Here is a 268,312-nt window from a genome sequence, read left to right as displayed (position 1 = left end):
AAAAAAATCACAAGGGGTAAGTCCAGCATTTTTATCAAATTTTGGCCTAAAATTGCAAAAATCACAAGGGGTTAGTCCAGCATTTTTATCAAATTTTGGCCTAAAAATGCAAAAATCACAAGGGGTAAAGTCCAGCATTTTTATTAAATTTTTGCCTGAAAAGGAAAAAAATCACAAGGGGTAAGTCCAGCAATTTTATCATTTTTTGCCTAAAAATAAAAAAATCACAAGGGGTAAGTTCAGCATTTTTATCAAATTTTGCCCAAAAATTGAAAAAATCACAAGGGGTAAGTCCAGCATTTTTATCAAATTTTTGCCTAAAAATAAAAAAATCACAAGGGGTAAGTTCAGCATTTTTATCAAATTTAGGCCTAAAATTGCAAAAATCACAAGGGGTAAGTCCAGCATTTTTTTAAAATTTTTGCCTGAAAAGGAAAAAAATCACAACGGGCAAGTTTAGCATTTTTATCAAATTTTGGCCTAAAATTGCAAAAATCACAAGGGGTAAGTCTAGCATTGATGTTTAATTTTTGCCTGAAAAGTGAAAAAATCACAAGGGGTAAGTCCAGCATTTTAATCAAATTTTGCCTAAAAATTGAAAAAATCACAAGGGGTAAGTCCAGCATTTTTATCAAATTTTTGCCTAAAAATAAAAAAATCACAAGGGGTAAGTTCAGCATTTTTATCAAATTTAGGCCTAAAATTGCAAAAATCACAAGGGGTAAGTCCAGCATTTTTTTAAAATTTTTGCCTGAAAAGGAAAAAAATCACAACGGGCAAGTTCAGCATTTTTATCAAATTTTGGCCTAAAATTGCAAAAATCACAAGGGGTAAGTCCAGCATTGATGTTTAATTTTTGCCTGAAAAGTGCAAAAATCACAAGGGGTAAGTCCAGCATTTTTATCATTTTTTGCCTAAAAATGAAAAAATCACAAGGGGTAAGTCCAGCATTTTTATCAAATTTTGCCCAAATATTGAAAAAATCACAAGGGGTTAGTCCAGCATTTTTATCAAATTTTTGCCTAAAAATAAAAAAATCACAAGGGGTAAGTCCAGCATTTTTATCAAATTTTGCCCAAAAAGTGAAAAAATCACAAGGGGTAAGTCCAGCAATTTTATCATTTTTTGCCTAAAAATGAAAAAATCACAAGGGGTAAGTCTAGCATGTTTATCAAATTTTGCCCAAAAATTGAAAAAATCACAAGGGGTAAGTCCAGCATTTTTATCAAATTTTTGCCTAAAAATAAAAAAATCACAAGGGGTAAGTCCATCATTTTTATCAAATTTTGGCCTAAAATTGCAAAAATCACAAGGGGTTAGTCCAGTATTTTTATCAAATTTTGGCCTAAAAATGCAAAAATCACAAGGGGTAAAGTCCAGCATTTTTATTAAATGTTTGCCTGAAAAGGAAAAAAATCACAAGGGTTAAGTCCAGCATTTTTATCAAATTTTAGCCTAAGATTGAAAAATTCACAAGGGGTATATCCAGCATTTTTATCAAATGGTTGCCTTAAAATGAAAAAATCACAACGGGTAAGTCCAGCATTTTTATCAAATTTTGCCCAAAAAGTGAAAAAAATCACAAGGGGTAAGTCCAGCAATTTTATCATTTTTTGCCTAAAAATGAAAAAATCACAAGGGGTAAGTCTAGCATGTTTATCAAATTTTGCCCAAAAATTGAAAAAATCACAAGGGGTAAGTCCAGCATTTTTATCAAATTTTTGCCTAAAAATAAAAAAATCACAAGGGGTAAGTCCAGCATTTTTATCAAATTTTGGCCTAAAATTGCAAAAATCACAAGGGGTTAGTCCAGTATTTTTATCAAATTTTGGCCTAAAAATGCAAAAATCACAAGGGGTAAAGTCCAGCATTTTTATTAAATGTTTGCCTGAAAAGGAAAAAAATCACAAGGGTTAAGTCCAGCATTTTTATCAAATTTTAGCCTAAGATTGAAAAATTCACGAGGGGTATATCCAGCATTTTTATCAAATGGTTGCCTTAAAATGAAAAAATCACAACGGGTAAGTCCAGTATTTTTATCAAATTTTGCCCAAAAAGTGAAAAAATCACAAGGGGTAAGTCCAGCAATTTTATCATTTTTTGCCTAAAAATGAAAAAATCACAAGGGGTAAGTCTAGCATGTTTATCAAATTTTGCCCAAAAATTGAAAAAATCACAAGGGGTAAGTCCAGCATTTTTATCAAATTTTGCCCAAAAATTGAAAAAATCACAAGGGGTTAGTCCAGCATTTTTATCAAATTTTTGCCTAAAAATAAAAAAATCACAAGGGGTAAGTCCAGCATTTTTATCAAATTTTTGCCTAAAAATAAAAAAATCACAAGGGGTAAGTCCAGCATTTTTATCAAATTTTGGCCTAAAATTGCAAAAATCACAAGGGGTTAGTCCAGCATTTTTATCAAATTTTGGCCTAAAAATGCAAAAATCACAAGGGGTAAAGTCCAGCATTTTTATTAAATTTTTGCCTGAAAAGGAAAAAAATCACAAGGGGTAAGTCCAGCAATTTTATCATTTTTTGCCTAAAAATAAAAAAATCACAAGGGGTAAGTTCAGCATTTTTATCAAATTTTGCCCAAAAATTGAAAAAATCACAAGGGGTAAGTCCAGCATTTTTATCAAATTTTTGCCTAAAAATAAAAAAATCACAAGGGGTAAGTTCAGCATTTTTATCAAATTTAGGCCTAAAATTGCAAAAATCACAAGGGGTAAGTCCAGCATTTTTTTAAAATTTTTGCCTGAAAAGGAAAAAAATCACAACGGGCAAGTTTAGCATTTTTATCAAATTTTGGCCTAAAATTGCAAAAATCACAAGGGGTAAGTCTAGCATTGATGTTTAATTTTTGCCTGAAAAGTGAAAAAATCACAAGGGGTAAGTCCAGCATTTTAATCAAATTTTGCCTAAAAATTGAAAAAATCACACGGGGTAAGTCCAGCATTTTTATCAAATTTTTGACTAAAAATAAAAAATCACAAGGGGTAAGTTCAGCATTTTTATCAAATTTAGGCCTAAAATTGCAAAAATCACAAGGGGTAAGTCCAGCATTTTTTTAAAATTTTTGCCTGAAAAGGAAAAAAATCACAACGGGCAAGTTCAGCATTTTTATCAAATTTTGGCCTAAAATTGCAAAAATCACAAGGGGTAAGTCCAGCATTGATGTTTAATTTTTGCCTGAAAAGTGAAAAAATCACAAGGGGTAAGTCCAGCATTTTTATCTTTTTTTGCCTAAAAATGAAAAAATCACAAGGGGTAAGTCCAGCATTTTTATCAAATTTTGCCCAAATATTGAAAAAATCACAAGGGGTTAGTCCAGCATTTTTATCAAATTTTTGCCTAAAAATAAAAAAATCACAAGGGGTAAGTCCAGCATTTTTATCAAATTTTGCCCAAAAAGTGAAAAAATCACAAGGGGTAAGTCCAGCAATTTTATCATTTTTTGCCTAAAAATGAAAAAATCACAAGGGGTAAGTCTAGCATGTTTATCAAATTTTGCCCAAAAATTGAAAAAATCACAAGGGGTAAGTCCAGCATTTTTATCAAATTTTTGCCTAAAAATAAAAAAATCACAAGGGGTAAGTCCAGCATTTTTATCAAATTTTGGCCTAAAATTGCAAAAATCACAAGGGGTTAGTCCAGTATTTTTATCAAATTTTGGCCTAAAAATGCAAAAATCACAAGGGGTAAAGTCCAGCATTTTTATTAAATGTTTGCCTGAAAAGGAAAAAAATCACAAGGGTTAAGTCCAGCATTTTTATCAAATTTTAGCCTAAGATTGAAAAATTCACAAGGGGTATATCCAGCATTTTTATCAAATGGTTGCCTTAAAATGAAAAAATCACAAGGGGTAAGTCCAGCATTAATGTTTAATTTTTGCCTGAAAAGTGAAAAAATCACAAGGGGTAAGTCCAGCATTTTTATCATTTTTTGCCTAAAAATGAAAAAATCACAAGGGGTAAGTCCAGCATTTTTATCAAATTTTGCCCAAAAATTGAAAAAATCACAAGGGGTTAGTCCAGCATTTTTATCAAATTTTTGCCTAAAAATAAAAAAATCACAAGGGGTAAGTCCAGCATTTTTATCAAATTTTGCCCAAAAAGTGAAAAAATCACAAGGGTTAAGTCCAGCAATTTTATCATTTTTTGCCTAAAAATGAAAAAATCACAAGGGGTAAGGCCAGCATTTTTATTAAATTTTTGCCTGAAAAGAATAAAATCACAAGGGGTAAGTCCAGCATTTTTATCAAATTTTGGCCTAAAAATGCAAAAATCACAAGGGGTAAAGTCCAGCATTTTTATTAAATTTTTGCCTGAAAAGAATAAAATCACAAGGGGTAAGTCCAGCATTTTTATCAATTTTTAGCCCAAAATTGCAAAAATCACAAGGGGTAAGTCCAGCATTTTTATCCATTTTTAGCCTACATAATATCACAAGTCCAGCATTTTCATTAAATTTTAGCCTAAAAATTAAAAAATCCCAAGGGGTAAGTCAAGCATTTTTATCCAATTTTGGCCTAAAAATTTAAAAATCACAAGGGGTAAGTCCAGCATTTTTATTAAATTTTTGCTAAAAATTTAAAAATCCCAAGGGGTTAGTCCAGCATTTTTATCAAATTTTGGCCTAAAAACGAAAAAATCACAAGGGGGTAAGTCCAGCATTTTTATCAAATTTTAGCCCCCAAAATTGAAAAAATGACAAGGGGTAAGACCAGCATTTTTATCATATTTTAGCCTTAAATTTAAAAAATCACAAGGGGTATCCTAGCATTTTTATCCGATTTTAGCCTAAAAATTTAAAAATCACAAGGGGTAAAGTCCAGCATTTTTATTAAATTTTAGCCTAAAATTGAAAAATTCACAAGGGGTAAATCCAGCATTTTTATCAAATTGTTGCCTTAAAATGAAAAATCCACAAGGGGTAAGGCCAGCATTTTTATCAAATTTCGGCCTAAAAATGAAAAAATCACAAGGGGTAAGGCCAGCATTTTTATTAAATTTTTGCCTGAAAAGAATAAAATCACAAGGGGTAAGTCCAGCATTTTTATCAAATTTTGGCCTAACAATGCAAAAATCACAAGGGGTAAAGTCCAGCATTTTTATTAAATTTTTGCCTGAAAAGGAAAAAATCACAAGGGGTAAGTCCATCTTTTTAATCAAATTTTTGCCTAAAACTGAAAAATCACAAGGGGTTAGTCCAGCATTTTTATCAAACTTTTGCCTAAAAATGAAAAAATTACAAGGGGTAAGTCCAGCATTTTTATCAATTTTTAGCCCAAAATTGCAAAAATCACAAGGGGTAAGTCCAGCATTTTTATCCATTTTTAGCCTACAAAATATCACAAGTCCAGCATTTTCATTAAATTTTAGCCTAAAAATTAAAAAATCCCAAGGGGTAAGTCAAGCATTTTTATTAAATTTTTGCTAAAAATTTAAAAATCCCAAGGGGTTAGTCCAGCATTTTTATCAAATTTTGGCCTAAAAACGAAAAAATCACAAGGGGATAAGTCCAGCATTTTTATCAAATTTTAGCCCCCAAAATTGAAAAAATGACAAGGGGTAAGACCAGCATTTTTATCATATTTTAGCCTTAAATTTAAAAAATCACAAGGGGTATCCTAGCATTTTTATCCGATTTTAGCCTAAAAATTTAAAAATCACAAGGGGTAAGTCCAGCATTTTTATTAAATTTTTGCTAAAAATTAAAAAATCCCAAGTCCAGCATTTTTATCAAGTTTTGGCCTAAAAATGAAGAAAATCACAAGGGGTAAGTCCAGCATTTTTATTAAATTTTAGCCTAAAATTGAAAAATTCACAAGGGGTAAATCCAGCATTTTTATCAAATTGTTGCCTTAAAATGAAAAATCCACAAGGGGTAAGGCCAGCATTTTTATCAAATTTTGGCCTAAAAATGAAAAAATCACAAGGGGTACGGCCAGCATTTTTATTAAATTTTTGCCTGAAAAGAATAAAATCACAAGGGGTAAGTCCAGCATTTTTATCAAATTTTGGCCTAAAAATGCAAAAATCACAAGGGGTAAAGTCCAGCATTTTTATTAAATTTTTGCCTGAAAAGGAAAAAAATCACAAGGGGTAAGTCCATCTTTTTAATCAAATTTTTGCCTAAAACTGAAAAATCACAAGGGGTTAGTCCAGCATTTTTATCAAACTTTTGCCTAAAAATGAAAAAATTACAAGGGGTAAGTCCAGCATTTTTATCAATTTTTAGCCCAAAATTGCAAAAAATCACAAGGGGTAAGTCCAGCATTTTTATCCATTTTTAGCCTACAAAATATCACAAGTCCAGCATTTTCATTAAATTTTAGCCTAAAAATTAAAAAATCCCAAGGGGTAAGTCAAGCATTTTTATCCAATTTTGGCCTAAAAATTTAAAAATCACAAGGGGTAAGTCCAGCATTTTTATTAAATTTTTGCTAAAAATTTAAAAATCCCAAGGGGTTAGTCCAGCATTTTTATCAAATTTTGGCCTAAAAACGAAAAAATCACAAGGGGGTAAGTCCAGCATTTTCATCAAATTTTAGCCCCAAAAATTGAAAAAATGACAAGGGGTATGACCAGCATTTTTATCATATTTTAGCCTTAAATTTAAAAAATCACAAGGGGTATCCTAGCATTTTTATCCGATTTTAGCCTAAAAATTTAAAAATCACAAGGGGCAAGTCCAGCATTTTTATTAAATTTTTGCTAAAAATTAAAAAATCCCAAGTCCAGCATTTTTATCAAGTTTTGGCCTAAAAATGAAAAAATCACAAGGGGTAAGTCCAGCATTTTTATTAAATTTATGCCTGAAATTGCAAAAATCACAAGGGGTAAGTCCAGCATTTTTATGAAATTTTGTCTTAAATTGCCAAAATCACAAGGGGCAAGTCCAGCATTTTTATTAAATTTTTGCCTGAAAATGCAAAAATCACAAGGGGTAAGTCCAGCATTTTTACCAAATTTTTGCCTAAAATGAAAAAATCACAAGTTCAGCATTTTTATCAAATTTTAGCCTAAAATTGCAAAAATCACAAGGGGTAAGTCCAAATTTTTGCCTAAAAATGAAAAAATCACAAGTTCAGCATTTTTATCAAAATTTTGTCTAAAAATGAAAAAAATCACAAGGGGTAAGTCCAGCATTTTTATCAAATTTTGGCTTAAATTGCAAAAATCACAAGGAGTAAGTCCAGCATTTTTATTAAATTTTTGCTTGAAAAGGGCAAAAATCACAAGGAGTAAGTCCAGCATTTTTATTAAATTTTTGCCTGAAAAGGAAAAAAATCACAAGGGGTAAGTCCAGCATTTTTATTAAACTTTAGCCTACAAATGTAAACATCACAAGGGGTAAGTCCAGCATTTTTATTAAATTTTAGCCTAAAAATTAAAAAATCCCAAGGGGTTAGTCCAGCATTTTTATCAAATTTAGGCCTTTACACCCCTTTTGATGTTGGTTATTTGGTCCAATTTTGATAAAAATTGCTGGACTTTGCATTATGGGCCCAAATTTGAATAAAAATCTCAAAAAGCAAGATGTGAACAAACTCAGTATTTTATTACCATCAAATCATAATGGAATAGACATTTAAAAGTACACATATAATAGAAACAAACAAAGTTTTAACGGCGGCTCACAAATTATTACCTTGCTTTTGCAGGATTTTACAATGAAAGTATTTTGATGTGTATGTTTGTTTTCAAAACATTAAATCAAAAGAATAACTGAAACTCTTCTGTTTTAAGTTCATTGCAGTTGTCGAGGTAAATAAACAGCATTTATTTCTTTTGCTTATCCAACCTTTTCTTGGTTAAAGACAGGGTATACTTTTGGTAATTGTCAAAGACCAGTATCCTCACTTAGTGTCTCCCCAAATAACATGCTCTAAGAAAAAACCAGGCAACATTTTGACTTAATTGGTCATCAAAGTTGCTAGCGAATGATAATTTGTTTTTATTAACGAACATTGTTGCATTTTATTGTCTGTTTTCAGATGCTTGAGAAAGTCTTCACGCCTGAAGCTTTTCTCAGAGTCAAATTTTGGAGTGAAAAATTGCCTCTCTCTCTAAATCTACATTACTATATAAAGAGCGTTGTGTCTTACATTGTTTCATAATATCAACAGCTCTCCAGTGCTCTTTACCAACTTGTCTTATATAATCAACTTTTTGAGTTATTACTAAAAGTACACCCTACGTTTCTTAGGGTACAGTAAACCACAGCTAACTGAAATGTTAATTAAAATGTAAAATGAATAAAGTAAAGTTTAATTTCTATAAAATCGTAACGATTAAATATATACAACTGTCAACAGCACAATCTCTGTCTGTACATGTACTGTATCAATGAAACTAAAGAACATATCCACAGAAGAAAAACAAGTCTAAGTACAGTTAAAGTGTTTTTTTTCACAATGATTAAGACAAAGTGCATTAATTTGTTGTGTAGTTGTGTTCTTGTCAACATAACTTTTAGAGTACTTTTGATAAACAGTTTAAATCAAAAATAATTTATATAAAAAGCAAGTTTTGATAAATCTTAAGTAAATTTCTTCAAACCAAAGCTTGCTGACTTGACTTGTAAGAGTGAATACAATTGGTCAAAATCCTTTGACTCAACTAAAGAGCTCTCTGATTGGTTGAAGTCGCATCAATCTTAGCCCCATCAATCCATCTCCAACCCTTCCTGACAAGATGAAAACATTGTGCTTTTTATTTCAGACTTAACAACTTTACTCTAGTATTATAGATTGTAGAAAGTACCTGATTAGAGATTTAAGAATATTTGAAGACTGTTAAGAGTAACTTACCATGTAGAAAGTAATCATCCAATAAATAGCTTCGTTGAAAACTAACAAATGAATACTACATTACTAAACATCCCAACGTTATAGAACAATAAAAGATACCCCAACCAGACCGAATTGATTGTTTCTGTAATTTTGTTGAATGTCTCGGCCATATTTCACGGCTCTGCTTACTGTAAGCAAAGAATCAGCACTTATGGAAGCTTACATCTAGCGTGTTTCACAGGTTAGTGGGAGATTGGTGCTTAATGTACTTAAATACATTCCACGTTACCTATACTAAGCATTCCTACAAAGCTAGCGTACAAATGCTAGCGTAGAAATGCGACACTTGCACAGTAAGCGGAGAATGATAACCGTTAATGCAGAACTCTGCGGTAAGCAGAGCCATGAAACTGGGTCCAAGTCATCTGAAGTAATAAAAGAATATTGAGTAGTGGAATCTTGAGCATACTTACAGAATCTTACAGAATGAAGTCACCTTGGGTTAAATATTAACCCAAAGTGGCCGAGTAAAGAACTTGTTAGGTTTGTTTGTAAAAAGATTTTGTTAAACCAACCTTAAAGATGAATACCTCTTGCAGTTCCAAAATAAACCAGAATAAACTAATTGTTTACCTTCGTAGAAATCCAACTATTTTTTATTTAAAGTGCATAGAAAATATCTGATTTAGAGGTCTTGAAATATTTTGTTTTTTGACTGTCAACTCTCCTTGAGGAATTAAATACCTTCCATATTTCTTTTCTTTTTTATTTTGAGAAATATTGCAATAAACTTGATGAGGTGAACCCAAGTCTTAGTAAAAAAGTTTCAATCTAGTGATTATAACAATACAGATAGCAATCTATAGCAATTTTACTGACTGACTGATAACTATAAAGAGAAAAATACCAGCGTTTTGTTATGAAAACTCTGTAAAAATGTACCACAAATTTAAGGGAGGTGTACACAATAACCTTCGAAATTCACAAATGATCTCCAAAACAAACTAAAACCAAACAAGACTTTCAGTTTTGGAAAGAACTTATTGTTAAAACAGATTGAAGTTATTAAATCAAAGTCTGACTAAGCAGCAATATCTGTGAATGTTATGTTGCTACAAAAGCACCCGAAAAAACTGTTAAAACACAGTTTTCAGTTTTGGTTAAATTTTGTCCTTCATCGTTGCTTACTACAAGAACCTTTATCGAGAAGTAGCCATTTTGTTTTCATCGACTAAAGATGGAAGAGCAAAATAGTAAGGATACCCTATTTGGAGGGTAGTATCATTTGTGACAGAAAAGTAAATCAGAGAACACAATTTCTTTACATTTAAAGAAAATAACAGTTCCTTTTTTGAAACAATTATGAGTCTGAATTCAGAATACCCACTGAAATTTCTCATCCCTGAACTACTGGTTATTATGTACACCACACTTTGATATTGCTTTTAGATTACACTCATTTTAAACTCACTGCATTGATCTATAGAAAATGAAAACTTGATGAATATATTTCAAGACCTCCAAACCATATTGACCTAGAGCTAGAGTCACTACTGACTGGTCCCTGACTGGGTCTTCTTCTTCTTAGACATGAGATTCTTAAAGCTGGACTGGATTTTGACGGCGGCTTTTGCGACGTCAGGGTCATTTAGATCGATGTCAATCTCCTCTTCCTCTTCGGGCTTCTTGTCTGCTACCGGCTTGACCTGAGGAGAGAGAGATTTAGGAACCATAAGAAACTTGTTTCATTGATGTCTGTTTTAGGACGGGATAAGAGCTTTGGTTTGTGGGTGAAAGCATTCATTCCGATCTTACAGTTTTCAAGAGCTGCTTGTTGTGCTTAAGCACACTATGAAGTTGGCGCCAAGAGCTTGCAATGCAACAGGTTGCAAGCCACACTACATTAGGTCTGAGGAATTCAAGTTTAGCATTCGCTTGTGACTTAAGAAGTCAATGTACCACACATCAATCAAAACTAACTCGCAAAAGCCCAAGACGTGGGTGTATTTTCTTGAAAATTAGCAGATTGAAATGAAGGGAATTTGCCACAATCCACTGTATATACAATAAGGTTCTCTTTGAGATTCCTCTTTTCTTGTGATTAATGGATCTCTCAAATCTTTGCTGGAGAAACTAGTTAGAGTTTTAATAAATGTGATGTAAAAAGAGCATAGAAATTTTTGGCAATGATTGAGTTTTAGTTTCTCCCTTAACCGATGGCATAAGAGGAGTGTTAATGCTACTCAGTACCCTAGCAAGTCCTAGTTTGATACTAGCCCCTAAAGCATTAACCTACAAGTTTCTATAACCATCCTACAAGTGACCGTCATCTCCTAGTCCTAGTAAACTAAAATAAAAATTTGAGAACTAGCCAATTTGTAGTTCTATAAAATTCCTAGTTTTTTAAACAACAAATTTCCTTTCAACAATTCCTAATCCTACCTGACTATCTACAATCTCTGTTTCTATCTCTGACCCCGTTTCCTTCGTAGCTTCGACCTCTTCAGCTACCCTTGCTTCACCCTCCCCAGGTCTCTCCACTGCAACTGGCTCTTCCACACTCTCGCCCGAATCCTGTACTACTTCCTTCTCAGGTTCCTGTGCTGCATCTTTTTCTGATTCCTCTGCAGTGTCTACCCCTGTCTCCTCAACCTTAGCCTTTACTTCCTCTTTACTATTGCTGTCCTTGGCTTCCTCAACAGGAGCACTGACAGAACCTGAAGTGACAGCAGCCTCTACCTTGCTTCCTTTCCCAGATACTTCGCCGGAATCCTTGGCATCAGATCCTTCTTCTTTACCTTTGTCCAATTCCTCAGCTTCAACTTTCTCATCTCCTTCCTCTACATCTTGTGATTCCTCCACATTATTCTTTTCAGATTCTTCAGCAACAGGCATTTCACCATCCATTTTCTCAAGTTTCTCTACCACAACTTCGCCAGAATTGTCAAGAATTTCTGTCTGTTTTTCATTGGTTTCAGGATCTGGAACTTCTGACTCAGTAGCATCAACTTCAGTTGTTTCTTCACTGCCTTCAACTGCAGCTGAAATTTCTGTAGAAGTGATGTCGGTGGCAGTTGCTTCAACAGCAACGACCTCTTGATCGACAGCTTCAATCTCTTGAACAGTTTCACTCTTTGATGCCATATTTTCCTCAACCTGAGTGGAAGGCTCTGTGGCAGAATCCTGTACTACTTCCTTCTCAGGTTCCTGTGCTGCATCTTTTTCTGATTCCTCTGCAGTGTCTACCCCTGTCTCCTCACCCTTAGCCTTTACTTCCTCTTTACTATTGCTGTCCTTGGCTTCCTCAACAGGAGCACTGACAGAACCTAAAGTGACAGCAGCCTCTACCTTGCTTCCTTTCCCAGATACTTCGCCAGAATCCTTGGCATCAGATCCTTCTTCTTTACCCTTGTCCAATTCCTCAGCTTCAACTTTCTCATCTCCTTCCTCAACATCCTTTGATACCTCCACATTATTCTTTTCAGATTCTTCAGCAACAGGCACTGCACCATCCATTTTCTCAAGTTTCTCTACCACAACTTCGCCAGAATTGTCAAGAATTTCTGTTTGTTTTTCATTGGCTTCAGGATCTGGAACTTCTGACTCAGTAGCATCAACTTCAGTTGTTGCTTCACTGCCTTCAACTACAGCTGAGATTTCTGTAGAAGTGATGTCAGTGGCAGTTGCTTCAACAGCAACGACCTCTTGATCGACAGCTTCAATCTCTTGAACAGTTTCACTCTTTGATGCCATATTTTCCTCGACCTGAGTGGAAGGCTCTGTGGCAGCCTCTTCAGAAAGTTCACTTGAATCAACCGGAGCTTGTTCACTTTCAACAGGTAGAGTAACTTTACAGCCTTCCTCAGGGACCTCCTGGGCAGCAACTGCAACTGTAGCCTCAGCAAGAGTCTCAGCTGGAACTTCCTGGGCAACTTCAAATGTTTCCTCTTCAGCAGGTGAGGCTTCTATTGTACTGGCTTCTTCAACATCCAACGCAGCTACCTTATTTGCAGCATTTTCTGTAACCTCAGCAGGAACCTCAACAGATGTTACCTCCGTAGTAGGACCTTCAGCCTCAGCATCATTGGATGCTGGTTGATCAACGGCAGTTTCCTCTGTTACCTTAGTAGATGTAGCCTGGTCCACAACAGGTGCAGCACCCTCTTCAACATCTTCCACAGCTGCTTCAATAGAGACCTCAATTGGAACATCACTAGATTCCTCACGAGCAAAGACCGGAGCATCTGAAATGACCTCTGCAGGAGGACATTCTTGAACTGCTTCAGAAGCAACATCACCAACTTCTGTTGCAACCTCAGAAATTACTTCAGTGGGTTCATCGCCAGAAATCTCATTTGTGGTGTCAGGCACTGCAAGCGGCTCAGTTGGCGGTTCCTCCACGTTAGTCTTGGGGGCTTCTTCTTTGACAACGTCAGCTTCTGCAGGAGCTGCCTCCTGAGTAGTAACCTCAGCTTGGGTAGCCTCAGGTACAGCTTCAGACGGTACCTCTTTAGCCTCATCTATTAGATTCTGAATCGCCTGAATACCCTCTTGTGCCTCACTAGCTAAGATAACCTCAGTTCCTAGAACCCTAGACTTCTGAATCTCCTGCTCTACTCTACCCTGACTAATTGTCTTCTCTACAATCTCTGCTAAATCCTGTGGGGCGTCAGGTGCTGTGGTATCATGGAGAACGGAAGGTGAAACCTAGGAGTAAATACAAACAGAAACAACACAAGGTGACAGACACTGGGTACATGTAGTTTTGGGAGTGTCACCATCGTTGGAATGGCTGAAAATTTTTGCTCAGATCAAGACTGAGTTTCATAATGAAATAGCCTTTCCGACTTTTAAGACTGTTCTACAACAAGTTACACATTTAACAAAGTAGTTTGGTAGTGTAAGCCTTTGCTATTAATGAACCCTCAGACTAAAAAGTATTTCACAGAGTTTTGAGAGTCTCTCCAGTTGGAATGGCTGGTCCGATTCCCTCAGATCATGACTGAGTTTTATGCTGACAGCCATTCAAACTCTTTAGACAGTCAAACAACAAGTTTCACATTTAACACGACAGGTGCATCTAAATGTAACAAAGTAAATAAGGTTTAAGCCTTTGCTATTTATTAGCCCTACAACTATCAAAGTGTTTCTCAAGTCGGTAAACCAATACCTCACTACGGCACAACAGTGCTATTGTGAGGTACACACATATTTATGTAGAGAGTAGAGCCATGGCCTGAGTTAGTATGAGGAAAATATTATGGTTTTAGCGGGAAGGGAAGACAGGAGGTGACTTGACCCTGTGGATACAATAACAAAGTTAAAATGAGTGACAATCATTTACCAAGCTTCAATTACATTACATTTGCACAATACTATTTGATTTATAAGCTTCAGTTCAGTATAGCAATCTGGAAAAATAGAGGAGTTTGCAAGTTTAAAAGCGGCAGGAGGCAGAGTTTCACATATCACAGGGGGGGGGGGTGGGGTGACTCTTTTTAAAACCGGGGCAGTTACACACAAGAGGCATCGTAAGAATTATTTGCAAACTGTGAAACTTCCTGCTAGAAGTAGAGATGTGCAAAGTAGGATTGGGAGTCACTCAGCAAGGAGGGGCAGTTGGGTGCTGTGGTGTATGATTAAAAGCTGGAGACAGTGTTTGAAATACTACCACCAAGAAATGAATACCGTGCTTTTGGCAAGAGAGAAGGGAGACGGTCTGCCAAGAATTGAGGGGAGTGATGATGGGAGACACACAAAAGGTGATGGATGATTTGACAATGTAAAGAGGGAGGGGGAGGTACGTCTTCTGCCATCGCAGCGTTCACCCTTCAACTTTCTCTGTGACACACCAGAAGGACCTGCTAGCTTGTTATTTCATAGTCCAACAGGTTTTTCACTGGTCCTTTTTTAACACTTTCAGTTTAGGTCACCCTTTAGAAAAAGTAGTTGTAAAACAAACAATAAAGATTGCAAAGTTCAGATTTTTTTGGAGGTGCCATTTGCCCCCAAAAAGAGTAAACAATCAATGTTTCCATATGATAAATTGGTCACTAAAAAATGGCGCATTAAAGGGTTAAGGTTGTCTTGTAACGCTTTGTATGAAACCATAAACATTCTAAGCAGGTAGTGGTTTTACACATAGCTTGGAAAGCAACGATTGACCACTTTAACTTAATTTTGACTGGTCTTCAGATTTTATAATTGGCATTTGGCCACTGTTAAAGAAGAACGCTTGGACAAAAGCTGGGGCAGAAGACGTGATTACATCCAGTGCAGCACCAAAGGGTTAATACAGTGACAATGAAACCACAAAATCAGGACAAACCAAAAATTATTCTGTAGCTTCCTCCTGCTGGGGTTCCGGATCTACCTTAGGGGCGTCTTCAGTTGGTTGACTCTAAACAACAAAATATTTACATGCAGAACAAAATATGTCAACAACTACAAACAAAAACAACAAAGATAAGTGTTTGATGAGGACTGCTTGCATAGTCCATAAGAAATTCACATGAGAAGTATCTAATTTGTGCAGAGTTTATAAACATGCAAGAAAAAATACAAAGAAAGATCATTCAATTAAAAATAGATATTTCCATTGTCGATAAACAAATCATGATGGTTGGTATGGATGGCTGAATGTTTGCAAAATATTCAAGATGTTTAACAGATGTTGTGAACCAAGTTTAACATTTGCAACTTAACATCGTTGCAACTGGAACCCCTGCAAAGGTCTCACTAAGCAAGTTAAGTGGCCCAACAGCGCTTTTTTTTTAAGTGGGCCTTCATTAAAGGACCTGAAGTCTAGACTAAATTAAAATCACTCCATGTACAAAAATTGTGGGGGACACAAAGGCACAGTTTCGCTTTGTGCACAGTAAAGTAACACATATTTCACCCTTGTTCTAAAAGTGCTCTTCACCCTGATGTCTGGTGACATGGATAAAGGCTTCATTCAAATGTTATTCTTAATCTTTCAAATGTCACACGGGATGCAAAAGTCGTCAACAGATATAGATCAAGAGTATCGTAGACATTTCTTGTTCATGTTGACTTTTTGCTAAGATTGGAGGTCAAAATGTCCCAAATGGAGTAAACAGTATAGCATTTAAGTACCCCTGAGAACAAGAGAGGTCCACTTAATGTACAATGTAGGGCCTTGGAACACTGTGTGGACTTACACAAGTCCACACAGTGTTACTTACTGTGATGAGGATTATGAATTTCCTTGTGAGTTTCTCAACAAACAATTTTCAACACAGTGTTTTTTAACACCGAAGTGTGGACCTGGGAACAAAATAGGTTCAGATGTTGTAGGGACTTGAAACACTATGTGGATGACACACATCCATACAGTGTTAAATACAGTAATGAGGAATATAAACTTCATTAGGTGTACAGAATGGAATGTCTACAGAGTGACTGCAACACGGAGCTGTGTCTAATTGTGTGTGTGACATGTGTGCGGATGATCAAACGACTAAACTACATGACATAAATGTACTACATGTACAGTATACCTCTACTTCTACGAGTAGTCCTGAAATTACTAGTCTATGTGTCTGTGCAAATTCGCTGTACCATGAATTTTTTATACCATGAATTTTTTATACATTTTTTTTAAAAGCCTAGATGGTCAAAACATCAGGCCATTAACAATAGACTCTTCCCATGATATATGCTAATTACATTAGCGCATGCATACAGACCCTATTGGTTGGCAAACGCCATAGAGTTGTGCACTAAGCAGACGCGTAATCGCGTCTGCGTCACGAAGCTATAATCTGTGTACAAAACAGTGCGATGTTCCCTCATTTTGCCAACCAAAATGTTTTTGCGCATGCCCTATGTGAAATTTACATATATCATGGGAAGGGTCTATTGTTTGCATTTATACCTTAGGTATTTCGGTTGGTAAGCAGTTTGCAACAGCTAATTCTATTTTCTCAAAAAGTGAGGTACGACACTTCTGCACTGACGTGATGATGAAATGAGATTTATAACATCATCGTACCGCTTGTTCGTTTGTTTTTCGGACTAAATGGCCGCGATACACAGCCTGAATCTTCGTTGCTGCTTCATTTAAATTTGTTTCTGTCGTCTACAAATAACCAAGAAAAATGGATGCATCTAGTGAATTCTACATCCATCAATTTTTCGGCAAACTTCTACTTTAAGTAGAATAAACTAAGCACAAAACAAAACAGATACATATTAGGACCAGGACAGTCCGGACTCTCCAAAACAACAACCACTATTCATACTTTCATACTGCATGCAAATCATGCAATAGTTTAAAAACAATATGATACAGACTCAACAACCCTGGCAACTCCGTTGTCGTGCTTCACAAAGGTTTGTCAACTGAGGCCTTGTCACAAACTGACAGCTTTGGCAAAAGTGGCTTTGTTCCGGTCACTGAAAAAAGACTATTCTTCAACCTTGTCAATTGATAAGCACAAAATATCAATCTAATTTGTGCTCAGATAGAAACATTTGCTGAGCACCATCTTCTGCTAAAAACATTTTTAGAAAGTTGAGCTCAGCTCTTTAAAAATGTGTCCCTGGTGGTAAAATATTCAAAGTTAAATTTTAGAGGGGGGCAGTTCCAAGGGATTAGACTAACCTGTTCTTCTGGGGCTGGGGCAGCATCTGTGGCAGTTGCTTCCATATCTTCCTTGGGTTCGCTTACGTCTTCCTTACTGGCTTTGTTTGCTTGGAATCGCTGTAGAACAAATTTTAAACAATTAAGAGTTTACAAACATATTGTGTTGGCTTGCTGCTTGGATGCAAATGATTTTTATAAAGTCACTTGCTTGGCAACCAACACTTCTCCCTAAAATGTTCAGAGCAGAGTATACTGTTCAAAACATGGAGAACACATCAGCTTTTCTTAGAACAAAAACTTCACCCAAAGGAGTTCCAAGCAGAGTACATGTATACTATTTGGAACATCAAGACCACACCAGGACCCAGTTTCATTGAGCTGCTAAGCACATAAATTTGCTAAGCATGAAAATTCTTCCTTTATAAAAACAGGATTACCAACCAAATTTCTATGTGATTTTCAGGATAAGCAAACAACAGCTGAATACCAGTAATAAGCAATATGCAACAAATAAACAATTAGGTTGGTATTCCTTTTTTATCAAGGAATAAATTACATGCTAAGCAAGTTTTTGTGCGTAGCAGCTCTATGAAATTGGGCCCAGTTCTTCTCAGGGCCAACACTTCTCCAAAAGAGTGTTACACAAGGTTGTGCCTGCAAGTTTACTACTATAGTGCTATTGCTAACTTTTTTATGATCAACAAAACTTCAACATCCCTCAGTTTTTTTCTATAGTTTTTTTCTGCAAAAGTATCAATCAACACCTTGATGTGGAGCTCTTTTCTTTTTCTTTTTTTTCTTTATTGTATTTTTTTGGGGGGTGGGGTGTAAAAGTTGTTTCTTGTTTCTTACCCTAAATCCTCCCTGGATCTTCTTGGCAGCTTCTTGTACTTCTGGATCAGTGAGGTCGATATCAACCTCCTCTTCTTCTCCCTGCTTGGGCTCTCCAGCTGCCTCTTCTTCCTTAGCTGGCTCTGCTTCTTGAGCAGCAGTCTCTACTGCCTCTGGCGCTGCGTCTTCTGGCGCTGCCTCTGCTGATGGCTCCGCCTCTTGTGTTGGCTCCTCCTCCTTTTCTGGCTCTGCTTCCTTAGCGGGCTCCGCCTCTGCTTCTGGTGCTTGTTCCGCCTCTTGCGTTACTTCAGCCTCTGGAGTTGGCTCAGTGGGTGCGGCTTCTGCTGGTTCAGCTTCCTGGTTAGCGTCTTCCTTGACTTCCTCTGTAGTCTGAGTATACCATGAGATAATGTAAGAATTGGGAATTAGTATACACATGGCAATGAGGTAACTAGTGTACGTCTATTCCCCCGAGGGACTTTGAGTGACCAGAAGAGGGACCTATTTCCCGAGGCCGAATGTCAAGGGAAATAGTCCCCTCTTCTGGTCACTCACTCGTCTTTGGAATGTTTTCTACTTGGTGTTTATCTTGGTGTTAAAAGCCCTACTCTGCAATCTGAGCCTTTTATTTTTAGGCATTTCAATTTTGTTTATGTTATTAATTAGTCTAATTATCATCGATTTGCGTTTGGTAAAGTGAACCACCCACGGCAATGTAACTCAAATCAACTCAAGATTGCTTTTGTCTGTTTGTATGTTTTGATGTCTGTCTGTTTGTTTTGTGTTTTGATACAATGCTCTCCATTAACACAATCGGTTTCCAAAAGCCCCTTTGTATGTGACAGTGGCAACTCAATAAGAAGTAGCATCAAAGAAAGCAATCTCTACAACATAAAAGATTCTCTTCAAAAGATTTAGATATGACCTTACGTTGACATTTGGAAAAGGAAATACAGAACCAAGACTACTGAGACCAACTGAAACATGTTAAAAGAAACAGGCACCATGTGGTTGATCTATTAGGAGATTAAATAATGCATGCACAGCTGCTTGTAGCTTTAATTATGAGTTTCGCCGTGTGACCTTGGAAAAATGTGCAACTGTCACGTTGATGTAAACGCAGCAGTTATCTTCCATAATAACATTTTCCATCTTGGGGATGTAATTTCCATCTTTAATATCAATATCCATTTAAGGCATGTAGAGCATTTGGTATTGTCAAGCAAATTTAATTGTCATTTTTCTATCCTCTAGCTTCCAATAAACGCGACACAAAATAACTGACCTAAATTTTTGTTTTGATCAATTTAGCAAAATGATCTAATGCAGGACCATTATTGGAAGTTTTTTATTAAAAAGAAAATGTGTCATCATGAATCTTCATGGTCAAGTAATAACCCACAAGGAAAATTGACTGAGTACATTTTAAATAAATGGTTTGGCCTTAACGGAGATGAACCTGCAACCTCCAGATTAACATGCACATTACAGCGTTACTGTACAAGCCGGACACGGCTACTATATGTATGGTCTGTAAAGAGTCAAGCAGCGCTATGAAATTGGTCACAGGGGAGTGGAGTAGTCTGTATTTTAAATGTTACCTCTGCTGGAGCTTCTTCTGGCTCTGTGACTGTCTCTGCAGCTTGCTCTGTGACTGGTTCTGCAGCTTGCTCTGTAGCTGGCTCTTCGGCTGTCTCTGCTGCTTCAGCAGGCTTCTCAGGTTCTGCAGCTGGTTCTACGACTGGCTCTGCGGCCGGTTCTGCAGCTGGTTCTGCGGATGGTTCTGCGGATGGTTCTGCAGCTGTTTCTGCCGATGGTTCTGCAACTGGCTCTTTGGCTGACTCTGTAGCTTGCTCTGTAGCTGGTTCTGCAGCTGGCTCTGAAGCTGGTTCTCCGGCTGGCTCTGTAGCTGGTTCTTCGGCTGGCTCTGTAGCTGGCTCTGTTGCTGGTTCAGAAGTCTAATACATAAACAAAAATAGAAACATGAAATTTGACATGCAGCTGTTTTAATTCTTAGCCTATAATAACAGACTTTATAAATGTGCACACTTCAATACAAATTTAAGAATTTGAGAATGTTAAATCCAATCTTCACGAGCTGTAATATGAGAATATGCAAAATAATGAACGATTCTTCTTAAAGTGAATATTGATTTTTGACATATTTTACATTTGGTTGTTGTTTGTTCAAGGTTTTTGAGGACTCCGTCACCGGAGTGTGGGTTCGAATCCCGTTCGTGACACTTGTGTCCTTGAGCAGGACACTATATTACATGTATCTGCTTCTCTTCACCCATGGGTATTCATAAATGGGTACCTGCGAGGGTAGAGGTTGATATTGTGTATGAAAGCCTTCCGAGCGCCATGGCAGCTCCGGGCTGTATACTCCCCAGGGAGCTGAGAAAGATTAAAGGGATGTTATTTGCCCAATGACCAGGGCACTAATGTAAAGCGCATTGGTTGGTAAGGTAATTGTTAAATGGGCTATATAAGATGTTTTTTATTTTGTGTAAATAATTATGTAAAAACTTGTTCTTCTTTCTTTCAATCTGTGCCCCACAACATAAAAACCAGAAGTGGCTTATTTTCTACATTTCAATCACTGCTCAACTTCCCAGCTGCCCTATGGGATAACAACCTGACACTACTCCCAAGACAGTGTGTGCGCCATCTGACTAAAAGCCAAGGCTACTACCCTCCCCCTTCTGGTATGTCTGGCCACTTTCTCGCTACACAAAAGTAGCACCTTGATTCTATCCCATTTTCTGCACTAATGCCTCGCAGAGACCTCAAGTGGTTAAGTGCTGAGAAAATCGGTGTTCAAATATTGATGGCGTTGGTGTTTGGGGAGCTGAGGTGGTGTGAGAGGGTCCGTGGTGGCTAGAAGGGTTGGAGACGGCAGGAGGGGGAAGGGGGACAAAGGTGTTTTGGAGAGGGAAGCTTGGGGGCATATAGTAACTGTTGATTATTAGTACAGCTGAGGGGAAGACGATCCTAAGTGTTTGGAACTCTCTGCGGACTTGAGCATTTTTTAATGGTTTTTTTACATCCAAGTTCAGAAATATAATCCTGCAATTACAGCTGGCCCCCCCCAAAAAAAAGGGGGGGGGGAAAGGAAAGTGCCAGCAAAATTTTAAACTGTGTTTTTGAACTTTTAATGGCAAAGGTGAGAAGCCTAAAACCCAAAACCAGATGATCACCTGAAAACTTGCATGTCTAACATGGTAAACAAGTTTTTGCTAAACTGCGTTGTTCAGTTAATGGTTTTCATCAAACGTTCATTTGTACTCCACACTACAAGTTTCCATCGGGAAAATGAGTGCACCACAAAAATGAATTTGACTTGATAGCCCCCCGCCCCCCCCTCTTTAAGAATTGGAAACAGTGAATTACAGTGCATAACAGTTTTGTATATTTACATACCAGATATTCAGTATTCAGATATACATGAACGAATGACTTGCTACCAATTAAAAACCTCCACAATGAAATCATAACGATCGCTAGATTCTAATGGATTAAATTACAGTTTGTGATCGTGTTGTGATAAAGGATCTGCCTACAAAATATTTTCAAAACAATATTTTCTCTTTTCGTTTATTTGCGATTCATAAGAGCTACATCAACATCCGGTAGGAGCTGGCCTTGCTCAGATGTTTTGGTCCACGCAGACCAGATGTTGCAAGACATAGAGGCAAGACTAAATTTAAAAATGAAAAAGTTTTCCTGCAATTTGGAAAACAATTTCTTGGCACGTTACTTCATATATAGGCAAAATAAAAGCAAATGCCTCCATAACCCCTAGTCATTGCCTTGGTGCCAATAAAATTGCTCTGTCAGTAGAAATGTCTTATTTCCTCACAGGGTGCCCTTTAGCAAAAAGACCAACAGGAAAATACATCGGTGCCCTTGTCCTTCAAAATACAAAAAATGCAGGCCTGTGTTTCCTCTCAGAGAGAAAATGAAGTTCCCTAATGTTTAGCCTTTGAGAAAGACTCTGCTAGGGTGCAAATGTCAGGCCACTAACTATTTTTTTTTTTCATTTTAAAAACATACAAAAAGTTGTACTCGCTCAATTATTTATAATCACTGAATAGTAAACAAAATGGGCACATCAGTCAAACACAGGAACGTTGTATTAATTGTTTATGGATTTGTACATAATTTATGCACTCTCAACTAAATATTTTAACGATGTACCATTAAAAAAATGTCAGACAAGCAATTTAACTTCAAAAATATAGTAATATTGTTTCTGACATTTCATAATGGTAAAAAAGAAACAAAAATGACACAGTCCTCAGCACTCAAAGCTAATAACTTAAGACACAAAAAGAAGACCCATTTCCAATTTATATATTATTACTTTTGTTATTAGTAAACACTAATAAAAGTAACAATATAAAACTTGGAAATTATTGTTAATTTTATTATTGCTTGGTCATAACCATAAAAAAAAGATCTGCAAATTTGTAGGCACGCTCTTCTGCACTCAAAGTCAATACCTGTAAGACTAAAAACGAAGACCCATTTCCAATCTATTATTATTAGTATTATTATTAATACTATTATTGTTTGGTTATTAACCATACAAAACTCTACCAGTTTGTAAGCGCGTTCATCGACTAATTATCTTAAGACTAAAAACGCAGACCTATTTCCAATTATACATTAGGCCTACGACCATTCCCCAACAGTGCCATTTGTACAGTCATTATGAACTCACAATCCAGAATCAACTTTATGCCTTGTCCACTTAGGCAAAAATACAGTACAGTTACCCTACGGCTAAAAATGATTGTGTCGCATACTTCAGAATATTTCTTCAATGCTGTCCATTATATCAAGCATTTCCTGCGCCTGCAGAGTCGATATCGAAGTGAGGAGAACAATTCTTGAACCTAATTTTTAGTTTTTTCTCTTCCTCGACTTCCACCCCTGTCTACTCATTGCACGAAGGCCTTTCCTGTTTGTCTATAACAGACGACAATCAAAGAATACCGCCTGAGGGGCCTTATAGTATGAACACAATATGACATGAGCTGCGTTCTGTTATGAATGAAATAACCCAGCCAGAGCAGCAAGCCCTCCCTGGCAATTTTTTGTCTGTACAGTACATCAAAAATGCCACTGTCGTAGTGCTTTTCACAGCGATTCTAAATCAATTCAAAAAAGAGAGACCTTAAAAAACAAAATCAGGAAAATAGTTAAGGATGGCAATTTTGTACTACAGAGAAAAAAATTGAGCCACCCCTCCCCCCCCCCCCCCCCCCAAATAGGATGACCAAGTGTTTTCAGAGACTTAGGATGTGAGATGTAATATTATTATACATGTAGCGTGTATTGATCGAGCTGTTGTGAATGAATCATGGGTACAGTGTTAAGTTTACTGAGGTAACAAAATATACAAAACACTGTGTTCATTTTGATATGAGGAATGGTAACCAATCTAACACAGGCGTCGAGCCCCCCCCCCCCCCCCCCCCCACCCCCACATAAAAACATCTTCCTCCATGAAGGCGGATCTAATTTCATGTGCTAGGCCTGTAGCATAAAATATTGCTTTGCTAATTTATTTGTCACAATGCAAAGTTATTGCAGAGGAGAGGTCAAAAGCTAAAAATATTGAGGAAAATGGAGGCCTCAATGGCCCCTTGGTCATTGCCTTGGTGCCCCTCCAAATGCTCCAGTACACTAGAGTGTGCCCTTTAATTCAGTAAAAACTGTCTTGCCCTCACACACCAAACCCTTTCAAGAACATGGGAGCAAAGGGCTGGTCAAGTCGTTTCCAAAATGTCCTTTTTTTAAGATAAAAAACCAACTTTTGTATATTTTGTTTTGGAAAGTACTTTTTAAACAACAACAAATAACACATTGATTTCCCTGTTCTTGATTTTGGTACCCCTTCAGAAGTTTTCTTTAGACTGCACAATTTTCATTGGAAGTTCCTCTTGCAAAATTAAAGTGACCTTGCCCTTTCTCAAAGATGAAATGACCTGTCAGTGAATCATAATGAAAAACTAATTGGACATCGCAGTATGCATCATTGGAGTACTCTCAAACAGGGATAGTACCACATGTTGGCAAACTTAATGCCTCTCCTGGCAAAAGCGTCAATTTTACACCCCAAAAATATATTATTTTGTGCAATCCTTGTGTTAATGTTTGCTTGCATCCCCTTTCAACCTCCATCTAGTGTGATGGAATTCCTTGTAGGTACGCATGACAGACAACAAGACCTTCAGCAGCCCCCGAGGCTGTCTACCAAATTATACACAATCGAAAATGACGTCTTTGTTCCCGGGGACAAATTAAAAAATGACGTTGAAGCCAAAGTGGAATCGTATAATTACAGTGAGCAGTAAAGCCACACACGTCATAGAACTTATTGCGATTTACCGAGTCAACCAAGGCAAAATTTAAAATGCACATTCTGTAGTCAGGTAATTTTTCAGCCACTAGGCGGATAACCTCACAACCGGGAGGGTTACAAATTTACACTGGGTCCTCACCATAGGCCTAGCTGAGGCCAGAGTTTTGGTTGAGGACACATCCCCTCTTTTATGCGGCTGGCAATCAGGGGGCGCCTACCACATTAACCAACCAAGGAGCACATCTTTAATTTTTCCAGAGGAAGGAAAACCATCAAGGCATAGAAGAGAACCAACGTAAAACTCTACTCACATAATGGCCTCAGCTGGGAATCGAACCAGGGCCACATACATGTAGGTCAAATCAATATTGCTTTACGCACTAGCAACTTATAAAATACCAGAATGGGCCAATAAACTCACAAGCACACAAGTCTAGCCAGAAAACAAATTATTTATGGTCTTGTCACAAATATTTCAGTTTCCAGTTGGAGCAAAAAACTGGCATGTAGGAAAGTCAGTCAATTGATTACAAAACGTAATACCTTCCCCTTAAATTAAATTTTCTGCAAGTCCGTAACATGCACGGTATATTTTAACCTTGTCATGATCAATTCCAAGGTCTTCAAATCAATATTGCTTGGTCGCTCCTCAAGGCCATGAAGTCTGTTCTTTCTCGTTGTGTGGCTTCGTCAATAAACCCTTGTTATTATACAATTACTAGAGGAAACTCTTTGCACATAGTGCTGTTAATAGAATCAGATAGATAAACTGTCTTTGTGCTTCAAGACGTCCTCTCATCTGGCGTTGATGTATTGGAAGATAATCTTGAAAGTTTCTTGAACCATTTTTTTTTCTTCAATTCAACAACATTTATTTTCATTTCACATAATATGTAGGCAAGTATCATACAAAATGATGATACATTAAAACAGAATACAGTAATGAAACTATAGTCGTAGGAACTAAAGGGCAGAGTTAACTAATGTAGGCATGATCCCCATGTAAGCATTGCTTGATTTGGGAATGCCATTTCAGGACAATACAGACAACGGCCACAAAAGACAAAAACATTTACAGACCTGTACAGACAGACACGGCATGGAGGATGATAAGACTGAGTGATGAGGCGGATTTTAAGAGCGGATTTGATTTGAAGTCTTGAGCTTCATAATTTAGTTATCTCTTTCAATGAGATAAATTTTCACACTTTTGTATTTGCCTTTTCTTTGGCTTTTCTTCAAGACAACTTTAATCACCATCATATTTTTATCTCTTCCGGGCAAAGTCGACGCCTGCACCGTCACAAAATCTAAAGTAAAGGTTTTTCATAATTTCAAAATTCCTCGTGTTTAAATTCCTTCTTCTAAAACCACTTCAGAAGAGAGGAAAGCAAAACAAAACTTATTCCAATTCAATTAGAATATATTAGATAAGAAAGATGCAATTTTGATATGTTGGTTGTTTTGAGAGAAAAACAGAAACACACTGCCCTTGCTCTTCGAAAAAATGTGTTGCACCACAGAAACAAAAAATTAGGCTAGAAATATAGGTTAATTGCATCTTGGATAAACACAGATTAATTTTTTTTATTTTTTGAAAAACAGAAAGACACTGGCCATGCTCATCGCAAAAATTTTGTACAAGTACGCAAACAAAAAAATTAGGCTAGAAAACAAAGTTAATTGCGTTTGAGGAGGCCGCTTGCTATTTCAGTCAACATGAGAACACTCAATATTGTTGTCTCACGTCTTGAATACACGCAGACGACATGAAGACGACAAAAATACAAGATGTACTCAGGTAGAGAAGCTGGCTCCTGTGGTTTGGAAAACACTATGATCAATGACTGCATGGTGACAGTGTGCTCAGGCGTAAAAGATGCTTTGCTTGTAAGGGCAGGATGGAATTTCTTTTAGTAAAGGGCACCTCAGTCTGAATTTCTCTTGGAACATCTCAAAAGGCACCAGGGCAATGACCAGGGGCACAGAGGCAAACGCACACTGAGATTATGATACGTCCGGCATGATACTTTAAATACAAGTAATACTGTAACTAATGTAAAGGAAGACAGAATTTCCTTCAGTAAAGGGCCCCCCAGCGAGAAAAGTGTAAATTTCTAATGGAACATCTCAAAAGGCACCAGGGCAATGACATGGGGCATTGGGGCAATTGCCTCTTGTGCCTCCCGTACAGTATCACGCCTACAGGCTGAGTCTATAGGCATCTATGTTTGTGCATTTCTGTCATGTATACTTCATTAAGCACAGCTGGACACCCTTTTGTCAAGGACCAGTGCTCACATTTCATGAGACCCAATTCATACATGAATTACAAGAACCTGTGTTTTTATCCTACCTCCATGGTTTAAGTTAAAAGAGGGCCTCCAATGTCAAATTCAGTTGTCTGGTCCACTCATTTTCTACTTAAAACAGCATTTTAGGTAAAAAACCATTCAAGGGAAGATTTCAACCATGACCATGTAAATTATACATGAATGTGAACATCTATTTTTAAATCTTCTCAACATGTGCACACCATTTAAACTGTGTCAGGACATTCAGTCAAGCATTCATGATAAATAAAGTGCCTAATAGCATACAGGATCAGGGTCCTCTTAAAAATTTAATACATATTTCAAGATACATACAGACCCTTTTTATAGGGAATGTTGTACCATAGTCTAACAATGTTTTCTACCATTGCGCTAATTCTATCCACCACGACACCCACAACAATTTCGCTGTAACCCTTTTTTGCTGTAACCCTTTTTGTATATTTATTATCACCCATAGCCACACTTGTTAAATCCCCCGCTATGAGATCATTTGTTTCGGTCGATACTGTATTTGCTGACCGGCAAGACTGCTGTGTGTGTTTTGTCTTAAGTCCAGTCCTCTGTTTGTGTCTGTTTTTTGTTTTGTTTCAGTATTTACTAATTATTCTTTGTAAACATGCATATATGCATTGAGACCTGCTGTTATATTTTGTTCATTGGTGGCTCGACTCGACCGCGGACCTCTACGGTTCACTTGACATTATTTATAATCTCTATGCATATGCATGTCATAAGGGACCATTGCCTACAAGCTTTGCTTCTTAAATGGATCCCTCCGCAGTGTCAACATTGTTATGCATCTATTTCTTCAAACCTATGTTGTGAAACAATTATTTTTCATTGTTGTAATAATTTCTTGTGACTGCTGTTTGATATTGTTTTTTTTTTTTTTTGTCTTTTGATACTGTGGAAATAAAATGAACCTTGAACCTTGAACCTTGAACCTTTGAAAAATCCAATACAAAATTGCAATTTCCCCAGAAAAGTGCCCCTTACCAGAGGGAAATTGCCGTGCCCCTTTAAGAGCAAAGTTCAAGGCCTAGTTTCTTCCACATGCATACACTGTGCACATGAACAGACATAAACACACAACCCTCAGAATTACCTCAATGAAAAGGGGAAAACAAAAAAAAAGTATCTAAATGCCCCGGGGAGAGAATTACGGGCCTGTCAAATCGACCCGTATAGATTGATGTCATCATAAACAGGTCAGTACTGTATGTACAAAATTTAATTAACGACTACTTGAGTATTGTACACAGTAGGAAAGGGGTGTGTACAGTACAGTGGATGGCATTGGTGGGTGTGGGCAGGTGGGGAAATGCCTTGCTACAGCCATCGTTGCTGACTGTTGGTCTCTTGTGAAGTTTCCTCTTTGTGGTGCCTGTACGATCGGTAGTTTGGTGTGTATTGATTGATTCAAGATGAACCATTCAATGTAACAAATTACTTTATGATCGAGGCGATGAACATGATGAAAAATCGTTCCCGTTTAAATTCAATTAACTTTTATTGCAGTTTTATTCTTTAATAAAATGATACAGAAACTTTTGTGAAATTGATTGGGTTTTTGGATGCAATGAATTTCTGTGTCTGTAATGTATTACTGCAAGCCCATCAGCAGAGTCTACGACTTTAAACAGGTTTTACTAAACACAAACCAATGTTGCTTAGCAGAAGCAGGCAACCAGCTAAAATTCTTTAAAGTTGTGCCTCACTTAATTTTTGCTTCAAGGTGAAGAAATTCTCTGAGCATTATGAAACTAGGCCCACGGCCCAACTTCATGTTTAGCCAAAAATACTGCTTAGCTAATTGATTTGCTACATTGTAAGCAAACAATGTGTGGAGCACCAGTTGCAAAAATGTAAACTTTATTGAAATTCGGCTGTAACATGTTTCTGCGTAGCAATATTTGTCTGTGCTTAGCAAGTTTTTTCTGCTTATAGGGTTCATAAAATTGAGCCCAGAGGTTGTTTCATCTTACCTGTACTTCTTCAGGCAATTTCTTCTCCGATAGTGTCTTTCTCGTCTTGAAGCCCTTAAATGTGGCTTGGATCTTCTCGGCTGCTTTCTGTACCTCGGGGTCGTCAAGGTCAATATCTACCTCTTCCTCAGCGCCCTCGTTGGCTGCTGCAGGTTGCGATGCGGGTTCTTCTGTCGATGTGGCTGCTGCGGGTTCTGACGCTTCTGTCGATTCGTTGGATTTCTCTTCTCTGTAAAAGAAAAGCGATCAGAAAAATAAAAAGTTAATCATAGTTTCTTGTTAAGTGATAAATTGAAGATTGAAGCTCTATTTGTTTTTGGATCATGAGAATATGCATGGGTAGGGCCTACCATTTCAGGAAGCAAATGTATTTTTGTTATATATTTGACAGCAATGCCAACCAATCTGTTGTTGCATTAAAACAGCTTGCTGGAATAGTGTCCAGTGAACATGAACATTTCAGCTTGAGTTCACTATCTTGTGCCTTTGGCACTCAAATCTTTGGTTGCTACTGCAATCTTTTACAAAATCTTGCTGAAATTCCATGACAAAATCACTGATAAAACTCTTAAGTCTAGGAAATCAAAATGGAGTGTTAACACTTTATGTTGACTATCATTATCAAGTCATTCTACCAAACATTACTCTAAATCTAACTCCAGGTTTGGAATTACACAGACACCATGGCCTTAGTTGCCCCTGGTCTTGTCCCTGTGCCTCTAAGACTTGCCAGTGGAAGTGCCCTTTGCAAAATAAAAATGGCCTTGCCCTCTCAAAGATGAAATTCCAGGTCTGTAACTTGCAAAAATTATGGCTTATCAAACCATCCCCAAACTGTACAAATGTAACGCGTTGTTGGAATGTGTACGCATATGCAATGTTGTAATTTTTCCCTCATAAAAGTACCCCTTGACACAGGAAAATTGCTGTGCTCCTTCAAAAATATGAAATGTACCAATGTTACGCCTTATGGGAGTGTGTACAGTATGCATTGAATATTTCCCTCACAGAAGTGCCCCTTAGCACAGGAAAATTGATGTGCCACTTCATGAATGAAATTCATGGACTATAATTCATTACATGTCAGTGTAACGCCTTGTGGGAGTGTGTACAGTATGCATAATTTAAGAAACACCATTCATAGGATGTAGACCGCGGGGTGCATCTTGCAAGATGCAGAGCAAGATGCAGAGTTAAGAATGTAGTAACAGCTGGAGATAGTATTGACACGAACACACAGAAGTTGATCATTCAAAAACAAATAAATGGAAAAAGCCAGTCAGGTTAGGCAGTTTGAGTTCAAACATAGTTCAGGCAAAGTACATTATAAGTTGAGATGTTAAAATGTGAGGTCTGAGTTGACAAATTCACAAGAACAAAACAGTATTCTCAGACTAAGAGGTAGGGTCAGAGATCGTTTTTTTGTCAACGTAATTCTGATTTATATAGGGGGCCTAAGATGCAACATTAAAAAAAAAAAATGCAATAAAAGTTTCATGTGAAAGTTTGTTTGTTTGAATGATCTTCCCATCAAGGGAACTCGGCAAGCTCTCACAAGGGATATAAACACCAAGATGGCAACAACCAATCTCTCTCATATACACATTGGTTTAATGTATTTACATTTGGAGTATTTACCAAATCTATTACCCTACATTTTACCTTAAAGCAACACATTTGACAGAAAATGTTTGACACAACAAATGTACTTTTCGGCAAGGTATACATGTACCTCGTTACAAGAGCTAGTTATTATTGTTTATTATTTACATCATGCAGCAAAAGCAATCACCCATGACAACACAAATTAGAGTGGCCATGAAAATGCTCAATTTTTAAATAGACTGCAGAGAGGAACGTGGGAATTAGAAGTCCAAGCGAGAGACTGGTTTTAGATAATGCATCGTTGATGAAATTCCATGGCCTCATATAGCGCTGGCACATCTGTTCATTAACTACTATCTACATAGACAAAATATGCCTTCAATCATGTTAATCAACCCCAGACAATCATCTTCTTTTTCTTTTTCTTTTGTTCATTTTTTTTTCATTTATTAATTTGTTTTCAGGCCCGATACTTCATGTATGACTCCTTTCAGTTTGTTGTGGTGTTTTTTTGTTTGTTTGTTTGTTTTTGTTATGTGTTTTTTAATCATTTTCTCATTAATACTCAAAAGTCTTTATTGAAAGTTTTCCTTTACCTATTCCGATTTATTTTGTGTAATTTTTTTTATTGTTAGATTTTTCGTTTTACTTCTTTTTATATTTTAATAAAATGCCTTGGGCATCTTTTAGGGCAGATTTTTGTGCAAATAATTCTTTATTTAGTACAAGTAAATTATTCTTGATCCATAGCATAACCGCGCAACAGACATAAAAACGCTTTAAATTATACAAACAGTAAACAAAGAAAGAAAAAATGCTTGAGGCAAGTCGGATGCTTTAGAATTTTACCAGACATCTTCAGGCCATGCAATACAATTAGCTTTACACACGAGTCACTTCGAAATTATCCTCAAACACAAAAGGATGATTTTTCCTTGGCAATGGCCCCAAATTATCAGTCGTCTCGTAAGAAAGTTCTGAATAATTAAATTGTCTTCTCACTCAGCTGACCAGCGCTATCTCAAGTCTCCTTAAAGGCACTGGACACTATTGGTAATGACTAAAAAAACAATTGTTAGCATAAAAACTTAGTAACTAGCAATGGAGAGCTGATGATAGTATAAAATATTGTGAGAAACGGCTCCCACTGAAGTAAAGTAGTTTTTGAGAAAGAGGTAACTTCTCACTCTAATATTAAAATGTTTCAGGTCTGAAGCCTTATTTAGGCATCTGAAAGCACATAAATTTGTGTAACAAGGGTGTTTTCTTTTTTGAATTTTTGATGATCAAATGAGTCCAAATTTTCACAGGTTTGTTATTTGTTGCATATGTTGGGATACACCAAGTGAGAATACTGGTCTTTGGCAATTACCAAAGGTGTCCAATGCCTTTAAGCAAGAGCCATGGTGGCTAACTAAAAGGAATTCCTAGCAGCAGTGGAATCTATGGAATGCATTATGTCAGAGATACTAGGTTTGATTTTTCTCTTTCTTCTTCTTCTTCTTCTTCTTCTTCCGTGTGCCTCAACCTCTTCTTCCCACAACCTCTTCTTCCCACAACCTCTTCTTCCCACAGATTCATATTGAGATTTAATTTAATTCAAGGTTTTATGATAACAAAATAACAATCAGTTGGGATTTTCTATGGATAAAAATTATCCTAATCTCTCGCGGTATATTTTTCCAAGAGATAACTTCGTGAGGATGGACCCCGGATTAAAGATAATTTTGTCGGTCACGGAGCAAGAGGATGTTAGGCTGGACAACCTTGTGCAAGTCACGCAAAGTAGAGCATTTTGTCACAGCACTGGCCAACAGAAAGTAGTAAGGAATAAAATGGCTCCTTATAAATAAACAAAAAGGAAACTGGTGCAGCATTGTTTATGGTTGCTGAAGAGAATCCATTTTTTTTCATTTTCCTGTGATATTCTTCCTACTTCCGTCTGTTTTCCGTTTTTCTTTTGCACTTAGAAAGTTAGAAGAGAACAAAAATTAATGAGGACTGTAAAGTTCATTTGGTACTCAATATAAGGCATGGTGTACATCCCCTCCCTGATAATCTTCATTGTGTTCTAGGAATCTTATGAGTTCGTTATAGAGGTATTTGTCGCATTACAACAGATAATTGTGAATACAAATTTTTTAAATGTTTTCTCGAAACAGATGGCAGAAGAGTGTGACATCAAGTGAGAACTGTTTGAAAATAACTATATTATTATTAATAAATGTTTTATTTTAAGAGAATGATTCATTATCCAAGAAAATCTTTTTCTTAACCAGAATCAAAATATTTTGTGTGAGTTCCGAAATATTTCTTGCATTTATATTAGACTCGGCATGTTTTTATACCAGCAATTTTGTAGTCTAGGCATAATTGTTTACGACCTTTTTCCAGACGCATCTCCGTCATGTTCTTCAGCCGCAGGGCACAGGACAAGTTTATTTGACATGATTGGTTATGATTGAAAACAGTTAATCCGGGTTGTGACTCCCAAAGCTTATGGTAAAACTCTTATGGAGAAACATCTGCCTCAAAAACATTTCCAGGTGCAAAAAAAATTCCCCCTTTCCAAGACCAAAGTATAAGCACACTGTACACTGTCTGTTAGTGGAGTCCTCCTTTTTAATTTTTACAAAGGAATTCTTTTTAAAATTGTCATGGGGCCAAATTCACAAAAAGTAGCTAAGCAATACAAACTGTGCTTACAAGAAATATGTACTTGCTAAAGATCATGCCACAGCAGTTATCATCTGTCCTATTGTGTCCTGCATATTTCTGCTAAGCAGAAAATACTGCTGAAAAAAAAATCACAACTTCATATAGGACCTTTAAAGGGCAGCAAATATGCAATACACAGATTCTGGCCTTCGGGAGATTATTTCCAAGATGTTAACCACAAACCTCGCAAGACTAGACAGACAGTCCATACTGATACAAACAAACCGCTTCCTAATCAAAAAGTGGGTTAGAGATGATAAGTCTTGAAGTAGAGCAGAGACACTTAACAAGACTTATTTATTACATGGCCTAGAAGCCTGGCTTCTGAATGGGATGAGAGAGGTTGCCAGTGCTAATGGAAAGCTGGATCAGACATGAGTGTTATTAGATGCCTATAGGAATGAAAATATTAGAGAGGTGGTGGGGGTGATAACGGATACCAATTAAATGGACTGTCTTATCTATGCTTGGCCTCCCCTAAGTCCTATCTACGCCCCCCAACCTATGCCTGCCTGCATATTTTAATAATTGTATCTCTCGCCGTCTAAATAGCTGAAGCAACGCACATTTGAACCAAGGCCTAATGTACAAGTAAAGGCAACGCTCTTTTGAAAAATGGCACTTGAGGAAAATTTAAATTGTCAACTGGGAATATTTTAAAGGGCATGGGCCCAATTTCGTAAGCACAAAAGTTTGCTTAGCACAATAACATTTGCTTATCAATATCAAAATAGATTACCAGCCAGAACTCACTACAATTACTATTGCTGCGTCTGGAACATAAACACCGCTCATTCCAAGCTTAGCCAAGAATTTTGCTCAGCAGAATTTTCGTCTTAAAAGCTTTGTAAAATTGGGGCATTTTCATGGTTGGGAGCAGACAGAACAAGCGTTTAATGAGTCAATTCTTCTAAAAACAAAATGTATAAAAAAAAATCAAGTCAACATTAGGACACAGAACAAGTATACATTATTTGCTGCTCACTAATCTTGATTTCCGGATCATCTTAAAATCATGCAGGCAGCTTAGGGTGAGCCTCAAAAGTGGGAACATTCTAGCTGCCAACAAACATTTTCCTAGGCACGCCCGAAATCCATTGGACTGCCATAACATTACGCTAAAGTGCCAAATTGTGCCGAAATCAGGAACAAACCTACACTAGTGAATACGCGCATAATTAGAATGTTCCGGCGTTCCAACAGAACAAGCGCGGGAACACTTATTCCAGTTAGAATGATCCTAACGCTCTGACTTTTGAGACGCTCCCTTATAATTTAATCTTTAAGGCCCTAGGCTACAATCTATCTGAGAGTCAAGTCGGAACGGCACACTTTCTCAATCTGGATCTTGCAAGTTCGCCTACACTGTTTTTTTGTACCCCTCAGATTTGATGGTACATGAGAAATAATTATAATATTAACAAGGGTCCACAACAAAATCCTGAGCGTTTAAATTACACACTGTATCATAACTTATTTATAACTTACAAAATAATTTATGTACATAGTGTGTGTCTAACTCTTTACATTTTTTTATACCAACAATATAGCTTTCAATTTCTAAAAAAAACAATTTCTTGCCAGTGTTTGTACAGAAAACTGCTATTTATTTTGAATACATACTGTAAGACATAGCTCGACCACATACCTTTAGCAATTGTAAACCACACGGACCTTGTCTGCACAAAAATAGCATCCACACAACAAGATATCCGTGTACTGCTGTCTGAAACTCTCCTACCTTACAGCTATTAACACTCAAACACTGAACCCACAAACAGCACTCAGCACTGAAAAGTTACTACCTCATGAATAATGTATGTGGCCTAGAAAAAACAGGAGCACTGATTGGCCAAGAGAGTCACCTACACCAAAGAGAAATGGACTGGTCCGAATATCATTAGCATATTTTGTTTCTTTCCCAGAGAAGCTCCTTACTGCATGTGTTTTGCAGAGCCAAAATCATGAATAATACATGAGCAATTATCAAAACCGCCTGATTGGTTGTTCAGAATGAATAATGGACTTACCCAAATGAAGTCATGAATAATAAAGAGGCAGTTTGGATACACTTTGGTAGGGGCCTAATAATTGTTGGTTGGTGAATGGCAAAATGAGTAAAAATGAAGAGCAGTTTATACAGCAAATTTTGCTCTACTTTTAAAGTTAGAAATCCAAGCAAGAACACTTTTCTTTCAATGTGTTTGTTTAATTTTTTACTTCTTTTGGCAATAAGACAGATAAAATCTGTCTCCTGCACCAAAATATATCTCCAGAAGATCCAAGAAACCATGCGTGCACACATTTGTATACGTGTAAGAAAAGACACTTGAACACGCAAGAATTTCATTGTCCGCATGACTGAGCGCCTGGCTGTGATTCTCGTCTTCTTTTTAGATACCCGCAATATCATTTCTTGTCATAATGAAAGTGGATGGGGTTTACTTAACCATGCATTATCTAGTGACAAACCAATTAGCTAAATGCACGACTTGATTGAAACTAAACATACAAATTAATAGAGGACAAACTTAGCATTATCTCTGCCCGCTGAATACTGATGCGGGAGGTCCCATTTCAAAATGAGGGGGGGGGGGGGGGGGGGCAGGATTTACGAAGATTCCATCAATACAAAATTAGGGTGATTGATTTCATACAGAGTCTACTGCAACTGACCAGTAAGCCAATTAGCCATTACCGGTGGGTATAAGACAAAATCTGTATTATTAAAAAAAATTGAAAGAATTTTCTCTGGCATTTTATCTCCTGACAATCAATACCTCTTTGATTAAGGAATGCCCCACGGCTATCTACATTCAACAAAAATAAGGCAAAAAAATGCGGCCTTGTTTGTAATGCAGTAATGCGTTTTTTCTCCTGGGAATTTTTTCTCCTAAAAGGCATGGATCAGATTTTTTATTCTGTTTAACGTAAAACAACAATCCTTTCCTGAGGGTAAACAGATTTGCATTAAAGACATTGTACACGTTTGGTATTTGTCAAAGACCAGTGTTCTCACTCGGTGTATCCCATCATAACCATAAAATAACAAGCCTGTGAAAATTAGGGCTCAATTGGTCATCGAAGTTGCGAGAAAATGATGAAAGAAAAAACACCCTTGTTGGACGAATTTGTGTGCTTTCAGATAGGAATAAAAGACTTCTAGCTAGAAGTCTTTTAATATTTTAGTGAGAAATTACTCTCACAATGTTTTATACTATCAACAGCTCTCCGATGCTTGTTGCCAAGTCAGTTTTTAAGTTAATATGTGTTTTGAGTAATTACCAAACGTGTACCTTCCCTTTAAGAGAGTAAACGTACACAAAGTGATTATGATTTGGGGGAAACTGTGTGGAAAATGGACCCTTGTTTTAAAGGAACTGTGGCAGTTTGTCAAGCAAAATCAACCACAAACTCTGTCTTGTGTTGCGATGAATTGTATTTTATTAAAATTTAAAAAATGCAGTTCTGTCAGTGTGCATTAAAGGTACATGTAGGGTCATAGATGTTTTTTGTCAACAAAATGCGGAAGTATTTGGGGAAAAATTGATTTGTACAAAATAATTGTTTAACAAAATACGTCAGAATGGACTTTGAATTAACAGCAAATCAAAAGGAAAATAGTCAAGCTAGAGTTTTTTCTGCCTAGTGCAGAGCTATAACACTGGGCTCAAGAATTCATTCTCTGGGATAAGACAGATCATTACAAAGTTTTTGAAGACCTGAAATTCACCCTAAAGACGCTTTTTGGAGACCCTTTCAGCCCGAACAAAACAGATTTCTCATCGATTCTCCTGAACATGAACTCTCTACACGCAACCAAACATCTAAGCCACCTTTAATCCAGGCCTGATACTTCACGGAGGCAACGGAGGCGATTGCCTCCGTTGCCCCCTTGTCATTGCCTTGGTGCCCTTCAAATGCTCCAGTAGAAATTTACAATTTCCTCATAGGGTGCCCTTTGCCAAAGAGAAAATGCCTTGGTGCCCTTGCCCTTTCAAAAACGAAGCATACAGCCCTGTTAATCCCACAATACAAATTTGTTTATTCACTCTAGTGTACCTACCCTTCTAATAATAAGATTTACTGTACCAATTCTATAGCGATTAAGACCAATCCATCCACCCTGGGGTGGAATTAACCGTCTCTTACGACCCGCGGACAAACAATGATGGCCTTCCAGGACCGGCTCAAACGATCCCCCTGAAGGACAAGGTCATGTGACTAGCAACGGACAACCCTTAATTTAATATAGCCGGCGAGGGTAGTTGATTTGTTAACTGATGGGTTTGTCGGTTGTTTCAGGGCACGGCTTGCGTCAAATCGCTTTATTTTATTCAAAACCAATGTGAATCAATTGCTATTAAAGTGGAATTTGCGCTGGATCCTGAAAGAAAACAAAATATGGCAGCTCATTCTTTTGAGTTTAGGACTTCAGAAGAAAAGGCCACCACACTATGTCACAATTTAAATAACTTTTAAGCTGGAGGCATGCCAGATTCTAGGACATTATACATATTTTATTTTGTATTGTCTTCTTTTCTTTTTTTCTTTTTTTTTTTTTTGGGGGGGGGGGTTGACTGATTTCAAATAATTACAGGAACAATTTTGAAAGTGTTTTATCTAGCAAAGTGTTTTTTTCTTGTTCACTATTTTTAAAGGTAAGTTCTGTATTGTGTTTTTTTTATTTTTTATTTTTTTATTGCTGTTGCTGTTGCTGTTGCTGCTGTTACTTATTATGTTTTTGTTGTTGATGCTGCTGCCACCATTGCTGCTGTTGCTGGTTTTTTTTTTCTATAGGCCGGGGTGGCCTACAACTCTCCTGAGAGGGAAATTCCCCCAACACAAAAAAAATAGTTTCTGAGAACTGAGCAGGTGGCTTCCTTTATGTTCAAGAGTAACTGTGGTTGAATGTACTTCAATAATTCACCATAGGCTAAACTGAAAATCTCAACTTGCAGGTGTTACATTGTCATATTATGGCTCAAGCCGACAATTACCAATTATTATTGTCGTCACATTAGACAGGTCTAATTGACTTACTTAGACAACCCTTCTCCATTAACGAGTCATTCTGTCACATAATCAATATGCTCACGACTTTGACGCCACTTTATCTGATACCGTTCTTTGTGAGTCTAGACTGTTACTACCATTTAAAATAAACTAATAATATTGGTATTAATAAGCTAAACAATAGTAGCGCATATATTTTGAAAATCCTGAATGCGTTACACAGACAGAAAGGAAAACTTCTCAAACTGTGCAACCTACTTGTTTTTAAAAACGCTTAATTTCTTCCTTTTCAGAAGTGAACAATAAATTGTATATAATTATGTCAACTTAAATATTTTAGTTTATGGATAGGGATAGGGTGCCTTAGAATATATTCATTTTACAATTTATCACTGCCATACATCAGAAAGATATAAAAACACATGGTTCAACTCTGGGTTACTAAAACTTCCTTGGGGCAAGTAAAACTAGTCCAGTGGACTACTTTACAAAAAGCTTTACCATGCAGAAATGTACTGCACAAATATGATCCATTGACCAAAGCCTACAGTAATTCATTGCAGAAATTATCTCAAATATGCAGTGCCTTTCATTCAAGAACCCCACAACCCACAGCACTCTTTCAGTGAAGAGGAATTAACTGACTTATCGATACAGCGCCCTCTACTGTTCAAAGTAGGATCAGAGAAGCCGAGCATGGACCAAAACCCACAGTAATTTATTACAGACATATCTCATACATAGTGCCCTTCATTCAAGAAACACTACAGCAATATCTCTTTCACTGAGGATGAAATTTAACTGACTTACATGTATCGTTACAACGCCCTCTACTGTTCAACAGGATCATCTTTGGAGCCTCTCTATTTACACTACGTGTTACATTGGGAAGCCTAACACCTGCGGCAGCATTGACACAGGCGTGTTTTGAAAGCATTAACCGGTAGTTACTGCTGACTGCAGGAAATGCGCTATTCAATTCAATGTTCACTCTCGCAGCCGCGTGCAGATATAACCAAAGCCCCAGGTGCAGTTGTATGAAATTTGATTTAATAAATAATAAGTATTAGACACACTTTGGTTTAATATTGATATTGATTTCTCAGACCAAGGTTATTTTTAGAGTGTGTGAGTGTTGTGTGTGATTGTGAGTTAGCCATCTTTAATTACTAGGGTTGTGTATGGAATTGTTTGGGTTTTGTAGGCATATAAAATGGCTATTAGGAAAAGGGCCGCGCACAATGTGCCCCCACCCGTACCAAGTATTTTTGCCCCATGTAACTTGTTAACGTTGTATCCTATCACCAACAAACTTTCTGATTTTTCCCAATAAGGACTTATATAAACTGTATCTCTCGAGGGCCTTAGCCGTTACCATGGCAATTGTTTTTTGTTTGACACTGGGTTAAATATTTTAACTTTTCTTATGCATTTTTTCTCTCTGGAGGTTTTTTTTCAACAAAATGTCTAGATATTTTCTTTTTCTTGGAAAATTATTTTCTTCTGGAAAGCATGGTACATGTAAGAGGCTCTTCTATGAGGAAAATGTAAATTTGTATTGGAACTTTGCAAAGGGCACCACAGCAAAAGCACAGGGCACCACAGCAATTGACGTGGGTGTCATGGGTTAGGTTCAAGGTTAGGTCTGTGTACGCATGCATGAAAGATTGTTAGCATCATTGCCTCTGTTGCCTTTGTGAATAATCAGGCATGAATTTATGACACATTCAACGGGTGGATGAAGTACAATTAAATTCATGTAAAGTGGTTAGCTTGATGTCTTGGCTGGACGCTGTAAACCATGGCTTATGAGATCATGATCGAGGTTGGTTATAATTTAATGAAGCAAATAATTTAATAAGCCTTTTTTAGGTATGGCGGACACAATGCTACAACACTGTAAAGTTGTGGTAAATTTGTGCGTATTTTTGAGTACAAGTAATTCAATTTCAATGTGCAATTTTCAATGTGTAAATTTAGGGGAGTGACTTAACTATTTCACATATTTTTTTTTATTACCAATTTGCCTTCTATATAAAATTTTAATTTTATGTAAAATTGTTGTAATTAAGCCGATGTGCTGCGAGGACAGTTTTTTAATAAACCATTTTATCTATATCTATCTATCATAGAAATAGAACGTATGTTATTCAGTGAAGTGCGAATTTTAGGCGACGCGGCGGTTACACGTAAACCTAATGACCACCAACATGGTGAGCATGGCATCAGTCGCGGCGTGTGCCCATGCGTATCACGTCCGCCATACATGTACCTCAAAAAGGCTTACACGTATGTAATTAAACCAAACTGTTGCATGGCATGCTTATCTGGAGGAAAATTCATACATTGCTAATATTGTTGCAGCCTTTACACACTATGCATGTTTGCAACTTAGACAAACCTAACTACGATTAGAACAAGCCCAATTATTAAAGGGGCGGTCCAAAGCAGCAGTTATGACAGGCCATCCGTAGTTGGGACAGTTAACTCGTAGGACAAGCCCAATTATTGAAGGGCAGGTCCAAAGCAGCAGTTACGACAGGCCATCCGTAGTTGGGACAGTTAACTCGTAGGACAAGCCCAATTATTGAAGGGCAGGTCCAAAGCAGCAGTTACGACAGGCCATCCATAGTTGGGACAGTTAACTCTAATTGGGGTAAGGTATAGGTTCACGCAGTGTAATATTTTCAGTGCAATATCACCAATCACTGCAGCAGTGCTTCCAAGTCAACATCAAGCCACTACAAAGAAAGTTCACTGAACTACAACGGACACAATTTGTATTCTTTGTCTGAGGAAGTTTTGCTGGGTGTCACACAGGCCCCAATAACGAGAACGAAAACGAAACAAACACTTGCCCTCGATTGGTTGAATGAGCGTGGGTGTACTGTTCAGTGTGGAGCATTTCAACCTATAGAATGCGTTCTCTTTGCTTCGTGATCGTGATCGTTATCGTTGCAGTGTGACTTGGCCTTCAGATTGTTATTCTTACAACAACAGATTCTAAAGCTGATGATGTCTGCATTGCATCAGGCCTGGAATTTCATCAATGAGAGGGCGAGGCCATTTACATTTTGCAAAAGACACTTTTATTAGAAACCCTTGAAGGGGCACCAAGGCTAAGATCAAGGCAGCAAAGGCCATTACCTCTGTGCTCGCCATGTAATTCAAGGCTTTGTACATGTAGGTACTTGATCCAATAAAGGCCCTCAAAAATAGGAAAGGGTCAATTGGCAGTTGTGATTTGTAACTGTTTTCATTTCAGCAGCTAATTATACTTATTATTTTGTCTGTTTTTATTTAGGGATGAAACAGGTGTTTTCGCAAGGATAATAGGAAGCTTTCGTTTTTGACGCTGATGGTTCTGAAGCAGTATAGCAATTTTAAGCCAAATATTGTCGTTTTCAGCACAACGCAGATTCAACCCAAGTACTGTTGTAGAATTTGAGGGACGACTGTCCTCAAAGCCGACGCATGCACAGATGATGGCAAATGCCATCATTACTATCGCAGAACCATCCGCCGTCCAACAAAAAAGATCCCTTATAAAAATGCACTTCCACCGAACTCAAACAATAATTGTGTCATCAACACCAGGGGTGCGTTTTTGTGACTGTAACCAATAAATGTTTGAATCATCGGCCAGTGATTAGCCGATGATGAAAATGCACCCCAGCAAACTCAAACAGCAAGAAATACACCATGAATAAACTGAGCCCAACTTCATAATAACTCTGCTTACCGTGAGCAAAGATTCAGCGCTTAATGGAAGCAGGGAATTTGCGTTCTAACATCAAGCAGGAAATTTTTGCATGTGCGCATTTGTACTCCACGCAACAAGGCTTTTTTAGCTTACACAGCTAGTACAGAAATTCAGCGTGTGAGCAGTAAGCAGGGAATGGTTTATCGTAAGCGCAGAACTCGGCGGTAAGCAGAGCAATAAAGTTGGGCCTTGCACCCCCTTCCAATGATATCGGTTAATAATGATATAAAACGGTTTGGTTAATACGCACTTCAGAGCATTCACACGCTTTCTGGCTTCATACCCTCGGAAGCTCGTCTGTATCTTCAACGCTGCCTCTTCCTCATCGTTGGTCTGTTTGTCGCCCTCTAGTGCTTGTCTCTCTTGATGACCTCGGACAGAGCTCTGGATGGTGACTGCAGCCGCCTGTTGCTGGGGGTCGCTGACATCACCGATGTTAGCCTTGGTACCCTGACAGGGGGAGACAATTTAGGAAAGTGTCACCAGAATTTAGTTTATTTGATCAAAACTTTCACTAAGCTAGAACTAAATTGATTGAACACTCAAAATCACAATCCTCCACTGCTTTTTATAAACATGAACCACCTTGATGTGTTCCTGGAAGTGTTACTGATAAAAGGGCTTTTAAGAGTATTGGTGCAAAACAATTGTGTTTCTAGAAAACAGAGCGAACTTTTGTTTGGTTTTCTGTCATTATCACAAATCAATATAAGAAGGTTAAATTCTGCATGGGAGTTGGAAAGTAGTGAATAAAAATTTTAAAAAGTTACAGTTAAGCCTGGTTGATACTTCCTGCAAATATACAGTGCGATGCGAACTTCATTGGGTCACACAGGGAAAAGGAGCGCGTACCAACTGTTGCGTCACCAAAATTCACTTTGCATTCTCGGTTGCAGGAAGTATGAACCGGGCGTTACAGTTTGGCATATTTGTTTTGTCAAGTCTGAGCCATTTTAGTGCTACATGTTCATGAACTGCCGGGGATGATATTTAGTACTTTGTGTGCCTGAAAGAAGGGTTTAAAGCCTTACGACCTTTTCCCTACTTTTCATAAAATGAACACTTAGTGAATAACTTTTAATGAACTCACACTCTGCGTTTTTTACATAGAATTTAAGTTTGGGAAAGTTGCATCATGCATAAATCATAGGTGTAGATTTCATGGCAAACTGAACTGCAACAACTGACACCCTCAGCAAGCAGTCTTGTAAATGAAAATCCACAAGCGTTTTTTAACCTTTGCTGTGAAAATCTGTAAAGAGATTTGCGGGAAAAACCTTTACATAAAACACTTACCTTTCTGAAGCTTTTGTTGTTATAGTAACGGTCTTCATGTTTGGCTCCAATATCAGCCGGATCAATTCCATGTTCTGAAATCAAATTAACAGTATTTTAAATTAATTTGGATTAATGATTCCTTTACTAACACTTTTTAGAAGTCAGAGTGACTGACACAACAAGGCCTGTATGCTTTGCTTTTGAAAAGTCAAGGGCACCAAGGCATCTTCTCCTTGAAAAAAGGCATCCTATGAGGAATTTGTAAATTTCTCAAGAACATTTCAAGGGCACCAAAGCAATATAGTAGGAGGCATGGAGGCAGTGAAGTATATCAGGCTTACACAAAACAACTAACCATTTTCATGGCTCTACTGCTTAACGCCAAACTGTGCACTTGCCACTCCTCACTTTAAGGACAATGTACTAAATTTCTGCCCTTGCTACAAAGTGAAGAATGCCTAGCTAGTGACAGTGCTCATGAAAAGCGAAAGGAAAAAAGAGCGACTTTTTATAGTGCGTTTTACTTTTTTTTGTACTGATTGCATTTGATCGCTACAACCGCCACAATATGTGTTGAAGAGGATGGTGGTTCTTTGCAGCAAAAAAGCAAAGACCTTTGTTAAGCCTTAAGCAAAATCCGCTTAGCCATCCATTGCCAACCAAACACTTTTGTTCAAAGCCCAGCTCGCAATGCATAAAAAAAATGCCAGCGCATTTTACCGACATGAACGTAAACTTATTATGCTACCACTCACTAGGTTTGAACCACTCTTTATTGGTCCCACTCTTTACTCTTCCAGAAAATAGATGGCGAGTTAACAAACAGGCTGGTGCCGAGTTCATATGGTGCCAAATTGGTGCAAAAAAATGGGTGACGAGTTTGCACGGTGCGGAATTTGCACAATGCCAAGTTTGCACAATGTCAAGTTTGCAGGGATGCCCAATTTGTGTGGGCCGGCGGCCGGGTGCCAAGATTGCAATGTGCCAAGTCTGCATTTCGCCTATGCAAGGTGGTGAGTTTGCACAGTGTTGAGCTTAAAGAAGTTGCAGGGTGCCAATTTGTTGGTGTACTGTAGGCGTAGCGTTTGTGGGTGCCAAATTTGCACGATGCCTAGTTTAAGTTTGCAAGGTGCCGAGTTCGCACAGTTCTGAGTTTTCAGTACTTGCGATAACGTAACTCTCCTCCGGACAGCGGCTTTGCCATCACATCACATGGCAGGCAGGAGGAGGGTTACATAAAAAGGCAACTATGTTTTCAGGGCCAAATTTGTGGGTGCCGGGTTTGTGAGGTGGCAGAGTGTCAAGTGAAGTAGTCTAAAAATCTGCACAAATACAAATACTACCTTCTGACTTAGTCACAGTGACGTCTGAAAATTTAAAATTGAAAACATTTGTCAAAATTTGCTATTTTTAATTTTATAAATTGTTAAAATGTAAACACAAAGTCAAGCCTCTGCTCTGAAATTCATATTGGATAACTTTCCGTATGGCGCCACCACTTTTTCACTCATTTTTACAAAAAGGGATTTCAATCAGGTAAATTAGACACTATATTATTTTATTTCGAATGAAAAAGTGGTGGCGCCATACGGAAACATTATTTTAAAAGACTTAAACGAGAGACTTCGTTTTTACCTTCTCGAATCTTGAGCAGGTTCTCAAAATACGCCGCCGCGTAGGCGTAAATATTCTCCGGCTGGTTTCGCAGCGTTTCACGGGCAAGTCCTTCCAGAAGATTTTGAAACCCCTTCGGAACCCGCAGCTTTGTGTTTGAAAACGGCACAGCCATGTCCCTGGAATGTGAAAGTAAACCTCGAAGACTCCTTTTCGATGTTTTACTGAAGTTGACGTCACCAAAAAGTCACAATAAAGGAGTTTCTCGTGGATTTTTTCTTGAAAGTTTTACAGAACGTTCATTCAAGATGCGTTTACGTGGTCGCTATGGAAAGATAATATTTACAACAGCGCCCTCTCTTTTTCGAAAGTGGTCAAAGTTTATTGACCTTTGAATGCGAAAAGAATTTCAGTTCATCATGAAACCTTACATGAAACCATGGAGGAAGTTACTCCATGATCAAACCTTGGAGGACGAAATCACCGTTGATATTGAGACATTACAAAATGAATCGATGATAATGAATTGAAAAATTCCCTTTTCTAGTCTCGTTTTGTTGTTGTTCTTGTATTGTTTTTATTTAAAGGGAACTTAGCCGGTGTCTGTCATACGGGATTTTTTGCCTCCGAAGTTTGCTCATATTTTATGACTGAAATAATTGAGTCACAAGAGGGCGCTATTAGACTAATCAATTTGTGCACAATTCACATTAATGTGGACATCATCACCAGGAAAAAATCCCCTGTGACACGAGGGCGGAGGACCTACCTAACCAAATCAAATCTCCATTAATTTTGCCTTTCCTTCATTAAAGGGTTAAACAAAAAGGTAAGCGAGAGGAAATCATATAATTATTTTTAATTGAGAGCTTTATTTTTTAACACTAATTATTTCACAAAATTAACTTGTTCTAGGCTACCTGTATCCTCTGCTTACCAGTTATCACGCTATGCCTTTTTCTTTGAATTGGGAAAAAAATAATGATGCAATATATCAACCGATGCCCTAATTATCTTCATTTGTTAATACGAAGTATGCAAACATATATTAAAACTTGATGGACATTGAAATGTTCACACCACACACCGATCTTGGATGACTTCAACTGGCCCCATTTGTTTTGAGTTTTTCCTATTTTCACGGCAAACAAGAAAGTATGGTTTCCCGGTGAAGCCATACATGGCAGAAACATCTGCAGTGACTACAAGTGTTCTTTGAGACTCTGTGTATGACTGTATAGCCAGCAGTTGCCTTCATTTTATTAAAAATATATTTTTTTATTAAATTTGTAAAATTACCATGGTAACTTGCAAAAAATTTAAAAAAATAAAACAAAAATAAAAAGTGTGAATAATTACTGGATTCAAAATCTGATTTCTTTTGATTTTTTTTTCTACTTTTTTTCTTAATATTTATAATAAAGCGTATTAATAAACAGTGATAATTGAATCAACAAGCTGATGTTTAAATTTTAATATAAATAATAGTATTGATACGAGGGTTACAAAATAAAAATCTCAAAAAATATTAGAAAATGATATAAGGCACATGGTTTCTTTAAGCCTCGGTATTTTTCTTTATGAATGCTCAGCAAAACATTCAGTCACATGATTTTGATCATCATGAATTGTGAATTGAAATAGAGTTTGATGAAACTTTTTCGGTGGGCAAATATTTTTTTATTGCCTCAACATTATGACATATTTTTGTACCTTGTAGAAATGCCTAAAATACCAACTTTTTTGCATTTACAAGTGCAAATGACCAGTGGAGCCTTACGTGTTTCTAAGTTTTGTTCAAAGAAGAGGAGACTCTTTGCTTGGCAAATAAAACCACACAATTTTTATCTAGGGACTGTTTACATCGCGCACAGAGAGGTAAAAGATTTGCCACGATATTAGGGACACCTCGAAAACAGGACCTCCTACGATATTATTATTTCAGTGTTTTTGTTCTTTGTCGTCAGGTAAAAAAACAATATTTTTTCATCTTTTTGAAAAAAAAGGTTCCACGTTATTTACAACGAACTAACATATACTTTATTTCAGCCTATAAGCACGAAATTTAATAATTTAACAAAATTTGGGTTTTTTATGGGGGTTTTAAAGCATTTTTATGTTACCCATTCCCTCATCTGACCGTCCTGAAACGTAGCCCAAACATTGTAACATGAGTTAACATTTATTCGCCTGCAGCCGATTATACGTATACTGAGTACTGAGTATACAGTGATAACATACATCGGTGTATGGAAAAAAAAATTATATTCTTTGTCCCCGATGCAAATTTAAAATTACAATTCAGTTCAAATCACTTTAAAATCCCCGATGGGAAATCCATTGCGGCCTTTTATACATCAAATTAATATATAAACAATTTACCTGAAATCGGCTGCTTGGCTACAGTGCAGTGTTGGGCCTTAGGTCAGGGGCCAATTCCATAGAGCTGCTTAAGCAAAACAATTGCTAAGCACGAAATTAGCTTGCTTATTTTACACATGTTACTGGCCAAAATTTCCTCCCATTTATATATTGCTAATGACTAGTATTTAGCTGTTGTTTACTTAGAATAACAATTGAGTTGAGTCTTGTCCGGTAATCTGATTTTACTATTAAGCAATGAATTTTTTGCTTAAGCAATTTTATTTTGCTTAAGCAGCTCTATGAAATTGGGCCCAGGTCCACGAAGTTGAGGAGGTCCGGGCTAGAAGACAAAATCAGTTTGAGCGAGATGTTTTGTAGGTCTAGGCTACATAAGTGCAAAGCTGGGGCTACAATGGGTCCACCTGGCTTTAAAAAAGACTGCCCTCGGACTGCCCTCAAGTTTGTCTTGGCTTACATGTTTTGACCTACAATTAAGGTTTGTTAAATTCAAGGTGAGGGCAGAATTTTAGGTGTGTGCCACACACCTCACTGTGTGGGCTTAATTGCAAAAAGGGATGGATGTTAAATTTACATCAAAGATGTTGTCACACAATTAAAGAAGCGAAAAAGTAAAAAAGTGTTCACCTTTGTTATATGCAAAATTGTAAAAACATTTAAGATTGTGAAGAAAATAATTATATAAATATTAATACACGAAATATAATACGAATATAATATCTTTGATATAAAGTAATTGTAATGAGCATTGCTTTGAGGGCGTTTTGACGCAATACGCTCCTTGTAAAAAGACCTTAGGCTCCCACAGAATCTGCTGAGCTAGCGAACAGTAAACGCGAGTTAAGTCTTTTCTCACTGGGCTTATCAAAAGATGTGAAAGTTTTGAAAAACTCATCACCCACCAGAAAAAAAATATATTTTAACATTAAAAGTCCTTCTAGGTGGGATGCACGACGTTTCCACCAGACACGGTAAAAACTTGCCATGCCCGGCGTTTCTTTTGAGGAGGTCCGTCTTTGTTGTCATTTGGTGCGGTCGCTGGGGGCTTTTTATCGGCCTGTTTGTCGTTCTCTCTCCCACCTGCCTCTGCTAGGTTGGCTCGTCGGACGTACTTAGTGAGGCTGAAGGACAGGATGACAATGGCAGGACAACACACTGAGATGATTGCAGTGGACAACCAGAGGGCGTGCTTCAAGAGAGAAAGGGTGTAAACAATAGTGTTAGTTTTGCAGGAGATAAATAGAATAATGTTTGTACCCTTTACCGATGCTCCGTATACATCTTGCACTTTCCCCCGAGTTCTGTAAAAATAGCAAATTAATGTTTTTTTATGCAAGACTGCTTCGGCTTCGGAATAAGCACAATGGCCGCAAAGGTCTTTGGGTTTTTGTTTAAAGAAACACGTTGCCTTGGATCGGACGAGTTGGTCTATAAAAAAAGCGTATGAAACCGTTTGTTATGAAATGTATAACAAACGGTTCCTTTAACGTGTTCCTTTAAAGCCATGCATATTCAAAACCAGTATCCGAAGTGGCGGATACAGCTACGACTGCGACTTTTTCCATGAGCATAATAAATAATTGTGCGTCTTGACTTAAAATAATTCCAAATACAAATAATAACATAATTCTTACAATTCCTGAGTTGAGATGTCCGCACATGTCCGTCACGACAGCTTCATATGTATTCGCCATGATGCCGCACTTTCCAAAGTCATGCTTTATCTGAGTTGTAAAATAATAAGACGTCAAGAAAAACAGAAAGATATAAGTGTAAAGTAGGCTGCAATGGTATTCATCATAACGCTGATAAACTAATTGTTTTCTTTCAATTTATGTTGTTCGTAAACTTTTGCAAAGTGTGATGGTAAAACTCGCAGCATTTTCAGCATTTTCAGTTTGGCGCTTGGTGGTAGACAACAATTATCAGGTACCGCTCCATTTCGCAAAAACCAATACTTTTAACAAGGAGGTGCCCCCCTAGCGTCCACACAGTCATCTTCAAAAGTCAAACTGACTCATAATATCGCCAATAACATGACCCAGATTCTTTTCCAGGTGAATGGAATTAGAAATAATATTGCGATATTCAAATACTTATGTCGTCTCACCTTATGGATTGGTGCAGCAATCAATTCCTCTGTTATTGAAAACACAGTAGTTATGACAGGTCCCACAACCTATGGAGATAAAAGGTTAAAATTTATTTTATTTATTTATTTATTTATTTATTTTAAATCTTTAGACATACACAGTAGTTACAAGTTGTGCAGGGGTTGTCAAGGTTAAAACAAAAGTATAAAAACTGTCATCAAAAGATGTGTAAAACCAGACCCCTGCCAACGATAAAAATATAATTATTCAATATAAAAAGGTGATTGCACTTAACATTTAAAAATCACACAAAAGAAAACATTAAAACACAAGCAAAAATGCATAATGATTAGTTAAAATTGACGCTTGAAAACGCTTTGCTTTAGTATACATTTGTTTAATCATGGGCACAGATGCTCATCAAATAAAATATTCTTGTTATTATAATGGAGACCGCCAACGCAGGAATTGATGCCCCATCAGTTGTTGTGTCACTGGCATGCGGAAACCCGGAGTTCGCAGATATAAATACCACTCTATTATTTTTGTTATGACTTCTTGCCGAAACGACACCGAAGATTCTCACCGTAGTTGCAGCCCTATTCACCCCCGACAGCACGCCGGCCAACTCTTCAAATCCACCCGATGAACCGTCGATTATATTGGTTATGTAATCCTGTGGTTAAAAAGAGGGTGGAAGTAAAACATGGTAAGTTACCGTATTTGCAATATTGAAATGCAAATTATCATTGCTTCCAATAAATACTGTGTAGAAATATCGGAACTATTCCATTTTAGGATGCGAAGCTGAGAGTAAAATTGAGAGTTACGTTATACCTTGAATTGATTGTAGACCCCCTCGAAGAATGGGATTTGGTTGACAATGGCTCCCTGGAAGAAGCAGAAGAAAATATTTATTTGGTTGTATAATTACGTTGGTTTAGTTATTTATGAGTTCTTAAATAAAGAAACAATAATTTTATTATTTTACAACAACAACAACAACAACAACAACAACAACAACAACAACAACAACAACAACAACAACAACAACAACAACAACAACAACAACAACAACAACAACAACAACAACAACAACAACAACAACAACAACAACAGCAACAGCAACAGCAGCAGCAGCAGCAGCAGCAACAACAACAAAAACTAGTTTGTTCTTCTTCAATGATGTTAGATACAACTATTCAACGATCAAGCAGAGAACAATGCACTCTGGAAGCAAAAGAGGGCGTAACTTAATAGGAAGAGTGGGACAGTAGAAACGTGACAAAGAAAACTAACGCAATGTAAAATACAAAAAATAATTTTTAAACTTACCAAAAGATCCGTCAATACGGACAAGAATGCACCCAATGGATTTAATATATTCAGGATGTCGTCGATTATATTGTGTACAGACTGTTAAATAGAAAAACAAAATAATTACTCAGAAATCATGTAATGAAATCAATAATTTAAAACATTTACACGTAGTTTTGGACAATTAGGTAATATTTTCTCAATCAAAATAATGTTAAAAGACTTTTATTAGCACCTGAAACTAGTGGTTTTTTTTTTCATTATTCTCTTGCAACTAGGATGACCAATGGGTCCAACTTTTCACAGATTTGATAAAGTTTTATGCATAACTAATGTTGGGATACACCAAATGAGAACGCTGGTCTGTATACAATAAGCTTGTGCGTAGTTACGTAACAGCACCAGTCCACAGTGCCAGACCGTTCCAGCACAATGTTAGAAATCGCACAATCCAAACTCGCATTGTCGGGTGCGTACACGCAGTTGCAAACTTACAAACAAGAATGGATTGCTCCTGGATCCTGCCAGCACATCAATTATTGGCTGCAGTGGTATCGCATTCAATATATCCTGAAGCTGAAATGAAATAAGAGCCAAAACTGCCGTTAAAAAATGCAAACAAATTAGTTTGTCAAGACATTGCATTGTCAAACACCCACGCACATAAACGGACCCTTTTCGAAACCTCAGATGGCTCAACGGCTTTTGCAGGCTCTGGCTCAGGCTTCGACCACCTATTTGGAGAATTATAATGAAAAGTTCTGGATTCCAACTGAACGAGCCTCTAGCTGATGACAACACTGCCAATTCTCGAAAAGGGTCACATAGATAGCAGTGCCCAACTTCATAGAACTGATGAAGCATAGGCTGATCCCCTGTCGTTATCAGATAACGACAGGTTTATTATGTGTAAACATGTACGTCAGACTTGAGTCTCCAGGGGTCGATTTCACAAAAAGTTAGGACTTTAGGACTAGTCCTAGGAGATATACAAATTGCATGGATAGTGTTAAGTTAGGACGAGTAACTGGTCCTAACTCGAGATAAGACTAGTCCTAACTCTTTGTGAAATCCACCCCAGGACCATGAACGCCATGCAAATAAAGGCGAGGTCAAAGGTGATTATGGCCCTGGCAATTTCTATTGCTCATCAACGTGTCTATAAATAGCAATAAACCAAATCTATAATATAATCTTACCTAATCTAATCTAATCTAATCTAATCTAAATTTATCTATACTAATCTTAAAGGATTTGAATCATTGGAGCATACTGGTCGAACCGTCGAGTCTACACCAATGGTTCTTTTTAGAACCACCCCAACTTATTTAGAGATTATCATAACATGGTGTCACTATAACCTAATCTAATCCAATCTAATGGAATCTAATCTAATCTAAATTACTCACGCTCAGTGTTAAGCTTTCAAAGATCTCCCTCGGAAACTCCGGTAGAGTGACATCCGAGAGGATGGGTTTCAACATCTCCATCAAGTCAAGAGGTTCCAGCGCCGTTATGGCTTCAGTCGATCCGTAGATTAAGAAATCCTCAATGGGCTTCAAGAACTGTTATTGGAAGAAGAAAAGTCAATTAATGATTAATTATGAATACTTCAGGAGTACAATGAAAAACACCTCAAATCTTTGCAGTTAACCTGTGTGCACGTATGATGTGCAATCATGGAAAGGCCTAAACAACCTCGTCCCCAAGGTTTACTTTGTGTCCAACCATGTTTACATGGCAGCGTGCAGATGAGTATTGGAAAGGTCTATAGACCCCTTGCATTGAACCCCATCTTTGATGAAACGTCAACTTGTGAAAGCTATCATTATGGCCGAGAGTCATGCGCAGTGCACACACGCGTGTAATTTCCCATTGTTTTACACCAAAGATCCTCTGATTGAGGGCACTGTTAGAGCTCGTGACGTCATAGGCTAGGGGTCACTGACTAAACTAACCTCATCTGGGCTCGCATCAAAGTCAATGATGGCCAAGTCATGAAGGAATCCCGAGGTATAAACCGCTTCGTAAAGAGAATGGTCCATCTGACATTGCCTGGTGGGTGAGAAAGGAGTTAATTAAGTACATCATGTGTTTTCGAAACTCTGATATCCATAAACGGCTCTGTTGAAGTCTTGAGGTAAAAGACATAGGTTCCGTTCGGTCAGTTTGGTCGGTATGAGCTCAGGAAAATGCCCTTAAGGGGTATTTTACACAATGGAACAATTGACCCAACAAGGGAATTCTTTACCCCACAAGGGAACTCTTTGGAAAAAATGAATAATATAACATCATAAGCAGGACCCAAAGAACTAATATCGTAGGTTGTGTGCACGCGTGTGACGTATGTGTGTATAAAGACCGAACTTACTCCATAAAATGTCGGACAGTGAGGTTGTGCGGTGAGTCACCGAGACTGATAAAAGATTCAACCATGGAGTTTAAGAACGTCTTGCCTCCCCACATAGTAGGGTTATCAACCGTCTGCCAAGAAACCAAAGAAATCAAAAACATTGAATGAGTGTGTACACTGCAAATCCCGTTGGTCAAAATTTTCCCAACTTTTTTGCCCAACGTTGGTTCAAATATCAACTGACTACATAATTGGGCATAACGTAACCAACAGTGGTTGGGCAATAACGTTTATCCAATAGTTGGGCAAACAGTTTAACAAAACAAGTTGGTCAAATCATTTTACCCAATAGTTGGGCAATTTTGTTAACCATTATGTTGGTTAAAATGTTACCCAACAATGTAGTCAGTTGATATTTAAACCAACGTTGGGCAACCGTGTTGGGCAAAGGTTGCTACCCAACAAAAGTAGCAATGATTGATTATTTGTTGGTTACTCCTTTATTCAATTGTTAGTTAGGCCAACAAAAATAAAAAATACGTTGATCGTCCGGATTTTTCCAAAAATAGGAAGATGAGGGCCCTTTTTTTTTTACGTAAAATATGATGCAACAAAAACTTCAATTCGGAAAGGGCATCTAATTTGCGGTACTCTTTCAACACTGGATTCATCTGATATGTGCAGTCTATAATGTTTTCAGCCAGTCATTCCTCTTCACTTCTGCTTCAACTTCTGCTTTGTTGTATCTGCTGGAAGCTGGGCAACTGTTGGGTAAAATGATTTGACCAACTTGTTTTGCAGTGCAGGCGGCCAGCATTATCATAATGTGCGATGCCCATTTTGTGTGTGCGCATGGTCGGCCTGCCAGTGGTCGACCCAATGTCTACATGAAATGGCTGTTACAATGTAGATGACAAAATTCTAGGTCACCGAAAGCGTCAAATGCTCGGACTGACTAATTACTATTGTCATGAATTGTTAACATAATCATCGTGATGAAAGCGAAATAAACTAAGGTTAAATAATATCATCGCCACAAATATTTAACAAGCAATCTTTGAAAGGAAAATTAAATTGGATCTATCGAAACCCTTAAAACTAATTGTGTTCATCCTTTTATAAAAAATAAATAAAAAAAGTCATCCACACAATTCCTGATAGCCGTTAACGAGACGCACTTATCGCTCCTACGGGGATTATCGTTTCTGAACCTGAAATAATGAGTTATTGAATAACAATAGCGCAATTTAATGTCATGCAGGTCGTGAAAACAGCCACTGTTGGTTCCAATTTCCTGCCCTTTGTGTTGAACATGAAGGTTTGAGTTTTACATGGAAGTTTACTTTTGTTGGCCCCGAGCCGCATGACTTGTCCTTGTTTTCCCCGTGTTACAATAATAACAATAATAATAACAATACCTTTTTACGGGTTGTGTGTAGTCTTGAAATCAATTCGGTAACTGTTGTTTGGTAAAATGCCCTTGGTGTGATAATAAATGCATTTTGAAAGAATCTAATTCTGACTATATACTGCGTTGCAAAAATTATTTTATTTCTTGACTTAATACTGCATTATGTCTTGTAATGGATTATCCCTCAAATCCAAAAGGCCCAAATTATACAGCTCACAATTTAAAGGTAAATAAATTTATCATGTCAGAAGTAACCTGGTAAAAGAGTCAGCAATCAACAGTGTTCAGTGCCCTTTTTTTTTTTTTTTTTTTTTTTGCTTTTTTAAAATGACAATTTCCGAATAATATTGGGTCTATATAATTTTGTCGAGATAACTGAGCCCGATCAAAAAGTTCGGAACACAACGGATTTAATCTAACCCTTGCCTTTCGATCGTTAACGACAACGGACTGTTCAGCCATTTCCCCAACACGGGAGTAAACATCAAACTATGCACGGTGGGCTCCGTCCTGCTTTACTTCTGAAAACTAAACTGTGTCCCTACACATAAATCAGTGTATTCTATGGGTATACCTTTAAATATTGGTTGTTTTTGCATATAACCTATAACGTTTCAGAGAAGCACTCCATTCCCCAATCTCGAAGAGTATTTTTAACAGCCAGCAGCCATGATATTGCTTGTGTGTGTGTGTAGGCCTACCACTACTACATACAGTACGAACGTTGTACATGTACATGTACACTAATACTAAATCATTACAGTTTTGTTACAATATTGCGCACCGGTAACTTTGCCCAACAACCAGAAAGCTTTGTGCACAACACCATTGGTTACTGTGGTAATTTTGACCAACTTCTCGGGCAAATCTTGCCCAACTACAATAATATATACATTGGACCAACCAGTTAACCAATAATTTGGTCAACTTTGCCCAAGCGTGTTGGGCAACGGTTTTGTTTAACCAACGTCCATTATTTGTGACCAACAAATTAGAAATGCATTTACCCAACACATTTTTGACCAACAAATTTGCAGTGTATTATAGAGCAAGTTCGGTGGCGACTAGACTTGATTAGTAGACCGACTAGAGACTATTGCTAGAAACGCATAGAGAACAGGGAGATTGACTCCGTCGAACCATGCACTGGAGCGTCGAGCATGGTCGACTATGGTCAATTCGAGAGCAACTTTACAGCTCTGGTCAAATCTATAGTTGCTCACTCAAACTTGCTTTTATCAACACTGAGGAGAATCAATGGGAGATTTTCAAACGCTAGGTGGCATCAGACTTACCACGTAAATTGTTTCCGTAGTTCGGAGCATGCGTACATTGACAAGAACAAGCTTGAGATCTACCTAAAGTCTGCTGCAATTATAGTCCCCAAGGTATCCCATTTACGGAGTGGTTCAGAGCACAAGATTCACTTATGGAACAATCTCCCTCTACACATCAAACAAGCCACCACGATCTCAAGTTTCAAGACTCTACTCAAACATATCTATTTAATCTTCATATGGTTAATTATTCTTTTGTTTTTCTCTAAGCGCTTAGAGACTTTCTTTTGGAGGTGTTAGGCGCTATAGAAATACGGTTATTATTATTATTGTTATTATTATCTCTGGTGTTTCTGATCAGCAGTGTGTGGGTTCGAATCCTGGGCATGACTCGTGTGTCTTTGAACACAATACTTGAACATTACCTTATCAACGATGCTGAGATCCACCATTGTGTTACACATCAGAGTCAAGTTAGCCCCAACCATGAATAAAATAGCCGTCGGTATCCAGAATAACACAGCAACACATACAGCCATTGTTGTAGATCTGCATTGGCAACAACAAGTTGAGCATGAATTAGAAACATTCGACGCTTTTCTTGAAGAAGAACTGAGTACGTTGGTCGAAACATTTTGGGTGGTCGATCTCGCCGCGCCATTTTGTTTTCAAGAAAGCCTTGCTCACAAGCGTCACTGCGTAACGGACCTGAGCGCTATATTATAAGAAGCCACTTTAATTATGTGTATTATTAACCCATGGAATTGGTTCATTAATCATAGCCTAGAATCTGGCACTTTTTCTCATTGTCGATCCACTCTACGCGCCCCTCAAAAGTTCAAAAGTTGCCAACAAGCGTGCACGCGTAGGTGAGCCAATCAGCGTTGTTTATTGGTACATGTCATACCTGGCCGTAGGGTTTGTGACGAGAGGTATCTCCACTACGGTGGAGCTGAGCTATCGTCTAATGAAGTGTGCCTTTTGCCTTAGTTTATTTATTTATTTATTTATTTTTTTTTTTTTTTGGGGGGCGGGGGGGGGGTTCTGTTTGAAATCGTGACGTCATAATAAAGACAACGAATAACGGATCCCTATTGTAATGATCAACCAATGAACAAAATGCATGCGTGTTCACGCGTGGTGTAAACGATTAGCTTACCATAAGACGACCACTCCATTTTTAAGTGATATAAATGATTAGCTTACCCAACCATAAGACGGCCACTCCATTTTGATGCCTTTGTACGGATCCGCGCAGTAAGCACACTAGACTTGCTGTACCGGGCAGCCCCCAACACCAAGCCGCTAATGCAGATTATTGACAGGACCAACGCCATAGTGGCGAACACTGCGAAAACTCCGTAGCTGAATAGAGATACCATCAGATGGATTAGTCAAATTTAAAATTGTTTATGAAAGAGGTTTCCTCCCCAGGCCCCGGATCTGGTATCTGGCATACTCTATGGTTTAGTCAGGTGATATCTTTTTACATAAGACAACATTAAAAGAAATTCCTACCTTTGGTAATCAATCTTTCAACTTACTTGGTTAAAAGCAGCCCTCATCAGCTTTCAATCGTAAAACATTTCAAAATTCATTTTACTTTCGAAGCAATGTAGTTATGAAAAAGTATGTCATTTTATCTTTAAAATAATTTAATCTGAGAATATTTTTGTTTATACATTTAAGCGAAACAAAATGGATGCAACTAAACGTTCAAAAGAGAATACAACCAAAATACCATGTCACATTCAGACGTCTGTGACTGAAGTAACCCGTTTGTTCTTGATTAAAGCGAAACAGAAATAAGCAATAACGTCTGCTCATGCAGCTCTATGCAAATGGAAAAAGGCAAAGGTAGCACTCAATTGTCCCCGAAATTATGCGCATGCCCAGCGTGACATAAGCAATGACAAGCTACGTACACAGTTTGTCTGCTGCCACCTAGTGTCTCAAATCAATTATTTTGACTTACATTAAGGAGCTGTAGCTTTCGGTCATGTCACCAACTTCACCTATCATGCCACTGTATTCACTCGTATTCAAACGTGCCATAGTCTACATTCAAAAGGAATGAACAGAATGTAGCCATTATTGGAGTATGGGTGCACGATGTAGTAAGATCTTACCACAGACAAAGCTATACGCGGTGCGCCTTGACGAAAGACTACACCTACCTCGACTTGGGTGACTACGTCATCCGTAATTGAGGATACCATTGGCTGCATCGAAGCCAGTACGACGTCAACCATACCTTCAACCAAGAACAAACAAACGCAAACACTTTAAACAAATTCCAAGTAAGAATTGACCGAGATCCGGGGCCGGAGACGAGGTCCTGACCCGGAATATGTGTCACAATGAGCCCGAAAATGGTCAAAGTAAAGTTTGGAAAATGCTTCTCATTCAAGAAAGGACAACCTCGTACCATGTAATGCCCCTGTGGGTCGACGGAGAGTTTGATGAACTTCGGTTAGAACGTCACCACCCTGGGGAATAGAACAACAAAATCTTGTTACGGCCTGCATTAGGTAAAGCAATACAAATAGGTTTTCACGCCTTAATTTCGGCAAACATTACACGTTAAGTTCAGACGCATTCAAATTCACGATTTTTTTTTCCTCAAAGAACATGCCAGTCGCTGGCGTTTTCAAACATTCTGAATTAAGACCCCAAATGGCCCCGATCCGTAATATTTCTTTAATATTTGCAGTTGAAATATTTGGCATGCGCAAGACTCGCACAGTCGATAGTCTCACACGTTTCGGAACAAGAAAACACGTCAAAGGAAGAACATATTTTTTTCTGAAATGAAAAGGGTTTCACAAAGGGCGAGTGAAATTTTCGGTCTATAGTCCGATGAAATAAAATGAAGAGCTGGAAAAGACGTACGCAGTGAGATCAAAGTTTGAATCAATGAGTATATTTGTGCCTACCGTATACAGCATAGCCGTCGTCACTTCACCAACCAGTGCACCAATGCCCACCAACGATGCGGACACTTCCGTCAGACTGACCTGGTGGTGTCAACAAGAATCAAATAAGAAGAATAAATAGTTTGTTTGTCAAATCTCAAGGGTTTTTTTCAATAGTCACTTTACATAACAAATTCCACTGCATAAACTGAACAATAACAAAATGCAGCTGCCGAAAAACAAAAACAAAAACAGGCGCAGTAGAAAGAATTGTGGCAACAATCGCAACAAAAACACCAAAAAATCCTCAACAACAACAACAGTAACGCAGCAGCAACTCTAAAGCAACAACGCCAACAACAACATTAACAACATCAGCAGCAACAGAGGCAGAAATAATAAGAACAAACACGACACCAACTTTAACAAAAAGCCAGCAACAAAAAAACAAACAAACAAACAAACAAACAAACAAATAAACAAACAAACAAACAGAAGTGGCATCTACAGTGATACGTAGCGAAGTCAACACAATCATTATCAACCAAAACTATTAATTGCAATTTACATAAAAAGAAACATTAACAGCATCGAATTAATGGCCATCAAGAAACTCAATAAACATTATAGCACGAATGACAACAAGAACAACAAGAACAACAGCAGCAAACAACAAAATCGACCAACAGTAAAATGTAACAAGAAGCAGTTGAAGTTTAAATAATGATTCTTTTTACCTCTTTTATAAAGGAGAGCTCGTCGATAAACGTTGACGGGCTGGGGATGAGGTTGCAGATTCCCAAAATATTCCCCGTATATTTAACACAGAGCTGCTTGGCATCCTCGATTAAATCTGCAATCGTCTGGAAGATGGCTTCCACTAGCTGATCAAACATACCCTGGAGTGACGGAGCGCGGACTATATCCGGTAGACGGTCAGAGGTGAAAACTGAAGTGACAATTTAAATAGTCAAATTAAATATAGCGCCCCCAAGAGTTTCATTCAGAAAGGTTCGAATTCAAAGCACACGAACAGCTTATTGATCGGCTGGAAGGAGGATTCAAATTAGTACACAGTTTGGGGACCGACGGGGGAGACATAATCTCCTGCCTCACCTGAAAGCAAATTTTGAAGCCTCGCATTTAAAATATTACATAAACACACATACCGAAAATTAATGCTTTTAGCAAACTGTTTTTTTTTTTCGGAGTTGGGGTGGGGTGGGGGTGGGGTTTTGGAGTTGGATGTAGTAAAGCAACAGAGGGCGTTCTTACGTGTTGAGAACTGTGACAGTGTATTACTCATTGGTCCCATGATTCCAGCCAATCCGGTGTGGAACGTGGAAAACATCAGATCTATGACATCTGTAGAACAGGAGATACAAAAACATAGAGGATAAGAAGAGCTGCGTGCAAACTGCGTACCAAGCAACAGGAGTGGACCTATGGTATTTTAATGTAGATTGTTAATTTAGACTTCCAGACTATGCTAGAGTCGAAACATCGCCGTTAACTTTTTTTTTTTTTTTTTTTTTTTCCATTAATGCTAGGTTTATTGAACCTTGAATAACTTGAGCTTCCCATTTTGTAACTATTGGGGTACTTTGTGAATTTTTCAGCCGGATAAAAATCACAGATTCCAACCCAGTCACTTACCATTCAAATTGTCTTTGATAGTACTGGACATGGTGCTGACATTAAACAATTGCCGTACATCCTGAAAAGTGTCAAATAAATAAAAATTAAATTTTCATTGACGGGTGCCAACATTTTGGTGTTGGTTTGGCCTCCATGGCTGAAGCAAAAAAAATTGTAGTCTACATAATAAACAGAATTACAAAAAGGAGTGAATGTTTCATATTCAAAATAACTCAGCAAGCCATACTAGATGGATGGCATATGACGCTATCGACCGCCATCATTGAAGGCAACAAATGGACACGTGCACGCGTAAACGCACTGTGAACGACTCTCAGCCAAAGACTGCCTTTCCCGCATAAAGTTTCTTCAAAAATGGCGGCCAATGCAGGGGGTCTTTAGTGTCAGTTTAACGCGCACGTGCGCAGTATTGTTCCGCTTTTGTTTTTAACAAAGTATATTAGTTTCTTTTCTCCGGGGTTGATGGGGAGGGGCGGCTATTTTCCAAACACTTACTTCAAAAAGTTCATCCTGAAAGTCGTCAACGTCGTCAAGGATATTGTAAGCCGTGTTTTCGAAGCGCATGAGACTCTGCGAGACTTGGTAAGCTGATGCTAGAGTGAAGCAAGCTGCAATCCTATTGGTTTACACAATAATACGAGAGTTACTTATTGGCTTTTGAAAAAGGTTATCACGGTCTGAGTTGGCGGTTGTAGATATGTCTTGGGTTGTTGCTAAGGGCCAGTGTGGCTACGGGAATCCTTTAACGCATGTTCCCACACCATTAAAAAATTAACAGCAAAAAAAAACCTATTAGTTTTTAGCAACCAAAATTTTAATCCGAGAAACATTACTGGCAGATACGTTTCTTAGATTGTGTAATTCATTTACGGATTATTCTTCCTGTGTAATCATAACTTCTCCGGATTTTTGGCGGTCTCTAAAAAAAAAAAAAAAAACCTATGCGACCATTTTCCCAAGGCTCAGCTTCAAAGAGCTGCGTCAGCAACAAATATTGTTTAACAATTTGATGCTAATTTATTAATAGCAGAAAATAATAAGCAGAATATGAGTCACATATTGTATATTGTACATATTAATGGTTTGTTGGCTCACTGGTAATCTTTTGGGGTAAGCATACTACTAAATTGTCTGGTGCTTAGCTAATTTTTGTGCTTCTAAGCACCAAAACATAAAAGCTCTATGAAATTGGGACCTGGTAAGTTTTATTGTATATATTTACATTAATGTAGGATTATACCAATCAAACGGTTAAAAAACCGATATAGTTTCACTTTAATTGAACAAACATAATTATTCTTACAGGACAACGATGGACAGACTTAGCAACGCAACGCCCATTTTGATCCCAGTGCGGTCGGTTAGTTCCTTCGCCTGCTCTCCCTCTGGATGCACGGCACTGCGTTTTCGGAAACGCCGCCACACGCAGAAGACGATGCCGAAGATCGACAGCCCGAACCCCACTAAGAAGAACAAGATGGTCACGCCAAGGAGACCTCCCTCGGAGTTTATTATCTGACCCATCACATCATCATTCTGCCGTTTACAAAGATACGCCATTTTAGTTATGAAAGTCCTATTTTCATTAATTTCCCCACAAAACCTCAACAAATGGGTAAGAATAAATACCGGAAACTGTTTTTTTTTTTTAAATAGAACTTTAGCTGACGGTGATTCTAATCTGGGTCATTTTGACCCATAATGGGTCAGGCTGCCTGGGACTCATGATCGAGTCATTTCTGACCAGAAAATGTGTACGGCACTGGACACCTTTGGTAAATGTCAAAGACCAGTGTCTCACTTGGTGTACCACAACACAATGTATAAAATAACAAACCTGTGAAAATTTGGAATAAAATGGTCATCGAAGTTGCAAAAGAATAATGAAAGAAAAAACCTTCTTCCACAACTGTGTCTGCTTCCAGATGCCAGTAAAAGGCTTCAGCTGAAGTCTTTTATTATCTGAGTGAGAAATTACGATACTTTATTGAGGAAGCCAGTTCTCACAATGTTTAGTACTACAAACACTCCATTGATCGTTATGAAATAAGTTTTAATACTATCAATTATTTGAAGTAATTACAAATAGTGTCCAGTGTCTTTTATGACCAAGTTTCTGTCACAGGAAATGGTTTCGTAAGATGAAATTTGCCATTTTGTTTTTTAGCTTTGAGCTTACCTGTATGGACTGCAGAGCTATTTCTATGGAACCTCCAGATTCGGCAAAAGCATCAATTATCGGATCTGAAAAACCACATAATCGTTTTTTGGGGGGAGTAGGTATAAGGTAAAGTTACGCTTATCAAAAATGTATGAAAAAGGCACATCAAAGGGGCGCATCACCTTCAAATCCCTCAAATTGGAGACTTGGGGACGCCAGGTGGCAGCAGACTTACCTTGGCCCAATGTTAGGGCTCTTCTTACCGTAAGCAACAAATCAACGCTTGTGGAAGCAGGGAATTATGTCCTTACGTCAAGCGTATTTCACGGGTAAGCGGTGACTTTTGGCTTGTGCGTGAACGTACTCCGACCACGTTACGCGTTACAATGCAAGTTCTCTTTCACAGCTAGCGCAGTAATTCGGCGCTTGCACGTAAGCAGGGAATCGTGATCGTAAGCGCAGCATTCGGCGGTAAGCAGAGCCATGATATTCGGCCCTGTCATGATACATCCATTGCTCTCGGTAATGTGCGCATGGTCAGAACCACATAAAAAATGGTTAGTCTGCTGCCACCTAGCGCTGCAAAGTCACATTGTTGCTGGTTGGAATATTACCATCGCTTTTTTTAAAAGAGTTATTCTTGAACCAAAAAACCTAGTTGTAATTATTTGTGACTAGTGATTAAAAATGACTTAAATTTTGCTTCTGAAAATTCGAGCAGTGGTACATACGGTCTGCCATTTTGTGGAGTCAAATTTGTGTTCTACAAAATGACGGACCATGGTCTGTCGTGAAATAATATAACTCTAAAACCATACAATTTCATGGGACATTGTGAATCATTCTATTCTACTTTAAAATAGTTTTCCAGCCCTAGTAATTTTTTAAGAGACGTTGTATATCCATAAGCACCCAAACCCGAAGCAAGATAATGCCCCCCGAGTTGACAACATTGACAACATAGGTATGGTCACGTTATGGACACCACAACAAAATCAATATTTTTACCGTAAGGGTGTCAAAATATTATCATTAATTTCTGCAAAAACGATTACATTTGTGTTATTTTAACTTTGATTCTCCATCGGCATGTAATAACACCCATGATGTCAATTTTAACGCCCTACCCAATATTGGTGTAGCGTTTTCAGTTGTATCCTTAGTCCATCCATAATTAAAGTAGTAAAAGGGGAGATTAAGTGCACAGCCGAAATGGGCAAATGCCAAAGACCCGTAAGCTAATCCACACTTGATGTGACCGAACATGTTTAAAAGAACAAGACCGTCATTGGTTTCACCTCTCCTTCAACAACTCCACTGGCTTCCACAACATGTGTGTATGAAACTGCTCCCCTTACCTTACTGAGCTTATCACTCCTAACCAGACTAATCGAGCACTCCGCTCTAGCTAAGATTAAAGGATTCTCACTCTAAAGGTTTTTATACAGCAGTACCAAACCTTTGCAACACTCTTCCTTATCAAATACGTCATGCTAATTCACCGTTCGATTTCTAAATATCACTCAAAACACACCTTTTCCAAACTTATTTCGCTTCTTAGGCTATTTATTTATTTATTTCTCATTGCTTAAATTTGTATTGCTAATTTTTGATTGCTTGTTATTATAAGGCGTTGTGGTACCTTTTTTGTGTAAGAACGCTATATAAATGCTTATATTATTATTATTATATAATAATAACTGTTTCAACACTGTTTTCAAATATAACATTTCGGCCTTGCGAGATAAACACTTATTGTTTTCACCTATTAAAAAACAAAACCAGCGCTTCAAACAACCACTCTTGCGGGCCTATGACGGACAACTCTTTTAAGAGTGAAATACGGGTATTTTAAACTCGATTAAGAGTGAAATATGGGTATTTTAAACTCGATTAAGAGTGAAAGACGGGTATTTTAAACTCGATCTTCTTTTAAGGACTGTTAGTCTAAGTGTGCTTTTTTGTAAAATTTCATCTCAGACTGCCGGAGTTTTAATAATATTGTATTTTTTTTTCTTTGTAAATTGCATGTTATTGAGCCTTTGGCTGCAATGTGTTTTTGACAATAAATCAATTAATAATAATAAAAGAAAGACGGGTATTTTAAACTCGATTAAGAGTTAAGTTCGTTCCAATTTCACCCAAAAAGAAAGTGACACATTATTGACTTTCACTCTCAAAAGAGCGAAACTCGGACAAGAGAGTGAATTGGTCACTCTTTTACATCAAGAGAGTATAGGGCTCCCCAGTGTGCACATCATTGAATAAAAACAAGGGATGAAAATCAAAAGGTAAAACAAACTCACCCAGTGGAAACTCCGGGGGTGAGAATCCGTACGCAATTCCCCTGGCCATGCTCGCGAGGCCTCCAAGGCCCCATGCGACGTCCGTTCTCACCGTTCTCCATCTCTGATGCGGCACCCGGTCCTCCGTGCCGTTAATCAACGCCAAAGCCCCGCCGGCATCTCCCTCCTGGGCGGTGGAGATCGCGATGGATGCTGAGAAAATCAAGATTAACCTGACTACTTCACTTGACATTTTGTACTTTTTTGAAACAGTAGTGGAGAGCAGAGCTCTTCCCACCCGGTAAATAAACAACCAAAGTGTGGAAATTTCAAAGCGATTTTTCTACCGGCATCACAACTGGAATAGGCTCCCTACACGACAGTTCTTAATACAAACTAGTTTCCACTGCAGTCGTGAAATGAGTAACTGGTCTATTAACTCTTAAATTTTCAGGACCAACTAGTGGGTGCTTATAGTGACGTGGTAGGACATGCGCACTAAAGTAAAGAGCAAACGAATATGGCCCTTTTCGAACCAACGGCTTTGACTTTGGATTCGGCTGCAGGCTCCTTCCTCTCGTCTAAAACCTTGAGCACGTATACGCAAAGCACGCGCAATTTGTAAAAAAAAAACCGCGGGCAAAGCTATAGCCTAAGCCGAATCGGGAGTCGAAGCCATGGTTTCGAAAATGGCCTATGGTAAAGTCATGTCCATGCGACCATGATAATGTCGTATTGGTTTTCGTTATTTTCTGATAACTGGTCCTCTCTGGACGGTGCAGTGGAAATGACTATTAATGAGCACCAGCGATGGTTAACAGTGGTTGATAACTCAACGTTTCGATCAGTAGGCTCTGATTGTCTTCAGCAGGATGCGCAAAGACAATCAGAGCTACTGATAGAAACTTTGAGCCGTCTTCTGAGAACCAACACTCAAAAGAGATGTACACGTGGTGCTTCAGCAAACCTCATCTGACTATTTGTTACTTCTTATTGTCCACACAAATATCTTAAGCTTCAAACGCCACTTAAAGGCACTTGGTACCTTTGGTAATGGCCAATGGCCCGTATTCTCATCTGGTGAATCCCAACATCATATTCATAAATATCAAATCTGTGAAAATTTGAATCAATTGGCCATCTAATTTGCAAACGGTTAATGAAAGAAAGAACACCCTTGTTGCAATGTATGTGCTTTCAAGTGCCTTAAAAATGCTTCAGGCCAGAAGTCTGTAAATAGTTGAATGAGAAATTGCCTCTTTTTCATATTACTTCAGAGGGAGCCGTTTTCAAAATGTTTATATTATCATCAGATTTCCATTGCTCATTACCAAGTATGTTTTTTATGCTATTTGTAAGTACCGGTATCCAGTGCATTTAAGTTTAAAGGCAGTGGACACTATTGGTAATTACTCAAAATAATTATTAGCATAAAACCTTTCTTGGTGACGGGTAATGGGGAGAGGTTGATGGTATAAAACATTGTGAGAAACGGCTCCCTCTGAAGTTCCATAGTTTTTGAGAAAGAAGTAATTTTCCACGAGTTTGATTTCGAGACCTCAGATTTAGAACTTGAGGTCTTGAAATCAACCATCTAAACGCACACAACTTCGTGTGACAATGGTGTTTTTTCTGTCATTATTATCTTGCAAGTTCGATGACCGATTGAGCTCAAATTTTCACAGGTTAGTTATTTCATGCATATGTTGAGATACACCAACTGTGAAGGCTAGTCTTTGACAATATTACGAATAGTGTCCACTGCCTGTAACTCAATTGTTGTCAACTGCAGTTCTTGCGCGAACTTGGCTTAGTTTACAACCAAATTGGTGGAAGTTACATCAAAAGGACACAGTGGCATCTACCTTTTTTGCATACACCAATGACTATCAAAGCCTTTCTGGTTAACAACAGCTTCCCTGATTGGTTATAAGTTTTCAATTCACTCCTAAAATTTATGGCAATACAACACTTCGGTTGTATAAGCTTACATCAGAATTTTATAGTAAAGTATCATGGACAAACGTTTGACTTCGAAGTAAAACGTGGTTATGTAAAAAGAGTTCAGTTTTTATGTCCAAAATTAAATTTTGTATTCTTCATTTGTGTATAATAATCGCTCCGTAATGTCGGCGTGGTAATTAAAGGAACACGTTGCCTTGGATCGGACGAGTTGGTCTATAAAAAAGCATTTTTAACCGTTTGTTATAAAATGCATATGGTTGGAAAGATGTTTTAAAAGTAGAATACAATGATCCACACAAGTTTGCCTCGAAATTGCGTGGTTTTCCTTTTACTGTGCGAACTAACACGGTCGGCCATTTATGGGAGTCAAAAATTTGACTCCCATAAATGGCCGACTGTGTTATTCGACGAGGTCAAAGGAAAACCGTGCAATTTCGAGGCATGTTTGTGTGGATCATTGTATTCTACTTTTACAGCATCTTTCTACCTATATACATTTTATAACAACGCTTTTCAAAGACCAACTCGACCGATCCAAGGCAACGTGTTCCTTTAAGATGTGTACTTATTTAAAGAAGACACAACAGTCGGACCAATAGATTTCCTGAATGGCAACCTAGATTTGGAAACAGAAGAAGCCTTCATCCAAAAAATTAATATAACAAAAATAAAAAAATAGATCAAACTTTACATGCAGTTTGTTCACATTCAGCTATCGGGACTCATCTAGAATTCAATCGAATTCCATTAACTGTTTTCTCTCCTATTTATAGGCAATGATGCATGATTAAGGTGGGATGTCTCAATACAAATCACATGACAATTTGTCATCGAAGTTGCAAGATGCAATTGTAATTTATTTCGAAACTGGACCAAACCAATAGGTAAGAATATGTAAGTAGAACCAAACAACAACAAATTCAAAATGTTGTGATGAAAAATATTATTTTTTAAATTTTTTATTACATACTTTTTAAAAGCATTGTTATCTTTTATACAAAGCGTTAAAAAACGTAATACCCATTGGGGACAAAAGAGCGAAGATGACGGTTAGTGCAAGCAGCTTTAATCCATGTGAGCACTCCAATCCAGTTTATCATCCAACATAACTCCAAGGTATTTATATGTATTAACCCTTTCAACACTGTTGTTATCGATCACAATATTACAAGGCTCAGGCTTACTTTTACGGAAGTCAATGACAAGCTCTTTAGTCTTAAGGTAATTATCTTTGCAGTACCCAACAAAATGTTAAATTTAAGCTTTACAGAGAGTATCATCATCATGTTTTATAAGACCTAGCAACGCGGTATCATCAGCAAATTTAATAACTGGACAGTCAGTATGACAGGATCGAAAGTCTGACGTATGCACAGTGAATACACAAGTTGCCTCAATTGGTTCAAAAGAATTTTCTCAAATTATACTTTCATGGCAACAGATGTAAGAGCAATAGGCCTCAAGTCATTCATACATGCAATGTATCTTTGGAATAGGAACAAAACATGAAGTCTTTAAGATATCTGGTAATTTCTGTAAGCTAAAACACATATTACAAATTTTGTCATGAAGATACAACCTAACTGGTCAGCACATGTTTTCAAAATACGAGGCATTAATTTATCTGGACCAGAACCTTTACAAGAGTTAAGACGTTTAAAATGTGACCGTACTTCATCTTCGTTGGTAGTATACGCCTAGCGCACTATAAAAACCACCATTAATTGTCGACTGTTTTTTGCCATCATGGTTGGGCTGTTGTATCCATGGCAACTGGTCGTCATTTTATCTAAATATTCGTCCTAGGAATATATTTGGGGGGGAGGCTGATAGTTCACTGATGCACTTTGCGTTTGCGGTTTTAAAAACATCAACCTTATAATGTGTAATAATCTACAAATACTACAAATTTAATAACGACCTTTACGGCCGACCGAAGGCGTCTTATAATTTATTCAGATCTTCAATGGTAAAGAGAAAAACAATGGTCCATTAAGTCACAAAAATCATAATAGAGGTAAATAGTTTAGAAAGGGTCGTGCAAACCTCACCGAGTAACCTTGCATTCCTGTTAAATTATTCAGGAGTCTGGTCAATTATTCAGGAGTTAAAGGGACACACCGGCTGAATTGGGCTATTTGGGCTACAAAATAGACTAAGATATGACTTCAACGGTCTTCCAGGAATGAAGAAGAACATTCCTTAACAAAAATCATCAAATTTAGCCGTTTTTAAGCATTTTAAGACAAAGACGCAGGTCGCGTGATTGTTCTAACCAAAAAGTGGTACAAACAATCACGTGACCTTCCGGGCTAGTTTTACTTTCAGCCGTCTAAAAGTTACTTACTTAACCAAATTTAAATCTTTTTTTTACAAAATTATTTACGAATAATTGACGAAAAAGATCATGTATTCAAATTATCGCTACAAAATGTAAATAATGGTGAAAAATCTAACGTAAGATTCACATTTAAAGAGTCCGTGTAACGGAAGCTTGTAACATGGCCGCTTTGGGTTTTTTAAAACATTTTTCGATAAATACGTGACATTTTGATGATTTTCTTTTACAGCAACCATCTATAAAAACATTATTTATGATTCTACACCCCTAAATTGCGTAAACGGTGAGCCGGTGTGTCCCTTTAAACAAATTAACAGCCCAACAAGTTTCAAGAACTGGCACAGTTCTTTTTATATCAAAAGTTGATATAAACTTAGACCGTGTAATCTTTTCAACAAAAAATGTAAGATCTTTGTCTGTTATTTTGTGGGTTGTGTACAAATTGTGCTTGTAAGAAGTCCATGCTTTGTGGCTCTTTGTAAATAATGTTCAATGCGCTATAACAATATAGGCCAAACTTCATAGAGCTGCAAAATACTGCTATAAATTGGGGGGGGGGGGGGTTTCCACCCAGAATTATCGTAAAATAACACAACATGGCCCCATTTCACAAAAAGTTCAATCTCAGAATGTTCACTACCATTACCATCTTCATCGGTTAAAAATGAGTTTCATCTTTTTCCAGGGATAGGCCTAATATTCAATTATATAGATTTATACACAACAAAAGAAAAACAGTTAAAGTTAGCAAACCAAATGAGTTTTCAGTTTCTTCTTAAATATGTCCAGTGATGAAGTTTGACACCCACATAATCAGACAATAATTAAAATAATTTGAGATAATTAATTCAGAATGACTAGAATTTGTACTGCAGTGTAGCTACTGAGTCATAGTTTCTTGATTAATTAGTGCAATCCATAACCAACAATACAGTGTAGTTAGCGAGATTGGCTGTCGCCAGCTTGGTATTTATATCCCCCCCTGTGGGAGTTTGACTTTCACAGGCAATTAATTAAATGTCATTTAGAGTATTGTGTATAAAGCTAAATGTTCGGATCCAATTACCGCCAATTTCCGTAGTTTAAATGATTGTAGATTAAAGGTACTAGACACTTCTGGTAATTACTCCAAATAATTGTTAGCAAAAGAACTTACTTGGTAGCGAGCAATGGAGAGATGTTGATTGTATAAAACATGATAAATGGCTCCCTGTGAAGTAACGTAGCTTTGAGAAAGTAATGATTTCTCACTAAAATAATATTTGAATTTAATTCGAGACCTCAGATGAGGTCTTGAATTCAAGGGATCTGAAAGCGCACAGATTGTGCGACAGAGTGTTTTGTCTTCCATTATTCTCTTGCAAACTCGACGACCAATTAAATTCAAATTCACCGGTTTGTTATTGTATCATGTTGAGATACACCAAGTGAGAAGACTGGTCTTGGACAATTATTATCAAACGTATCCAGTACCTTTAACTATTTCGAAGCCACTGGTGGTAACCATGACCCTTTCCGGGAAACAAAATCTAACAGAGTGTGACTAATTATTCAAATTCTTCTGCAAGTTTCCCAACCCATTAAATATCTCATCCACCGAAAGCTATCAATTTCATAAAGCCTGTACACATAAAAACTTGCTAAGCACAGAAAAATCTTGCTTAACACAAACTGGTTACCAGCCTAAATCCCATATAATTAGCATTGTTGCAACTGGTGCCCCACTAATTGTTTGCTTAACAAAGACATTTGCTAAGCAGTATTGTCTGCTTAACAGCTTTATGAAATTGTGCCCAGAATCGGTAAGGATAAAAACATCAGTATTTGGAGGCAGGTGCACTTTGGGTAACTACTGCAGTTAGTAAAACAGTTATCAAGAAACAAATATAATGTAAAATTTGTACACATCTAATTATAATGATATTAAATTATTAATAATAAAAGAACAATTAAATAATTGTAAGGCAAGAAGTTTGTTCTCGATCAAAGTTTCAAAGGCACATTCTAGCAAACAAGTTCTAAGAAAATAAAAATCCTTAATCATTAAAGACTGATTGAGGATCAAAGAATTTGAAATGTCGTCAGGATTTTCGAATTGTGAAGAAACACCACATTTCCTTTCTAGTTTAGTCTCAAGTCATAAACCACAAAGGCAAATGACTGTCATAGTAAGGTTGGTTACCATTTACTTGATATTTGAAATAAAAAGTCACGTCCCCTTATAAGTTGATTCCCTAGCTGCTGCTTCCCATGTTCTGTCGTAAACTTGGGTGTGATCATTGGTCCCTTTCTGACTGGAACCCACAAACAAATATATCGACTGCCAGTAAAATGGCTCAGTTGGTAGACCAGCAAGTTAAGCCAGAGGTCGGAGGTCCAAGTCCTCCAAGTTCTGTTATAGTCAAATTCTCTTTGTTCAACCCAAATTTGTGACTAGCACACACAAACAAATATATCGACTGCCAACAATTTGGCTCAGTTGAAAGACCAGCAAGTTAAGCCAGAAGTTGGAGGTCCAAGTCCGCTATAGTCAAATTCTCTTTATTCAACCCAAATTTGTGACTAGCACACACAAACAAATATATCGACTGCCAACAATATGCCTCAGTTGGTCGACCAGCAAGTAAGCCAGAAGTTGCAGGTTCAAGCCCTGCTAAAGTCATTTTTCTTTTCAACCCAAATTTGTTTTTGATCCCTAGTACAGTCTCACTGAAGCCTTCATTCACAGTCATCACTAATGGAGTGACCCAAATAAATTAAATCTTCTTCTTTTTTATTTACACAACAAAATACTTTAAACATTTTTATAAAATCGGCCAATGAGCAGCTTGCATTGAATACTAATGGCCAATCAGGGTCCATCTTCAAGTTGAGAGGCGTTGTTCATCTTCATTTAAGTCTACTAGGTCCTCCGTTAACTGATCGGTAAGCTCGGTGAGTATTACGTCTAATGCCTGTAAGAAGATGAAATAATTTCTTTATTGTCAAGGAAACGAAGAAGGGGATTGTTATCTATATATCAATTAACAATTGCTGTGTTAATTTTATTAATGAACCCATGATAGTGACTGTGCACTTAGCCAAATTGTTGTGACTACCAACTTTAAACAAATTGTTCGCTCAGGCTCTGGCGTGACTAACTTACCATATCGGTCATGACTTTTTCATGCAGTCGTTTGAGGGGAATGCACTCTTCAGTTGCTTGTCTGTTGTAAAGTATTCCAGTATATTGACCCAGCAATATCTTCAATAATTGATCTGAGGTAAAGAACAGATTTAATAACATATGAGTTTTTCAAAAAAAAAACTTTTTTCTCTTGTACAGAAGTACCCTCTCCCCTTAAAAAGCTCTCATGAATTCCTGAGACTCCAAGCAAACAGTGGAGACACAATAGACCATATTGAATACATGTGTAACCCCTTTTTGCTATGAAAAGTCGCCAGCTTGTTGGGCAAACCATATGCGCGTCCAAATCAATGAAGCATGCAGCATGCAACATTTCCGGTTTGTCGTGGCCGAGCGGTTAAGAGCACCGAATTCAAACTCTCGAATCCCCAGTCGTGACACTGTGTCCTTGAGCAAGACACTTAACTATTGCTTCGTCCTTCGGATGGGACGTAAAGCTGTTGGTCCCATGTGTTGTGTAACGCATGTAAAAGAACCCAGTGCACTTATCAAAAAGAGAAGGGGGTTCGCCCCGGTGTTCCTGTTTGTGGCTGATTAATGCTCCGTAGCACCTTGTAAACCCTTATAAGGTGCTAAATAATTGGGTCTCAGAATTCATCAATGCAATAACCTATCTTTCTGAAAGTTTGTTTATATTCAGCGCCTTGAGTACCTTGTTTGGTAGATACGTGCGCTATATAAGACTCTGAAATTATTATTATATTATTACTACGGCACATGTACGCACACATGCATGCACACGCACAGACGCCATCTGGTAGGTCAGATATTTAAATGGTGGCGTCATATTAGGGGTGGGGGCTGGGAATGACCAGCTTGAAAACTGCTGGGACCATTCTGGATTGAGGAGTAATTACCGTCGAGAAATCTGTCTGTTTGCTCCAGAGGGTTCCAGCTCTGGCCGTTACGGACCACCGCCAGTAAGAGATGATCAAGAAATGTGGTATCCACTAAGAAGCTTTCAGCTACTCGAGCCACCTGCATTATAAAGAAATACACCCATGTATTGAATTAATAAAATCTACAAGTTAACATATAACACTTAATTAGACAGAGCTGCCAACATATTTTTAAATATATTTTTTTATTGGTTTTTATATTTGCAAAACAGAAAAACAATAACAACAACTGTAAAAACACAAGACAGGCAAACATGGACAAAGGACAAACAAACAACTGAAGATTAGAGGCTTTTATTTTAAAACATTCGTATTTTGCAATCAGGGAGATATCTACAACTATGTTTTATTTAAGAGGGCAAAACATTCCTAATCAAGGAGTGTTTATATTTTTATAAATTTGTTAATCAGGACATGGAAAATTGGTTTATATTCTTGACAAATACCCCATCTCAGATTAATACTTAAATGCACTGGACACTATTGGTAATTACTCAAAATAATTGTTAGCATAAATATACTAGGTAACAAGCAATGGAGATATGTTGATAGTATAAAACATTGTGAGAACGGCTCCCTCGAAGTAAAGTAGCTTTTCGAGAAAGAAGTAATTTACCACGAATTTGATTTTGAGACCTAAGAATTAGATTTTCAGGTTTTGAAATCAAGCATCTGAAAGCACACAACTCCATGTGAAAATGGTGTTTTTTCTTTCATTATCTTGCAACTTTGATGACCGATTGAGCTCAAGTTTTCACAGATTTGTTGTTTTATGCATATGTTGAGATACACCAAGTGTGAAGACTGGTCTTTGACAATTATCCATTGTGTCCCCATTGTGTTCCCATTGTGTCCAGTGTCTTTAAGGACGCCATTATATTGTTACCTCTCTTCTCTCTAGTTGTTCATCTGCCGTATCCAGCGGCATCTTCCCCATGACGAAGGTTTCTTCCAATAAGACACCGAGGCAAGATTGCGTCTCTTCATCAATCATATCCTTCACTACCGCTTCCATGGCAACCTCCATACCAGCCTCATTGAACTTTTGGGGTTGAATTAGAAAAGAAAGTTATTTAAATGGTGGGTAAAGTGACAAATTCAAATTCTTTTTATTGGGGGGGGGGGAATTATCCAAACCATATCAAATTAAAAGTCATCCTTTCTCCAAATAAAATATACTTTTAACAGCTGCAGTGGTTCTCAGAAAGTTTTAAGGTCATTAGTTTTTGGAGTAGTTACCAATTATAAACCCTTTCGTCAAAACAGTTACCAACAAAAAAAACAGTTTTGAAATTACATTTAAATACCTAGTTTCCTAAAAACATTTTCAGAAATCTACATGCAGTGTTCATTTAGTATTTAGGGGGAAATTCCTATTCTAAATTGCATACAAAGTAAGTTGATACATGAAAAATAGCTACTAAGAGTAAAATTAAAGGAAATAGAAAGATAAATAATTTCGATAAACAGATAAATAAATAAGTAAACCTCCGAATGCAGTTGGGAGAATATTTTTAAAGGAGGCAAAAAAAAACACTAGAAACCAAAACAAAGACAAAGTTATCCCTGAACTTACAGCATCCGGAATCATCTCTTCCACGACCTCCGTGATGATTTGATTCGTTGAATCCGCAACGACCTTTGCCCCGAAGTAATCCTCTACAAGTTCATTGACCCCATCCAAGACAAGATCTCTGTACTCCTCCTGAAGCACCTCAAGAATGAGTTTAGCTGCTACCGGTTTGTGAATGTCTGGCCGCACCAGCGCCTCCCGCCAAATTCTTAGATAGAAGACAAAAAAAGAAGGGAATATTTATTCTATCGACCCACTTCATAATAATAATAATAACCGCATTTCTATAGCGCCTAACACCTCCAAAAGAAAGTGTCTAAGCGCTGTACCTGGTTTTATAGAGCTGCTAAAAGACACTGGACACTATTGGTGATTGTCAAAGACCAGTCTTCTCACTTGGTGTATCCCAACATATGCATAAAATAACAAACCTGTGAACATCTTTGCTTCATTTGTCATTTAAAGGATACAGGATTTGGGTACGTTTTGTAACACAAAACACAATGTCTACAGATTTACATTAAACTTACACCGTTTGAAGATAATGATAGTAGAAAGCAAACCTAAAAATGTTAGTTGCTGAGGTGCTGTAGTTTTTGACAAATGAGTAAAACAATGTCATGAAAATTTGTTTTTACATGCTAAATTAATTTTCGTCTCATGACCACTAAAAGGACATAGACTCCTTAAGTGGCAAAAGAATAATGAAAGAAAAACACCCTTGCTGTGTGAGAAAGGATTCAGGCCTTAAGTCTTTCTCAGATTCAAATGTTCAAGTAAAAATTACCTCTTCCTCAAAAACAAAAACTCTGTGTCTTCAGAGGGCTCACAATGTTGTATATTATTAATACAGCTCTTTGTTGCTTGTTACCACGTAAGTTTTTATGCTACAAAAGACACACATAAATAAAACAGTAGAAAATAACACAAACAGCTTACTTATTTTTAAGAGTCAGTTCAGGTAAATAGTTGACATAGTTGCTCACGGTCAAAAAATAATTTTTTTTTATACTTTGTTGGTGGAAGGGCCTTGGGGTGCAAGTAAACAAAATTGCATTTTCAATTCTATATACAGCCCGTTGCCATGGTTACGGCTCATTTTGTTTTTTAGCCATTTTAGGCCGATTTGGGGGTCTGAAAAACTGGTTTTTAGCTCATATTTACAACTCCAACGCACCAAAATGCAACATTATTTCAAAAAACCTTTTATATCACCACAAAGTATCATCCTTGGCCTTCCTTGAGAAAAAAAATTATTGCTTTAAATATCACCCTTGTGCTATTTTTGCATCATGCATTACAGTATGTTTTTAGAACTTGCAAAATCGACATTTTTACCCTATTTTTGGACCCCAAAATGTCAACTTGCCAGGGGTCTCAGCAAGTTTTCCTTTCGACTGTGGTTAGGGCCAACATTGGTCTTTCCATATCTGGTGTCAAAATTTGGGCAATTGTATCCTGTTGTGACAGTACTGCCTCAAAACTAGACTTTTTCCCCAAAAACGTGAAAAATGCCTTTTAAAGGGTCTTTTCACATAATATCGAAATACGTGTCCACGGTAAAAAAAAAAAGGAATGTTTTTCTCATACTTTGTGGATGGTAGGGACTTGGGGTCCAAATAAACAACATTTACATTTCAAATCATAATATAACACGTTGTCATGGTAACAGTTCATTTGTGTTCAGGCCACTTTAGGCCGAACTTGGGGTGTGAAAAACTGTTTTTTTTAGTTAATATTTTCAACTCCACCCCACCAAAAAACAAAAATATTTCATAAAACCATTTACATCACTACAAAGTATCATCCTTGGCTTTACTTGAGACAACAAAAATATTGCTATAAATTTCACCCTTGTGCTATTTTTAGAGCGTGCATTAGAGTATGTTTTTAGAACTTGCAAAATCAACATTTTTACCATATTTTTTGCCCTCAAAATTTCATTTTTTTCAGGGGTCTGAGAATATTTTCCTTTCGGTTTTGATCAAGGCCAAAATTTGTCTTTTTTATTTCTGGTAAGAAAAACTTGGGCAATTGATATCCTGATGTAACAGTACTGTCTCAAAAAAATAGACTTTTTTCCCCAAACAGAAAAATGCATTTTGAATTGTTTTTTCTTCATATTGAATTTCTAACATTAAAAAGTAATAATTCTATCAATCTTGCAGCTTTTCCTAAGCACAAGTGGATTACCCAACATTGATCAGGAACTGTTGATGACCTTAATTTTACAATTTGCCCGGCCCAGCCCCAATCATATTTCTTGACATTGCATAAAACAATGTTTTGTGAATAGCGCCTCTTTTTTTTAAAGTGTTCCCTTTCGGTTGTTATTGGTGTTTTCATGTCTTCTGGGTAGAAACACTGTATTTTTTTATTGTATCCTGTTGTGACTGATCATGCCTTAAGTATAGTCATTTTTCCAAACAAAAATGCATGCTTGTTCAATATGAAGAAAAAACAATTCAAAATGCATTTTTCTGTTTGGGGAAAAAAGTATATTTTTGAGACAGTACTGAAAGTGTTCCCTTTCGGTTGTTATTGGTGTTTTCATGTCTTCCGGGTAGAAACACTGTGTTTATTGTATCCTGTTGTGACTGATCATGCCTTAAGTATAGTCATTTTTCCAAAAACAATGCATGCTTGTTAAAAATCTGGCACTGTTTCCATGCTCTTTGAGTAATGAATACAAAGTTTTTATTTTAAACAATGATATCCAACCAAATCATAACCAATGCTTTGCCACTGAGAGTTCTTGATTTGGCTACTTTACCTACTGTACAGGTATGATTCCCATTGCAAGTAGAGTGCGATGAGCATTCTTTACAAGTTATCTTTAATAAAGGGCCTACTCTCATTGGTCCCTGCCTGCCACCAAATGTAAAACTTTTCATAGAGATAGAGATCATAAAAAATGTAGTTTCTGTGCTTGAGGCAGATGGTTTGGAGCATCCAATCATGTCCAACACAAATGTGGGAAATTAAAAAGCCCGCTTAAAAGTGTTGGAAAAGTTTACCAAGATCTTATTAAAAACAATGATACTAACGATTTTGCAAGATGAGCGTAAGAGATCATTTAAAAGGAACACGTTGCCTGGGATCGGTTAAGTTGGTCTTTGAAATGCGTTTGTAACCGTTTGTTATAAAATGCATGGTTAGAAAGATGCTTTTGAGTGAGACTTGTGTGGATCATTATATTCTACTTTTAAAATATCTTTCTAATCATATGCAATGTAATAAACGTTTACAAACGCTTTTCAAAGACCAACTCGACCGATTCAAGGCAACGTGTTCCTTTCATGAAACAACATTATAAGAAGTTGTAAATACTTGCACCTGCTCAACATAAATAAGTAAGATGCATTTGCAGTGACAAAAGTCTATTCAGGTTAGTTTGATTATTTTTTCCATTCACTCTCTTACTGATTCATAATTATTATATATGTCTCTGAGAACGATCAACAAAAAACATTGTCCAACATTACCTGCTGAATTGTTTATCACGTTAAATAAACCAACTCTTTTATTGTTTGCAACAGTACAATTGAAAGGAACCCACCATAGAATGGGGAACTGCTTACAGAAGGCCAAAGCAGGTGAATGGCCATTTAGATACTTTGGATACAGTACTTGCTCACTTTTAGAGCCTCTTTGTTCTGATAGGGATGAAAAAGTTTAGTTTGGTAGCCGGCAGGGGACCAAGAAGACTGTTATAAGGCCATGTATAGACAAGAATAGTAAAGAATGCTCATTGCACTACTTCTCTTCTTGCAATGTGAATCATACCTGTACAACTAGGTAAAGTAGTCATGACAAAACAAGAACTCTCAGTGGCAAAGCATGATTATAACTTTTTGTTTGTTACTTAAAGAGCATGGAAACAGTGCCATATTTATTTAACAAGCATGACGTTTTTGTTTTTTATCAATTCAACCTAAGGGATAACTTCAAAATGCATTTTTATTGTTTTGGGGAAAATTACCACGTTTGCGGCAGAAGTGTCACAACAGGATAAAATAAACCAAAGTGTTTCTCCCCAGCAGACATGCAAACCATAATGATAGCCCAATCACAACTAAAAGGGAAATATTCTGAGAACCAATGAAACATTAAGACAGTACAAACTTTCTTGTTGTGCAAGGGAAATTACAAAATGTGACTTTCAAAAAAGAGGCGCTGTTCACAAAACTTTTTATTTTATGCAATGTCAAGAAATATGATTGGGCCGGGGCCGGGGCGGGGCAAATTATAAGATTTAGGTCATCAACAAGTTCTGATCAATGTTTGGTAATGCACTAAGCCAACAGAGTGCTTATGAAAAGCTGCCAGATTGATGGAATTATTACTAACTTCTTAATGTTATAAATTCAAAATGAAGCAAATATTTAAAAATGCATTTCTCTATGTTTTCGGGGAAAAGGGTCTATTTTTGAGACAGTTCTGTTACATCAGGATACAATTGCCCGAGTTTTTCATATCAGATATAAAAAAAGACAAATTTTGGCCCTGATCAAAACCGAAAGGAAAATATTCTCAGACTCCTGAAAAAATGAAATTTTGAGGGCAAAAAACATGGTAAAAATGTTGATTTTGCAAGTTCTAAAAACATACTCTAATGCACGTCCTTAAAACAGCACAAGGGTGAAATTTATAGCAATATTTTGTTGTCTCAAGTAAAGCCAAGGATGATACTTTGTAGTGAGGTAAATGGTTTTATGAAATATTTTTGTTTTTTGGTGGGGTGGAGTTGTAAATATTAACTAAAAACACAGTTTTTCATACCCCAATATTGGCCTAAAGTGGCCTAAACATAAATGAACTGTAACCATGGCAACGTGTTATAATATGATTTGAATGTAAATGTTGTTTATGTGGACCCGAAGTCCCTACCATCCACAAAGTATAAGAAAAATATTCCTTTTTTTTACCGTAGACACGTATGTCGATATTATGTGAAATGACCCTTAAAAGGACATTTTTCACGTTTTCGGGAAAAAAGTCTAGTTTTGAGGCAGTACTGTCACAACAGGATACAATTACCCAAGTTTTTGACACCAGATATGGAAAGACCAATGTTGGCCCTAATCACAGCCGAAAGGAAAACTTTCTGAGACTCCTGGCAAGTTGACATTTTGGGGTCCAAAAATAGGGTAAAAATGTCGATTTTGCAAGTTCTAAAAACATACTGTAATGCATGAAGCAGAAATAGCACAAGGGTGATATTTAAAGCAATCATTTTTTTCTCAAGGAAGGCCAAGGATGACACTTTGTAGTGATATAAAAGGTTTTTTGAAATAATGTTGCATTTTGGTGGGGTGGAGTTGTAAATACGAGCTAAAAGCCAGTTTTTCAGACCCAAAAATCGGCCTAAAATGGCCAAAACACAAAATGAGCCTTAACCATGGCAACGGACTGTATATAGAATTGAAAATGCAATTTTGTTTACTTGCACCCCAAGGCCCTTCCACCCACAAAGTATAAAAAAAAAATCATTTTTTGACCGTGAGCAACTATGTCAATTAAATATTTACCTGAACTGACTCTTAAATGCTTTGAATGAATATAGCCAACAAATCTAGGGGGAAAAAGCTATGTTTATCTGCACAACTAATTTTTTATTTTTATGTCCAAAGGCGCTGTGATTATAAACTTCATACCAGTATATTCTCCACATCTACAGACTATAAAAGCACAGCAATAGCAGGCAAAAATCTAAAATAAAAAGCATATCATAAATATACAGAACTATTTTGGGAAAGTGCCGATTTGATTGTACGGCAGAATCAAGGCCATCCCTTCTCATCAACTCCAACCCCCCCCCCTAACTCCTCCTGAATAACGCGAAGCACCAACCACCAATATTGCCAGTCTTGTTCTACAATTACCACTTCTTGGTTGTTGTAATAATAATAACAACCATAGTGGCTTCTTTTATTGCGCTCATAATATCCACAACTCAGTGACGCTACAAAGATTCTAATAACAATGCATGAGACCACAACAGCAATTATAAAGCAGTAAGGCAAATGGCAATTTTTTACTCATTAGGACAATTATGGAAGTAGGATGTCTTAGACAATAAATAAGATGACAAATAAATCTGACTGTACTGTGATGGTACCTTGTAGGAACTCCAAGGTAAAAGCTATTAATAAAACATTCCTCCTAACGTGAACGAGTGTCTTTTGTGCAACAACCTTTTTCAAATCAGAAATCCCGCCATGAAGGAATGGAACATAGTTATGGGAGAATAACTTGAAGGTTCTAAAAATGTAGGTTGCAAAAAATGCATATTAAACAAATGTTGGTAGCAGGATTTTGCACAAATGCACAATCTAGAATATTAGGGTCGTGCATACAAGGATGGTCCAATATTGTTAGTTGTGGGAGAACAACTTCTGTTCTGAAATGAAAGTCTGAAAAATTGTACTGTATTAACAAAAAGGTCGGTACACATTGAGATTTTGCAGATGTTTATACCAGCTCAAAATTTTGAAAGACTGATAACTTGGTTATTTTGTATAATCCTTTCAGGCCTGTATGATATGTTTCGTTTTTGAAAGGGCAAGGGCACCAAGGCATTTTCTCCTTGGTAAAGGGCACCATATAAGGAAATTGTAAATTTGTACAGGGCTGAGCATTTCAAGGCACCAAGGCAATGACCAAGGGGTACGGAGGCAATTGCGTCTGTTGCCTCCATGAAGTAAAATGACCTTTTTTATGTTTGTAAATTTGACATTTTAGAGTTTTGGTGTTTCTCTTTTATGATTTTGATGGCATCCTACGTTTTTTACTATTACAGTGTTTGTACTCCAGTGCTGGGCACTGATCAGAGTTTACCATCATTAAAGATGACGTAAATAAAGATAAAATAAATAAACACAAGTCTCCTCAAATTAAACTAGTTGATTGATACACTGACGATCTTCTTCATCTTTATTTTTGTAATCACATTTTTGACTGACATGTGGTAAGAAGATGTTTGGACAAAGTCTGGGCCCAATTTCATAGAGCTGCTTAAGCACAAAATGTAGCTAAGCACAACAAAATTATTATCATAAGAAGGTTACCAGCTAAAATGGCATGTCACATCTGTGACTGGTACCTTGCATACTTTTGCAAAGCAAAACATTACTAAGCATTGTTTTCTGCTTCTGCGTCTCTGTGAGTTAAACCCAGTGCCCTCTTCCATAAAGCCGGTAAGCGTAAAAACTTGCTTAGCACAACAAAGTTAGCAAATAATAACAAGATTTGTGAAGTGCCATTCTATCTAGCAAAAGTAGCTCACCAGCCAGATTACTTCAAAGTTACCATCTGTAACTGGCCTGGTCATTTCTTGCTAGCAAAGAAACTTGCTAAGTAGATTGTTCTGGGTTTTTGTTTTTTTTAATTAAATTAAGCCCAGATGATGACTGACAGGGTTGGAAGGCAATAAACTCCTCATTACAAAATTGTTTGGATATAAACAATTACTACTCAATCAATCAATCAATCAATCAATCAATCAACTATTCAACTATATATTGAGTCCTTCAAATTGATCCTTTTACTTTCCATTTATGATTGAAATGCAAGAACACCCTGCAATTAATTTGTTGTTTTTGTTTTCATGACCAAGTGAATCAATCATGGCCAAGCGACTTAATTCATCGACCTCAACATTCTGCTACGGATACAGGAGCTCATACACGTCGTAGAAAAACGGATAACGTTTTGCTGTACAAGGGTTTACAAGGTGCTACGGCACATTTAGCAGCCACCGCAAGGAACATCGGGCAAACCCCTTCTCTTTTCAATAGGTGCACTGGGGTTCTTATACATGCGTTACACAACACATAGGGGCAGTGGCTTTACGTCCCATCCAAAGGACGAAGCAATGGTTAAGTGTCTTGCTTAAGGACACAAGTGTCACAGCTGGGGATGCGAACCCACACTCTGATCAGAAACACCAGCACCTAATTAAAATTGCATCAGGAAGACAGAATAGTATTTTGTTTTAACTTAACGTAATTGGATTTGTGTAAGCTTTGCATACTCAGTACTTTCCTGAATTCTGTGAACAAGTTGTTTTTATCTTACCTTTGAGTTGGTGTAGGGGAATGTCGTATCGTTAATGTGTTCACTACTCCCTGATGAGATGCAGTTGCCCTTGCCTGGAATTAAACAATCAAGGAAAACAAATAAAGAATAAATAAAGATTGTTTACAGTATGCGGACATATTTTGACATAATTATTTTGATTTTGTTTAATTATTTATTCTTCTTTTTTTTTTTTGGGGGGGGGTCTTCAAATGCATTTAGAACAAAACAATTGTACTAACCAGAAAAGGGTTACCAGCCAAAATACCATGTCACATATAAAATTTGTGACTGGTATCTTGCTCATTTCTGCAGAGCATAAAATTGCTGAGCAATATGTTCTCCTTAGGACGCTTATGCTGGACCGGGATATGAGTGGAAGGCAACCACATGACAGGTTCATGAGATGGCGTCGACTGGGCCCAATTTCAAAAAGCCTGTAAGCACGAAAGTGTGCTTAGCATGAAATTTCTTCTTTGATAAAAACAAGATTACCAACCAATTTTTAATTTGTTGCTTATTGCTTGTTACTGGTATTCAGCTGTTGTCTTCTTATCCTAAAAATCATGTGGAAATTTGGTTGGTAAGCCTGTTTTTATCAAGGAAGTAATTTCATGCTAAGCAAATTTTTGTGCTTACAGGCTTTATGAAATTGGGCCCAGTTGACACCATCTCATGAACATCTCAAGGAAGAAATTTCATGCTAAGCAAATTTTTGTGCTTACAGGCTTTACCAAATTTGGCCCAGTAGACAATCTCTTGCTCAACTCACTCACTCAACTAGCTCTATGAAACTGGGCCCTGTGTTTGAGAGTGAACTAAATCTACTTACATGCATGACTTTTCTTCCTGTCCGAGCCTCCACCAGCACCTCACAAACCACATCTAAGATGATATCATGCTGGAGTAAATCCTTCAAGAAATGATGCATGAAGATACCGGCTGAAGTAGGATGCTGAAGATAATGCAACATCTCAAGACTCTGGGAAGAAAGTAAAGAAGTTATGATGAGTAGGATTTGAAACTTTGCATAGTGGAAGTATAACTAGGTAATGTTTGTCGTAGCACCATCACTGAATGTCTTTTTTGAGTAGTGTTGGTTCTAAAATAAAAACGGTACTGTAGTTGACATTTCGATCAGTATGCTCTGATTGTCTTCAGGAGAAAAATGTTACAATGAAAACACATCAATCCTCTTTTCTTTTTCTTTTCGGAGGGGGGGGGGGGGGAGCTAAATACTTCTTCCAATAAGAAGGCAGGTTTTTTAATCCATAGCAAAGGGCACCTCTTTGATGTGAGAAATAACCCCTGGTTTTGGTCAATTAAAATGTGCCAAAATATGGCACATAAAATAGGCCTGTGATTGATCCACTCTATGCACCAGCTCTAGTGTGGCAGCACACAAAAGAGGCATCAGGTCAAAGCACCCGGTCCATGGTAGCGGGGCTGGGTACATTCTTATTAAGGGTTAGTAATGAGAGGTATCGATGCGGCACACTGCCCATAGTGAGGCTGGCGATGGTAGCGAGGCTGCCAATGTTAGAGAGGCACTAATAATAATAATAATAATAACAATAACAATAACAATAACAATAACAATAACAATAACAATAACAATAACAATAACAATAACAATAACAATAACAATAACAATAACAATAACAATAACAATAACAATAACAATAACAATAACAATAACAATAACAATAACAATAACAATAACAATAACAATAACAATAACAATAACAATAACAATAACAATAACAATAACAATAACAATAACAATAACAATAACAATAACAATAACAATAACAATAACAATAACAATAACAATAACAATAACAATAACAATAACAATAACAATAACAATAACAATAACAATAACAATAACAATAACAATAACAATAACAATAACAATAACAATAACAATAACAATAACAATAACAATAACAATAACAATAACAATAACAATAACAATAACAATAACAATAACAATAACAATAACAATAACAATAACAATAACAATAACAATAACAATAACAATAACAATAACAATAACAATAACAATAACAATAACAATAACAATAACAATAACAATAACAATAACAATAACAATAACAATAACAATAACAATAACAATAACAATAACAATAACAATAACAATAACAATAACAATAACAATAACAATAACAATAACAATAACAATAACAATAACAATAACAATAACAATAACAATAACAATAACAATAACAATAACAATAATAATAATAATAATAATAATAATAATAATAATAATAATAATAATAATAATAATAATAATAATAATAATAATAATAATAATAATAATAAACGGTTCTTATATAGCGCATAATACAAAACAAAGTCTCTAAGCGCTTCTGTGATTGAAGAGATGGGTTTTCAGTTGTGATTTAAATTGTTCTATAGTGTGGCACAGTCTTTGAGATTGTTGGGAAGAGAGTTCCATAGTCTAGGTGAAGCATATTGGAAGGAACGTTGACCGTAGAACTTTGTGTGAACTGGAGCTGCTATGAGAAGACCTTTTGAACTGGAAAGAAGTTTTCGCGGAGGGTGATAGTGTTGAATTAAATCCTGAAGATAGTCTGGTGCTGATCCGTTTTTGCATTTGTAGGCGAGTGTTAGGAGTTTGAAAACTATCCGTGATTTAACAGGTAGCCAGTGGAGATTGCTAAGGATCGGAGTGATGGGTTCAAGTGATCGGGTTCTAGTGATGAGTCTGGCTGCTGAATTTTGAACGCGTTGGAGTTTATGAAGTTGACACTAGCCTAAAGTTTCAGACAGAGATGAGGCCTTCAGACCTGAAAGTTAATGACAAGACTTAAAAGAACACGTTGCCTTGGATAGGACGAGTTGGTCTTTAAAAAGAGTTTGTTACCATTTGTTATAAATGGCAAACGGTATGAAAGATGTTGTAAAAGTAGAACACAATGATCTACACAAACATGCCTCGAAATTGCATGGTTTTCTCTTAGACTAACACGGTTTGCCATTATGGGAGTAATTTTTGACTCCCTTAAATGGCCGACCGTGTTAGTTTGCAAAGTAAAAGGAAAACCATGCAATTTCGAGCCAAACTTGTGTGGATCATTGTATTCTACTTTTAAAACATCTTTCCAATCATACGCATTTTATAACAAACGCTTACAAATTTTTTTTATAGACCAACTTGTCCCATCCAAGACAACGTGTTCCTTTAATCTGTATCTGACCATACCTTCCTCGTTCTGTAGCCTCGGTAGTGTCGCTGAACCACAGTCGCTGAATCATTCTCTAACTCTGCCTCTTCCCTCGGATCCCTCCATACATGCCTCCCATGGAGACTGACCTCATGCCGCCCGGCAACCCGCATTCCCCCATCCTGCGGCCGCCGAGCTTGCCGATGCTTCTGATCAGCCGGCAAGAAGTACCTACTATCCCTCTTCACCTTAGTGGAGGTGTTCCAGGGGTCACGGTTTGCCTGTGGGTTCGGATAGTGACCCCTGGCCGTACCATTATGAGAATAGGGGGGACTTGAGGATTGGAGGGAGAATGTTGGATAGTCCTCGTTAAGGGATATTGGTATTTCAGAATCATAGCTTTGAAGGCTGAGATTGTCGTCACTTTCAAAATATCTAAAAAAAGAAACAGTAAGTGTATCAAGACAGAATGTTAATGTAAATTATTGCATTTCATTATTGTATGCATTTTACTCAAAACAGGGCCCGTCCCATCTGAAGCATGGTTTAGTGTCTTGCTTAAGGACACAGGTGTCCAGTGACTGGGACCCCAACCCACACTCTGCTTATCAAAAACATCAACTTATCAACCAGAGCTTGAGTCTGGTGCTCTTAACCACTAGGCCACGACTAGCGCTTTTATAAGAAGCCAGAAATAATAATAAATAATAATAATAAAACATTCTTATATACTAGCGCTTATCACCGTGAGGTCCTGCGCTGTAAAAGGAGATCAACAATTGTACAAAGAAAACACATTATGTTTTAACCCTTTCAATACCACATTGTTTATTGCAAGCGCCCAACCGGATACCGCATTGTTGACAAAGGTCACAATGCTGTGTACCGTATTTTTTCACACTAAAAAAATATATCGCAATTTGCAGTGTGTACTGTTTTCAATCTTGATTTTCTGTGGGAAGACATTATTTTTTTGAAAAACTTTGTGCATGCAATTTGTAGCATATGAAATGACCTTTCCTACGATGTCAAACTTGTATATTATTATCTTAATTTTGTTTGCAAGATTTCTGGCTGAAAAAGAAATACTTCTATTTTTATTCGGGATTTCTGTCTCAAGGAAAACAACAAGATTTTCAACCTATTTTTCCTCAAGAAAAGTTTGTAAAAACTTCTCAGAAAATATAACCGTTTTTATTATAGGCTTCTATTTTCATTTGTACCATAATCGGAACCTATTTTGCTGAAAAATCTTATCTGTTTTGAAAGTGTTCAGCTACCACGGTCACTTCGACTAATTCTACCTCCATGCTTCGACCAGCACAAGTGGGTCCAGGCCCGCCCGCCATGCACGCCCAAGCCCACGGCGTTGAACGGGTGACGTGCTCGGTCCAGTTAGCAACCGTTGGTATATAGTCCGGTTTTGTCATCATCTGACTGCATTTCTGGCGACGAAATACCACGATTTGATGCCAAATGTTCACTAGATACTTTGATAGAACTTCCCAAGTCTTTTTATAGAGTCACTATAGGCAAACATATAAGCCAAAACCTCCGTGCAATGAGCAGACATGATGGTGATTTTTGACGAAAAAAAACGGAAGCGTGAAATCTTGAGGTGTGCTTTTCTCGGAAAATCATAATAGCGACCCCCTATACAATACATACCATTGTAATGCTTGGTAAACAAGCAACCCGTCTATATAAAACCTAACAACAGAGGGCGCCAAACAAATTAAATACAATCTCTCAAAGACAATGCTTTTTTCTGTCAAGTTTTCTCGACAGTGGGACGGAGCGACTACACAACGCACGGTCGAGTTTTCTCGACAATGGTAAGGAAGCGCTTGCATTGCGCGGTCGAGTAAACTCGACAATGGTATTGAAAGGGTTAACCAGGTTTTGAATTGTTCTGATGTCTCAGCCTGTTTGACAACCTCTGGAAAACTGTTTTATAACTGAATTGCTGCATATTAGAAGTGTTTTCAAACCTTACCTATCGTTGGCAACAGGAGGTATGACCGGGTAGTGGGTGCCACGAAGAGGAGCCTCAGGGGGTGAATCCAGTAATCTGAATAAATTAAAATATTGGATCAAACAAAAATGACTTTATGAAATATTATAATTGTTTATTTAGCCAACCAATAAGGTTGAGTACATCAGAGATGTTAAATTTGCATCGGGGATAAAGATTATTAATGTTGGTTTTTACCCATACACCAATACGTGTTAGCACTATATACTCAGTACTTTACGAGTCCTGTGAAAACAAAAAAAATTCACAGGCATGTGACAAATCTCACGGTTGAGTTTCTTGCTCAGTGGCACCAGTGTCATGACCTGGATTTGAACCCACATTCTGCGATTGACAACACCAGAGCTTGGGTCAGGTTAACAAAACCACTCGGCCACAACATGCCAGATAAAATTATCGACATTCTACTTTCAAGATGTCGTCATCCCAAGATAAATCTTCTCATGATGTCTTCATCTTAAAGGCAGTGGACACTATTGGTAATTTCTCAAAATAATTATTAGCATAAAACCTTACTTGGTAAGCATTTGAAAGCGAACAACTCTGTGTGACAAGGGTGTTTTTCTTTCATTATTATCTCACAACTTTGATGACCGATTAAGCTCAAATTTTCACCTATTTGTTATTTTCTGCATATGTCTCAACTTGAGATACAGCAAGTGGTCTTTGACCAATAGTGTCCAGTGTCTTTAAGTTTATGATGTAATCATCCTGCAGTCAATTATTTCAGAATGTTGGTTGCCACTTCCAGGGCCCAAGATTTTTTTCTCTTTTTTGTTGTGTACCTTGGAAGCGGAGCTGGTTGGGGCTTCTTGTATCCGTTGAAATGTTTCCCACCACCAGAGTCACGATGCGATCCAAAACCAAGTTGATGTCTTTTCCTCCGTAAACTGAAAAAAGAAATATTTTGAAACCATCAGAAGATGAATAATTTGAATGAGTTAACACCATTCTTGTAAATAGTAATACCATAATTAACAAACTTGAACGAGTCCACTTGATGAGACACTGCTCTAGAATTGCAAGGATCGTGGGTTCGAATACCACCCGGGTAACATGCCTGAGTTAACACCTTTCTTGTAATAATAATACCATGAACAAACTTGAACGAGTCTAGTTGGTAAGACACTGCTCTAGAATTGCAAGGGCCGTGGGTTCGAATCCCACCCGAGTAACATGCCTGAGTTAACACCTTTCTAGTAATAATAATAATACCATGAACAAACTTGAACGAGTCTAGTTGGTAAGTCACCGCTCTAGAATTGCAAGGGTCGTGGGTTCGAATCCCAGCCGGGTAACATGCCTGAGTTAACACCGTTCTTGTAATAATAATACCATGAACAAACTTGAATGAGTCCAGTTGGTAAGACACCGCTCTAGAATTGCAAGGGTCGTGGGTTCGAATCCCACCCGTGTAACATGCCTGAGTTAACACCTTTCTTGTAATAATAATACCATGAACAAACTTGAACGAGTCTAGTTGGTAAGACACTGCTCTAGAATTGCAAGGGTCATGGGTTCGAATCCCACCAGTGTAGAATGCATGAGTTAACACCTTTCTTGTAACAAAAATACCATAATGAACAAACTTGAACAAATCGTCTGTCATAGCTCTAGTCTTTATAATAATAATAATACTTGTTTTTTATATAGCGCTTGATACACCATGTCTCAAAGCGCTTCCAACATTATACCCCTCCATGCTGGGCCATTTTTCATTCTTTAAACCATCTCAGCTCCCTGGGGAGTATACAGCCTGTGTCGCCAAATATACAGCCTGTGTCGTCAAATACATAGTGCACTAATTTAAGCTAAACCATGCCTAACCAACTATGAGAAGAACCATCATGACTGCCCTCACAGGTACCCATCTACCCATTGGTGAAGAGAAGCAAATAGTAAAGTGTCTTGCTCAAGGACACAAGTGTCACGACGGGGAATTGAACCCACACTCTGCTGAACAGAATCACCAGAGCCACGACACCCGACTATAGGTCTATCGGGCGTAATCTCCGGGTACTTGTGTGGAGATAGTATGACTAGCATATCGGACTAGGTTGCATTTGACATCACAAGCCCAAAACAGTTCCCTCTCTAAAGTAAAGGTTAACAAGAGCTATCATTGTATACGCCAATCCGGTTGGTTGATTTTGCTAAAGCCAAAAGTCACTTCGGGAAAAAAGAAGGGACACTGCATCATGTGTGTATGCCCCCTTTTCCTTCCCACAGTGCCTTTCGGCTATTCAGCAAAACCAACAAGGTTGAATCGCGATACGATCTATTGGCTGAGACTGAGAGTCGACGCATCACATTTTCATTGTTTCAAAGAAAGCGGCCAAAGCAAGGGGTCTTACATAGACAGTTCAACTTAATTTTGAGTCCCTCCTTGAAAATATCAAATTTGAGAGGAGCATGCATGCATGAGGGTCTGCACGTTTATGGGTGGCGGCGGTTTGTGCAGTAAAAACAAGACAAGACAAGACAAGACAAGACAACTTGAGAATTATTAAATACAAATTGTGAAATGTAATGTTAAGGCCTAATAAATAGATAGAACTGAAATGGTAAAGTTGTGAATGGCATCCTGAGGCTAAAAAAAAGAGAATCAATGAATGTAAACAAAGAGAGATGATGCCATCCATCTCTGGCGTTCTATCATCTGGTCATGTCTGTCCCCGCATTGCGAAACTAGTCTGTCGCAGTCTCTGATTATCAGGATCATATGACTGTGCAGTGACACAACACATAACAAATCATTAATACTTAAAGGAACACGTTGCCTTGGATCGGTCGAGTTGGTCTTTGAAAAGCGTTTGTAACCGTTTTTTATAAAATACATATGGGTAGAAAGATGTTGTAAAAGTAGAATACAATGATCCACACAAACATGCCTCGAAATTGCGTGGTTTTCCTTTTACATCGTCGACTAACACGTCGGCCATTTATGGGGGTCAAAATTTTGACCCCCATAAATGGCCGACCATGTTAGTTCGCACAGTAGAAGGAAAACCACGCAATTTCGAGGCAAACTTGTGTGGATCATTGTATTATACTTTTAAAACATCTTTCCAACCATATGCATTTTATAAAAAACGGTTACAAACGCTTTTGTTTTGACCAACTCGTCCGATCCAAGGCAACGTGTTCCTTTAAATGCATATTTGACAGAGTGAAGGCACCGAGTGGAAGTGTCTCACTAAACTAAAATTAAAATGAATTGGAATAAAAATAAAAATTTTTTTACAAGTTCAAATTGTAGCATCCTCAATTCTTCTGACTGACAAAAATTACATCGAGCTGACTGACAAGTAGCCCACCTTGTTGAGCTGTTAATGGCTCCGCTTTGGAAAAGTTTCCGTATGGCGCCACCACTTTTTCATTCGAAATAAAATAATATAGTATCTAATTTACCTGATTGATATATCCCTTTTTGTAAAAATGAGTGAAAAAGTGGTGGCGCCATACGGAAAGTTATCCTCCGCTTTTAACATCGGTCTCACCACTGTCACCATTATGGTGACAGTGATGAGACCATGGTCTGGAGCTATTTATAGCTCCATGATAATGATGAGACCGATGCGGAGCCATTAATTAACAGCTCAACAAGGTGGGCTAACTGACAAGTTACAAATGGCAGGGTAAGACTCAGATGATTTATACACATTTATCACCTCTTACATCAAAAGACAAAAGGTAAAACATACAAAGACAATGCAAAGCGCCATCCGTTTCCATGACAACCAATAATGATAGAAAAATACACAAGTTTGACGTTTTCGTTTTTATCAAAAATTAGCTTACTTCTCCTGAAGCTGTGCCCATGTTTGTTCTTGTGGAGACAGGGCCATCGTAGTGCAAGTAAATTTCACATTTTTAAAAGAGAGAACCACCATCAATTGTTCATTTACAAATGGTGGAATTTTATTCTTTCTTCGTAACCCTAGGCCATAAAAATTCACTGAATTTTTAATGGGAAGAATGCTTGCAAAGTGGTACACAGCGCCCTCTCTCGACACTAAAATATCGATCTATTTTTATTTTACATTGTCTTGGTTGAGTGTTGTTTGTATGCGTAGTGTCTTAGGTTATCGAACACCTCTCAGCACCAAATCGATTTTCTTTTATTTGTGATAAACCAGTGTGGAATCTGCAAGATTGATTTTGATCTAGATGCGGACTCCAGCTGATGGGGTCCCACAGGGGGTGGTGGTGGGAGCGTGTCTGACTAAGACTGTCTGTGCTTTGTCTTGATTATCAAGAAGCCGCAAAAAGATCCTTTTTAGCAACAGCCGTAGCCGTAGCCCATTAGACACGCCGCGCAGTAAACTCAAAGTACTGGCAGTCAAAAATGATGAGGTCTGAATCTAAAATCTTAGACCAGCAGTTTTAGTAATCATACACCCGGGGAGAAACTATAGACTTTTGGCAGTATCTGACTGCCACTTTTTTATTCAAGATATAAGGCCTTACTATAGTAAGGCCTTATATCTTGAATAATGGCGCAAAAATCTAAATTAATTTTATCATGTACAAAAAATACATTGGGCACTATTGTAATTTTGTCAAAGACCAGGTCTTCTCACTTGACGTGTCTCAACATTATGCACAAAATAACAAACCTGTGAAAATTTGAACTCAATAAAAATTATTGTTCGTTGAAGTTGCGATCGATAATGAAAGAAAAAACACCCTTTGTCACACGAACGAAGTTGTGTGCTTTCAGATGCTTGATTTCGGGACCTCAAAATCTAATTCTGAGGTCTCGAAATCAAATTCAAACATTAGTTTACTGGGAAATTACTTCTTTCTCGAAAACCACATTACTTTCACAGGGAGCCGTTTCATTGTTCAGCAGCTCTTTAAAGGAACACGTTGCCTTGGATCGGACGAGTTGGTCAAAACAAAAGCGTTTGTAACCGTTTTTTATAAAATGCATATGGTTGGAAAGATGTTTTAAAAGTAGAATACAATGATCCACACAAGTTTGCCTCGAAATTGCGTGGTTTTCCTTCTACTGTGCGAACTAACATGGTCGGCCATTTATGGGAGTCAAAATTTTGACCCCCATAAATGGCCGACGTGTTAGTCGACGAGATAAAAGGAAAACCACGCAATTTCGAGGCATGTTTGTGTGGATCATTGTATTCTACTTTTACAACATCTTTCTACCCATATGCATTTTATAAAAAACGGTTACAAACGCTTTTCAAAGACCAACTCGACCGATCCAAGGCAACGTGTTCCTTTAAGGCGCTATTATTATGCCAACAATTATTTTGAGTGTGCACGAATAGTGTGAAGAGTCTGAGACAATGCTTTTGTAGAGTCTGAGTTAAAAAGTGGGCACTCAGCTCAGATAAAGAAATGTTTCCCAAAACCGCGTGCTAAAAAGGTTTGAGTAGCCAAATTCACGATTTAGGACTTGCATAATAAAGTTAATCATTAATGGTTGTTTTGTGGGCTGGGGGCATCTCCTCTGCGGGTCCCGGCGGACCAACGCGCGCGATAGTGTAGGCCTGAACTCTGCTCCTTCAGTGCCCCTTGCACCTTGGCGTTTGTCCACTTTCTCCATGTTCATTATTTTTATAATTTCACAGGAAGTACATTGATACCAACGAAGATTGGGAACGCAGGCAGGAAAATCATGGCACCCGATGGATTTCAAAAAAACAGGAAACTAATCCTTTTCACCAGTTACTTCATGAGTTACTTGGGTCAATAGGCTAATGGGTCGATATTAATTATTAAACTTAGGCCCTATAATTATATGGATGAGCAGCTAGATAATCTACATGGGCAGTCAGCACTGGTTTGAAAATGATCGAAATGAAGTTTTATGTTTAGAACAGTAATTACATGGAGATAACATGTGTTAGTTGTCATCAGATGAAAGGATGTTTTACTTCCTGAAGCCAATTATGGGCCAGGGAAAAACAATCCGCCTCAGCGAGTGATGGACGGATGTTTATCTGACCCAGACTCACTTTAAAATGTAAATCTACCACATTCAACTCTTTGCTATTGAAAAATGAAAGTTTTATCATCTTATCGTCTAATCTCAAATCATTGAGCCACAAACTTTATAGTCGGCATTACGAACACTGTCGAAAGCATGCAGCGGGTACGGTGTGCTCGCGCACGAAGTGCAACCCGTACAAGTATGCAGGGCGCCCTCAGTTGATTTCTCGTCGTAATAAGTAGTTCCGTCACTTTGATTGTTGCCCCCCCCCCCGACACGGATTTTATGGCACAGACATAGTTGTTGTGCAAACGGACACTGCACCTGTAGCTGCTAATTGCAGTCAGTCAACTCAGCAGGCGGATGGGGATGTCCGATGTTATTCAATACAATATTGAAAGTCAAAAGTAGGAACTTTGCATTTAATGGTTGGTCATGGTCACGAGTTCCTTCCTAGCTTCCTATAAGTTCGTGGACATTCTATTGCGGCGGACACCACCCTCTTTTGATCAAACTCAAAGTGCAAATTCCCCCGGCTCGCAAACGCGCAACTCTGTGAAAAATAACCAATTCGTAATAGTAATAATTATTTTGTTTTCGTTCAAAATTTGAAACGAGCTCGTCTTCTCCTCGTCTCGGTAACCATTATGCTCCATTGAGAATGCTGAACGAGCTGGTCCATTACTCTTAAAAAAAAACTGTGCTGTAGTAGTTTCCATGATGATTTTGAGCTTTGTGTTTAATTAGAATTAATTTACCTGCGGAGTTTGAAACAACCAGATTTTGAGTTTGGTTCATGGGGCAGCACTATATGAGGCCCCAATCCCACTGGGACCCCTCAAAGGTTGGTCGTGCAATTCGAGAAAAGGGTGATCAAAGGGAAACAAACGTCTGGAAGCAGGAATCATAGGCTTAGATACAAAAAATAGTAAGTGTTGCAGTCCGGCCCGCGGCCCCGCCCGCGCTTCAATAGGTCAAAAATACCAGTCTATGTGATTGCGTGCGATGTGGCGATTTAACCGCATTACATCATTCATTTTTATAGACGATGCCATCACCTAGTTTCACATTGAATGAATTTGCAGTTGTTTCCTCGTGTATGTAGAGCTCATAATTAAATTTTACGATTCAGTCCCTGAGGCCATAATTTCACATTGGAGCTTGTGCACTTGAGCGCATCAGTCATTGTTGGCCCGATCATAAACACAGCAATACACAGTGCCTAGACTTGATTTCAAGTCTGAGATTGTGGTTATTCCTCTGCACAAGCCACACCAATAGGCTATATAATACATAATTATAGCTCTATGCTAATAACGGAGGTTAATTTAAAAGATGGCGCTATTTCGGGCAGAAATATACACCGAGATGTATTAGCTATCGGTTCGGGTTGACTAAAATCCACAATCGCAGACTTGCAATCAAGTCTATACGGTACCAGGTACGGGTGGCGCTGATAATACAGTACATAAACTTCACAGCTATACCGCATCACTTTCCATGCGCGTAGTATTTCTCTTAATCTTTTATTTTCAATCCTATTGTTGGTAACTTATTGTAAGTGAACGAAAACGAACGTATGTATGACAAGTATCCATAATTTTACATTGTGAAAAGCAATTTTTCAATTAAAATTCATTTGTTTAGGGTACTACATTTTGACGCGTAGTCCAAATGTTACAATGGCCCAATGGTTCAGTAGTCGGCACCAAGCAAACTCGGCACTGCCAAACTCGGCACCATGCAATCAACAAACACAGCATCCGGTTTGCATGTTTTTTTCTCCGCATGCAGTCAAGATGTGCCGTATCCTCATAATTATTCTGATTTTTTTTAAGGATTTTTTTTTAATCGAGTCTTTAATATACAAATAAATTCCCAATTGAAAAGCACTACGAAAATGACAAAAATGTCATCCGGTTGGGGGAGAGGAGCCGACGATGACCACCTGGGCCCAATTTCATAGCGCTGCTAAGCACAAAAATTTGCTTAGCATGAAATTTCTCCCTTGATAAAAACAGGATTACCAACCATATTTCAATTTTTTGCACATTGCTTATTACTAGTATTCAACTATTGTTTGTTTATCCTCAAAACCACGTGGAAATTTGGTTGGTAATTTTGTTTTTGTCGCGGGCCAAAATGTTTGTGCTTAGCAGCGCTATGAAATTGGCCCCTGTTGTGAACTAGCTTGGGCCATTTTTTCAAAACCTCCGGTTTACACTCCCACGTGACGTCACAAGCTCTAACAAACGCCCCCACCCGACCCCCCGCCCCCCCGTGGTCATGAAGACTTATCATTGGCTGAGAGTTAAGCGCGCGCGTACACATTGCCGGGCCCGCCCTCCCCATCTCGACCAAACCATGCCACTGGTTGGGTCGATTAACTTTTGATCTAAACTCTAAAGTTTTTTGTTGTTTTCTTTAAAAGTGCAAACACTTTTTGGTTTCTACATATACATGATCTCAACTCTATAAAATAGGCACCAAATTGAAACTCAAAATTACTGCACACACAGAGAGTGAGGACAAGTAAAAAATTCAGCACTACGAAAGTTTACACTCGCACTTTAGATCACGACGGCTCCCAAAAGAAGGCCTCACTTGAGCATTTCGCAGTCTGTATTTTTTTTTTGCTTTTTGATAAATAAAAAAGTGCATGTACAGTGCCCAATTTCATAGAGCTGCTAAGCACAAAAAATTGCGTAGCATGAAAATTAAATTTCTTCCTTGATAAAAACAGGATTACCAACCAAATTTCCATCTGCTTGTTACTGGTGGTCCTATTCAGCTGTTGTTTGCTTATCCTGGAAATCGAGTGGAAATTTGGTTGGTAATCCTGTTTTTATCGAGGCAAAAATTTCATGCTGAGCAAATTTTGATGCTAAGCAGCTCTACATGAAATTTTGGCATAGCTAGAGTTGCCGACTTTCCTCACTAACCGAGTTGGTGTCGAGTTGGTTGGTTGTGTAGCGATTTCGTTGGTGCCGAGTTTGCTTTGTGCTAGAAGTATACCGAGAGAGTCGAAGTCATTCAAGCATCAACGCACCACGCAACAAATCCATAAACCCATTCAAAATGGCGTCTGCCGTGAAAGTACTTTTGGGAGTGGGGCTTGTTTTGGCGTTCATTTCGCCTTTACTCCGAGCCGAAAGGTTTGGCTCCAGAGCCAAAACTCTTCATCTTCATTCCTCCAAGAGAAAGGACGATCTTGGAGATGGATTTGTGAGGATTAGGCGCTCTGAAGACATGAAGTTTCAAGAGGAAGAAAATCATGACAGGGCTAGACGGTCACCCGACGACAGCAGCCGTGTTGGGGATGTTCACGACAAGGCGAAAGTGACGAAGGTTAGCAATTTTTCTTTTTACGATTTAAACATAGTTCTCATTTGAAAGTCTTTGTTGGTGTTAATTTTCAACATTTGTAAACCTGACTTTTACTCAGCAGCCATTGTTTTCGTTTTGTTGTGTTTGTTTTGGGTAAAAATAAATATGACGTATTTCATTTTGAGGAACAACAAAACCGTAAATTTGCGTATGATATATAACAGTATGGTACCTGGACGCACTTTGTCGTGTCTTTATTTGTTTATTATTCATCTCCTTTTTAATTTAGCTCCATGATCATGATCTGACATTCATTGAATTGGAAAAAAAAGAATGGTGTTTTCCAATCCATGTTATAACTGTCGTTATTCTTTATGAGAGTATGGACATAGGCTAAATGTATTCTTGAATTGAACAAAATATTGCTGATTTATAAGAGACAAAACAAACACAACATTATAATAATTTTTGTCTTGGAAAGATTTCCGTATCCTACCAGTATCACCACTTTTTTGCTAATTATTTTTTCGCCCAAAATGATCGAATATAATTGTTAAATATTATTTTTGAGTAGGCCCTAAATAAACTAATATCAATAATTAAACATTTTATATTTATGAATGATAAAGTTATTTTAATAAGGAATAAAAAAGTGGTAGGCCATAACATAGCAGGATGTCTATAGAAACAAGGCTCCTCCGAGCCTCATAGTTTCTAGAAGTAAGCAGGATGTAGTTGCGATAACGTAACCCTCCTCCCGACGGCGGAGCCGGAGCAGAATGCACAGCTTCCCTATATTTTCTTTCCCAAATCGAAGATGTAGTAACCCCTTGCCCACCTTGTTGAGCTGAATATGGCTCTCTTTTAACAATCAATTCACCATTGCGACTGTGATGAGACCGATGTTAAAACTAAAGAGAGCCATATGATATAACAACTCTAAAAGGTGGGCTAAGTAAAACCCCTTGCCCCCAAAACATCAGTAATATTTCCTGCCATGCTACCACTGTTTCACTCATTGTTCACAACAACAAAAAATCATTAAGGAAGAAGTATCTCATTTTCTTAATAAATTAGATGCTAATTTATTTTTTAAAGGTTGAAAAAGTGGTGGCTGGATACGACAATTTTCCCCTCAAATAATTGTTAGCGAAAATGAGGCCTTGCACCATGCTTGCACCATACTAAACTTCAAAAACGGCATCTCCTTAGTTAGAGCCATAGAGTTATATATAAGAACTAGAGGGCGCACTTGCCTATATATGCGACCCGGCATGCGCGCAGGCGGCCATTTTCTAAGTTGACAAAACAGGCATCGCACAGCGTGTGTTTGTGCGGCCATTTTGTAAGTTGACAAAACAGCATCGCGTAGCGTTCAATGAACGCAAACTCCAACGTGTGTTTCATATTCATCGCGCGTATAAAATGGCGCGCGCGTGTCTCCTTGCGGTCCCGTCACGTTTGTTCAAGAAGCATCACCAGTGTGCCCTCTAGTTCTTATAACTCTGTGGTTAGAGCATGGAGAAAGAGCAAACTGGAGGGCCCATAGACATTGTGAAATGACTGTATTGCTCATCACGTGGAATTCCCAACTTGCTGAGTGAAAGTGCAATAACTTTCCATAGTATACGTAGCAGTACCATTGCTGCTGGTCTACAGGCCTACTGGTGGTAAATCCATTATGGATTGATTTTCCAGGTACTCTACTTGACCCTGACTGATTAGGGTCGTGACCTGTTCCCTGGCATGCTTGTTAAATGTACGTACACTGAATAGCAATGTGAAAAGAAAATGTAGGAAAGGCAAAACAAAACAAGTATTGCAAGTTAAAAAAATTACACATTGTTTGGTATGTGTTGGAACTGTAAGTACATTTTACAAAAATAACAAGTAAAGTCTTTAAATACTTTAAATAAATAAATAAATAATTTATACAATAAGATAAATAAATAAATAGTTGTTTTTTTCTAGGTTAAAATTCTAATAAAAAAACACATTGTAATAACTGCATAACTTTGTGATGACTTTTGGGTAAGACATTTTGCACTTCTGTGTAATAATAGAAATAATCTTTCCAAGACGCTAATAATTTCCTGGTACACAATACGCGTGATCCAGTGCACATGTTTGTAGGTTTCCTTAAATTCTTGCAGGCATGATAAATAATAATAATAGTAATAATGATATTCTTCAAGTCTGATTTCTGATTTATTGTCAGAAACAAAATGTGCTTTAAATGTACTAGGTAGCCTGAAAAGTCTTTCTAAGACTTACACCATCATATAATAAAAATAGCTGTGTTTGTCTGATGGATGAATTAAAGGAACACATTACCTTGGATCGGACGAGTTGCTCTTTGAAAAGCGTTGGTCTTTGAAAAGCGTTTGTCACCGTTTGTTATAAAATGCATATGATTAGAAAGATGTTTTAAAAGTAGAATACAATGATCCACACAGGTATTACTCGAAATTGCATGGTTTTCCTTTTACTTTGCGAACTAACACGGTCGGCCATTTATGGGAGTCAAAAATTTGACTCCATAAATGGCCAACCGTGTTAGGCGACGAGGTAAAAGGAAAACCACGCCATTTCGAGTGATACTTGTGTGGATCATTGTATTCTACTTTTAAAACATCTTTCTAACCATATGCATTTTATAACAAACAGTTACAAATGCTTTTCAAAGACCAACTCGACCCGATCCAAGGCAACGTGTTCCTTTAAACAGGGTATGTAGTCCCATAAAAACTGCATATTTTGAGCTTTCATAGGTGGACCACTTTATTAGATACAATTGAGAGGACTTGCTTGTAAGTCAAGGGAAGTACAGACAATGATCATAATGTAGTAGCTAGTAGACCAGCCCCTGGGGTCGATTTCACAAAGAGTTAGGAGGACTAGTCCTAGGAGATACAAATTGCATGGATAGTCCTAAGTTAGGACGAGTAACTGGTCCTAACTCGAGATAAGACTAGTCCTAACCCTTTGTGAAATCCACCCCCTGCTCTCAATAAAATGTGTATTGTGTACCAACTTTTTTTTCAAAAGACCAAATTATGCCTGCATACAGTGTTTGTTGTGTCATTGACGTGTGACCTTGGAAAGGCCTCTTCAGTAAATATTTGCCATGTCATGTGTTGATTTAATCCACTTCTACTTGGGGCCTTCCACTTAAATGGAAATAAACCAAGATAACAAATGGATAAGGCAGACTGAACTTTTGTTTAAATGACCTTTTTATTGTTAGTCAATAAGTTTCATAAGTTGTTTGGAATCATGTTATGTATAGCGTGACCTTACTTGAAAAGTTTCAGGGACATCCAAAATGGAAACACCCAGAGTGAGTAAACTACCCATGGAGTCCATCTCGGAAATTGAGCCCAAACGCTCAGCAAAATAGGGCAATTTCAGGGAAGGATACTACCCCAAATATTCCAGGTTGAAAGTCAACCAGCTTGTTGAAAGTCAATGGGCATTTACTACAATGAGAACATGACTGAATTCAGAAAATTTGATTTTGTGAAAAGTTGTGGTTCTACCTTTAGGGGTAAGGTTGAACCGCAACTTTTCACCAAATCAAATGTTTGAAGTCATCATGTTCTCATTGTAATGTGCCCCTTGACTTTACTAGTGTTGATTCACAATTTATACAAATGTTGCACGAATGCACGCTGTGACGGGGTCCATGGCGTTTTGTAAACTCAAGGGGGAAAATGACATCCGATGCGAAGCCGAGGGTGCCATTTGCCCTCGAGGTTGTACAAAACCCATGAACCCCAGTCACATCGACAACAATTGTTTTGTTATACCTTTGTTTAATTGTTATTCCTCTTCTCAAAGTTTTGTTGTCATCTTCAAACATTATCACGACGGACTATTCATTGTTTAAAAAGTAGACGAACAAGAAACAATTCCCTCAAACCCGCGTTGTTTTGTACACAGTGCTGGAAATCAACCGACGCTGGGAACGATCAAGGTGATGTACACCGGTGTACATCACTTTTCATGTTACCCGGCGCGTCGAGCGATGTAACATGCATTTTAGTTGTGCGTCACATGATTGGTTCTCGACCAATCAAACTTCACAGTATGTTACCGAGGTATAGCAATGTTTATCCGCCGACAGAGGTGCTTGATTGGGGGGAAATTCATGGATATACATGTAACCATGCTGATGTAGTGAAGTTATAACTTGTGACCTTCCATTTTCTGTAACAGGGCCCAATTTCTTAAGCACAAAAATTTGCTTAAAACATGAAATTTTTGCCTTGATAAAAAAGAGATTACCAACCAAATTTCCATGTGATTTTCAGGAGCTAACAACAGATAAATACCAGAAACAAGCAATATGCAACAAATGGAAATTTGGTTGGTAAGCCTGTTTTTTGAAAAGGAAGAAATTTCATGCTATCAACTTTTTGTGCTTAGCAGCTCTATGAAATCAGGCAAAAGTGACCTACATATACTGTAGATAACATTCATTATTCTGAAACAGGTGTTATAAATTTTACAGTAGAACATTGCAGGATGACAGCAGTTTCTGTTTTCAAAGTGAACCAATTAATTAGCCACAGTGAATGAATTCCCTTGTATTTTATTAGCAAATTTAACTAGGAGAGTAAATATTTGAGAGCAGTCTTCTTTATCAATCAACTGCCAATTTTAGTAATTGTATTAGAAAATTATTGGACTATATATTTGCACAAATTTAATGAAAAGCTTTCTTTCAGATTAGTTAGGCCTTAAAAAAATAAATTGTTGTTTACCATCCTTCCTTTCCAAATTCTGCAGTTCGTGTGGGACTTTTTTCTTCGTTTCTTTTTATTCCCCCCACAATCAATCACAATTCCACCATCAAAGTCTTTTTCGCCAGTCTGGTAGGAATGCTTAGCAACGGAGGTCGTGGTCTTTGCCTGGATAAAGGTTCCCATTCATAGACTGACATAATTTCTAAAATGGACGATTGAGCTCTTTGCTAAATGTAACATGTAGGGTTGTACATACTTCCTGCTAGAGGCATAACATGCATCAAATGCAAACAGTATACAATTGTTGCACGCTTTGATGGGGTCCATGGCTTTTGTATCCGAAGGGGGAAATACATTTGTAGCACCCCAGGGGAAGCCAAAGGTGCCATTTCCCCCCGAGGGTGTACAAAACCCATGGACCCCAATCACAGAGGCAACAATTGTTTTGTTATACCTTGGTAACATTAATATTCCTCTTCTCGAAGTTCTGTTGTTATCTTCAAACATTATTACGACGGAGTATTCATTGTTTAAATAAGCAGACGAATTAGAAACAATTCCTGACTGTTTCTTTGAACCTGCGGGTGTTTCGTACACAGCGCTGGAAATCTACCAACACTGGGAACAATCAAGGTGATGTACACCGGTGTAAATCACTTTTCATGTTACCCGTCGCTAAGCATTGCGCGCAGCGCGCATCCTTAGCCATGGTACATGCATTTTTGTTGCACGCCACGTGATTGTTCACGACCAATCAAACTTCACAGTTTCTTACAGGGTTGGTATAAAAATGTAATGCATTTTTAATGTAGATGAAACCATTACAATAGACTACATTACATTATAAATGCAATGTACATGTACATATGTATACATATCCGTACACAATAAACAAAAATTCTTTGTTTACATACAACCAATGTACATTAAACAATGTACATTGTACACTGAAAACCATGTCTATGTACCAGGGAATGTACACCAGCCAGTCCTGCATCGCAGAAGTCTATACAGTCCATTTATTGAGCAATCAATGACGTCCTGTTCCCATGGATACCAGTCTCCTGATAACAAAACACTTATGAACAGAGAGCTCTCATAAAAAAATATAACATTTGTTATCATGTTGATACATTGGTGCACAATGTAAGTCATAAATTTTTAACGGCTCTACCAAGGTACATTGTAGGATTATGCGATCTAAAGATGCATAATTTTTAAAGCCGGCCTCAGGTCGACCTTGTGTCAATAAAAAAACAGTCGGTGACTGACTTTTCAGGATCACACTGCGCCTGAGCTAAGACCATTGGGAACTTATCAGTCGGCGATTATTTACAACCTGAGCGTAACTGCGATGATTTTAAGACAATCTGATCCCGACGGTCGACAACAACAATCGCAGGCGCATGATTTCTCAGTTGTTGTGACCTGAGCATGTTTTATCTGCGTGTTGCCGACGGTTTGTTGCGGGGGCAAGAAAATTGTAGGTTACTTCCTTTGAGAAAATCTTTAAGTCTGTGAAACTACTGAATGGGCCAAGACCATCGGCAATTGTTACCTCAATGGCCTTTGTGTAATGTCAGGATCGACAACCAGTTTAAGTTTATTAGTGCAGTCCTCAGTCAAAAAGATTCAACTAAAATTGGATAAAAAACAACAACTAAATAAGCCAACAAACAAACAAACAAACAAACAAACAAACAAACAAACAAACAAACAAACAGCAGCTCATTTAACCCCATTTTCCACCGACATTTTTTATAATTCCATTGTTTTGTACTTTTCTCAGTCATTTATAATTAGTTTTGAATGATTTTTAATTAATGTAGTTTTTTTTTTTAGTGCAGTCCTCAGTCAAAAAGATTCAACTAAAATTGGATAAAAAACAACAACTAAACAAGCCAACAAACAAACAAACAAACAAACAAACAAACAAACAAACAAACAAACAAACAGCAGCTCATTTAACCCCATTTTCCACCGACATTTTTTATAATTCCATTGTTTTGTACTTTTCTCAGTCATTTATAATTAGTTTTGAATGATTTTTAATTAATGTAGTTTTTTTTCTTTTAAACTTTTCTTTGTCCTGTTTAAAGCCATTGGGCCCTTTCGGTACAGGAAAAAAAAAAAAAGTTCACAGATTTACAAATAATTTACAGGGTTTACAGAAGGTAATGGTGAAAGACTTCTCTTGAAATATTAGTCCATGAAATTAGGCCTGGGCGAACTATTCGAATATCCGGTTAATGGCGAATAGGTTTTCCTATCCGTAACCGCGAATGCCTTTTTTTTCTTAACCGGATATCCGCATAGGGCGCGAATAGCTATTTATAAACCGGATAGTTCTGTAATTACAACCAAGAAACCGGATATTCTTTAATATCCGAATATCCGCGGACGTCGGGCGACAACTGACATGAATGTTTCGTCTGAATCCTAATGAAACTTCTATTAAGACAGCATAAAACAGCAGTAATTAAGTATTTAACTATGCTCACCTCCGTGATGAGTTAAAACAATGACGTTTCTGACGTAATTTGTTCAAAGATTACAAAAGTTTTCCTTCACGTAGAGTCATCCACGATCACAAGAAAAAGCAAATTGCCATCTTTAAATTAGATCCGGTCATTTTTATGAATGAACCGAGTGACACTGTCTAAAACTAATATCAATCCGCCCAGAAGATCTGTCACAAACGAACAGCGCCCTCTAGCGAAAAAGATAAATAATAATAATAATATTATTTTTTTAATAGCGCCCTCTAGCGGCGAAAAAACTATTCGAATATCCGGTTAATTTCGGATAGTTGGCCAGCGGTATCCGAATAACAAAATTTCACTATTCGCCCAGCACTACATGAAATGCTTTACTTTTTGAGAAAACGGTAAAACAATATAAATTCTCGTTAACGAGAATTACGAATTTATTTTAAACATATGTCATGACACGGCGAAACGCGCGGAAACATGGGTGGGTTTTTCCGTTGTTTTCTCCCGACTCCGATGACCGATTGAGCCTAAACTTTCACAGGTTTGTTATTTGATATAGAAGTTGTGGTACACAAAGTGTGGGCCTTGGACAACACTGTTTACCGAAAGGGTCCAATGGCTTTAATTGATTTTTTGGGTAGTTTTTGGATCTATAGTGTTTTTTTTAATATATGTATGTTTTTTCCTCTGTAACTGTAACTGTTTATTATTTTAATTTTTATAGAGCATTTTGTTGGTTTTATGTAAGCTGGGATACATGGGAGATCAATGACTTTTTTCTCACTGAATGGATTACTCAGGATAAAAAAAATAACCTTAAATACAACTTTTTTAAAGAAGTTCCTCGAAACGAGGAAGCTGCGTTCAACACTCAACAATCAGGAATCCATTTAATTTGTTCAGCGTTTTGAGTTTCAATTGAAAAAAAAAAAAACCAAAGAAAAGCGTGGGAGTTGCTTGACAAGTTGCCAAAAAAAATAATGACGGGTGGGCACACCACACACATAGATGTGGGGACTTTTACACAATGGATTGGAAGGTTCCATGACGTTTTTCGTGACCACATTTAGAATTGTTCAGAAAAGGGAAAAAAATAACAAAAAATACAGATGTCCGTGCAAAAGACCAGTGTCAAATTTCATAAAGCTGTTTAGCAGAGAATACTGCTTGATAAATTGCTTTGCTAAGCACAAATTGAGTGAGGCATCAGTCACAACAATGTAAACCTAATGTAGTTTTGGCTGGTAACCTGTTTCTGTTTAGCAATGCGTGTCCAGTTTTTGTGCTTACAGGCTTTTTGAAATTGGGCCAAGGTTGACTCACGTAAGTTTTCTGTTGAGAGTTACAAAAGAAAAGTTTGTGTTAAGCATATTAACTAGTCAACCGAAAGCAATTATGGCATGATACCTTCCCCTTTATTGTGTATTCATTCTGTTCAGTAAATCTCAGGATTCTTTAGAAGATTTAAGGGGGGGGGGAGGAGTTGGTTTTTAACAAGAATACAACTTCGTTATAAAAGTAAAAAAAAACAAAAAACAATCCTGAACACCCTCAGCCATATACTGGCATTTACATAGCATAATAAAGTAATTTTGTGGAGCATTGCATGATGTGGATAAAATAGGAAGAAACTATAAATAATTATATAACTGACATACAGATCCTTGTCATTTGATTGGTGGAACTTACTTCACGTGACATTCAGTATTACTCCCATCCGCACTGGCGATCAAAAAGACCTATTCACCCATGGGGAATAGCATTTCCCATTCAACAGTTAGGATCATCCTTGTTCCGAATGTTTTTGAGCAGTACAGTGCCGCTGCTAAAACAAAGGAGCACCTGTACAAAAGGTTGTGATCCGATTTGTGCATTGTTGCCGCTACGCGGCGCTATATGATTTTTGGTTGTCAGTAATTTGTGTGATTTTTCATAATGTTATATTTTTAAAATACATTAAATTACAAGGATCTATATAATTTATATGTCAGTTACATGTATAAAAAACCAATTTTGAGTGGCCTTAATTCGTGGAGTGGAAGGAATATTATCTCTCGGTAAAATTTGGACTGTTCCATTTCACTCGGCTTCGCCTCGTGAAATGGATCAGTCCAAATTTTACCTTGCAATAATATTCCTCCCCTTCCACTCTGAGCCACTCAATATTTGTATAATAGTCAACTTGCAGATCAGCAAAAAAAGAAAAAGAAGGTGACCTCTAAAATGGAAGTGGGCCTTGCTATGTTTTTAGGGCAAACCCATTTGTGCATGCAATTTCAGTTTATTCCACATCAAGAAGACTATACATTTGGTCGTCTGTTTTCCACATACATTACATTTGGTATTGGGATGGCAGTATAGAACTTAAATAAAGCATGAAAACAAACAAGGAAGTTGAGGGTGTTTTGAAAGTAACAGTGTAACCCTAAACATTGATACACAATCCTTAATTTCCTTTGGTACAATGTATCTTGCATTACAAAGGTAGGGTCATACATTACTTAGGTTAAATGCCGGTCTAATACTGCATGATACTGGAGGCAACGATGGTGATTGCCTTTGTGCCCACTGGGCTCGTTTTCAAAGAGTTATAGTCCTAACTTAGGACTAGTCCTAAGAGATCAAAAAATATAGCTAGTCCTATTAGGACGAGTTACTCTTCCTAACTCGAGATAAGACTAGTCCTAACTCTTTGTTAAAATCCACTCCTGGTCATTGCCTTGATGCCCTTGAAATGCTCCAGTAGAAAATTACATTTCCCTCTTTGGGTGCCCTTACCAAAAATGAAGCATACACGCCTGGAATATGACAAAAACACGAAATTGTGGTTGTAAAAATTTAGTGAAATTGTTTTGCTGTCTTATTATCCAGTACATGTAGACTAGACTCTGTATTCAGCTGTGTTCAGCTGAAATCCCAAAAAACATTATTTTATAGTATTTTTCTCGTTGATTTTTCTGATAGTTTGACCTGCACGATCACAATCCTGAACTCATCGTCCACTGGGCCGGTAAGAATAGCGACATGATCGTCTGTCTGACTAGACAGATTACGCAAACCATAGCCAGCGAGACTCACGTATATTTTTCCTATGACTACGGGAAGAACTTCACCGAAAAGACAGATCTGTTGCTGGAAAGTGGAGCTAAGGCAGTCTTCGATAAGTTCTACCACAGTCCTGCTAACAACATGAGGGTAAGGTTCTATATTGTTCTTTGATCAACCAAGAACAGACTGGACAACGGCCTTAAAACCGAAATGATGATAATTTGAGATGGCCCTAAGTCCACTTTTTAGCAAATTGTTCACAATCATAGACGTTTGACCAACGTTTATGAGAGAGATTGGCTGTTGCCAGCTTAGTGTTTATATCCCCTTGTGGAAGTTTGCCAAGTTCTCTTGAGAGAAAGATCATCAAACAAACAATCAAACAAACAAACAAACAAACAAACAAACAAACAAACAAACAAACAAACTTCAATGTTGACCCATTCATCAAGTCAAGCGCCATGTAGTAGCTGGAACCTGCCCAGTCAAGATGTTTCGATCCAACATGCTGGAGTGTAGTTCCTTATCAGCCCTGGCCAATCGGGTGTCTTGTTTTAGGGTGTCTATGAAGGAAAGACATCTTCTCCTACAAGAAGCCTTGCCATGAGTGGGCTCCCAGAGGATGGTTGGGCAATCAACAAGCTCAGAGTGGCGGACACAATAATAATTATAATATAGCACTTTTCACACCTGAAGGCAGTCCCAAAGCACTTCACATTATTACCCCTGGTCCCTGGGCCTTAAATCATTCCTTAAACCATCTCAGCTCCCTGGGGAGTATACATTACAGCTTTGTGCAACAAATATGTGCTACTGGCTAAATCAATCACAAGAACCATTTGTTCCCTCAACGGTACCCATTTAACCCCAAGGTGGAGAGAAGCATGTAGTTAAGTGTCTTGCTCAGAGACTCGGGGACACAAGTGTCACAACACCCGAACCCACACTCTGCTGACCAGAATCACAAGAGCTTGAGTTCAGTAGTCTTGTTCACTCGGCCACAACACCCTACATGTACATTAGAAGGTCCTAAATCATTTCATTGTATTTGTCTCCCTTCTCTAGTATCTCTTTGTGGACGTCATCAACCAGCAGATCTTCTCAACGACAAATGGCGGGCGGTCCTTCATCTATTTCCCGTCTCCGGTGGCAATGACTACCATCTCGATGCACAAGACAGATCCTAACGTTATTCTGGGTATGGATGACAACGACAGATATAAACGGGTAAGATTTTTACACAAAGTTGTTAATGCGAATTCGCCCAAAACAAGGCTTAGAGGGGTCAGGTACTTTTTGCACAATGTCCACAGATTTACTTTAAACTTACACAGTTTGAAGATAATGTAGTAGATAGTTTCCCTTGAAATATTACTTGCTGAGGTGCTGCAGTTTTTGAGAAATTGGTAAAACATTGTCACAAAAACAATTTTCGTAGTATTTGGAATTTCATTATTGTAACAATAAAAAGGGTGCATTGAGTGAAAAATGCGTTTAAGTATTCAAAGAATGAATCACAATCCACAAGTATGGTTTTTCTCTTTTTTATATCTGAATGTTTTTCTCTGTATTTATAGCTTTGGAAATCAGAAAACTTTGGAGGATCCTGGGTCGCAATTCAAGAGGATGTGAAATCATTTTGGTGGTAAGTTTGAGTTTTTGGGGGTTAATTTTTGCATCGTTTATTCTTAATCTTGCTGAGCCCAATAGAGTTGCTTTAAAAAGCAGTAAACTTTGATTAATAAAATTCTGCTATTTGCAACATTTAGCAAGAAATTAGTCAAACGCGGTACTTATGGAATGGTATTTTGGCTTTCCTGGTCTTTCCCCCCCCCCAAAAAAAGTAAAATAAAATGTTTACAGTTTCGTACGTTGTATTTGAGGTCTTTGATTTGGGTGCTCTATAAATTACTTTTCAAAAATTTATTTTATTTTTCATGTTGATTCATCAATTCTCACTCTGCGCCTGATGTTTTTTTTCCTGACTTTGTAGGGGCGATGACGTGTCCAGTAAACCGGACACACTCTACGTGGAACGACAGGAGATAACAGGATCTTCAACAGTCGTCATGTCCGAACATTACTTTGATTATGACTACCGTCAAGAGATGGTGATCAGCAATGTGGTGGACTTTGAGCTTCATAGCAATTACATGTTTGCCACCAGACATGCGGATGGTAGAAGGGTTAGTGCTCATCATTATCTATACTATTAGTTCGTAACCCGCGCCATCTTGGATTGAAAATTAGAAGGTCCAGTGGCATGGCATCCTTGTGGAATCCAACACGGTTGTATCGTTGCAGACGTCGGGTTGCAAGTCAACAAAATCCTGAACCGAACTCCCTCTTACGAGTTGTCTGATTGGCTGGAGTCACGAGCGATATCTCCTTACATGTGTGGTTGTCTGGTTTTGATATGGGCCACCTGTTGGTCGAAGGGGGACGCTGTAGGCTGCGCACAGAGTCACCTCTGTGGTTGTCTGGTTTTGATATGGGCCACCTGTTGGTCTGAGGGGGGAAGCTGTAGGCTGCACACAGAGCCACCTCTTTAGGTTTGAAGTGGGTGGCAACCTCGGACTCTCATTAACATTCCAGAGTGACCCATTGATGTTTCGCAGAGGGGTAAATGGCATTGTGTAATACCATTTTGTACAGGGGGGTTAATTTCGCGTGTTAAATAAAAAAACATTAGGCTTTAATACATGCATCTGTTACATATGTGTTTATTACAATTAAGTCACTCATGTAGGCCTACCCAACTTTCCAGCATTTTTTAAACGCATCAAACAGCAACCCATTGTTGTGAAACTTTATTTGTTCCATTTAACTCTGCACCATTGGTGGTACAGTCCATATGTCATCCCCCACACACAGAACGTATACACGCAAAAGTTGAAACATTTTCAAAAAGAAAGTAAATGCATTACTGATTCTTTTCATATACATTGTATAGGTTTTGCCAGTTAAACCTACAAAAGAGTACATGAAATCACCGTTTAAGAATAGTATGCTTTCATAGTTACGAACTTTGTGAAACATCAACGGCTGTTTTGAAGCTGTAAACGAACATTCCATTCAAAGTTCTGAAGCAACAAAATAGTTAGAACACAGCCTGGTCAGGACTCAGGGTGTAGATTTTGCCAAATCCTTTTTGTATTAAGCAATTGGCCGTCGGGTTTTGTTATCGAAAGAGCTCTCATGTGCAGCTGAATCGGGTACTTTTTACGAATTTCTCCATACAAAATTAACCAAACTGGCCTACAAACCCTTAAAACAACAAGGCAAATGTTTTCTGAAAGTGAATTAAGTGAGAGGATGTAAGGGGTAGCTGGCATACAAACCCTCAAAATAACTAGGCAAATGTTTTCTGAAACTGAATTAAGTGAGAGAATGTAGGAGTAGTTATTAAAGACCAATAAAATTACTGTTTCTATTATTTTAGTTTGTATAGGGTTCCACAGATAATTATGATAACATTATAAAACTGGATGTTTTATCAGGGGACTTCGTCACGCGGGGCGAGTGCCCCGGCGGATGTTGACCAGAAAGTTTACATGAGAATTAATTGATATGACAATAAACTAAAAATTAATGAGGCCGACGCTCTTTTACTCCCAAAAGCGGTGGTAAAAACAGTAGATTAGATGTTGCACAGCATGTTCCGAAAACTCGCTTTATTTGGTGCTCAGACAACTTTGTATGCGTCGTTGGACGTACGCTCAATAAATCACGATGAATGGGGCCTTAGATTCTAAAATCGTGTACACGAATCGTGTACACGTCATTGGAAACATTGGAAACAAAGCAAAAACCATTCAACAGTTATAGCAACCAATCATTAAATATATTTATTTTCAATACAATTTGCAGAAATTGACTTTGTCGTTAAAGTCCATATGAACTGGCGCGTTTTTTTTAATCTGCTGTATACGAGAACTTCTTCAAAGATTCCTTTTCAGTCAGATAAACTCCGCGGCTATTAGTGGCTGTGATTATGAGTTTGTTTTAAAAGAGGGTACCACTTTCATACAAGCCTTTTTAGTCGGATTTCTCCTCTGCTATTAGCAGCGGTGATTATTGTTGAGGGGGGAGACCAGACTTAGACCACTCAAATCCGTGTAACTGAATTATACCAAATGTGCTCAACACAATAAAATAAGTGTGTCATTGGAGCAGTGTACGTGCTATATTTTTAGTCCACTCAGCATTATTACCCTTACAGTCATCTTAGCTGGGAAATACTCAGTGCAGTGGATAACATTGATACAATGACAAAAGCCGATTGAATTAAAACTATGCGTAAATGAGGCGAAATATAATCCACATTACGGATAATGCGTTGATGCGATCAACACTAAAATATTACGAAATACCCTACATATCATGCCAAGTACCATCATTGCCAAGTATACCCATCCCCAATATTAAAGCTCAATTCCAGAAACGAACACCAATTCCTTGAGTTGGAGAACGCAAGAGAGAAGGTGAGGAGGGGAGGCGACGCGTCGCGACGTTTCACAACTAAGTTGTGCACGCTCAACAATTAATTTTTATCAAAATACAACATTAATGACAAATTTCCATACCGATTATAAATAAAATTTCTAATCCAATCTTACGAAATGATTATTACCTGTAAGCATACCTCCCTTGCCCCCACATTACCTTTTACAACATTTGTATACTAGAATCCTCCTCATCTAATAATAATAATAATAAGGTAATTATTCCCAATGAGAGACAGACAAGGATGGACAAAACTCAACATGATTCTTTGTTGGTCTGTCCAGTTGTTTCCCTCAGTTGATTTACTCCCCATGCCTGCATGCTCCTCTTCAATTTATTCCTGTTTTGCTCATCTAGTTGCCATCCTGTCATGTTCTGTTCTGGGTTTTTATTTTTTGTTTTTATATTTATTGTGTGCTTTTTGCTGGTTTATTTATTGTATTCGTTATTATTTTTATTGGTTCGTTGCTTTTCGTTTAACTTTTGCTGTGCTTTTTGATGTACTTGTATTTGTTGAGGTCAAATAAATAATAATAATAATAATAATTCTAACCTCAGTCTACTAGAGTGAGAAAGAGATTTATATAGCGCCTTATGCTAGGCCTCAGAGCGCTCTACACAAAAAAACTATTGAAGTTGTGGTTTGTTTGTGTCCAATACATGAGGACTTTTCATAATACACAGTATCTGGAATAGAACCGTTCAAAGGTGCCCGTTGCTAGCAAGCTGACAATCTGAGCAGATAAGTCTTGAGGTTCCGTTTGAATGTTGACAGATCAGATGTGTCCCTCAACTGATGCGGTGCGCAGCTGGAAAAGGCATGGTCTCCGTAGCTTGCTAGACAAGTTTGGGAACTAAGAGTATGTTGTGAATGACCTGGAATAACCAGCAAGTGTTTGGTTGTTTGTTTGTTTTCCCTTCACAGATTGATCGCCGCCAGGCTTCTGATGCTTTAGATAACCGGCCCAAACTCGATCTCTTCGTATCCCACAACGGTGGGAGCTTTGCCAAAGCATCGTTTCCAACAGAGCTCGATAAATTGGTGAGTTTGATTTCGTTGATCGCCTCTTACTGAGGCGTGGCATGTTGTGGCTGAGTAGATAAAAACATCGGACTCAAGCTCTGGTGTTTCTGTTCAGGGTGGGTTTGAGTCCCAGTCAGGACACTTTTGTCCGTGAGCAAGACACAAGTAACACTGTGATTGCTTCGTCCTCAGTGACACAATCCTTTAATCCTTTCAGCGTGAATGTTTGCTCCCAGGCCTAAAATTGGTTATAAATTGCTTCTCCCCCAATGGGTACAATTGGTTCCCTAGAGGGTAGGTTTAAATTTTCTGGAAAAATCTAAATTTGTTCTGTTTTCATTCAGGATTTGTACATGGCAGATGCGGCAGATCCTCAGGTCGTTTGTTTTTGGATTTTAATTTTAACTTTTTTTTTTCTAAAAAAATGTTTTGTTGTTTTACTTTGTAACATTTTTTTAAATTGTTATTCAAAGTCTTCTGTATGAATTAATTCAATTGTTCTTGTTTATAAATAATTCATTATTATAATTTTCATTCAGGATTTCTACATTGCTGATGCCGACGAGGATCAGGTGTTTGTTTGCGTCAATCACGATAAGATCAAAACTAATCTCTACATCAGTGAGATGGCTGGATTGAGCTACTCTCTTTCCCTGGAAAACATTGTATACTACAGTCCAAAAGGTCCTGGCAACACCACCTGGCTGAGGTAGTTTGTTTGTTTGTTTGTTTGTTTGTTTGTTTGTTTGTTTGTTTGTTTGTTTGTTTAAATCACCAAGGGAACTCTGCAAACTGTGAGTATGAATTGGCAAAAAAAAAAAAACCAAGAAATTGTGATTTAGTATTGACGACAAAACTTATTGTAGTCATTGTGAAATCAGAATCAGCTTTGGGTTGATTAACGTCAACGTTTCTTGGATTATGAAAAATCAGAGTTTATTCTTATTTTTTTTAAATGTGTCTGATTGTAATTCAAAGTGTTCTGTATGTATTCTAGTGCTTATTTTTAGCCTGAGTGAATAAATCAGACATTAAATAAAAGCCTTTGTTGTTGTTAACAGTCGATATGCTGATGAGGCATTCGTTGAACTCCATGAGGTGGAGGGTCTACGAGGTATCTTCATTGCCTCCCAGTTTAACTCCACTAAGCAAGAGTTTGTAGAGAGTAACATGGTGAGCGTCATCACGTACGACAAAGGAGGGGAGTGGAACCCGTTGGATCCCCCACTGTCACAAGAGAAACAATGCACACCGGTAAGTAGAAGCAATCTCAATTTTATTAATTATTTTATATTTTGTTTGATTTTGTCTTAACCCATATTGGCCCAATTCACATGACGTCATCATCAGAATAATTTTGGATTCGTCAAACTGGTGTCGCCACTTTGCATTATTCAGTGAAGTGCACATTTTAGGTGATGCAGCGTTTACATGTAAACCTATTGCCCACCAAAAAGGTGAGCGTGGCACAGTGGCCGCATGTGATGTGCGTGCAATGGGTCAATACATCAATGTGTGTTAGCACTGCATATCTAGTACTTTACCAAATTCTCTTCATCCCCAATGCAAATTTAACATCTATTAAACTCTATGTTTCTTTGCTGTTTTCCACTCCACAGCCGAGTTGTTCTCTCCACTTGTCGCAGCGTTTTAGCCAGTACTACCCAGGCTCCCGATCGGTGCCAATCTTATCCAAGGAATCCGCTCCCGGTATGATCATGGGAACGGGTTCAATGGGGGCGAATCTGGGCACCAGTATAGACTTTGACGTCTACAAGTCGTCATCAGCTGGGGCAACTTGGTACAAGGTAAGAAGGTGGAACCTATGGACTGGGCCTAATTTCATAAAGTTGCTTAAGCAGAAATCCAATAGCAGACAGTTGTTAAGCAACATTTATGTTGCTTAACAACTGTCTGCTATTGGCAGAAATGAGGAGGATACTAGTCTCAACAAATGGTACTGGTGTTGATGACGAGTTTGGCTGGTAACATTAATCTGGTAAACTTAATTTCATTGTGCTTAGCATTTATTGATTTTTTGCTTCAAGGCGGTGGACACTATTTGGTAATTACACAAAATAATTATTAGCTTAAAACCTTACCTGGTAACAAGCAATAGAGAGTTGTTGTTGATAGTATAAAACATTGTGAGAAATGGCTACTTCTGAAGTAATGTAGTTTTTGAGAAAGAAGCAATTTTTCATGAATTTGATTTCCAGACCTCAAAATTAGATTTTGAGGTCTCAAAATCAAGCATCTGAAAGCACACAACTTTGTGTGACACAGGTGTTTTTATCTTTCATTATTATCTCACAACTTTGACGACCAATTTAGTTCAAAATTTCACAGGTTTGTTATTTTATGCATATGTTGAGAAACACCAAGTGAGAAAACTGGTCTTTGACAATTACCAATAGTGTCTAGTGTCTTTAAGCATCTCTATTTGGCCCAGAGCTCTTTCTGGAAAAGTGTTTGTCAGGCTAATGTCTGTAACCTGCCACCACTTGTTCACAAATTTAGACCTAAAGGAATTGAGTAAATTAGATACTAATTTATTTCATGAAAAAGTGAAAAAGTGGTGGCAGGAAATGGAAAGTTTTCCTCTACCAATAACACTAGCCAAGAGTACATCGTGTTGGAGCTAGTAAACACCAATTTCTCAACTTGTCATTTGGAAAACTTAAAACTGTGTGACATACTTTTCACTGTAATGGTCATATTTCTTGTACTCATTGCAAAGACTGAAAACTAGCTGAGTATACTGTTTAAAATGGCGAGACCAAATGGGCTCTTTTCAGAGCCAACACTCCCTCAGAAGAGAATTAGTATACGGTGTTGACGGTTGTACCTGCAAGTTTGTTTTTATCCTTTTCAACATGCAATGCTTTCAACATCACTTTAAGGAACACGTTGCCTTGGATCGGACGAGTTGGTCTATAAAAAAGCGTTTGTAACCGTTTGTCATAAAATGCATATGGTTGGAAAGATAATTTCAAAGTAGAATGCAATGATCCACACAAGTTTGCCTCGAAATTACTTGGTTTTCCATTTACTGTGCAAACTAACACGGTCGGCCATTTATGGGAGTCAAAAATTTTACTTCCATAAATGGTCGACCGTGTTAGTCGACGAGGTAAAAGGAAAACCGTGCAATTTCGAGGCATGTGTGTGTGGATCATTGTATTCTACTTTTACAGCATCTTTCTACCAATATGCATATTATAACAAACGCTTTTCAAAGACCAACTCGACCGATCCAAGGCAACGTGTTCCTTTAATAATCACTGTAACTCGCAAGCCTGAGGATACCAGGCCCCAAATTCATGGCTCTGCTTACCGTAAGCACAGAATCTGCACTTAGGGAGGCATGGAATTCACTGCTTATATCAAGCGTATTTCACGGGTTAGAGGCGAATGTTGGCTTCTACGCAGCTGTACTCCACGTTACTAGGCATTCTACACTTTGCTACACTGGCTCTTCCGCGTAAGCAGGGAATCGTGACTGTAATCGCGGAATTCGGCGGTAAGCAGAGCCATGAAATTGGGCCCTGTGAACAAGGGTGTTTGCTATGCAAAACAGAAACTCTGAGGTTAACCCCTAAGTGTTCTGGGTTCATTTGTGTGCACCACCAACACACCGGTCCTATAGCTTAATGTCCCATCCAGAGGGCCAAGAAAATTATAGAAAAGTATCTTGCTCAAGGATACTAGTGTCATGATCAGGACTTGAACTGTTTTTTTTTACTAATATTACTGTAACTATTTGCTCTAACGTTATTCAAAGAACATGAGAATAATTTGAAATTGTTATTTTTCTGACAGGTTTTAGAGGGGCCTCACTTCTTCTCCTTTGGTGACCATGGGGGCGTGTTAGCAGCTGTCAGTCAGTATGGATCCACCAATGAAGTCAAGTAAGTACCAATCAGCAGTCTGGATTATCATAGCTCCGCCTTTTGGATTTGCATATCTCTGCCTCATTTGCATACTGAGAACCTGTAAACTCATGTTAGGACTAAGGATGAGGGCATTTCATACGCGGTATATGTTTGTGTATCTTTCAATGAGGAGGTTGGAAGCGAAGTTCAAATTCAATAAAAATGTTCACAGAAATTAATTTGGTATGTGGGAGTGAGTGTTACATTATGCTTTTATTTGAACACTGTTACCAGAGAAAATACCATTTTACATGTACAAAATGCAACTGGTATCCTGCTTAGTTTTGCTTAGCTGAAAACTGTTAAGCAGCATTTGGTGCTGAAGCAGGGTTCGATTTCACAAAGATAGTCCTTACTTAGGACTAGTCCTAGGAGTTATTAAAAACTTAAGGCTAAAGTTAGGACGAGGAATTCCAAAGTTTGTTATACTAAGCAGTTTTTGTGCTTACAGGCTTTATGAAATTGGGCCCTGGGCTTACCGTAAGCACTTACGGAAGCACGCAATTCTGTGCTTTCAGCAAGGGGTAAGCGGCGAGCTTTGGCTTGTACGCGTGCATACTCAACATTACAAGAGATTGCGCAGAAATTCGGCTCTAGCAAATCAAGCGGGGAATCGTGATTGTAAGCGCAGAGTTCGGCGGTAAGCAGAGCCATGAAATTGGGCCCAGGTCGTAACTGTTTCTTGAATCTTTTTTACTTTAGATATTCAGTGACTGAAGGCGAGGGCTGGACTACAGAGGCATTCAACGATGAGAAGATCATCGTCTATGGGATGATGACCGAACCAGGAGAGAAGACCACAACCTTCACTGTGTTTGGTTCCCTGACTCGTGAACATAGCTGGCTTATTGTGCAGATTGACATGAAAAATGCTCTAGGTAAAAGGACCACACTTTAAATATTATGGGTCATATGAAGTTGATGGCTTTGTTCCTAGAGGTGATGGAAGACGACAACCTTCACTGTGTTTGGTTCCCTGACTCGTGAACATAGCTGGCTTATTGTGCAGATTGACATGACAAATGCTCTAGGTAAAAGGAAAGCCCCACACTTTAAATATCATGGGTCATAGAGGTGATATATTGGCAGCGCCATTTCTTTGTGTGTATAGATGGTCGATCCTGACTAGACTGGGCAACGGTCTTAAAACCAACATGATGATGGGAACCAGAGGGCCAAGACAGTTGTGTAATGGATTGATCCGCTGGAGTTAATTTAAGCTGCCTGTGGTTGTATGCTCCCCAGGGAGTTATAGGAACACGTTGCTTTGGATCAGACAAGTTGGTATTTGAAAAGCCTTTGAAACTGTTTGTTATGAAATGCATATGTTTAGAAAGATCTTTTAAAAGTAGAATATAATGATACACACAACTGTCATTCGAAATTGCACAGTTTTCCTTTTACATCGTTATCTAACCATTTGATTTCATAACAAATGGTTTCAAACACTTTTCAAAGACCAATCGATCGATCCAAGGCAACGTGTTCCTTTACGAAAGTTGGAAGAGTGTTCTAAAAGTACGTCCAACAAACAGGTATAGTGATGTTGTAAAAGGGCCTTGATCTACAATCCCGTCCCTTTCCTGTTGGTCCCCTGGCCCCCTGGCCCCCTGGCCCCCTGGCCCCCTGGCCCCCTGGCCCCCTGGCCCCCTGGCCCCCTGGCCCCCTGGCCCCCTGGCCCCCTGGCCCCCTGGCCCCCTGGCCCCCTGGCCCCCTGGCCCCCTGGCCCCCCGTTTAATGTTGAGTCTAATTGCACAGTCTGCACTCCAGCTTGGGTTATCAACATTGACCAGGGGACGGGGAGGGTATGTTTATTGTCACATGGCCTAAGCATTTTGCCCGGGATTGTAGCTACTAGGTCATGTTAGAACTTTTTGCCATTTTAATTTCTGTCATGTTTTGTCCGTTATTCCTTATAATATATTGTGCTATTTTATGTAATATAATGTTTTTATCCATCCTGTTATTGGTGTTGCACCGTTATAGGTGGCTGGAAAAAGAAAAAAGTTGTACTAAAACCGATTACTTTTTAATTTTTATTCAAACCAATTACCTTTTTATTTTTATTCAAACCAATTACTTTTTTTCTTCTCGCAGGACCAAACTGCACCAAAGATGATTATAAGAGTTGGTGGCCTGGCGAGGAGTTCCCTGGTACCCACTGCCTGCTGGGTAAGAAGATGGTGTATGAGCGACGTATCGCACATGCTGTTTGCTACAACGGACAGAACTACGATCGCCCGGTATCCGTACAAAACTGCACGTGTGAAAGAGAGAACTTTGAATGGTGAGCCGTTGTCTTGAACGATTGAGAGGGCGCTACGTCAAAGAGCTTTTCAGCAGAAAGTTTTGCTCTCGCTAAACAAGAACTTGAACGGAACCCAGCAGTTTTTAGCTGCATGTTATTGTTGTTTTTGTTAAAAAATGTAGAATAAAGATTATAAGCTTGGAAACAGTGATGGTGATTCTTTTTAAAAAAACTTTGAAAAAATAAAAAAATGTTGGCCTTTAATATTTTAACTTGATTTTGTTATTTTTCCCAGGAACAATATTACCTCAGGTTTAACGACCGAGCACTCTAGGCAGTCTCCCGTTTTTAGGGACTGTCTAAGGAGCATGCAACTATTTTTCCAATATCAAGTGATTAACCTCAAAGGAAACTTACTGGGTTAATATTAATGTTTTTCTTGTCTTTTCTTTGGTAGTGATTTTGGGTACATGGAGATATCGGACTGGCAGACGGCTTGTGTACCTGACCCAGAAAGCCCAATTGATCCCCATCAGATACCCACGCCCTGCCCAGAAGGATCTTTTTATCGACGAACCAAAGGGTAAGATCCAGCCTCAGTCATAGCATTTTTATCGCTTAACCTTTTTTACTATGCCTCATACATATTCATGACCGAGAGGCAAGTTCTTACTGGTCCATTCATCATCACATGGCAGGTGCTATTTTTGCTATTTACCAAGCGGGCACGTGAGTATTAACGCAGCCCGGGCGCTATTCTACTTGTCATGGGCATTTACCATTGTGCAACCGTTCAGCCCAGGTGCTGTTCTACTTGTCATGCGCTTTTCGATCGTGGTACTGTTTCTTACACACGCACAAACATCGCTTTAGCTAGCGACATCCGTCAAACTTACGGTATCATTGTGCATTTTATTTCAGTCGCCATTTTCCCTTGCTCAAAACAACTGAATATGTAAACAGATATAACATGGTTTATATTACTAGGTCCCATCGGTATTGGAATTTGGCACACTGGTTCCCTCGGCTTCGCCTCGGGAACTAGTTTGTCAACTTCCATTACCTCGGGTGGCTAAAATCGACTAGTCACCCTCTAACCATGTTATATTTATTTATCTTCCAGTTCGCGTTAATCCACCAATCAGAACCTCGAACTACTAGGGGGATAAAAACATATATGCTACGACCTCTGTTTTATATCCTACTTCCTCTGTTTTTATTACACAGTGCGTATTGTGAAATGTCATTTTGTCACGCTCCGTATACGGACAGTGCAAAAATTACATTCTAAACTTTGTGCGCGTGAAATAATGCTTTGAAATTTCAAATTTTGTGCATTGCAAGTGAGACTGGAAGATAAATTCGTTATCACGCTCTCGTGAAATACGAAAAAATATAGCGCGTCTGCGTCCCATATCCAACTCAGCCTTCGGCCTCGTTGGATATGGGACGCAGAAGCGCTATATTTTTTCGTATTCCACGCGCGCTTGTGTGATAACTTATAATAGTAGACCATGGCCCGGTTTCATAGAGCTCTTAAAGGTATGGCCATATTCGTGTGCCTGCACAGTGAAATCCTATAGCTTATGAACCTCTTGGAACGGGCTCGATTAACAAGACAGTCTCCCTAAAACTATACCATCTGAGAAAATCTGACCCCTGTGACATGTCATGACCAAGAAGTCTAGATCACCGGAACCAAGCTTAAAAATGTTTGAATATTCACAAGACTTGCTTAGTCTATTTGGTCTCCCCCCCCCCCAAAAAAAAAAAAAATAATAATAATAATAATATATAGAATAAAAATCTACGGCAATGTGAATTTTATGTACAAATAAAGACCAAGCCCAATTTTCAACTGCAAGCATTTGCTAATTTTCATGTGACCGTTGACCCACAGATACCGCAAGGTTGAAGGTGATTCCTGCAGCGGGGGTGAGGAGTACATGTATGAGGCAGATCAGGTGATGTGTCCAGTGAGAGGTGAGTTTCATGAATATTCATTAGGGGTAATGAGGGGTCAAATTTACATGGTCTCTAAGAACAACTAATTCAAATAGATATGACCTTGTTGCACATACCCACAATGCACTGTATCATGTGTGCAAGATTCAAAACAGTGACAACCTCCTTGCAATTGCATGAAAAAGTTGTCCTACTGAACTAAATAAAATAAAAATAATCTAAAATAAAAATAATCTGAAATATTGCTTACAAAAACAGAGAGCTTCAACATAGGCACAAAAAAGTAGCTAAGCACAAAATAATTTGGTTATCAGCCAATTTATGACTGATATCCTGCTTATTTTTTCTAAGTAGGAAATTGTTAGGCAATTTTCTTTTTTTTGCTGACGTTTTTTTCTCTGATTTCTTTTAGAGATGCCAGAGTTTCTGCTGAACACTACCATGTTACATGTACAATTTATGACTGGTATCCTGCTCATTTATCTCAGCAGGAAATTCTTAAGCAATTTTTTCTTTTTGCTGATGTTTTTCTTTCTGATTTCTTTTAGAAATGCCAGAGTTTTTGCTGTACGCCACTCGGACGGAGATCCATCGCTACCTGTTGAATAACGATCAGGATGAGAGATTGAACCTTGGTGTGACTCTACAAGCAGCGATCGCTGTAGACTTTGATTGGCATAGTAACTGTTTGTACTGGGCAGATATCGTTGAAGATGAAATCCATGTAAGTTGGGAACTCACCACTTTGGGATTTTACTCCACTATTTTTTTTTTTACTTCCTGCTCAAATATGGATCCCTAAGGCACTGGGTTTTGATACCTTTCGTAGATCTAATTTTTGGCCATGACATGAATCCCTACTCACTGTGAATAAAGGTGTTTGTGCTATTATTTACATGCAGAAGTTTGAGCTTCATTGGTCGTCAATTTGTTAAGAAAAAAAAGAGAAAAAAAATCGCTGAACAACGTTTTCAGGAGAGTCACATAAGTACGTTGTACATGCTAAAATAATTGTTGTCTCACTGAGACAAAAACAATTTTTTTGTGACCTTGTTTTACTCATTTCTCAAAAACTACAGCACTTCAGCAAGTATTTTTGTATTTATTTAACATATTTAAATGTAGGCCTCTATTAGGCAAAATGGTACAAGTCACTTGCAGCCGCTATATATCTGAAGAACTGAATATACTTCTTTACTATAAAATAACTTTGTTTTTGCTCCTAGAAATATTGCTTGGATAACGGAAACCACACGATAATCGTAGATAGCCGTATGTCAACAGTAGAGGGCCTTGCTTTTGATTGGTTGGCTATGAACCTTTACTGGGTCGACTCAGGACTGAACAAGATTGAGGTAGCTCGTCACGATGGACGTTTCCGTCGGACCATCGTCAATGGTTCACTGGACAAACCTCGTGCGATTGCATTGGATCCAAAGAAAGGGTAAGAACACATTTGGTTTAAATTAGTTTTTAGTGAATGTTTTCCCAAGGGAAATGTGATACCTGCGTTTTAAAACTGAACTTTTTTATATATTTTTTTAAGATCAAATTCTAAAAGAATGCATATAATAGGCCTCTGAGTAGGGCTTTTAAAACTATAGATACATTTTAATAATTGGGGTTCGTGCTTACAAGTTTTTGAGCTCACATGCTTTCGCGCTTTGCACTCAGAGTTCAGTTTTTTTCTCGACAGCCTATCACATCTTATTATTCATTCCGTCTGTTCATCCACGCTAAAAGGGAAGGTACTCATTTGGTAATCGCTTTTAAAAGTAAAAAACTTACTTGGTTAGAGAACAGAAGCCATCGGTTGTATAAAGCATTTTGAAAATCATTTCACTATGAAGTAATGTGGTTATGGAAAAGATATCAGTTTTTATCCCCGAAAGTTTGAATTTTAGAATCGTTACTGTCAAAACGTTTGTTCAGATAATGTTTTTCAATCATGGATTATTCTTTCTGCGAGGACATAACCAGTATGGTTTTTTTTGCGGTATCTAAAAAACGTTACTACCTTTTGAAGTTCAATTTAATTTTAAGTTGTTAAATACTACATTTATAAAGGATTAAATCAATCAACAGTTCCTAAACCAAAGGTATGCATGGCCTTTAACTATACCCTTATTCCTTTTGTTATTAAGACAGAGCATTTCTGCTGTCTCATATTTGATCACGAACATGAATTTTGATCAAATATTGGACAGTGCTTGTGTAGCGCTATTCCAAAGAGCATGATAATAGTGCTTTACAATAGAACACTAATATACACAAAAGTTGCGAAAAATAGACGAAGCAAAACAATAATAAATTATTAGCAAAGCAACTACCCCCTCTTTTGCAAATGTTCATCTTGCTCCCTTTGTTTTTCAGAATGATGTATTGGACAGATTGGGGCAGCACTCCCAACATTCGTAGTGCTAGCATGGACGGTAGTAATATCCGCTTTGTGATCTCCACCAACATCCATTGGCCTAACGGTATCGCTATCGATGATCAGACGCAGAAGTTATACTGGACCGATGCTTACCTTGACCGAATTGAGATGGCCGAGCTGGACGGCTCTCATCGACGGGTCTTGCTGAGTGAGAATGTACCCCATCCTTATGCTATAGGGATTTATAAGGTATGTCAAGAAATCATTTTTAGAATTTTCCTGAAGATGAGCAGAGCAAAGTGATCGAAATGTTGAATTGTTAACCAGCAGTTCTTTTTAGAACCAACACTGCTCTGAAGAGATTTCAAATGGTACTGGACACCTACAGTAATTTTCAAAGACCAATATTCTCACTTGGTGTATCCCAACACATGCATAAAATACAAAATCTGTGAACATTGTTACCCAATTGGCCATCGAAGTTGCGAAATAATAATGGAAGAAAAAACATCCTTATTTGGGTAAGAATTTACCTCTTTCTCAAAAATTCCATTTCTTCTCACAATGTTTCATACTATAAACAGCTCTCCATAAATAGGTTTTTATGCTAACAATTACTTTTGAGTAATTACCAATAGGGTAATGAATTGATCCAAATAATCATTTCTTTCTCAGGATGAAGTGTACTGGGATGACTGGTCCCAAGAAGCCATCCTCAAGGCAAATAAGTACACCGGGGAGCAAAGGTTTACCGTCAAGGGAAATCTCAGTGGAGTTATGGATCTTAAGGTCTTCCACAACGCTTCTCAACAAGGTAAGGCTGTGTATGAATAAGCGGCTATGGCTACCGCTATGGCTAGATTTCTGCAGCAACATGCGTGGAAGTATAGGATGTCCTTAGCAACAGTTGTAGCCGTAGCTGTACGGCTATGGCTAGATTTCCACAGCATCATGCATTGAAGTATAGGATGTCCTTAGCAACACCCTTAGCAACAGTTGTAGCCGTAGCTAGACGGCTATGGCTAGATTTCCACAGCATCATGCATTGAAGTATAGGATGTCCTTAGCAATACCCTTACCAACAGCCATAGCCGTAGCTGTAGTGCCAGTTTGGATATGGCCGAAGTTCAGATAAAAGGGAATGGTGGCTTCAGATTGGCTGCTTTGTGATAGAAAAAGCATTAATAACTTTGATATGAATATGGTTGGAAAGATGTTTTTAAAAGTAGAACATAATGATTCACACAAATATCCTTTGAAATGGTGTTTTTTGTGTGTAATGTCTTGAAAAAACACGGTCCGCTAATTTGTTGAACCAACAACACAAATGACTCCTCAAATTATCCAGTTTAGTTATTATTACTATTATTATTATTCTGCATGGCATGCCATGTATATATTTATTGAGTATGTCTTCTGTTGGTAGGGGACAATGCGTTAGAGGTCCAAAACGGAGGATGTCATGACAGGGATTCAAACCGACACTCTAATGACATAAAGGAACATACTATTTATATTATTTATTTTATTTTAAATCTTTAGACATACACAATAGTTACAAGTTGTACAGGGGCTGTCAAGGTTAAAACAAATGTATAAAAACTGTCATGTTGCCTTGGATCGGTCGAGTTGGTCTTTAAAAAGCGTTTGTAACCATTTGTTATAAAATGCATATGGTCGACTAACACGGTCGGCCATTTATGGGAGTAATTTTTGACTCCCATCGACTTTTGGTAGCAAAAGGAAAACCACGCAATTTTGGGGCAAATTTGTGTGGATCATTGTATTTTACTTTCATAACATCTTTCCGACCAATGCATTTTATAACAAACGGTTACAAATGCTTTTCAAAGACCAACTTGTCCGATCCAAGGCAACGTGTTCCTTTAAAGCCATTATACACTTTCGGTCAACAGTATTGTCCAAGACCCACACTTCGTGTATCACGACTTATATATCAAACAAGAAACCTGTGAAAATTTAGGCTCAATCGGTCATCGGAGTCGGGAGAAAATAACGGGAAAACACACTCTTGTTTCCGCTCTTTTCACCGTGTCATGACATGTGGTTAAAATAAATCCGTAATTCTCGCTATCGAGAATTGATATTGTTTTAATGTTTTCTCAAAAAGTAAAGCATTTCATGGAATAATATTTCAACAGAAGTCTTTCACCATTACCTTCTGTAAACCCTGTAAATTTTTTGTAAATCTGTGAACTTTTTTTTTTTTCTGAACCCAAAGTGTATAATGGCTTTAACCACCATGGCCCAATTTCATAGAGCTGCTAAGCACCAAAATTTGCTTAGCATGAAATTTCTTCAGGATTATCGACTAAATTTCCATTTGTTGCATATTGCTTGTTACTGTATTCAGCTGTTGTTTGCTTATCCTGAAAATCACGCGGAAATTTGGCTGGTTATCCTGTTTTTATCAAGGAAGAAATTTCATGCTTAGCAAATTTTTGTGCTTAGCAGCTCTATGAAATTAGGCCCAGAACTTGAATGCAATGCTCTAAACTGCATGCCTATGACATCCTATGTCCAGTGATTCTTCTATTTCTTCTTCAAAGCATGCAATGTATATTGAATACGTTTTTATGGTTTTCTTAAATACACAATATTTATTTTATTGATTGTTTTCAGTGCTTTATTGTTTCTTGTTTATTTTTTCTTACTTGATGATACCTGTTACAGGCATGCAACTTTTCCTCGGCTTAGCTGATTTCCACTTTTTTAAATCTCAGTTTTAACATTCAAAATTATTATTACTATTTTTAATATTATTGTTATTGTTATTTATTTGACCAATACAAGCAAACCAAAGTTACAACTGCACAAGAAAGAACAAATTGAAAATTGAAAAATACTATACAAAATCATTGAAATTTTGTAATTTTCTATTTTGGTGAAGTTACAGTTGCATGCCTGCTGTTAGTAATCAATAAATAAAAATAAAAATCAATAATTAATACGTCGTCTGTTGACAGGAGACAACCCGTGTAAGGTCTATAATGGAGGATGCACACATCTCTGTCTAGCGGTGCCCGGTGTTGGAGTAGGCTCAGTCAGTAGAAAATGTTTGTGCCCAGATGATTTCCGTAAGCAGATTGGACCAGACGGCTCGGAATCCTGCCTTTGTGACCATGGCGAAGTACTGTTGCCCAATGGAGACTGCAAGAGAAGCGGTAGGACCATCTTATGTATTTGGTCACCTTTAAAGATACTGGACATTATTAACAGGTGTCAAAGATCAGTCTTCCCACTTGGTGTATCTCAACATATGCATAAAATATCAAACTTCTAAAAATTTGAGCTCAAAATTTGACCCCTGTCACACGAAGTTGTGTGCTTTCAGATGCTTGATTTCGAGACCTCAAATTCTAAATCTGAGGTCTTGACATAAAACTTGTGGAAAATTACTTCTTTCTAGAAAACTATGCTACTTCAGAGGGAGCCGTTTATCACAATGTTATATACTATCAACCTCTCCCCATTACTTGTTACCAAGTAGGGTTTTATGCTAATAATTATTTTGAGTAATTACCAATAATGTCCACTGCCTTTAAGCTTATGAATTTATGTCAGAATTTTGATTTCACATTCGCAGGAAGTATGAACTGGTCTTTATTAAGATGGGCTCCAAGGTTTAATTTCAGTTTGTGATGCACTTACTTTCTAAATAAAAACAGTCCTTATAAACATGTGATAAATTACAAAATCTGTAAATCTTGCCTGAGGGGATCTGCCAACTGTCCTTGTTTCTACAAAAATTTCCCTGAAAAAAAAACCCCCAATAAAACGAATCCCAATTTTGGCCAAGAGTTAGACTTGCAAAGTCTGTACTCAACGAAGCCTTTCTATATTTCTTTTGTAAAGGCACTGGACACCTTAAGTAATTTTCAAAGACCAGTCTGCTCACTTGTTGTATCCCAACATAAGCATAAAATAACAAGCCTGTGAAAATTTGAGGTAAATTGGTCATGGAAGTTGCGAGAAAATGATGAGAGAAAGAACACCCTTGTTGGACAAATATGTGTGCTCTCAGATAGGAATATCTTTTATTATTTTAGTGAGAAATTACCTCTTTCTCAAAATCTATGCTGCTTCGTAGGGAGCAGTTTCTCACAATGTTTTATACTATCAACAGGTCTCCAATAAGCTTGGGTGATATTGATTTATTTTATTCAATATAACTCGATATAATTGCGATTAATTAAATTTGACATCATCTGTCTTCAAACTCCCAGTGAAAGTTGTAGACATGGTAGAAGAGACAGTCACAGCATAAGAGAGGTGTTCTAATGACTTATTCTTCTGGTTTTACTCCAAACCTATGGGGTGCAAGATGTCTCAGCTAGAAAATACATCCCGATATTGCGATAATAAATCGATATCGCGATATATCGCGATATATCGCGATATATCGATATTTCGATTAAAACCAAATCCATCCGATATCGAAATCGTTTCCAAGTTAGTATCGCGATATCGCCCAAGCCTAGTCTCCAATGCTTGTTACCAAGTCAGTTTTTAAGTTAGTATTTGTTTTGAGTAATTACCAAACGTGTACCTTCCCTTTATGTAATATAACGCTTGCCTTGTTTGAGTAAATGTTGTTTCTTCTCCTCTTTCTGATACTAAGGTTCAACTTGTGATCCTGATCAGTTTGCTTGTGCCAATCAAAACTGTATTCCACTGCCTTGGAGATGTGATCGAGATAATGACTGTGGCGACATGAGTGATGAATTGAACTGCCGTAAGTTTGACGTTTTTTTTTTGTTACGCTTTTTTTGCTCTTGAATGCGATCACATTGCTACAAAACTCAATCCATGTTGGAATAACCCGGATAATTTCAGACCTTTATATCTTGTGTGGCGTAGGGGTTCGATTCCCAGCATAAGGACATATTGTGAGTAGTGATGTGCGCTGTGTCTTTTTCCTTAGCAGCTACCAATTTATACCCCTGGGTAAAGAGAAGCACTTACAGTAAAGAAGTGTCATGACTGAATGATAACATGCATCTTAAATTCAATGCTCTAACTAAACCCAGACAACAAACCACCCATGTGGACACCTTGTGTCAGGACTCTGGACTGCGTCGGGAAGTGCTGTGTACAGCAATGGAGGACCAACGTGTTTGGAGATCATCCGATGCTCCGCATCGACTGAATGATACCACTCGGCCATGACAAAAAAAGAAAGCAGTTGCTGAATGAAGAAAGAAATAGTTCAAACTGTGTCCAATCGTTTCTTTTGATCGTCTCTTTTATTTGTCTTTCGCTCACAGCGTATGAAGATTGTCACAGTGATGAGTTTAAGTGTGGATCTACTGGACAATGTATTCCACTGAGCTGGAAATGTGATGGTGATAATGACTGTGGTGATATGTCCGATGAGCCAGATGAATGCAGTAAGTGATTATGGATCACAGAGAAAAAGTAGTCCCTATTTTTCTGGGGGTTGAATCTAACAAGGAACAGTTTCCATTTTTTTTAATTTAAAAAAAAAAATTTTTTTTAAACATTATTATTGATATTTTTAAAATTTTATTTATTGTATTTTTTTCTGGGTGGGGGTAGGTGGGAGGGAATCTAAATACAAAAAAACAAAATCTAGGGGTAAATCTAGAAAGGAACTTTTTTTGGGGGGGGGTAGGGGGGGCTGAAAATCTCTGATGGAACTGTCCACTATTTTCTTGGAGAGGGTGAGTCTAAGAAGGAACTATTCCTTTTAATTTTCTTTTCAGGGGGGGGGGGGGGAGGGGTGGGGAGAATCTCCACTTAGTTGTGTGATATTTAACGTAATTGTACCTGGATTGATCTTAAGACCAAGGAGAGACTGTATTGAAGGTTGTGTTTACACCTGTTTTGCTTGTGAATCATACTCCGCTTGGCAGCAAATACAATGCAATACAATACAGGGCAGGCCTGTGATATCCGCTTTTTTTATTGATCAGGGTGTATTTTTATTTCCTTTTTGTATTTGTTTTTTCCTAATTTCTTTCCCCAGAATGCTTTGCCCCCTTATAGAGGCCTTGCCATGCCTTATGTGAACTCGGCAACAGTAATGTACAATTTCAATTACGGGAGATAAGCCTAGTTACTGGATCAATGGGGTGCCCCAGTTCGACCAGCATAAAGTGCGTGAAGCGCGCTCACTTGACGTTACACGATCATTCTTACATCATGTAGTGTTTCAGCTCTTTTTTTGAGGGTCCACTCACAGGCCTGACAATGAGCCTTTATAAAGCACGCGCCATTTCATTTAAACAGCGCTTTAAACAGACAATACCAATGCAAATAATGCAAAAAATAAAAGTAACTTACAAAAAAAAACACTAAAAGCACTAAGGAAAAAATGTGGTTTTGTAATAATAATAATAATAATAATAATAATAATAATAATAATAATAATAATAATAATAATAATTACGACGACGACGACGACGACGACCATTACCACGACGACCACGACCACGACGACCACAATAATAATAAAGACAACAACAATAATAAAGACAACAACAATAATAAAGACAACAACAACAACAACAACAACAACAACAACAATAATAAAGACAACAACAACAATAAAGACAACAACAATAATAAAGACAACAACAATAATAAAGACAACAAGAACAACAACAATAATAAAGACAACAACAATAATAAAGACGACTTTTAATGTGCATGTATCCACCCTGCTGGGTGTTCAAGGCGCAGACAAGGTGCTTTCTTGAAAATAGGCAGCGAACGTTTCCTTCTTCCATTTTCCCCGCAGCCTATGAAACGTGTACCAGTGGTCAGTTTACCTGCGCCAACCATCGTTGTATCCCAATAACCTGGGTATGTGATGAAGATGATGATTGTCATGATGGCTCTGACGAGATGACGTGTTCATCTACACCAGGTAGATATTCTGAGTGACAAACCTTAGACAAGTGAAGACAATCTGATAGACTCTGGCAAATTACATCAATGGTATCTGAAGGATTCTGGCAAACTCCTTCAATCGCAAGGGCCTAATTTCATGGCTCTGCTTACTGTAAGCACAGAATCGGCGCTTACGGAAGCAGGGAATTCTGTGCTTACGGTAAGCATATTTCACATCTCACCGGTGCCTGTTGGCTTCTTGGCATGCGTACTATATATTACTAGGCATTCTATGCTTACAAGGCTAGCGCAGAAATTCAGCGCTTGCATGTACGCGGGGAATCGTGATCGTAAGCACAGAATTCGACGGTAAGCAGAGCCATGAAATTTTGGGCCCTGTTGACTCAGGATGCAAGCTCTTGTCAGGTTCTAAGAAGAACCAGAATTATTTGTTTATATAAGATGATGATTGACATGATGGCTCCGACGAGATGACGTGTTCCTCTACACCAGGTGTGTACAGGGCCAAATTTCAAAGAGCTGCTAAGCGCACAAATTTGCTTAGCATGAAATTTCTTCGTTGATGAAAATAGAATTAACAACCAAATTTCCTTGAGACTTTCTGGATAAGCCAACAACGGCTGAATACCAGTACCAAGAAATATTCAACAAATGGAAATTTTGTTGGTAACCTGTCTTTATCAAGGAACAAATTTCATGCTAAGCAAATATTGAAGATATTGATAGTAGAAAGCTTCCCTGAAAATATTACTTGCTGAGGTGCTGTAGTTTTTGAGAAATTAGTAAAACAATGTCATGAAAATAGTTTTTGATTTTTGGGGTTGAACAAAGAATTGACTAGAGTGGGATTCGAACCAACGACCTCCGGATTAACGTGCCTGCGCTCTACCAACTGAGCTATCTAGCCCTATATTGGCGGTGTCCCTATTTTGTCAATATCTTTGTTCGGGGGTGCCAGTCAGAAGCCATACAACCGTTAACTGCCGTGTAGCCAGGGATCACACCCAAATTACGATACAACCTGGGAAGCGGCAGCTAGGGGATCACCTTAAGGGGATGCGACTTTTTGTTTCAGATATCAATATAAACCACAAGGGAAACTGACTGGGTATATTTGTAAATGATTTTTGGGGTTGAACAAAGAATTGACTAGAGTGGGATTCGAACCAACGACCTCCGGATTAACGTGCCTGCGCTCTACCAACTGAGCTATCTAGCCCTATATTGGCGGTGTCCCTATTTTGTCAATATCTTTGTTCGGGGGTGCCAGTCAGAAGCCATACAACCGTTAACTGCCGTGTAGCCAGGGATCACACCCAAATTACGATACAACCTGGGAAGCGGCAGCTAGGGGATCACCTTAAGGGGATGCGACTGTTTGTTTCAGATATCAATGTAAACCACAAGGGAAACTGACTGGGTAAATTTGTAAATGATTTTTGGGGTTGAACAAAGAATTGACTAGAGTGGGATTCGAACCAACGACCTCCGGATTAACGTGCCGGCGCTCTACCAACTGAGCTATCTAGTCCTATATTGGCAGTGTCCCTATTTTGTCAATATCTTTGTTCGGGGGTGCAAGTCAGAAGCCATACAACCGTTAACCGAAAATAGTTTTTGTCTCACTGATCATGAGACGAAAATTATTTTAGCATGTAAAAATGTATTTTCATGACATTGTTTTACTCATTTCTCAAAAGCTACAGCACCTCAGCATCTAATATTTTAAGACAAGCGTTCTATTATCATTATCTTTAAATGGTGTAGGTTTAATGTAACTTTGTGGACATTGTGTTTTGTGTTACAAAAAGTACCCAAATCCTTTAAGCAGCCCTGTTTGTGCATAGCAGGTAGGTACTCTTGGTTGCCCGTTGACTTGGGATGAAATGCTTTATAGAAGTGGTTGACCGTCCATCCATTAATCAACACCTTTTTCCCCCGCTATATTTAGTTCCCACAACGCATTACAGCGGGACATGTAATTCAAACGAGTTTCAGTGCACCAGTGGACGCTGCATCCCTGGGAATTGGAAATGTGACGGTGACAACGATTGTGGCGACATGTCAGACGAGCCGCCAACTTGTGGTAAAATGTCACTTTTCTGTCACTGATATTCTTATCCTGTATTATTTAACTTTAGGGACGGTGATGACTCTGTTTTTAACCGTGACTTATTAATTTTTTTCACCTCAAATAAAAAAATAATAATAATTAAAAAGTAGTATATAATAAACTGCTCACAAAAAGTAAGGAAACTTTTTTCAATCCAGTATATTTGTTATTATTTAATACTCTCTTTGTATGTGGTATATATCAATGCAAAGCTGAACTGTTCCTCTTTAAAATGATACCACATTTGCAATGATTACATGTTGCTGGACTTGACCACGTTAATGAGAATGAGACAAGGTCACAAATCAAATGTGCCCAAATTAGCAATTTTGTGTTACTGTGTGAACAATCAAATTGACACTGTAATTCAAACAAGCAAGACAACTGATCTTAATCCACTTTATTGAGACAAGAAGTTTGGTATAGAGCAAGACAACTTACTGATCTTAATACACTTTATTGATACAAAAAGTTCGGTAAAAAGTGGATGATCCGAAGGCGTTGATGACAGCCTGGCACCTTCTTCTCATGCTGCACACAAGTCTTGTGATGCGCTGATGATGAGGGATGGCGTTCCATTCTTCATGAAGGAACCTGGTTAGGTCAGCCACAGTTGATGTGTTGGTGGTTCTGGCGCGGACAGCGAGGCCAAGCTAGTCCCACAGATGTTCCATGAGATTCAGGTCTGGACTGTTAGCAGGCCTATCCATCTGGTGCACCCCAACATTTTTCAGGTAGTCAGTCACCAGTCGGGCTCGATGGGGGCGAGCGTTGTCATCTTGAAAGATGGCATTTGGTCCAAGAGTCTGCAAGTATGGGACTGCATTCGGCTGTAGAATATCGTCTTGCAAATACCCATCAAACAAGGTGTTTTTCATGAGATGAGGGTAAATTATGTCCGATGAGCTCACTGGTTTAAATCATTGTGTAAACCATTAATGGTTTTGAAAAGTTATATCGTTTCGATTATTGAGCATTACCTATTGACAATTCACAGACAACAGTAATTTTGGCACATTTGATTTGTGACTTTGCCTCATTGTTATTCGTGTAGCCAAGTTCAGCAACATGTAATCATTGCAAATGTGGTATCATTTTAAAGAGGAACATTTCAGCTTTGCATTGATATATACCATATACAAAGAGAGTATTAAACAATAACAAATATACTGGATTGAAAAAAGTTTCCTTACTTTTTGTGAGCAGTTTATTTGACCATTGAAGAAAAGATCTCATGCCTGTGCAGGTTTTTAGGTTTTCAGTTGAGCTTGCAGCCTATGAGGTCGTTCACACACAGTACTCAAGTTGGTTTAACTCGGGTTCAACCCGATCAAATTTAACTCTGTGTGTCTGAACGGTTCTAAAGTTAGTCCGAATCGAGTTCAAGCCACAAAAGATAGACCGTCCAGCGAGAGGGTTTATAATTAGACTGCTCTGGTTTGTCTTTGAACACTGTGTGTGGACAGAATAAAAAAGATCACATCCGGTTTAACTCACAACAGAAGACCTGTTGACCTCCGTAATCATCATGTAAACACACGGTGACCAATGAACAGGACAATAAACCGGATGTTAGAGTTACGGGGTCGCATTTGCTTTGACCTCTTAAAACCAGAGATAAACTGTATTGGTTTAACGCAAGGGAAAAACATTTTTACGACCACCTCGAAAGTTAAATCGGTTCGGGTCTAACTTATAGTACGCTGTCTGAACAGACCCTATCACATCCCTCTCTGGGGGCTGAGTCACACTGCAGCGATAACGATAATGACTTAAAGTGAACACATTCTATTGGTTTAATTGCTCCATGCAGAAATACAGCCAAGCTTATTCAACCAATCGAGGGGGTGCATTTTTACCATTATCGTTTTCGTTCTCGTTATCCCAGGGCTATATTACATTTACCCAGGGCTCAAGTTTTTAGACAAATCAACAAAACAGCATTCGCTTGTAGCGCAAAAGAAATTTGGAATGTAAATTTAATATACAACATTGAAATTAAATCTTTGCCTACAGCCAGAAGGACTTGCAACCAGTTCCAGTTCAGCTGTGTTGGAAACAACACCTGTATTTCGTTGGGCTGGGTATGCGACGGTTATGATGACTGCGGTGATGGAAGTGATGAACGCTCATGCTGTAAGTACCCCTTTCACACCAGAGCAATTTAGCAAGGGTCCCTTGTTATTATACAAATATTGACTGCTTCGAGTGCTATGGTTAAAACTATGACTCCTGAGGTGATCCCCGGAGCGTTCTATTTTCCCGAGGCGAAGCCGAGGGAAAATAGAACGCTACGGGGATCACCGAGGGAGTCATAGTTTTTAACCATTGCACGAGTAAAAGCAGTCAATATTTGTTTTATAACACCCCAAACATTTCTAAATACTGTACTATTATTATTAAGTTACAGACCTGAATGCTACAATCCACGGACGACGCGAATACAGATTGCATACACTTTTACTTACTGTGTTGCATGTAGTGTCGTGCAATTCGAAGTGGTTACAGACTATTAATTTATAATCCTCGTACACGCACAGGACGTCTGGGTACTGCACGCCATGTGCTAGTCTGTCGGACTAGCGCATGGCAAACTGGCGCTCTATCACACGGCCGTCGTCTGGCAAAACTAAGACATGTCATGTGACGCGCTCTTAACCAATGAGCAGGCAGAATACTTGCAAGGGGTGTTATAATATTGGTTATTGTCAAAGACTAGCCTTCACAGTTGGTGTATCTCAACATATGCATAAAATAAAAAACCTGTGAAAATTTGAGCTCAAACGGTCATCGAAGTTGTGAGATACAAATGAAAGAAAAAACACCCTTGTAACACTAAGTTGTGTGCTTTCAGATGCTTGATTTCTAAATTCTAAATCTGAGGTCTCGAAATCGAATTTGTGGAAAAATTACTTCTTTCTCGAAAACTACAATACTTCAGAGGGAGCCTTTCTCACAAGGTTTTATACTATCAACCTCTCCCCATAGCTCGTTACCAAGTAAGGTTTTATGATGAAAATTATTTTGAGTAAATACCAATAGTGTCCACTGCCATTAAGAGAAAGTTTGGGTGTGGTTCTGTTTGCGTATTTCTTACTTGCATGTATTTGTTTTAATGTTTGTTCTATGGTTTGTGTACTTGTTGGTGTGGCACCGTCTTTTTTTGTGTGGGTTTCGTTGTGATATTTTTATTCGTATCAATTATTAGTGTTATTTTCATTTTTTTGTAGTTCCACATAGTTTTATCTGTTTTTAATGACAACTGTAAATGGCGAATATACGCTGATGGATAAAATAAAAAACAACATATTTTAATGGCATTTTTTCCGGTGTATCCTTTCAGCAACCAGTTCAACTGAAACCATGACCACATGGTGGTTCCCTGAGGGCTCCTGCTCACCCTCTGACTTCCACTGTCTGAACGGAAAGTGTGTCTACGCAAGCTGGAAATGTGACGGAATCACGGATTGCGAAGATGGCTCCGATGAATTTGACTGCAGTAAGTAATAAGGTCTAAAGAAACAAAAACATGTTTAGTGTCCCCACCCGCTTCCTTTTTAGAAGCAGCCTCCTTTTTAAATTTTTTTATTTTATTAATTTTTTTATTTTATTAATTTTTTTATTTTATTAATTTTTTTTTACAAAAAATGAAATAGCCTTGAAACATCCTTTTTTTAATGATTTTTAATTTTTATTTTAGCGCTCTCAGATGAAAATAATATGCCTTGGAAAATTTCCCTTTTTTTTCTTCTTTTTTTTGTAATGAAAAAAAAAGGGGATAAGTTTAAGTGATCTGAGACAACAACAAAAAAATGTTGAAAAATAGCGAAGGAACATTAACAAAAATTCCCTCCTTCCTTTTTCCAAAAGAACATGAACTCTTTATGTTATTAAAACCTTGCATATGGTCTTGGCTGTGCTATGGAGAACCTCACCTTTGCCTTGGTCCTTTGTTGCGCAGCCACCTTCCTGCTCCTTGACACAATTTTATTCCCTATTTTGAAACTATTTAATTTTTTTTTTTTTTTTCAGTGACCGGTGAGCCGACTTTTTCTCCCGACCTGACGTGTTCATCATACCAATTTCAGTGCAACAGCGGAGCGTGTATTCCAGCCAGATGGGAATGTGATCGGGACAATGACTGTGGGGACTGGTCAGATGAATGGAATTGCCAAGAATGTAAGCATTAGACAAGGTGCTGGCTGGCTGGCTGGCTGGCTGGCTGGCCGGCTGGCTGGCTGGTTGGTTGACTGGCTGGTTGGAGGGTGGATGGTTGGCTGGTGGGTGGGTGATTGGTTGATGGGCTGCCTGGCTGGTTGGGTGGTGGGCTGGCTGTCAGACTGGCTGGTTGGTTGGTTGACGGGCTGGTTGTTAGGTGGTTGGTTGGCTGGTGGGTGTGGGCTGGTGGGTGGCTGGCTGGTTGAATGACTGGCTGGCTGATGGGCTGGCTGGCTCTTGGGCATGCTGGTGTGCCAGCTGGTTACCTGACTGGCTGGCTGTTGGGCTGGCTGGCTGGTTGACTGGCTGGTTGACTGGCCGGTTGGTTGACCGGCTGGTTTGTGGGTGGTTGGTTGGCTGGTGGGTTTGGGTGGCTGGCTGGTTGGATGACTTGCTGACTGATGGGCTGGCTGGCTGGCTCGTGGGCTGGCTGGTGGGCCAGCTGGTTACCTGACTGGCTGGCAATTGGGCTGTCTGGCTGGCTGGCTGGCTGACTGGTGGGCTGGCTGGCTAACTGGCTGGTTGGCTGGCTGACTGGCTGGCTGGCTAGCTGACTGATGGGCTGGGTGGCTGACTGGCTGGTTGGCCGGCTGGTTGGCTGACTGGGTGGCTGTTGGGCTGGTCAGGTGGTTGGTTTGCTGGCTGGCAGATAAGATACATGTAAGACCTTTTGACATTCTAAAACTTATGTTTCTAGTAAACGCTAGTTTAAGAGAAATTACCTTGATGCACTTACACAACAATTAGAGTTCCCCAAGGATCAATACTCAGTCCATCATAAGATAGCTTTATGTCTTATTCTCTTTCAGCCACTACGGTGCCAAGTACGACGGCTTCCTGTTACTATTGGCAGGTACCTTGCGGACCAGGAGCGAGTGTTCGATGTATCTCCTCCAGTTGGGTCTGCGATGGTGATAATGACTGTGGGGATGGAAGCGATGAGAGGAACTGCCCAACAGGTATAGACGATAAGGGAATAATAATAATAATGGAAATAATGGACACTTTTATTGCGCCGGTATCCGCTGCAACAGCGCTCATGGCGCTGCTCTACAAAAGAACAACCAACAAGCAATGAACTAGCATAACATAATAAGAAAAATAAACTTAACAAAATGCCCCTCTGTGTAGATGAGTTTTTAAACTGTTCTCTGAATATGTTAAGTGAGTTGGAAAGTTTCACAGTTTCAGGTAGGGAGTTCCAAAGCTTCGGTGCTGCACTCTGAAAACTTCTACTCCCCCATCCATGATCGTAAGCCACGATGTCCTGGGGTTTATACCTGCACAAGATCACTTAAATACATGTATGATGGGGCATCACCTTGTAAGATCTTGAAAATAATGAGGCACAGTTTATATTTTACCCTTTGTTGGATGGGGAGCCAGTGCAAGCCGGCTAGCACTGGTGTGATGTGTTCCGTTTTCTTGGTGTAAGTGATCATCCTTGCTGCAATATTCTGTAATCATTGAAGACGAGAGAGTTGTGTGTTGTTAATTCCATAGCAAAAAGAGTAGCGACCAGTTCTTAAATGGCCGTTTAAAACCAGCAGGGTCGTTGCCTTACAAACCCCATGGCCATGGCACTGCAAGGTTTTAAACGGCCATTTGCAGGAAAATACTGAATGTTGAAGCCCATGCTTGAGCATCACTAAGTGCGGATATGAGCGTTAAATAAAAAAACACTATTATTATAAATACTTTATCACACCCCTAGGGGTATATCAAAGCGCTCAGTATTTGTTCCTGTAGGTATGTGGAGCTACATTTTGAAGTAGCGTCCTGTTTTACGGCAATTATGATTGCAATGTGATGTTAATGGTTTGTCTCTCATCACTTTCTAGTGAGTGAGGCATAGTCCAATAACCATTATCTCCTTTCTTTTCTTCTTGTTTTTTTATCGTGGGATGGTCTGTTGAAATAAGCCATTGGCTATCCCTAGGGATGTTATGCTTGTTTTTCATGAAGTACATTGTACTCCTTAAAAACAAAAAAACAAAAACAAAATTCCTTTTCAGCACCATACGTAGTGTTTTTATAAGGTATACATAAAGGATACCCAAAAATGCTTTGTCTTCAGAAATTCAAAAAAATATTTTTCTCCATGACAGATTTGCCAACAGATTATCCAATTGTTTACACCACCATCACAACTTGCCTGCCTGAAGCTTTCCGATGCGCCAATGGGGAGAAATGTATTCCGATGAGGTACCACTGCAACGGGTATTACGACTGTGAGGACAACAGTGATGAGCAGGGTTGCACTGGTAAGTATTCTTCTTCTGCTAAGCAACAATAAGCAGGATACCAGTCACATTGCTACATACTAGATGGTATTTCACGTGGTAACCTTTTTGGGGTAAGCATAGATGAGCAGGGTTGCACCGGTAAGTATTCTTCTTCTGCTAAGCAACGATAAGCAGGATACCAGTCACATTGATACAAACTAGGGCCCAATTTCATAGAGCTGCTAAGCACGAAAATTTGCTTAGCATGAAATTTCTTCCTTGATAAAAAAATTTGTTGCTTTTCCTAGTTACTGGTATTTAGCTGTTGTATGCTTATCTTGAAAATCATGTAGAAATTTGGTTGGGAAATCCTGTTTTTATCAAGGCAAACATTTCATGCTAAGCAAAGTTTTGTGCTTAGCAGCTCTATGAAATTGGACCTAGATGGTATTTCACGTGGTAACCTTTTTCTGGTCAACATAGATGAAAAGGGTTGCACTGGTAAGTATTCTTCTTCTGCTAAGCAACAATAAGCAGGATACCATTTATAGATGCTACATGTACATTCTAGATGGTATTTTAGCTGGTAGCCTTTTTCTGGTCAGCATAATTTTGTTGTGCTTAGCTTTTTTTGGTGTTCTATGAAATGGGTCCAAGTAGTAAATCGTATATTATTTTATTTCTTTATAGTGGGTACTACCACCGAACAACCATGTGCTGGATTTAAGTGTTTAAGAAGTTCTGGATGTTTGCCGTCTTATATGAAATGTGATGGTAACATAGACTGTTGGGATGGATCGGATGAAGCCGACTGTAGAAGTAAGTGTTTAAAGACACTGTACACTATTGGTAATTGTCAAAGACCAGTCTTCTCACTTGGTGTATCTCAACATATGCATAAAAAAAAAATGTGAAAATTTGAGCTCACTCGATCGTCAATGTTGCGAGATAATGAAACTTGTCACACGAAGTTGTGTGCTTTCAAATGCTTGATTTCGAGACCTCAAACTCTAAATCTGAGATCTCATAATTAAATTCGTGGAAAATTACTTCTTTCTCGAAAATTATGTTACTTCAGAGGGAGTGTTTTTCACAATTTTTTTTTACTATCAACAGCTCCTCATTACTCGGTACCAAGTAAGGTTTTATGCTAAAAATTATTTTGAGTAATTACCTATAGTGTCCACTGCCTTAAATAATAATAATATCGAAGTCTTATATAGGGCACGTATCTACCAAACAAGGTACTCAAGGCGCTGAGTATATACAAACTTTCAGTGAGAAAGGTTATTGCCGTGATGAATTCTGAGACCCAATTACTTAGCACCTTATAAGGGTTTACAAGGTGCTTCGGCGCATACAGCAGCCACAGCCAGGAACACCGGGGCGAACCCCTTATCTTTTCAATTAGTGCACTGGGTTCTTTTACATCCGTTGCACAACACATGGGACCAACGGCTTTACTTCCCATCCGAAGGGTGAAGCAATGGCTAAGTGTCTTGCGTAAGTGTCACGGCTGGGGATAGCTACATGTATGTTTACCATAGAGCTATTTATATTGACTAGAACGCTAAACTTGTTCTGCGTTTAGAAGCCATCCTGGGTGCAGACATGTTTGATGTGGTGCTTGACCTTGGAACAGTTTCCATTTTTAGAGAACAAACTGCCCATTTGTGTACGAATGCATGTACCTCTGCTATTAAATAAAGAATTCAAACTGATTCTAGCTACCAGGCAGTCTCAGTGGTCTAGTTAGTAAGCCATCTGCTCCAACTGGCAAAGGTCGTGGGTTCGAATTCCACCAGAGTAATTTGCCTGTGATTTTTCACAGAACTTGGGAAAGTACCGTATATGGTGCTTACACACACCGGTGTGAGGGTAAAACCAAATAACACAGTTATATCTGGCTATGAATATTATATTTCAAAAATCTGTCTTAGAATGTTTGCGTCTGTTAAAGCACCTTGGAGACCTATTTAATGGTAGATACATCAGCTGTTTAAGACCAGGCCTCAATTTAACTCATGGCACCCACTGGAATTGCTGTGTTGCCCTGTACTTCTGCTGTAGTTCCTTTAGCAAAATTTCAATAGGCCCCTTGCATTGCCCACCATCTTTTATTCAAAGTGCAGGCATGAAAGGCTTTCATTGGCTGATAGCCATCTGCAGCGCCATCTGCAGCGCGTACACGCATTCACTTTTCCATTGTTTAACGAACAAAGATGGTGGTCAATGACCTCGTTTGCAATCCATCTATACGAATTGACATTTCTTAGAGGTGGCTTAACCAGATTTGCTGTACCCCTTGGAGCCAAGCTCAAAACCTGCAAGACTATATTTATTATGTCAAATAATAAAAGGTTTTTAATCCCGTATTTGCTTTGTAGGTGACGAATACCAAGTCTCCGGTTTCAGTGCTTCTGCCATTTCTTCTACCTCTGTTAGAATAGTTTGGACCCCACCTTCCCATCACCCTGCACAATATTCTTACACTATCACCGAACGGTAAGCAAGAAACCCACAAATTGGGAATAATATTTCACAATAATCGTCTCAATACGTTTTTCACTATTCGTACACCATCATCGAACGGTAAGCGAGAAACCCACAAATTAGGAATAATAATAATAATAATAATAATAATAATAATAATAACTAGTTCTTATGTAGCGCATTTCACAATAATCGTCTTAATGCGCTCTATACAATAGTGCCCTGGTCATATCAAGACTTACCCAATAATATTCCTTTCTCAGCTCCCTGGGTGACAACCTGGGCCCAATTTCATAGAGCTGCTTAAGCACAAAATTTTGCTTAAAGCCACTGGACACTTTCAGTACAGAAAAAAAAAAATTCACAGATTTACGAATAACTTACAGGGTTTACAGAAGGTAATGGTGAAACACTTCTCTTGAAATATTATTCAATAAAATGCTTCTACTTTTTGAGGAAACATTACAACAATATAAATTCTCGATATCGAGAATTACAGATTTATTTTAAACACATGTCATGACACGGCGAATTGTGCGGAAACAAGGGTGGGTTTTTCCGTTATTTTCTCCCGACTCCGATGACCGAATGGGCCTAAATTTTCACAGGTTTGTTATTTTATATATAAGTTGTGATACACGAAGTGTGGGCCTTGGACATTACTGTTTACCGAAAGTGTCCAATCGCTTTAAGCAAAAAAATCCTTGCTTCGTAAAATCAGATTACCGGCTAAGACTCCACTCAATTGTTATGCTAAGTAAACAACAGCTACATGTAAATACCAGTCACAAGCAATGTACATGGCATGGAATTTTGGCCAGTAACATGTGTAAAATAAGCGAGCTAGTTTCGGGCTTAAGCAAATTTGTTTGCTTAAGCAGCTCAATGGAATTGTCCCTCTGGGCAACTGTAGCGCTCCAAAGGCTTTTTCATACACAATATCAACCTCTACCCTCACAGGTACCCATTTATACCCTTGGGTGAAGAGAAGCAATTATAGTAAAGTATCTTGCTCAAGGACACAAGTGTCATGACCGGGAGGGGGAAGGGACTAATGTGTACTCAATATTTCAATGTTAGGGTAAATTACTGGTAGACAAGAAATAGTTTCTGCATTCTTCTGAAATATTTTCTGCATACTTTATGTCCCTAAGCATTTTTCGCTTAGTCCAGAAATGCGGTGCTTACCCTCTTAGTGGAGAATAGTGACCGTAAGGGAAAACTTTTCTGGTAAGCAGAGCCATGAAATTCAGCCCTGTTCATAAACGTATCAGACTTTTTCCTCCACCGAACTGTTTTGCAGAAAGTAATGCTTAGCAAATTGTCTGCTAAGCATAAAAAGGGAGGGGATTCAGTCACTAAATAAACAGTATACTTTACAGATTTGTTTCAGCTTGCAACCTGTTTCTGCTAATCAAAAGTTTTTTAAAACTCTTGCTTAGCAGATTGCTAAGCAGATTGCTAAGCACTTAAAAGTGCTGAGCAATTTGTTCCTGCTTATCAAAGTAAAAAATAAGAAAATGGAGAAACAGTAAAAAGCAGTACACTTAACGGTCTATGTAACTTTTGTAGGACAAAAAACACAATGTCCACAGATTTACACTAAACTTACACAGTCTCATGAGACGAAAATTATTTTAATCATTTACAAACGTATTTTCATGACATTGTTTTACTCATTTCTTAAAAACTACAGCACCTCAGAAAGTATTATTTGAAGGGAAGCTTTCCACTATCATTATCGTCAAACCCTGTAAGTTTAATGTAAATCTATGGACATTTTGAAAAGGTACCCTTACCCAAATCCTTTAAGATGGTATCCCGGTTGGTAAACTGTTTCTGCTAACCCTGAGTTTTGATTGCTTAGCATTTTGTTGTGTTTTCTTCCACACAGGCAAATTTTTGTTGGTAGCAGCATGGTTGAAAACACGGTTACCGTCCCTTCTACAAGTTTTTCTGAATACTATTGGGATAATCTGAGTCCAGGTTTTGAGTACCAGTTCACGATGAGTGTTGTCGTTGGGAATACACACTACAAGCCTGTTGATTGGTTTACTGTGTACCTAGTGGAAGATCAAGGTAGTTATATTTATATTCATTTCATTTCTCGGGTAGATAAACAGTACAGTTGTGGAAGTGTCGTGGCCGAGCAGTTAAGAGCACCGAATTCAAACTCTGGTGTTTCTGATCAGCAGAGTGTGGGTTCAAATTCCCCAGTCGTGACACTTGTAACCTTAAGCGAAACACTTAACCATTGCTTCGTCCTTCGGATGGGACGTAAAGCCATTGGTCCCATGTGTTGTGTAACGCATGTAAAATAACCCAGTGCGCTTTATCGAAAAGAGAAGGGGTTCGCCCCAGCGTTCCTACCTGTGGCTGCTGTATGCGCCGTAGCACCTTGTAAACCCTTAAAAGGTGCTACATAATTGGGTCTCAGAATTTTTAACTTTCAATAACCTCTCTTTCTGTTGAAAGCACCTTGAGAACCTTGTTGGTGGGTACGTGCTGTATATAAAACTTGATATTATTTATTATTATTACAATAATGCAAGTGATATTTGAAACTTAGCATGGTGGAAATACAATCTAGTTAGGTTTGCGGTAGCACCATGTAATGATAATCTGTAAATGAGTTGGGATGGTTCTGAAAAGAACCGTTGGTTTCAACTCAACGCTTTGATCAGTTTGCTCTGATCATTTTCTGGAGAAAGCTGGAGAAATCATTACATGGTGTTACTGCAAACCTTTCTATATACAATAATGCACACCAATGAGTTGAAAACATTAAAGGACTTGGGTACTTTTTGTAACACAAAACACAATGTCTACAGCTTTACATTCAACTTACACAGTTTGAAGATAATGATGGTAGAAAGCGTACCTTACAATATTACTTGCTGAGGTGCTGTAGTTTTTGAGAAATTAGTAAAACAATGTCATGAAAATACTTTTTACATGCTAAAATAATTTTCGTCTCCTGAGACGGAAATTATTTTTGTGACTTGTTTTACTCATTTCTCAAAAACTACAGCACCTCAGCAAGTAATAATTTCTAAGGGAAGCTTTCTACCATCATTAACTTCAACTGTGAAATCTGTGGTCGTTGTGTTTTGTGTCCTACAAAAACTACACAGACCTTTTAAAAGAGACAGCAGTGAGTAAGTAAAATACAAAGGAAGGAAAAAGGAACAACCTTTGGACAATCTGGAAATTGTGTCTAAAATACCTTAAAAATACTCCATAAAATATTTCTAGTTCAGGCCTTTGTGCATCACCAAGCTAATCCGCATCATCAGTACTTATGCAGCATCAGAGCCCAGCTTTCTCCAGAAGGCGATCAGAGCATACTGATCGAAACGTCGAGTTGAAACCACTGATTCCTTTCCGAACCACCCCAACTCATTTAGAGATAGTCATTACATGGTGTTACCGCAAACCTTTACTAAAGCGTATTTCCACCATGCAAAGTTTCAAATCCTACTTAACAAATTTTAATTGTTTTCCAATGACCAAATATCGTGCCTGGTGGATACGTGCTGAAGCTAGAATTGTAAATTTCTTTAAATTTTTTTCAATTTTTTTTTAAAACAGTTCCTGGTGTTCCAAGATCTCTTCAAGTTTCGTTGGTGAACATAACTACAGTGAAGCTTCAATGGAGTCCTCCTAGTGTAGTACATGGCCCATTGACCAGTTACAAGGTAATAATATGTCAATTTCCCATTAATAATAGTGGCTTCTTAAATAGCACTCAGGTCAGTCACGCAGTGATGCTCATGGCGCTTCCAACACTATTACCCCTGGTCCCATGGCCTTTAATCATTCCTTAAAACCATCTTAGCTCCCTGGGTAGTCAGGGGTCGAAATTGCCACTAGCCCGCTAGCCCGGGACTACCAGAGTTACGGCCGGGCTACTGATTTTTCCAGTTTGATAGCCCGAAGGGCTAGTGGAAAAATAATGCCAAAATCATCATCACAAACAATAAAGAACTATGTTATTGATGTATTGTAAAGTTTGAGCCGCCTCGCGAGACATAATGTGTCTTTCGGGCTACCAAAATCTAATCAGGGCTACTAAAAATTGTTGGTCACTAGCCCTGCTGACTACCATGGAAATACACTTAATTTCGACCCCTGGTAGTATACAGCCCTTGCTGCCAAATATGTAGCACACTAAGCTAATCAATCACATGAACCAACTCGGCTCTCACAGGTACTTATTAGGAGTAGATGTAGCACACTAAGCTAATCAATCACATGAACCAACTCGGCTCTCACAGGTACTTATTAGGAGTAGATGTAGCACACTAAGCTAATCAATCACAAGAACCAACTCGGCTCTCACAGGTACTTATTAGGAGTAGATGTAGCACACTAAGCTAATCAATCACATGAACCAACTCGGCTCTCACAGGTACTTATTAGGAGTAGATGTAGCACACTAAGCTAATCAATCACATGAACCAACTCGGCTCTCACATGTACTTATTAGGAGTAGATGTAGCGCACTAAGCTAATCAATCACATGAACCAACTCGGCTCTCACAGGTACTTATTAGGAGTAGATGTAGCACACTAAGCTAATCAATCACAAGAACCAACTTGGCTCTCACAGGTACTTATTAGGAGTAGATGTAGCACACTAAGCTAATCAATCACAAGAACCAACTCGGCTCTCACAGGTACTTATTAGGAGTAGATGTAGCACACTAAGCTAATCAATCACATGAACCAACTCGGCTCTCACATGTACTTATTAGGAGTAGATGTAGCACACTAAGCTAATCAATCACATGAACCAACTCGGCTCTCACAGGTACTTATTAGGAGTAGATGTAGCACACTAAGCTAATCAATCACATGAACCAACTCGGCTCTCACATGTACTTATTAGGAGTAGATGTAGCACACTAAGCTAATCAATCACATGAACCAACTCGGCTCTCACATGTACTTATTAGGAGTAGATGTAGCACACTAAGCTAATCAATCACAAGAACCAACTCGGCTCTCACAGGTACTTATTAGGAGTAGATGTAGCACACTAAGCTAATCAATCACAAGAACCAACTCGGCTCTCACAGGTACTTATTAGGAGTAGATGTAGCACACTAAGCTAATCAATCACATGAACCAACTCGGCTCTCACATGTACTTATTAGGAGTAGATGTAGCACACTAAGCTAATCAATCACATGAACCAACTCGGCTCTCACAGGTACTTATTAGGAGTAGATGTAGCACACTAAGCTAATCAATCACATGAACCAACTCGGCTCTCACATGTACTTATTAGGAGTAGATGTAGCACACTAAGCTAATCAATCACATGAACCAACTCGGCTCTCACATGTACTTATTAGGAGTAGATGTAGCACACTAAGCTAATCAATCACAAGAACCAACTCGGCTCTCACAGGTACTTATTAGGAGTAGATGTAGCACACTAAGCTAATCAATCACATGAACCAACTCGGCTCTCACATGTACTTATTAGGAGTAGATGTAGCACACTAAGCTAATCAATCACATGAACCAACTCGGCTCTCACAGGTACTTATTAGGAGTAGATGTAGCACACTAAGCTAATCAATCACATGAACCAACTCGGCTCTCACATGTACTTATTAGGAGTAGATGTAGCACACTAAGCTAATCAATCACATGAACCAACTCGGCTCTCACATGTACTTATTAGGAGTAGATGTAGCACACTAAGCTAATCAATCACATGAACCAACTCGGCTCTCACAGGTACTTATTAGGAGTAGATGTAGCACACTAAGCTAATCAATCACATGAACCAACTCGGCTCTCACATGTACTTATTAGGAGTAGATGTAGCACACTAAGCTAATCAATCACATGAACCAACTCGGCTCTCACATGTACTTATTAGGAGTAGATGTAGCACACTAAGCTAATCAATCACATGAACCAACTCGGCTCTCACAGGTACTTATTAGGAGTAGATGTAGCACACTAAGCTAATCAATCACAAGAACCAACTCGGCTCTCACAGGTACTTATTAGGAGTAGACCTGAATTTTCTAATGATGTGGTCGAGTGGTCTGGGTCACAGGATCAAAGCTCTGGTGTTGTCAGCAGCAGAGTGTGGGTTCAATTGCAGCCCTGGCCCAATTTCCAATTAGGAGTAGACCTGAATTTTCTAATGATGTGGTCGAGTGGTCTGGGTCACAGGATCAAAGCTCTGGTGTTGTCAGCAGCAGAGTGTGGGTTCAATTGCAGCCCTGGCCCAATTTCCAATTAGGAGTAGACCTGAATTTGCCTTTGATGTGGCGTGGCTTGGTTGAGGGGTCAGCTTAACTTACTCTCCTGAAAAGATCCATTAAAATTGAAGGATCTTGATCCTGTTCTGATCCTGCTCAAAGACACTGGACAGTGGACACTATCGGTAATTGTCAAAGACCAGTCTTCTCACTTAGTGTATCTCAACATATGCATAAAATAACAAACCTGTAAAAATTTTAGCTCAATCGGTCGTCGAAGTTGCAAGATAATAATGAAAGAAAAAAAACACCCTTGTCACATGGAGTTGTGTGCTTTCAAATGCTTGATTTGGAGACCTAAAAATCTAATTCGGAGGTCTGGAAATCAAACTTGTGGAAAATAACTTCTTTCTGGAAAATTACGTTACTTCAGAGGGAGCCGTTTCTCACAATGTTTTATACTATCAAGCTCTCAGCATTACTCGTTACCAAGTAAGGTTTTATGCTAACAATTATTGTGAGTAATTACCAATAGTATCCAGTGCCTTTAAGATATGGGTTTGATCCACCTTTCTGTAAAAATTGTTAATACATTTGTAATACATAAATCATTTTTATTATATTTATTTATTAATAAATGTATTTTTTAAAACATCTATTTGTGCTCTAGTGTAAAGATGGTCCCATGGTGCACTGTTTATCTTATAATTACTTTAAGCAATGGTGTCTAAGAGTGATACCCCTTGTTCCTTTTGTGATTAATTGATTGATTGATTGATTTGAACAGGTGTCGTACAGGGCGATTGGACAATGGGTCGATCCAGACCCAATTGTAAAGACCGTGCCACCCACTCAAAGCTCACTGCTCATTGGTGGTCTGACAACACGGACGTTGTATGTGTTCCAGGTACAGTATATGTTTCCCTTGAACCTTTTTTGAAGAATGTGCAGGCACAATTCTGCTATGCGCCAAATTCTGCGCTTACGTTGTGCTAGCCTTGTAAGGGTAGAATGCCTGTAGTACGCAAGCATACAAGCCAAAAATTCCCGATTACCCATGAAAAACGCTTGGCGTTAGCACAGAATTCCCTGCTTGCGCAAACGCCAATTCTTTGCTAACGGTAAGCAGAGCCATGAAGTTGGGCCCTGCAGCCGATTTCACAAAACTTTACGCATCTGCGTAAGTCCAGTTGCGCACGTTTATTACGCAAAACCCTACACTGGTACTGCAGGATAAAACACTGGTACCGGTGTGATAACGCATGTTAAATTTTGCAATATTCCCTGAAGCAAAAAAACAAACAAACATGTTTTTAATAGTGTTGTGCCTCTTTGAAAAAGGAAGGAGGGCCTCTTTTTTTTTCTAAGACAAATTTTTAAAGACGACGGGCTCAGCTTTTTTTTTTTTTTTTTTTTTTGCATTTGCATGAGATCGTTAAATTGTATCCTCTTTTTAAAAAATTTGAAACAAATATTTTTTCATTTTTTTTCTCATTAAAAACCCCTGGAGGCAGCCTTTTAAAAGAAAGCCAGGAGGCGGGGACGCTAAATATGTTTGTTTTCTTTTTTATCCATTTGACCTAATTGTCTGTTTTATGAATTGAAGGTGGCCGCTAGAAACGCAGCAGGCATGGGATCGTATTCACCAACTGTGAACATCACAACAACAATGAATCCTGATCAAGGTACAATGTCAACCAATTCAAAAAGGCCTGGGAAATCTCCGCTTTAGAGTGGATATACATTTTATTTTTTATTAGGCAGATTTTTTATTTTTTATTTTTATTTTTTATTTTTTTTTTTTTGGGGGGGGTCACAATCTCCCCCTTCAATAAGCTTGGCATGCCGTATAATAAGCTTGGTAACAATACTGTACAACTACATAAAGCAAGATAAGTTACTGGAATAATGGGGTGCCCTAATTCGACCAGAGTAAATGCGTGACACACCCTCACTTGACATTACACGATCATTCTATGTACATGTATGAAGCATCATGGTGTCATGCTTTAAACGCAGTGGAATACAACCGTGTTGTTATAGATGCCAGTATAACCTTTGTGGTGATCCAGTTGTGTCTAATAACCTCATTATAGATATCAGATTTGTCCTTTTTTGCACAGATGTTTTTTTAATATATTTTTTTATGCAAGTCGCCTGACACACAAAGCCTGAAGGCCACTTCAATGTGTGTGCTAAAATTTTTGTTCCAGAGGACGTTGTCACCTACTCCTAGGGCTGAAACAGGGTTACCCTCTTTACAGTCCATACAGATGTAGGCTTGGGTATCTTTGAAATTGTTGCGCTATCCAGGATCCTAAAATACCGGATTTAAACAGCCACAATGGTCTAGTTTGTAAGTCATAGCTCTAGAGTGGCAAGGCCGTTAGTTTTTAATCCCACCCCTGTAATTTGCTTGTGATTTCGTTTACAGAACTCTGGTAAGTATTGAGTGTACAGTGCTTACATACATCGGTGAAATAAAACCAAAATAAATGTTCTTTCTCATGGATGCAAATTTATCATCAATTAAAACTTGTTTTTTCTTTCTTTTTCTTTTCAGCCTTATTGTAGATGTCAGGTTTGACCTTTTTTTGCACGGATTTGACCTCATCGTGTTGATGTCTTTATGTCTTTTGTTTCTTTCTAGATATCATTACAGCTCCTACTGGTTTGTCCGTTGACGATGCAACAGATTCTGGAGTTCATTTGAAATGGAAGAAACCTAGAACATCAGCTGTTGTCAATGTAAGTAAGGTGTCAGATCTTTTCTCCCCCCCCCCCCCCCCCCCCCCCGCCCCCTTGTATCCCACCCAGTGTCTTAAAACCACTTGAGCAACTGGTTGTATCTTCTGGAACCAAACATTAAACACAACCTTAAACTGGGATTAATCGCCCATTATGCTCCCATGGAAGTATGGTCAGGGAGATGGCTCAGTAAGCTATTAATCCTAACTGCTTCAGTAACTTTATACTAACAGCTCCAGACCAGCCAGGGCCCAATTTCATAGAGCTGCTAAGCACATAAATTTGCTTAACATGAAATTTCTTCCTTGATAAAAACAGGATTACCAACAAAATTTCCACCTGATTTATAGGATAAGCAAACAACAGCTGAATACCAGTAACAAGCAATATGCAACATATGGAAATCTGCTTGGTAATCTTGTTTTTATCAAGGAAGAAATTTCATGCTAAGCAAATTTTTGTGCTTAGCAACTCTATGGAATTGGGCCCAGGAAACTGGTCTGGAAGACATATGGGGTGGGATGGATGTGAATATCAGGTGAGCTTATCAGGGGCAAAAGTATCTCATGCCTAAACTGGCTTTAGCTTGTTCATTTGAAATTCTTGTTTGCTGTGGAAGTGTTGTAGCCAAGCGGTTTAGAGCACCACATTCAAACTCTGGTGTTTCTGGTGCAAGACACTTGACCATTACTTCATCCTTCAGACGTGCGCTACATGTATATAAGACTTTGATATCATTATTATCATTATCTTAAAGATTTTGTACTTTTATTATTCTTTTTCAGTTCTATCTGATTTATTGCGGCAAGTCATCGATTGCACAGGACAGACTCTGTGATAACACCACACAAACAGAGCGCACTGGTAAGTAACCTTTAACCCTTTCCTTACAAACTAGGTAGCAAAAGTCAACTGCACTCATACCCCCTCTTCCTTACATCATCATAATCCCCCCCCCCCCTCCTTTGATTTGATTGAGTGTCAATGTGATAACCACCATGACGTTATTTCCATCGGTTACAGTTGCCAGTCTTTGCCCGGGCACCAAGTACGTCTTCTCAGTGAAAGCCGGCAACGCTTACTCCTTGGGTCCACTGTCCGACCGTGTTACTTCAACAACCACAGGGGACGCCCTTCTACCACCAACCAACCTGACAGCGACACGGCAATCATCTTCGTCTGTCATGCTCTCATGGAAATATGAGCAGAGTAACAAAGAAATTAAGGTATCGTCTTCCATCAGAATGATCATACAATGTTCCTACAGTTATCAGCATTTGTTAATTGCTAAAAGTAATAAGATCTTTTCGCCATTTTAATCATGTCATGGTTTTTCTGTTTAAATAATTTTATTGTGCAATTTTATGTAATTTAATGTTTTTATCCGTCCTGTCATTGGCGCTTGCACTGTTGGATGTGCTGAAATAAAAAATATATATATAAATAAAAAAAATCAATAAATACCTCAGACAGTTTCGCTATTCCTATTGGTGGAGAGCGCGTCACGTGGGTGTGTATAAACCTTTGTTTATGACCAGTGAAAAGTTTTGAAACATGGGCGTGACACGCGAGTTTGCATCTGTGCTTATAAGACAGTTTCTTCATTCCTATTGGTCGAGAGCAACGGCCGATACAGTTGTGCCACATTACGGGATACGCGCGACGCGCACAGCATTCCCTTATAAGGACTTGTTTACCCAAGGGCCTTGACTGAGCCTTACCATTTCATAGCTGGAGGGGTGTTGTGTTGAAAGAAATCATTGAAAAATTATAATTTTTACATTTATTTTACTTTTTGACCTTAGTTGATGTTTTTTGACTGAAAGGGTATTTATGAATGGGAATCAAAGTGTGTTGAATCGGTTTTCAACTAGTGGTTTAAACCCGCTGAGGCCTGGTTCTTGACTTCGTCTCGGTAAAATTATCAAGAACCAGGCCTCATTGGGTTAAAACCACTAGTTAAAAACCTCTAATTAAAAACCTCTTCACCACACATTGAATCTCTTTTAATAATAGCCAGTTTTGATATTGCAACTTTTCACACCCGAATATACTCACATACCTTATACTATCTTCTCATGTTGTTCTAATACAGGTCTTTGATATTTACTACGGGACTTCTGGATCTCACATACCAAAGCAGGTGGTATCAAGCTCAATGCCTTTCTTGGTGACTGGCTTAACGTCTGGAGAGATGTACTTCTTCCAAGTCAGCATTCATTCAGACAGCTGCCCGGACCCTCCGAGGTCAGAGCTAGCCAGTGGGCGAACGGATTACAGTAAGTAATCTCAATGCATGATGGTTTGGCAGAGCTGCTAACTCGTCCTGATTCTACAGAAAGTTCCCTGAAAGTTAAAGACACTAAACACTATTGGTAATTGTCAAAGACCAGTCTTCTCACTTGGTGTATCTCAACATACATGTACAGGCTTAAAGACACTGGACACTATTGGTAATTGTCAAAGACCAGTCTTTTCACTTGGTGTATCTCAACATACATGTACACCCTTAAAGACACTGAACACTATTGGTAATTGTCAAAGACAAGTCTTTTCACTTGGTGTATCTCAACATACATGTACACCCTTAAAGACACTGGACACTATTGGTAATTGTCAAAGACAAGTCTTTTCACTTGGTGTATCTCAACATACATGTACACGCTAGACACTGAACACTATTGGTAATTGTCAAAGACCAGTCTTCTCACTTGGTGTATCTCAACATACGTGTACACCCTTAAAGACACTGAACACTATTGGTAATTGTCAAAGACAAGTCTTTTCACTTGGTGTATCTCAACATACATGTACACGCTTAGAGACACTGAACACTATTGGTAATTGTCAAAGACCAGTCTTTTCACTTGGTGTATCTCAACATACATGTACACGCTTAGAGACACTGAACACTATTGGTAATTGTCAAAGACCAGTCTTTTCACTTTGTGTATCTTAAGATACATGTACACGCTTAAAGACACTGAACACTATTGGTAACTGTCAAAGACCAGTCTTTTCACTTGGTGTATCTCAACATACATGTACATGTACACGCTTAGAGACACTGAACACTATTGGTAATTGTCAAAGACCAGTCTTTTCACTTGGTGTATCTCAACATACATGTACACGCTTAGAGACACTGAACACTATTGGTAATTGTCAAAGACCAGTCTTTTCACTTTGTGTATCTTAAGATACATGTACACGCTTAAAGACACTGAACACTATTGGTAACTGTCAAAGACCAGTCTTTTCACTTGGTGTATCTCAACATACATGTACACGCTTAAAGACACTGAACACTATTGGTAATTGTCAAAGACCAGTCTTTTCACTTGTTGTATCTCAACATACATGTACACGCTTAAAGACACTGAACACTATTGGTAATTGTCAAAGACCAGTCTTCTCACTTGGTGTATCTTAACATACATGTACACGCTTAAAGACACTGAACACTATTGGTAATTGTCAAAGACCAGTCTTCTCACTTGGTGTATCTCAACATACATGTACACGCCTAAAGACACTGAACACTATTGGTAGTTGTCAAAGACCAGTCTTTTCACTTGGTGTATCTCAACATACATGTACACGCTTAAAGACACTGGACACTATTGGTAACTGTCAAAGACCAGTCTTCTCACGTCCTGTATCTCAACATATGCACAAAACAACCAACCTGTGAAAATTTGAGCTCAATTGGTCCCGGAAGTTGTGAGATAATAATGAAAGAAAAAACACCCTTGTCATAAGAGGTTGTGTGCGTTTAGATGGTTGATTTCGAGACCTCAAACTCTAAATCTGAGGTCTCAAAATCAAATTCCAGGAAAATTACTTCTTTTTTCGAAAACTATGTCACTTTAGAGGGAGCTGTTTCTCACAATGTTGTATACTATCAACCTCTCCCCATTACTTGTTACCAAGTAAGGTTTTATGCTATTAATTATTTTGAGTAATTACCAATAGTGTCCACTGCATTTAACCGATCTTTCCATGTTCTGATGAACAAACTTGGAAATCTCCCTGAAAATGGAAACCTTCTCCCTGATTGTTTGACAATATCTCCCTGATTGCTAGATGCAAATGTTGGTAGCTCTTGTGTTCTTGTGGGGGAATCGAGCCAAAGCCCTAGCTGTAGTCACTAATTCGTACATGGTCTATGTATATTTTGTCCTACTAGATGAAACTTTGCCGGTTCGCAGTTTGAAAGGGAAGAGTTCCGACCTGACCTCAATAACTCTAGCATGGAAGTCTCCTCGAGATATGCCACGAACACTGGTAAGTCTCCTCTTTGTTTGATTAATGTATTAAAGGATTTGGTTATTACTTACTTACTAATAATATTAATTACTGAGGTGCTTTTGTTTTTGAGAAAAGAGTAAAACAATGTCACGAAAATCAGTTTGTTACATGCTCAAATAATTTTTGTCTCAGGAGCAGAAGTTATTTTTGTTACTTGTTTTACTCATTTCTCAAAAACTGCAGACCCTTTAAGCGATGGATTTATCCTTAACATCAAATTTACAAAAATCCCATAAAATAAAGTTTTTTTATACAAATGGTGTACCCTGCCCATCATCTTCACTGTCAGCTTTTCTTTTCTTATCCATCCTACCCAGGGCTACGTGATCGATTACTCGCAAATACTGACAGATAACAAGTTTGGACCGCCCAGCCAGAAGACCCTCGAGAAAAGTGCAGCCGTGGAGCTGAACGCAACTATCGTTGGACTGATCCCAGGTGCTAAGTACCTTGTCAGTGTCCGTACTGACGCTGAACACTCCAAACCTATGAATATCAGTGCCAAAACAAGTATGTAGTCTTCATATCCGTCTTTCATCCACTTCTCAATAGGGACTTTTCGTTTTTGACGACGGATGGTTCTGCGACGGTAAAGATGACATTTGGCGTCATCTGCGCATGCGTCGGCTTTGAGGACGGTCGTCCCTCAATTTCTACGACAGTACTTGGGATGAATCTTCGTTGTGCTGAAAACGACGACGAGTAGCTGAACAACCGTCGCAGAACCATCCGTCGTCAATATGAAAAGTCCCTAGTCTTTGATACATTTTTTTTTTTTTTTTTTTTTTCTAATGATCTTCCCATCAAGGGAACTTTGCAAACTCCCACAAAGGGATATAAACACCAAGCTGGCAACAGCCAATCTCTCTCACACAAACATTGGTAACGTCTATGATTATGAGTTACACAAATCAAGAAATTGTGATTCAGTAACTAGATGACAATATTTATTCTAGTCATTGTGAAATCAGCGGATAGCTGGGTGATTTGAACCCACAACCTTGTGATTGAAAGTCCTGCAGTCTAACTACTTGACCACGGTGACTTGTAGTTTGTATCGCTTCTGCTTGAACTGTTCTGCCGTCTTGTCGCTAATATTTTGAACTCGTTATATTTCCTCTGATCTTGTGTCAGAGTAGTTGTCATGTCTTGTTCGTCCGTCCTTTTGTTTGCGTGTCTGTCTGTTTGTTTTCTTTCTTTGTCTGTCTGGCTGTTTGTTTACAAACTTCTGCTTATCAAAGCAGCCCCATGCTCTATTTATTACATTTATCCTGCTAAATGTTATTTAATGGTACTTGTTTTACCTCGTAGTACATGTTATTGTCAATGTTTTTCATGGAAGTATGGAAATAAATGTGTATTTGAATTTTAATTTGATTTGAATTTGAATATTTGGACTAATCCCGATCCATGAGATTTCTTTTGTTTGATTATAAAGCTTGATTAAGTGGGATTAATGCCTACTGGTTCTACCCGTTTTTTATTTAATATTTTATGAGATATCGCCCAACTCACAAGGCCGGACGGCCACTTCAATGTGAGTGCTACACTTATTAAACTGATGTAACTGGTTTGGGCTATCAACCAAAATCAAATGCCACCAGGGGGCACTTTGCCGCCTTATCCTGGGGCTGAAACAGGGTTACCCCCTTTACAGTCCATAATGATGTTTCAGCTTCATAAGTCATCAAGTTTTTGAGAAAAAAAAGTGAAAATCACAGAGCAACATTGTTAAGAGAGTCACGTAAATCCGTTGTACTGAGACAAAATTATTCGGTGGAAATTGTTTTACTAATTTCTCAAAAACTACAGCACCTCAGCAATGTTTCAAGGGAAGCTTTCTACATGTACCATAATTATCTTTAAGTGTATTAAGTGTATATTTAGTGTAAATCTGTGGACGTTAGTTTTTTTGTGTTGGTTCCCAAATCCTTTTATGTTCGTCTTCGCTTTTTTGCAGGTTTGCCAGCTGCGCCCAGAGAACTGTATGCTGTACTTGAGGAATACAACTTTATTTTCCTCTCCTGGCAGAAATCATCTAATCCATTCAATGAGTCTTTGGTAAGTTTCATTTTACAATGACTGTGTTTGTTATGACTTGCATTGCCATTTGGATTGTCCCACCGCGTTCCCTACGCTCCTTCTCAGAGAACCTCTTGGCCGAACATCGCACCGTCTCTGCAATCACATCACATCTTGGCCATGCAACTACACTGAAACAATTCAAGAAACTTCTTTAGACTCATTTATACAGAAATATTTGACTGTTTTATTTGACTATACATTGGAACATCTTGAGGTCGGACTTTTTGTCAGGTCTTCTGTAGGCGCTTTATAACCTTAGGAAAAAGGCACCAGATTTTGTTGCTGATATATGTATATCTATCATGACTTTTTGTTTGCTCCTGGCTTTCTACTCCTGCCTTGCCTTTGATAAACCTTACTACATTTTTCTCATCTTCCATCTTTTCTCCTATTTTTTCATACTTTCATCTTTCTCCCTGTTTTTACCAGTGTATTCAGTTTATGTATACATGTAGTGTCTTTTAAGTTTGTTTCATAAATTGCTGGTATTTATCAATGCAACAACATGCCTGTTCTACCTCCTCTTGACCAACTTTATCTTCTTTTTTTCAGGGTTACACAGTGTTTATGTCTAATGTGTCCTACGAACCTCCCCAGCCAATTGAAAATAGAAAGCGGCGGCGGATTTCAGGTTGTGAGTACATGAACACCTACAACAGAACGGAGTTCTTTCAAATCGGGAATACTTCTGAGCATATCTGGCGTGTGAAGTTACCTCCGGGTAAGACCTTCATGTTTAGCGTCAGTACAGCTGCCTATAAAGGGTTCTACGGAGAGATGTCAGAGGTGGCTTGTGTGATGACGTCTTATGATGGTAGGTAGTAAGAGCCAGTGCCCAGTTTTTATCATAATCATTTGGGGGATTAATCATCCTTACTCGATTGTGAAGAACGCGGCTACAACGTGTTCGAGAAGCACGCATGCAAGGGTGCCTTTGGCTGCCAGCCACATCAACCCATTATGACCACCGAGCACAGCCAAAATCGAAAGTGTTTGATTTTTCCCTGTGGGGCAGAAAATACTGCTTGACAAATTTCTTTGCTAAGCAAAAATTGAGCGGGGCGCCAGTCACAACAATACAATCTTGTAACCAAGTAGGCTTCTCAGATTGTGTATTCCTGTTAGGGATTTTTCTTCTTGCGTTGATATAATTTATTCACTTTGGATTTCCAACGATACCTCAAAAACCCGACCACCTTTTTGCTGCTTGACAACTTTTTTCCTTTCAGCTTTCTCCAGAAGACGATCAGAGCATACTGATCGAAACCTACAGTTCTTTTCAGAACCACCCCAACTCATTTAGAGATTACATGGTGTTACCGCAAACCTTGCTATGTTTTATCAAATTTGTATTGCTATTTATGGTCATCCTATAAAAAAATGTATTTTTTAGGGCTTCAGTTTTAATTGCAAGGGAACTCGTTTTTAGGTGGTTTATTTCATAGTTGGGTTCATTGTATAAGAGGGTTCCACATCACCCTGTGCGTTTTATAATGCCCTTTCAATGATTTTGGTGGTGCTATTAATTTTATGTCTTTTATCTGTGTAACTTTTAACAATATTTTTACCTTGTCAGGCCAAATAATTCAGCTTTGTGCTGCCAGTTGGTTTTTTAAATAAAAATGAATGAATGAACAACTTTTTTTCCTGTTCCAACCCATTTTACCCATCAGGTTACAAACCTGGTCCCGAACCCATCGGTCCCGTTGCCGGTCGAACTACTTGGATAGCTGGTATAGCTGCAGCTGGTGCCCTCATCCTTCTCCTGGTCGTGTTTCTGGTTTTCTTCATCGTCCGTCATCGTCGTCTTCAACGCAGCTTCATGTCCTTTGCTAACAGTCACTATGATCCACGCTCCGGTACTGCTACGTTCTCTAATGATGACGATAATGATCTAGGTAAGAATGTTTGTAAGGAGTAAGCTACGGTCAATGACAGGTGGTTTCTCTTTGGATGAGGATTAATTAACACAAATGAATACTAATGACTCTTAATAGATGGTAAATTTGCATCGGGGATAAAGAAGATTAATTTTGGTTTTTGAATGATTCACTCAATCCAATCACTTTGCAGGTGTTGAGAGCTGCAAGCCAATGATAGGTGGTTGCTCTTAGAATGAGGTTTAATTAGCATAAATGAATACTAATGACTCCCTTTGTCCAATCACTTTGCAGGTGATGAGGAGGATCAGCCAATGATAGGTGGTTTCTCTTAGAATGAGGTTTAATTAGCATAAATGAATACTAATGACTCCCTTTGTCCAATCACTTTGCAGGTGACGAGGAGGATCAACCAATGATACGTGGTTTCTCCGATGATGAGCCTCTAGTGGTCGCCTAGAGAGTTAGAGAGGATGATAACCCACTTGGTAAAAACACCACAACACCAACAAAATAAAAACAAGTAACTTCTTGCTTTAAAAAAAATATTTTTAGATAAAACGTTCATGCAGTAAAAAACGAGAAATAAAGAAGAAATAGATGAGATTTAAAGTGGAACATGGAATAAAGAAATAAAAGAAGATGGTATGGTAGTAGTTGCTCTGTATCAAGGAAATTGGTAAACTAAAAATAAATTCAAATTCAGAGATAGATTGCGAAAAATATAAATTTTGAAATATATAAAAATTAAACAATTTCTGATGCAGTGAGGATAAACATCTCAAGTAGAGTTAAAAATTAATATAGAAATTAATTTTAATTTGTTCGTTGGGTACATATTTTTATTTCTGTGGAGCTGCCAAAAAGGATGTAAATTTGCTTACGAGATTCGTTCAAACTTTAGCAAGAGGTGGCAGGGAACCGGGTACAAAGGGCATATATTGGCAGGTGATTTAGAATGGTAACCAGTTTTACCATGCTGGATTGTTCTGTGATAAGTACACGTAACACTATCTAACAGGGCCTTATTTTATAAAGCTGTTAATTCAGAATCATCTGCAACACAACAGGCACTTGATTTATGCAAGTTAGGTCACTACTGTTTGCAGAAACTGGTTCACCCTTTTCTTAACTTAATATGCAATCTTTAAGTTGACAACACATGCCCCTCTTCCTTTTCCAAAGGCAAATTTAATTCACCAAGGTCACACACAAAACAGCAGTTTAGCCTGAGCACAAAGGCTAAAGCCAAGTTGACTGTAAAAACTGCCTGGTGTGACAAGACCCAGGCCCAATTTCATAACTCTGCTTACCGCCAAATTCTGCACTTACGATCACCATTCTCCGCCTACGTGCAAGAACCGAATTTCTGAGCTAGCTGTGTAAGCACGTAATGCCTAGTAACATGAAGTAGGTATGCGCACAAGCTGAAATTCACCACTAACCTGTGAAATACGCTTGACATAAGCATATAATTCCCTGCTTCTGCAAGTGCCGATTCATTGCTTATGGTAAGCAGAGCCATAAAATTGGGCCAAGAAGACAGAAAATCCTAGCAGCTTTATAAATCAAGAAGGTTAAAGGCAGTGGACACTAATTTGTAATTACTCAAAATAATTATTATCATTAAACCTGACTTGATTACGAGTAATGGGGAGAGGTTGATACAAATGTAGTATAAAACATTGTGAAAAATGGCTCCCTCTGTAGTAATGTAGTTTTCGAGAAAGAAGTAATTTTCCACAAATTTGATTTCGAGACCTCAGATTTAGAATTTGAGGTCACGAAATCAAGCATCTGAAAGCATACAACTTCGTGTGACAAGGGTATTTTTTCTTTCATTATTGTCTCGCAACTGTGAAGACTAGTCTTTGACAATTACCAATAGTGTCCACTGTCTTTAAAATAGTGTTTCTATATGATTCACATTAAAGAGTATATATTGTTCAGATATATTTTATACTGTAAGTTTAAAATTTGCTTGTATAATTTTGCTTTGATTTAGTATTTTTTTCTTTTTAACTTCAATATGCTAAACAGTTATTGTGTTTTGGGATTTTCGCTTAATGGTATTGAAGTAGGTTTTAAAAGAAGCAGTGCAAATGTCTGATTATATTCAAGAGCCTTGTCAAAGTCAATGCCTGTGTAGTTTTCATTAATACCGAAGCGACCAACACACCATGGTTGTTTGCTTGTATCAATCTTGTCACTTGCGCGGTCGTGGTTTATCATAACTTTAGAAAAGTTGGGGGGGGGGGGTCCAGTGGGGGTTCTTCTGCCTTTTGGATACTTTGGCGACACTCCATGTTATGGTAATTTCTTTGATTCAGAGGTGATTAGTTTGTGTTTACGCTGAAGAACCAACATTAAAACCAACAGTACTGAATTCGTTTAAAATTAAAATTTTGATATTGATATGAAAGTATACTAGAAGTAGAATTAAAAGCACATGAATATTATTGTTTTTAGTGAGCCCCGCCCACACAGAAATTGTCTAGCAACACAACTCTGCCCCTTGATCATCAAGCAGCAGTACTCTATATGGGGGCAGCTCATTTACGTGAGCTCATTTACAGCAGTTGTGATTGGTCAATACGAAAAGAGGTGGGGCTTTAATGTATCCATTTCAATGAATCTAACAATAAATTTATATGAATTGAAGAGCGATTAGTCTTTATGCATTACCCAGCAGTAAATATGAATTAATTGAAGTATATCCACTTTTAGGTTACTCCAAGAGAGAAGGTCCGATCTACATAATGACACAGCACACAAAGAAACACGAAACTGAATAAAATTGAAGATTCAGTTTCAGCTGTTCATCTTATTTCAGTCACTCAGTCAAACGATTGTTTAGGCCAGTTTTACAAAAAACCTTGGCAATGTTTATGAACTTCACAGCAAACCAAACTTCATGAACTTCACAGCTAATTTTACAAAATTCTTGGATTGAGTTTATCCACACAGTGGTCCGCATTTGATTTTCATGATTGTTATTTTATCCACCATAGTTTTTCTATATATGCTAAAAGTACTGTAAAATTTATTTAGATTTGCAAACAGGTCTTTCTTGTACAAAAATTAAATATTTACCACTATCAGATATAAAGCCTCAATGCAGAGTGACAAGTGGAAGGACTTTGTCAAGTTTATTCTATTAGTTTTTTTTGTATGTTTTTTTTATATGATTGGTCTGTTTTTAGACTTTTGTTTCACCTTCTTGTTTTTCTCCAATTTCAAATCAAATTAACTGAAACCAGGGCTCGCTTTACATGATCCTTTGCGTATGATGTCAGAAGCTCAAAACAGCGCCCTCATTGAGGATAAAGAGTTATGCCTAGCACGTCTATGTTCCATGTTCAACATCCTGTAAATAGCCCCTGGAGAAGGGAGATTATGAGCATGGTTTCCAGTTCCCCCTGTGCACGCTATACAATAGTGTTTCCAACGGCGGGTGTACACGTCATTTAATTTTTGACTTGGAAAATATTGGTTTGGATACATGATTGCGAGCAGTAGCTGGTTTTTAAAGTAAACATGGGTCACTTACCTACTCAACTAGTTTTATGTCTAAGTTTAATGTCATAAATCAATATATACTTTACGAACCTAAGTAATTTTTTGTTAATTTTGTTTTCTTATTGCAGTATGTTTAAAAATCACTTCTTGTATTTTCGCTAAGAGACATTCCGTGTACTTTAAACATTTACAATAATTGTGTTATTACCCAGTTGAAATCATTGAATCAGTTTGCACAGACTGTCGCGATGTGAAATAAAAATGATTTACATTAATAAAAAACAAGTGCTTGTCTCTCATGGTTGTGATTTGCAAGTAATTAACCCTCCATAATAATGTGCACTTTTAATTAATGAAATAAGTCCAGGGGTTACCATAGAGCTAAACATGCATGGGATAGTGGCAAGAGCAAACACACAGAGAAAGAGGTTGACACTCGTATGATAATCTTTTCCATATTTATTTACAGTATTTATAACACAATCTTTTATTAATTGTTTATTTACATATAAAACATTAAGCCCACCCATAGTTGGAGACTTTAGTCTCTGGAAAATATGTGGTGTTGGGAAAAAAAAAGTCTGGCCCGTATGCTTGGTTTTTGAAAGGGCAAGGGCACCAAGGCATTTTCTCCTATGAGGAAATTGTAAATTTCTACTGGAGCATTTCAAGGGCAGCAAGGCAATAACCCGGGGGAATGGGGGCAATCGCCTTCAGTGCCTTCGTGAAGCAGCAGACCTGAAAGGTTGTTTCATCGTACTCAATGTACAAGTAGTCTAGCTGTCGTGTTGCTTTTGATGCAATCGCCTCATCACCACACAGTACACAACTAAATAATGTGTAGGTGAGACTACAAGCTCAGCCTTGGAAAGAGACTAGCCATGGTTTGTCATCCATCTAGATTATACAGAATTGAGATAGTTTTTGCCTTGAGACGGAGACTAGCTGAACTCCAAGAACATCCAGTTCACAATAGGGAGGGGCTGCTAGGTTGAACTTAGACTTTTGTAGTTTCTGCTTATCACAGCACTAAGCATTGCAAACTTCCTTGTAGTTGTACACGCCTTGTTGAAAGACTAGCCATGAGCCTAGGCTACCAAGAGGGCTACCTGTGTCAGTGTCTTGTAAGAAGACTAACCCTCTTATATTCCAGCTCCATACATGCCAGAACGCTCAGAGCTTTCTACTGCTGCCTGAAGATTGGTTTCAAATAAATCACATCTGTGGCGATAAATAAAGAGAGAGAAGTACATGTAAGTTGCCAAACAAAATTGTTTGTGCCCATCGGCATTGTTTGGAACTTGCCATGGGTGTGACAGCTTTTTTTGAACTTTTTAGAACTTTTTGGGAGAGTCGCTTTGAAAATATTGTTGCCACGATAAAACCCCACCTTGATAAAGGAAAGTCAACCAAGGTTCTCATTATAAGCATCAGGATTGGTTATTGTCTGGTGAGAAAAGGTTGAGTAGGCACTCACTCTGAATCACAAAACCTCCGCCAATTTGTCATTGTTTGCTGGAATCTCAGACCGCTCGGACTTAAAAAATACAATAATAATAGTAGGGCACACTTTCTCTGTTCAACATTCACAGGCACGGGTCTAGGTCAACCAAACAATTCTCAGATGTTTTCATAGGCCAGACTGATAACAACCGTGGCAGCTTCTCCAATTTCTACAACAACATGACAAAGGTCTTGAAAAAGGGATGTTAGAAGCATGATCTCCAGTACCTTCTGTCCTTCTTAAAGGAACACGTTGCCTTGGATTGGTCGAGTTGGTCTTTGAAAAGCGTTTGTAACTGTTTTTTATAAAATGCATATGGGTAGAAAGATGTTGTAAAAGTAGAATACAATGATCCACACAAACATGCCTCGAAATTGCGTGGTTTTCCTTTTACCTCGTCAACTAACACGTCGGCCATTTATAGGGGTCAAAATTTTGACTCCCATAAATGGCCGACCATGATAGTTCGCACAGTAGATGGAAAACCACGCAATTTCGAGGCAAACTTGTGTGGATCATTGTATTCTACTTTTAAAACATCTTTCCAACCATATGCGTTTTATAAAAAACGGTTACAAACGCTTTTGTTTTGACCAACTCGTCCGATCCAAGGCAACGTGTTCCTTTAAAACCAAAACATTGGATTTTTGGAGATGACATTTTGATTCTCACCTAATCGGCATGTCTATTGAGTAGAAAGGATTCTTCAAAGCGAAGTCTGCGTACACCTCGGAAATCTTTCTTAGAAGGGCATCCACACCTCCTTGACGAGGATCGGCCAAGATGATCAACTTGATCCCTGCAGGTCAAAGGTCACAAAGGTCAATTATCAAGACACATGATCCTCTGACTAATTTTGTTTGTTTGTTCTCAGTTGACTTTGTACAGCACATTGGGACTCAGTGTGTAATGCGCTTCATAAGAATGGTTTATTATAATTATTATTATTATATAAATACCTGTGTGCGTCTGTAGACAGTGAAGTTTGAAGGAATCCGTCTCCAAGACCTGTATTCCTGAAGACTTCATCTCTGGTGACAACTGACATCCGATGGCATACAAGCTGTTTAGGAGAGAAAAAAAACACATAAATATAACCAAGTTTTTATATAGCGCTATATTGATGGCGTCCAAAAGGCACCTCAAAGCACGGTAATATGCCTCAGAAAAATTTCCAAAGTGCACTTGAGTAGGACTGCTGTTTACTGTTATAAACACACTGTATGTTTACATTACTGCTTTGAAAGCTTAAGACAAGAGTTGGTTCGTGGCTTAATGTTTTGACCGTAGCAGGGTCTTTTTCGAAGGCTGAATGAGGCCTCAGGCTACTCACTTAATTTTGCATTCATACCGATCGTACAGTACATGTTCATGTAGGTTGTTGGTAAGCAGTTTGCAGGCCTTATACTCCTCGAAGGCATCGAAGGCCTTTGCCTCCATGCCCCTGGTCATTGCTTTGGTGCCCTTGAACTGCTAGCTCCAGCAGAAGTTCACAATTTCCTCATAGGAGAAAATGCATTGGTGCCCTTGCCCTTTCAAAAAAGAAGCATACAGGCCTGAGTTTGCAATTGGCTTTTTTATTTTTATTTTTATTTTTTTTTTTTTTGGGGGGGGGGGTTGTGGAACATACTAGCAAGAATGATGCGTTCGTTAGTGGAGAGTTTGGGACACCCAAACTTGATGGGTTTGGGTAATTGTCATACTTACGAGTGGAACATACTAGCAAGCATGATGCGTTCGTTAGTGGAGAGTTTGGGACGCCCAAACTTGATGGCAATTGGGTAATTATCTGGGTTTGCAATCATCTCCAAAACGTCTCGACCATCCTCCAGCTGTCTCCCTCGGACCAGTTCACCATTAATCCCAAGAATAGTGTGCCCAACTGTGAGGAAAATGGAAGGAAAATTATTACCATTCCGGAGAAACATTTGAGTACATGTATGGTGTCAGTCAACTTGTCGTATCCCCCCTACCCACCCCCACCCACGTCGTGGAGACGAGCATAGCGGAGTGAGCCCCGACTCATTCAATAGGTAAAGTAGTAGAGTAGGTTCAGAAAATCCATCTCACAAAAACAACGTGCGAAAATCAATAAATTCTCACTCTCTGCGACCGTTGGCAGGATAGAGGGTTACGATTTACAAAAAAGTAGGCCTGTATTTAACATGTTTAATTTTTAAGTCTAACTCTCCTACCTAACATAAGACCTAACTTAATAAACTAACTGACTCTCTTACTAACTTACTAAACTAACTAACTAATTACTAAACTCAGCATGCTCAGTCAAAACAAAACTCAAAAACTGTTGAAAATACTATTCATTATTGAACACACAATCCTCGAGAATTCCTCAGATGGCCATGTCTTTTATTTTATGAGTCTTGTAGTTATCCCTGTTTTTTCCCACTTTGACTTGTTGTAACATGGTTGTATTTACATTGAACGAACCCGTGTGAAGTGGGTGCGGTGTGCTGTTTAATGTTTTCACCTTTAATCCCGTCTCGTTGGCCAAACGACACGACAACTCGTTCGTCGTAGATTTTCAGCGTCAACTCCAGAGGAAAACTGAAGGTTTTTTCAACTTCTGTCTTGGGCATGGTGTGGTCCATCTGATAGATCAACCCACCGGCCCGGTTGATCACGTATACGCTGTAAATTGTCATTTCAGTGGTCTTAATTTGCAAATAATAGTCGTACAAATGTATAAATTCGTCTACTCCTCAACATTAAAATACGCCTTTTTTCTGTCTCTTGTTTGCTGGTGATACCGCCCTCAAGCGGCGGGACACTAACCCTAAATTTTATAAATAATTTTAAGCCATAATATAAAAAAATCTGCCACTGCCAGCGCCAACCCATTTTGTGCAGTTAATTAAAAAAAATCGAGTGCAGTTTCATATTTTCGTTTTCTTTTCCTCGTATCCTGCATTTATTTTATTGAACTTGAATAAAACTTGGATTAAACCTAAATAAAACTTGAATAAAACCATGCATGGAGTAAAACCTTTATGAAATCTCAGTAAAAGCTGTATAAAACCTGAATAAACCCTAAATAAAACCTGAAAAAATCCTGGAACAAAAACTGAATGAAAACCATAGAGCTATTTAAAACAATAGCTCTATGATAAAAACACATCAAAAAATAATCACCGAAAAATAAAAATGCCATAATATTATAGAATTATTATTTCAAAACGCCCTCCTGTGGTTGGGCTGGTGGGTCTTCCCGTTAGCCAAGTAAACTTGTTCCAGTCGATTGCCAGTTCTATTTATAGTAACTCTAATGAAACGCGTATAAGTGATGATATTGATTACACAGATACGCGCATAGACTTTGTAAAGTTGAGTAAATCTGTGATGAATCATGCTGAGCTGTGTTTTGTGATCACAGAAAAAAACATAAAACCGTAGTGACTAATAGTCTGATCTCTGCCTCAGCTTCACCGCTTGACTTTCTAACGTAAATGAAGCATAAATAGTCTGGTGAAGGAGCTCATGATAATTTCAAAATGGCCACAGAGTAGAAAAAAATAATGAAAATGTCGCGCAACAGATTATGATTTACTGTATAAACGAAATACTTCTGGGCGCTGTCATCCTCACTTGAAACTGCTTTCACGAGAAGTATTTGAAATTGTCCGTGGAAGATTTGTAGCCGTTTTGAGAAAGGTAAGTGATATTTTCTGAAGATTTTTTGTTGTGGGTTTCCGCCCTCTGATTTTTAATAACGTGAGCAATGCAAAATATTAGGACTACGCTAGCTGCTGTGCTTCACGTCTGCCCGCTGGGCCGGCTATACGCGTACACAGCCGGCAGTCGGTGGTGCTATTTTTCCGAATAGTCCTCGGTGAAATTGGACTCAGTGCTGCCAAAAAAGGGCACAATAAAAGGCAGCAATTTATGTATAGACTGTTGAACATTATTTCAAAAAGATGATTCACATCAGATGTCAGAAAAATGACGAAAACAACAAGGCAAAAATGTTAAAATTAATAACAAATATAAAATTTAGAAATTGCTTTTTGAAAATGATTAGATTGATTGACATCACTGTTGTAATTTATACACAGTGTCATTGATGCATGACTTACCAAATTATAATTTTTAAATAAATTTAATAATGTATAGTAGTGATTTTTAGTAGTGTCAATAAATGTCTGGTTGATTTTGATTGATGAATGTTTTAAACTTAAATTAGATTATCATTCTTGTAAACAAATAAATTAATAAACTACACCGATGAACATCATGATGAAGAGAAATAAATCAGCAAACAAGTTTGTCAACTTGAAACATCTGGAAAGTCGCAAGGCCATCCAACGTTTGTTTCTTCTTTACAAGTTCTGTCCACGAGAGCTTGTTGCCTTATAATATAAGTTATATAGTCTATAGTCATAGACACTGATTCAAATCTTAACAAAGTTTAAGTCCCTAATTGCGTGGGTTTTACATATTGTATCTCTCAAGGGGTTTTCCTCCCACACCTAAGAAAACTCCTGTCAGTGAGTGAGTGTCTTCCTTTCTTGTCTTCTCTCCATGTTTTAAAGCCATTGGACACTTTCGGTATTACAGTATTGTCCAAACTTTGTGTACCACAACTTATTATGATATGTATAAAATATCAAACCTGTGAAAATTTAGGCTCAATCGGTCATCAACGTCAGGAGAAAATAACGGGGAAACCCACCCTTGTTTCCGCACGTTTCGCCGTGTCATGACATGTGTTTAAAAAAAATCCGCAATTCTCGATATCGAGAATTGATAATTGTTTTAATGTTTTCTCAAGTAAAAGCATTTCATGGAATAATATTTCAAGAGAAGTCTTTCACCATTACCTTCTGTAAACGTATGTTATTTGTAAATCTGTGAACTTTTTTTTGTTTTCTGTTCCGAAGGTGTCCAATGGCTTTAACACAAAAATATGATTATCATATTTTTTGTCTTCTGAGAATCCTTGGCTTTACAACCAGGGCCCAATTTCATAGAGCTGCTAAGCACAAAAGTTTGCTTATCATGAAATTTCTTCCTCGATTAAAACAGGATTACCAACCAAATTTCCATGTGATTTTCAGGATGAGCAATTAACAGCTGGATACAGTAACAAGGAAAAAAAAGGAATATGCAACAAATGGAAATTTGGTTGGTAATCCTGTTTTTACCAAGGAAGAAATTTCATGCTTAGCAAATTTTTGTGCTTAGCAGCTCTATGAAATTGGGCCCAGACCAAATAAACATCCAAACCAAAGTTTAAGTTTTACTGAATACATTGCTTTTGGACGTTTTTGAAGTTTAAATACTTTGCATCGAAAGATACAAACAATGTCACCCATGAAAGTTTCAGTTGAAATACAAAATTGTTGCATTATTTGTTATCAAGAATGTCCAATCCAATGGCTTGAAGTTGACACTGGACTGCAGGGAGTGCAGGCCCAACGCCAGTGATGTCAGCCTCGGGCCAGTAAACTCAAGACATGACAACTAGCCTGTTGGTATTGTGTTTTTGCACAATCGTTGACTTTGAGTTGAATAAACCTTACTCAAAAAATTAATGAGATTTAAATCTTCTCTGATTACTTGTTCAAATTACAACAGATCAAGTGTAATGATTTGTTTGTTTTTGTTTGTTGCTTTTTGGCTTAAATTTAATGGACACATCTGAAATTTGAAAACATTTGCCTGCCTGCCTACTGCCAACATCTTAGGGGATTATAATTTCAGAAGGGCAAACTAATGAAAATGATTTGTAAAGAACTGTGGAACAATTTTTTGTTTATGCTGCCTCCATCTGTTGGCAATGAATATTCCCTTGTATCCAGTAACAGTATGGATGCTAGTATTCATCATACAAAAAGGAACCAGACTATTGGCCCTTCAAGCCTCAATTTGATTTGTTGAATGGGGCAAAAAACCAAGATGGTCGCATGATGATAAAGGTCTATTGCCTTGACAAAGATGTTTTTCTTTTCTTTTCATTTCATTTCATGTTCATGTCAACATCAACCTAAGTACAAAGTGTGATAACATTGCTCAGTTGGTTAAAACATGCACAGTAACTTGTAAAATGAAAACCTGCTCTGGGTATTAACATCATGGAGAGCTAAAAAGGATACCTCCATGTCAACATGTAGGAGGAAGGAGAGGCAATATGTTTTATGTTGCCCTTCATGTTTTAACTGCATGACAAAGATCGTTTGGCTTGATGAACTATTCGTACACAGAAAACGGACCACGCTGGACACATAAAAGCACTGGACATGTTTGGTAATTATTGTCAAAGACCAGTATTCTCACTTGGTGTATCCCAACATAATACCATAGAAACAAACCTGTGAACATTTGGGGTGGATTGGTCATCGAATTTGCGAGAGAATAATTGAAAGAAAAAACACCCTTGTTTACTTTGAGTGCTTTCAGATGCATAATAAAAGGCTTCCTCTGAAGTCTTTAAATTCTATTATTTTTTGTGAAAAATTACCTCTTTCTCAAAAATTACGTTACTTCGGAGGGAGTCGTTTCTGACAATAATATCAACAGCTCTCCATTGCTCGTTACCAAGTAAGTTCTTATAACAATTATTTTGAGTAATTACCAATAGTGTCCGGTGCCTTTAATAATGGTAGCTCCCCTGTTGACATCCTAAGTTTAACCAGATGTGTAGCGTTACAACAACCTGTGCCCATATTAATGCCTTTAGCAGGAGGTTCATCAGACATGTGTGCAAATACAATGACTCAGGTTTCAGCCTCTAATCATTTTTGTATAGTCAAGTCCTTACTCAAGTGCATACTATGATGCTCATTTAATACAAACATTGTACATGTACATACAGTACTTGCTTTTATCATGGAGGTAGAATACACTTCATTGCACATCAAGTACAGATGTATGTACAATGTATAGAAGATGTGAACTGTGACATCACGTTTACAAAAGAGCAACAGAGCCTGGACTTCCTGCAGGCATGACTTGTACACAGCCCAATGGAAGAAAACATAAAATCTTATGTTTTATGGAGATTGTACTGTCCAATTTTTGTAAACTTTTGATTTGATGAAAGGGGCACATCTCAAAACTTGTCCAGCTTTTACTTTCATAACTCTTGGATGTATATGGAAATTATGACACAAAATGTCAACTTTCGCATACATGTACATGTAGGACCAGTGTAGTATCTTGCCTGCCAGAATACCAAAAGAATGCACAGCACAAGGTCACAGTTATTGTAAAAAAAGTTCACATGGTCTATACACTACGTGTACTGACTACAATGGCAGGTATACATGTAGCCTAATGATGTAGTACATACAATATTACACTGTACAAAAATACACTGAACATTATAGTATGACTAAATGAGTTGATTTTGTTCTATGTTTTTATGAAGGGGTTTGCCAGTTGTTGGTACCCTGTAGGGTTGGCATCCTACACACATTCCTATCATGAACTGTAGACTACAGCTTGTTACCAGCTTTGGTCAGAAGTCAGAACACCCAATACGTGAAATGAAATATTGCGGTCAAATTTAATATGACAAGTATTTATTACAAGAATACGATTAGACGAAGAATGTAGAAGGACTGTTGATACACTAGCTGACTAGTGTGTGTGGTACAACAGGACTGTACATGTTGCGTCTTTTAAAGGGCAAGGGCACCAAGGCATTTTCTTCTTGGTAAAGGGCACCCTATGATGAAATTGCAAATTTGTACTGGAGCATTTCAAGGGCACCAAGGCAATGACCAGGGGACACGGAGGCAATCGCCTTTGTTGCCTCCATGGTGAAGTATCAGGCCTGGTACAATGTTACCCTTTTCAATGCAAATGCAGGGCTAGAGTTTTTGTGGAAACCCACAAGACCCCAGGGCTTGTACATTTGTAGCTCAATTATTTTCTGGACCAGAATTTTGTGTTCAAGATTAAAATTAATTTTGAAGAAGAAAAATGGGTAGTACACTTGTTAATAATTTAAAGTTCTGTGTTAGTTTAAAAAAGCACTACAAAGAGAACAAATATCACATTTGTATGGTACATTGTACATTTTTAAAAGTGGTCAAATAATCAACAAAATTATGTTTATCAGACTGAAAGGCAACATTTGAAGAGTCCATGAGCTCATTGGCCTGCATGGGGAACGGCCTTGGTGCCCCTTGAAATGTTTCTGTAGACAGCTAGAAATTGTTAAATTCTCTCATCATAGATATGCCCTTTACAGGCCTGATACTTCACGAAGGCAACGGAGGGAATTGCCTCTGTTGCCCCTTGCCATTGCCTTGGTGCCCTTGAAATGGTCCAGTAGAAATTTACAATTTCCTCATAGGGGCAATTCCACGTCATGGACATTACGTTTTGAGACATTTTTAGAACTTTGTTGGTCAGTTAAACACACCAAGTAGCTTTGATTTATAGTTTTGTGTTTGATACTAGTATCTTGTGTCCTAGTAAGTCAATTGATACTATGTATTTGGAAAAGTTCAAATTAATTAAGGAGTCAGAGCACTGCTAACGAGCGTCATGGACATTACGAAAAACGGAAGTGGGTTTTGGGTACAACACACTCAATTCCAAAACTCTGTGAAGTTAAAGTTCAAAATTTTTAGAATACCTTTTTATTTGCTAAACAGGGAAGTAGTTAACATGAACAGTGATAATAATTTTAAGAAAACCTGTCAACTTTCTTGTTACACGTCTTAATAGAGCGTCATGGACATTACATTTTGGGTTATTTTTAGCGTCATGGACATTACGTCAAACTTGTAAAATGATGCATCATGCTTTTACCCTGAATTTGTAAGCCCATGTGCTGCCTTGCTCTTAATATGGGTTTTAAACTATAATGAATGTCCCTATCTTAATGTTTAACCTCTTCCAAACATTTTTAAGAACCAAACCTCCCCCAGAATCTCACTTAAACCCCGCCCCTCAGTAAGTCCCCTTTTTGCACTTTCCGTCCACATCCAACCAGGCTGGCTTCTGCCTTGGAGTAGTTATGATAGACCAGAGATGTAGGTATACATGAAGTAACCTTTTTTTCTAATTATCTTTAACATAATTCACTTTAATGTGTTTCTCACAAGGTGATTGTTCATCTTGAGTAATATACTGAACATCTTGCGTCAACATTTTGTGACGACAGTAAATGGAAAGTAAACATCAAAGGTTTCTGTAATTTTCAAAGTTGATCTGGATACTGCTATGTTCAAGACTGGGTGAACAATTCCCAGAAGATCAGTTAAAATGAGTTGGGATGACTTCTTGGGAGGAACAGGTCAAACGTAGATGCTTCCTTAGTTTTCCAAATACGAGACAGTCATTGAGGTCATCCTCTACACGTTCCACCTAGATTGACATCCAAAACAAGAACGGAGAACAACAAATGAGGGAAAGATTGGCTGCATGGGGCTTTGTTTATCACAATCATGTTTCCATGTTTTGTCTTGTTTTCTCTCTATACTTATTCTGCCTCTCTACTCAAGTCTTAGCCATTCTGAAATTATGTAAAAATAAAAAATTACTTTATGTATGACGTCTTTGTATCCAAGCTATCCGTAGATGTGTACAAATCTGCATTACGCCTAGGCCTTGAGAAGTCTTCTTTGATGATAAAGTGTGTTTATAATGTCCTACATTCATTTAAACTTGTCTCACCAACAGTTCACATACATTTCAGTATGAAAATGTCACTTGAATGTTTTTAGGAAAGATCAGTTCCATGAGAAAACTCACCTGAAAATCTCGGATTTGGGCTGTCAGTTTGTAGAATCTGTGCACGATGTTGCCACTAAACGCGCTGCTAAAAAAATAGCTTGAAACAAATTTCTGATGAGGTCTATGACAAATGTTCTCTTTGACTAGTCCAGGTTTACCTACAATAGGTCCAATTGATAAATTGTAGCATTTACCTTCAAAAAGGTAAGTTTCATGTAACATGTAATGTCCATGACGTAATGTCCATGACGCTAAATGTAATGTCCATGACGCTCGTTAGCACAGTTGTAATTAATTTTTGATTAATTTTCTTGCATTATAGGATTAGCCCCTAAAAACTAGCTTTGCGTATGAAGTCTCATGAAAATATCTCTTACTGGCTTTAAAATATAAAACTAAACACCATGCAATGTCATGGACATTACATTTCATAATTGGTAATTAAGGGCTAATTAAAACGAGTGGCAGCACCCTGTGAATAAATTGACAATGAAGTTTCTTTAAAATTGTGAATACTTACCACCAGTTATATGTTTTAAGCCAAGAATAATTGAAATATCATCTAAAATGTAACCAGGAGGGCATTTTAGACAAATGTGCCAAACATTTCCCAAAAATCATGAATTTGGCACAAAAAAAACTTTTTTAATAAACGATGAAAAACATGGAAAACCAAGGAAAAAAAATGAAACAAACATAGATTTGAAATCACTAGGTATCACTCTTTCTTGCTACTTTAAATTTAAATCCACAAATTTGACTTCAATTTTTTGGGCCGAGGACACTTTTTGGTGGAATTGCCCATATGGTGCCCTTTGCCAAAGAGAAAATGCCTTGGTGCCCTTGCCCTTTCAAAAACGAAGCATACAGCCCTGCCTTTACTAAACAACCTTGCCCTTTCTACCTCCATGCAAGAATGAAGTACATAGGCCTTTAGGCCAAGACCAACATGACCAAGGGCAACGGGGGCAGTGGGTTCAATATGGCCTGCATCATGTACACAAACAAACCGCAAACTCACCGATTCTGCAGATTGGTTTATTTCATAAAAATAGTACAAAGGAATGCACAGTATGACAACCGATATGGTTGACTTGCACTAGAACATGTACAGTATAAAAATTTCTTTAAAAAGAGCTAAAAGGTTAAACGTTAAACAGTTAAAACACACAATAGGTAATTAGCAAGAATTACAAACAATCAAAACAACAAATAATCAACCAGCACTTAACCAAAAAGAATGAGACTTAACGGAAAAAAACGTAATCAATGGGACAACTTGTGGATAAAAAGCCAGCATTAAAATCCATAAATAGTTAAACTTAAAAAATCATAAATAAATCTGTCCATGTTCTGATGAACAAATTAAAAAATCTCCCTGATTAGGCCTATGGAAACTTTTCACCAAATTGCAATTCTATAGTCTACTTTCATGTCTCCCTGGTTGTTGTACACAAGCTAACTGAGTTGACAATGTGTGTTACATAAGCATGGCAATTGACAACAATATACAAATCAAAGCAAGTACATTATAAAACATGACAATTGACGATTAAATAATCTTTGAAATATGCAAAGCGGACAGAAATAGTGAAACGAGAAACATGAATATTTGAACAGGATCCAGTAGTGTGAGTCATAGCTGTACTGACTATACACTCAACTCTCATAATGTCAGTTTCTACAGTTTAAAGGGAAGTCCAACATTCACAAAGTTACATGTAGCACAACAAATCTGGGCCCAATTTCATAGAGCTGCTAAGCACAAAAAATTTGCTTTGCATGGAATTTCTTCCTGGATGAAAACAGGATTGCCAACCAAATTTCCATTTGTTGCTTGTATTCAGCTGTTTACTTATCCTGAAAATCACGTGAAAATTTGGTTGGTAATCCTGTTTTTATCAGGGAAAAAACTTCATGCTAAGCAAATTGTTGTGCCTAGCAGCTCTTTGAAATATTGGCCTTTGTCCTAAATCAACTGATAGGGCCTACATGAGTTGTGTAGGAATATGATCTACTTTATTCTACTGCCTCAATCCTCTAAAATCAACTGACAGTGATAATAGTAATAATAATAATAATTTAATTTTAATATAGCGTGTTACATAAAACGAATCTCGAAACGATATTAGTTTATTTACATGATCCCTCTGCCCCATTCTCCATATCAACCGATTATGAGTTGTGTAGGATCCCTACACGATCAATCCTTCAAAAATCAACTGGGGCAGACCTGATACTTCACGGAGGCAACAAAGGCGGTTGCCTCAATGCCCCCTGGCCATTGCCTTGATGCCTTGAAATGCTCCTAAAGAAATTTACAAGGGTGCCCTTTACCAAGGAAAATATGCCTTTGAATGTGCCCTTGCCCTTTCAAAAATGAAACATACAGGCCTGGTTAAAAAGTAGGATTCCTGTTGTCTTAATCTTCCAAAATCAACTAATAGGAGTTGTATTCACGGTTCTCCAGAAAATATAAAATTCAGCCATGAATTGATTTAAATCAACAAGGGCATTTCAGAAGAAATAATTTTGCAGGGTGCTTTACCATTACATGTACCATTCTTTACAAAAAGTACGTAAGCCTGCAGATAGATAGTGCACAGTTTTGTTATGGGGTTCATTCCACCAAAGTATGACCCTTGACCGTACCTTCATGCACTGTTTGGCTGATTCAAGAGAACATCATAACAGATGATTGCCAGTGATCGTGCACAAGACCTTGTAAAAGTGCCCAATACAGAAAACATATAGATTCAGATGTCACTTCAGCACCTGTTGAACAGTTGTGTACATCTATTGTTAAAAACGAGCTGACAATAAAACATCAAGCCAGCTTTGAGCTTCATGGCAGATACATGCAACAATAAACGTTTTAGCTGATTTCCTCTTTTTGATCCTAGAAATGCTATTGAAACTGAAAAAATCATGAATCTTGAATTTTGAATTGCTGCTGTCGCGGAGAGGTTTGGTTGCAAAATCTATTTGTGCTTAAATGCTGTAATTATTGTGCTTATCAGTTGTGGTATTTTCAATTTGTCCTGAGAGAGATTGGAAGATCCACCCCTCTTATTTATAGCTGGCAGTGCTTCTCTCTGGAACCCTTGCAGATTTGTTGAAGCATAGATGGTTGAAGCATGGAGGAAGGAAGAGAAGGAGCTCGAATGAAGGGACTTCAAAAGTTGAACCCGTGGTTCCGCGGTTGTTTAACGACACCTCGTAATCACCCACATACCTTACACAAACAATGGGCGACCTGGCGTATGTGAGTTTGTGCGTGCGCACTTGGTTCTTCACCAAACTATGGCGTTGTATGTCGTATGGATATAATAAAGGAAAAACTACTTTTTCTGAGACGCGATAACATTTTTGGACGCTTTCGGACACCTAAACGATGAACACAATTGAATACCAACCACCCTCGTGTGCTTATACCCAAATTTGGATCCACCGCTAGTGACCGGAAAGTTGCAAAAAATGTAAAAAATATGCTATGATATTTCCATGTAAACACCACAAACGCTTAACGAAAATGTGTGTATTCACAATTCTTGTCTCCAATGATTCAACTTTACACGAAGGCAACGGTATAGACTGGCGGTACCACACCTTCGGTACAAAGGAATCTAATTCTGCTCGTTAATCGGCCGTCCAGCTGGAGGTCTCCTATCTTTTTCCACTGGTCAGACAGGGGCATTGTCAGGGTATTCTTTTGTTACTCTGCGGTTTTGTGGGTCGTTCTAGCTCCTTCTCTTCCTTCCTCCATGGTTGAAGTGACTGCAGCCAGTAGCCTGTTCCATAAGCTTTTTTGAGGTATGGTGGACACTGTAGGAGTGTGCTGTTTGGTTTGGGTGTAATCACACAAAATGTACCCAAACCTTACATGTATAGTGTTGTAGCGTTGTGTCCGCCATATCTCAAAAAGGCTTATACATGTAGAGCTGCTTAAAAATAACAAAAGAAGCTAACGTCAATAACATTATGCTTACCAGAATAAGGTTACCACTTCAAAATACCATCCCACATACACTGTTTGTAACTGGTATCCTGCAGAATTCTGTTAAGCAATTTTTGCTGCTTAATGAAATTGAGCACTGATACTACATGATATTATTTAAACAAAAATTCCCTTTAATAATTTAATATTTTAATATCAGTTTCTGGTACAGAAAACCTACTTTTACTTTTTAGTTTAAAAAATCCAAAGACATTTCATGTTTATTTCTTTTTCCACTAGGAACCCAGGCTGTGAACTGATGACTCCATTAACTGTCGCTCCGCCCTCTGGGTAGCCGTCCCACTCTGCCTGTACAACATAGCAACGAGGGCTGGTTCCAGAGGTGGTAATGGCAGAAGTATCATCAGCCCGTGCATCATGCCCCACTGTTGTAGGGTGCAGTGATGACTTTGACATTCTCGATGGGTAAGAAAATTTGATCCTTGACCTTTGACATTGTCAGGAGACCCTTGACCAATAGTACATGTAAGATCATGTCACACAGGATACTCTTTTTTCAGGCATTTTGAAGCAGCCACTTCGCAATGTCAAGGTTTGCCATTAACTTTTTTAGTGACTGGCAAGCAGGACTAGTATTTTCAATATTCCCTTATTCAAATGAAATAGGGGAGCTTTTTAACACTGAACTAGCCAGCTGGACCACTTGGAGAGAATTCTGACTGGTCCTCAGGTGTTTTAACTTGCATTGCCTGTAAAATGTAAGTTACCTCATGTGACATGGTTCTTAATGCATTTCATGTATTCGTACTGCTTGTAAAAATAACCTGAGACTGAGGGCCTTTGCAAAACCACTACTTTTGCTCAGGCTCTGGTTTGGGCTCCGTTCAGCCGTTTCTAATCTGAGCTTTTTCTTCAAGGAACCACCAGTGATGTAATGCTCCATCCCTTTAAACAGATTTCTTGTAGGGCAATTTGATAGCAATCGGTCGGTGTTGAATGCCAACCGATCGGATACAACTTCTAGGGTGTGTGTGCTCCGCCACGTGGCTCAACTTTCTCACCAAGTATGATTCAGAAAAGTTTCTTCCCTCCTCTAGGGGGAAAGAGGGATTTCTAAATTTAGCGTTTGATTCATGTCGTACATTACCGTCCGACGTCTGGCCTGAACACCCTCATGTTCTTCCTGAGTCTTAACCATATTTAGGACTAGGTTTGTGGATCATTTTTCTAACTTAAAAGTGTCGTCTCGTGAACATGATGGAATAAGTGAGCACGGATTTGATTTTAGTCATCTTCGGAGCTGCGGAGTTTCTGTTTTGAGCTTCTTCCTGAGTCTTCACCATTTTTAGGACAAGGTTTGTGGATAAAATTTCTGGTCTAAAAGTGTTGTCTCTTGAACATGTCGGAATAAGCAAGCGTGGATTTTTTTTAGTCCTCTTCTGAGCTGCATAGTTTTTTCAGTTTTGAACTTTGACTGTAAGATTTTAAACAAGGTGAACCCCATTGTGGAAATAATTGCTTATTTTGTGCAATATTGAATCGTTGACTCATCTGGATTTTATGATTGTGAAAGATTATCTCTGGATGCGATGTACATGTAGGACTACCAGTACCTGTGCAACGTCATCACCCAAATTGGATTACACGACTCATGCAGTATCCTCTTCCTAATGCATTGGAATAAATTCGACAGTCTCAGATGATTGCAACCTCATCGATTATTTGTAGGCATTTCTTTTGATGTGATATTTCAGAGAGCTTGTGGAATTAAATCACGTACATGTTTTGACTTATATCTTTGAGAGCGCAAGGCCATTTTCAATTTGCAAAGAACACTTTCATTGGAAAGTCTTTAAGTCATGGGAAACCTTAAAGGGGCATCAAGGCCAAGACCAGGGGTGACAGAGGCCTTGACATATGTGACCTCTATATAGTTCCAGGCCTGCTTCTGACAAAGTTAAGCCACCCACCCGAAATGTTTTAGCACCCTTCTTTGGGTCCAATGGAACCAATAGTTTGTTTGCACGAGGTGTTTTTAAGTCGACAAAACACAAAGCATGTGTAATCTTGGCTTCCTTTTTCGTTGTACAGTACGTGTGTCAATCTTTAGTGTTTTTTTTTTTTCGCTCTTGAACTTATTTCATGTGAGCGCCCGTCGTTCAATGTTTAGTCTTTGAACGAACCCACCTTTCCTACACCGTACATGTACACTATGTATGTGACTCATTCATATCCTAAGTCTTGTTTCCGGAAGACAAAAGTAACATTTGTACAATGTTTGTGATGGTAACCTTACTATAATGCCAACATTTGCCATCGGGCAAGTTCTGTTCTTTCAAATGTCAACTTAGAATTCTATGTGATTTTGAAGGACAGAGCGCAGTTGAAGTCACACGGACAGTGTACATGTAGCACTCTGACCCTTCGCCTTCATCTGCTGACGTCTACTACATGTACAGTAGCACATTCTTCCTAGATTCCCAAACCAATGATGGATGGAGTGTATAGCCAAACCAATATGAACTGACTTACTGTGTGTACTGCACATAAATGTTTAGCAAATGATTTGTAGGTCTAACCGGCTCCATGGACTATCACACCCCTTCCCTTTCCTTCAAGATCTGCAAAGCAGTTACTCAATGGTCTGTCATTCAATTGGTGTATCGTTGTTACAAAAAGTGTACCCTCGACTGTGGCTGTGCACTATTTCTATGCATGAGTAGGTTTTGAGAATCAGCAAAAAAAGACAATAGTTTTGATCTTGCGAATCCAAAACCTGATGTGTGACAACCCTGAAAACACTTTATAAGCTTTTAAATTCACTATTTTTTGTGCGACTTTGACAGCCGGTTGAGTTTAAAGATTGACAGTTATTTTTTTTCATGTGTGATTTTGGGACACAAAAATTGTGAATACTGGTCTTTGACAATAGCCAAATTTATCCGTATGTTTTATTTTAATTTGGTTTACATGATTAGAGTTGTCGCAATGATGTTCTCTGTCACTGTCACTGTCAGTATAGCCTGAGCCTTCAGCCTGACGTCAATTATTTTACTTGTTGTTTCGGTCAAAAGGAGGAACCAGGAAGCCACCAAGTCACGTACTCGTGTTGTTTTGAAATAACCAATTTGTACATTTTGTAAACGGCAGAAAAGTTGCTGTTCGTGCAACCAGCTCGTCAGATTCAAGGTTATGGAATTAAATAAACCTCAAAAACCTCGGCAACACGCTTTCAACAACTTTCAGTTTGAACGGCTTGACGTGATGTTGGTCACATGTTCAGTTTGGGAAAAACAAAGGAGTAACTTGGATCGATTCCAAATGAGCTTCAACAATGCAAGGGACGTCACTGGTTGTAGGAACTCACTATCATTCCTAGCTTTACCACAGTCGTATTGTTCTAACAAAACCATCAGGAAGTATTCGGTTCACATGATTGTACTCAGTGAAACTCTGATTTAGAATTCAAAAGTTTGTTTTTCTTTTCCTGAAACTACTTTGGAAAAACTAACTCTGACACACGGATGATGAAGCTACATAGCTTTGAATGGATCGAACTGAATAATCAATCTCTGACACTACTCCCAGCCTGGGCGTTGTTTTTGACTTGAGTAGAGACTAGAAAGTAAAAAATAGAGTTGGATTTTCACATTGTTGGGGACATTGACTCCGAAGTGACGATAAGAAAAGCTCATCACTGCTCAAAAAGAATTTGATTTTTGACATTGTTTGGGTATACTCTGACTCCAAAGTGCCGAGCTCATTACTGCTTCGCTACATTCAGATCACCAAGTGAGCTGTGAAATTTAAATACAATATAAAGCTTGTCAGGTCTTTAATCCAATTTGGTGAATGTTGCCTGCCACCATTGACTTCTCACCACGGATAGAGTTTGGAGTTACTAGTTTAATGTGATCTACAAACGTCATTGACTTGAGTCATGTTTCGTAAGAAGAATGTACGTGTTAGGTCTTCATTTGCTGGAACTAAAGGATTCAAGCGAGCCTTAAGTACGTCTAGTACATGCAGGTGAGTCGCTGTGTTCTTTTCTTCTTTTTCATCGTCATTTTAAAATTTTCTTTTTGTTTTGCATGGAACATGGATGAGAAATTTCAGACTTTTATCTGAATTTAGACTTTTTAAACGGTCAACAAAAACTGATGTCATTTTCTACACTAGGCCTGTATGCTTCGTTTTTGAAAGGGCAAGTGCACTAAAGCATTTGGTAAAGGGCACCCTATTTTTACTGTCTAGAGCATTTTAAGGGCACCAAGGCAATGACACGGGGGCATGGAGGCAATCGTCTTTGTTGCCTCAGTGAAGTATCAGGTGCAGGCCTGCTACACATAAAATATCTCATGCTCTTTTATCTACTTCTCTAGTGCTAAAAGCACTAAAAAGCTCCCTGGAATCTATAACTCCTGGGGTTATCAAATGTAATGTTACCTCCTCAGATCTGGATTCCAGTTTCAGACTTTTTTGTCAGCAGTGACTCTCGTCCAAGTACTGGACTTGAGCTCCGCTTGTGTTTCTGAATAGCAGAGTGTGGGTTTAAGTCCCGTTTGGATAATGATAATAAAAATAATAATATGATTTTTAGTATTAGAAGCAAGTCACTAAGTAGCTGAGCGTCTTAAAATAAGCCAATTTTGATCACTAGTTGGTGACTGTACATGATGTCTGTGATGATGTAATATTAAGAGCTACACGATGACCTTCTGGGGCGATTTTGTCAAAGAGTTAAGACTAGTCTTATCTCAAGTTAGGACGAGTTTTAACTTACATTTAGGACTGAGCCTTTAGTTTTTTAACTCCTATAGGACTACATGTACATGTAGTCCTGGTAGTCCTGAGTTAAAGTAGTTAAAGTTATGACTAACTTTGTGAAGTCGACCCTAGGTGTGGCAGCATTTTCTATGATCAATCTACTTTCAGTTGGGGAGTAAACAACTTCAGTGCAAGCAACTTGTATTGGGGAAGCAAATTGCCTCCACTCCCATTGCCCCCACTCCCATTGTCCATGGTCGTGTTACTAGAGCTACATACATACTAACATCACTCTAACATCACTCTAACATCAGTCTAAACTGTTTGTTACGTGTATGCAAACATTGCTAATTTGCGCCCAGAATTCCAGACAGTTTTGAAAAAATCCTGGGGAGGACCCTGCATGAGCTACACTTTGGTGTGCTTGGTTCTTAATACCAGGGACAAAGTAAATAGTTTTTAAGTTTTTGAGTTCAGGAAGCGAGTCGTCTGGAGAACAGGATGGGTAAAGGTTGTTCGGATCCAGACCTTGAACATAATGAGGATGCAAGACGCTGGCCTTAAAAATACAAACCTCAAAAGACAAAGTGCAGTACATACACATGATTGATATTATTCTAATTATTATTGTCGACTTTTACTTCAGACAATGAATTCACAAAAGTTTTAAAGATGAAAGTGATTAAAAATGCCCGAGCCCAGATTATACAGTAGGGCTTTTATAAGGTTTTTAGAATTGAGATTTAAGCACCAAGTAAAACAAATTCAGAGTATCTCAAATTTGTATAAATTTGAGTTCCTCATGCTCCCCAGTTTTGAAAAATCCTAGGTAGAACTCTGGCAACTGTTACAGTTGAGAACTTTAAAAGTGTGTTTTGTGCATCTTGTGATTGCACAGGGTTTTTAAAACCAAGATAAACACCAAGTAAAATACAATCTAAGAACAGGCTACAAACTTCAAAACTTTGAGTCCAGAATGGCCCACCTGAATACATTGTTCACCTTTTGATTGCATATTAGGGCTTTTAAAATCGACGTAGTTTTAGAGAAAAAAAAGTAATTTTCCACAAATTTGATTTTGAGACCTCAGATTTAGAGTTTGAGGTCTCAAAATCAAGCATGTGAAAGCACACAACTTCCTGTGACAAGGGTGATTTTTTCTTTCATTATTATTTCGCAACTTCGACGACCGATTGAGCTCAAATTTTTACAGGTTTGTCATTTAATGCATAATTATGTTGAGATACACCAAGTGAGAAGACTGGTCTTTGACAATAACCAATAGTGTCCAGTGTCTTTAACACCATTCCAGGACCTCCAAACTTCAACTATTTGAGTCGAGAACGCTCAACAGTTATGAACAATCCTAGGTAGAACTCTTGCTACGACCCAGTTGAGAACTTTGTGTAGCTTTTGATTGCACAGGGCTTTTCAAACCAAGATACACTGTAATGCAAACAACAAGTAAAATTCATCCTAAGAACCTACATTCTGGACCCAACATTTTGAAGTTTGTACATGTACAAACTTCAATTTTTTGGGGTCCAGAACGCTTACAAAATTGTGGTAGAACGGTTGAGAGCTGAAGTGTGTATTGTAAAGCTAGGGAAGACTCTGTGAATCAATAGTACATGTATACATAGTACTGTATAAATATACATGTATCATGTACATTATAGGAATCACTCAGCAGAAATCAATATATACATTTTGTAAAATGACTGGAAGAATGTCAGCAACATCTGGTGAAAGCTCTAAGGGTTGAAGATGAGATGATACACACATTGTTGTGAACGTGTGGGTGTACATTGTAAATGGATACCAGGCCTGGATTACATAGAACTGCTTAATAAAAAAAACATTGCTTAAGCACAAAAATAGCTTGCTACACATGTTACTTGCCAAAATTGCATGCAATATACATTGCTTGTGACTGGTATTTAGCTGTTGTTTACTTGGCCTAACAATTGATTGGAGTCTTGGCCGCTAATCTGATTTTACTTAGCAAGGATTTTTTTCTTTAGCAAAATTGTGTGCTTTAAAAGCAGCTCTATAAAACTGGGCTGTGGCCTGGATTACATTTTGTACATGGAGGCCACAGGGACCAATTTCACAAAGCTAGTATGAAACAGAAAATACAGCTTGAAACATTTCTTTGCTAAGCAGAAAATTTAGTCGGGCACCAGCAACAACAATGCAAACTTAGGGTAGTTTGGACTGGTAACCTATTTCTGCTAAGCTAGACTTTTCTGTGCTTAGCAAAGTTTTGTGCATTTATTCAGGCTTTATGAAAATTGGGCCTGACCCATAGAAATAGAACCCGGAGAACGCTGAGCTCGGCCACCCTCTGTGTCGTCTGTGGACGCGGCGTATCAATACCGCACAATACGCGCGTATGGCAAAATTATAATCGTGTGACACGCGCGTATGGCAAAATGGCAAGATGTCAGCGCACATAGACCATTTCTAGTGTTTCATTGGTCAATGATGATGTCATTGTATGGCAAAATTATATTGCAAAATATTTTGCCATACACGCGTTACAAAAATGGCGTATGCGCGTCCATAAAAATGGTCTCACCGCACGCACAATGAGACACTCAGCATTCTCCGGATTCTATTTCTATGGCCTGACCAAAGTAAAACTATGCTTATGAGAATAAGGTTAGTCAAACCCCCATGTCACATGTTGATTTGGTCTTATGCTGATCATTTCTGCTTAGCAGACCATAGTTGAGAAATATTTTCTGCTTTAAAAGCAGCTCTTTGAAATTGATCCTTGGTCTTGGCCTTGGCCTTGGTGCCCATTTATGGAATACACAATCTGAGCAGTATCGCTTCTCATTCCATGGAGGAAGATTTCCTTCTTCCATGTCATTCCATTCTAACAAAATAGTTTTTAATGCTATTAGTTTTAAAAGGAACATGTTGCCTTGGATCGGTTGAGTTTGTCTTTGAAAAGCGTTTGTAACCGTTTGTTATAAAATAATGGGTTGAAAGATGGTGTAAAAGTAGAATACAATGATCCAAACAAACATGCCTTGAAATTGCACGGTTTTCATTTTACCTCGTCGACAAACTCGGTCGGCCATTTAAGGGAGTCAAATCTTTGACTCCCCTAAAAAGCCGACCGTGTAAGTTTGCAAAATAAAAAGAAAACCACGCAATTTTGGGGCAAATTTGTGTGGATCATTGTATTGTACTTTTAAAACATCTTTCTACCCATATGCATTTTATAACAAACGGTTACAAACGCTTTTTATAGACCAACTCGTCCGATCCAAGGCAACGTGTTCCTAATAAGAGCACTTGATTACCAATTCTATCTTCCCTTTAATGACCTTTATACATTAGTCCTGAGCTAATGAAATGTGTTTGTACTGAAAGTACAAAAAAAAGTGCAAAGATTTCGGTCATCACAAGATAGACCAAGAGAGGATGTGTCATGAGCTTGAGAAGGGCAGCGACCTCTTGATTTGATAAACCATGGATGTTAGAAACCTACACTGGACTGGCTAGACAAGGCTGGGCAAGGGTGTCATTTGCACTGTGCACCTGTAGCTTATTAGCACATAGTGCTCATCATCTGACCAGTTACTTTTAAAGGCACAGAGGTGGGTTTCACAAAGAGTTAGGACTAGTCTTATCTCGAGTTAGGACCAGTTACTCGTCCTAACTTAACACTATCAATGCAATTTGTATATCTCCTAGGACTAGTCCTAAGTTAGGACTAGTCCTAACTCTTTGTGAAATCGACCCCATGACACGTTTGGTAATTGCTAAAGATAATTGTTGCCATAAAAACTTACTTGTTAAAAAGCAATGAAAAACTGTTGATACTTTAAAACATTGTGAGAAACGGCTCCCTCTGAAGAAACGTAGTTTTTGAGAAAGAGGTAATTTCTCATTAACTAAAATATTTAATTTGAAATTGGGGCCGTGTTCATGTTGTTCTACTTTGTACGTATTAGAGTCGATAGTGGACAGGTTTTCATGAAATTTGAATTCTAGAGATCTATCAACAATTTTAGTGAGAAACATGAAATGTTTTCACTTAAATCACACTTAGGGCTGAACAAGTTTTCTGTTTGTTCACTGTTTATTGAAAGAGGGCACACCTTAAGCATGGTTCCTTTTGAATGAAATCTAGAATGTTTTTATAATTTACTGTTTATATGCCTCCTCATGTGCTGTGCAAATGTTTGTATTTTCCCATAACGTAAAAAAATAATCCCAAATCATAACAACTTTCTGTTTGAATGGACATTCCTAACCCAGTGTCGAACCAAAAGAAAGTTATTTAATAAACATATCCTACAAGGCCACATTGTCCGTGACAGCAGCCCCGGGCAGTTTCTGTACTTAAAACCAAATGGAAAAAGTATAATTTCCATACCAGTCGTCTTGAATTATTATCAAAAACCTATTGGAATGGCTAGTGTGGAGAGAAAAGGGAAAGAAACCCCACCAAAGTCCGATGCATTGTGTTTCATATGCCATAAGAATTACATGTAGTGAACTGTGAATGGTTAATGGTGCATTAAACCATTCATTGATAGTGTTGTGCGCCCCAGGCCGACCGACGCAATTCTACACACCAACATGTACCGAGATTGTACTAGTCAGGTAGCTTATGGATAGAATCGTGACCGACTGGCCCAAAGCACCAAATTTGGTAGGTACCTTCTATAGGCCCCAGAAATCAATTTTAGAAGGGGTGACACCAAAAAATATTTTTGGAAGGTACCTAATTTACATAATTTCAAAATGGCTGCAAAATCCTATATTTAAGCACTAATTTCGGTACATTTTTATCATTTAAGCAAAGGTCATTTTGAAAAATTTACTTTGGTGGTTTTGTTTACTTATCCTGCACTTAAAAAACATTAATGAACTGATGTGCCTAGGTAACTATGTGTTGTCAGAAATCCAAGATGGCCACTATAATAATAAATTCAGTATCCTGGTTCGAAATATGCAAAACAGTTATATTTTGTTGTTACTACCGTCTTAACTATTAAAAGAGTCCCATGTGGGGAAAATTGGTTTAGACTGACAAGATCTTCAAAGATCTTTGCAGCTTCCGCTGCACTTGTACAGCGCTGTGCAAGAAAGCCTACAGCCTTGCGGCATCTGCCGTTTCTGAAGCACTGCAGCAGTGTTTGGCATCCGCACTCCAACAGCTCTCTGCAGACACTGGCTGCCTCTGGAATGAGTGACCACACAGGTTTCCAGTCAGATGCAACCTTTGTCCAACCATACCCCTCGGTTTGAAGCACGCTGTTCAGACTTCAAGTTTGTTGTCCAGATGCTCGCCTCAGGAAACTTCATGTTCAATACCTTCTCAGTTACTAGTTGAAATAGCTCTTGGTGGGATCCTGCAGAAAGTTTAGGAAGTTTAGTGTTCCCTGCAACCTTCTTCCTACACCTTTTCCTCTCTTCTTCCTCATAGATTGCTTCAAACATACCTCTCTTGTATGTATTCCACACTATGTCTACTCGGTTGCTATTCCTCAATTGTTGGATCCAAGGGAGAAATAACTTTTCACCAGATTCATTGAATGTACTACAATGTAGTTTGATTTGCAGGAAGTGCGTGGACGATAGCATCATCGTAAAAAAAAAACTTGGCATGGTAGTATGACGGGAGGGTCTAGCTGATCTGTTGTCAGAATTTCTACCTGATCAGGTTTTTTCGTCGGCAGGAGGAGCGCTCCATACACCGAGAGAGAAGATGGCCAAGGATGATTTTCATGGGCGAAGAATTGTGTTGAGTCTCCATCACGGTACTGACTTAATTGCAAAGTATAGCTGGCTGAAAAGATTGCAATCATTGTTTTTACTTGAACGATGCTGCTTAGCACTTATGTTTGGCTTTGATTTCAGACGCTGCCAAATGGCCACAGAATTTCTTTTGATGGGCTTATGAATGCTGGTGCTTCGGTCTAAAATCACATCCTTAACATGCTTCTGGTACTGGGAAATGCCAAGGGCTTTGATTGTGCGGACTTTGGAAACAACATCTTTATTAGCACAATTTCCAGTGCCCAAAGCAAGCAGTTCTGAAGAATCTTCAATGAAAGGGGTTACCCATTTCTGAGATTGCTTCAGTGAGGCTCTTCACTTGTTTCCTTAAAACCTCCTGCATAGTCATCCCTGTTCATGCTGCTTGTAAATGTTGATGTTTCTCCGTCCATGAACTGGTCCTCAAATTCCTTTAGCAGTCTTGCTTGCTGTGGACCTGAAACCATCCATATTCTGGAGGCAGCTGGATTTTCTACCACGCCACCAGACCCTTTACCAACGTTGTTTTGTTCATGACCATGGTCAAGAGGCATGCAAGAGGATTCGTGTTGAGTCTTTTGAAGAACCCACATTTGTATGACATCTTCTTTGATATTTTGTGGTAGAGCCTTTATGTCTCGGGTGTGAATGGGGATCCAGCGAGCGTAGGTGGGATCCAGAACAAAGAACCAAGACACCAATGCCTTCAAAGCCTCCCCAAAGAGATCAAAATCTCGGATACCATGAGCACGGATGAAAATCAGCAAAAGTGTTTCATATTTCAAGATGATATCCCAGTACTGAAATGTAGAGCTTGCCGTAATCATCTTCTGCTTCCACGTTTCAAAAGAAATCCCACTGTCAGACTCCACCTTCAGTTGCCAAGCATCTCTCTCTGCAGATATGTAACTGTTTGGGCTGTAACTGTGACTATGCCTGGTTCTAGTGAGGTGAGCAGCTTAGAGGAAGGAGTCTGCTGTACCTGAGGAGCCCACACCAGCTTCACATAAGGCAGCGGTCCAACCAGATCCTTCAAGAAAGTCTCCAATTGTGTTCCATCTATAGAGTCATCTCAATTTGGAGACCACCAACGTTACTAAAAAGTGTTTTTCTCCCAATACAATGTCTCGGGCCAACGCCACTGAACAAAATTGGCATGGACAGACAGTGGTTGGTCCACAGCAATTAGCGGTGTTTGGCATGGATTGAGATATGTTGTTATCTGCCTTTGGATATCCATCCTATCAAGCATTATGCTTGATCATGTCAATGGTTGTAGCCTTTTCGTGTAAAAGGGGAAAGAGGGCGTCAAGAGCAGCAGGATCTTAAGGAGGCATCTGAGTTAAAGCAGGGAAGGCAGACCAGGCAATGTAATCTTCTTTCTCAAGCTTGTCCTTCTTTATTAAGAGAAAATTAGATCTGTGAATCCAGGAGACTTCTGTAGCTCTTGCAATTTCAAGTTTACCATCGACCTTATGTTAGATTTGCAGGGCAGACAAGCTTCTTGTTAATGGCACGGTCGTAGCTTACACTGATGCCCAGTCTATACAGGATGTTCATTATATGTTGCATCTCGTGAGTGTATGGATACATAACCCATTGTAGAGAGGCAAGAGGTGGCTCCTTTTCTTTGGAATGCCTGCTGTTTTTTGCCACAGAAGCTTTGTTTTTTGCATTGAAGCTGACCATCTGAGCTATGGAAAGACAAACCTGTGACCCATTGATATCTTGGTGCTTTACATTAGGTACATTCAGCAGCATGGCAACTAGTGTCTTAAGACTTGGCGGAAGAGAATTTTCCAGGCAGTTATGCTCAAAATTCCTGGTAACAGGGAGGGATTCCCAATCAAGTATGTATTGCCTGACGCTTTTAAAACTGATCTTTATTATCTAAAATATCAAAGTGAATACGCCAGGAAGGAAAAAAAACATTGAATTGGCTATTGAAGCCTACCTCCAAATTGTAGGTGCAAATAATAAAACGAATATATAAAATTGTACATTAAATCTTTATAAATGAATTACTCGTCAAATCACTAACAATTACGTTGTAATTAGTCTTAATTAGTGATAATTAGTTATAAGCATCAGTCTACTTTGACTTTAAAGTAAAACATACATAATTTGAACCCTATCAATAGGCCTAATTAATAAAGGGCTGAATACAGCACTCAACTGAAAAACAAAATCACCACATAATTTTTTGTTTAAGCTTTTATATGCAAATTGTGCACAAATTTAGATTTATGCAAATTAGGTACCCTTCCAAGATTGTTTTCAGGTGTCACCCCTTCTAAATATCTTCTCTAGGACCTAAACAATATATCTACCAAGTTTGGTGCTTTGGGCCAGTCGGTCACGATCTCGTCAAAATTTGGACCTAAGCAACCTGACTATACATAGAAACCTATAGCTTATAGTTGCGTATTTTAATCCTTTGCTACATGTATACGTAGAAGTGTGTGGTTTAGTAAAGTTATGGTAAATTACTACTTAATTGGAGGTCGTGTAGACAGTCATTCACATGCCATTAAAATCAGTCCGACACCATGAGTATGAGGTCACCAAAGTAATAACTTTAAGTATTTTATTGAATCCTTGATTTGACCATTTTAAGCAAATTTCATGACTGAATGAACGGGAATGGCCAATAACTTTTACCCCAAGGTTTATACAACAAATAGTCATAGGTGAAATGTGTTTGTTGTAAAGAAAAGGGAATTTAGAATTAGCTGGCTGCAAATTGCTTACAAATCACAAAGACCTATAGGTATTATGACTTTAAAAAATTAGTCTTCACACACAAAAAGTATTCAAGAGAGATTATATATGCTAGTGTCAAAACATCAGACCATCAACTGTTGTTAAATAATTTTATTTCAAGATGACAAGACCTGTATGATGTAAGTCAATTTTTTGCAGATTTTAAATTTTAAATGGTTGTACACGTACATTAATATTTGAGAAAATTACAAGTGATCAAAATAAGGTATTGCTATAAAAAAATGTGAAAATGATAAGTGGTAGTTAATTAACAACTTAAATGTTCAGGTATGTGTAGATCAGCCCTGGCTTCACAGTAAATGTTCCTACTTTTTTTTCAAAGACCAAACATCAGATCTGTCCTACATGATGTAGGATTCAACAACAAAATCTTTCAAAAATGTCTTCACTCGTTGGGTCTATTTATTTTGTTACTGAGCAGTTCTTGGCTCATCGGCTTGCCTTGACGTCATCGTGTTATTGATGACGACTAAAGCTACATGTATATTTATCTCTGAAGGGTGGTGCATTCATCATCATGCCACAAAATAACCCACAGCACCCACAGGTATTGGAGACTTTTGAGCATCGGCGGCAGCAGAACACAAAGTTCTTTTTTTTGCAGCTCTGAGCGTGCGTACACATTCAGTATTGCGCATAGGTCTGAGCACGCGAACTACTGGCGAGAACTGTGAAAAAGGACCGTCCAAAAGTCTTCCATTGCTGTGGTGCCCTGTATTTTTGCTGTGGTGCCCTTTGCAAATTCCATTACAAATTTCAATTGTGCCCCTAACCAGAGGAAAATTTGTTTTGCCAAGAAAGAAAATGCAAGAAAGAAAATGCAATGCCTGAATATAAAACCAATGCATAGTATTATTGCCCTACGGTCCATGCAGATCTGATAGTAAAGGTGATTGCCTCCATGCCCCCAGGTCATTGCCTTGATGCCCTTGAAATGCTTTTGTAAAAAGTTTACAATTTCCTGATGGGGTGCCCTTTACCAAGGAGAAAATGCCTTGGTGCCCCTGTCCATTCTTAAACGAAGCATAAAGGCCTGTACATGTACAACTACTGAACATATTTGGTGTATGTATTGGGGTTTTTTTTTCGTGGGGGGTGGGGGCTGTTTGTTTTTTTATAGAGCAGGGGGTTGCCTATTAGACATGTTACAACAGGATATGGTGTGCAGCATGTATTTCCTATGATTCAACGTCAGCCTTTAAACTCACTTGGCAGGAAATCGCCAACTGTAATGTACTGAGGTGAAGGAACGCAGGTTTTGCTCGTAACTTTTTTAATGATTAGCCAAGGGGATCACGGGCTGGTTTCACAAAGGTAGTTCAAACTAACAATGTAGGATTAGTCCATACTTCACAAAACCTTAAATTACTTCACAAAACTACAGAATGTGTTGTTCACAAAGTATTGTAAAAGGAAAACAAGGGGGAAACCCAGACTCAAAAGTCAATTTCAGGAATTTTCACATTTGGCAAATCTTATTGCTGATCAATAAATGGTGCAAAAAAAAGAGTTTAGAATTGTTTTTAAAATAATAAAATAACAGTCTCTGTATAAACATTTTTACGTTAACTACATACTGTCACAATGGAGAGTTTAGAAACGTATTTATTATAACAATATTTCAGTTTGGTTTTGTATCATGTGGTTTCCAAATGACTGCATTGGGTGCCTGGGAACTTTTGGGCTATAAAAGTAGCCACATGCTATAGAAAAAGTAGCCCAATACTGTTAAAAGAAAACTTATTGTAAATTGACCTGTGTAAAAACAGACAACAGGAAATGGTCACAGGGTTTTAAAGGATGTCAAGCTTCAATACAAGGTACATTGTGTACTCTGTCATGTACAAACTCAAAATGAGGTCTCAAGTTCAGCTTGACCCCTGACACTGAGGTCAAAGAAAGCCCAAGATCATTGGCCAAGATTTGTGTTGGTTCGTGTGCACAATTTCCTTTGTTTGACGTCAGCACTGGTGGTAGAGGGCAGACTGGGGTCAAATATTTGTCTCAACAAATTTATAGACTTGGTTAGCCCAGGAAGTAAAAAAGGAAAACCTTCACAATTTCAAGGGATATTTGTGTGATGCATTAAATTCTAGTTTTGAGACATCTTTCTAACCATATTAATTTCATAACAAATGCTCTTTATAGCTGGGAGCACCCAATCCAAAGGCTTTATGTACACGTCAGGTCCCTTTATAAAACAAAAAGTATTTGTGCGTGTTTTTGCACTTTTCCCCTGTTGAAGAAAAGTACAGCATGTAGTTATAGAAAGAAGTGAAAACAAAATATTGTTAGTTGTTTGGTTTAAATTTGAAACTGAAAGTTCACTGATTTTTAAGCCACATCAGAACGATTAATTTGTATGATTGGATGTTTTGTATACGTGTACAGTTACTTTCTTTAAAGTTGTTGTCAGCCTCCAAATTTCATGGGTTTCTACAGCAAAAACAGCAGCTGCCGTATGATTACAAAAATAAACCATAATTTTGTCCATGTAATTTTCTGAGCCTACAAAAAGAGCCCAACAAACTTAGAGATAGCAAAACACCAGAATCATTGTGAGAAACAGGAAACAGTCATCTGACACGGCAGGAAGTTGAGGATCCTGTGGCTGTTCCCTGCACGTTCCCTGCACGCATCAAGTAGTCATTTTAATTCATTAAGTTCATTGTCATTGAGGATGGATTACTTGTAATGTGCCTCGCGAGACCATCAAGCAAAATAGCTCCGGCAAAATTGCTCGGCAATAGGAAGAAACTGTTCGATCGGCTCGGGATCGCAGGGTGGAGAAAATCGTCGTTACGCAGGAATACAATGTGATTATCCGTGTTTTGTTTCTTGATTTGGGATTTTGATTTGAATCTACGGTAGAAATCAAGTTGGTTTCAGCTTTCTTAGACTGAGTTACATACATCGTGTCTATGGATTTTAGTTGGAACATTTGCAAATGTACGCACACTGTTGTGTGTTTTGAGTTATTACGCTTCTCTAGAGGGCGCTCTATTATTTTCTAGCTGTGGCATAGAGAGGAGAACGCATCGTGATGATCCAAGTAATGTAACTTCATGATGTATGTTTTTCTTATTTTCTTTGCGTAGTGCAAAATAATTGACACACAAGTTGAATGAGTTCACAGTGTATGTCATACATGTATTTCAACTTGAAGACCTGACGATACTTTCTTAATTTTGCAGTTGTTGCAAATTTTACTTATTTCCTGCTGTCTTGTGCCTAATTTCATGGAGCTGTCGAAAAGCACAAAAATAGTCCGAAACATTTTTTTTGCTTAGCAAAAATGAGTTGGACACCAGTCACCAACGGTCACAGGGCATGGCACTTTTGCTTTGAACGTTGTTCCATGGTAAGCGTTCTTTAATTTTTGCTGTGCTACTTGTTGTTCCTTTAGAAGTAGCCCCTGAGGTGGGCCCCACAAAAAGCCCTCGTCGCAGTCTGCGTTTTCCACGCTACATTAATTGTACTTAAGCCTTTAGTTTTCTTTGTCAAGTCTTCCAAGAAACCAATGACATGAATTGTGTCTTGTGATAATTGGTAGACTTCGCTTGTCAATGAGGAGTGAAACTACTCAAATTTGTGTCAGGCAACTCTTAAAGCGGTCTTTAGTAAAGCATCAATGGCTTTTCAGAATGCGGTAACCCACACACAGATGAAAAAAGAAAAAATGCACAATAAAATTGCTAAGTGGAGTTTGACATTGCATACATTCAAGATTGCTGGCAGGTCATAGTTAAAGGTAGAGCCATAGTTTGTTTATTGTCAATTTAATTCTGCTTTTTTGGCAACATTATAAAGAAAGACACAATAAAAGTCACCATTCCAAAGTTCCAGCTAAATAAAGTATCCATTTGTTGAGAATCCGGTATTTTCATAAGAACATTGAATCCATGCGGGAACCAACCACATCTCTGGCCGCAGCATTCACAAATGGACACCAACTCTCAAAAATCAGAGAAATCAGAAAAACATTCATGCATGAATCTTTTCTCAGATTCAAATGTATTCAGGTGAAAAGCTATCTAAACCACCTTCACATTCAAAGAAAATCCTGTCTCAAAATACATAGTTTATACTATCAACAGCTACAGCGCTCTTCACCAAGTAAGTTTTTATAGCCATTATTTTTTGGAGTACTTTTCAAATCTATGACTCTACATTTAAGCACATTAATGCATGAATTGTTTCTCAGATTCAAATGTTTTTGGGGGTTGAAAAGTCATCAAAACCATATTAATTGAAGGGAAACCTTTCTCAAAATAGTTGATACTATCCACATACAGTACTTCTCACCAAGTAATTGTTAATGACATTTATTTTTTGGAGTATTTCCGAATCTGTGACCTTACCTTTAAGCTCATTGGAGTTCTGCCAGAACGATTGCCAATCAATGCATCCCTCAAGTGTTGACCCCCAATGGGGTACATTTGTCAATCAGGCGTACCCCCATCGGGAGATACTTGTGTTGCCGATAGGAAATCAACATTGATAATAAAGATTACAAATTGTTGCAATTTAAAAGTCCTTCACTTTATAAGAACTTCCTGCAAACAGTCCTGAATCTATATTTGATTCTAGGAAGATGGCTTTTTGGTTCTTGAACATTTTAAGTCATTCTCTGGAAGATGGTCAGAGTACACTGATCGAAATATCAAGCAGAAACCGGCTCTTTTCAGAGCCACCACTACTCACAAAACAGATTTTTGCATGGTGTCGCTGCTAGCTTTACGTATCGTGTTTTAAAACCCTGTGCCTTAGCACCCTACATACATTTGGACAAAGCTGACCCTACAAAATAACTAATACATTTTTTTTCTGTGGCGTTTGCAAAATTTCTTGTATGTTTTTCATTTTGGAACAGCAAATTTCATTCAGAGAAACAAATTTAAACACAAGTTTCCTTTTGGCAAAAATTGGGCCATGCAACTTCAAGATTAGAGAACCTGCAGTGTCAAACATTTTTTTAGTGTGGGTCCAACTTTTCTCACTTTTTGTGAAATGTGTAGTCTTCCAAACACATGAAATACGCCTAAAACATATAGTGGACTTTTATTACCACCACTTTAGACTTCATTACTCATACTATATGGCCTTTGTCTACCTACTATTATCCAATTTTCCAATAGCGTCCTCAAGCGAAACCCAACCTTCTTTATTTGTAACCCAATGCCTTGGCACCCCATGGGATAAATAACCCTTTCTTTGTGTTGGGGGGCAAGGAGGGTGAACTGTGGTGGCGTGTAGTATTATACCCAGTTTCAGTGTTAAACCCAGTTTCCAAGTCTAGCTGTTTGGTACAGAAGCGTGACCTGAGGAATGGCTTACAAATTTATTTATTTTATCCTCTGGTAGCTTTTTTTTTTTTTTTGGGGGGGGGGCAATAAAACAAATCAGTGACAGAGGCAAAACTTAACAATGTACGCAGTTTGTACAAATGTGGAATTATTAGTCACTGTAAGAATGCGTAATGTACTTTGAAAGACCACTTGTACTGACTGTCATCGTTTAGGTCAAACAATAGAAATGGGAAATGTGCCTGCCTGTACGCACTGCGCACAACTCTCAGCCAATGATATGTCTTCATTAACCTCAGCGAGGGCGCTGTTTAGGTCTTGTGATGTCATATAAAAGCGGTCTATTTTGGAAATTTAGGTTTTGATACGAGGGGAAAACCCCAGAGAATTGTTTTGAGGATAACACACAATCAGGTAGGGACTGAGAACTCTTTCGCTTGTTCAAACAGTTCAACTCAGGTATTGTAACAAAAATTATGTTCCAGTAAACATTTTGAGCTAATGTACAAGGCCTGAGTTCTTTTGAATTGTACCCCCAAGTTCAAGCCCTGGCGCAGATAGTAACTGGTCTTTGGCAATAACCAAGTCTGTCCTTTGATTGAACATTAAAAAAAAAAATTGTCAAATGGCCCTTTTAGTCACCCTCACCACACCCAATGTGCCACATCCCCCCCCTACACCTCACTTAACCTCACTTATTTCTCGGAACCCTAGAAAGTCAAACATCCAGCGATGTAGTTTCATTTTCATAAAGAGGATTGACACTCTGTTTGTTTGGGTAGGTCCTGCATTCAACTGGTCTTATAAAACCCGTCATGTGACCCTTTCCCCCTGGCCTGGCGAACAAGCGACTCGCTGAATTCACAAGTTCAGCGAACGACTCACCGATTTCACAAGTTCAACTCATTCATTCATTCCAGTATTTGACTCTTTACAAATGTAACGGTCTCTGATCCCAGGAAGCATTGATCAAGTTGAACCGAGCGGTCTTTATTCACTACTGCGGGCTGTCATCGTGTTTGTAGTACTAGACATTCTTGAGAGTCTTGGGCTGTTATTATTCAGGTAGGCCGAGATTTAGACTGCACTTAACCAGTTGAGATTGTAAGGACATTTTGTCGGACGGAAAAAACGTACGTAGATTCTGGGCACAATTTTGATTGAGTCGTTTGCTTTTGCATTTAGCTTTGGTTGGTTATCAGTGTTCCATGTGTGTGGTTAGCAAATTTGTGTGCTTAGATTGTGACCGCTTTTGGAAATTGGGGCTAGAACCCAATTTCATACTGGCACCTTCAAACAAAGATAGGGAGACCACCAACATAGGGCTAGATAGCTCAGTTGGTAGAGCACCGGAACTTTAAACCGGCAGTCATTGGCTCCAATCCTGGGCTAGTTATTGGTTCTTTGTTCATCCTCAAATTATAATAAACTTTACCCAGTCAGTTCCCCTTTAGGTTTTATCTTGATACTACAAAAGCTGACGGACTAGTGAAATGATGAGCCAGCTGGTTCTGCTGGCTTGCCATCACTAAACTGTTGACTTGCACCAAAAAAGTTAATGACGAGACCCTGATAGTATTTGACTTGTATTCAGAGCCAACACTTCTGAACTTTACAAAAAGTGTTTCTTGAAAATTGAAATGTCACAGAAAAGGTCAGTGCATTATTTACTTGTTATTTGGCTTTGTTCCATTTCTAAAATGTGTCTTGCTATGTCTGGCTGTGGCTACAGTGTACAGAGGAGGGTAGATCACTGTACATACCTCCATGGTAACATGCACATGTACATGTAGCCAGTAGCCGCAAGCCAGTATACATGTAGCTAAGTACATCTTAGCCACATCAGGGTTTGCCGTTAACTTTTCCAGTGACTAGCCAACATTTCACAAGTCTGCCATTTTTTTCTCCTGTTGAGGAACTCCTTTCAACACTGAAGGGACATTTGCAGATAACTGTGACTAGTCCTCATGTTTCCCCCACTTGCATTTGGCCAGCGGTCCACTGTTAGGGTGGGGGGACCCTGCACATCTTAAGACACACTAATCGAACACATGCCACTCTGCAGTAACCTCAACTCTGAGCAGGTAACCACTTAATTACCAATGACGCACACCCTCCCATAATTAAGACGTTGTGGTTTTATTCTTAATTCAGTCGCCTTGACATGATGTGGTCACTTTGGATTCGGAGGTTGTTATGTGAGCCCTGAATATTCAAGACGAGAGTTGAAGAACTGGAGAAAAGACGAACGACGAGGACTACTTTTTTCGGAAAAGAGTAGAGGAGAACACTTATTGTTATCAGATTTAGCGAACAGTTTTGTTTGGCGGTTGTATTTCTGCTCCTCGCGCTTCATGTCTGCTGAAGACGAGCGATTGTCCGTGATGCCTTCAATAAACATTCCATTGTAAGCGCATGTTTTATAGTTGTCGTCCAAGCTTGTTTGTTCTCTACCAGCAATCTACGGTACGTGTTTGCTTCATTTTTGAAAGGACAAGGGCACCAAGCCATAAGGAAATTGTAAACTTCTACTGGAGCATATCAAGTGCACCATGGCAATGACCAGGGAGCATGGAGGCAATCGCCTTCGTTGCCTCCTTGAAGTATCAGGCCTGGGTGTTTGTATGACTGATGACACGACATCGCTTCTGGGCTCTGAGGTAATTGTACCACGTACATTGAAATACTAGTCATTTTGGGTGCCGGGTTACAAACATCGACACTGCATTCCAGGTCATCAACACATTCTATCATCCATAAGCGTGTAAGGAGTAGCCAGGAACTCCTCTTTCCAAAGAGACAAAGGAATAAAACATCCTCCATTGATGGCTCTGTCTTCAAGTTAAGCGACGCTAAACTGTCAGTTTGTCTACATAAACTTCATGTGTGGTGGTATTAAATCGTTCAAAAAATTGACACTGTCATTCTCTATGTATGTAAGGAGTCACCAGAACTTCTCTTTCAAAGGGACGACGGAAAACACATTTTCCATTGATGGCTCTGTCTTTAAGTTAGGCGACACTTAACTGTCGGTTTGTCTACATGAACTTCATGTACAGTGTGTATGATGGTATTAAATCATTAAACAAAATTGACGTTGTCACTCTTTAACCTCGGAAGGAAACAATCTGTAATTTGGATCATGCCATGTTGGCAGGAACACAATTATTGACCGTCTCCTAAGCTTTAAGCAGCCAACTATGACAGGAACGGGTACTTGTGTCAATTGGATATCATTTTAAGTTGTCACCTCGGAGTACTGATTTGGATTATATACTGGGAGCAGAATGGTGGATTTGGCGGCGGTGTTGGCGAGGCGGCGCTGGACGTGGTCAAGCAATCTCTACGAAGGATATCTTTATAGGTAAGAGGACTTCTCTGGGATACAGTTGGGATTTATATAGTTGGGATACAGTTTGGATATGGTTGGGATACAAATGGGATATATTTGGGATACAGTTGGGATACAAATGGGATATAGTTGGGATACAGTTAGGATACAAATGGGATACAATTGGGATGCAAATGGGATACAATTGGGATGCAAATGGGATACAATTGGGATGCAAATGGGATACAATTGGGATGCAAATGGGATACAATTGGGGTACAAATGGGATGCAGTCTGGATACAAATGGAGTACATATGGGATGCAGTTGGGATAGAGTTGGGCGACAGTTGGGATAGAGTTGTGATACAGTTCGTAGACAGTTTCCCCTTTGAAAAGTCGACAAATTGTGATTTAAAAAATAGCCTGAAATGTCTACTAAAGCATGTATAGACTTGTGGACAAGTCGTTAAATGTCTGTCGCAGTGAGAGCGTTCCAACTCTATTCCGAATCTCCCCGCGGTATTCTCGCGTGACTGCTGGCCCCGCGAGACTACTGCTCTCACGACTACGGTTAATGAGGAGTACAATTCGTCAACCAACAGTTCGCGCGAGAGCATCGCCACAACATCGACTATCTCACCGCGGCAGACCATCAACAACTTGTCCACAAGTCTAATACATGTACCATGTGTAATGTATATTGTACATGTAGGTCAACCCTTGTAGTCAATCAAATGTTCCTACTTTTTCCCAAGCAACAAATATAATGCCTGAATTTAAGACAGAGTACTGAATAGCGCTCTAATAACTAAGGTTTCTATATCTAGTGATGCCCAGAGTCTATAAACCTCCTGGGAAGTTGGAACCCAGGCGCCCGCAAGCCATTCTTGTCAGGAATTTCCACATTTTGTCAAACCTCATCCCATCCTTGTACAAGTAGTGTACATGTACACCATGTACATGTACATGAACAGAACTCTGTAACTTTGGAACAAAATTATGTCAATACTTCGACTGGACTTCAGGGAATTTAGTTTTCACACTTCCGTTGAAAAAGTTCCCTACGGTGGAGTGTACCTATAACATGTGCATTTGGTCTTTAGCCACTGTTTGTGAGTGTTACTCGAACCAGTTGATTGTACTTCGCTTGGTGTGAAATTGATGAAGTGTGGTTGATTTAGTCACAAAGAAATGTAGGTCATAACGACCTACATGTAATGACTAACTTTATTGGTGCATGGAAGTTACAACTGTATGTATGCCACTGTCAAAGCTGAAATTTGTCCTTAGGCTTATACATGTTGTCTGCGCCATTTTCTGGATTTAGTTTATAAATGCTTTTTAGTTAAAATTTGTGGTCAGTGTTCTACAGCGTTATGTCAAGTTCTCCTGTCAGTGAAATTGTGTTTAATCGTTGAGTAAGATGGTGACTGCTCTATATTTTGACACCCTTACAAATATGTTCCCACAAACCTTGTGATTTACAGTTAGGGTTTGGTTAAAGGGAAGGTACACTATTGGTAATTGTCAAAGACCATTATTCTCACTTGGTGTATTATGCATAAAATAACAAACCTGTCACAATTTGAGCTCAATCAGAGTTGGGAGAAAATGATGAAACAAAAAGCACCCTTGTTGGACGAATCTGTGTGCTTTCAGATAGGAATAAAAGACTTCTAGCTAGAAGTCTTTTATTATTTTAGTGAGAAATTACCTCTTCTCAAAAACTACGATACTTCAGAGGGAGTCGTTTCCCACAATGTTTGATACTATCAACAGCTCTCCAATGCTAGTTACCAAGTCAGTTTTTAAGTTAATATTTGTTTCGAGTAATTACCAAACGTGTACCTTCCCTTTAAGGTTTGGAAAATATACTTGCGGTGTCGGAACATAGGGGTGTCTGAACAAAGTAACAAGCAAGACACCCATTCACATTGTAAAGTAAAGAAGTCATAGTTTTTTCCATGTCTAATCAGCTGTGTCTACTCACATACATGTAGTAAAGTAAAAAGACAACTATTTTTCCACGTCTTTGTGTATAAACCCTTGTTCTGCCAGTGCTCCAGCAATGGCGATGTGGTCTGGCATCACTTGCGCATACGGATTGGTCTATGAATGGTCTATACATGTAGATGAATCTATCGGCGGCCCTTGTATCTGCCACCATCATTAATGGAACGCTGCATGAAAGGCTTCAGTTTGCTGGGAGTTGTGCGCAGCCCCTATACGCAGGCACACACGTTGTTGTCATTGAAGATACCGGTCACAAACGTCATGTGCAATCAATCCACAGATTGGGCTATACAGGGTTAAAGGTCAATAACCCATGCCCTAAAAGAAATATCATTGTAATCAGATTGATCTCTTTATAAAGGTTGGTTTCCTCTTGGAAGACTCTTCGTTTCCGCTGTAAATAAAAACAGGAAACGAGAGAGGAAATATGTTGAGGTTTTGAGGGTATGGGGTCATGAATTGTGGGGTGTTTGTTTCACTCATGCATGTCATGATGGTCAGGAGATCATGTGGTGTTGATTCACCCATTTGAAAAACTGGAAAGAAAAAGTCCTGGATTGTAAATGGTTTATTTCTGTTAAACAGTTTTGAGTTTTGAGACAAAATATTGTAGGCACCGTTCTCCCTCAACATTGGTCCACTGGATAGTGTTGTAACCAGAGCGGGTGGTCCACTGGATAGTGTTGTAACCAGAGCGAGTGTAAATTACTTTGTAATGGTGAATTTTCTCTTTGGAGTTGAACACAGTTTTAAGCAAATGCCAAGTATTTATTGTAAAATAATAATAGTTGCTGCAAAGTATGAGCTGACCCATTTTAAAAGTTAGTAACAGATGAATAACTTTAGGTTGACAAAAATAGAGAAACTGCCAAAGGGCAAGATACATGTACGTACATTGTAGCTCAGTTGGTAGAGCGCCGGTTTGTTATTCCGGAGGTAGCTGGTTCCAATCCCGCTCCAGTAAATTTTTCTTTGTACAGCCCCAAATCATTTAAAATTTACCCAGTCAGTTTCCCTTAAGTTTCTTTTGTTTTTTTCTAATAACAATAGCTGAAGAGCATGAGCTGATCCTTTTTAAAAGTTAGTGAAAGAAGAACACTGGGTCGTATGAATAAAAAGTAGTACTTACTTTTACTTGAAAATTTGAAGTATTTACTACCATCCATATGAATAAAAGGAAGTAAAAACTGTTACTTAAAAGTATTTACTAAAATGCTAAAAGTATCTACTTTTACCAAAAAGTAAATTCTTTTAATTTTAGCACTTAACTTACTTCCATATGAATAAAACGGAGAATATACTACAAAATGCAAGTAAATACTAGTGATTTTTCAAGGTAGCTCCAGAGCTACCTTGGGCACAGAAGTAAAAGGCTCGTCCGAAGAAATGACAGTGTTTATGAATGTTCCTCACAGGGTAAATGTTTTAGTCCAAAGGAAAGACATCACTGAAATATTAAATAGACACATACACAGTGTTTCACAAGAGAAACAATACACACAAACTCAAACTGCTTTTAATCAAACTTGTTTATATATGATGAGGATAAAATAAAACCGTTTGTAAAAAAACCGTTTTGTATCAAAAAAGATATAAAGAATTTTTTCAACTCAGAAATGAATGCCTCGATCATTAAGGCTTATTGTTCATAAAATCAGAAGAAGTAATTTTTTAAACAATTAAATGCATTTCAATAGAATGTTGTTCGTGTTATTATTAAAACTTGTAAGTTTAATTTAAATAGCTATGCTCATATCCAGCTCTCATCTTCTCTATACAGCGCTGTCATGCACTCCAAGTTTCAAAAGCTTACATGTAACAAAAACGTTTTTATTCTGTGTGTCCAGATGAGTCGTCTTCATCAAAATGTTGTCAGAATAAAAACCTCATGGCTGACTTGAAGATTTCTATGTTTCTATTAAATCAAATGCTGCTTTGGCTGTGTGTGTGAGCGCGTACGTAGACGTGAATGGGCGTTGTAATACAAAGGAAACCTTTTGTTAAGAGCCATTCAGCCATGGTATATCAGAAGTATTTACTCCAAAGCATTAAGTGAATACTTTGCAGTAAAAGAATAGGTTTATTCATACGGAATTTAGAAGATGCTTTTACTGAATGCTTCTACTTGGAAGTTTATGCTTTTACTTTTTGCTAGTACTTGTCAGTAAATACTACTTTTTATTCATACGACCCACTGTGCTTTCAGAACACTGTGCTTTCAGAACTACATGTTCCTGACTTCCTTTTACCTCTTGTTGGAGATAAATAGTTTTGTTTACTCTTGTAAACAACTGGAAGTGGTCAATGATCTCATTATCACAATGATTGCGTTCATTGTTCTGATTTCTAATTATAGTCGTCAATGTGTGGAAACCACAGACATTGAATGAGATCAAGACTGTCTGTAGAGGAAGGAGGGGATGGGTTGGCATGGTAACAGGGTTGGATTAGGAAACAGGAAGAGGTTGGGCGAGGAGGAGAAGTATAAATTGGCATGTTGGTTTGGGGTTTTATTTACAGCTGCTCATACATGTAGTTCATGTATATATGTGACTGACATACCACAAACACATGTTTCTTGACACATTACATGTACATCTTGAACTTCTCCATGTTCTCTTGTTTGGACCGAAGTTGTTTTAGCGTCATTCATTTGTTGCGTATACAGTATTCATTGTACACATGCGTAATGATTGATTGGTTTTACAAGTCTACATGTGTACCCGAACAATCGGCAAGTTTGGTGGACTCCTGCGCTTGGATTAAAGTCTTACTTGTATCAGCAGAAAGTCCTGTTTCTTGTGAATCTACCTGACGTCTTGAAGTGAACACTGCCATGCCTGTGATTTGATACTCAATAGGGTTTGCCCTTAACCTTTTTAGTGACTGGCTAGCAGGACTAGTTATGTAGCTTGTCACTTCACTAGTCCATTGGCTTTTCAGTAGTCAATCTCATGGAATATGAATGCTTTTTAACACTGAACTAGCCAGCCAGCCGAACTACATGTGTAGTTACATGTAGAGTGAATTCTGACTTGTCCTCGGGTGTCTTAACTAGTATTTGGCCAGCGGACAACTAATAAGAGAGAACGCTGCTCAATAGCAACATCATCAAAAGATGAGCAAGATTCCCTCTGAGTCAGCACTGCAGGCAGTCAGCTGTTAGCGTATTAAGGAGTTTCTACTTTGTGTTTTCCTGTCCAGGCAGGAATCACATAATACAAAATCAACACACTGCGACAGAGCATGAAGTCTAGTGACTAATCCTAGGATTTCTATTGTCAATTAGACCTCCAAATTTCCTGGGATTTCTATTGTCAATTACCTCTGAACTTGTATGCTATAATTATTGATTTGAATCAGGGGACTTGAACAATAGAACAATTGGTAGACATTTTGTTTATTGATTGGAATGATTGGACTTGAACACTACATGTACATGTAGATAGACATTTTGTTCAAGCAGTGTACATGTATGTGTGTGTACAGTTTTACAAATCGTTTTGGGCGAAGAGACAAAATCAAAAATCATCATATCTGTGGGTTGTTTTGGTGACTCATGTTATCAGTGAGTCAAGTTGAAGTTGATGATACATCAGCTAGCTTTGTTTACAATCCCAGACATTGCAACTCTCACAGGATTATTCTCTGCAATGTCCGAGAGACGTTTGTAGTTTGTCCGTGAGTGTTCGCAATTCACAAGGTGCTGTTTTAAGTGTTTTGGAGAATCTTGAGAAGGTTTGAGAAGTGTTTTTGTGGAATTCTATTATCTGTGTTTCTCCGTGGATGCGGTTGCCATGGTTAGCCAGGACGGAAACGGTCGATTGTGGATTGATTCAGTGAAGCCGACTTTGTGGCGACGTTGGAAGGATCAGTGTCGGAAACTGCTGCACAGGAGAAGGTGATCGGGGAATATTATTGTTTTTCTATTTTATAGTTTTTATTTCATTTTATTTTCCTTTTTTGGGGGGTGTGGTTATTTTTAAATTTTTTTTAAGGTTTGTAATGGATCATTGTAGGTTTTTGTGTCTGATTTAAAATTGTTTTTGTTCACCCAGGGGTATAAATGTGTACGTACCTGCGAGGGTAGAGGTTGATATTGTTTTTGAAAAAGCCTTTTGAGTGCCACGGCAGGCCAGGGCTGTATACTCCCCAGGAAGCTGAGAAAGATGTTATTGGCCTGAATGACCAGGGGTGGATTTCACAAAGAGTTAGCATGGTTAGGACTAGTCTTATCTCGAGTTAGGACCAGTTACTTGTCTTAACTATCCATGCAATTTGTATATCTCCTAGGACTAGTCCTAAGTTAGGACTAGTCCTAACTCTTTGTGAAACCGACCCAAGGGCACTAATGTAAAGCGCATTGATATATTATTCTAAGAATTATTATTATTCATGATACATTTTGTAATGATCGTTTATCTTTCAGGAATGACAAAATGACAAAATTCATGGAGCAAAAAAGAGCAGTCCAATGTTTCTTCGTGGATGTGTATCAATAATTAATTTATTTTTGTATCTCTTTTCTCTTCCATGTACCCTCGTTCCTTCTACAGTGCCAACTCTCCCTTAGGATCATGCAGGTAACAATTACAGCTGTTTTAATTTTTACAATTTTTAAATAAGGGAATGAAAGGGTTGCAACGAGTTCTTAAACTGTCGTTTTAAACTGGTAGGGTCGTGGCCGTGCAATATATCGCCTTTATTGCACGACCTTGCATGCCCTGCAAGCTTTTAAACGGCAGTTGAAGAACAAGTCACTACTCTTTTATTCCCATTCATAAATGCCTTTTTGGTTAAAAGACACAATAAAGTATGAAACTATGTAAAACTATAAATCCATTTTCCGACGTCCTTGAGCTCTGTACGTGTGTTGCATTTTTATGACTGAGACAGTTTTCGGATATGCATTCTTGCGCGTAGTATGCATCTAAACGTATCCGAAAACAAACGGTTGTAAACAGCTCGAGCTGGTCATTATCAAAGGTTTAAAGCCATTGGACCCTTTCGGTAAACATTATTGTCCAAGGCCCACACTTCGTGTATCACAACTTCTATATCAAATAACAAACCTGTGAAAATTTGGGCTTAATCGGTCATCGGAGTCGGGAGAAAATAACGGGAAAACCCACCCTTGTATCCGTGCGTTTCGCTGTGTCATGACATGTGTTTAAAATAAATCCGTAATTCTCGTTAACGAGAATTGATATTGTTTTACTGTTTTCTCAAAAAGTAAAGCATTTCATGGAATAGTATTTCACCACTACCTTCTGTAAACCCTGTATGTTATTTGTTCTGTAAGTTATTTATTTTTTTGTTCTGTACCGAAAGGGTCCAATGGCTTTAAACACCCCCACGTGATGCGCTCTCCTCCATTAGGAATAGCGAAACTGTCTGGGGTATTTATGAATAAAATTTCAAGGTTGACATGGTGGAAGGATAATAAGAAATATTTTTTTGCGATGACAATAATTCTCTTTTGAGTGAGAATCACAGGACTCAATGTTTGCCTGTCCATCTCCTGAGGATGGACAGAGATGACAGAGTGGACTGTCCGAAACTAGAGCAGACTGTCCGAAACGTTGAGTTCTCAGGTTCTTCTCAGAACCATCATGACTCAAAAGAAATTGATCTATAATAAAAAGGTATTTATATTGCGCTTTTCCGAAACACGATCAAAGGGCAGGATAAAAGAAAAGGATAAACTAAAACAAGCTAGAATTAAAACAAGCTAGAACAAATCATTAATCTACTATTTAGGAAAGAGATAAGTTTTAAGTTTTTTCTTAAAAGTAACAACATAAGAAGATTTACAGACACTTGCATAAGCTTGGGCGATATCGATTTATTTTATTCACGATATATCGCCGACAATATATCGCGATATTCGATATAATCGCGATAAATGAAATTTGACATAATCAGTCTTAAAACTCCAAGTGAAAGTTGTAGAGAGACAGTCATAGCATAAGAGGGGTGTTTTAATGACCTATTCTTCTGGTTTTACTCCAAACCTATGGGGTGCAAGATGTCTCAGCTAGCAAATACATCGCGATATTTAATAGATATATCGATATATCGCGATTATCGCGATATCGCGATATATCGATATTTCGATTAAAAACAAATCCATCTGATATCGAAATCGTTTCCAAGTTAATATCGCGATATTTGATAACATCGTGATATCGCCCAAGCTTACACTTGCAATGTGTGTTGTATTCATATCCAATACCTTTTCCTTGACAATTTGGTTTCATGGCCAGATGCTAAACCAAAAGAGTGCTAAAGATGCAAGATGAGGAAATGAGTCTGAAATGTGAAATGTGCAATGGATGCCATTTCAACAAGCACCTCTTTTGATGCAACAATAGATCAGTGCAAATATTGACCATTGCTATCAATAAATAACATTTGCTTGTTCTTTTGTGTTATCCCCAGAGGGAAAAAGATCCGCAAGTTCTCGGAGAATGATGCTGATATTCGCTCGAGGGGGCTTCATTCGGTGGATGAGGAGAGTGGACTCCTGTTCTCAAAGGTACGGTTTGTTTTCAGTCCAGTGGGGGTCTGCACGATATTTGCTGGAGAGTCTCTACAAACATGACAAACAGAAAAACAGCTTGAGACACAAATTTTTTTTAAAGCAGTGGACACTATTGGTAATTACTCAAAATAATTTTTATCATAGAACCGTTCTTGATTACGAGTAATGGGGAGAGGTTTCCATTGTGGGAAACAGCTCCCTCTGAAGTGACGTAGTTTTCGAGAAAGAAGTAATTTTCCCTTAATTTGATTTCGAGACCTCAGATTTAGAATTTGAGGTCCCGAAATCAAGCATCTGAAAGCACACAACTTCGTATGACCATGGTGCGACATGGGTGTTTTTTTCTTTCATTAATATCTTGCAACTTCGACGACCGATTGAGCTCAGATTTTCACAGTTTTGTTATTTTATGCATATGTTGAGAAACACCAACTGTGAAGACTTTAGTCTTTGACAATTACCAATAGTGTCCAGTGTCTTTAAAATATGAAACCAATTTCGTATAGCACCTTTTGAGGGATTACAAGATGTTATAATATTTATAATAAAAATAAAAAAAGGACAAAACAAGAATGTCTTGCTTAAGGAGAAGTGTCAAGACATGGACTCGAACCCACACTCTGCTGATCAGAAACACCAGAGCTTGAGTTCCATGCTCTTAACCACTCTGCCAGGATCCCTTGTAAAGATTGCTAAAGTTCACAACATGTCTCTTTGATTTCTCTTTCCTCCTGAAGACGATCAGAGTATACTGTTACTGATCCAAGTGTAGAATCTTTTACCACCAGTCATGCCGGTTCTTTTCAGAACCAATACGACTCAAAAGAGATATTTACATGGTGTTACCGCAAAACTCACATAATTGTACTCAAAGTTTCAAATCCTTCGTCTCTTTTCTCATGAACTCGAACCCGCACTGATAAGAAACACCAAATCTCGAGTTCGGTGCTTTCAACCACTTTGCCACAAAAGACTGCTTTGATTCACAACATGTCTCTTTGATTTATCTTTTCTTATATTTTGTGATTCCAGGTACCTCTGACACCATTAGAGAATAATGGGGAGCCAAATATTAGGAGACGAGCTAGTCTCCGTATCAAGAAGATGTCGTCATCTTCGTAAGTAGCAAATGAGTTTGTCTGTTTGTTGCGTAGCGTTGGGATGTTAACCAGTTGAGCCTTTAACCAGAAAAAAACTGTTGATGTCCGTTTCTGAATTTCCAAAAAATTAAATGGAGTCAACAGATGAACAATTTTTAACAAACTTTTTTTTCTTCTTTTAGATGTTAGCCCTAGATGCTATCCAGGGAGAATAATTGACATCTCTTTTGTTGGTGGAAGAACTGACTTTCCCCCACAAAACGAATGCATTATTTCAATCCTCTACAAATATAGGATAAAAAACATCATCATTTAATTTTAGTCTGAAGGTTTTCAAAATAATTCCCTCTGAAATGAAGTCATATGAGGAAACTGTATCTAAAAACCTAAACGAAACACAGCTAATATCAGTTGTAACGACCTAATTTAAGGACATTGTGTTTACATGCTGAAAATTGTGTATGGTTTTTCACTGTTTTTCCCCTGACTCACCCAACGCATTTAGCCTAAATTGTCACAATCGCCACAGATTTACATCAAACTTACACCGGTTGAAGATAATGAGAGTAGAAAGGGTACCTAAAAATGTAAGTCGCTGAGGTGATGTAGTTTTTAAAACAATGTCATGAAAATACGTTTTTACATGCAAAAATAATTTTCGTCTCATGATCACTGAGACGAAAATTATTTTCATGGCATTGTTTTACTCATTCCTCAAAAACTACAGCACCTCAGCAAGTAATGTTTTCAGGGAAGCTTTCTACCATCAAACTGTGTAAGTTTAATGTAAATCTGTGGACGTTGTGTTTTTTCCTACAAAAAGTACCTAGACCCTTTAAGCAGCTCTATAAAACAGGGCCCTTGTGGGATGACCATTCTATAAATAGAAACATGACCTTCAAAAACCCCACACCCTGCCGGCTTTATGAAACAAAAAAATTATTAGTCATACCTGTAAATTTGTCTCTACCCAAATGATCTTCAGCTTCCCGTCTTATCTTTAAGTGATTCATTTAAAAAATGCACTGTTTAAAGGCACTGGACACGTTTGGTAAGCGTCAAAGACCAGTATTCTCATTTTGTCTATACCCAACATAATGCATACAAATAAAAAACCTGTGAAAAGTTTGGCTCAATTGGGGATCAAATTTGCAAGAGAATAATGAAACAAAAAACACATTTGTTGCATTACTTTGTGTGCTTTCAGATGCAAAATAAAAGGCTTCAGCTGAATTTGAGTGAGAAATTACCTCTTTCTCAAAATATGTTACTTCAGAAGAAGTCGTTTCAGAACAATGTTTTTATACTATCAACAGCACTCCACTGCTCGTTACCAAGTAACTATTTATGCTAACAATTATTTTTAGTATTTACCAATAGTGTCCAGGGCCTTTAAGTGATTCATTTTAAAAATGCATTGTTTAAGAAAACAGAAACTTCACTTTTCTTTGTCAAAGTGAAAGTAATTTCAAAAGTGTCGCTTCCTTCGATTGTTTCCTGTCCTATTGTACACATAGTCATCAGGTAGTGAGAGTTCATGTACTATTGTCTTTAGTCAGTTTTGGATGGAACAAGGTCAAAGGTTGTATAAGACCCATGTTGTAAAGATGTGGTCATTATGGCATGGTTCTCACACACTTTTCAACATGTAAACACATTTTCTTTAATTTTGGTTTTAACAACCAAAACCAGCTGTTGCTGTTATAATATGACTTGATTTCCTGAGAAAAATATATTTCACAGGAAATTTTCACAGGCCTAGTTTGTACACAGCTCAATGGAAGAAAACATAAAATCTTATATTTTATGAAAATTGCACTGTCTATTCTCTTTACCAAGGATACAATACCTTGGTGCCCTTGCCCTTTCAAAAGCTAAACATACAGGCCTGCCTTTCCAAAAAACAACAATATCAAAATAAAGTATTAAAATTGTTTGTATTGGCACTGACTGCCTTATCACCCAGTCACAAAGTAGCATAAACAATCCATTGGCATTCCATGTTTTCTCTTCAAGAATTCCAAACATTGAATTTCTTTATGTTTATTTTGTTGGTTTTCAGTTTCCACGATGGTTCGAGTCGTTTCCCCAAGCTCAACGACTGTGCTCACTTTCATTACGACAATGTGGAGCTCGGACGTATCACAGTAAGTATTCCTCTTCCACTATTATGAAAATAAAAATAAACAGGAAACTGAGTTGCAAACTGCTCTACCAGCCAAAATTACCTGCAATTGTACACAAAGTTTGCAACTGTTGTACCACTTTAAGCCTTTGAGAAAGACTCTGCTAGGGTTGAAACATCAGGCCATTAACCATTAATTTTTTGCTTTTTTAAGCGAGTTGACCTATTATAGTATTCAAATCTTTATTGAGACGAAGAAATAAAATACAGCCACAATGCAGAAACATTTTCAGAGCTTCGTCTTTTTTTTGCAATCTGGAGCATTTTAAATGGTAATAGTGAATCATTTTTGTTGAAGTTGAATGGTAGCTTGTGTATGAGCAGAACCCTAAGCCCAACTTCATAAGCTGCCTCAGCATAAAATATTGCTTAACAATATTGTCTGCTAAGCAGAAATGAGCAGGATACTAGTTCACAAATTGTACATGTAACATGGTAGTTTGGCTGGTAACCTTTTTCTGGTAATCATTATTTTGTTGTGCTTAGTTACTTTGGTGCTTAACAGCTCTATGGAATTGGCACCAGCTAAACTACCATTTGGTATGAAAAAAAATGTGACTGTTATGCTGCTTATTGTTGTTAAGCGATATTTTCTTTGAGTTTGGGCCTGATGTTAGATCTAATTTTGTTTTTTTTCTATCGCAGTTATCTATGCACGAAGACGCGGATCAAGAAGAAGCTATACTCCTAGCCTACCAGAACGGTACCTGTGACATCACTGATAACCCCTTCACCATCAAAGTCTACAGCAATGGTAAAGTGTGGCTGGTTAAACGCTGCTACGAAGACTTCCGGGTACTAGACAAACAGCTGCACAGCTGTATCTATGATCGACGGTTCAGTCAACTGGTGGAGCTGCCTAAAGGAGAAGCAATGATTGGAAATCGAGAGGTAGGTTGGTGGAGATGTTTATCGTTGGCTGACACCAATCAAGAGATTTCACTTAAGACTCTATTTAATATGAACCATGGACTGGTGACTAGATAAGCAAACTGGCACCAATTTCATAGAGCTGCTAAGCACAAAAATGTGCTTAGCATGAAATTTCTTCCTTGATAAAAACAGGATTACCAACCAAAATTTCCATTTGTTGCACCTTGCTTGTTACTGGGTATTCAGCCGTTGATTGCTTATCCTGAAAATCACGTGGAAATTTGGCTGGTAATCCTGTTTTTTATCAAGGCAAACATTTCATGCTAAGCAAATTTTTGTGCCTAGCATCTCTATGAAAAAGGGCCCAGGTCCTTGTTAGTCACTGAAAATGTTAAAAGGGCAAACCCTGCACTTAATCTGGGTCTCTCATGTCAACTTTTTCTGATTTTCTCTTCTTTCCTTTTCCAGCGCTTTGTATATTATTACTTTGCCACTTTTGTATTTTGCATTGCTTGGTACTTTGGTTAAATGTACTTGACTACAACATCTTTAAAGGGAACGTTGCCTTGGATCGGTCGAGTTGGTCTATAAAAAGCATTTGAAACCATTTATTTTAAATTGCATATGGTTAGAAGGATGTTTAAAAAGTAGAATACAATGATCCACACAAACATGCCTCGAAATTGCGTGGTTTTCCTGTTATTTTGATAACTTACATGGTCTACAATGGCCGACTGTGTTACTTCTGATCCAAGGCAACGTGTCCCTTTAATACGATCAGTGGTAAACGGAACAACAGTTGAATATAATTTGTTTTACCCTTCCACCATTGCGAACTAAGTAGGCTAGGCCTGGGCGAATTATTCGAATATCCGGTTAATGGCGAATAGGTTTTCCTATCCGTAACCGCGAATGCCTTTTTTTTCTTAACCGGATATCCGCATAGGGCGTGAATACCTACTCACAAACCGGATAATTCTGTAATTACAACCGAGTAACCGGATATTCTTTAATATCCGAATATCCGCGGACGTCGGGCGACAACTGATATGAATGTTTTGTCTGAATCCTTATGAAACTTCTATTAAGACAACATAAAACAGCATATATTAAGTATTTAACTATGCTTACCTCCATGAAGAGTTAAAACAATGACATTTCTGACGTAATTTGTTCAAAGATTACAAAAGTTTTCCTTCACGTAGAGTCAATCACGATCAAAAGAAAAAGCAAATCGCCATCTTTAAATTAGATCCGGTCATTTTTATGAATGAACCGAGCGACACTGTCTGAAACTAATATCAATCCGCCCATAAGATCTCATTCACAAACGAACAGCGCCCTCTAGAGGCAAAAAAAATTTTTTTTTTTTTTTAATTTTTTTTTTTAAATAGCGCCCTCTAGCGGCGAAAAAAAACTATTCGAATATCCGGTTAATTTCGGATAGTTGGCCAGCGGTATCCGAATAACAAAATTTCACTATTCGCCCAGCACTAGAACTAAGCACTGTATATGCAAACAAAATCCATTGGCAAATGACTTGAATGGGGTTCGGACTTACAACCTTTGCATTGCTAGAGCAGATGTCCTACCACTAGACCACCGAGCTAGCCAGGTGGCTAGAGGCAGAATTATACATCTTGTGCTGACGATTTAAAGGAACACGTTGCCTTGGATTGGACGAATTGGTCTAAAAAAAAGCGTTTGTAACCATTTGTTATAAAATGCATAATGGTTGGAAAGATGATTAGTAGAATGCAATGATCCACACAAATTTGCCTCGAAATTGCGTGGTTTTCCTTTTATTTTGCAAACTAACATGGTCGGCCATTTATGGGAGTTGACTCCCATAAATGGCCAAACGTGTTAGTCGACGAGGTAAAAGGAAAACCACGCAATTTCGAGGCAAATTTGTGTGGATCATTGTATTCTACTTCAAAATCTTCTTGCTAACCATGCATGTTATAACAAATGGTTACACATGTTTTCAAAGACCAACTCGACCGATCCAAGGCAATGTTTTACTTTAATAGATGTTAGTTTTGCATCAGACATTCTTTTATTTATTTGTTGTTGGTATTTCTCTTTCCTCTGATTTCATAACATAGTTTTACCTTCACTCACCGTACTCATCCCTGCAAGGTTATTTTAGTTTCCATAGAAACCCTAACATCCCTCTGTGTTTGGTTTCATTACAGGGTGTACGAGCGATGCTCGGCCGCTACCTTGGCAGGTTCTCCCAGATAGCTGGTGACATGATCAATTGCGGTCCTGTGTTAAACTGGATGGAGGTAGGGAACCAGTTATTACTACTCTTTCCTCATCGTGGTCTTAAATCATTTTTCTTCTTCAGACTTTTAAATCACAGAGTTAACCACAGACCTTACATATTAAGATAAAATGATGATAATGATTAACTGGAAATGCTCGTCGTTGTCACATTGCAATTTTCTTTTGACTTTCACCCGAGGTTGCTCTACTCAAATGACGCCAAATGCATACAGTCAACTACCAAAGTGTTTCTTTTTTCCCAACTAGATATTTTTTACCAGATCGTGCCTCGCAGAATTTGATTTCTGTTGAATACTTTGGTTAGAAAGGTGTATCTGTATTGATCATTATATTCAACTCTATTCTAATCGTTTTTTAAAGCCCAAAGTGCCCAAATCCATGGCAAACTGTCTCTATAAGATGAATCTTAGGGTTACGTGAAACAGACCCCTGCTTTAATCCTGGAGAGTCACAACAAACCTGCATTATTTGGGCTGCTTAAAGCTCAGTTCATACTTTCTTGCAAATTCGATGTGCAAAGCAAATTTGACGTCATAGCTTCTTCTTTAACACAGCTGAACTCTTCCGGATGAATCATTACGAATTTGTGACGTCAACATTTGCATTGCATTCGCAGAAAGTCTGAACCAGGCTTAACTCTTTTACACCTCATCTCTGAACTTTTCATTTTCTTCTTGATTGTTGATATTTCCGAAGCTTGACAATCATGGCCATCAACTTAAGGTAATCAATGTGACCATATAAGGTCATCTCATTTGCATGTCAAAGGTCAAAGTGATTGTGTTTGTCAGCTTCGTTAACTTCTGCTTTTATTTTTAGGAGGGTCTGCAAAAAAGTATAATTTGTTTTTTACCCTTACACCATGTGTTTTAAGCACTGTATATTCCAGAATTCTACGAGAAAATTTCGCAGGCAAATTACTCTCACTCGAACCCACAACCTTTGCATTGCTAGAGCAGATGTCTTACCATGTAGACCGCTAAACTAGCCCAGTGGGTTGTGTTAGGTTGAATCCTTAGCAGCAGGTATTGCAACCATTTAATAGATGTTAATTTTGCATCAGGGATGAAGATATAAACTGAAAGCTGTTTTAGTGGCAGATCCCGGGAATGGGTTCAAGGGGGTTCAGAAATCTCCCTACTTTTGACGAGTTTTTAAGATTTTATTTTCTTTCCTTACCATGTCTTTCCTCATGTAAACTTTTGTATCCCCAATTGCTTCACAGACTTTTAGCTTAAATACACAGTGTAAATGTTGTAAATCAAGCCCTGTGGTCCGTTGTAAACTTCAATTCCAGAAGGTGATCCAGCACATCAAGAGTAACGATCCAATGTTAGCACTAGTATTGTTATGAACATGTAGCAAGCAACCCCTGCATGTAGTATAAACAAATCTAGAGAATTCAAAACATCACTCAAGGAAGTTTCAATAAAAGTAGAAAAAAAAAAACCAGAAAGGCAGCCAACTTTTTTGAGGGCAGTTTAAAAAATGCAATATATAAAAAAAAAAAAAAAACAGAATCAACTCAAATTTTTTTCAGAATAAGCCTGCATGTGCATTCACATGTTGGAACATGTTTTGGGTTTGTGCCTTTAACTCTAATTCAGAAATCCTTCTTAATTCATGAGATTATTTTCATTCTTGTCACGATATTATTGCGAAGAAAATGTAACAGATAAGAACTTGCTCCTCCACATATTGTTTGCCGATTTATTATTTTTTGTACACATGTGCTGTGGTCTAACTGTTCTTGATATTTTTATTTTCTTTTATTTTATTGTCAGTCTCTCGAAGCAGAGTGTATTCTTTCGTGTTTAAAATGTACATTTTGTTTTCTTGTTCTAGAAATTATTTTGTATAATTCGTCCAGTTGTATTCACATAATTTTCTTATTTGTCTTTAATTACATTTTAATTGGAGATCAATGTATTTGTCTGCTAGTGAAATTCAAAAGTTGTGGATTGTAGACCAAGCTTGGAGCTTGGAGAGGGGGCGAGGCCTGATTTCATTTTACAACGGGTTTTTCCATTGCAAAATAAGAAACTTTTGTTATTTATACCAAGTTACATTTTGTTTTCTTTTCTTAAAGCTTGATAACCATGGCAACCATGTTGTTGCCAGTGAGGAATCCGCAATCAACATTCCTGCAGTCGCTGCTGCCCATGTGACTAAACGCTACATGGCACAGGCTCCTGATGAAATATCACTTGAGGTGAGTTACTTTACACATATTGGAAGTCAGGGAACTAGATCAACCACAAATTTTGATTTTTAAGTATTGAATGGCTTCATACGTAGTATAATCTATTCACTGACATGACTGAAGAACAAAGTAATGCCTCAAATGAACCAAATATTTTATATCAGTTTTCAGTGTTTTTTAGTTATTTCTTTCCACCCACCTTCCCACATTCCTTTCCACAATTTTGAAGAATTTTGTATTTATTATTATTATTTTTTATAATAATTTGGAACAGCCTCTAATTTTAAACAACATTTCTTTTGGCCTTTTCATTAAATTGTTCACATAGAACTGAACTTTTCCTTCAATTTTAATGTACCTTGTTTGCAGGTTGGTGATATCTGTGATTGATTTTAAGTTATTTCTTTTGACCCACCCACCCACAAAGTATAGATAATTTAAAAAATTGGCTTTTTCGCTAATTTGTTTATGTTTCTTGCATTTTTCTAGGTTGGTGACATGATCTCTGTGATCGATATGCCGCCCCCAGAGGACACGTCATGGTGGAGGGGGAAGAATGGTTTTGAGGTCGGCTTCTTCCCTCGGCAGTGCGTGGAGATAATCAGCGATAAATTACTGCCCTCTGTTGCCAACATGATGCCAAGGTCTCCCAAACCAGGTATGGTATGACCGCAGTGTTTGATGACGGGTTAAAGTGATGTCGCGGAGTGGAAATTTAGCGCAGTAGTTTTCCTTTTTTTCAGTTCTGTGAAAGCTCTTTTGAAATTTTGTTTAATGAGATATCGCCCAAATCACAATGTGGGTGCTACACTTATAATGATAATACTGATTTGGGCTATCAACCCAAATCAACTGTCACAAGGGGCACGTTGCCACCTACAATGTACTCTTGGGGCTGAAACAGGGTTACCCCTCTTCACATCACCCACAAGGATTCCCTATTTGGGATTTACTTCCCATATATAACAATGCTATTTCTACATCATATTTCTTAATGTCTCTTCATCAGAAGTACGAGTCACAGTGCTAGTTGCCGTTGAGAGTCTCATTGTTTCCTTAATAATAATAGTAATAATTATAATAATATTGTACATGTATGCTTTTAACACTTCTATTAAACTAGTACCCTGACTTTGTTAGTTTCTTATCTATGTGTTTCTTAGGGTATAATGGCAGTCAGCGACATTTACCAGTGAAGCAGTATCGCAATGGTACGCTATCCATTCCAATTGTTTGCATTGTGGCAATGCCCTCTGTCCCACTAAGAGGTGGGTTTAGGGTGGCAGTGGTCAGGGGTCAAGAAGTTGACCCTTGCCACCCTGTTGTCTGCTTCATGCCTGCCAATGCCTGCCAATAATCGCACTTGGGTTTCATTGCCTGGTCGTTCTCATCTGACTGCAAGATGTTCATTTTGAAAATTAACTTCAGGAGAATGTGTTTAGGTCTTCAAACAAGTATTCCTCATACAAATATCATTTAAAAATAGAAATAAAACCTGGAGAATTTTGTACCATCAAGTTACCACATAAAAAAGGGGGAAATGTCCAGTAATTTTGCAGTAACTCCTCAACCGAACTACTTCTATGGTTTAGTGTTAACACACCCTATGAAGACTTTCTAACCCTCTTACTATTTGAGCACTTAATTTCACTCATTGTAGTACAAGTCACATGCTGTCGTTAGTTATGAAAGGTTTAAAAATGTAGGGTTTTGTACCACAGAATAAAATCGAAAACTGTAGTGTTTCAGAAAGCATGTATACTAACAATGTAGTTTTAAATGTTGATTCTAGCTTTACGTCTTTGAAAAATGCTTTGAGCCGTCTCTTTTAATGAGGGTCTTCTGTCAAGATATACTAACTATAAAACAGCAGGAAGTGGGGTCTGTTAACTTTTCAGGAGGTTATAAAATTGATCTGTTGGCAAATGGTAAGAGGCGAGCCAGCCATGCCTTTGGCTGGTCTCACAGAAAAACAAAACAAATTCTGCAGTCTCCAGATTTTATCTCTTTGTAATTTTCAGACTCTTTCTTCATCCAGACTGTTTTCCTCATCATTCTCTTTTATCTTTCTAATCCTTTTTCTGAGGCATTTTTAATTGTCAGTTTGTCAGTTTGATAGATGTCATTTTTGCACCAGGGATACAAACATAATTTGTTTTTACCCTTACACTGATGAGTTTAAAGCACTGTATACTCAATACTTTCCCAAGTTCTATGAACAAAATTCATTGAGTTAATCCAACGGTTCTTTTCAGAGCCACCCCCAACTCATTTAGTGATAGTTATTACATGGTGTTACCGCAAACTCTTCTATACATGTATCTTATTTCCACCATGCAAAGTTTCAAATCCTACTTCAGAATTCACATGCAAATCACTCAAGTGGGACTCGAACAATTTGACATGATTCAAATTAAATGTCTATTTAGCAGAGTCCCCAGTGCTCAATGAATTTTAAATCCAATTTTCAATATTTTGTTTGTTAACTTGCTTTCCGATATTTGCAACTTTAAATTCAAGGTTAACAAAAAACTACAAACGCTTTGACAGATTTTTGCTGAAATGTTCCTGTTTGATGAAATGTTCTTTATGTTAAAATACTCTGTTCTACTTTTTACATTGTAAATAATCTTTCCCATTTTAGGTTTTTTCATCCTCATAGTACTTCCTAACACTTTTCTATTTTTTGTTCTCGTTTTTTGATGCCCTATTCTTTCTTTTTGGTCGCACTTTTTTAAATAATCGTGTTGAAATAATCACATGGTTCTTTAACTCCTGTGTGCTGCATAATCATACAGAAAGCCAAGGTACAAGACATTTTGTATTCACATGTTTTTTCTGTATGCTAAGTGGTGTAAATCGTGTTTGTGTTTAGTGTTAGTTGTGAGATCACTTGTTTACTAACAAAATTGGCAATGTGTAAACGATTATGTGAAACACAACAATGTTGACAATAGATGAAATATAGTTTAATATAATTGTGCACAGATTTGCACACAACTTACATACATGTACATGGTATAAAGATGATTACAGAGTTAAATATCCCTTGAAATATTTGGCTTGGAATGTCAGGGATTGAAACAGTGAAAACATACATGTATAATTGGAAGTCCTCCATGGACAAACTGAATATGTGTACCTTCTACAAGACCTGTAACCCCTGACCCTTTAAAGATGCTATGTCAGATTTTTGGCCCCAAACATTAAAAAATAGATTTTTTTTAGTGAATGGTATTTCATAGAGTATCACCCGCTCTAACGAAAAAAAGTTTTACTTTTAATGGTCAGGAACCATGGCATAAATTTAAAACGTTTCTTATAAAACACAGAAGAATTGGTCACATGATTTATTGTCGGGATCCCGTCAAACACTAATTTTGAGAACTTTATTTCACTGCTACTAACAATTGGCGGACTTTTTTCGAGCAATGGATCAAATGAAAGCTTGTCACTTTCTCGACCCCCATCAAAATACCTATTGAATTTTAAATCAAAATTGTTGGCTCAAATCGGCCAAAAATCTGACAGGATCTTTAAACCTTGACCCTGTGACCTGATGACTTAAAGCCACTCATCATTTTGTAAACATACGACATTGTTCTTTTGTGATTGGTCGGTATAAACCTGTGGTGTTGTTGCATGCTTCATATGAAGTAGCCGTATTTAATCAATGTTTTATCAAAATAGTGAAACTTTTTTACTTTGATACTTCATTGTGTTCTTTGATTGACAGTATTTGTATTGATGTATTGAGCATGTGAAATGATTGTCGTAACCAATTTGTAGACCTGCGTTTTGCTGGTGTGTTGGTAATGTGCTTTTTACAGTGAATGTGTTGTGGCACTGTAAAATGAGGGTACAATTAATGCTTTCAACCTGGGTCCCTCTGCAATAGCTACATGTATGCAAAACAGGTCATGAATATTCAAATAGCAGTTCAGTAATTTATGCAGGTTCGCTTTGGTTACTTAGTTATGCTGAATTCTTGTATGGTCGCAGTTCTTCTTTTACTAAGGGTTAGCGCTAAGTTTCTTAATTACAAGAATGCTTACATGTAGGACACACTACAGTAGCATAAGCAAAAATGCCTTGCCAACCAGGGCCCAATATTATAAAGCTGCTTGAGCCAAAAATCAAGTTCAATTTTGTTTGCACCAGTTCAATTTTGTTCGCCTGAACGTAAGCCAACCTATGCGAAATATCGAATGTGCACCCTGGTTTTAAAGGATTTGGGTACTGTTGGTACGAAAAACACAATGTCCCCAGATTTACATTAAACTTACACCATTTGAAGATAATGATAATAGATAGCTTACCTTAAAATATTACTAGCTGAGGTGCTGTAGTGTTTGAGAAACGAGTAAAACAATGTCACAAAAAATACTTTTTACATGCTAAAATAATGTTCGTCTCCTGAGGCAAAAACTACAGCACATCAGCAAGTAATATTTCAAGGGAAGCTTTTTACTATCATTAGCTTCAAAACTGTGTGAGTTTAATGTAAATCTGTGGACATTGTGTTTTGTGTCAGTACAAAAAGTACACAGACCTTTAAAAGCACTGCACACTATTGGTAATCACTCAAAATAGTTGTTAGCATAAAAACTTACTTGTCAACGATTAATGGAGAGCTGTTGATAGTATAAAATTTTGTGAGAAACGGCTCCCTCTGAAGTATTTAGTTTTCGAGAAAGAAGTAATTTCTGTATGAAATATTTGAATTTGATTTTGAGACCTGAAAGCACACTTTGTGCGACGAGGCCGTTTTTTCTTCCATTATTCTCTTGAGACTTTGTCGAACAATTGAGCTCAAATTGTCACAGGTTTGTTATTTTTACGCATGTGTTGAGATACACCAAATGAGAACACTGATCTTTGACAATTACCAATAGTGTTCAGTGTCTTTAAGCGTGTACATTTATGTTGAGATACACCAAGTGAGAAGACTGGTCTTTGACAATTACCAATAGTGCCCAGTGTCTTTAAGCGTGTACATGTATGTTGAGATACACCAAGTGAAAAGACTGGTCTTTGACAATTACCAGTAGTGCCCAGTGTCTTTAAACATGTTTAAGTGTACTAATCAATGGATCATTTCATCGAGTATTAACTCTGTCTTTTCTCTTTCTTCCCCCCCTTCTCCTCTCTCCATCTTCGTCTTCTACAGTTCTTAACAAGCATGGCAAGTTGATAACATTTCTACGCTCATTTATCTTAGCGAGGCCAACAAGGCGCGGGTTGAAGCAGAGAGGGATTCTAAGGGAACGTGTCTTCGGTTGCGATCTTGGAGAGCATCTTCTGAACTGTGGAACAGATGGTAGGAGTTTGCGTCTGTCTGTCTGTCTGTCTGTCTGTCTGTCTGTCTGTCTGTCTGTCTGTCTGTCTGTCTGTCTGTCTGTCTGTCTGTCTGTCTGTCTGTCTGTCTGTCTGTCTGTCTGTCTGTCTGTCTGTCTGTCTGTCTGTCTGTCTGTCTGTCTGTCTGTCTGTCTGTCTGTCTGTCTGTCTGTCTGTCTGTCTGTCTGTCTGTCTGTCTGTCTGTCTGTCTGTCTGTCTGTCTGTCTGTCTGTCTGTCTGTCTGTCTGTCTGTCTGTCTGTCTGTCTGTCTGTCTGTCTGTCTGTCTGTCTGTCTGTCTGTCTGTCTGTCTGTCTGTCTGTCTGTCTGTCTGTCTGTCTGTCTGTCTGTCTGTCTGTCTGTCTGTCTGTCTGTCTGTCTGTCTCTCTGTCTGTCTGTCTGTCTCTCTGTCTCTCTGTCTCTCTGTCTCTCTGTCTCTCTGTCTCTCTGTCTCTCTGTCTCTCTGTCTCTCTGTCTCTCTGTCTCTCTGTCTCTCTGTCTCTCTGTCTCTCTGTCTCTCTGTCTCTCTGTCTCTCTGTCTCTCTGTCTGTCTGTCTCTCTGTCTGTCTGTCTATCCGTCTTAGGGATCTTAGCGACTAGGGAACTCAACAAACTTCCACAAGGGGATATAAACACCAAGCTGGCAACAACCAATCTCTCTCATACAAACATTGGTTTAACCTCTATGATTATGTATTGTTCGAATCAAGAACCAATGAAATCAGCGGTATTAGCTTGGTAGGAACAGATGGTACATGTTTGCGTTTTTATGGGATTGTATACCTTTGGTAGTTAGAACCTTCTGTTTGTTTCAATCCTATGTATTTAATCAACCTGTGAAAATTTCATTTCAAATGCGTTAGCGTTTTTGAGTTATTGCCGAAAATCTGTAGTGGTTATGTCTACACAGGAAGAATAATCTTCAATTGGAAAACTCAATCTGAGAAATGTTACTGCAGATTCAAATTGTGGAAATAAGTGATATTTTTTCCGTAATTGCATAATCGTGGAAAAGTTTCTAACTTGATTGTTGTGTGAGTTATTTGAATTGTTGCATATTGGGCCTCAAAAATCACATCGAATGAAAAAACACATTCCTTTTTATGTTCATTTTTTGTTAAACTAGGGTGGAAACGTCAGGCCATTAACTATGTTTTGCCTTATCATATTCCAAAACACCAGTTCCTAGTATCATCCAAGCTTGCACAGAGTTCATCGAATCCAACGGTGTCGTTGACGGAATCTACAGGCTCTCAGGTGTCTCATCCACCGTTCAATGGCTCAGGGATGAGTTTGATAGCGAGAAGGTTCCTGACCTTATGCAATACGATAAGGATATCCACTGTGTGTCATCGGTCTGTAAACTGTACTTCAGAGAACTTCCTAATCCTCTATTGACTTATCAACTCTATAAGAAGTTTGAGGTAAGTCGTCATTGAATGGTTTCTAACCCAATACGGACTATTCTATATAATCGTTGCCATCACTCAAACAGGGTGTTATTGTTGACTTTTTGATACAAATTTTTCTTGATTTTTGGGGTTGAACAAAGAATTGACTAGAGTGGGATTCGAACCAACGACCTCCAGATTAACGTGCCGGCGCTCTACCAACTGAGCTATCTAGCCCTATATTGGCGGTGTCCCTGTTTTGTCAATATCTTTGTTCAGGGGTGCCAGTCAGAAGCCATACAACCTTTAACTGTCGTGTAGCCAGGGATCACACCCAAATTACGATACAACCTGGGAAGCGGCAGCTAGGGGATCACCTTAAGGGGATGCGACTTTTTTGTTTCAGATATCAATATAAACCACAAGGGAAACTGACTGGTAAATGATTTTTGGGGTTGAACAAAGAATTGACTAGAGTGGGATTCGAACCAACGACCTCCGGATTAACGTGCCGGCGCTCCACCAACTGAGCTATCTAGCCCTAAAATCATTTACAAATTTACCCAGTCAGTTTCCCTTGTGGTTTATACAAATTTTTCTTGTTAAAGTGTCTGAAAAAAATGTGAACAAGCTAAAATATATCACTTTGTAATTAACAGACTCTTATTTTATATTTATAATTTGTCCTTACTTTGAGTTTGTATGTTCATGTATTGCCTAGTGTTTTTATACTCTAAAAATCTGTTTTCTTCAAATATCTATATTTTTGTTGGCTTCCTTGTCTTTTTTTCTTGATTATTATGATTATGATATATTATCAATGATTTGGATTCTTGATTGCATTCCAAACTGTATTGTTAATTGCTTTTTTTTATATACTTTAAACAAACGTTGTCTTCCTTGCCATGTTTGTACTTCTACTTGCCTATTACTCATATCAGTATTATTATTAGAGATGTTAAATTTGCATCGGGGACAAAGAATATTAATTTTGGGTTTTTACCCATACACCGATGTTTGTTTAATAGCACTGTATACTCAGTACTTTCCCGGGTTCTATAATTATTATTATTATTATTATTATTATAATTACTTATTTGGCAATTCACATATGATTCTTGATGGCATTTTGAATCTTTGTTATGAATATGTATTTTGTGTTTATGTATCAACTGTTGAGTGTACTACTACAAGTCAAATTTATTGTAATTAAAATGGTTTATATTTTCTTCAATAAAGATGCACATCACTTTCCATTAATGCCTTTATGACCACACCAGAAATGCCACCCGAACTACCACTTTCTCATGTGAATTTTGTTGAGGCATCAATATGGGTCTCTTGATCACACCATAACTACCTACATTGCCCATTTCTCTCCAAGGACTAACATACATTTTCTGGGTGGTTTTGTAATCTAAAATTAGGAGGCAGCAACATCCAACGAGGAGAGACGTTTAATCAAGATGCACGACACAGTCCAGCAGCTTCCACCTCCCCACTACCGCACTCTGGAATTCCTCATCAAACACCTCGCTAAGATGGCCGCTCATGGGGACCAGACCGGAATGAATACAAAGAATCTAGCTATAGTATGGGCACCAAACCTCTTAAGGTCAGTTAGCATTGTTTGTATTATTGATGTTGATCTATTTCCTTTCTATGTATCTAGTTTAAATACACATACGCCAATTAGGGTTAGAGTTGTATACTCTAAGTACTTTCCCATGTTCTGTGTAGAAAATCAAAGGCATATTACTCGGATTGGATTCGAACCCATGACTTTGCAATTCTAGCGCAGTGTCTTTTAAGACAACTAGATCAGCGAGATTGCCTGGTAGCTTAGAGGCAGTTTGAATCCTATATTATGGACGTGGGTACCGCAACTCTTTTATTTTATTTCTTGTAACACAAATCAGCAAGATGCAATTTTCTGGGGATGAAGACTTTTTTTATTTATTTTTTTATTTTTTGTTATACAGTATTTTGACAAATTTTAAAAGCTGTTTATTTACATGTATACTTCAAAGCGCAAAAACAAAAAGCGGGCACTGGAAAGAGTTAAATGCCAAATATTTGTACATGATTGATTAGATTAAAAAAAGTGTGAAGTTTTTAAATTCTTTTGGCAACTTGTCCATAGATCCAAGGACCTGATCCTAGCCACAGCTGCAGCCTTCATGGAGATCAAGATACAAGCCACTGTGGTGGAGTATTTAATACGCAAAGCTGACGTCATCTTCAACGATAAACTCTTTCCCGATGTGCCAGGAAGATGTAAGTGTTGATTGAAGATTTGAAAAATATTATTTGTTTTTACCCTTACACCGATGAGTGTCAGCACTGTATACTCAGTACTTTCTTGAGCTCTGTGAAAAAAAATCACAGGCATATTGCTTGGGTTGGATTTGAACCCACAACTTTTGCAATTCTAGAGCAGGGTCATACCAACTAGACCACCGATAGCTAGAGGCAGTTCGAATCCTACACTTTGGATGGTGGTAGAACAATCTTGAATTATTTTGGGGTGACATAAGTGTGATGAAATTTCTTCTTGAGTTGTGGTTGCAATTTATAAAAAGCTTAAAATTTCACTAAATCCTATTTTTGTTGTTTTTCCATCTGGATGCGTTGTGTCCTTCCTCCTACAGTGATGGGACAAGAGATGCAGCGACCCAAGTCTCTAATCCTCTCAACTCCAACCAAACTACTCTCCCTCGAGGAGGCGAGAGCAAGGACGGCATCCCAAGGAGCCGAAGCTGTCGATGATAAACCAAAGTACATCGAGGTTGGAGGAGGGCCAGCGGCTCTACCCAAACAATACCATACAGTCATTAACTTCCCTATGGAAAGGTAGGTATCATGTTTGTTTAGTCAAGGTTGTTAATGTCAGGTCAGTGCAAAAACGTTGTATCTTCAGTAAACGATTACCCTCGTATAATGCTAAACTAAATGTACCAGTTGCTACTTAATCTTGTCATTCAGTTTGCACAAAGCTTGTTCAGTCTTAATGTTTTGCTTTGCAAAATTGCTGGACAAAATTGTTCTTATCCCGGTTTTTACAAAAATGTTGTATCATGGTTTTGGGGGGTCAAAATATCTTATCTCGATTGTTAAAAATGATCTTGCTTTAAAAATGCTCCATGCAAATACATTGTATCTCAGCTCAAACTCGTTTTGGAAGCACATCCTGGCTATGTTAAGTGTTCTGGGTTCTTTAACGTGCACTACCAATCCTTGAAAACATGACCTATGGCTTAATGTCCAATCTGAAGAACAAAGCAAACTATGGTAAAGCATCGTGCTCAAGGACACAAGTGTCAAGACCGGGATTCGAACCCACACTCTGCTCATCAGAAACACCAGAGCTTGAGTTCGGTGCTTCGCATCGGCACGCCAATAATGATAAATAACTTTAAACAAAATCTTATGTTTTTTAGGAAAAGAGGTTCCTTCTCGTCCAAGTCTAAGAAGTCTCCCGGCTGGAAGAATTTCTTCACCCGCTCCGGCTCCAAAGACGGCAAAGGGAAGAAAGATGGAGATAAGTCCCACGGCAGAGGAAGTCTGAGATCCGTGCGTAGCGTCGAGTCCTTGACATCCAGCAACTCAAGCTATGATGGACAGAGATCGGGAGATGGCAATGGTAAGTTTGGTCAGGTGATTAGTAGGTCATGTGATTACAGCAACCCTGATTGGGTCATGTGATATAATCATGTGCTTCCTTTGATGACTAGCTGAACTGAGGTCCCCTAACTAGGCCTATTTTCATAGAGCTGCTTATGCAGGAAAAGTTGCTAAACCATTTTCTGCTATGCAAAAAGGAGCTTAATACTAGTCATAAGTTGTACAAGTGACATGGCTGGTAACCATATTCTAGTAAGCATAATTATTATAGTTATAAGTCAGAAATTTATGTACGCCATTGTAAAAGGGAACAAGGGGGAAGGAGTAGGAGTTTTGAGTGTTTATCTGATTTTGTGGCAGGAAGTCTTTTCTGAATTTTCCACCTCTGTTATCTCAGGTGTTGATGCTTGTTTGGTTGTCATAGCTTTATCTCATAGGAATTTCAGATCAGAGTTGTTACAAGTCATTCACATGTTCCTGTGTTAATCTTGAAATATATTTTGTTGCAGGTGGTCATAGAGTAATAATGCGGAGGAACTCGGTGGCTTGTGTTGACAGCCTCCAGAGGGCCTCCTCCCATGACTCTTTCTTCGAGGTGGACGCAGCGACCATCGCCGCAGCAACAGAGGATTTCCTCGCCTCGACGTCGCATCTCAAGAAGGATGAGGAATCAGAAGATGATATTTTCATCGTTGAGAAACCGCCGGAGACGAAGAAAGTGGAGAAGGATCGGAGGAAGTCAAGTCCACTCTGGATCGACCAGAGCATCAGCAGCTCCGAGTCGAACATCACCTCTCCAAAAACCCCAACCCCGAGGGATATCTCCACCGAAGCCAAAAACAACACGAGCAGCGATGATAACCTGCTTGAAATCAGTGCCAAAGCTCTCATGACCGACCCCAGCAAGATGATCCCAATCGTCAACGGAGGAGAGAGTCCGTTGAGTGGCGATAAGAACCAGAACGGACGATTGTCACCTCAGGCTCCTGTTAGACGGCGGAGCAAAGCAATGGGGATTCCATCTCGGAGGAAGATCCAGAGCTCACCTCCGATGGAGCTTCAACCTCTTGGGATATCACCACCTCGAGATATGGACATCACAGAGGAAACTCCGAGCCCTAAGTCCTGGAGGAGAAAGGGCTCGATGGACAGTCCTGAAGGATCAAAAGGAAGCTCTGTTTTAGAGAAGCTCACGAGGGCCATGAAGCCAAAGACTAAAGTGAAACGAGAGTTTAGTCTCGGCGTTGAGATGGGGAAGCAGGGACGGGGGACCCCGAGTGACGGGAGCCAAGTTGAACTTCGGAGTATTGTCAAAGTTGAGGATAGGGACCTGTTGGATTCTTCGAGTACCCAAGATGCCAACTCACAGACGGCGGAGGACTCTGAGCAGGATCAGCTTAACTTGGAAGGCAAGGACCACAGCACGCACGCCAGACCCAGGTCGCTCTCTGCCCGTGTCCGTGCAAACACAGACTCGGATCTCTTTGAGGATTTCTTGTTTACGCCTGAGACAAAGTTCAGTCTGGACACGGTGCTCTCAGAATATGACCACATCATGGAGAAATATAGCAACCGGGCTCTCACGCCTGAGTTTGACACTAGTACAGAGGAAGGGCTGTCGGGGAAACGGACTTCATTCCCGCGAGCACCTCTTGAAACGGAAGAGTACCAACCGGTGCCTCAGTTCTTGGATACGTTGAATGCCAATTATAATCACTCATCTGACGGAGAGGGTGATGAAAGTACCCCAAAGAAATCTGATGTGCCACTATTTATTGTCAAAGAAAATGATTGTGAAACTCCCCTGGAGTCTACAATAGAATCACCCACACACAATGAAAGCCTACCTCACAGGAACAATCCATTATCGTCAACAGAGGGGAGGCAATCCTCAGATGAAGTGAAAGACGATGAATTAGTTGAACGTTGGGAAAAAACTCAGAGCAAAAACTTGGATGTGAACTTAGAGTTTGACGTTCTAAGCAGGGAATCTGACATCACCGATTGTGAAGACTTTCCGGATGAATCAGAGAGTGTCGAGAAATCGAAATCGCCGGACGATAAATTGGACGACTCTGTTGAGACGTCTTTCGAGGAAGCCTCAGTTGATCTAGTGGAGATTGAGGACTCAGATCAGGCAATGACGCACCATTCTGTGGACGAACCAAGCCCGGACACTGAGCAAGAGGAATACAGTTTGAGCCTCGAGATCGGAAACCAGTCCACTGAGGAGGACCTCGGATTACATGAAATGAAATTCCCGGACGAGGATGAATTAGACTCAGACATCCTTGGAGTGAAAAGAAATCTGGGTGACATGGCGACGGAAATCCGCATCAGTCAACAAACGCTCTCCTCACAGTATGATAATCTCGACGATAACACGTCCCAGAGTTCATCTGACAGAGGGGTGGATTTAAATGTTAGAACAGCCTCCCCACCTGCTTTTGAGGTTGTTGAATCTCCTTTCTGTACCCCCTCTGACGAGAATGGTGAGCATGATCTAGTGTACAATCTGGCGATCGACGATATCGTGGAACACGTCATAGAGTTGTAACTATGATAGTCAGGGTGTGGTGTAGAGGTTTGTTGCTCTTTATACTTGGAAAGGGTTTTAGTATCACCCAATATACCTTTTGCATTGACCTCATCCAGCCGCCATCTTAGAGATAAAACGATGACAAAACAATCAAAACGCATAGATCTGTACGCGCAGTGCACAGGTTTGGCCAATGAGCGGCCGCTTTTTTACCTCTAGTTGAGGGCGCCCTACTGGTATGACATGTGCATAAGGTCTATATGGATGATCATGATAATATTCAATACTCGCTTTGTCCTACCCAATGTTACCCATACTAAAGTTTAAAATCTTAAATCCTTAAGAGTGATTGATTTGGATCCATTCTCACTCTCAACAAAATCCAACACCATTTAATGACTCAACACCCAAACCCAAGTGCAGTCTACTCTTCAGTCCAACACCATACAGTAACTCAACATCCAAACTGTTGGACTCTGATTATGGTTTTATGCCTAATGGTAAAGCATGATTAGTTTACGAAAGTGCAGTCCTCAGCAAACAGAATTAAACAAAACATACTGTTTCTAGGGTTTAAAGGGGTAATGGTTTTGGGTAAATGTGTTCCAATTTAATATTGCTACCTCCAAGCAAATAAACGCTTAGCATCAATAAATAACAAGCAATGATCATGCATCACATGGCTGGTGGTAAATCAGTTTCTGCTTGAATCAAAAACTTTAGATGCGCTAAGCAAATTTCAGCGCTCTGTAAAAAGAAAAATTCCACTCCATCTTTGATCGCAATCGGCCTTCGTGTGTGTGTTTCTGACCAAATTTCTAAACGCTTGGTGTATTGTTATTGCCTTGAACAAGTTGACAGTGCCTAATATAAAAAGGTATTAAAATGGGTTTGTGGTATAAATAAAGTTACGCAAGTTTTGAAATAGTTATGGGATATGCTGTTCATGTATTTCAGATTCCGTGCACTTTTTATAAATGTGAAGGGGTTAAAACATATTACACCTATCTGCCCACTACTGGCCAAAGTCTATCCATTTTAGCACTAGGCTAGTACGGGGCCTTCTGAACTCTGGTTCAGGGGCCAATGAAACACTTGTGCCTAGGACCTTTGAACAATAGTGGCGACTAGGGCCCACAGAACACTGGTGTTCCCTAGAGCCTACGGAACACTGGCTGGGACTTATGGCCTCTAGAACACTGGTATTTCCTAGGGCCTACGGAACACTGGCTGGGACTTATGGCCTCTAGAACACTGGTATTTCCTAGGGCCTACGGAACACTGGCTGGTACTTATGACCTCTAGAACACTGGTGTTACCTATGGTCTCTGGAACACTCAGGCTGTTACTTATGGCCTCTAGAACACTTGTTGGCGCCATGGGCCTACGGAACACTGGCTGGTACTTATGGCCTCTAGAACACTGTTCCCTAGGGCCTCTGGAACACTGGCTGTTACTTATGGCCTCTAGAACACTTGTTGGCTCCAGGTGCCGAGGGAACACTTAATCCAGCGCTGTATGTAACATGGGCTAGATGTTATTGAATGTATGTAAAGCAGTGTGGTCAGAAGAAAGTCTTATGTGCAGAAAATAATATTTACATTTAACAAAATTACATGTATATTAAAGATATCTATATATATGAAGAGAGTGCTGAGTCATGCCGTAAACTCTACTGTAATGAAGCTGCTTTGGTGTAAACTGAAAAAGGAACTGCAGTGGTTCAAATGTGTGTAATCCGAAAAAGGAACTGCGTTGGTTCAAATGTGTGTAATCCGAAAAAGGATAGCAGTGGTTCAAATGTGTTTAATTTGAAAAAGGAACTGCATTGGTTCAAATCTGTTTAATCCGAAAAAGGAACTGCAGTGGTTCAAATGTGTGTAATCCGAAAAAGGAACTGCAGTGGTTCAAATGTGTAATCCGAAAAAGGAACTGCAGTGGTTCAAATGTGTGTAATCCAAAAAAGGAACTGCAGTTGCTCAAATGTGTTGTAAGTATAACTTAGTGTAAAGCCTAGGAAATATTATTGCTAAAAGCAAACATGTACACGTATAAATGAACCCCCATCCCCCGGCCCACACATGCAATTTGAATTCCCCTGTAATGGCAGACCATGTGCAAGCCACTAATCCTGTGTGTGACATCAGTGCATACATGGTCTAAAAACAAATGTTTTACAAGTGCTGCTAAAATTATTTCAGAAACAAAGTATACACACACATTTTTTGTGGAAATTTGTATTACAAATTTAAAGGTTTCACTGATTTTAGGGGTATGAAATGAAAATGTTATTTTGTGGGCAAGTTATGTTCTCACTAATAATTTACTACTTAAAAAAGGTCAGTTTGAAAGAGATAGACCTTTCCTCTGAAGTCATGTTTTACAATTGTTGCTATTTACACTTTTTGCATTTTGCCACAATTTGTTTGTAACAAAAAACACAAGAGAACTTTTACCTCAATTTGTTTATGTTATAGTTTTGTTAATTGATGTATTTATTTATTTTTATATGTAAATGAAACTTAGAAGTATTGGGTCAAGGTTAAACAGCGCCCTCACAGAGGTCAAAGGAAGACATCAACGAAGTTTGGAAACTTCTGCGTTTCTGCCAACATTAGACTTGCTTCCAAGTCTGTTCATGTTTTTTGACCACCTGTTAGTCATTACAGTATTGCCTATTATAGCGCCCTCTTGTGTACTAGATCAACCTTCGAACCCAGACTTTAGAATCCTTTTCATCTGTTTGTACACACCATATGGTGAATTCCGATTGGTCAGAATCGCAAAAGCCTTATCGAAATAAATATTCAATTTTTAAGTGTCTATATTTGTTTTAATTTATGTTATTTATTTATTTCGGTTTTATCCTTTTCACGTTGTGGTTTAAAAGGTATAAGGCATAAATTTTACTTATCCAAATAATTAGATTAACCTTATTTTGCATCTGAAATTCTTCTAATTAATTTATCCGTCTGATGATACACAGCCATTTTCAAAGAAAAAACTGTTCCTTATTGTTCCTTTGTTGTTGAAAAAAATCATTTGGGAACGTCATTTTTATTTATGACATTCGGCCTCCCTAGAAAAGTGCGAGTTTTGAAATCAGGTTGTCTGACGCTGAGGAATTCAAGGGCAACAAAGAGGGCTCTCGATGGTTTAAAGGTCACTTTTTAACATAACACCCTTTATTTGAAAGCAAAAACATATGTTCAATCAATGCGTGTTGACATATATACGTATAATCGATTACTTAGGGTCTTGTCACACGAGGCAACTTTTACAGGCAACTTGGAAGCAACCAACTGCAGTGCATACTGCAAGACTACTTTGGTATCACAGGAATAATTTTTCAACAATATCTGACTATCTTCAACTAAAAGTGCTTCTTGTAAAAATTAAGATAACTGTATGCAAAAAAACAAAGTGCCGCCTGCATTATTAACTTGTTCGTAAATGATTAATATCATTTTTGTTCCTTCTGCTTGAGTTTTGATGAACTTGTTTAAGGGTTGTCAGAAATGTACACAACATCAAACTTTGTTTCCTTTTTGTACCAGCTTTACGCCTGGACCAAATTTCATAGAGCTGCTTAAGAGCTGATTACCAGAATAATGTTATCAGCCAGACACCTTGTGTCGTGTACCATTGATGACTGGTGGTATCCTGCCCCACCCAAAGCAGAACACCTTTAAGCAAAACTGTTAGATTTTGATGGGTTTGAAGTAGGTAGAATACGTGCGATTATGTGCCGGGCTACATTGTCACATTTCTTGTAACCCTTGGAGTTGCTTCTTTTTTATTCAATCTTGTTCTGCCGAATTCCTAACAGCATCATATTTTAGTAACGATCGGATAACTACCATGAGGATTATTTAAGGGAATAGTGACTTCAAAACCAGGCATTCGTGTGGCTTTCGACGGGTAACGTAACTTCCTCTGAAATAAGTAATCTTCTCCCTCCTGAGTAGTTACGTATTTAGTGTAATTAATTTTACCATAAAGAACAGCGCAGTCATTTAAAATTGTCTCCTCCCAGTGGCTTCCATTTTTACGTAACTGTGTTTTATTTAAAGTCTCCTTTCCCCCACTTTATAAGGTGACGGTTTTTGTATGGACCTGCAACTCTTTGAAAGTCGTATTGTACTTTTGTATTGTGTATGGTGATGTAATAGATATACAAATAGATTGTGAAAGTCCCGCGCGTTTGCGAGTTTCAAAATGGCAGCCACTTCTGTGTGACGTCATATTAGGCGCGCTACCCATTCAGTATAATCATGGAGCAAATCTCCATGATATAATCGAGATCAGTGGTTCCACTCTACAAAAAAATGTCTGCATCGTGTCACCTTTGACCCGTTTGTGAATATTTATTAGCAGATCAACCCTAAGTTTTCGATTTATTGAATTGTTCAGGGAATTTCTAGGTGGCACATTTTAGACCCAAATGTTTTTTGTTTTGTTCGTTATATTACTCTGCTGTAACTTGCCATTATAATAAGATGTAAATTGCTTCTCAGTTGTAAATATTGCTATGTGTACTACCTTGGCATTTAAATATGCATTACTTATTTACATGAATGTTTATTCATACAGGGTGGTTCGTGGTTGGCTGCTGCAAGCATGCCTATGATAATTTATGCAAACCGTATGCGTTTATGTTAATTTATGTTAAACCATTTGTATGGTGCTTTGTATGTGTACAAAGATATTGTCGATGTTCAATAAAATGTTGAATAAATTATAGAATTAAACGCAGTTAAGAATGAATTTGTGTCTTATTTTGCGACAAAAAGGGGTGAAAGTAACACAACGCGACTGAACATTTTGTTTTTCGAGGATGATGGACTAAGAAATAAACGACAATTAAGAGAGTGGGATTGATAGCCGGTGATGAACATGACACTGTCTTCCTTGAGCAAGGCTTCATAAAAATGTTGGGAATGTAGAAAATTCTGCTCTCTACCAGCCATGCTCGTCTCTTATTCTTAGTACAAACATTGTTTGGCCTTAGTCTGAAAGCTCCTTGGCTTACAAAGTCCACCCCTATGATCTCTTGAGAAATATTTCCATCTGAACATTTACAGTAATTTAGACTTCCAATTTCTCCGCGCTAAACTACGTCGGTTCCCACGGAGAGTGTTTTTCGAAAGCAGAAATTTGGAAATCTAAAGAAAACTAACGATATTATTTGTACTTTTTGAGTATCACCGTGCGCATCTGTACAGTAAATGTTTGGAATTTAAAAGAAAACAAAAAACGCGTATTTCTTGGGCAATTTTGTGAAATTGGCAGATATCTAACCTGCCTTTGCCAAGATTGATATTACTATGTGTAAACTACCTGAGTTATGCTAGGGTCATGTGAAACTATGCAGGATTGTTTTAGCATGTGATACTGATGGGCGTTTAGTGTGTGTCTATAATTATCATTTAGTGTCCCGTGATTTCAGTCCCATGTAGGCCTACAAATCGTGAGGTGGAAGGACGTTTCGTTATGAAAGGGCTTCATCCGCTCAGAAAAATCTTTACCTTATGGTGCCATATTTAGTTTTTGCCGGAATACTTGACCCAGTGAGCGACCATGTTTGGTTGTGCTACACATGCACACAGTCCTTTTTAGTCCATCACTTTGCGATTGGCTTAAGAGGGGCTTGCCCCCATGGTCGGCTGGAAGTTCGAAAACGTTCGCGCGAGACTTACACATTTTGTTTAGGGAAAGTTGAAAAGACGCCAATTAAAAAGTTGCGCGGTGTTATTCCTGACTGTGCAAACTTTGTGTGATTTCTTTTTGTAAATCTGCACATAGAATAAAAATGCTCTCATCATCAAAGTTAGTTGCGGTGATGGATTTTTCTTGTATGAAACGACGCACGCGTTCTCGCAGAATTTCTTTTGACAAAATGTATATATTCCCCCCAACACTTTCTTTTTTAGCTGTTCCGACCGTCCGTCGGAACAGGTATTGTTTTCGTCTAGATTTTTATTGTTTTAATTATTATTAGCTGTTCCGACTGTCCGTCGGAACAGGTATTGTTTTCGTCGAGATTTTTATTATTTTTATTATTAGCTGTTCCGACCGTCCGTCGGAACAGGTATTGTTTTCGTCGAGATTTTTATTATTTTTATTATTATTATCATTCTTTGTTTCTCCCTAAATCCCATAGTGTTTGTACACGTTTTTGTGGCAGCCTAATCTCCTAAACCATAATACGAAAGAGTGAGTTTATTATACCAAATTGAAGCTTAGAACATAAGCTTAATTCTTATCGTAAAATTTTTTTAAATTTTTTAATTAGTAAGCCTTAATTAAGCTTATGAATATTTAATTAGCAAACCTAGTTAACACCATATCTCAAAAAGTAGACCGCCGATCCTGAAACTTTTTCAGCTATACACTAGTCAGGTCCTGTTAAGGTGATTTCTGACATAAAATTTCGGACGACGTCACCATGACGTCATGTAATGCACGTTTTGTGTCTGTGCACAAACACAATGGCTCTTCAAATTTATACTTTGAACTGGTCAAAAACACAATAACTTCAAAATAATTTATCTGTTAGTTTCCTTAATATCATATTATGTGTAGAAAAAAACACTGATTCTAATAAGATTTGTTTCAGTCCATAAAAGCAATCAATGTTCGTCTATTAATTAATTAATCAATTAGAATCTTGGCGTCATGGGTACAACGTAGTACTTTATAAACTGGGTGCAGTCACTTTCATTGGAATGATTAAACTATTCTATGGCTCTTGCAACACACTGCGGACCTGTATGGGTTGAGGAGGACTCTCGAGGAGAGTCTGAGAAGATGATGTCGTGATGTTGGCATCTTTTATTTGTTTTTGAAAAATGTCAACTAGTAACTAATTAACCACATGACCCTCATTTGCATATTAAATCAGAAAATATTTGCAGCACCATATGACCCTCTTTTGCATATTAAATCAGAAAATATTTGCAGCACCATATCTCAAGAAGTATACAGCCGATTTTAAGACTGTTTGAAGCTAAAGACTCTTTGGGGATTGGAGATTAATTTTGAAAACCCGTGACCTCAAGTTGACCCCTACTTCCAGGTCGACCGGAAGTGGGACCATATCTCAAGAACTATACAACAGATTTTAAAACTTTTTTCAGTTATAAACTCCTTAAGCATAAAATATTACTTTTGACAAACCGTGACCTCAAGTTGACCTCTACTTCCGGGTCAACGGGAAGTGGGACCATATCTCAAGAAATATACAACCGATTTTCAAACTTTTTCAGTTATAGACTCCTTGGGCATTCAAGATTAGTTTAAAACACATTTGACCCCATGTTGACCTTTACTTCCGGGTCGACCGGAAGTGGGCCAATATCTCAAGAAGTACAAAGCCAATGTTCAAACTTCAGTTAAAGACTCTAAGGCAATAAATATTAACTTTGGAAAACTGTGACCCTATGTTGACCTCCACTTCTGGGTCAACCGGAAGTGGGACTATATATCAAGATCTTCACAACCGATTGTTTTAACTTTTTCAGTTATAGACTCCTTGGCATTGCAGATTAGTCTTTGGTAGCTGTGGGCCCATTTTAACCTTTACTTGCGGGTCAACCGGGAAGTGTGACCTAATATCAAGAGCTACACAACTTTTTTGAAACTTTTTTTTCAGTTATAGATTCCTTGGGCAATGAAGCACATAATCCAAGCAAAACATCACGGAACAGCTTCGTGTTTGTTCACAAACACTTAATGTCTAGTTTGTGTGTGTTTTTGTCTCGAGCGCAACGTCCTAGACCAAGACCAGAAAGTCCGAGAATTTGGTCACAAGACCAACAAGTCTCGACGAGTAAACACTGGTAATAAAATCTCAAGTTTGGAAACAAAGTTCAAAAGGCTGTTAAGAAACCGTTTATCCACCTCTGGAAACATACTTAATACTCCTTCCCAGACATAAAAGGCGCCAACATTAATGACTTAAACTTAACGTTTTTTTTGTAGTGTAATTCACACCTTCACACTAATGCATTTATCTTACACGTCCTTGTCCTTATCAACTTGACTTGTATTTTAACCAAAGTATTGCAACTTAAAGGCAGGGTATACGTTAATAACTATTTTTCCCAAAAACATACTTTACTTTGCGTATGCATAAAATAACAAACAAGTTAGTAAACATTTGGGCTCAAACTGGTCAGCGAGGTTGCAAGAAAATACCGAAGAAATAAAAAATACCCTTGTTGCATATAAATATAATAATTACAAATAATTATAAATGTTCTGTGTTTTTTTGTTTTGTTTTGTTTTGTGTTGTGTTGTGTTGTGTTGTGTTGTGTTGTGTTGTGTTGTCCTCCAGAAAGACTCTTTTGTAGTCGAAACGTCTTTTTCTCCAACCTGTATAGGGCAGCAATAACAAATAAATGTGTGTAAAATGATATGATAAATAAACTCTATTGTCCGCTCAATAAGAGGAGGCAAAATCTTCAGTACTCTAGCAAGTATAATCGACCACAAGAGAAACTGACTGGGTAAATTCTACATAGCTTGGATTTATCTAAGAACAATTGAAGGAAATAACTTATCTCACATTGAAACGGATAAAAGGGCTCAGCGTCACAGAAAAGGGTCATGGATATATGTGTCATGCTTTCAGGATGAGAGCACCAGCATTGCATCTAGACTTTAAAAATGAGTAAACTATACATGAACCTTACATAAATCTGAATAATGGTAAAAACAGTATCCAGTTTAGCTGAGTCTTATTGCAAACGAACGGACGATCTAGGCTCAATTTCATGGCTCTGCTTACCGTAAGTACAGAATCAGCGCTTACGGAAGCAGGGAATTCTGTGCTTACGGCAAGCGTATTTCACGAGTTTTTGGCTTCTGCGCGTGCGTACTTCACGTTACTAGGCATTCTACGCTTACAAGGCTATAGCGCAGAAATTCGGCGCTTGCACGTAAGCGGGGAATCGCGATCGTAAGCGCAGAATTCGGCGGTAAGCAGAGACCTTTCCTCTGAAGTAATGTTTTACAATTGTTGCTATTTACACTTTTTGCATTTTGCCACAATTTGTTTGTAACAAAAACAAGAGAACTTTTACCTCAATTTGTTTATGTTATAGTTTTGTTAATTTATGTATTTATTTATTTTTATATGTAAATGAAACTTAGAAGTATTGGGTCAAGGTTAAACAGCGCCCTCACAGAGGTCAAAGGAAGACATCAACGAAGTTTGGAAACTTCTGCGTTTCTGCCAACATTAGACTTGCTTCCAAGTCTGTTCATGTTTTTTGACCACCTGTTAGTCATTACAGTATTGCCTATTATAGCGCCCTATTGTGTACTAGATCAACCTTCGAACCCAGACTTTAGAATCCTTTTGTTTGTTTGTTTTGTTTGTTTGTTTTTTTTTATTTCCAAATATCACAATAAATAATCATGAAACATACAAGAAATAAGAACAACGAGTGATAAGAGGAGGGCACCAGGAAAAAGCCTAGGCTTGTACAGAGCCTGGACCCTTTATAATGTAAATTAATAGGTTTTAGTTTATAACAATAACAATATTGATTATTGAAATTAAGGTACGGTGAAAGGTATAGTGCAAACAGCAAAAATAACACAATGATTGTTTGTAATTAAACTGTTTTGAAAAAATTTGTTTGCTATGCAGCCATAAATACATATTGAGAGTTGATAACAAAAAGGAAAATTAACAGAACATTATTTAGGAAATTACAAAACTTGATAATTTGGAATGGATAATCATGGTACGCGTGTAGTTACAGGTGGTGTCATTTTAGACGATACTGGTTATAAGTAGGTTTTTCATGTATTTTTTGAAGCTGTGCACAGTTCTAAATGAAGGTATTGGGGTGAGCTGATTCCAGAGTAGGGGGCCTTGATGTCTGACTGTTTTCATAAATAAAGTGGTCCGAGCCTTTCCAATATGAATTTTAGTAGCTGATCTAGTGTTATGTGAATGGATGTCAATATTTCGTGTAAAGAGGAGTCTTACGTTACCTGGTAACAAGTTAGATTCAAACTTAAACATAAGGACCCCAAGATGATATTTATACAGTTTAAAAATATCGAGTGTTTTAAATTGCTTGAAAAGGGGTGCAGTGTGCTCTCTAAAGCTAGAATTGGCTATAACTCTCAAGGATTTCTTCTGTACGATTTATAGCTTGTTCAGGTAAGAAGCATGAGTATTTCCCCAGGCTAGAATTCCGTATTGAAAGTGGGGCAATGCCAGCGTATTATAAATAGAGAAAAGCACATTTCTAGGCAGAATATGTTTAAGTTTACGTAGAACACCCAAAATTTGGGAAACTGATGTGTGAATCTTTTGGCAGTGAGACTTCCATGTAAGGTTGCTGTCAATTATAACACCTAGGAATCTAAAAGAATTAACTTGGCTTATTTTAGAGTTATTTATATAAATATTGATGTTGTCATCTTTACATATATTTGAAAATAACATAAAGCAAGTTTTCTTTTCATTAATTGATAGTTTGTTACATTTAAACCACAATGAAACCTTATGCAGTTCTGAGTTCATTACTGAAACTGCCTCCTTTAAGTTACTATGACTAAAGAAAACATTGGTGTCATCGGCAAAAAGAATAAAGGATAACAATTTCGAAGAATTACAGATATCGTTTATATATAAGAGAAAGAGTATTGGACCTAGAATTGAGCCTTGAGGTACGCCACATTTAATAGTTTTAGATGTAGAGTCATAATCTTTCCAATGAACGAATTTTTTCCTATCAGAGAGATAGCTTTTGAACCAGTTCAAGGCCTTTCCCCTAATTCCATACCTCTCAAGCTTTGAAAGTAAGATAACATGATCAATAGTGTCGAATGCCTTTGAAAGGTCCAAGAACAATCCTATAGTGTGGTTACATTTATCAAGAGACGAACTGATTTTGTCAACAAGGTCTATAAGTGCCGTTTGGGTTGAGAAGTTAGCACGGAAACCATACTGGGAGTTATGCAGAATATTATACTTAGTTAAAAAGGTATTAAGACGATTAGCAACCAAGCGCTCAAGCAATTTGGAGAGACAAGGTAATATAGAAATAGGGCGGTAGTTGCATATTAATTTAGGGTCACCATTTTTATACAAAGGAATAACCTTAGCCTTCTTAAAATCATGTGGCACAATTCCTGACTCCAGCGATAGGTTAAATATTTTCAGCAACGGCCCAGCAATAATGGTACCAGTCTTTTTAATAAGATAGCTGTCTAATTTATCATGGCCAGGACTTTTGTTAGACGATAAACCATCAATACACTTCAGAAGTTCACTTTTAGTTATAGGGGTAATAAATAGAGAATTAGGATAATCACCTTCGATAAAGTCAGTGGGGTTTAGTCTGGAATCCGGAATCTTTGATGCCAGGTTAGGACCAATATTAGTAAAGAAATCGTTAAAATGCTCAGCAATGTGTCTTGGGTCGTCTACGGTCGTACCATTGACAAGGAATGAATCAGAACCGGGCGGCTTTTTACTTCTTTTGTTCAAGACATTATTGATCATTTTCCATGTTTGTTTAATATTACCTTTTTCCTTATCAAAGGAAGCAGTGAAATAAATCTTTTTCGCTTCTCTAATTACAGTTGTTAACTTGTTTCTGTATTTATCATACTTTCTTTTGTTAGATTCATTTGGGTTTCGGAGATAGCATTTATACAACTTGTGTTTTCGTCTGATTGATTTCAACAGACCCTTGGTCATCCAGGGATTGCACACTGATTTCTTACATTTGAATCGTTTATATGGAACATATCTATCAAACACTTCATTTAATTTTGTAACAAACCGGGAGTAACATTCATTTACATCTTCAGTATTAACAATGTCATCCCATTGGATTGTGTCCATTTCACGTTTCATGAAGGAGACATTTCGATCTCTGGTATCCCGTTTCCAATAAAACATATTTGAGTTTTTAACTTTAACAAAACTGGGACCGAACAATACAATTGGCAAATGATCACTAAGACCTGAAGTAATAATTTCTGCCTGATGAGAGTCTACGCTGTTGGTGAAAATGTTGTCAATAAGAGTAGCTGAATTGCACGTTATTCTTGTTGGTTTGTCTACAGTTGGGCGAAAGGAGTGTGAATATAAGATATCCAAAAACTTGCGAGTTGGGTTATGGGAATCACTTTTAAGTAAGTTTATATTGAGATCCCCTAAAATGTAGCAGATTTTGTTTTCAGTCGTTAGTTTGTTAAGAATTTCATCCATTTCTTCGGAAAAGTTAAAAACAGCAAGACCGGGAGGTCTGTAAATTAAACCTATGATGATAGTTTTCTTTGTATTTGTACCGATTTCTAAAAAAATGGATTCAAAACATCCTGAAGCACTAACAATGTCGGGCCGAATGGTGTATTGCAATGAGTCTTTTACATATAACATGACACCACCGCCATTTTGCATAGGTCTATTTTTGTGCTCACATTTATATCCAGGAATGGATAACATAGAATGCGGGGTGCTTTTGAGCCATGTTTCAGTAAGACCGATAATGTGGAACTTATGTTGTATTTCATTTAGAGTAAAAGTGAGATCTTCAAAATTTTTGTTTACACTTCTGATATTGGCGTGGAAGATTGAAAAGGAGTCATTTTCTAATTCCTTTGTTTTATCTCTGAGTTGTCTTTCTGACATGTATTGAGCACCACAGGTGTTAAATAAAAGCTGACTAGGATCCGCTGAATTCAGAATTGTCGGGTTAAAATCTGTTTGTACACACCATATGGTGAATTCTGATTGGTCAGAATCGCAAAAGCCTTATCGAAATAAATATTCAATTTTTAAGTGTCTATATTTGTTTTAATTTATGTTATTTATTTATTTCGGTTTTATCCTTTTCACGTTGTGGTTTAAAAGGTATAAGGCATAAGTTTTACTTATCCAAATAATTAGATTAACCTTATTTTGCATCTGAAATTCTTCTAGTTAATTTATCCGTCTGATGATACACAGCCATTTTCAAAGAAAAAACTGTTCCTTTTGTTCCTTTGTTGTTAAAAAATCATTTGGGAACGTCATTTTGATTTATGACATTCGTTCTCCCTAGAAAAGTGCGAGTTTTGGAATCAGGTTGTTTGACGCTGAGGAATTCAAGGGCAACAAAGAGGGCTCTCGATGGTTTAAAGGTCACTTTTTAACATAACACCCTTTATTTGAAAGCAAAAACATATGTTCAATCAATGCGTGTTGACATATATACGTATAATCGATTACTTAGGGTCTTGTCACACGAGGCAACTTTTACAGGCAACTTGGAAGCAACCAACTGCAGTGCATACTGCAAGACTACTTTGGTATCACAGGAATAACTTTTCAACAATATCTGACTATCTTCAACTAAAAGTGCTTCTTGTAAAAATTAAGATAACTGTATGCAAAAAAACAAAGTGCCGCCTGCATTATTAACTTGTTCGTAAATGATTAATATCATTTTTGTTCCTTCTGCTTGAGTTTTGATGAACTTGTTTAAGGGTTGTCAGAAATGTACACAACATCAAACTTTGTTTCCTTTTTGTACCAGCTTTACGCCTGGACCAAATTTCATAGAGCTGCTTAAGAGCTGATTACCAGAATAATGTTATCAGCCAGACACCTTGTGTCGTGTACCATTGATGACTGGTGGTATCCTGCCCCACCCAAAGCAGAACACCTTTAAGCAAAACTGTTAGATTTTGATGGGTTTGAAGTAGGTAGAATACGTGCGAATATGTGCCGGGCTACATTGTCACATTTCTTGTAACCCTTGGAGTTGCTTCTTTTTTATTTAATCTTGTTCTGCCGAATTCCTAACAGCATCATATTTTAGTAACGATCGGATAACTACCATGAGGATTATTTAAGGGAATAGTGACTTCAAAACCAGGCATTCGTGTGGCTTTCGACGGGTAACGTAACTTCCTCTGAAATAAGTAATCTTCTCCCTCCTGAGTAGTTACGTATTTAGTGTAATTAATTTTACCATAAAGAACAGCGCAGTCATTTAAAATTGTCTCCTCCCAGTGGCTTCCATTTTTACGTAACTGTGTTTTATTTAAAGTCTCCTTTCCCCCACTTTATAAGGTGACGGTTTTTGTATGGACCTGCAACACTTTGAAAGTCGTATTGTACTTTTGTATTGTGTATGGTGATGTAATAGATATACAAATAGATTGTGAAAGTCCCGCGCGTTTGCGAGTTTCAAAATGGCAGCCACTTGTGTGTGACGTCATATTAGGCGCGCTACCCATTCAGTATAATCATGGAGCAAATCTCCATGATATAATCGAGATCAGTGGTTCCACTCTACAAAAAAATGTCTGCATCGTGTCACCTTTGACCCGTTTGTGAATATTTATTAGCAGATCAACCCTAAGTTTTCGATTTATTGAATTGTTCAGGGAATTTCTAGGTGGCACATTTTAGACCCAAATGTTTTTTGTTTTGTTCGTTATATTACTCTGCTGTAACTTGCCATTATAATAAGATGTAAATTGCTTCTCAGTTGTAAATATTGCTATGTGTACTACCTTGGCATTTAAATATGCATTACTTATTATACATGAATGTTTATTCATACAGGGTGGTTCGTGGTTGGCTGCTGCAAGCATGCCTATGATAATTTATGCAAACCGTATGCGTTTATGTTAATTTATGTTAAACCATTTGTATGGTGCTTTGTATGTGTACAAAGATATTGTCGATGTTCAATAAAATGTTGAATAAATTATAGAATTAAACGCAGTTAAGAATGAATTTGTGTCTTATTTTGCGACAAAAAGGGGTGAAAGTAACACAATGCGACTCAACATTTTGTTTTTCGAGGATGATGGACTAAGAAATAAACGACAATTAAGAGAGTGGGATTGATAGCCGGTGATGAACATGACACTGTCTTCCTTGAGCAAGGCTTCATAAAAATGTTGGGAATGTAGAAAATTCTGCTCTCTACCAGCCATGCTCGTCTCTTATTCTTAGTACAAACATTGTTTGGCCTTAGTCTGAAAGCTCCTTGGCTTACAAAGTCCACCCCTATGATCTCTTGAGAAATATTTCCATCTGAACATTTACAGTAATTTAGACTTCCAATTTCTCCGCGCTAAACTACGTCGGTTCCCACGGAGAGTGTTTTTCGAAAGCAGAAATTTGGAAATCTAAAGAAAACTAACGATATTATTTGTACTTTTTGAGTATCACCGTGCGCATCTGTACAGTAAATGTTTGGAATTTAAAAGAAAACAAAAAACGCGTATTTCTTGGGCAATTGTGTGAAATTGGCAGATATCTAACCTGCCTTTGCCAAGATTGATATTACTATGTGTAAACTACCTGAGTTATGCTAGTGTCATGTGAAACTATGCAGGATTGTTTTAGCATGTGATACTGATGGGCGTTTAGTGTGTGTCTATAATTATCATTTAGTGTCCCGTGATTTCAGTCCCATGTAGGCCTACAAATCGTGAGGTGGAAGGACGTTTCGTTATGAAAGGGCTTCATCCGCTCAGAAAAATCTTTACCTTATGGTGCCATCTTTAGTTTTTGCCGGAATACTTGACCCAGTGAGCGACCATGTTTGGTTGTGCTACACATGCACACAGTCCTTTTTAGTCCATCACTTTGCGATTGGCTTAAGAGGAGCTTGCCCCCATGGTCGGCTGGAAGTTCGAAAACGTTCGCGCGAGACTTACACATTTTGTTTAGGGAAAGTTGAAAAGACGCCAATTAAAAAGTTGCGCGGTGTTATTCCTGACTGTGCAAACTTTGTGTGATTTCTTTTTGTAAATCTGCACATAGAATAGAAATGCTCTCATCATCAAAGTTAGTTGCGGTGATGGATTTTTCTTGTATGAAACGACGCACGCGTTCTCGCAGAATTTCTTTTGACAAAATGTATATATCCCCCCCAACACTTTCTTTTTTAGCTGTTCCGACCGTCCGTCGGAACAGGTATTGTTTTCGTCTAGATTTTTATTGTTTTAATTATTATTAGCTGTTCCGACTGTCCGTCGGAACAGGTATTGTTTTCGTCGAGATTTTTATTATTTTTATTATTATTATTATTATTCTTTGTTTCTCCCTAAATCCCATAGCGTTTGTACACGTTTTTGTGGCAGCCTAATCTCCTAAACCATTATACGAAAGAGTGAGTTTATTATACCAAATTGAAGCTTAGAACATAAGCTTAATTCTTATCGTAAAATTTCTTTAAATTTTTTAATTAGTAACCCTAATTAAGCTTATGAATATTTAATTAGCAAACCTAGTTAACACCATATCTCAAAAAGTAGACCGCCGATCCTGAAACTTTTTCAGCTATACACTAGTCAGGTCCTGTTAAGGTGATTTCTGACATAAAATTTCGGACGACGTCACCATGACGTCATGTAATGCACGTTTTGTGTCTGTGCACAAACACAATGGCTCTTCAAATTTATACTTTGAACTGGTCAAAAACACAATAACTTCAAAATAATTTATCTGTTAGTTTCCTTAATATCATATTATGTGTAGAGTAGAAAAATACACTGATTCTAATAAGATTTGTTTCAGTCCATAAAAGCAATCAATGTTCGTCTATTAATTAATTAATCAATTAGAATCTTGGCGTCATGGGTACAACGTAGTACTTTATAAACTGGGTGCAGTCACTTTCATTGGAATGATTAAACTATTCTATGGCTCTTGCAACACACTGCGGACCTGTATGGGTTGAGGAGGACTCTCGAGGAGAGTCTGAGAAGATGATGTCGTGATGTTGGCATCTTTTATTTGTTTTTGAAAAATGTCAACTAGTAACTAATTAACCACATGACCCTCATTTGCATATTAAATCAGAAAATATTTGCAGCACCATATGACCCTCTTTTGCATATTAAATCAGAAAATATTTGCAGCACCATATCTCAAGAAGTATACAGCCGATTTTAAGACTGTTTGAAGCTAAAGACTCTTTGGGGATTGGAGATTAATTTTGAAAACCCGTGACCTCAAGTTGACCCCTACTTCCAGGTCGACCGGAAGTGGGACCATATCTCAAGAACTATACAACAGATTTTAAAACTTTTTTCAGTTATAAACTCCTTAAGCATAAAATATTACTTTTGACAAACCGTGACCTCAAGTTGACCTCTACTTCCGGGTCGACCGGAAGTGGGCCAATATCTCAAGAAGTACAAAGCCAATGTTCAAACTTCAGTTAAAGACTCTAAGGCAATAAATATTAACTTTGGAAAACTGTGACCCTATGTTGACCTCTACTTCTGGGTCAACCGGAAGTGGGACTATATATCAAGATCTTCACAACCGATTGTTTTAACTTTTTCAGTTATAGACTCCTTGGCATTGCAGATTAGTCTTTGGTAGCTGTGGGCCCATTTTAACCTTTACTTGCGGGTCAACCGGGAAGTGTGACCTAATATCAAGAGCTACACAACTTTTTTGAAACTTTTTTTTCAGTTATAGATTCCTTGGGCAATGAAGCACATAATCCAAGCAAAACATCACGGAACAGCTTCGTGTTTGTTCAAAAACACTTAATGTCTAGTTTGTGTGTGTTTTTGTCTCGAGCGCAACGTCCTAGACCAAGACCAGAAAGTCCGAGAGACAGTCGAGAAAGTCTGAGAGACAGTCGAGAAAGTCCGAGAGACAGTCGAGAAAGTCCGAGAGACAGTCGAGAAAGAGCACGAGAATTTGGTCACAAGACCAACAAGTCTCGACGAGTAAACACTGGTAATAAAATCTCAAGTTTGGAAACAAAGTTCAAAAGGCTGTTAAGAAACCGTTTATCCATCTCTGGAAACATACTTAATACTCCTTCCCAGACATAAAAGGCGCCAACATTAATGACTTAAACTTAACGTTTTTCTTGTAGTGTAATTCACACCTTCACACTAATGCATTTATCTTACACGTCCTTGTCCTTATCAACTTGACTTGTATTTTAACCAAAGTATTGCAACTTAAAGGCAGGGTATACGTTAATAACTATTTTTCCCAAACACATACTTTACTTTGCGTATGCATAAAATAACAAACAAGTTAGTAAACATTTGGGCTCAAACTGGTCAGCGAGGTTGCAAGAAAATACCGAAGAAATAAAAAATACCCTTGTTGCATATAAATATAATAATTACAAATAATTATAAATGTTCTGTGTTTTTTTGTTTTGTTTTGTTTTGTGTTTTGTTGTGTTGTGTTGTGTTGTGTTGTGTTGTGTTGTCGTCCAGAAAGACTCTTTTGTAGTCGAAACGTCTTTTTCTCCAACCTGTATAGGGCAGCAATAACAAATAAATGTGTGTAAAATGATATGATAAATAAACTCTATTGTCCGCTTAATAAGAGGAGGCAAACTCTTCAGTACTCTAGCAAGTATAATCGACCACAAGAGAAACTGACTGAGTAAATTCTACATAGCTTGGATTTATCTAAGAACAATTGAAGGAAATAACTTATCTCACATTGAAACGGATAAAAGGGCTCAGCGTCACAGAAAAGGGTCATGGATATATGTGTCATGCTTTCAGGATGAGAGCACCAGCATTGCATCTAGACTTTAAAAATGAGTAAACTATACATGAACCTTACATAAATCTGAATAATGGTAAAAACAGTATCCAGTTTAGCTGAGTCTTATTGCAAACGAACGGACGATCTAGGCTCAATTTCATGGCTCTGCTTACCGTAAGCACAGAATCAGCGCTTACGGAAGCAGGGAATTCTGTGCTTACGGCAAGCGTATTTCACGAGTTTTGGCTTCTGCGCGTGCGTACTTCACGTTACTAGGCATTCTACGCTTACAAGGCTATAGCGCAGAAATTCGGCGCTTGCACGTAAGCGGGGAATCGCGATCGTAAGCGCAGAATTCGGCGGTAAGCAGAGACCTTTCCTCTGAAGTAATGTTTTACAATTGTTGCTATTTACACTTTTTGCATTTTGCCACAATTTGTTTGTAACAAAAACAAGAGAACTTTTACCTCAATTTGTTTATGTTATAGTTTTGTTAATTTATGTATTTATTTATTTTTATATGTAAATGAAACTTAGAAGTATTGGGTCAAGGTTAAACAGCGCCCTCACAGAGGTCAAAGGAAGACATCAACGAAGTTTGGAAACTTCTGCGTTTCTGCCAACATTAGACTTGCTTCCAAGTCTGTTCATGTTTTTTGACCACCTGTTAGTCATTACAGTATTGCCTATTATAGCGCCCTATTGTGTACTAGATCAACCTTCGAACCCAGACTTTAGAATCCTTTTGTTTGTTTGTTTGTTTTGTTTGTTTGTTTTTTTTATTTCCAAATATCACAATAAATAATCATGAAACATACAAGAAATAAGAACAACGAGTGATAAGAGGAGGGCACCAGGAAAAAGCCTAGGCTTGTACAGAGCCTGGACCCTTTATAATGTAAATTAATAGGTTTTAGTTTATAACAATAACAATATTGATTATTGAAATTAAGGTACGGTGAAAGGTATAGTGCAAACAGCAAAAATAACACAATGATTGTTTGTAATTAAACTGTTTTGAAAAAATTTGTTTGCTATGCAGCCATAATTACATATTGAGAGTTGATAACAAAAAGGAAAATTAACAGAACGTTATTTAGGAAATTACAAAACTTGATAATTTGGAATGGATAATCATGGTACGCGTGTAGTTACAGGTGGTGTCATTTTAGACGATACTGGTTATAAGTAGGTTTTTCATGTATTTTTTGAAGCTGTGCACAGTTCTAAATGAAGGTATTGGGGTGAGCTGATTCCAGAGTAGGGGGCCTTGATGTCTGACTGTTTTCATAAATAAAGTGGTCCGAGCCTTTCCAATATGAATTTTAGTAGCTGATCTAGTGTTATGTGAATGGATGTCAATATTTCGTGTAAAGAGGAGTCTTACGTTACCTGGTAACAAGTTAGATTCAAACTTAAACATAAGGACCCCAAGATGATATTTATACAGTTTAAAAATATCGAGTGTTTTAAATTGCTTGAAAAGGGGTGCAGTGTGCTCTCTAAAGCTAGAATTGGCTATAACTCTCAAGGATTTCTTCTGTACGATTTATAGCTTGTTCAGGTAAGAAGCATGAGTATTTCCCCAGGCTAGAATTCCGTATTGAAAGTGGGGCAATGCCAGCGTATTATAAATAGAGAAAAGCACATTTCTAGGCAGAATATGTTTAAGTTTACGTAGAACACCCAAAATTTGGGAAACTGATGTGTGAATCTTTTGGCAGTGAGACTTCCATGTAAGGTTGCTGTCAATTATAACACCTAGGAATCTAAAAGAATTAACTTGGCTTATTTTAGAGTTATTTATATAAATATTGATGTTGTCATCTTTACATATATTTGAAAATAACATAAAGCAAGTTTCCTTTTCATTAATTGATAGTTTGTTACATTTAAACCACAATGAAACCTTATGCAGTTCTGAGTTCATTACTGAAACTGCCTCCTTTAAGTTACTATGACTAAAGAAAACATTGGTGTCATCGGCAAAAAGAATAAAGGATAACAATTTCGAAGAATTACAGATATCGTTTATATATAAGAGAAAGAGTATTGGACCTAGAATTGAGCCTTGAGGTACGCCACATTTAATAGTTTTAGATGTAGAGTCATAATCTTTCCAATGAACGAATTGTTTCCTATCAGAGAGATAGCTTTTGAACCAGTTCAAGGCCTTTCCCCTAATTCCATACCTCTCAAGCTTTGAAAGTAAGATAACATGATCAATAGTGTCGAATGCCTTTGAAAGGTCCAAGAACAATCCTATAGTGTGGTTACATTTATCAAGAGACGAACTGATTTTGTCAACAAGGTCTATAAGTGCCGTTTGGTTTGAGAAGTTAGCACGGAAACCATACTGGGAGTTATGCAGAATATTATACTTAGTTAAAAAGGTATTAAGACGATTAGCAACCAAGCGCTCAAGCAATTTGGAGAGACAAGGTAATATAGAAATAGGGCGGTAGTTGCATATTAATTTAGGGTCACCATTTTTATACAAAGGAATAACCTTAGCCTTCTTAAAATCATGTGGCACAATTCCTGACTCCAGCGATAGGTTAAATATTTTCAGCAACGGCCCAGCAATAATGGTACCAGTCTTTTTAATAAGATAGCTGTCTAATTTATCATGGCCAGGACTTTTGTTAGACGATAAACCATCAATACACTTCAGAAGTTCACTTTTAGTTATAGGGGTAATAAATAGAGAATTAGGATAATCACCTTCGATAAAGTCAGTGGGGTTTAGTCTGGAATCCGGAATCTTTGATGCCAGGTTAGGACCAATATTAGTAAAGAAATCGTTAAAATGCTCAGCAATGTGTCTTGGGTCGTCTACGGTCGTACCATTGACAAGGAATGAATCAGAACCGGGCGGCTTTTTACTTCTTTTGTTCAAGACATTATTGATCATTTTCCATGTTTGTTTAATATTACCTTTTTCCTTATCAAAGGAAGCAGTGAAATAAATCTTTTTCGCTTCTCTAATTACAGTTGTTAACTTGTTTCTGTATTTATCATACTTTCTTTTGTTAGATTCATTTGGGTTTCGGAGATAGCATTTATACAACTTGTGTTTTCGTCTGATTGATTTCAACAGACCCTTGGTCATCCAGGGATTGCACACTGATTTCTTACATTTGAATCGTTTATATGGAACATATCTATCAAACACTTCATTTAATTTTGTAACAAACCGGGAGTAACAATCATTTACATCTTCAGTATTAACAATGTCATCCCATTGGATTGTGTCCATTTCACGTTTCATGAAGGAGACATTTCGATCTCTGGTATCCCGTTTCCAATAAAACATATTTGAGTTTTTAACTTTAACAAAACTGGGACCGAACAATACAATTGGCAAATGATCACTAAGACCTGAAGTAATAATTTCTGCCTGATGAGAGTCTACGCTGTTGGTGAAAATGTTGTCAATAAGAGTAGCTGAATTGCACGTTATTCTTGTTGGTTTGTCTACAGTTGGGCGAAAGGAGTGTGAATATAAGATATCCAAAAACTTGCGAGTTGGGTTATGGGAATCACTTTTAAGTAAGTTTATATTGAGATCCCCTAAAATGTAGCAGATTTTGTTTTCAGTCGTTAGTTTGTTAAGAATTTCATCCATTTCTTCGGAAAAGTTAAAAACAGCAAGACCGGGAGGTCTGTAAATTAAACCTATGATGATAGTTTTCTTTGTATTTGTACCGATTTCTAAAAAAATGGATTCAAAACATCCTGAAGCACTAACAATGTCGGGCCGAATGGTGTATTGCAATGAGTCTTTTACATATAACATGACACCACCGCCATTTTGCATAGGTCTATTTTTGTGCTCACATTTATATCCAGGAATGGATAACGTAGAATGCGGGGTGCTTTTGAGCCATGTTTCAGTAAGACCGATAATGTGGAACTTATGTTGTATTTCATTTAGAGTAAAAGTGAGATCTTCAAAATTTTTGTTTACACTTCTGATATTGGCGTGGAAGATTGAAAAGGAGTCATTTTCTAATTCCTTTGTTTTATCTCTGAGTTGTCTTTCTGACATGTATTGAGCACCACAGGTGTTAAATAAAAGCTGACTAGGATCCGCTGAATTCAGAATTGTCGGGTTAAAATCTGTTTGTACACACCATATGGTGAATTCTGATTGGTCAGAATCGCAAAAGCCTTATCGAAATAAATATTCAATTTTTAAGTGTCTATATTTGTTTTAATTTATGTTATTTATTTATTTCGGTTTTATCCTTTTCACGTTGTGGTTTAAAAGGTATAAGGCATAAGTTTTACTTATCCAAATAATTAGATTAACCTTATTTTGCATCTGAAATTCTTCTAGTTAATTTATCCGTCTGATGATACACAGCCATTTTCAAAGAAAAAACTGTTCCTTTTGTTCCTTTGTTGTTAAAAAATCATTTGGGAACGTCATTTTGATTTATGACATTCGTTCTCCCTAGAAAAGTGCGAGTTTTGGAATCAGGTTGTCTGACGCTGAGGAATTCAAGGGCAACAAAGAGGGCTCTCGATGGTTTAAAGGTCACTTTTTAACATAACACCCTTTATTTGAAAGCAAAAACATATGTTCAATCAATGCGTGTTGACATATATACGTATAATCGATTACTTAGGGTCTTGTCACACGAGGCAACTTTTACTGGCAACTTGGAAGCAACCAACTGCAGTGCATACTGCAAGACTACTTTGGTATCACAGGAATAATTTTTCAACAATATCTGACTATCTTCAACTAAAAGTGCTTCTTGTAAAAATTAAGATAACTGTATGCAAAAAAACAAAGTGCCGCCTGCATTATTAACTTGTTCGTAAATGATTAATATCATTTGTGTTCCTTCTGCTTGAGTTTTGATGAACTTGTTTAAGGGTTGTCAGAATGTACACAACATCAAACTTTGTTTTCTTTTTGTACCAGCTTTACGCCTGGACCAAATTTCATAGAGCTGCTTAAGAGCTGATTACCAGAATAATGTTATCAGCCAGACACCTTGTGTCGTGTACCATTGATGACTGGTGGTATCCTGCCCCACCCAAAGCAGAACACCTTTAAGCAAAACTGTTAGATTTTGATGGGTTTGAAGTAGGTAGAATACGTGCGAATATGTGCCGGGCTACATTGTCACATTTCTTGTAACCCTTGGAATTGCTTCTTTTTTATTTAATCTTGTTCTGCCGAATTCCTAACAGCATCATATTTTAGTAACGATCGGATAACTACCATGAGGATTATTTAAGGGAATAGTGACTTCAAAACCAGGCATTCGTGTGGCTTTCGACGGGTAACGTAACTTCCTCTGAAATAAGTAATCTTCTCCCTCCTGAGTAGTTACGTATTTAGTGTAATTAATTTTACCATAAAGAACAGCGCAGTCATTTAAAATTGTCTCCTCCCAGTGGCTTCCATTTTTACGTAACTGTGTTTTATTTAAAGTCTCCTTTCCCCCACTTTATAAGGTGACGGTTTTTGTATGGACCTGCAACACTTTGAAAGTCGTATTGTACTTTTGTATTGTGTATGGGTGATGTAATAGATATACAAATAGATTGTGAAAGTCCCGCGCGTTTGCGAGTTTCAAAATGGCAGCCACTTCTGTGTGACGTCATATTAGGCGCGCTACCCATTCAGTATAATCATGGAGCAAATCTCCATGATATAATCGAGATCAGTGGTTCCACTCTACAAAAAAATGTCTGCATCGTGTCACCTTTGACCCGTTTGTGAATATTTATTAGCAGATCAACCCTAAGTTTTCGATTTATTGAATTGTTCAGGGAATTTCTAGGTGGCACATTTTAGACCCAAATGTTTTTTGTTTTGTTCGTTATATTACTCTGCTGTAACTTGCCATTATAATAAGATGTAAATTGCTTCTCAGTTGTAAATATTGCTATGTGTACTACCTTGGCATTTAAATATGCATTACTTATTATACATGAATGTTTATTCATACAGGGTGGTTCGTGGTTGGCTGCTGCAAGCATGCCTATGATAATTTATGCAAACCGTATGCGTTTATGTTAATTTATGTTAAACCATTTGTATGGTGCTTTGTATGTGTACAAAGATATTGTCGATGTTCAATAAAATGTTGAATAAATTATAGAATTAAACGCAGTTAAAAATGAATTTGTGTCTTATTTTGCGACAAAAAGGGGTGAAAGTAACACAATGCAATTCAACATTTTGTTTTTCGAGGATGATGGACTAACACATAAACGACAATTGAGAGAGTGGGATTGATAGCCGGTGATGTTGACACTGTCTTCCTTGAGCAAGGCTTCATAAAAAGGTTGGGAATGTAGAAAATTCTGCTCTCTACCAGCCATGCTCGTCTCTTATTCTTAGTACAAACATTGTTTGGCCTTAGTCTGAAAGCTCCTTGGCTTACAAAGTCCACCCCTATGATCTCTTGAGAAATATTTCCATCTGAACATTTACAGTAATTTAGACTTCCAATTTCTCCGCGCTAAACTACGTCGGTTCCCACGGAGAGTGTTTTTCGAAAGCAGAAATTTGGAAATCTAAAGAAAACTAACGATATTATTTGTACTTTTTGAGTATCACCGTGCGCATCTGTACAGTAAATGTTTGGAATTTAAAAGAAAACAAAAAACGCGTATTTCTTGGGCAATTTTGTGAAATTGGCAGATATCTAACCTGCCTTTGCCAAGATTGATATTACTATGTGTAAACTACCTGAGTTATGCTAGGGTCATGTGAAACTATGCAGGATTGTTTTAGCATGTGATACTGATGGGCGTTTAGTGTGTGTCTATAATTATCATTTAGTGTCCCGTGATTTCAGTCCCATGTAGGCCTACAAATCGTGAGGTGGAAGGACGTTTCGTTATGAAAGGGCTTCATCCGCTCAGAAAAATCTTTACCTTATGGTGCCATCTTTAGTTTTTGCCGGGAATACTTGACCCAGTGAGCGACCATGTTTGGTTGTGCTACACATGCACACAGTCCTTTTTAGTCCATCACTTTGCGATTGGCTTAAGAGGGGCTTGCCCCCATGGTCGGCTGGAAGTTCGAAAACGTTCGCGCGAGACTTACACATTTTGTTTAGGGAAAGTTGAAAAGACGCCAATTAAAAAGTTGCGCGGTGTTATTCCTGACTGTGCAAACTTTGTGTGATTTCTTTTTGTAAATCTGCACATAGAACAGAAATGCTCTCATCATCAAAGTTAGTTGCGGTGATAGATTTTTCTTGTATGAAACGACGCACGCGTTCTCGCAGAATTTCTTTTGACAAAATGTATATATCCCCCCCCCAACACTTTCTTTTTTAGCTGTTCCGACCGTCCGTCGGAACAGGTATTGTTTTCGTCTAGATTTTTATTGTTTTAATTATTATAAGCTGTTCCGACTGTCCGTCGGAACAGGTATTGTTCAAACTTCAGATTAGTCTTTGGTAGCTGTGGGCCCATTTTAACCTTTACTTGCGGGTCAACCGGGAAGTGTGACCTAATATCAAGAGCTACACAACTTTTTTGAAACTTTTTTTTCAGTTATAGATTCCTTGGGCAATGAAGCACATAATCCAAGCAAAACATCACGGAACAGCTTCGTGTTTGTTCACAAACACTTAATGTCTAGTTTGTGTGTGTTTTTGTCTCGAGCGCAACGTCCTAGACCAAGACCAGAAAGTCCGAGAGACAGTCGAGAAAGTCCGAGAGACAGTCGAGAAAGTCCGAGAGACAGTCGAGAAAGAGCACGAGAATTTGGTCACAAGACCAACAAGTCTCGACGAGTAAACACTGGTAATTAAATCTCAAGTTTGGAAACAAAGTTCAAAAGGCTGTTAAGAAACCGTTTATCCACCTCTGGAAACATACTTAATACTCCTTCCCAGACATAAAAGGCGCCAACATTAATGACTTAAACTTAACGTTTTTTGTGTAGTGTAATTCACACCTTCACACTAATGCATTTATCTTACACGTCCTTGTCCTTATCAACTTGACTTGTATTTTAACCAAAGTATTGCAACTTAAAGGCAGGGTATACGTTAATAACATACTTTACTTTGCGTATGCATAAAATAACAAACAAGTTAGTAAACATTTGGGCTCAAACTGGTCAGCGAGGTTGCAAGAAAATACCGAAGAAATAAAAAATACCCTTGTTGCATATAAATATAATAATTACAAATAATTATAAATGTTCTGTGTTTTTTTGTTTTGTTTTGTTTTGTGTTGTGTTGTGTTGTGTTGTGTTGTGTTGTGTTGTCCTCCAGAAAGACTCTTTTGTAGTCGAAACGTCTTTTTCTCCAACCTGTATAGGGCAGCAATAACAAATAAATGTGTGTAAAATGATATGATAAATAAACTCTATTGTCCGCTTAATAAGAGGAGGCAAAATCTTCAGTACTCTAGCAAGTATAATCGACCACAAGAGAAACTGACTGAGTAAATTCTACATAGCTTGGATTTATCTAAGAACAATTGAAGGAAATAACTTATCTCACATTGAAACGGATAAAAGGGCTCAGCGTCACAGAAAAGGGTCATGGATATATGTGTCATGCTTTCAGGATGAGAGCACCAGCATTGCATCTAGACTTTAAAAATGAGTAAACTATACATGAACCTTACATAAATCTGAATAATGGTAAAAACAGTATCCAGTTTAGCTGAGTCTTATTGCAAACGAACGGACGATCTAGGCTCAATTTCATGGCTCTGCTTACCGTAAGCACAGAATCAGCGCTTACGGAAGCAGGGAATTCTGTGCTTACGGCAAGCGTATTTCACGAGTTTTGGCTTCTGCGCGTGCGTACTCCACGTTACTAGGCATTCTACGCTTACAAGGCTATAGCGCAGAAATTCGGCGCTTGCACGTAAGCGGGGAATCGCGATCGTGAGCGCAGAATTCGGCGGTAAGCAGAGACCTTTCCTCTGAAGTCATGTTTTACAATTGTTGCTATTTACACTTTTTGCATTTTGCCACAATTTGTTTGTAACAAAAACAAGAGAACTTTTACCTCAATTTGTTTATGTTATAGTTTTGTTAATTTATGTATTTATTTATTTTTATATGTAAATGAAACTTAGAAGTATTGGGTCAAGGTTAAACAGCGCCCTCACAGAGGTCAAAGGAAGACATCAACGAAGTTTGGAAACTTCTGCGTTTCTGCCAACATTAGACTTGCTTCTAAGTCTGTTCATGTTTTTTGACCACCTGTTAGTCATTACAGTATTGCCTATTATAGCGCCCTCTTGTGTACTAGATCAACCTTCGAACCCAGACTTTATAATCCTTTTCATCTGTTTGTACACACCATATGGTGAATTCTGATTGGTCAGAATCGCAAAAGCCTTATCGAAATAAATATTCAATTTTTAAGTGTCTATATTTGTTTTAATTTATGTTATTTATTTATTTCGGTTTTATCCTTTTCACGTTGTGGTTTAAAAGGTATAAGGCATAAATTTTACTTATCCAAATAATTAGATTAACCTTATTTTGCATCTGAAATTCTTCTAGTTAATTTATCCGTCTGATGATACACAGCCATTTTCAAAGAAAAAACTGTTCCTTATTGTTCCTTTGTTGTTGAAAAAATCATTTGGGAACGTCATTTTGATTTATGACATTCGTTCTCCCTAGAAAAGTGCGAGTTTTGGAATCAGGTTGTCAATAAAGAGGGCTCTCGATGGTTTAAAGGTCACTTTTTAACATAACACCCTTCATTTGAAAGCAAAAACATATGTTCAATCAATGCGTGTTGACATATATACGTATAATCGATTACTTAGGGTCTTGTCACACGAGGCAACTTTTACAGGCACCTTGGGGCAACCAACTGCAGTGCATGCTGCAAGACTACTTTGGTAGCACAGGAATAATTTTTCAACAATATCTGACTATCTTCAAGAAAAATAGGTGAAGATTGAAATGTGAATGGATTCTCTTCTTTGAGATTGTCTGGAAACGGTTGCCTGTAAATTGCCTTATGTGACATGACCCTTAGATTAGCTGAAAAATCGCCTCATGCATGCTGCGCAAGGGATGTTTTGCTCGTTTAACATGATCGGTTTTGACAAGAGCAGTTCATCAACAGGTGTTGCAGGACCATTGTTCAAGTGACAGTTTTTTCTTCTTCAAATGTACGGAGTCCGTTAAGGGACAAGGAAGGGCTGAACCACAAAGTGTTTTGAATGTCAGGAGGTTGATCTTGTACTGAATTCTGAAACTGAAATGGACCGTTTACACTTTGTCCCGTGTGTAAATGTTTGTTATCGGTTTTATACATGCATTGTGTTTTTCCTGCGTTAGTCTATTTCCAGAATTGGCCCTTGGAAAAAAAAATTGATTTTTATTTATTTATAAGGCCTGAAAATGCTATCAAAGCCTACACCATGTTTACCTGTAGGTCAACCCTTGTACTTGATAAAAAATGTTCCTACTTTTTCCCCAAGGACCAATATCATTCCTGTTAATATAAAGCTAAAGAATACCAGTTGTTGTTGTACTCCATAAAATTGCATATGTACAAGAATTGCATTGCTGAAGTAATCTTTAAGTCAATAAGTATCTGTAAAGAAAATATTATAAATCTTAAAGTTTCTGGACACTATTGGTAATTGTCAAAGACCAGTCTTCCCACTTGCTGTATCTCAACATATGCATAAAATATCAAACCTCTGAAAATTTGAGCTCAATTGGTCGTCGAAGTTGCGAGATAATAACTTCAGAGGGAGCCGTTTCTCACAATGTTTTATACTATCAACCTCTCCCCATTACTTTTGACCAAGTAATGTTTTGTGCTAACAATTATTTTGAGTAATTACCAATAGTGTCCACTGCCTTTAATGAGAACGACATGCGCCTTCGATTATTGTCAAAAAAGAGTCAGCCACAAACTAAAAGTGCTTCTTGTAAAAATTAAGATAACTGTATGCAAAAAAAACAAAGTGCCGCCTGCATTATTAACTTGTTCGTAAAATGATTAATATCATTTTTGTTCCTTCTGCTTGAGTTTTGATGAACTTGTTTAAGGGTTGTCATAAATGTACACAACATCAAACTTTGTTTTCTTTTTGTTCCAGCTTTACGCCTGGACCAAATTTCATAGAGCTGCTTAAGAGCTGATTACCAGAATAATGTTATCAGCCAGACACCTTGTGTCGTGTACCATTGATGACTGGTGGTATCCTGCCCCACCCAAAGCAGAACACCTTTAAGCAAAACTGTTAGATTTTGATGGGTTTGAAGTAGGTAGAATACGTGCGATTATGTGCCGGGCTACATTGTCACATTTCTTGTAACCCTTGGAATTGCTTCTTTTTTATTTAATCTTGTTCTGCCGAATTCCTAACAGCATCATATTTTAGTAACGATCGGATAACTACCATGAGGATTATTTAAGGGAATAGTGACTTCAAAACCAGGCATTCGTGTGGCTTTCGACGGGTAACGTAACTTCCTCTGAAATAAGTAATCTTCTCCCTCCTGAGTAGTTACGTATTTAGTGTAATTAATTTTACCATAAAGAACAGCGCAGTCATTTAAAATTGTCTCCTCCCAGTGGCTTCCATTTTTACGTAACTGTGTTTTATTTAAAGTCTCCTTTCCCCCACTTTATAAGGTGACGGTTTTTGTATGGACCTGCAACACTTTGAAAGTCGTATTGTACTTTTGTATTGTGTATGGGTGATGTAATAGATATACAAATAGATTGTGAAAGTCCCGCGCGTTTGCGAGTTTCAAAATGGCAGCCACTTCTGTGTGACGTCATATTAGGCGCGCTACCCAGTTCAGTATAATCATGGAGCAAATCTCCATGATATAATCGAGATCAGTGGTTCCACTCTACAAAAAAATGTCTGCATCGTGTCACCTTTGACCCGTTTGTGAATATTTATTAGCAGATCAACCCTAAGGTTTCGATTTATTGAATTGTTCAGGGAATTTCAAGGTGGCACATTTTAGACCCAAATGTTTTTTGTTTTGTTCGTTATATTAGACTGCTGTAACTTGCCATTATAATAAGATGTAAATTGCTTCTCAGTTGTAAATATTGCTATGTGTACTACCTTGGCATTTAAATATGCATTACTTATTATACATGAATGTTTATTCATACAGGGTGGTTCGTGGTTGGCTGCTGCAAGCATGCCTATGATAATTTATGCAAACCGTATGCGTTTATGTTAATTTATGTTAAACCATTTGTATGGTGCTTTTTATGTGTACAAAGATATTGTCGATGTTCAATAAAATGTTGAATAAATTATAGAATTAAACGCAGTTAAGAATGAATTTGTGTCTTATTTTGCGACAAAAAGGGGTGAAAGTAACACAATGCAATTCAACATTTTGTTTTTCGAGGATGATGGACTAACACATAAACGACAATTGAGAGAGTGGGATTGATAGCCGGTGATGTTGACACTGTCTTCCTTGAGCAAGGCTTCATAAAAAGGTTGGGAATGTAGAAAATTCTGCTCTCTACCAGCCACGCTCGTCTCTTATTCTTAGTACAAACATTGTTTGGCCTTAGTCTGAAAGCTCCTTGGCTTACAAAGTCCACCCCTATGATCTCTTGAGAAATATTTCCATCTGAACATTTACAGTAATTTAGACTTCCAATTTCTCCGCGCTAAACTACGTCGGTTCCCACGGAGAGTGTTTTTCGAAAGCAGAAATTTGGAAATCTAAAGAAAACTAACGATATTATTTGTACTTTTTGAGTATCACCGTGCGCATCTGTACAGTAAATGTTTGGAATTTAAAAGAAAACAAAAAACGCGTATTTCTTGGGCAATTTTGTGAAATTGGCAGATATCTAACCTGCCTTTGCCAAGATTGATATTACTATGTGTAAATTACCTGAGTTATGCTAGTGTCATGTGAAACTATGCAGGATTGTTTTAGCATGTGATACTGATGGGCGTTTAGTGTGTGTCTATAATTATCATTTAGTGTCCCGTGATTTCAGTCCCATGTAGGCCTACAAATCGTGAGGTGGAAGGACGTTTTTTATGACTCCCAAAAATGGCCGACCGTATTAGTTCGCAAAGTAAAAGGAAAACCACGCAATTTCCAGGCAAATTTGTGTGGATCATTTTACAACATCTTTCCAACCATTATGTATTTTATAACAAACGGTTACAAACGCTTTTTATAGACCAACTCGTCCGATCCAAGACAACGTGTTCCTTTAACGCATGTAATGTTATTTACATAAAATAAGAAAATACTGGAACCCACGATCGGGCTAAGCATACTAATTATGTATCGTTTGGAACCTCCTTAACATCTCCTGCCCTAGTGGTGCCCGATCCAAGGCGTCAAACATGACTTAAAGCCATTGGACCCTTTCGGTAAACAGTATTGCCCAAGGCCCACACTTCGTGTATCAAAACTTCTATATCAAATAACAAACCTGTGAAAATTTAGCCTGGAGAAAATAACGGGAAAACCCACCCTCGTATTCGCGCGTTTCGCCGTGTCATGACATGTGTTTAAAATAAATCCGTAATTCTTTTGACCCAGAGTGGCTCGGTCCAAGTTGTCAAACATAATGATAATGAAGTAAATTTAATCACAAACAATGGAACCCCCATGAGCGGGCTAAGCACGGACTAATCATACTAATACTCTGGTAGCACCATGTAATGCTTTACAAGGTGCTGTGGCGCAATTTTGCTGCCGATCGGACCGGGAACACCGGGGCGAAATCCTTCTCTTTTCGATAAGTACACTGGGTTTCTTTTATATGCGTTACATAACACATGGGACCAACGGCTTTACGTCCCATCCGAAGGACGAAGCAATGGTTAAGTGACATCATAATTTTGTAAAGTTAAGAAAACTCCTAAACATCTTTTGACCCAGAGGTGCTCGGTCCAAGTTGTCAAACATAATGATAATGATGTAAGTTTAATCACAAACAATGGAACCCCCATGAGCGGGCTAAGCACGGGCTAATCATACTAATATTTTGTAACCGTTGGAACCTACTTTATATATTTGCCTGGTCAAACATCATTTAAAGGGGCATTACAGTATTACATTTAGTTTTAGCCCGCAAACGTAAAGTTAAAAAGCAATATAAAGACTAGGAAACAGAGTGCTCTCATAGTGGTGCACAAGGTTTGATACACACACATCTCAACGCGTGTTCAGGCTGTTAAAGCCATTATACACTTTCGGTAAACAGTATTGTCCAAGTCCCACACTTCGTGTATCACAACTTATATATAAAATAACAATCCTGTGGAAATTGAGGCTCAATCGGACATCGGAGTCGGAAGAAAATAACGGGAAAACCCACTCCTGTTTTCGCGCGTTTCGCCGTGTCATGACATGTGTTTATAACAAATCCGTAATTCTCGTTAACGAGAATTTATATTGTTTTACCGTTTTCTCAAAAAGTAAACCATTTCATGGACTAATATTTCAAGAGAAGTCTTTCACCATTACCGTCTGTAAACCCTGTAAATTATTAATAAATCTGTGAACTTTTTTTTTCTGTACCGAAAGGGTCCAATGGCTTTAAGTCAACTTCTTAGTTTCTGTAAGTCGACTTGGTGAGATAAATTATGTCAGTTAGTCGACTGATCATTTTATCTTAGTCGACTTGGTGAGATGGATTATGTCAGTAAGTCGATCTTACAAGGTAATGCTTTACAAGGTGCTGTGGCACAATTTTGCTTTCGATCGGACCGGGAACACCGGGGCGAAATCCTTCTCTTTTCGATAAGTACACTGGGTTTCTTTTATATGCGTTACATAACACATGGGACCAACGGCTTTACGTCCCATCCGAAGGACGAAGCAATGGTTAAGTGACATCATAATTTTGTAAAGTTAAGAAAACTCCAAAACATCTTTTGACCCAGAGGTGCTCGGTCCAAGTTGTCAGACATAATGATAATGAAGTAATTTTAATCACAAACAATGGAACCCCCATGAGCGGGCTAATAAGCACTGTAACAAGCTGTGTCATAAGACACCTGTTGTAGACATAGTTGTGTAAGATGTAATATGAGACAATGGAATGTCCACCCAGGAAGCTTGCCTCCTGGAAGATGACCAGTGATTAATAAAGCAGTCCTCTACAGACCAGCACACAAGTAACAGTGCCCAATGAGTCCCTCCATGCATTGTACATAAAACATTGTGTCAGAAGGGATAAAATTTAACAAGAAAATGGCTGAAGCGAGTAAGAAAAGAGTGGATGGATTAAAACCACCAGAGTCGTTCACGCCAGGAACCACACCGGCTACACAATGGAAAAAATGGAAGAAAACGTTCGACCTCTATGCGAAAGCAACAGGACTTGAACACAAAGATAAAGATGTACAAGTGAGCGTATTCTTACATGTAGCTGGAGCAGAACTTATAGACGTCCATGAAACACTGGAATATAAAGACAATGAAGACGCGACGGACCTCAAGCTCCTCATAAAGAAACTGGATGGATACTATCTACCCAAGCAAAACATCACATATGAACGGCATGTTTTCAACACCACGTCACAAGAAGATGGACAATCCATTGATGGCTATGTGACGCTCCTCAAGAAAAGAGCACAAACCTGTGAATTTGGTGAGCTCACAGACAGCTTGGTCAAAGACAGACTGGTAGTAGGCATGAAGAAAGATTCAGTCAGAGCGAAACTCCTCCGAGAAACAAATTTGGATTTGCCCAAAGCAATAGATATATGCAGAGCTGCAGAGCAATCGCAAGCACAAATGGGAGTCATCAGTGGACAGAATCCAACTGTAAACGCTGTTAAAATGAAGCACAGACGTGACAGCAAGAAACAGTCCTCAGCAAAAGGAGATGACAAGCCATTTGACTGCAGAAGATGTGGACGAGAACATGGCCGACGACAATGCCCAGCATACGGCAAAGAGGGCAGCACCTGTGGGAAGCAAAATCACTTCGCCAAGATGTGCAGAGCAACTACCTATCCACCACGCAGTCGAGAGGAGAAAACAGCATCAAGCGGACCAAGAAAGACAGCAAGGAGGACAACCAAACAGAAAATGGAGGAACTGCACCTACAGTTTGAACAATCGGACACAGATGAAGACGAACTGTACGTTGAAGAACTCACTCAATCAGGAAATGCATGGTACATAAACCTAACACTGATGAACGCTAGAAAGAAAGGGACAATTAAGTTTAAATTAGACACTGGAGCCCAATGTAATGTTATGCCAGAGAGTGTGTTTAAGCAAATATGTACATCAAAAGACCTGACAAAATCTAAGGTAAGACTGACCGCATACAGTGGTCATAAAATAATACCAAAAGGGAAATGTATTTTAACATGTGAGCATAAAGGAATATTCCAAAATGTAGAAATGTTAGTAGTGGAAGGAAAAGTAACTCCGATACTAGGTCTACAAACATGTAAAGATCTCAATCTGATCAAGCAAGTAGATATGCTGAATCAAAATGTAGAAGATAAATACAAAGAAGTATTTCAGGGTCATGGATGTATGCCAGGAAAACAGCATCTAAAAGTAAAAGAAAATTCTAAACCAGTGGTGCATGCACCAAGAAGAGTGCCGGTAGCCCTAAGAAAACAAGTGAAAGAAGAATTAAAGAGAATGGAAAAATTAGGCGTGATAGAAAGAGTCACGGAACCATGCGAGTGGGTAAGCTCCATGGTGACTATAGTCAAACCAAACAAAAAAAATGTAAGAATCTGTATCGACCCACTAGACTTAAACAATGCCCTAGAACGCGAATACTACCCTATGAAAACGATCGAACAGATTACTGATAAACTGCCAACAGCGACCATATTCACAACGTTGGATGCAAATTCGGGGTATTGGCAAGTCCAACTTGACGAAGAAAGCTCAAAATTATGCACTTTTAATTCAGAACAGGGTAGATACAAGTTTCTGAGATTGCCTTTTGGAATAAAAGTGGCACCTGAAATATATCAGCGACTGATGAATGAGTATTTCGTAGATATGGACGGAGTAGAAGTTATCATGGATGACATAGTAATCTTTGCGAGTGATGAAAACACTCATGATGAAAGATTAGAGAAAGTTATCAAAAAATGTAAAGAACTGAACATCACACTGAACAAAGAGAAATGTAAGTTCAGACAAAGTGAAGTAAAATACATGGAACATATTCTATCAAAAGATGGCCTAAAGCCAGATCCTGCCAAAATTGAAGCGATCAAACAAATGAAAAAACCTACGAACAAACAAGAAGTGATGCAATTCTTAGGTATGGTGACCTATCTTGGAAAGTTCATAAAGAATTTGTCAGATATAACAGCCCCGTTGAGAAAACTAACAGAGAAAGAGACACTGTGGCAATGGCATAGTGAACATGACAAAAGTTTCCAAAAGCTCAAGAATATGCTAACAAAAGCTCCAATCTTGCAGTATTATGATGTGACAAAAGCACTCGTTCTGAGTTGTGATGCAAGCAGTCTAGGGACTGGAGCAGTGCTACTACAAGAAAAATTGCCAGTAGCGTACGCCTCAAAGGCATTCACAAAAACGCAACAAAACTGGGCGCAAATTGAAAAAAAACTAGCAGCCATAGTATTTGGATGTGAAAGATTTCACCCATATATTTTTGGACGGGATGTTGAAGTGGAAACTGACCACAAACCATTAGAGACAATATTTAGAAACCATTGCACACTGCACCAATGCGACTACAAAAGATGCTACTAAACTTGCAAAAGTATAGTCTGAAAGTCAAGTATGTAAAAGGCACACAGTTGCATGTAGCTGATGCACTAAGTAGAAATTTTGTACCAGTGTGTGATCACACAAGAGATCTTGACATACCAATATGCATGGTAGAATGTTTACCAATGTCAAGTGATAAATTAACTGAACTCAAAAAAGAGACAAACAAAGACCAAGAATTACAGTCTCTTAAAGAAGTAGTACAATCAGGATGGCCAGAGACAAAACAAGATGTACACTCAAGTATTAGAGTATACTGGTCGTTCAGAGAAGAAATAACAGTAGAAGACCACCTGGTATTCAGAAGCAATAGAGTAATAATACCAAAGTCAATGAGAAATGAAATGATAAAGAAAATCCATCAAAGCCACCAAGGTATCGAAAAAAGCAAAAGCCTCGCTAGAGATATAATGTATTGGCCAGGCATGTCTGCTCAAATTCACGAAGCAGTAGAAAGGTGCTCAATCTGTAATGAATTTGCAAAACGAAACGCAAAAGAGCCTATGATGTCACATGACAAACCAAGCAGACCATGGGAAAAGGTTGGCACAGATTTGTTTGAGATTGATGGACAACAGTATTTAGTAATTGTTGATTACTATTCCAGTTACTTTGAACTTAATCGATTGGTCTCTACCACAAGCCAGAAAGTTGTAGAATTGTGTAAACAACATTTCGCTAGACATGGAATCCCAGAAGAAGTGATTTCAGATAATGGACCCCAGTATGCAAGTGAAACATTCACTAACTTCAGTAAAAAGTGGAAATTCAAACATACACTTGTATCACCAAGATACCCACAAATCAATGGAAAGGCTGAGAAAACAGTGGGGATAGCAAAACAGCTAATCAAAAAGGCAAAAAAGGACGGGAGAGACCTTAATCTAGCATTACTAGATTACAGAAACACACCGATCCACGGTATAGGTAAATCACATGTACAACTGCTAATGAGCAGAAGAACAAACACAATTCTGCCAACGAAAGCAACACTACTAAAACCAGAGATAGTAAAATGTGTGAAGCAAAAGTTAAAACAACAAACCGAAAAGCAAAAGAAATACTATGATGCAGGGACGAAAGAGTTGCCACCCTTACACAAAGGTCAAAGCATTTTAGTAAGATGTGATAAAACCTGGAAACCAGCTGTTGTAATAGATAAGAGTAACAAACCAAGATCATTTATTGTCAAGACAACAGGTGGATCAGTGTTCACAAGAAACCGAAGAGACTTGAAACAAACAAAGGCCACTCAAATGGAAGACCAATTAGATTGGGAAATAGAAAACCAACAAGATACACCTGGTATAATCGAAACAAACCACCAACCACAAACTCAATATGTAACCAAATCAGGCAGGGTAAGCAAACCACCTGAGAGATACACACCAAAAAGCCACTAATCTAAATAATATGGATGTCAAACAAATAAATGCAAACAAATATTGCAAATATTTGAAATCCATTAAAACAATGGACTAGACTAAGAATATGAATGCTGGATTTGACTTTCATGTTATAATATGGATAGATTGTTAGATTATGTAGAAGTAGAAAGTTTATATGTAAAATTAATAAGTTGCTGAAACCAAACAAGGTTTGTTTATTAATATTAGTTGTCATCAAATCAATGTAAAACCAATTTTGAAAATATATACTGAAGTCAAACTCAAATGAATACACAACTCTGAAACCAATATTGTACCGGAATATTTGTTATGTACTTGATTATATTAAATCCTGACAACTGTAGTAATTATTATATTAAAAACAGAAACCTTTGAAAAACAGGGAGATGTAACAAGCTGTGTCATAAGACACCTGTTGTAGACATAGTTGTGTAAGATGTAATATGAGACAATGGAATGTCCACCCAGGAAGCTTGCCTCCTGGAAGATGACCAGTGATTAATAAAGCAGTCCTCTACAGACCAGCACACAAGTAACAGTGCCCAATGAGTCCCTCCATGCATTGTACATAAAACAAGCACGGGCTAATCATACTAATATTTTGTAACCGTTGGAACCTACTTTATATCTTTGCCTGGTCAAACATCATTTAAAGGGGCATTACAGTATTACATTTAGTTTTAGCCCGCAAACGTAAAGTTAAAAAGCAATATAAAGACTAGGAAATAGAGTGCTCTCATAGTGGTGCACAAGGTTTGATACACACACATCTCAACGCGTGTTCAGGCTGTTAAGTCAACTTCTTAGTTTCTGAAAGTCGACTTGGTGAGATAGTTGTAAATAGTTGCGTTAAATAATAAGTTTACACTTGGCGCCTCATAAGGGAACGTGTTCCTTTAATTGTTAGTTGTTCGAGCAACAACCCTTTTGATGCTAAATTACCATAATACGCATCGAGAAAAAAAAATCTTTGCATTTTTAACAACACTTATTTCATTGACTCAAACGCTGACCTTGACGATA

The 268,312-nt window shown here is 38.0% G+C and overlaps 6 protein-coding genes across 10 annotated transcripts; 2 read left to right on the top strand and 4 right to left on the bottom strand.

Annotated features, from left to right (window-relative positions):
- Positions 1-7,542: 7,542 nt before the first annotated feature.
- LOC139951739 (uncharacterized) lies at positions 7,543-45,241 on the bottom strand. 2 transcript variants are annotated; one of them, XM_071950803.1, is made up of 9 exons: positions 44,944-45,241; positions 43,327-43,400; positions 42,281-42,480; positions 28,929-29,157; positions 19,836-20,192; positions 18,256-18,624; positions 17,422-17,520; positions 11,238-13,502; positions 7,543-10,501 (listed from the first exon to the last, which is right to left on the bottom strand). In XM_071950803.1, the coding sequence occupies exons 1-9, from the start codon at positions 45,095-45,097 to the stop codon at positions 10,346-10,348; spliced, it is 3,903 nt and encodes a 1,300-aa protein (XP_071806904.1). In that variant the 5' UTR covers positions 45,098-45,241; the 3' UTR covers positions 7,543-10,345. The 2 variants fall into 2 exon arrangements, with proteins under 2 accessions (XP_071806904.1, XP_071806905.1); XM_071950804.1 differs by having other exon boundaries at positions 42,314-42,480.
- Positions 45,242-48,215: 2,974 nt separating this feature from the next.
- LOC139951738 (uncharacterized) lies at positions 48,216-58,748 on the bottom strand. Its single transcript, XM_071950802.1, has 16 exons — positions 58,692-58,748; positions 58,184-58,244; positions 57,933-58,009; positions 57,731-57,813; positions 56,962-57,120; positions 56,181-56,304; positions 53,086-53,198; positions 52,673-52,769; positions 52,124-52,279; positions 51,210-51,290; positions 50,733-50,813; positions 50,235-50,288; positions 49,984-50,073; positions 49,415-49,483; positions 48,939-49,028; positions 48,216-48,493 (listed from the first exon to the last, which is right to left on the bottom strand). Exons 1-16 carry the CDS (start codon positions 58,701-58,703, stop codon positions 48,242-48,244), a joined length of 1,599 nt encoding a protein of 532 aa, XP_071806903.1. The 5' UTR covers positions 58,704-58,748; the 3' UTR covers positions 48,216-48,241.
- Positions 58,749-67,725: 8,977 nt separating this feature from the next.
- LOC139951737 (uncharacterized) lies at positions 67,726-92,053 on the bottom strand. Its single transcript, XM_071950800.1, has 11 exons — positions 91,871-92,053; positions 88,855-88,959; positions 88,031-88,105; positions 86,073-86,469; positions 83,652-83,801; positions 82,820-82,893; positions 74,744-74,948; positions 74,054-74,209; positions 73,126-73,246; positions 72,227-72,339; positions 67,726-72,035 (listed from the first exon to the last, which is right to left on the bottom strand). The coding sequence occupies exons 1-11, from the start codon at positions 91,960-91,962 to the stop codon at positions 71,946-71,948; spliced, it is 1,578 nt and encodes a 525-aa protein (XP_071806901.1). The 5' UTR covers positions 91,963-92,053; the 3' UTR covers positions 67,726-71,945.
- A 5,024-nt stretch (positions 92,054-97,077) lies between these two features.
- On the top strand, positions 97,078-162,699 carry LOC139951862 (sortilin-related receptor-like). Its single transcript, XM_071950929.1, has 44 exons — positions 97,078-97,376; positions 107,560-107,790; positions 108,709-108,870; positions 109,221-109,288; positions 109,637-109,829; positions 113,075-113,191; positions 113,713-113,882; positions 114,235-114,427; positions 114,793-114,981; positions 116,996-117,084; positions 117,811-117,986; positions 119,206-119,395; positions 119,814-119,939; positions 121,257-121,339; positions 121,870-122,045; positions 122,548-122,765; positions 123,695-123,947; positions 124,374-124,512; positions 126,686-126,883; positions 128,341-128,454; positions 128,987-129,109; positions 130,483-130,611; positions 132,547-132,681; positions 134,725-134,844; positions 136,052-136,207; positions 136,741-136,887; positions 137,736-137,885; positions 139,035-139,190; positions 139,842-139,970; positions 141,539-141,656; positions 143,539-143,723; positions 145,236-145,342; positions 148,659-148,778; positions 149,478-149,556; positions 150,522-150,619; positions 151,405-151,483; positions 151,643-151,845; positions 152,715-152,898; positions 154,809-154,906; positions 155,248-155,440; positions 156,891-156,991; positions 157,568-157,829; positions 158,689-158,913; positions 159,291-162,699. Exons 1-44 carry the CDS (start codon positions 97,107-97,109, stop codon positions 159,353-159,355), a joined length of 6,717 nt encoding a protein of 2,238 aa, XP_071807030.1. The 5' UTR covers positions 97,078-97,106; the 3' UTR covers positions 159,356-162,699.
- A 159-nt stretch (positions 162,700-162,858) lies between these two features.
- Positions 162,859-166,665, bottom strand: LOC139951863 (trafficking protein particle complex subunit 4-like). Its single transcript, XM_071950931.1, has 5 exons — positions 166,407-166,665; positions 165,626-165,800; positions 164,878-164,981; positions 164,591-164,717; positions 162,859-163,635 (listed from the first exon to the last, which is right to left on the bottom strand). The coding sequence occupies exons 1-5, from the start codon at positions 166,579-166,581 to the stop codon at positions 163,557-163,559; spliced, it is 660 nt and encodes a 219-aa protein (XP_071807032.1). The 5' UTR covers positions 166,582-166,665; the 3' UTR covers positions 162,859-163,556.
- A 676-nt stretch (positions 166,666-167,341) lies between these two features.
- Positions 167,342-229,803, top strand: LOC139951319 (uncharacterized). Of its 4 annotated transcripts, XM_071950149.1 has the most exons (17): positions 167,342-167,587; positions 177,861-178,046; positions 206,124-206,150; positions 208,009-208,105; positions 209,144-209,229; positions 211,274-211,358; positions 212,042-212,287; positions 214,468-214,560; positions 216,651-216,773; positions 217,254-217,422; positions 221,935-222,084; positions 223,282-223,523; positions 224,918-225,105; positions 225,634-225,767; positions 226,142-226,343; positions 226,931-227,133; positions 227,624-229,803. In XM_071950149.1, the coding sequence occupies exons 2-17, from the start codon at positions 177,970-177,972 to the stop codon at positions 229,669-229,671; spliced, it is 4,170 nt and encodes a 1,389-aa protein (XP_071806250.1). In that variant the 5' UTR covers positions 167,342-167,587; positions 177,861-177,969; the 3' UTR covers positions 229,672-229,803. The 4 variants fall into 4 exon arrangements, with proteins under 4 accessions (XP_071806250.1, XP_071806252.1, XP_071806249.1 ...); XM_071950151.1 differs by lacking the exons at positions 167,342-167,587; positions 177,861-178,046 and adding an exon at positions 181,007-181,610 and having other exon boundaries at positions 221,986-222,084; XM_071950148.1 differs by lacking the exons at positions 167,342-167,587; positions 177,861-178,046 and adding an exon at positions 181,009-181,610.
- Positions 229,804-268,312: the final 38,509 nt, after the last annotated feature.

The sequence above is a fragment of the Asterias amurensis genome, chromosome 19 (genome assembly GCF_032118995.1).
Source record: "Asterias amurensis chromosome 19, ASM3211899v1".
NCBI lineage: Eukaryota > Metazoa > Echinodermata > Asteroidea > Forcipulatida > Asteriidae > Asterias > Asterias amurensis.
Note: the sequence above shows the minus strand (reverse complement) of the source record. Positions and strands in the feature narration are given on the sequence as shown.

Excerpts from the sequence above, each read along its gene's own strand:
- LOC139951739 (XM_071950803.1), bottom strand. The coding sequence starts at position 45,097 with ATGGCTGTGCCGTTTTCAAACACAAAGCTGCGGGTTCCGAAGGGGTTT. Across the intron at positions 29,158-42,280 it reads AAGCGTGTGAATGCTCTGAA|AGAAGAGAAATCCAACGAAT; the intron begins GTGCGTATTAAC and ends TTTCTTTTACAG. Across the intron at positions 10,502-11,237 it reads CAGAGATTGTAGATAGTCAG|GTCAAGCCGGTAGCAGACAA; the intron begins GTAGGATTAGGA and ends CTCTCTCCTCAG.
- LOC139951738 (XM_071950802.1), bottom strand. Across the intron at positions 52,770-53,085 it reads ACTGTCCGACATTTTATGGA|GCAATGTCAGATGGACCATT; the intron begins GTAAGTTCGGTC and ends CTCACCCACCAG. Across the intron at positions 50,814-51,209 it reads GGAGCAATCCATTCTTGTTT|TCTGTACACAATATAATCGA; the intron begins GTAAGTTTGCAA and ends TCTATTTAACAG.
- LOC139951737 (XM_071950800.1), bottom strand. The coding sequence starts at position 91,962 with ATGGTGGTTCTCTCTTTTAAAAATGTGAAATTTACTTGCACTACGATG. Across the intron at positions 82,894-83,651 it reads CAGGAAGAAAAGTCATGCAT|GCAAGGGCAACTGCATCTCA; the intron begins GTAAGTAGATTT and ends GTTTAATTCCAG. Across the intron at positions 74,210-74,743 it reads AAGAGATGATTCCGGATGCT|TTCAATGAGGCTGGTATGGA; the intron begins GTAAGTTCAGGG and ends CAACCCCAAAAG.
- LOC139951862 (XM_071950929.1), top strand. The coding sequence starts at position 97,107 with ATGGCGTCTGCCGTGAAAGTACTTTTGGGAGTGGGGCTTGTTTTGGCG. Across the intron at positions 97,377-107,559 it reads ACAAGGCGAAAGTGACGAAG|TTTGACCTGCACGATCACAA; the intron begins GTTAGCAATTTT and ends TTTTTCTGATAG. Across the intron at positions 107,791-108,708 it reads GTCCTGCTAACAACATGAGG|TATCTCTTTGTGGACGTCAT; the intron begins GTAAGGTTCTAT and ends TCCCTTCTCTAG.
- LOC139951863 (XM_071950931.1), bottom strand. The coding sequence starts at position 166,581 with ATGACAATTTACAGCGTATACGTGATCAACCGGGCCGGTGGGTTGATC. Across the intron at positions 165,801-166,406 it reads CCAACGAGACGGGATTAAAG|TTGGGCACACTATTCTTGGG; the intron begins GTGAAAACATTA and ends TTTTCCTCACAG. Across the intron at positions 164,982-165,625 it reads CTTGCTAGTATGTTCCACTC|CTTGTATGCCATCGGATGTC; the intron begins GTAAGTATGACA and ends TCTCCTAAACAG.
- LOC139951319 (XM_071950148.1), top strand. The coding sequence starts at position 181,522 with ATGTTTCGTAAGAAGAATGTACGTGTTAGGTCTTCATTTGCTGGAACT. Across the intron at positions 217,423-221,934 it reads GCCAAGGTCTCCCAAACCAG|TTCTTAACAAGCATGGCAAG; the intron begins GTATGGTATGAC and ends CGTCTTCTACAG. Across the intron at positions 223,524-224,917 it reads AACTCTATAAGAAGTTTGAG|GAGGCAGCAACATCCAACGA; the intron begins GTAAGTCGTCAT and ends ATCTAAAATTAG.